The 216568-nt window shown below is 36.5% G+C and overlaps 6 protein-coding genes and 1 long non-coding RNA gene across 7 annotated transcripts; 3 read left to right on the top strand and 4 right to left on the bottom strand.

The window, feature by feature from the left end:
- Window positions 1–21245: 21245 nt before the first annotated feature.
- On the bottom strand, window positions 21246–24006 carry LOC119690598 (MAP7 domain-containing protein 1). Its single transcript, XM_038106229.2, is given in 2 exon segments — window positions 21246–23357; window positions 23661–24006. Coding segments are annotated over 2 exon segments (1290 nt in total). The 3' UTR covers window positions 21246–22413.
- Window positions 24007–45281: 21275 nt separating this feature from the next.
- Window positions 45282–158015, top strand: LOC105383285 (hemicentin-1). The gene is made up of 12 exons (XM_038119493.2): window positions 45282–45677; window positions 105665–105851; window positions 109227–109487; window positions 120098–120294; window positions 143327–144481; window positions 144585–145162; window positions 145567–145848; window positions 147001–147136; window positions 148020–148245; window positions 148808–148941; window positions 155160–155507; window positions 155927–158015. The coding sequence occupies exons 1-12, from the start codon at window positions 45629–45631 to the stop codon at window positions 156109–156111; spliced, it is 3738 nt and encodes a 1245-aa protein (XP_037975421.2). The 5' UTR covers window positions 45282–45628; the 3' UTR covers window positions 156112–158015.
- Window positions 158016–164571: 6556 nt separating this feature from the next.
- On the top strand, window positions 164572–164973 carry LOC125489288. Its single transcript, XR_007266861.1, has 2 exons — window positions 164572–164753; window positions 164910–164973. It is a non-coding gene; the product is annotated as an uncharacterized LOC125489288 (long non-coding RNA).
- A 901-nt stretch (window positions 164974–165874) lies between these two features.
- On the top strand, window positions 165875–170883 carry LOC105383244 (gastrula zinc finger protein XlCGF26.1). Its single transcript, XM_038119349.2, has 9 exons — window positions 165875–166111; window positions 166561–166689; window positions 167205–167356; window positions 167605–167774; window positions 168137–168211; window positions 168285–168423; window positions 168720–168953; window positions 169135–169243; window positions 170220–170883. The coding sequence occupies exons 1-9, from the start codon at window positions 165971–165973 to the stop codon at window positions 170688–170690; spliced, it is 1620 nt and encodes a 539-aa protein (XP_037975277.2). The 5' UTR covers window positions 165875–165970; the 3' UTR covers window positions 170691–170883.
- A 142-nt stretch (window positions 170884–171025) lies between these two features.
- Window positions 171026–174313, bottom strand: LOC105383284. The gene is made up of 4 exons (XM_038119360.2): window positions 174061–174313; window positions 172710–172845; window positions 171727–171854; window positions 171026–171224 (listed from the first exon to the last, which is right to left on the bottom strand). Exons 1-4 carry the CDS (start codon window positions 174069–174071, stop codon window positions 171041–171043), a joined length of 459 nt encoding a protein of 152 aa, XP_037975288.2. The 5' UTR covers window positions 174072–174313; the 3' UTR covers window positions 171026–171040.
- Window positions 174314–191489: 17176 nt separating this feature from the next.
- LOC105388393 (protein SRC2 homolog) lies at window positions 191490–192387 on the bottom strand. The gene is made up of 2 exons (XM_048624451.1): window positions 192373–192387; window positions 191490–192152 (listed from the first exon to the last, which is right to left on the bottom strand). Exons 1-2 carry the CDS (start codon window positions 192385–192387, stop codon window positions 191490–191492), a joined length of 678 nt encoding a protein of 225 aa, XP_048480408.1.
- A 9633-nt stretch (window positions 192388–202020) lies between these two features.
- On the bottom strand, window positions 202021–208532 carry LOC105388379 (protein I'm not dead yet). The gene is made up of 15 exons (XM_038118979.2): window positions 208477–208532; window positions 208257–208407; window positions 207707–207859; window positions 207195–207310; window positions 206852–206966; window positions 206335–206437; window positions 206171–206231; window positions 205888–206016; window positions 205621–205735; window positions 204903–205021; window positions 204551–204642; window positions 204265–204357; window positions 203567–203766; window positions 203122–203259; window positions 202021–202303 (listed from the first exon to the last, which is right to left on the bottom strand). Exons 1-15 carry the CDS (start codon window positions 208479–208481, stop codon window positions 202181–202183), a joined length of 1713 nt encoding a protein of 570 aa, XP_037974907.1. The 5' UTR covers window positions 208482–208532; the 3' UTR covers window positions 202021–202180.
- Window positions 208533–216568: the final 8036 nt, after the last annotated feature.

The raw sequence follows: 216568 nt of genomic DNA, 5'->3' as shown, positions 1-216568 counted from the left end.
TAAAGTTAACTCTATCCGAACAGTCATTCGGTCCTTGCCTTCCCTTATTATTTAAATTCCTCTATATCGTGTAAACCCCGCTTAAACCTTACGGTAGCTGCCTATCAAAAGATACTTTATATACTTAGTTACTTACATACCTATAGGTACTTTGTTACCTAATTAATTTCAAAAGAACACGCTGGCTGTTTGCCGACCGCCTTTGTCTCGGTGGATGAACGAAACAAAAATAAAAGTGTTAATTTGATTTCGAGTTGTTATAACGTACCTACTTAGGTAGATAGGGTAGAGGGTATAGGTACTTACTCACAAAATTTTCACTGTAAGTACAAAAGTTGATACGGTACGTAGGTCTTGATTTAATCTAAATTTCTAAATAGACATAGTTAAACAATTTACTGAAGTAGGTAAGTAGTAGGGTTAATAGCCACCTTTTGTATTAAGTATGTATCTATGGAGAGGTACTTTTAACAACGTACCTAAGTTCCATAGAATAACTAAGTACTACTTATTACTTAGTTATTCTATGCTAAGTTCTCCCCTACTGATATTTTTACCATTTACATTAATTGATTTTCGCCGTCTAAATATGAAAAAAGATACGTTTACATCCGTTTTTTGTTAAAGATTTATGGAAATCCGTAATGGAGTGCGAGGGAATTCTTTGATTTATTACTTTTCGGTTGTCTCCCGCTAGATGATACTTTTTTGGCGGAAATTTGAGTCAGAACTTTCAGACAAGGTCCCTTGATGTTCATTATTAAACTTTCACAAAAACTTGCGTTTTTAGGGTCAGATTACCTTTGTAAGTACATAAACGCCTCTTACCTAGGCAGAAGAATTAGTTACGCGTCTTTTTGTATGTATTTATGCAAGAAAACAAATGAAATTACTTTGCAGATGTAAAGAAAGTGGATAAAATTATCTGAAAAAAGTGGATGGACAGAGCAGGCAGGTAGGTACTCTGGTCGCTATGTAATCAAATATGCGGACCCAACAGTACTTAGGTGAGGATTCTATTGGATTACTCACTTCACTGGCCATCTCACAAGAAAGAAACTCACTTCCCCAACGAGTTTATGAATATATTTATCATCATGTAAATGAAGACCGTTTTTCGATATTGAGTTGTGCCAAAAAGGCGGGTATATCAGCCGCTTTAGATGCAAACTACAGGCTGATGTTTCCCGCCATTACGAGCGAACACGTGGCCGCTGAGTGGGAGCACTGGGGCGGCGCGCCACACCCTGTATACCCTTGAAACGTTTAAAGTCCTTTCTGGTTAAATTGGGAAAAAGCGGCCGACCATTTAGGCGAGGCACTTACTTACCTCTTACTTAATTTTAGAGCAAAAAAATCCTGGACTGACTTCTTAAATACACTATTCGTAGGATTCTCAAAGATTTTATTAGGTTTAAGTTCACAGGCCATAATAAAAAATAATTAGGTAAGTACCTATGTAAGTTGGTATATGAAATTCTCCGTACACCATACGTATAAGGATATGATTGTGACTTAACGTAAATACGGGGTCTGTCCAGCCAGACCAGAAAAAAACTTACTTAAAATGTTTTTGTATTCAGAATCAGAAGTCAAGTATGTAAATACAGAAACCAAATCCTTTGCAAGTAGTTCTTCTAGTTTGGAAAACATCTGAACTAAACTACCATTACAACAATTTATAGCAAAACTTTTCCGCTTTTAAAATGTGCTACAAAATACAAGTCCGGCATAAATTTAGATAAATATTTTATGAAAACTCTCCCACATATTTCCTGCTGCCATAAGAACAAATGAAATATTCCTAAGCTGCCCATAAAATTTGGTAAAACATGTGACATAGCTTGATAAGAATTTTCTGCTCTCAATACAACGATGGCACTCAGCTTATGATTCGGTGGCGCCGCGAATACAGACTTTAATGCTTCATCAGTAAGAATGTATTCAGCAATCTATAGCTAATACTCGTATTGCAGTAGTGGAATTGAGATGTGATGTATAATAATCTTTATCGCGATAACAATTGGATTTGGAGTCGGTTAGCAATGCGTTGTGTTTGTGTGACACGGCGGCACCCGACGGTGTAGTCCGCAGTTCGCTCGTCACGCGAAAAGAAAATTCATTTTCAGTTTTGTATACGTAATTTGTATTTCCGGTATTATATTGGATTACAAGCCATTACACGTGTTATTAGAGGCTTGTTTAAAGAAATAACATGACGTATATTTAAGCTTGTTCGTGACATTTTTTACAAATTACTTCGGTTGGAAATAAATTAGCACACTAGTTTCTTTTTTTGCTGGGGTCTTTGGCCAGATATTTTATTACACAGCCTACCAAAGTAAATTATAGTTAAAGTTCTTAAGCACGATAAATCATCTCTCTCTCTCTCAGCCTTCCGTAGTCCACTGTTGGACATAGGCCTCTCCTAACGATCGCCACCACAAACGGTCACCCGCCATCTGCATCCAGCGGCTTCCCGCTACCTTCCGCAGATCATCAGACCAACGGGTTGGGGGGCGACCGACACGCCGTTTGCCGACACGGGGTCTCCACTCCAGAACCTTTCTACTCCAGCGGTCGTCGGCTCTGCGGGCTACGTGGCCAGCCCATTGCCATTTCAGCGTGCTAATCCTTTTGGCTATGTCGGTAACTTTAGTTCTCCTGCGGATTTCTTCATTACGAATCCTATCTCGCAGGGACACGCCTAACATAGCCCTTTCCATAGCACGCTGAGCAACTCTGAGCTTGTGGATAAGCCCTTTGGTGAAGCACCACGTCTCGGCTCCGTAAGTCATCACTGGCAACATGCACTGATTGAAAACTTTTGTTTTCAGACACTGAGGTATGTTTTCAGTGAAGATGTGTCGTAATTTCCCGAACGCTGCCCATCCGAGTTGGATTCTACGAGCTACCTCTTTATCGAAGTTGGATTTACCTAATCGGATCACTTGTCCTAGGTAGGGATACTGATCAACAACTTCGATGGTGACACCTCCTACAGTTACGGGCGATGATGAAACATGTTAACGACGATAAATCATACATAAGCTCATATTAGACCTCGGTGGTACCTACATATTTTAAATCGTAAGAAATGAATAATGACACATGGCTCACCTACATAATATACGTTTATGCCACAAGCATATTCCTGAAAAATCTAGGAGAGAAACTGAACTTTCGAGTGAATCACAATGGTTCCTTAGAAGGTAAAATTTGTAAGATATATTCCGAGTATCATCTAGGGAATCTAGGCAAATCCGCCGGAGATATGATTTATTCAGCTTCGGTGACAGATCTAGGATATCCTGCGAGAGGAAAAGGAATAAACATAGTTATCCTTTTTTATTTTTCTAGTGTTTCCGAGATTTTTCCAGCGGGCAACTTGCGAGCGTTGTTGGAAAATAACTTTAACTGTTGCTTTAAATTTAATGTGAGTTTACGTCTTTAAATAATTTACCTTTGCGGAAATCGTCGCATGGTTTATTTTATAAAATAACATGTGTTATGAGATATTATTAGGCGTTAAGTATACTTATATAAAAAAATAATTGACTTTGTTGTACATATTTTATAATGTACAACAAAATCAATCCTGTATTTATGTCTTTGTCTCATGTTCAATTTTTATTATTTTTTTTGGCCTTGTTATTTTGTATATGAATTTCTTTTCTTTACCTAATTCTGTATTTTTTCTTTTTGTTGTTGTTGCTGTCTATGTGTCCAATAATTGTTTCTTTATCTTTATCTTTATAATTTTACCATAAATTATCCATAAAAATAAATTATTCTTATGAATATGTGTAACAAACAAATCAATTAAGGCATATGATTGAATGGGTGATTCTTCGAAATTCCATTCTTCGTCTGATTTATATGGCCATTTCCTTATTTCATTTTTAGCTCTATAACATATGTTTATATGAAAATGCATATAGCAAATAACATATAATTGGAAAAGGCACTCATTTTTAGCAAGTAGATTTTGAGTTTTATTGACGTTACAATTTTTTGTTGCCATATGAATCAGAAACAGAAAAAATAACACCATGGAAATCCATCTTTTTTTTAAACATACAGCATTTCTCGTAATTTTCTTGGACAGTCATCAATAGAAAAACTATAGAAGGTTACGCAAAATAAAATTCAAACATTTTTGAATCAGAATAACACACTTCAAATATTTTTTTTCAGTACTAAAACAGCATTTACTGAAAAAATTAAATTGGTTACAAATAGAGATAGAGCTAGAAAAAAAAATACGTGTCATTATCCTAATTGGTTACAGAGATATCCTCAACGCCGTCGAAAATACGGTCCTCGAAGAATCACCCAAATATTTTCCTGAATCTGCACTCACAAGTTTAAAAGTGGAAGTGCTATTATAACAGGATTTTTCCTAAAGATATTTCAATGTAAAACAATCACCGTTTTAACTAGATTGTACTTTACAATTTCGCCGTCCGCATAATAAAATTTGCCAGGAATAAGTTTAAATTCTACGTACCAGTACTTCTTTTTCATGATACCATGCAATTTGAGACTCTAACCTACGGAGAATAGGTATCTCTTTTTGAGTAGAAGACGGCACAATGTGTTCCTGGGTACTTATTACGTGACAATGGCAGAGTGGCTGAATATATCATTTTTATAGACTCCCTTTTAACCGCTACAATGGGAGACGACGTGGACTCAATTTCAGCTTGTCACCGGATCCGCCTATGGGTATCGGATGTAGGGAATATTTCGTCTGTCGAACCGTGAAGACACGCAATCCCGGACCTATAGATTTAGACCCAGTTTCCTACCTGAGTAAATCTATCTTAACATGAACTAAAAGGCAAACTCAACGACAGTTAAGCCAATTAAGAACGAAGCGACTCAATTATTGTGGCACTATAGATACACGAACATATATTAGGAACCATAATTATGTCATTATCTATTTTTGTAACTGATGAAACTAACTGGATCTATATTCGTATGGCTGGATCCATGAACAATTTACAACCAAACCAGTAAATTATAATAAAGATACAAAGTAAAAAAAACAATTAAAAATTATCAAACTAAATCGGTTAGTACCTAAAGTAATGAATCCAACTTGCTTATGAAAATCATTAAAGTACTTTCTGCCTCATGAAACTATAGCCTCGTATGTGACGTGACTGAAGTTCAGATGGCAGGTAACAATAGGGAATAGATTTACAGTTAATCGGGTTCGGAGCTATCAGTCCCGGGCCAAAGGGAATCGTTCCGACATCAAACTAGTTCAGTGCACAGTTGGGTAATGGCGCCCGTTCGAATCAACGGCTTCTCATCTCCTCAGTGAGCGGAGATTCCCAGCTATTTAAAATATAGCTTCGGAAATTCGGACTAGGGATGGTAAATGGAAACAGATAGGCAATCACGTCAACATAAAATTTGTTATCGAAGCCGTGACATATGATAAAAAACAATACATCAGTTTCAACTGTTTCTTTCTTCCGAACCAGCTGTAAATTTTAAAATTACAGGGGTAGATGCATAGACCTACTACCTCTAGACTGGCAATCGCCGTGTGCACTATTCTCTTTCTCACTCAAACCATAGATGTTGCCGACAAAAAAATTAAACCTAAATATGGGGAAATTTAACTTATCATAATAACAAAAACAAAACTTGAGTATATCGTCGGTTGATAGGAAAAAGACACTAAAGGCTAATTTTTCAATAGCCAGGTAAAAGTTTTGCTGGGAAATAATTTTGATGCTGTTGCGTCTCAATGTTTCTCAATGTTTGTATTACCCAGATAACATTTATCTGAATATTGAAAAATCTGCCTTAGTGAGTTTTTCCTGTCAACCGACGATATAAGAAAAAAAACTTTACTCATACTTATTTGATTTCAATATAATTGTTTAATATACACAAACTGAGTTGATTGTATGATTCATTGTCTTCGTCCAATCGAAACAATCCTCTTCAAAATGTGCCGAACACAATTTTTGTATGTTTCTTTGGTTCCCAATTTGTGCGACCGGTAATGTCTATCCATTTTCTTGATATTTTTTTTTCTGTCGGAAACCTATGAAGCAGAGATAAATGGATGAGCATGAGCATTATAATCGTGGGCCAAATATGTGATGGGGTTTTTTTTAAAGGAAACACGCAATTTCGTATCAATACAATAAACTTTATATTATACAGAAGAAATCACACATAGAAGAAAAAAACGAAACGAACGTTTCCTCACAATGAGAGGCACCTCATTTGAAAGAGGAGAATGACTTCTACAAAATACAATCTTCACAAAAACCGAATTCGTGCGCCCCATTTGTAAACCCAACCCGAGTCCGTTACAATTTCTAGTGTTTTCTTTGCATACTATAATATTTGTGGGTAAAATAAATTTTCAATAACTTGCAACACCATGTGATTTGTTATGATATGGTACCTCGTAATTTTTACTTAAAACTGATACTAAAAGACCTTACAGTATTAAAATTAGTATCGTTTTATATTAAAATCGAGCCAATAGATAGTACTATGATGAATGTAAGCTTGTTAAACTTGATAGTATCTACTTACATGTGAAAATATATCTCATCCATCATTCCATCGTGTTTTCGTTCAATATGCTATATACAACCGAACAAAATCCACCCACCCATGTCACACACTCGTTAAGTGATGATAATAGTCTAATAAACTTAATAAACACCCACAAATCACTAGCAAATCAAAAATAAATAGCATTTAGAAAATTTTGTTGTAACTGTCAGCCTTTGTTTGGCACAGATTTTTCATTTGTTTCATTGTTTGGCACAGAGAACTGACGTAAACAGGCGCCTCAGCAAAAAGGACAAAAAACATTTACAGCTTAACGTTTCTTTCTTACGCTTAATGTAGCTAAGCGTCTCTTTTTCGCAATGTCAGAACTGTCACGATTATACCCCTGTGGGTAGATGTGTTGTGAACCATAAATGTATACTTATGGCAAACATAGCAAAAATAGCAGTAACTAAATAAATATACTTTTTCTGATATGTTTTCAGTCAAAACATGTTAGGAAAAAAATGATAGGCGGAAACTTTTCTTTTCATTTTCACATAAAGCATGCTTAAGAGATTATCAACAAAAAAGTATCCGGGATATTGTAAGTAAAAAAGATTTTCTTAAGCAATACAACAGTCATCGGACTATGAAAGAATTATTATACCCATATTCTATAGAAGACGCCAGGCCTTTCTTTGGCAAGATTTACGAGTATTTAGTGAGTATTTGTCACAGTGTCCCTCGCCCTGACATTCTAGGTACTGTGTATTGGGAGGTAGGTAGGTTCTAAAAATTGAAATTAGCATGAAAAGGGGTGAAACGTGGTAGTTTTGGGAAATACTCTTTCAAACGGAAGTTATGTTTTTTTCAATTGGTATCTAAGCTTGCACTTCACCTTAACGTGCAAATCATCACATTACATTATTTAAACATAGCATTTATTGTCCCATGGCATGGCATATAATTTGCAAGTATATGTATAATTGTTATTTATACATATACTTGCAAAGTAATCACACAACCAAAATTTCATAAATTAAAATATAAAAATAAATGTATAAGCAAAACCGTAAAAAGAAACTTTGTATACAAGTAAAATAAAACAAAGTGGTCACAAAATAAGGCATCAAAGTGTAATAAAATCCTTCAGTAGGCTGCTGGGCTTAGATGAGTGATAATAATGTCAGGAATATTCACGTCCACGCCGTACAAACTTTTCTTTAGAAGGACGAGCTTCACAAGATCATAATTTTGACGAGTGTTGTGACACGAAAAGGCAACACTAAAGTGTTGTACGGATTTTGATGAGAGTAATCTTGTAAGTCCTGCGCGGCGCAGCGCCTGAATTTATGCTTTTAGAAGCTCCTAGACTCTTCATGTCCTTTGTATTTTTTGTTTGTATTTACTTACATGAATTGTGGTTTAAACTGAGATATTTAACTTTCATTTGTTATAAAAATTCAAATGTTTCAAATCATTGTGAATACTGGCCTATTATTATTATTATGTTTTCTTATATCCTACATATCCAGTCTGTTTTACAAGAAATAAATACATTTAGCAAAAGTTAGGTAACTAGTTGACTAATTAATAACGATGAAATAATCTCATAATAACTTAGTCTACATAGGTAAACGTATGTATTATCTGTAATATATCATCAACTGTTTAAAATTTTAATATAGATTACTAGTTTGAAACTAGTTGGAATATTTTATTACTAACATTGGTTTCAATATTGTACCACATCAGAAGACTATGCCATTTAATTATATCTTATAGCTTTGTCTGTAAACTTTATAATATATAAGATTATACATATTAATATCAAACTGAAACAAGTTATTATTTACACTCAAACTAAAATGAAACAGACGCAATCAAGCCTACGCGAGTCCTTCGTAGCCCGGCTACGACGCGACGTAGCAGGGAAATTTGCGTAGCAACGCTCGTAGCAGTTTCGTAGCACTATTTTTGTAGCATAATCATTAGAGGAACATTATCGGTTGCAGTTACCACTGTGCTTTATAAAATACATAAAAATAACATTAAAACATATAAATACATAAACCTATCTACATTTTGGATAAAATTCGCAGCTCAGTATTGATAAATACTAAGCTTAGGCTTCTATCTGTGAATACGAGGTCAAAAGTTCCCAGAAAAGACAATACTTTGTCCCCGTTTTCATGTAGTTGTACAATTGAGTCAAAGTTTGCCCTCAAGAGGCGGTGTTCAAGTTTACAGCCATGCTCCGAATGCACGATAAGCTTTGTTTACGCGACGCGAGCGGGCGCCATTGCCAAGTTGACGTGTTAACTGCTAATCTCTCTTCTAACTTTATTGTAGAACAATTGAGCGTAATGGAAATCTCTTACAAGTTGAACAGATTATAACTATTGTTGCCTTATGTGATTCTGGTACCTCGATAAGGTGAGGTTTGGGATGTATAAACACAGTTCCTAGAAGGCATTGCGTTCCATCTTTTGTTTGTAGGGCCCGGGTCTCCTATTACGCGCCGTAGGTCCAGCGTCACGCCGTAGTCCGCGTCACGATGCTCACTACGTCTACGCGCCAACGTCGGCGTGTGAAGGAGACAGCATCAGTACATTTCTATAGTGAGCATCGTGACGCGGCCTACGGCGTGACGCCGGACGCGACCTACGGCGTAAATATGAGACCAAAGCCTAAAAGGCATGCACCTCGAGTTGAGGTGACTGGACAGAAAAAACAGTTTGAACTTATATCATCCTAATATGTGTGTCAGTTTAAAAAGGTGAGATAAAATTACACTGAAAACTAGCGGTACAGAATAGGCGCGCTGTGATTCGATTATGAGTCACCCACTCGGCTCGGGCTGGAGTCCCGACTGCCCCGACCACGGCACAGATTGTTTAGCGAGACTTAGCTCTGACTTAGCTCGGTTCCAGCTTTACAATGTTTGTAAAATGTGCACACAAAGAAAACACCAATGTCTCTCGGGTTTAACACTCTGCATATTTATTTTGCATCGTGTCTTTTGTTTTGATGTTAACGTGAGTACATTTTTTCTTTGTTTTTGTTAATGACTTCCTTGTATCTTGGCAGATAATTTTTTTTCAAAGTTATTTATGAGGTATTTAAAATTAAATGTTAGATAATGGTTTTCTCCGCGATATTTATTGAAAGGACTTTTCCTAAAAGCATAATATTATTATATACAGGCTGTCCCAAAAGTCAACGTCATCCCTTAAAGGGCTGATAGGTCAGCTCATGAGAGGCCAGAATATCACAATATGACCTTAGTAAAAACTCGATAATTTTCGAGATATTGACACTTTTATAAATTTGCTGAAAATCGACACCTTGGATCAGTTTTTTGCGTGCCGCCGGTACAAAAATCCATATTGTTAGAATTTGTTTGGTGTTGCATCACCCTGTATAGCCCTGCTATTGATCGCAGTCAAAAAAAATATCGAGTAATGCTGTATGTTTAAAAAAAACACGGTATTCAAAGTCATAAAAGGTAATCGTATTTTTTTATAAACAACTTTGACTCTACATATTGTAAAAAAAATATACCACGCAAACCTGGCACCTTATTTGAAAAGATTGCTCATTTAATGCAGTTTCCAAAATGGTATGAAACGCTGCTATTGTTTCAATTAACAAAAAAGTTATTGCTATTTTAGTACAAAACGACCTCGATGTAAAATTGTTTGAAGGAAATTTATCTGACTGAATTTATTAAGGGTAACTCATGTTGGAATGAGGAAAATTAAAATAGGTGGTGTGGCCGGGAGTATGAAAAGAGACAAGGTTGTCACAGTTAATAAAAAAACGCATTTTGAGTATCTTTCTCGAAAAAAGTGGACTATAGCAACTCCACATTCCCCATAAATGTAGCGCATGGTAACGTACATTCCTGAGTAGTGCTAATGTGTGATATAATAAAGTAAAACGCTTACACATGTACATTGTACACCCACAGTATCCAAAAAAGGGACAGATCAGTTTGTTATTAACATTACCTCTAATTACTTGTTATTTATTTTAAAGTTATTGTTAAACAAAACCAAACTCTCAAAATTATGATTATGACCATTAATGAGTATTATTTTTTGCTGATTATGTACTTAATATAATAATGTGGTGTTATAATTTTGAGAAATAAAAATAAAAGTCAATAAATGTTTGTCTTTTTTTAATAAGGTGTTTAAAACGCAAAATATATTTTATAAGAGTTTGTAAAGTTTTTTCTTAGCTATTTTTGCGTCATCTATGTTGCCACGGCAGACCCCATCACCTATTTTACTTTTACTCATTCCAACATGACTTACCCTTAATAAATTCAGTCAGATAAATTTCCTTCAAACAATTTTACATCGAGGTCGTTTTGTACTAAAATAGCAATAACTTTTTTGTCAATTGAAACAATAGCAGCGTTTCATACCATTTTGGAAACTGCATTAAATGAGCAATCTTTTCAAATAAGGTGCCAGGTTTGCGTGGTATATTTTTTTTACAGTATGTAGAGTCAAAGTTGTTTATAAAAAAATACGATTACCTTTTATGACTTTGAATACAGTGTTTTTTTTAAACATACAGCATTACTCGATATTTTTTTTTACTGCGATCAATAGCAGGGCTATACAGGGTGATGCAACACCAAACAAATTCTAACAATATGGATTTTTGTACCGGCGGCACGCAAAAAACTGATCCAAGGTGTCGATTTTCAGCAAATTTATAAAAGTGTCAATATCTCGAAAATTATCGAGTTTTTACTAAGGTCATATTGTGATATTCTGGCCTCTCATGAGCTGACCTATCAGCCCTTTAAGGGATGACGTTGACTTTTGGGACACCCTGTATGTTTCTCTTTAGCAGCTATTGCTATTGATAAAAACACCTATATAAATAGTTTTTCACAAGGTGTATATTCAATTCTGAGAAGGATAAAGAGTGTAAAAGAAGAAATAACGAGGGCACAAGTATTTGTAACTAAGCTACCTCTCTTTTGTTCCCAACTTTCTTTGTGGTTGCCGTATTTACCACCGCAGAAAATAAATATAATCGACATTTAAATTTGAAAATATGTTTGTAAAGATTTGAATATCAAAGGAAAGTTAAAAACGCCCAGCTACCAAATATGTACATTCTTTTATATCCTAAAAATATATTTAGCTAATAATATTGTAACTGTTAAAAACCTTTTCAATATGCTCTTCTACTTAGCTGTGCTTTCTGAGATACTTTTTAATGCTATTATGTAACACTACTTAATATAATAATAATATTATGTATTATTAAGATGAGAGATCTATGTGTATGTAAGACTGTTTCACCATTATTGTAACAATAACTAGATTCTACATTACTTACCAGTTAATTCCCTGAGGCAATATTATAATTAAGTATACCTTTTATCTTGAAACTTTTAAGGCGATGCGAAGCTTGGGTGGAAAAGCTCGTATATTTATAAAACCAATCCTTCCGTTTCTACTTCACTGCACCACATTTGAATAACTGATGTTACTAAGCCTTATGTAGAGTTTACACTGCCTTAGTATCTAATGCTTAGCTTACGCAGAAGTACCTACATTCATAAGTTTTGTTGGTATTCGAAGCTATCATACATACCCTGTAATGTAATTCTACCTGTTACATGCTCTAATCAACTGTGTAAGCGCGGCCTTAATCAAGTATAAATAAATAACAAGTGTAAATAAATACCTAATTTGAATTTTAGAACGCTGTTACTAACTGGAAAGTCTCTTTGTTCGGGGGAAATACCGACAGTATTCGTTAACTAGAAGCACTTTGTTTGCCGCTTGCGCTTCCGTTGACTTGACTAGCTAGCTGAGCTGACGTGACGACATTGTGATGCTGTGATGAGGAGGAAACCACTTTCAAAGGTGATTCTATTCTATTTTCTAATCAATTTTTCTTTCAAAGGTGAACAAACTAGCTTTTAGAAGAATACAGGTTGGATTGTATCCGCTAAAATATATTATTTTAGTTTCTTTACCCTACAATATTATCTAGTAATCGAGATCATAATCGGGATCACCATACGCACATAATCTACCACAGCAGAACATCATAAGTATTTAAATATTACTCACGTTATAATTGGTGAAAGATCATTTTTAGTTTAAAATTTAGATTTTCTTCATAGTAGCATAGACAAAAGTAGGTAGGTAATGTGCGGAAGGTAGTTGAGAACTATCATTAATAATGTGATAAGTGATAATACACATACACCCTGAATGTTTTTCCTGAGAACATTTTCATAAATAGTATCCAAGCAGCAAGTGTATCCTGCGGTTTACATTATTTATTTTCCATCGTCGACTAACTCTAATAATCGAAATGACAGAGAGGGGTCGGAAGCTCTGAATTTTTTTATTTAAGCAAATGTTGCTATTAGTCAAGGGAGAGGGTAGATAAGAAGCAATATTGGAAATTGCCTTTATGTCTCACTCCAAAATGCGGCGAACAAACTGCTCACTAATTACAGCTGGGTATTCGGGAAAATTCAGGGAGAGTTTCGACAGTTTTTGTTTTAAAACATTTGCAGGGGACTTTTTGCGTCATGTGCTGGACGCTTGAAAAAGACCTCTGCATCAAGTAAAGAGGAGACAATGCATTATACCTATGTACTTTGTTTTTTATATTCCATAAGTCGGCTTGGGTATAAAAACTTTCGCCATTGAATAAAGGCTTCTACTAACATCCCAGACACTTCTGAACAATATTTCAACCTAACTCTACTCGTGAAAAGTGCCAGTAGGTAATTATCGCGATCACGTCTGAAATATTTTTTCGTACCTAATTATGCTGAAGTGTCAGAACGAACATAGATTATTTAATAATTATGATTATGGGCCGTTAGGATAATAAATAATTATGATAATGCTTCAGGGAGGAAAACGTTATCATTCTATCCCTTCTCCTTTTCTTTCGATTTGGTATTCTATGGGCCAGCTCAGCAATATTGCAACCTTGGGAAGTGGACGGGTGGATACTGGCCCCTAATCTACCATTGATTATGCGGGGAGCATTGTGGCAATGTGTCGTGGATCAAGATATCTTAATATTCACTTATATTACACAATAGTAAATATACTCCAGACATAATTTAATAAACCGATTTTTAAGAAATTTGTTATGTAGAAAGCTTACACACAAAAGTGGTAGAAAGGGATGGGATGCGTCCCATAGAAAGCATACAATGTAAGTATGTACATTTGCAACAGACTGTAGATTGTAGATGTAGAACAAAATATGCAAACCGATGAAAAGAAAAGAATAAAACTCCGACATAAGCGTACTATATTTGTATTTGAAAAGCTAGAAAACCGTGTTAAGTATGTGGGAAAAAGTCCTTTGAAATTTACTGCTCAAGTAAAACACTTTATTCAGAAACCAGACCACATGTGTTGCTGGCTCCCTTCTCAGTACTCGACTGTAGGGAATAAATCACATAGCACACAACACGGCCTACACATGCAAAGGATCACAAGAAAATATCATAAACATTCGTGTGTCAACACAATTTTACTCCCAACATGTTGCTAATTTTTTACTACATAGCGATTACTTAAATAAGTTAATTTTTTTTATTTAGTTATACGTAGGTTGGTGTATGCGAATATATGTTTATAAAAATATACAGGTAAAGTTGCTATAAGGGCTATTGTGCATATTTTTATCTTTTATCGAGTCGTGCATTGATAAATGAACGTAAACCTACGTGTATAGTGTGTATCCTCCTGTATACATTTCTTAAGTACAAGCAGATTTGTAGCTGAATGAAAAATTACAAGCAATAAGACTACCGATACCTACGCTAAATTAACTTAAGTGTAAGTATCTCAATTTGTCTTTGCACCAAATGAATACCCTATCTATCTCCGCCATGCAACTGTCGACACCGAAATGATAACCATTCCCCTGTCACCCTTCTTGTTCTAAACCACGTCAGCCTTTATTTATCTTCCTTTAAATGCATCGCTGGAGCCCTGGAGTCGCCCCGGGCTCCCTCCGTAATGAGGAGGGGCTGCGGGGTCACTCTATGTGACGAAAAACTAACCCCTTTATTCATAGAAAAGTTATACACTCACAGGCAATCAAAAAGTTCCATTGAGAAAAGCACCAAGTTCCTCCTAAACCGGAAAACGACGCCTTCTGCAATATTTTTGTAAATTTGACGGTGCATCAGAATATTACCAACTAAAAACGAAAATATTTGTTAAAATTTTATAAACAAGTAGGTAAATGCAAAATAAATAGGGGCCGTTTGGTGTCAGCATTTTTCAAGTGGAACTTTTTATTTGCCCGTGAGTGTAAAATATTTTAGATATTTAACTGTTATGTCCCTTTCTGTCAAAGAACAATATTGTTTAACAATAGGGACAAAACAGTTCAATAGCTAAAACGTTCTATAACTTTTCTATGAATAAGGGGGTTAGTTTCGGAGCGATGTTGCGCGGGCCACGACTCCATCTCGTTGAATTAAACGTGCCGATTGTTATACAGCTGTCGTTCGTTCGTTTTTCATCAGTATAAAGTAACCCTCCGGGATCGATACTGGCTTTCTTCTTACCAAATCTGAATAAGCCTTTTTTATCACAAACGAATGAAGAAGACTGTTTTTGGGTGATAGTGATAACCAATAGATATTACCTACGTATGTATATTGTGAGTTTCTGTTGCGTCGTCATAAGTTTTTGAAAACTTTTTAAACACTTAAAAGGACGGTCCTGCATCCGAAACGAAATAATATGAAGCTATAAACATGATAGGTATATCATTATCATAATAATCAGCCCACTATAGCCATCTTTTTTGGTCCTGCCGCTCTTGCCTACTGTTCCCCGCACCCTTTATGTAATAAATTTTACATGTCTATGCGTAAATGTATAGGTATTTTTGAAAACAATATCATTGACATTTCATGTTCATGCCCTGGAACAAGGCTTTTGCCGCGGGCCCTTCAATGATTGCAATAAGGGCTAGAGAGAAGATTGTTTCATATATCATTTGCGGACGTAATTTAATTTCGAGTGTCCCCCTTTATAGAGCTTGTGGGTGTATAAAAGCGCAATAACTTTCGGCACATCACGCGGCGGGACCTGCAATTACACGCCGGGGAACTGATACTAGGGGAGGTACAGTTACTGCAATGATCGTGTCGTGTCTTTTTCCTTAGCCCTCAGACAAAAAGTTGTACGAGTTGTGGCAATTCGCGAAAAAAATATAGGTTCCCCGATAGTAAAAAGTCACGTGACCAACAAAATTAGTATGGAAAAGGTTTTTTTTCGTGAATTTTTAAAACTCATAGAACTAAAGTTGTTCAGAATGACCCCCTGAGTCACCCTCTTTCGGCTTAGTATACCCTTTTTGCAATATGCTGTATAATTTACAAATATTTTATTGGTCAGTTAAGCTTTTGGATTCACTACTGACAAAAATTGCCTGTATAAACAACTAAATACAATATAAGTAACTAAGTATAGAATAGTTTACTTTCCCTTTTTTTTAACGTGGCTTTGCCTACTGCACCTCCTTTATAATAAGGTTAGGGGAGTAAGGGGAGCATTTGTTCAAGCAGGCGGACAACATTCCGAAACGTGGTAAGGGCCTCGTTTGTGTTGGATACGATAAATGCAAGGGTATGTTGTAACGTCGCCGGTTCTGGTTACTTCTAGGTACCTACCTACTGAACATTACATACAGTACATTAACAGTTACACCTGTTTTTCAGAGCGGGTTCGGTAACGTCCGCGTTTCTTATTTGACAAATGCGGGATCGATTCCCGTGAGATGTAACAATAAGTTTTTTGGAAATGAAGTGCAATGTATACTACTACACTCAGTGATCTAAATGTCGTGATGAATAAAAATCCACAGAGCGTTAGCGATCAACGTAGTGTGAACTGGTGAAACATCAACAACATAAAATTATGTATTTGCTGATGAAAAGCAGGTGGCGTAAATCTCGGGATATCACAGCGTCATAACAACTTTTAAAGGAATTCCACAAAAACGCGTGTTTTTAACTCTCGACACAACAGAGCGTTGGTAACACGTCGCTAATCTGATCCGAACCGGTGTATTTCAGCAACCTTCCGGCAATAATGCCAAATATTTCCGCTTTTCCCAGTACGAGTTCCTAAGTTCCTATGTTAGTCAGTAGTTACGAGGATTGCTATTTTCTAATTTAACTTACCATTCGGTGTTGGAAAATATCGGGTCCATAGGTATAGTATGGTGGGGTAAGACAGTCACCGGGGGAAGACCATTAATGTGTAAAAAATTGTTATAAGCAGCTTTATTCTCTATTGTCACGCTGGTAAAGTGGTAACCACCACCAGTGGACCACTTTCCCCCGGTGACTGTCTTACCCTACTTACTGGTTATATGGGCTAAAGTATGAAATTGCTAATTGAAGTCGCAAGTTGGGAACATCAACAGTTACACATGTCTTTCCTTATTTAAATACGCACGTTCTCAAACGAATTTAAAATTTGTAAGAGCAAATTGTGGTGTATAGAAAGAAACCGAACTGTCTGTTTAAACCACCTGAATTGTTCAGCCGATTGGGTTTAAACAAAGTTTTTACGACCAACTTCGCTTGAAAACATGCGAATAATTTTTAATCAAAAAATTCGTGGCAAATTCTTAAGACTTTAAAGCACCAAATGAGCCTTACATAATGAGTGTGTTTTAAAACAATTGCCGGTTCGTATTTGTGAGTAAGTTTTGGGTCGGTCTGTAATTGCTTTTCTCATTAGGCAGCTCTAAGGTATGCTGTCTAGGATACTTGTTATATTACGAGTACTGCTGTAGAATAGAAAATTGTATAAAGCGCGGAGGGAAAATTTCTTTAAATTAGTTCAGAATGCCTGTTTTTGAAGGACCACCTTTAGCGTTTATACAACTTTTTTGTAACACTGTATTTTTATATTTTTTTAGTGGTTAAATAATTATATTGATTATTATTAAATCAGTGAATCAGAAAGGTGCGATAGTCTGAAGAAATAAAAATAATGAGTTTTAAGAAAAGCTATTCTTATTGTGTGAGACTAAGATTGGAAGTCTGTAAGAAAAGAATCTTCATCCAGTAGTACCTAGATTCTTTTATTATGTAAGAGCTTTGTTTTGAATATTTCATGTTTCTGTTCCTCATTATTTTTTAATGAAAAGGAGCCTTAGAGTGCTTTTGTTTCTTACAAATAAAAACTAAAAAGTGATAATTTCTATAAAATATCTAAGTACGAAAACGTGTAAAAAATATTTGGATAAGAAATTTTTATTTTACATGTTATGATGTTAAAAGCCGGGATAATTTAACGGTTTCATGTCCACCCTGTATACGGCAAAACAATAATACGACCTAAAGTTATTGAGGGCCCTTCTGGCATTTCCACCCCTGAAGCGTGCATACGTCATACCGAGTCAAATTGACTAAATTTATGCAACTCATAGTTCTAGCCCCCGCTTGGAGCATCCCATCAAATGTCTACTTTAATGAGGAGGGAGGGCACATTTGCATACCCATAATGGATTAGGATAGCACTTAGAATCGCTATCGGTATTGGATAAGTGAATGTGTTTGGTTTAGAGTCTGCACTTGCTCAAGGTTTGTGGCGGCTTAATGCACCAGTGCCGAAGTATTAAGGTCTTAAAAAGGATTAAATTACAGAGGATTTGGGAGTGGATCGTTTAATATTTTATGTGATAGTCTGATAGTACATTTTTATTTATCTATTGATGTAGGTACATGGCTTTTATTTAAATTGAAACATTGTATGTAAGTTCTTTCAATTATGCCCAAACAATATCGTTATATAATCGTTATAAAATAACAGCGGGAGTTAGCTCAAGTACCTAAGAGTACCTTTGAAATTAGGGATGTCTCAGACGCTACCAACTACCACAATCTAAACTCGGTTCACAGTCCAGTAAACGTTAAACCAATAAGTAGCATCTTTTGAACTCACAGGGCCGATCTTATTTATTGCAGGTTGCTAAAAAGGCCCTTCGCCCTAGTTGGTATTTGTGTACTGGTGGCACCCCTGGGGAAGTTTTTCCAACGTAATGATGGTTTAGGGCTGCGGATCTTCCTTGTTTATTTTGTGAAGACGCGCTCTTTGGGTCCCCTCGTATTTACATTTTAATGTGTATGTTTTTGTAGTGGATATAAACTTTCACTGAGATACTTTATTGATTCTTTATTGGGGGGTTTTCCCCTATGTAAAATTGGGGCTACTGTTCATATTTCAGTTTTTATGTATAATATGCATAAGACATACGAGAGATGAATCAATACATGAACCTACTAGGTTACAAAATAATAATATAATATTGCATAGATTTAATTAATGTTTAGTTTCTTATCGGTTATCTAATAGCTATAAACCTATATTATTGCTTATTCTTTGAAGTCTTTGGTCACTCGAATAAAAGTAAGTAAGTATACTTAGTGATTAAACGAACTTACCTTAAGTGACGTTCTATCATAATTATACGAAGGCTTTGTCCGAAGAGATTAGAATACTTGTAGTAGCACGTACTGTCTCGCCATTCATACACTATAGTTAAAATATGTAGGGTAACCCGAAAAAAATAGTCATTTAGTTCAAAGCTAGTGAGAGAAAACTCTAATATTCCACGTCTGGGCTATGCTTACAGGGGTGGGAGGGAGCTAATCTCTTCGGACAAAGCCTTCGTATAATTATGATAGAACGTCACTTAAGGTAAGTTCGTTTAATCACTAATTATACTACTGCTTTGTCCTCGAGATTAGAATACTTGTAGATTTTGAGAGTCTAAGTGGAATATTAGTATTATCAGGTAAGTATAAAATGAAATTTCTGTAGTATCCAATGAAATTTACATTTATTCAGGAATCATCAAATAACTAATGATCACAGAAAAGGACTCTCAGATCCTTTTTTATGCTATTATCAATACATTAATCATATACATATACAGTACTTAGGGCATAATAATAATCGCTTAAACAAAACATTATTATTTCTTAGATTAATTATGTAAGTACATACAATTTACTGTGCAGTATCACTAGAATTTATAAGTGATAGTGCGAATTGATTACTGCTATTGGTAACTATATTTCGCTGATAAAATCTAGCAAAAACTTGAGAGTTACCGCTCCATCCAGCAGTGCTTCGGATGGTGTTGATGTTCACGCCGTGCCTGTGCGCGCTGGACGTGGCCGCGTGCCTGGCGGAGTGCGCCGTGAACATTGAGGTATCAATCCCGCTTTCGCCTAATATATCCTTGACCCACCGCCCCAGTGTTTGGGCTGTCACTGGCCTGTAGGGTTTCTTAATGCTTATAAAAAGTGTGTCTATGTCACCTCTTAAAGCCTGGGTCATATCTAAGTACCTTTTTAATGCTAATGCTGGGCAGATTGTTGGGCGGTCTACGAAAAAAGGTAGAATAAGGTTCGGTTGTGACGCACCGAGGCGGGAAGACTTGATTAGATCAGGTATCTTAATGCTTATGTGATCAGGGTTATTGAAATCTATGTTTAATATCTTAATTTTTGAAATTGTCTGCATCCTGTGTGCTGTGACTAAGGCTAGTAAAGTAACCGTCTTTTTTGTAACACTGGCCAAGCTGGTTAGATCATTAGGATAATTAATTGATAAATAGTCTAGAACAATCGAAGGGTCCCAAGTACTATCATACTTTGGCATAGGTGGCCTCAGTCTATAAAACCCTTTAAATAATCGCTGGACCCTGTCATCTGAGCTTATTTTTGAACCAAGAATAAGGGACAGGGCTGACCTAATACAATTGACTGTTCCGTATTGGGTTCCTTCGTTGAATACCTTAGTGAGGAAGTAAATTACGTTCGGAATTGATGCTTCATAAAAATCAATTTGATTGTCGTTACAAAATTTACTCCAGCGTTTAAAGGCGACTTCATATTGCTTTAGTGAATTATCCGCTAGCGAGGCGCATATGATATCCAGCGCAGCCGGCGGCACACGTCTTCTTAAGAACGCTTCCCGGATAACCTCCCTGCCATAAGCGTGAGCCTGGGTTGGATTGTGCTGTTGGTTGGAGAAAACAAAGTTACGTCAGACGGTTCTAAAATAATAGGGTCACAGCACAGGAGACTCTGGAAGAGTGGGAACCAAGGTTGAGTAGGCCACAGAGGAGCCACTACGATGCCCTCAGCACCCTCGGAGATATTTTTTTTTAGCGTTTTTAGCAGAACAGCAACTGGTGGAAATGCGTAAAAAAAATATTTTTTCCATTCTATGGTAAAAGCATTAATTGCAAACGCTCCCGGATCCCTATTCCAAGATATGTAACGTGGACGTTTATTATTTATTCGAGAGGCGAATAAGTCAATCTCAGGCTTGCCTAGAAGGTTGGTAACATGAGTGTAGGCTGCCTCACTCAGTTCCCATTCGGTGTCAGGGTGTTGCTTCCTTGACTCCGCGTCCGCTACATCATTATCCTGAGAGCTAATGTTAGATGCAAATATAAATAAATTTCGAGCCTCACAAAACTGCCATATATTTTTAGAAATTTTATTAAGGTGGGGGAATCGGACACCTCCCATGCGATTTACATATGATATGGCAGTTGTGTTATCTATCCTTAATAGAATCTGACAATTGCGAAGGTTTTTTGCAAAGATCTGAAGACCAGCCCTTAGTTCGAGAGAGTTAATGTGCTGCTGGCTCTCTTCTTCAGACCACCGACCATTGGCGGTCTCCTCACCACATGCCACCCCCCACCCTGTTTTGCTGGCGTCAGAAAATATTTCAATTTTATAAATATCATCCCTTATAGGGTTAGTGGCATTGTCGATGATTTTTAGCCACCAATCGAAATCATTTTGTAACTCAGGTGGTAAGCTTAGGTACGAGTTATAGTCGTCCGAGTTTAACAATGCAAGATATTTACACCGTTCAAATAGTTTGGTGTAAAGCCAGCCATATTGGACGGCAGGGCAAGCAGATGTGAGAAGACCAACCAATCGTGCGAAGCTTCGGATTGTACAACGTTTGATTTTCTTAAATTGTAATAGCTCCTGTTTAATTAGTTTGCGTTTCTTATCAGTTAATCTTATGTGAAATTTTTCTGAGTCAATTATAAAGCCAAGATATTTACAGGACTTCTGTGGTATCATACAGCTTTTTTCTTCGTTTATGATAAAACCTAGACACTCTAATATCTGTTTTGTTTGAGAAAGGTTATTAAGACAGTTGTCATAGTTGCTGCCAACGCAGCAGATATCGTCGATGTAAATAGTAGATAAAAAGTTAAGGGATCTGAGCAAAGACATGACTGGTTTGAGCAGTTTTGTAAAAACGAAGGGTGCTGTACTTAACCCGAAGGGTAGTACATTAAACTCGTATGTTCGTTGTTGCCACTGAAAGCGCAAATAGATTCTGTGTAATTTGGAGACCCGTACTAAAAAATATGCGTCTTTTAAATCTAGCGACGCCATGAATGAATCCCGCGTAATTAATTTTAGTGTTGTTCTTAGGTCTTCTAACTTAAAGTGTTGTGTTGACACATATTTATTTAGTGATTTTAGGTTTAGTATAAATCTTTTACTGCCATTTTGTTTTTCGGTCAGAAAAAAACTAGAAAGATATTGGCCTTCTACCGGTACGCATTCGGATATTGCCCCTTTTGCTAATAAGTCATTAATGGCCTTATTATATTCAATAATATCAGACGGCGAACAATATGGGCTTCCCGGTTTGTGCGACTGAATAGGAGGTTCCGTAAACGGTATTTGCTACCCCCGAATCCAGGATAGAATTACAGGGTCATTGGTTATAATTTTCCACTGATTATAAAACGAGCGAAGTCTTCCACATACCGTATCTACTGGCGCCGCTGTGGAGCGCGGTACTGTGAGCGCTGCTGCGGTGGCAGCGGCGGCGGCGGCGGTGCCCGCGATGTCTGCGCGGGGGGCGGGGGGCGGCGCCGAGGGGGCGCGTGCGCCGGCTGGCGCGGCGCTCCCTGCTGCCAGCGGCCCACTGCCGCACCCGCGTTGTACGGGAGTGGGGGCTTCGAGTTTAAAGGACGTGGAAACTTTGACCTCGAAGCAGAAGAATTATTCTTTGCGGAACTTATTTTTATTTCAGATCCCGACTTGGTGATCGCCTTGGCAGAAATAAGGGTTTGTGCGAGTTTTTCGCCAAATAGATATCTGTCGATATCAGTTTCATATATGTGATCCTTAATTTCTTTCTTAATACCGGAACATATGAAACTACGTCTATTCATTGACTCGGTATGCTGTAGATCACACACAAGGGGCCCAGCTTCGATAAGTAATTTTACCACCGACGTATCTTTATTACTCTGAGCAAATATTTTTGTAAGAGCCTCCCCTATGCATGATATTGCGGCGCTGATACGACCTTGCTTATTTTCAATGGCCTTGTCTTTCTTGATAGGATTGTCTAACAAGGCTGCCTTGATTTCTGCATTCAAAAGCGGTGCATCTATTTTTTGTCAATTTTCTGGAACTAGATGTCTGTCGAGAAGCTCCTTACGCTCCTCCTTTGTCAGCCCCGTTGTGGCCACAAACTCCCACCGTAGTGCGAGGTCCCTCCGAATTTTTGGGCCATATTTTTTGTCCTTACACGGCGCTTGGCCGAGCAGCTCGAGCATCTCGTCGTCCAGAACGACCACGTCGTCCTCTCCCTCCAGCGGCGGCGGCGGCGGCGGCGGCGGCCCGGCGGCGGGCGCGGCACTCGGCGCGGCACTGGCTGGTCGGTGTATGCGGGATGGGCCTGCCACTGGGACATCTTTTGGAGCGCCTGTAAAGCCAGAGATGTTCATTATGAACCATCCACAAAGCTTTTTAAATGTAGGTAACATCCACATAGAATGTACACAACATAATTATAAAACCTGTTAAAACAGGTCCGGTCATGACACGGTAGGACATAATACTTAGGCAGCAGCAATGGGATATTCACACAGAACTATCCACAAAGGCGTCTTTAGGTAGGTAACATCCACACAGGATGTACACAAGCACAGCAGCTTATATCGGCACGATTTTCGTTGATTACGAAAAGATTTTTGTATAATTTTTTGTCTGAGGGTATGTTACTTACCCTCTGTGTTTGTCGTCTCGAGCTCATCCTGTGGGCCGCTGCTGGGACACTCGACCGGTGATCCGGGGTCGTACTCCCACTCGTCCCCGGGCTCGGGCGACTCGCTCCTGCGCGGCGGCGGCGGCGGCGGCGGGGACCGCGGTGGCGCGGCCCGTGGCGGTGATGAACGCGGAGGCGAGGGCCGCGGTGGGCCCCCTTCACTGCTGCTGGAAGACACTACCCTGGTACGACGGCGGTGGCGGGAACTGGAATTTCTTTTCCGTTTTCTTAGTGATTTTTCCAATTTTCGCACTTTTTCCCGTAGATATTCACTGTCATCGTCGTCCTTACGCTTACGCTTCGGCATTTTACACTCTTTTTAGGTTTAATCGGTATGAACACTTAGTAAAATATTTTTTCACGATCAAAGTGTGGTTGAACGGCGGAGCACTTGAACGCGAATGACTATTCGCGTGGGTAGGGTGGCCAGCACAAGGTGCCTGTCAAGTGTCTTGTTTTTTTCGGGTTACCCTACATATTTTAACTATAGTGTATGAATGGCGAGACAGTACGTGCTACTACAAGTATTCTAATCTCGAGGACAAAGCAGTAGTATAATCTTTAAATATATTAAGAATAAGTTCCACGATACAAGTTCGCCTAGTGTGAAATTTGCAGCCACATCACAAAATGTACTCAAAAAAATTGTTATTAAACTTTTTTTTACTTTTTACTTAATTTAATTGAGATATAACTGATTTCTCCCAACATCCAACAAGAGTAAGACGAGACAACATAATTAGTTTCTGTATTCTGCCCTGCTTTAGTATCTAAATAACAAAAAAATCTGGAACAAGAGCATAGTAGCATACGGTACAAAGTCTCAGCGAAAATTCCAGAAAATAAAACGAAATAGTGCATATTAGAAATACTTAGCATTCTTGCAGAGACTCGCGAACGCGCGCGGCGCCGGCTTGCTTTTATTATTGTTGCCACCGAAAATGCAACATTCCATAATAAATATTATTAATAGGAAACGCTCTAGTTTCTTTCATATTTAATTTACCATGTTGCATAATATAGACAGTTATGATATTTTCAAATGTAATGTTGGCATACATAATAATATTAGATTACGCGTTGCTGTTTCCATTTTACGCCGGTACTGAAGTCTAAACGTGTTTTAAGGCAGCTAGAAAACGTGTGAGAAAAAAGAGGGTTAAAAAGATATTCATATGAAAATTTAATTAACCATGGGCATTTTAATATGAGCTTACCATCCTTTTTTACGGAATCATATAACAGATAATGATGTGATGTAAAATATGTATTTAAACAAGTACCTAAGTAATACGATTGAGAATCTGTCTAACAACCACTGCACCATGGAGTAGTCTTCACCAACGTTATTGCTCTCATTATACTTTCCAAATTGCCAAGATTCCCAGACAATGGCAATCTGCATATCATTATAATGCTTTTATGAATTCCTGATTTCAGTAATGAGATATTCAATCCGCATTAGCGGCAATAATTATGATTAGCGCGTGTGACGGTAATCTCCTACGCAATTAACTCGTGCATAGGTATGCTAATAAGCTAAGCAATAATGCCGTGCGATTTTAGGTGACACATTTTAAACGGTTAATTATTTACATCCAAATTATTCAAAACAAATTTTCAACTACTAGGCCTAAACTCTTCCTTAGTTGGAAGGAGACCCGTGCCCCAGCAGTGGGGACATGATCAGGCGCGGATCCACCCATATGGGCAAGATGGGCATGCCCATCACCTAAATTCCTTGCCATATCACACCACGGGATTTCAATATAATAATTTCGTTATTTTATCATTTTCGTATGATTGTTTTTTATAATGATGCTGATGGTGATGATTTCTGGTTATGCTAAATATATTTTTTCCACCTCGGAAGCCCTCTGGATAGTTGTGAAGAATTCAAAAACTATAAAATTTTCGGTCATGCCAAGAGTGAGTTTCGGCTAACAGCAAATGTCACTACTTACGTATAAGTACAACGTGACTAGTTTGACCCCAATAAGCCATATAGTTTTAAAATAAACTGTATTATTATAAAAAACTTTAAGATTTTGATCAAATTCGAAATGTTTTATTAAAAATTGGTGTCGACATTTCGTAAGTGTAACTTTTTTATTGATCATAAGTAGACTTTTAATGAAATAGCTGTAGGTAACATAAAACTATTCGGCCTATAAAGATAAAATTTGCCACATTGGGAATATGCATGTGATTCAAATAAAGTTCAAATATTATTTTTAATAAACTTTGTTATTACAAAATTATGCCTCCATCAATATTTTTGATTATAATTTATTTTTGAGCTCGTACATAATTGTTGAAAAGTAGAAAAAAACTGCAATAAATTCAAATTTTAGAAACGACACGAATTTTCTTAGGGCGGATGTGACGTAAAAGGTTTTCATAAGTATGTTATTCTCAGAATAATCTATGCTCATAGCACTGATATTATTCATAGATTTTTTTTTATAACAAATGATCATCATTCATAATAATATTATATTTATTTATTAACTCAGTAAATAAATCCAGTTGAAAGTAATTTCTCTCATTTTAATATTACGTGTTTACGTGTATTACGCCCTAACTGTCATCGAGAGAGTGCAATGTTGCTGAAAAAGACTTGCTTCTGACGAATATATTTCAAAATTAATAAATTATACGGATTTTTCTTCATAATATTTTTTGCGCACTTTAAAACAGCTATCCAACGATATAATATGTCTCAAAACGCCCATCCTCTTTTTAACTTTATTTAAAATACCTTAAATTACTATTTTAGGCGTTGAATTTTTTGAACTATAATAAAGTGATGTAAAATTATCGAATGAAAAAAAACACATGCATATTCCCTATTAAATGAGAATTTAGTCTAGTTGTATACCTGTATACTTAATAAGTTTTGCAGTTAGCACAACCTTTTTTCGGTTTAAAATTTCATAACCTGTTTTTTCAGAATTGAAATGTAAAATTTACTGTTACTTATGTCTGTTGTGTCAACTGCTGGTGGTCCTTATTTAATAATTAAATAACTATTTATTGATCCAGAGGGCTTTTGAAAAGGAAAAAATGCGTTATGATCAATACCAACATACACAAAAATCTGCTACCTATCAATCCTATCAATACCTCAAGGCGACGCCAAACCTCCTTTTTTAGGATTCCTTACCTCAAAAGGAAAAAAGGAAACCTTATAGGATCACTTTGTTGTCCGTCTGTCTGTCTGTCACTACCACCGTTTTTTTCAGACACTGATAAATATATCAAGCTGATATTCCGCATTACAAATTTACGGCCCCGACAAAGTAAGCTCAAACCATTTTTTGATTCAGTGATTGGTTTACGAAATATTAAGCTTTGAATTGCTAATTTTTGTTAGACCTAAATGGAAGTTGGCTAAATGGTTAATCCAAAAAATATGAAAAAATTCACGTATGTAGTAGTAGTAGTAGTAGATGCGATCCCCGATGATGACGGGACCAGCTACATCTGTTATAAATCCGGGGACGTGTTGTGTGTGATATGTGTAGCAGTGGTGTTAATGTGGATGTGCTTGAGCAGCATGTGAGCTTGAGATCGCTATTTTAAAAACTCCGCCTGTATACTTTTAGGCGCAGGCCACCGTACATAAATGATGAAATTAAAAGAAAATTATTGGTCGGGTTTTTGACTTGCCCATCACCTATTTTGAGGTCTGGATCCGCGCCTGGACATGATGGGTCGTGCGTGATGATGATGATGAAATTTTCAACCATGTAATAACTAGTTAGTCTTTTCCAAATGTGTTCCCTCAATTCAAGAAGCTCGGCACAAATTTCACTCTACATTGATCTAGAATTTAGGAACTCTACACACTAGTGAAAATTGTTCATCTGACTGTGAATGTCCAGTGCCTTTGCCTCTTGTTTGAAGTAAGGTGCAGGAATATTCCTCGGCCTGTTTGGATAGCCGGAGTCGCCAGACCGCAGTGTCGCCGGCAGCGCGGCCTCTCGCTGCATGTGCCACCCTAGTAGTGTAGGGTACAGGGTGCAGGATTATCAGTGAATGAGCCAAAAACAGATCAATTGTTTGTCAAATTTAGATCTAAAACTAATTCTTTATTATACTATTAAAACGGCTCGCGACCTATCACGTGAGTACAATTTTTCAGCGAAAAGCAGGTGGCTCGCTTGCGAGTCATCACTGGATATCTCTTCGGGGACTTCAGGCATATGCATGTATTTATTTCTTAGGTATACATACTTGTATTTTTATATGAACTATTTCGCTTCAGGTCGATTACTGATATCATTGAACCTGATATGTATATATGTGTGTAACTTAGGTATAGCTATGGTTTTAACCACGACCACTGGATGACCACAGTTAGCAGTTCCCGGCACATATCTCAGTATTCAAGATATGCCTGAGGAATTGACTGACTTGGATTTGAAAATGAAAATTTTATAGTAGCTTTTCTTTTATACTTAAACATAAAAATTAAGTATGACACTTTCTAGCCTGCTAGAAAATAAAAATATAATTATATAGGCATACGATACACAATTGATTAATCATCATCATCATCCAACCATTTGAAATAGGTCTCTCCTAAGCAGCACCATGCTCATTCCTCATAATCCAACTAACATGTACATAGCCAGATTTGACGTTATACCCAAGAAACATACCTACCGTTAGAAACTTACTTTTTTCCTCTACCTCCGTAGTTAAAAAGTTTTATTCCACATAAGTATATACGTACTATTATGTAGGACTATGGAATTCCTATTACTGTAGGTATCTGTGTAGCATCACTTTTTTACCATGTGCAATGTATTCCGTTAAATAACTAAAATTACATAGAAATAAAAAGTAATTGGAACCCTGACGATAGCCATCGTCGCAGATTGCGGATAGCAGCAGTTCCGACATCGCATGCAGATGTTGGAAACTGCCCACTAGGTGGCAGCACTCGCATACATACAGCTGATTATTACTAGAACTAAATTCCTATTGCTTTTCTCCATGAGTGCTTTCGATACTAGAGGTATAGTTGAACAAATTATACACAGGAGGAACAAAAACATACATACAAATTGCGAACCTCCTACTTTTTCGAAGTCTATTAATAAACAAATTCACTCGCGTGCAATGAAAAAGCTCCACCGACAAAATGTGAACACTGTCTTAATGGGGACTACCGTTTTTTTGCTCACCAGTTGGCGCCACTGTCGACTGAGGTAAAGAGGTACCATAGCTGTCAAATTTATCAAAGGCGACTTTATCAAATTGGCGCCAAATAAAGTTTTTAAATCTTGAATCTTATAAGCTTATTAATTATAAAATAACTATCATCATATCGAGTTACTATGCCGCAATGTTGTTCAGATCCGTTATATTGGGAAAGAAAAGGAGGACATATGTTACCAAGTGATAAAACTGTTCTAAAACAGTGGCTTGTGAAATAATTATTATCCGATAATCTCGTGTTTGTGAAAATCATTATAACCAATTTCAGAAAGAACATAATGTAAATAAGGATTAGGCATTTAATAAATACACTAAAAATAAAAGAATTACACACTGATTTAACTTTTATTTATCCTCTCCGTTTAAACACACTGCTATACAAAAAATATAACACATTAGTAATCCACACAATGAATGCTGGTTGAGTTGTTAGTTGAAACTTAATAATGGTAGTATAGTATACTAAGTATTCTATTATTTGTGGGGGTGTCAGTACCTGCACCTGGCTCACTCGAATGGAGCCTTTGTCCATGTCCGCCTTAAGGTCTAAACTCCACTCCTAAGCTTGGACCATTTCCTACCACACTGGTCCTCTGCAGGTTGGTGGGTTCGAAAATCTAGATATGCAGGTTTTATCACGATGTTTTCATTCACCGTAAGAGCGATGGTATGTACGGTGGCCTGCGCCTAAAAGTATACAGGCGGCGATTTTAAAATAGCGATCTCAAGCTCACATGCTGCTCAAGCACATCCACATAAACACCACTGCTACACACATCACACACAACACATCCCCGGATTTATAACAGATGTAGCTGGTCCCTTCATCATCAGGGATCGCTATTTTAAAAACTCCGCCTGTATACTTTTAGGCGCAGGCCACCGTACACTGTACATAATTCCAAAGTAGTTACTCATTGGTGACAATATCTAGATCTGGAGTTTCATTTTTAGTGTTTACACTGCTATACAAAGTTTCTTAAGGCCACTCAACAGTATACACTGAATCATTTTGTTGTATGATGCTGTCCTCTACGTTAACAACCAAGTTACTGTTACGGTCATAGTCTTGCCCCCTTATTCATAGAAAAGTTACAATACGTTTTAACTAATAAACTGTTTTGTCCCTCTCTGTCAAAGAACAAATTGTATTTTGTCGGAGAGGGACAAAACAGTTTATTAGTTAAAACGTTCTGTAACTTCTCTATGAATAAGGGGGTTGGTGTCTGTAAAAAGCAAAAACATAGCTGTTACCTAAGCAAACAAGCATACATTTCGTAAAAAATAAGTTTGTAAACAGTAAACAAACTAACCTCTGAATTAGCTGCTCTTTGAGACCGCTTATTTATGCGCCTCTTTTCCTTAATTCAGCTTTCAAAGCGTGCACATTCATCGATAAATAATCCATATTTGCGATAATTTCGCGAAAAGAGATCACTTTTCAACAGGGAAATGAACGAAAATATAATTTATCACGAAGCCCGCCAAACAAATTATATGAAAAGTAAAATGTCACTTAACCTCAGTCGACACAAGCGCCCCTAGCGGCAAATTCACACGCGTTACTCCCCATTACTTGCGCATGTACCTACACATTTCCTGAAACAGTTAAAAGCTAAGTAGGTATAGGTAGTGTACTAATAACCCTATGAAATGTCATTGATTTCGATAATTACCTATCGTAATTACTTAGACTAGATCCTCTATTAGATTAGTAGGTATAATAATGGTGTCCCTCAAGCTATCTTCAACCCATAGAACAACGCGGACTCGGGTGTACCCTCGGGAAGCGTCATAGCGATCTTTCTTGATACAAAAAAGTCTGCCAATTTTTGCGGGGGGAAATTTTACCGTTTACCATGATTATGTCTCATGGGACATATCATTATGAGTTTTAGTTCCCAGCAATAAGGGTTACGTGAAGTGACATTTAATAATGAACACAGTGTCTTCATTTTTCTTGCCAATGGATGTAACAATTATCGATAATGTTATCGATGAATTCGAGAACATGGGTTACAAACACTAATTTCAAATTAATTAGGTATAGTTACATTTAATTAGGAATGATTAATAAACGAAGTCACCCGCTTTTCGCTGTACATTTATACTCACGTGATAGGTCGCGAGCCGTATCGCCGTTTTTGTATGAGTACAATGCACTGAAGTTGTCGAGTAAGTGGGCAACCCGACGGCCAGATGCTTTCAAGCCGCCTTTTCAGGCGGCCTCTGACTAGGCTTAAAGACTGCTGCCGAGGCAGCAACCGGGACCCACGGCTTAACGTCCCGTCCGAAGCACGGAAGCGTCCAGAAAATAACCACTTGAAATCGGTAACTCATGCTGTACCTACCAATGGCTGACCGTGTCAGTTGTTGCTTAACCTCAGTGATCAGTTACGATTACTGAAGCCAATTCGACTACGGACGCTTCCCAACTATGACCTTTTTTGTCGATTAATACATATCTACATACCGGTACATCACTATTGCATTTTTTGACATTGGTTGCTAGGAAACAGCTAATAACAATAAACCATGACCAAATCTGTGATCAAATCCGGAATCCGGATATTCTATGAATTGAAGCTGTCATTTTAGTATGTAAACAAATCATTTTCTATGAAACGAACGCTTTGCCAACTAGATTGAGTCTAGTGAAAATTGAGACTGCAACTAGTTTTTATAAATCGGTGGGCCTTTTTGGCCTACCACCCCGCCAGAGGGGAACGTCTGCCTATTTCGTCTCCAGACCATTCATACTCAATGCTTCAACCGGTAATGACAAAGAATAAACTATAATAATGATGAGGATTTCCTTTTTAGGGTTCCGTAGCCAAAATGGCAAAAACGGAACCCTTATAGTTTCGTCATGTCCGTCTGTCCGTCTGTCCGTCTGTCCGTCTGTCACAGCCGATTTACTCGGAAACTATAAGTACTACAGTGATGAAATTTGATGGGAATATGTGTTGTATGAACCGCTACAAAAATATGACACTAAATAGTAAAAAAAAGAATTGGGGGTGGGGCCCCCCATACATGTAACTGAGGGATGAAATTTTTTTTTTCGATGTACATACCCGTGTGGGGTATCAATGGAAAGGTCTTTTAAAATGATATAAAGTTTTCTAAAAAACATTTTTCTTAAAGTGAACGGTTTTTGAGATATCAGCTCTCAAAGTCGTAAAAAGTATGTCCCCCCCCCCTCTATTTTTATAACTACGGGGTATAAAATTCTAAAAAAAATAGAGGTGATGCATGCTAATTAACTCTTTCAACGATTTTTGGTTTGATCAAAGTATCTCTTATAGTTTTTGAGATAGGTTGATTTAACTGTAATTTTGCTGCTACGGAACCCTTTGTGCGCGAGCCCGACTCGCACTTGGCCGGTTTTTTTGTTTAAATTTCAAAACACTCCATTATATTACTGTTAAGATTGAGATAAATGTATTCAAAGATATTCAATGCATTCATACTAAGTATAAGCTCTGTGTGGAACTCAATCAGAAAAGCTTTGTATTTATCTGATACCATGTTGTTATTTCCGCAGCACGCACAGTTTTGGCTGAGTAATTAATGATATAGCAGAATTACTAGTGATGTTTTGTAATGAGTACAAATAAACGGCCCGGCAGGAAATATTACATTAATTAATAAGGATTAGCAAAGGCCGGAAAGGATGGCGCAACAATAAATAGGACATGCCGATAGATAACATTGTTACTACACTCATGAGAAACGTAAAAGATCCACTTATGAAACGTCGACTCCAAACCCCTATTTTTTTTAAAACATTTAAATACCTATCTAGAAAGAAAGAAATCAGCTGGATGATTGCTAACCTGCGTTAGGAGACGGCACTAGAAGAAAAAGAAGTACCAAACTTAGAATTTGATTAAAATATTTAAGATTTCAGTTGGTAATATCCTGATGCGCTGTATGTACTTCAATATTGCCGACGGCGTCATTAAGCTAGTCTTTTCCGTTTAGGAGTAATTTGGTGCTTTTCTCAGTGAAACTTTTTCATTGCTCGTGAATGTAATACGCAGTATGTATGTAGACAAACACGATAAAAGTACAAAAGTCATCGCATTTTGTATAAAACCCTAACAAACTTGACACTGTTTATAAAGTTGCTATAGAGAACCATTTTTTCGCTACAGCAACTGTATTATCAGATGATAGTATTTAAGGGCGTCTTGCACAACAAAGTTAAATAAAATTAAATCTATGACCTCTTGCTCTGACATTATACTGTCAGAGCAAGAGACAAACTATTTAATTTTATTTAACTTTGTTGTGCAAGACGCCCTAAGTATAATACTTTATATAGAGTTATAATAACATTTTCACCAGAATGTCAGTACTTAAATTTATAAAAAAGCTCCACTTGTAGCGCTGACGGTAAAAAGCACAAAACATTTCGCGTTCATTAAGTCAATATTAGGTGGGAATCAATGGAGCGGAACCCAATATCCCCGCACATGATGTCGGTCCCCCGGGACCCCGGCCCGGCCGCCCGGAGGGCTCCGCTTGTGTCTGCTCTCTGCTGATTTAGGTTTACTTGTTTGTCCTAAGTACCTATGTACAGTTAATAACTATTAGGTACAATCCCACAGACGTTTTTCTTTAAATTGACTTTATGATATACGATTTTTAAATTTTTGACTCACGTAGAGAGTTGAAATTTATGTGTAAAATTTTACTATACGGTCTATGAATTTTCAGGCATGCTGTGATTGTGATCACTGAACAGTTCTATATCATACTTCTCATCAAAATTTAGGAACACAAATTGCTGTGGGACCTACCTGTTTGACCATGGTCATATGCTTGTTGAAGCGCAGCCTCTTCAACTTGACAACCTTATTTGATGCCTATAGTGAATCAAATCATAAATACCTTTAGCATATTGAAACTAATAGAGAGCTTACTAAGTACTTGAAAAAAAATGGAATTTTAAATGCAGGAAGCATAAAAAAAACACCACGTGGCAGTAAAGTTTCAAGAATACAGTGACTGCCCAAAACCTGTATACATTTTTGATGATCATAAAAGGTTCACATACAATACCTCCAACATTTCATATCCAGTAGGTCCTCAATAGCGAAAATACCCTGTTTTTTTTTGTAAAAAAAAGCTGTACAGTCAAAAGTGCAACAAAGCACCGACGTCGCAATTCGCAGCGATACAGATACAGTGCCGCAACTAAATTGCCTCTGGCGACGCGTAAAAAAGCAATGAAAGCAATTTTCACAAGAACAGTTTTCATTTGTGAACACCCCCTTTGTCCCCGAGGAATTCTAAACAATATCTGTAGCCGAAATAACTGAGGGCCCAAGAACCGAGAGGGTTGGCCCCGACTGGTAACGTTGCGATTGAACTGTTTTATCTTTCATCTATTTATTGGATTACGTTATTAGCTAATACTTATAGAGATGAGAGGTTTTTCAATTGCTCGCTGTAATGTACTACCCTAAAAGTCCCAAGATAGTTATTCTTCACTGTGGTATTTTATTTTATGTTTGATGCTTTTGGATATAAAATGTTACTGTATAAAACAGATAAAATAGACGGGTAATGCAATAGTTACTAAGTAGGTAGTTCAGTTATGGGGTTCAGACCCCGGCCTGGGTAGATATGTGAGTACATAAAAATCAAAATATAACAAGTATAACAAAGTCTCTTACACATCGCAATGACACTAAACAATCCTTATGTGGTTCTGAAAAGTTACCTAAACCTAAAAGTTATTGTCACACCATTACGTGATTTTTTTAACGATTTAGTAATCTTCTAGATGTTTTCATGCATGTTGCACTACTTATTATAATTTTATATAATTATACATACAAGTACATTACGTTAATTTCATTTTCGTACCAGCTACCTAGCTACTATTCAAAAACGCTACCAAACTGCCAATCACCCTCCGTTTCTATCCATATTTTTCCGTTCGAATCTTGTTCACAAATCGAAGTGTACCGTTTAGTCAGATTCGCTCGATGGGATTGGGAGAAGTTAAACAATCGGAGCTGCAGTTGACACCGCCGCGCCGCCGGCAAAGATTTCCCCAGAGAACAGCATTCGTTAGTGTTTAGTAAATCTACGAGGCCCCGAGAGCCGAAGTGTGGGAGCTGCGCGGTTTATTGAGACATTACTGTCGCTTAACATAATTATAAATAATCAGCCCCCGAGTAAGAGTACTAGTAATGAACCCCTAGAGTAAAGGTGAAGCGTGCGATGTAATCCGATGCAATACCCCATGATAGCTATAAGTGGTAGGACTACACAGTCGTGTGAAACAGATTCCTAACGTGGTTATGAATGAAACTATACATATAACTACAGCTAAGGTACTTTAAGCGCGTTGTCAACGTGATCGAGGCTGATAATGACATCGCAGACCCGTATGTGTCTTATTGATAAGGGATGCCCAGTGAAACTTGGCAAGATAGGTTGATATTGCGATCATAGAGATTAGAAGAACAAAGAGTTGAATCCAAGTGCTTTTAACAAATTAATATGAAACTGACCCGATCTCCCATATTACCTAGGTGGGCAGTTCTTCTTTTTAACCTACATAACTTAGTCTCCATCAGTTGTGAAGAAAAAATCATGAGTTTTACAAATATTTATTTATTTATTTATATTTCAGCGTGCATTGTACTAAAAACACAACGGCTGTGCACGTTTACAAAAATATAAATTTATATTTTTGTATTTAAAATTACGTTACAGAGTGGTAAATCCGCGTGACAGAGGAGTATTTCATACGAATCTTGGCTGTCTCCCGCCACTTCATCCTGCGCATATTCGATAATGTTACAAAAAATATATATGACAACATAAAATATAAAAATTTATTTAAACTCCAGAAGATATTACCTATTTAGTAAAACAAAATATATATTTTCAAATGATTTCTGAAATATTTAAAAAAATTGTTGAAAATTTGTCTCTTACTACCTAATGTTTTAGTAGTAACATTCTGTCACGTAGGTTGCCATTTAAAATATTTGTTTGAGCCACTCGTCCTTATTGCCATCGATCTGAGTTTAAGGTCTCCTTTTCCCCTTGGTAAGATTTCCCCTTTGAGATCCAGACACCGCGTATCGGCCACCCGCAAAGTGTGACAGGAGGTGCGTGTGTTTATTCGGCGACAGCTTCGTCACGTAGGTAATTGTTAAAATAAAATACAATGAAATTATTATTTTGTTATTTACTCATTGGTAATAACAATTACTTTGAAATCAACATGTGAATATTACACTTTATGTTACTGTTTAAATGCTAATCGACTTTGCAACACATTTTACCCCTCTGTCACACGACAAATCTGTCACATTCTTACCAAACACTCCAACCTGGGAATATTCTTCAAAGAAAAATTGAAAAGAAACTACACGTTTTGGTTAAAGTACGAAGCGAAAGGAACGTCCAATACACTTGAGCTTCATTAATAAAAAGTTTCGTTAGTGAAAAAGCTAATTTCGTGCTATTGTTCTCAAGAACAGACGATGAATGTGGTAGACTGTTTAATATGGTGGAGAATGATTTATCGGATGTTTGATGATAACATTAAAGTCCTTCCAGCTTCTAAGGTAATTAAAAAAGGAAAGAGTATTTTTTTCAAGTTCTAAGAGCCACTGCTGTATTTTCGAAATATGGCTGATTAAAACTTTAACAAATTACGTAATTTTCATTATGTTACTTAAATTTTAGGTTGCCGAAAATATTAATTGTGCAGATAAACATTATTTTATGTAGTTGGAACAAATTTGTCCTTTAAGTTCCTGAAATACGGATATTTCACTCTCCAGAGGTTCTCAAGTGTGATTTCATTAGTTATACTAATAATAAAGATATCTCCAGTAATTTTTTTGACTAAGTTGAAACCATAATGATTTATATGTAAGTTACTAAATTATTATTTTTAAATAAAACTGTTTTATTCCAAAACGCTGCCGCATATTTAATAGAATAACAACTATGTCACATCGTTTACCACTCTGTAACGATTGGTGTCTCCTGGTAGTCAACTTATTTTTGGTCGTTTATATGTTATGTTATAAATAGTGCAACTTTGGAAAAATCATATTAAATTTAGTCATTGATGTTAACGTCTATGCTGTTAATTTTTTACTGTAATTAGTAGCGAAAAAATATTTATAGCAAAAACAAGCTTCATTTTAGCTGAAATTGTGACAGAGTGGTAATAACTACTTAATAAATATTTTGTTATTACTAAAAATCCATTCTTTCATATTTTTTCTAAAATGGTATTTTGTTTATTAACGTATCAAAAAAGTTTCATTTTAATCGACGAAGACTATTTCGTTAAAATAAAATAAAAGATTCTGTGACGAAGGTGTAATTTTCTTTGCCTTATCCACGTATTATGTTCTGAAAATCTTGAAAAAATACTTAAACTTCGCGGCCAACCACTTTTTTCGATAGAATAGAAATGTAGCTATCATTAAAATTATAAGAGTTCACCAAAAAGCTAAAGTTATTTTTTTCAAATTCGGGATAATTTTTTATCCATTATGTAGGTTAAAAAGAAGAACTGCCCAGGTACCTATTAGGTATGTGAAAAGGGTTAAGGTGTAACAGCCAAAAACAGTGGGGAAGGTGATTATTGTGTCGTTCGAACTTCGCTACACTTCTTTGTTGTGAATGATGGTACTTTTTATCATGGTGATGATGAGTGGTTCCAAAGGACAAAGGCAGGGTTCTAAGGACGTTTTGTACCACTATGGAAATGACGGGTTCCGTAATGAAAGTACCATGATTAGAGAGACACTGTACAGGTACACAAGTCAATTAATTACTAGATTTTTAGAAGCTGGGAGAAAAGAGAAAAACGGAAAAAAAGAATCTTTAAAATGTAGTCGCAATGGAACGTAAACATTCATACAGGAAGAATGGAACGTCAAGTGAAGTAATGTTTATGCCAAGTACTCTGTGATTTACGTCATAAATGTCTAGGTTGGATCTCAGTATAATGATAAAAATTGACAAACCAGAGCAGAAAAATTGAAATGATAAAAAAATGTGTCATGTCAACAACTAAACGTCAACACCATGTCAACACTTGAACAACACAAGACGAACAACGTGAATAAAAATAAATAAATAATAATTTGATAATAATATGTTAGGTATATCAAGTTATATGTTTACGTTTAAATAAATACGGGACGTGTAACGTACATAATAAATATAATGATTTTATTAATATTATCGACTAGATCAGGCTACTATTTCCATCATGGAATAATGTTATACTTATCCAACTTCTGAAGTTTTAAATTGCCATTCCGCAACAGGGATCTGCTATGCCATTTCGAAATGCTATATGTAAAGGTTCTACTATATGGGTATGCATTTGGCGAGTAATGTAATGAAATATACTGTTTAAAAGATCATTGTTTTATTTACATAATATAATTTGCCTGGAATCAACTTTAGGAATTTAATGTTCCTATTACCTACTCTATTCTATTCTCTGTTGGGGTGTAAGTACCTGCACCTGGCTCTCTAGATATGCTAAATCTAGATAAGTATGCAGGTTTCCTTCACTGTAAGTGTGATGGTATACATTTTAATTAAATTCAAAGAACACATTGGTACATGTCAGCGCCGGGATTCGAACTGCAGAACGCAGTTGCTCTTCTCATATTTGACTTAGGTATTTATCATCCTATGGTTCATAGAAAATATTGTCAGGATTTTGCGTGTTCTTGTTCTGCTGCTGCTGCAGGTTCCTGATGAAGAAGTGGGACGGGAGCCTGCCGGGGAGGTGGAACAGGAACCGGGTCTGGTTCTCCCCTTTGTCACATTTGTTCTATATCTTCAGCAGTTTCAGCGGTATTCAAAATATTAAATAATTAGGTTAGGTAATGGAAAATGAAATAACAACTACTATGACAAGATTGACAAGCAAGATTCAGTGTTATTAGATTTAAATATTCAAAAAATATCGATTATAGTGAATCGAATAAAGAGAAAAAGAAAATGGTTTACTATGGATAAAAGTCTTCAAGACTTAAATATAATGATATTTTATAAACCAAATGTACTAGTTTTGGCACAAATAGTACCAGAACATGTAATTTATTGATAAATAATTATCTTTTGTATTTAAGAATGTATCGATATTTCTATTCGATTACTTTTTTGCTCGGATTTGCTGGTAATATTCCGAGGTCTGGCACCACTGTTGTTACGTTCCGTTCTCTATATGTTTGTTTTTACGTTCCATTATCCTTAGATTTAAATATTCTTCATTTATCATTTTTTCTTTTCCCCCGACTTCTAAAAATATTGTAATTACTGAAGATACCTTATCTACACTGTATTAATAAATGGTTAAAACATGGTTCTGAAACGCTCCAAAAAAAAGGCGGTACGCCCACTGCCGTTCTCCTTTATAACTCTTCTAATGATTGTTGCTAGCTGTTCGTGGGGTACTTCATATGGTAGGTATCCGGGCGTGGGTGCGCGGGCGCCGCCTCGTCCCTTTATCTACGCACGGCTGGCGGGATGACGCGGGCACACTGAACGGGTCACGCCCGGATACTGAAAAATATTTTCACGCTGCAGGCTGTGGCTGTGGGTGCCGTTTCATAATGGCTACCCGCCAATGCTTATAAGTAAGTAGGCGGTACCATGATCGGCTGGCATTGTAAATCGGCTAATAGTACCTACTACTATTGTGCACTTTTATTTACTTTTAGTTTATGTTTTGTATTTCTACTCATTCTACCCTTTCTAATATTTATATTTATTACTTAATACAGATTGTACATATTACATTTTATCTATATACCTACCTACCTTACACAAACACTGTCTCACCCACTATTTATTTATTTCTTTCCACAATTATAACCTATGTAATTATTAATATCTTATCACATAACACAACTCATCATAATTAATATATATATACCAACTTGGCGTTCGTGACTGAGGTCAACACAAGGGCCAGCTGAAAACCAGCGCTGTGGCCTCACTGTCCATAGCATATGCTGAGCTGGTGCCGTTTTGACACTCTGGACAGTAACCTTTATTTGTTTTGTTTGTTCTATATTAAGTTTTCTTTTTATTTTGTTGTTGTTTCTTTTTATTTTTTTTTGTCTTATTATTCTGTCTCAGTGTGTCAAATAAATGTATCTTTCTTTCTTTCTTTCTTTCTTTCTTTCTGTACAATGATAAGGCTGCAGACATTTAGATAAAAACAAAATAAGACGGTTTCCGGTAATCGATACCGTTCTAATTTGGCAAATGGAAATGCAAATAAAGCACCGATCTGCACTTTAATGCGAAGAAGGCAATTTAATCAGGAAAGCTGTTCCACAGGCAGCGCACTCTCAACGACGTCGTCTGCAAGTTAAATTGCATTTTAATATTCACATTATTGGTGAAGCATGAGGCTGGCAGATGAGTTACGGTGACATGTGCAGGGGGCTTTGGTTTGGACTACAGTCTGAATGTCATATCCATGTACGATTGAACCTCTATTGATCTGTTAGGGCGTATGTATCTGCGATGTATCCTACCTATCTGAGTAAGAGTAATTACGTTTCCCTTTTACTTTGATCATCACGTACTTACTTATGTACCATCAGGGAAATCGATTCCCTCCGAATTCAAAACAACAATATGACGTGCTTGTCGTTTGTTTTTGTTATCAAGCGTTTATCAGCCGTTTCCCAAATAGTACCTACCTAAATCATTATTTACATAGTTTTTGAAGATTGATAATTACATTCAATAGATAAATGCTGGTAAGTACCAACTTCATCACAATGTATGATAGTAATGTGAGTATGTAAGTGTTCTACTTACCTTTTTCATTTATCTTAAGTAAAGAAGTCGTTCACGATTTGGAACTTAAAAATCATAATAATCTATATAAAAACTAAAATGTACACTACAATACAATACTTTTAGCTTTATTGATAAAACACACTTTTATGTAAATATATTTTGTTACAATTTTGAATAATGCGAAAAGCTTCCTGGCTTATGTTACGTGGATAACTAACTTAATGGGATAAATGATAGAGATGTCCAAGTACTGTATAACCTACATACTAACATTAGGTCGGTAAGAACAGAGTCAGAAGACCAGAAGATCGGAATCATTGAATCAAAGAAGTTAAATGATAGTACAGCAGAACTACAATGAAAGTACCACATCACGAGTGAAAAGTTTAACGCTCACTACAAAGTTGGACTCCTACATCCACCTTCCAACTGCTCAGTAATGTTCTAAACTTATACCTTAAGTTTTCTATTTCAATATCGGTTCGGTTCCTATGGTTTGGAAGAGGAGATCATTGTCACGTATTACCTGTCATTACGAAAGCTTTAAAGATTTCACAAGTAAGTAAAGTTCATTAAATACTTTCTAAAACTAATATGATTTAACTTCTAAACCAAAGAAAAACGATAAAATACCTTCATATCGTAAGGCGAATTGGAAACCTTCCCATTTTATGTTTGAGTTCGGAAACATAATACTTACCTAAAATCTTTAAAAACCATTTTGAAACATCTGTTGCTATAGACAGTATAGACACACCATGAAAATATATAAGTACTAATAAGACAAAGTCCCCCATTTTTCCGCTGCTGGTAAAAATCTAAACACACTTCAAATGGGTTTATTGAGATAGTATTATTATTCACACATCAAGGGTTGAAGATTGGGGAATGTAAAACATGCGATAGAGGCGCCATCTGTGTCTTAGTATGGCTCAAGTTTTTTAAACTGTTAGAGTTGCCAGATTGCTGATTTGAAAATTATAATAAAACTATAGTTATGATGATGATGATAGTAATTTTATGTATGTATTTATGTATGTATGTAATGTATTTATTTAGGTATCATGTGTATATTTATATTGTATAGATAGGTATATATTAAGATATTAATATTTCGGTTAAGCACTCAATATAAACCATCTTCTTTCTTCAAAGCCTTAAGCACTACCAATCACTTTTTCAACATCACCAAAGGTTAACTGGTAGAAAATGCTGCTAGCATTAAGTTCGCCTTTGTACCAATTTACTTTGTGCAATAAAGAATTTAATAATAATAATATATTTATACTGAGCGAGATAGATAGAGTAAAAACAGGTACTTGGTAGGACCTAATTTATTTTTCTGTAATAAACTATAAGTATAAAACTTGTTTTGATTGATTGATTCTACAGTATACGTGCTATTTGGTTTAGTTTTAAAAGCTTAATTATTTCATTATATTATTTGTCTTTTTATTTTCCATTATTTGCAAGTTTCATTAGATAGTTGTATCGTTATTATTATACTCCGCTTTGCGTGTGATATACACCTAACCGCTTTAGGTAAGGGTAGGGGTTTAGACGGCGTTGGGTAATTCAACGCAGATTAAGATAAGTAACTTTGATAGTTCCTATATTTTATTATCTATCGAATTCATACAAAATAATAGTAGGTTTATTATTATCTTTTTAACTACTTAGGTACTTACCTTAAGAAAATAAAGCTGTTTTTGTTATAATACATATTTATCGTTAATAGGGAATATGCAAGTGGTTCAAATAAAGGTCAAATATTATTTATAATAAACTTTGTTGTTTCATAACTACGACTCCATCATTATTTTTGATTATAATTTATTTTTGAGCAAGTAAATGAAGTTGAAAAGTACAAAAAAACTTTGGTAAATTCTAACTTCCGAGAAACGTCACCCATTTTCTTAGGGCGGATGTGACGTCATAATTCTTTATATATCAATCTCAGAATAATAACTTCTTTGCGTTTGCGTATAGTTAAATAAATGTCAAGTGTAAACAAAGAAATGTTAATGTCACCGAGTATTTGTGATGCTCGTTGTTATCAGATACGATGGATCACATAAAAATTCTTCCAATACGAGTAGATCCTAGCCTCCTATAACCTCTCCACTTCTTGTTTGATATGCTTGTTTGTTTGCAAAGTTCAGGACTTTTTATATTTTTTGTTGGTAGTGTATGGGCTGCCACTAGTTGTTCTATTGTAATGAGGCGTAAACAGCCATTCGCTAGTCAACGAGCCACTCAAATATGCTCCATATTGCAACACAATAAAATTATATTTGTATTGTAAGTATTATGACATGAACATGACACAAGTTGCTCTTTCTACTTTTAGGTTATAATGGCAGTCGTTAGTATATTTCAAAAGTTGTTATTTTTTTCTAAATTAAGTTATGGAAGAATTCTCGTAATCAGAAGAACTGGACACATTAAATTTATTACGCAGTATGAAAGAGTAAACTGTGGCCAGCTGTGGAAAAGGACAGCAAAGACTATTGAAAAGTCGAGAGCCGTGTGCCCAAATATTAGGGAATATGCATATATTTTTATACTCTTATTCGATAGTTTAGATAAGGGGGTTTAGACCTTTGAGATATGCACAATGGTTCCATTCAAGAGAGCCAGGTGCAGGTTCTTACACCCCCACAGATAATAGAATAGAATGACCCACTAACCCTAGTCTCTCTTACTGAGAACCAAAGTTACAGTAAGTACTTACATACAATACAAATATTACTTTATATTCATATTGCCATAATAGCGTAATATTGTGTACAAAGGTCCTCTGGTTTGCGCGCTCCCATTTCAAAAGAGCTACTAGCAGCTATTTACGAGCTCCCATTACAAAACAGCCACTGGTCACACTTTATTACCATTACAAAACAGCCACTGATCACACTTTATACACTTCCTTTTTCGTTTGTTACCATGACAACATTGGTTTGTTGAAAATACAAAAGTACTCTGTGATTACTTGATTAGGTAAAAATCTATGCCGACTGACGGGACTCATTATTCTGAGCCGTGAAATTAAACGATTATGACGTCACGACAGCCCGCCATCCTGACGGGAATTTCAAAGTGGTCGAGATGGTTGTAATTTTTTAACTTTCTTTAAAATACCTTAAATTACTTATTTTGGCGTTGAATTTTTTTTTACTATAATAAAGTGATGTAAAACTATCCAATAAAAGTATAAAAAAAAATTACGCATATTCCCTATTATAGTTAAATGTTGTGAAAGTTAGTATAATGTTAAATTAGACATTTCGTTTCAATAGGTACTTATGTTGCAATACGCACCCAAATAAACATGCATTTATTGAAAGAACGGAATATGGTGGCAATGTCGCAGCCAGATCGTATAACCCGCCGTATTACATGACGCCTAGCCACATTACAAGACAGGGCCGCTTTGTAATGCGGCGGATCAACGTTTAGCCGTATTGAATACGGCTGAATGAAAATGCGCCGGATTGTATTCGACATCATACGTCATTCAATACGGCTGGCCGTTATGTAATACGGCGAGAGATTAGCCGCCGCTTTGAAAGATTTTAGTTTTGATTTTTAACACTCGTGGCGCTGCTTGACATAACAACAATAATGGCGTTGGATACACATATTTGCAATGATGATTAAAACGAAGAAATCGTGTTAAATATGCTAGTAAACAGTACTTCAAGAACAATTTTCACGTGAAATTAAATAATTTCTACTCTGATCAATGCTGTAGAGTGAAAAACGTACAAAAGTTATAATGCACATCAATCAGCTAAAGTGACCATGGATTCTGCTGGTCGGCGGATTTCCAGATAACTACTACTGACTAGACTAATGGGTCAAAAAAAAAATGTGGCCGGCAAAGGTTATTTGATCTTGAAGAGACTGCGACGTGGCAAACGTAGTGTGGGACGCCCTCAGGATAGATGGGGTGACGACTTGCGAAAGGTGGCTGGTTATGATTGGATGTGGAAAGCTGTAGATCGCATCCAGTGGCGTGCTTTGGGAGAGGCCTACGTCCAGAAGTGATGTTGATGATGAAGAATAATAATTCCGAAGATCCCACAATCCGAGTAGTACCCATGAACAGTATTTTGATACTTTAATGGAAGTCCATATTATATATTTACTCTATTATGATTACAAAAATCCTTCACCTGTAATGTCATGCTTAGTATATGGACATGGTTACCCTACAATTCAGTAGTAGTACGATGCGGCTAAACGTGGGCCGCCGTATTGAAGAACGTATTGAAATGACAATGCGGCTAAACGTTGATCCGGCGCATTACAAATCGGCCCTGTGTTGTAATGCGGCCAGCCGTAATGTAATACGGCGGATTATACGATCCGGCTGCGACAGCAACACTACCTGCCCGGCTGTAGACGGTAGACGCAACGCACCACGTTTGAATCGCTTGATGGCAAACCAAGCGTCCGTTGTTTCGTCTTTCTCGCTCTAACTCATAGCGCCGTCTCTTTCACCGTCCAACTTTCAGCTTACCTCCCTCCATCCGCGTCTCGGCGACCGCTCGCGACAGTCGTGCCGCTCCACTGTCCGCGCGACAAAATCTATTCGCGCCAAAAAAGTTTGCGAAACCACTCAAACTAGTCCGAAAAGTTTAATTAAGTGATTGTAGTGAATTCGTGAACATACTACCGAAATGTGCAGTGAGTGATCATACCAATGCGACTCGTTTTTAACTCGGAATGCCTGTTGCATAGTTTACTTTGTTGTGCTGTAACATTGTGAGCGATGTGTACGGTTTCTGCATAGTTGGTACTCGTGCTGTGATGGGTGTGTGAGAATTGTTGGTGCTATTTGTTTGGTTTAGAAAACGAATGAGATGGCGACGTTTTGGATTTCCCCGGCGACTTGGCTGCTGATCTGTGCAGGTAAGCGGCGGCCGTGCTCTCGTGGCGCCTGACTCACTCGGCTCTCACTTCGCTTGCAACTTGTGGAACATGTTCCACTTTATCGCTTCTAAAAACTAACTTGTTGGCATCACGTTTTATTTTTAACTCCGCTTTTGCTTTGCTTAATTGCTATTGATGGGCTCAAAACTAAACCTGCATGTCTCCTATTTTTGTAATAAGTACGTGAAATTAAAACTAATAAATACTAACCATTTAACCTTAACTTCTGATATTTTTTTGTTACGTTATTTATACTAAGTATTATTCATAAAATTAATTATATGCATTGCAACTAACCAATGCATCAAAATTTGTCATTTTAGTAGGAAGTACAAACCTAATATTATGAATTTTGAATCCAACACATCCTTTTCATACTTTTCACCTTTGGATTTAGTAGGTAGGTAGGTACTAAACTGACACTACCCATAGCTTCAGATTTCTTAAATGTATACCACACTCTGGCAACACCGTAAATTTATAGGCACAGCTTGCCTATAGTAAATAAGTACAGAATATACCTAGCTACCAACCTACGTTGTACCAGGGTCATAAGATAAGTTACAATCACCATGCGCTGCAGCCTGCATTGCATCAAGCTTTGAATTCATTTTATATACGAAAACTTCAGACAGACCTATCTACAATGGAAAGGACATCCACACTATTCTTCTATTCTTTCCTTAGAAAATGTTAAAAAAAGAAAATAATGTCTCGAAATTTATATTTGAGTACCTACCCTAACTAGGTATATGTAGAGTTAGCCTAAGCTAAGCTGCAAACAAAATAACATAGCGTACCTAATTCAGCTAATTAAAGTTTTGTTTGCAGTAGCCTTTGTTTATTTTCTACGGCAATGCAGTATGTAACCGGTTGCACATGACATTAACACGATACTACCACTAGTTAAATAGGATTTGGCTCTGAAGTGGGGGAAAGCATGTGTCAGTAAAAGTATAGTCAACTAAAAATAGCACTGCAAGCCTTGGCTAGCAAAATGTAAGAGTTTTTTTGCAGTATCCAATAAGGTGTCTGTACCTATTATAAAAAAAATGCAATCAGAATATAGACTGCATACAAAGTTAAAAAATGAAATGAAAGTGTCATGCATTATACCTACTTATTTTCCGGTAAATACAACAGTCGCCTAAACATTATAAAATCTTTTAAAGTAACCATTACAAGGTTGTCCGTTTATTATACTATTTGTCACGTACTCAAGTCACTCTGTTATGCATAAGTTAGGTTTCTTAAAATTGCCTTCGCAAACCACGTTAGTTGCCAGTATGGCTTGTTAGTTAAAATATTCCTTTGTTTGCAGATATCGCTAAACTAAGAAACGATAATTACACGCTGTTGCAATTGACATTAGTGCTGCCGCGTGACCGCATTCCATAATCTGTGAACGCATAGTGAAGTGTCTTACGTCAGCTATTTGCAAGGCAAAGCCTCACTCTTATGTTACCTTACCTTATTTGCTCCGTAAGGCCAGTAAACTTCTACTATCCCTCACAGCTTGACTGAATTGCCTCTATACTTCAGATCTCATGGATAGTTGCTGTTACCTACTACTATACTAGTAATGAATTTTATTAGACGTTGAAAGTAAAATCTTAATCGAAGTAAATTTTAATGGTGAATTCGGATAAAGTAAGTTTAAGTTTCTTAACAACTAATGAAACATTAAACTGTTTGAGTACTGGCAAACCCACGTTCTTTTATAATGCCATAAAATCTATGGGTATAAAATTTCCATTCATGGAAAACCAAAAAAAAATTGCATCTACCTGCAATTGTAAAGCCAGGGCAATCTTTTTTCTACTAAAGCCATTTGGGATGCATTAAAATCCATATAAATATCAGCAGGTAAAAAATATCGAGCCTCGCGTATTTACAAAGACCGTAGAAGTATGAGCCATCTGATAGTGAAGAATATTCGATTGCCTTTGGTTAATATTTGACTAACATCCGAAGTAGCAGGATAAGATCGGTGTTAACCTACCAGTAAATTGATAATTCGAGTCCTGAAATTTGGTAAATTCGATCTATTACATAATTATTTAATCTTCTTTCTACGCAAATTGTGATGATTAATTATCCCATTACCTTAATGCACTGTACTAATGGAATGGTTGTCACTGTCGATGTTATAATTAGCTGTTGATGAACCTAATTATCACACTATTGCATGTAATTCTGTAATTGCATGACGGATGATTACCGCGATCGACTGATACTGATTATTATGGTTATTTGTTATTCGTGCAACTAATCTCTCAGTAAGACATAAGCTCATTTTGAACATTAAATTATCCATTAGTTCGCTAAGATAAATAATTGTATATTATGTATTGAAATAAACTGCAGAATTAACTGCGATATTGTAGCTTATTCTTGTATCGAATCTTGGGTCGAAGGGATCTCCTATATTACGTAACATGTTAGGAATAGCCGTGTCGGCCCAATCTGTCCTAATCTCATTTTCTTTCGTCGTCGCAACACTCGCAATTGTCTACAAGCTGCGGAATGGCTCAATGAGGGAAGGGGGAAGTGTCGAATTCTCGCTTCAGTAAAATGCTGTAACAGCCTTACACACAATTTCCACGGAAACAAATTGCAGTGCGAATTTGTCCCGAATGAGACAACAAACGTGCAATTTTACCAAATGTCAATTTTGAAAAAAAAAGCATTTGTTTTTATAGTATCCCAATGAAAGCTTTATTTTGCTTTCCCATCTGTTGGGTGATATTGAAAAAAAAATGTTTTTGTTTAATTGAAACTCACAGTACTTACGTATTTTTAAGGTAGTTGCTACTGGACTTAGGGCTCACCTATACAAAACATTTGTCTATATTTTATAAATATTCCGTTAGAATGATGAAACACACGTAGACGAAACAGATTTGCTTGTCAACTAACCTAGCTGGTGTCATAAAATACCAACGAATCGCGGCATCCATCTTGGTAGAAAGGGCAAAAGACTCGCTGGCAGAGAGAATGTGCGGTTGGAGTGAAATCAAGTTTGAAAAAACCGGTTTTGAGAAGCGCAGGTGTACGCTTCGCGGCCGTCGCGCTCCACTGGGCCGCCGCCGCCGCCGCCGCTGCGCTCCCATTGGCTGATGCACAGACACTCTGTGGCGCTGTTGACATTGACAGTTAGCTTTATGCAGTATCAATACGGAGCTTTTTAGCCGGTTTGATGTCGAAACGAACGCACTGCGAAAGTAAAATATATTTTTAAATACCTACCTTGTTAGCATACAGGACAGTATTTCATCTTACTTCAAACGAATATTATGAAAAGTTACAAACATTTGCGTGTTCATAATGAATAAACTACCCAGATCCAGACCCATACAGAACCCATGTCAAGAATATTTAACCATTAGGTACAATTCTACATTATCCTTGAGTGTTATTGGTTACAATTTATCCCGCGAGAAACCCGGTAATGGCAAAGCGAAGCTTGCGCGAAAAAGCTAGGAACTGATAAATACCCAGTAGTTCGGTTAGCGGTGGCATGGCGACCTCGATCAAACGTGGCTAACACAATATCGGAAATGTTATTTATAAGTTTACAAGCCTTTGAGCAACGGTAAAAGTTTAAGACCTCAGTTTGCAGTGAGTATAAAGTTTCAGGATAGGTATAAAGTAACACCAATTTGTGTAAAGAACTTAGTGGCCTGAAATTTATAAACATCCTGGATTTATTGGGCCAACTTAATGAATTCGTGATTCATATCGAATACTTGTAGGCGGCCGGCAGAACGACCAAATGTCTGAAAAATCGAGGTAGTTTGAAACTTTATGCATACTACCGTAAGAGTTATTTTATCGTGGTCATAAAACCAATCTGTGAACACCTTGGTAAATAAATACGGCATACACCTGGCGCCTTATCAGTATGCCACACGAAATTAAACCATATTTAATAGTATAGGCAGCATATGCGTAAAATAATTTTCTCTTGCATATTTTAATAGTGAAACGCAAAACCTTTATCCTTCACCAAAAAAAGCAAGAGGTACAAAGTATGTTACTTTACAATCTAGACATTTTATAGTCTCAGTGTGTGGCATTCGAATATTCTGCGCACATTACCAGAAGCAATGATCCACATCAGGCCGGAGCGGCCAATTAGTGCCATAACTGGCATTTCCAGAAAATGCTTTTTTGTAAAAGGATAACAATTTGTGAGTAAAGTACGAATTAATTTATCCGTTTGCTTCCACATGACGGCTGTGTCAACTGCTTGATGTGGGAGTGCTAAACCGTGTAGGTCCTTGACATTTTCTATTGTTGTGAATTGTGTGCTCTCACGACGCTGGTGAAGAGTCGCTGGTGCCATTCAGTTAGCAGAAAATTGGTACAATTTGCTAACAAAGCGGCTGAATTGCTGGGAAGGAAAAGTAGGAAGCGTCTCGGATGTAGTTTTCATAAAAAATAGATTTGCAAAAGATATATGAATATTTATATGTATATGAATCTCCCCCCACTTTAAAAAAACTTAAAATACCTAACTACAAAAAATATTCAGTAGGAGTTTTTTCATAATTTGACAACGACACATTTTCATCAAATTAAAAGCTTTTTTTACCCCTCATTTCTCCGTTATTAAAAACGTATTTGTGACGAATAATAAATCTACCACCGATCATTATTTCGCAGTTAAGTGTTAAAATTAATTTACATTCAAACAATGGATTAGTTTCTTTGTTTAGTGGTAAGTAGGTATTAACTCGAGCATGTTTTGTGTTATGGGAGGAGCGTCCCGGCAAGCGGTGAGCATGTGTTCGATTCACGAACGTACTAAAACTAAAATAGTGATTTCCTTTTCCTGTTTCAGTTGGGGTGAATGCCTCTGCTTCATATTGAATTGTACTATTTACTTTTACTTAGCGATTCTACCAGGAATTATGCCATTAAAGGCCATCCTTGAGACAGAGCTTCGTATCATTTAAAAGAGAGCCTTTGGGTATGATGGTTTGATCATTAAGTAACTACTGAGCAGACACTTTTCAAAACGGTTTCAAAAATAACCAAAACCAAACCTAAACTAAACGGCATTCTTAATAAAACGACGAACCAATGCGTTTTACAATAATATAAAACTTTATACATTTTTTACTTTCAACCGGTCCCTTAGGATATTAATAAAAGTGCTCAAAGCTGTTTTAGCTTAGCAGGATTTTAAAAGCCTGTTTGGCCAAGTAAAAGAGTCAGTAAAAATACCATTTTATTATTTACAATAATCAAATAAATTATGTACCTAGGTAGGTATTGTATAATTTTGTCATAACACACATGTTTAAAATGAACACTACAAAGGTCTCAGTGTAATCAATTTCTTTAAAGCGTCCTTCTGATATTCCCATAACGGATCTTCGCTACCTGCATGCAGTGGCTATTCACTTGCTACAAAATTGGACAATGACAGCAATATAGGAAAGCTAGTTATTATGGAAGCGGAAGCCACGACAATAGGAATCAATGGACCGATGCAAGTGCTACAAACTCAATTACCATTTCCCGAACTAGATTGTACCCAAATCGTGTTTTGAGATTACCAAATATGATATTGAAAACCAGCTACCGTATCACCACCGAAACATTAGCAATCAACAATCCTTAAGCAGCATCGCTTATCTGTAAAACATCTGTCAGATACATACAATTTACGTCAGGTTCAGCAATGCTGCTTAAGGACGTCTCTCGAATCACGCATCAAAGTCAAGGTATGTATATTTAAGTACCTACTAGAGGTATATCAGTCCCTTTTCTTCACAGATCGTATACTTGTAATAGAGTTCCATTTTTAGTAATATTAGCCTCGGTCTGGATAGTACAGCCGTTAGTTAGATTAGCTATCCGGCACTTTGGGACACGTTTTATTGCCAATATAGGATCGTCAAACTAGCTTAACCTTAGGGGTGTCATTTGTTCTTACCTAATTATGTCTATAGAATAAAAAAACATGATTTTTTAAAGTACTTATTTTTTATTTTGTTTGTTTTTGTATTACCGACTTGGTATTGCACCTATATTTCAGTCATGTTTTTATCTTTAGGCACAAGGCACATGCTAAGAGATTGCCAGCAGTAACACTTGCTTTTTTAAGTCATATTTTGGAAAATATCCCAATACCAAAAATATTTAAATTAACATTATAACTGATTTGGCAGCCCTATTTGAAGCGATATTCGTATGTACGATAAGCTGGAAAAGGGCACGCAATACAGCCCCTATAGGACGAGTTATAGTAAGCCTGATTGTTTTGGGAAGCGGTTAAACTGTTAAGTAAACGCATGGGTAAGAAATTATTCGAATATATTTTTCAGAAAAAAAGACTCAATATTGTGTCTAAGGTGGCCAAAACATTGGTTTTATTTCATAAATAAAATGTGCTAGTATCTTTACTTTTTTTTTTCATAGTAGTAATATTTAATACACAGTTAATTATAGCTTTATGTGTTAGGAGTTGTTTACTTCCCTGCTATCGGATGTCGCATCTAATTTTAGGGTATTTTACTTTATAGACCCGCCCTCACTGTATTAAATATCGATTATCTGGTCAATTTACCTGAAAGGATTGTGGTTGATAAGTGAGACCACAGCAATAACTGTTTTTAATACATATTTGATCGTGGTTCGCAGTGACCGACAAAGTTTTAATAACCTGAAGTTTCGTCATAAAAGCCGTAGTTAACTTTTTGAGTAGATAGCTTATTTTTAATAAACATGCATGTTTTCTAGAGAGCTTAGCCAGAGTTATCGTATTTCCAATAACTATTTTAACATACCTATTTACAGTCGCGACCCGAGCTTTCTTTTAACACAAATTTTGGAAAGCAACCTTTATTTTTATCGCCGCGCCGGTTGGTTTGTTATATTGGCGATGGGCGTGGGCTTCGCCGTAATTAATGACTAAATATTAATTACCCTCTTTCCGAAAGTAGACCCTTTTTTGTAGGTACCTTGAGCGGTTACAGGTTCAGGTAAAACCTTACTTAAAAAGTTACCTGTGAATATATTTAATATAGAAGTATCGCAGTTTTTGAAATACAATACGTACATATTACCAAAGCGTATTTTGAGTGCCTGCGAAAGTAAAGTTTATAAAAGGCTTGAGTTTGTACAGAATATTGTCTTCATCATGTATGCTGGAAACGAACGGCTAAAAGCTTCTCATTCAGCGTTTGCTGCGCGCCTGTTCCGCGGTTTCTGATGTTTATTCATCTTTGATGTCGTTCAGGAGCTCACGTTGCAGTCGCATATCAAATGTCAGCTCAAAACCTCACTCTTATTCCGTTGGGTTAAGATTGTTTTCAGACAGGCCTCTTTGAAACTTCCGTATGTTGGTTTAGATGAGGTAAATCGTTGAATGCCTCAAAATGCAAACGCAGGGAACAAATTATATTAGATTGTAAATCAAACCCTAACTAATAAATAAGTGCGATTGTAATACGTAAATGTCAAATATGAAGTACTTACGCGTTTAGATATAAAACCTCATATTTGACATAAAGAAGACAGTAAAGTCAATTAAAAGTAAGATCACATTGATTTGTTGGTAGTGTATAAGATTTATAAGCCATGTCTCCAAGGTACAAAATATTGAATAAAGAAAGCCGGAAGAAGTTATAAAATTTTATTTATATTTATTATCTAAAAAAATCCTTGGTTAGGTGTATTTTAGTCTGCCAAAGTGGCTTCTAAAAGTGGTGTTCAATAAAGATACTTTCTATTCTATGAAGAATATCCTGCCTACGTAAGTCTCTGTGGACTTAAAAACAATTTTTTATGTTTACCTACTTTTCAAACTAATAAAGTAAATTATAGACATAGGAGGATGTTAGTAAACTCTAGTTCAAATCAAAAATAAAGGCGAAAAACAAATCGTTAAGTATCGAGTAACACATACTTCACACACACATCGACTTCCGGCTACCCTTTGCCGATCCATTTGCACCGTCACCCATCACGGGATTGCTCGCAGCTTCCATTCACTCCAGCCGTGAATCAGAATTCTAACGTGAGACTTTTTAAGAAAAACCTAACAGATTTCGGTGATCAAATAGAATTGTAATCAAATCTGAACAAAAATCGTGATGTTTTATCTGATTGGCGTGATTTCACATCGTTTTACATCAAATCAAATTTCGTGCAGCGCCGTAGTTACGACTGCGTACGTCAAATGACCGTTATGGCAATTATGGCACAGGCATTTGAATTGTAAATGAGGTAACGATTTCATTTTTTTGCGCCTCCAAAAGTACATCACGTGGGAAATGGACAAAAAGTGTCAAAAGGAGAGAAAGAACAAAGGCGACGGCTGCTGGCGACGTGTATGAGATAAATTGCACCGGATTTAAAATTACCTAAGAATTTTATTTGAACCCAAGTGATTTTTTGCTGGGAATGGTTCTGCCAAGCACGCTCTTAGTTGGGGTAGTAGGAAATGTACCTAACGAAAATTGCATCGTTACTCATCGAAACCGAAAACGTAGTCAACTTGACTGTTAAGTATTTACTATGACGGTATTTAAGTACCATAACCGTATTGTGGCACAAAGGTGGCCACATTTAGAACAGTATCCGTCGCCAGGAGCGTGCCCCGACCCCGCTGATGAATCCTCGCGTCTCGGGGGCTGACGGGCTCATTGACAACGACGGCTGAAAGGATACCGATAACGGCTTTCACGTCAATCTTATTTATATACGAAAACATTTGCGCCTCACAATTCGTACGCTCGTAATGGCAAACGCGACGCTTAACATTAGTTAAAAAGTTTACCGAAGAATTAACGACTTTCTCCTGCGTCGAACGTATAATTTAATACCAACAAGAGCAAGGATTTAATTACTAGTATTACGGCCGGACTAACCTAGTTACGGGATCGCGTGTACATAAATTTTCATAAAAATGAAACCGGAAATGCGCTCAAAGGTTTATGTAAAAAGGATTTCGTTGCACGTTTTTGGCGCGTCTGAAATTTACTGCGAGCTCGTAAAACTGCATCTTTTGCTCTACGTGTCTTTTATGAAAAAGTTACAGGGAAAATTGTTTTTGTTCAAGTTGCACTTTATTGGGGTTGTTTTATACACGACATGACGGTTTAGCTCGCTTGTTATTTTTTATAGATTTGTGTTGGAAACGACGAAATGAAAGTTTTTATACTTTTCTAATAAACATGTAAAGTGCTGAAATTCAAATCATGGCGCTGAACTCGGAGAGGCGTTGATATTCGCAAGTTTCCCAAAGGTTAGTTATTTTCGCTCAGAGATAGTAAAATGATATCATTCGACACATCGAAGTTTGTAGACAATGAAGTTCCCGAAGTGATTCATCTAGGATCTATATGTAGCTATCCAGGACGGATCTGAGAACTAGTTCCCAGAACTTCAGAGGTACTGAAGGAAACTAGCGAGATCTTGTTTAACTTAGATATGTTCTGGAATTCTAAATGGGACTAATTTCACCGCACTTATGCTTGCAATAAGATGTTCTTCGGATACTTATAGTAATGGTTAATATCTATTAAGTACTCATAATATATAGTGTTATAAACCATTATTACCATTGGTCTAGGCACTTAGTCGAAGTGGTATGCCATTTAAGCATTCACATTTTACGGGGTACAGATGGTGGCAATATCAACAAGAAATTATATTATTAATTGTCAATACTTTTGATTCCCTTTCCGATTATTCTTAAAAGTACTTTAGTTTTTAATAAACAGAATATAGGTATTAAGAAACTTATAAAAATATAAAAAAAAGTTATTACAATTACTGTATCGGTTTTGATTACAGATTCAGTCATCGTCACAAATAACAATTAAAATGTTCCTTACTGTAAAACATGGGATGCCTGATCGATTCCAATCAGTTGTGTGCTCGTTTACGTTCACATTTTACGTGAAATTTATTTCAATGATATGGAAGCTGCAGCAGAAAATATAGTTTCTCTTTTCGTAGCATTTTATATCTGCTTTGACGTTGAAATTGTGCTTTATATTTCATGTTATATTGTCATTAATTTTATGCTGTTATTGCATGATGACGCAACAATATTTGAAATAATAATTTGTCACGGAATCGCTTGAAATGAACATGGAAACAACCAAAGTCGTTATATTCGGTTAGAAATATCTTATAATTATAAATTTTGATTGTCACATTTTGATGCCAATTTTAATAGAATTTCTTCTGGACATCATCTATAGCTATGAACCGGGAAGTTATTAAGACATTATGTACCTACCCAACAAGCAAAATGGTCGAATAAGGGCCCATTTATAGCACTTAAAATCGAATAAGTATTGATTAATGGCTAAAATTTTACTAGATTGTGCCATAAAAGTGGTACAGCTATTAATAAGCATTTTTATCTAATTTGCGCTGTAACAATGTCGAATACACATCTACTCGACCTATATTCGACCTATATAGCCCGTTTATTCGACATTTCTATAAAAGCTGCTTTATTTTATTTAACGCACACATTAGTGCTGAAAGAGAGCTTTAAGAGTTATTAATTCGCTTATTGATTGTTCAGGTTGCTATTATAGAACTATTACTCATCATTGTATTATTTGGATCTAATTTGCTGAATAAAAGATTTTATTTCACTATACTGCATCATTGTAACTCTTATAGCTTCATTAATCGACATTTCGAATAAAAGCTTTCAAATAACTGTAATAGCTCACATACTATTTGAAATGCTCTTATGGCACATTAATTCGATAAATAATTCAGTAACAGCATTTTGGTTACGTTTATACAGTTTATAGTATTTTAATGTGACAAGCAAATAAATAATTCCATTGCACATTATTTTTTTTATTACGTGATAAAATGGATTACAAGTCATGGAAATTAAAAAAGAAAATTAAAACAAAGATACGGAAAAATTCAAACTAAGGTTCAAACAAAGTATTTGTCTCAAAATTCGTCAAGTGCGATGGCCGAAACGTCAAGTGGTTCCGTTGTTCCACAGAAAACAACTGAAGAAATCGTGGGCCTGGTGTCTCGGTCCATAAAACATATCCTCCCTTCTCAATTGTCTGCACAATCTTGAAAACCATTCTGGAAAAAAAAGCGTGATTAGTATCTTTTCTGCTTTATTCAAGTTGTATACTTGCTTGCTTTGCAATCAATCAATCACTTTTAAATGTTTGCTATATTCTATTCTGAAAATCAATGTAATAAATTTTTCATCGTGTGAAGAAAATGAAGTTTTTTTGTATAATTATATAGTTGCTAATTTATCATTAAGTATGAAATGAAGCAAATATGAACCAATCGTTAATTAATTACATTTAATAAAATACATCAAATGACATTCACCCCAACTCGGGTTAGTCAAGCTAAGGATTTTGCATTGAGGAACCCTAAATTTATTTAATAATGGCTGCTTGTTTTGCTATAAGTGCAACATTGTAACTATTATTGCATCAAAAATCGATTAATAGTGCTGTAATAGCGATATACGAACAAACATGGCTATTATTTTATTTTTTTAATTTATTTAATTAATTTTGACCATATTTACTATTTTTTAAGAAAGATTTAACGTAGCCCTTAAACATATGTTAAAGAATTCCTATTACTTTATCGATAAAGTTAAATGCGCCTAAGATTTTTCGTATACGAATGTGTAAAATGCAACAATAGAAATTGCACTAGTAATAACTCATTTAGTTATTAATGGAGACTTACTTACCTTTATGCTTTTGTAATCAGTCATTACGATAGATCAGTCACAATAATCCACAGATTTTCTTCCATATATTTTTCTGCAACAGTGTGACTAAAATTCAGCTAAATAGTGGGGAAAAAGTAATTTTGTTGCATTTATCCCACAAAAATGAAGAGTTGTAGCAACTCGACAGCTATTATTCTACTTATTAGTCGATTAATGAGCACCACATCGCTGTTACTGCACCCTTAGTGTAGAAGCTGCAACAAAATTGCTATGACAACCCTAAATTGGGTACAGTTTACTTTTACTCGACTTTTAACCTACTATATAAGCTTCTTGGTTACAATCACTCGACTTTCATAGCACTGAATTGCTGTATAATTTGTGCCCTTTTCGCGTCGAGACAGCGCTGCCGTGACCATTATTCGACTAATTACGGGACTTTTACAGCACATATTAGCAAAACAGGAACGTGGCCGTTACCTTTATTGCACATATTTTTGCTACTTGGGTACTTACTTGTAATCACCCCAATCAATCATGGGTGATTGATTGATATCACAGGGGTATAATCGTGACAGTTCTGACATTGCGAAAAAGAGACGCTTAGCTACATTAAGCGTAAGAAAGAAACGTTAAGCTGAAAATGTTTTTTGTCCTTTTTGCTGTGGCGCCTGTTTACGTCAGTTCTCTGTGCCAAACAATGAAACAAATGAAAAATCTGTGCCAAACAAAGGCTGACAGTTACAACAAAATTTTCTAAATGCTATTTATTTTTGATTTGCTAGTGATTTGTGGGTGTTTATTAAGTTTATTAGACTATTATCATCACTTAACGAGTGTGTGACATGGGTGGGTGGATTTTGTTCGGTTGTATAGAGCATAATGAACGAAAACACGATGGAATGATGGATGAGATATATTTTCACATGTAAGTAGATACTATCAAGTTTAACAAGCTTACATTCATCATAGTACTATCTATTGGCTCGATTTTAATATAAAACGATACTAATTTTAATACTGTAAGGTCTTTTAGTATCAGTTTTAAGTAAAAATTACGAGGTACCATATCATAACAAATCACATGGTGTTGCAAGTTATTGAAAATTTATTTTACCCACAAATTTTCTTTGCATACTATAAAGTATGCAAAGAAAATACTAGAAATTGTAACGGACTCGGGTTGGGTTTACAAATGGGGCGCACGAATTCGGTTTTTGTGAAGATTGTATTTTGTAGAAGTCATTCTCCTCTTTCAAATGAGGTGCCTCTCATTGTGAGGAAACGTTCGTTTCTTTTTTTTTCTTCCATGTGTGATTTCTTCTGTATAATAATATAAAGTTTATTGTAATGATACGAAATACGTGTTTCCTTTAAAAAAAACCCCATCACATATTTGGCCCACGATTATAATGCTCATGCTCATCCATTTATCTCTTTCATAGGTTTCCGACAGAAAAAAAAATATCAAGAAAATGGATAGACATTACCGGTCGCACAAATTGGGAACCAAGGAAACATACAAAAATTGTGTTCGGCACATTTTGAAGAGGATTGTTTCGATTGGACGAAGACAATGAATTATACAATCCACTCAGTTTGTGTATATTAAATAATTATATTGAAATCAAATAAATAAATCAAAAAATAAAACCTAAATATGGGGAAATTTAACTTATCATAATAACAAAAACAAAACTTGAGTATATCGTCGGTTGACAGGAAAAACTCACTAAGGCTGATTTTTCAATATTCAGATAAATGTTATCTGGGTAATACAAACATTGAGAAACATTGAGACGCAACAGCATCAAAATTATTTCCCAGCAAAACTTTTGTCTGGCTATTGAAAAATTAGCCTTAAGTGACTTTTTCCTATCAACCGACGATATACTCAAGTTTTGTTTTTGTTATTATGATAAGTTAAATTTCCCCATATTTAGGTTTTATTTTTTTGTCGGCAACATCTATGGTTTGAGTGAGAAAGAGAATAGTGCACACGGCGATTGCGAATCTATTTGTAGTTGATCTGAGATTGATATGAATACACGTACAAAGGTTCCATTCGAGTGAGCAAGGAGCGGTACCTCTACTGCCAGAGAGTAGTAGGTTCTCGATGTATGATAAAAAAAAAACGACTTCAAAAATCACTAAAAAGTAAGAAATAATTAAATCGCAAAAATCATAATTTTTAACTTTTTTGATTTTTGGCCCATAATTATAGGCGAAGATCTCGGTGGACAATGGACATAATAAGTACCTACCTACTTTAAAACAAATACATACCTACGAATAATAATGCATGCTTATTAGGGGATGATATTAGAACAATTAAATTCTTATTCATTTACTTGTTCATAAATAGGTTTATAAATTGAGTTATTTCATCCAAAATATCTTAAAATGAGAAAGAGTAGGTACTTATAACTAATTTGAATTATGAAATTTTATGGGAAATAGTAAGTATTTATTACCTCAATTAGCAAAAATTGGGGTCGGTCGTGCCAGTTGGAAACTTAATTTGTTCAATGTTCTATTAAATTAGTAGACAGTATAAAGTACGATTTGTTTGTCAAAGTAACACTTGTACACTGGTTGGACATAGCGGAGAACCTAGGTCCTATATTTGTACTCATAGGTGTAGTAGTGTGACCATCATCTAAAATCACATTACAACTAATATGTCGCATGATTTTACGAACAACGCAACATCAACATTCCACATGCGTCCCAAAATAACTTCTAATCAGCATCGAGCATTCCAGATATTATTCTAAAATCCATAAATCTAAATCTTTTAGCACTACGAATTAACTAAATTTGTACAATTCAAAGCGTCATAAAAATTGTTCGCCCCAATTTATTTGTATATTTAGTTTATTATGCCATTAACTCAATCCACAAGAAAATTATGGCAAATTAAAGTAACGAAGTGCTGGTCTAAATTATACAGTTAGTGCAGCCTTAGCCACGAAAGTAAAACCATAATTTGGTTCGAAAAGTTATACAAAACAAAGTCATAATTTTTGCAAAATAGTTAAGTTCAAATAAAGGTGTTTTGTGTTTTTACACGTACGTGTGTCGTTTTCGACGGTGCTGATGCTGAGTAGACGACCGACTGCTCTACTGACCTTCCTCGGATGATAACTATTACCGATATGACTTTTTAAATTTCTGCGCTATACTTGAGCCTAGTTCATCTTCTATGGGGGGCGCTGGTCGCAGGCGGACGCTAGCCAATATTTGAGTGGTTGTGGCTTGAACTAAGCTTCGGCGTCTGTGTCCTTTGACGCCCGGCGCAGGACGTGCCCGGCTTGGCTAATTCTCTCCAGCCTCATCTATCATTTAGCCGTCATATGACACTGGCCCGAAGTTTGCAGCCAGGAATTTTGGGTTAAGCTGGAACGTTCATGGTCGACAGTTCTGAGATATACGACCACCGCACAGCTGAATTTCGCGACTAATAGTTCTACAGGGGTTTTAACTCACGGCATTTTGGGTGTGTTCGGCCTGAATAATCGGGGCTTACGCCTCATGTGCCGTTTCGCAGGTAGTGGTGATATATATATATGAAATTATTATTAACTATGTTTCTGGTATTGTAAAAACAGAAAAGCACCACAAGTGTAGTAATATTGTAAACCCAGAACAGCATCTCATCTTAATCCCATAGGTATTCATGTAATCAATAATATTATCATTAATGACCTACTTCTGGTTATACTGAATGATTGATAGTATAAGAAGCCACGAAGGAATAAAAGTAATTAAGTACAGCTTTTTCATAATAAATGTTTTTTTAGTAGGCAAGTTCAATGATGTTAATGACGCGGGTATGTCTACAAAGATTAATTACAGGTGGGACGGCCTATCACTGGCTTTTTCTTTTTCCTCATAAAATTAATAAAATGTCAGGAAAACCAGGAATAAAAAAGAAAAGTTTTTTTGTGTTTCATCTCTTAACGTAAGAAGTCTTGCGAGAGCTCGTTAGATAATTTATTTCCCTACTAACTGTTACCTGATGGTATACAAAAAATACCAATCGAAATACTGTTTTCGCTCAGGGGAATCACGGGATAAAATAGCTGTTGTTTGGAATTCAGTCAATGTTCCATTAATTGGGACAAAGTCCACGACGCTCGACTCTCTAACTAACTCATACACACAGATAGACAATGCTGTTAGTTCGCAGAGTTTCCAAAACAAAAGAGTTACCTATAGTCCTACTCTGACGATTCATATTTGAATTTTCCTAACATCTTTCGAATATTCCAGAATAAAATTGCCTTTGATGACAGAGGATCGGTAATTTCCGGGGATAGCCTGCGGGTGTCTCGCTAAGCCAAGAAGTGTAGGTACCATAAGTGTAAAAATGACGCATATTTTTCTAGACAATATTCACTATTATTTGTTCTCCAACGGCTAAATACGAATAAACTATAAACTTAATTGATCTTGTTTAAAATAATGTATTCAGTGCAAAGTTTCTAAAATTTATTTTTACGGTGCAAATTAAAAACAAAATTACACAACGGTATCCATCAACGACAACAACATAATTATGTTGCACTACTTTTCACAGTAACAAACTGAGTATAAAACGTTTACGTCTACGCAAATTCTGGGAACCGTAATAATGTGCTGTCATCGAGTACGGTCGGCAGCGCACGGAATTACTAAATATACGTGCGCATTACTTATTGTCACACCATACGATACATAGGCTCCTTTCTACTCTAGCTAGTGGTAGGTAAACTTAAATGATATATCAGGCAATATGTAAAAAACGTAAAAAACTATGTATAAGACGTTGTGACGGCGCTCTACCAAACTATCGACATGGCTATTAGGTATCTATGTATATGTAGAATATTCTTTATGGCATCCAGTATTCCTATGATATTGACAGTACACTATCAGAACCCTAGCTAGGGAATCCGGACCCTATCTATTGCATGGTTTAATACAAACCTAATATGGAGCAGAAGCGGGCTGCTGCGTACAGAAGTCCGGATTTAATCAAGAAGCGAGAACATCTCTCTTCTTTATAACAACATTGTCTATGGACTCGCCGTGCGGAGCGACCTATAAATACTTATATTATACATCCGGTACAGTATGAACAAGTTTTAATGTTCAGAGTGTGAAACTTCCGTAGCGCCTGAAATTGTTTCGCTCATTACTTCAACGTGAAAAGTTAGAGCGTAGAAGTAGTTTTGTTTAGTAGTTTATGCAACAAATGAAGCAACTTTTCTTGCTGACAGTAAATATAGCCACCCCTGTATCGGCACAATGCCTCTTTGTGCCTCCACATTCAGATTCCCACGATACTAATCAAGGCTCGTGTTTCTTAGGCCTGATTTCCCTTGCTCCTATTGTTGTTAATGTGTATTTCTTACCATGTTCCCGTTTCCTATAAAAGTATGAAATCAGAAAATCTTACGCAGATATTCTCTCTAATATGACTATAGGAGTACGTATTGCCATCTAGACAGAGCCCCATGTTAGACGCTGTTACTCATTGCTAACGGAATAGAAAATTGCTTAGAATTCATTAAGTATTTACTTTATGCTTTAAGTGCCTTCCAAATAAGTTTTGGAACTAACACACCACAGACAGTCCCACAGGTACCCGTATACACACAAAAATACATCCGTCAAACTTATAATATGAATTAACAATTTTTTTAAGTAGGATTTAATAACTGTTCTTCCGAGCCTCAAAGTCATACACTGTTCTAGAAGCCTGAAGACGTTGTCTCGAACACTTTCAGCTTTTAAAAACTTTTTAAACATAATATTAAGTTAGTACATGATGTAATAAATACAACCTCATACCTTCTATATAGTTCAATAAACAGTTTTAATTCAATATGAACTAGTGAAACTTTAAATCTTTCAATTTGATTAAACGAGTAGCGATCACATTGTGAGTAAAATCATAGACTAATAATACCAACTATTAGTCTATTGTACAATTTGAAATTCTGAAACTTTTAGTTTAATGCACATGCATATTTTATTTTTGTCAGTAAAAATCGCAAACATTTTCCAACAATACTGTTACAATTAGTGTTGCCACGAATAGTGAATTGGCCGAATACCGAATATTCGGCGACGCTGCCGGCCGAAGCGCCGAATATTCGGTCGCCGAATATTCGGCGCTACAACCTGTTTTTTTTGTTCCTGGAACTGCTTTGAAGAAGTCGCTACATATTATATGAGAAATGCTAATTATTAGGAGGCAGAATGCTGTGGCAAACGAGTTGAATTTTATTTGATAACTAGCTGTTGCCCGCGAGCTTCGCTTCGCCTTAAAATTATTTTGCCGTGGACTAATCCCGAACTACCTACCCAATAACATGCCATGGTGGTATTAAATTAGATGAAAGTTGACAAATAAGTACGAAGATACTTGACTAAAAATGATTTTCATGACTTCATTGAGCAAAGACTTGTATAGCAATGGCAGAATAGTAATTTATAAATGTTTAATTTCAAGCATCTAACTTATGCAGTTTTGGTTTTTTTCATACTACTTATTTTTTTTAACTTTAACTCCCATTTTTCAAAACAAAACCATAACTTTACTAAGGTGTGCAGACATGTTAGATTGAAAACATCTAGGTATTTTGCAATATCCTATTGTAACTAAGCTTTACGGCTGTTTTAACAGCATGCTGATTTCATCACGCACTTGGGATAGCACGCCATTTTCCCGCATCTCGTGTGCATATTCCACGCGTCACAATGAATACTTGTATGAACGCGTGCGGGGAAATCCCGCGTGCGTGATCAAATCCGCATGCTGTTAAAAACAGCCTAAGTTAATGCCGAATTTCAACCGCTAACTCCGGTTTTTGTGGGAAAATACGTCTAAGCTACGTCCCTTCCTAATTTCAAGTGCCTACGCTACGTTTAGCCTGTGCGTGTCAGTCATGGGAATTCCGTATAGAAAATCTCTGCATATTTTCCTAAAACACCTACGTAATAAGTTTCATGGTTTTATCTTCAAAAATGACGCATAAGAACCAAATGACAATGAATTAAACGTATTGAAAAAGTACATTAGTACAGTCGTTTATTGGGTTGTTTTCGAGGATCTTTAAAACTTACTGCAAATACATACAAACTATAAGTACATTAGCTAAAATCAAACCATACCGCGATCTATATCCGATCCGACAACGCCATCTAGGAGCGGACATAGCTACTATATAAATTAAACTTCTAAAACTCAACACCCATAAAACTTTCAACCCCTATATTACACCCCCACACTGGGTTTTTTTATATGCTAATTATTATTTTTTTGTGATTATGTAGTGCCTAAATATAAAATATAATGTTTTTATCTTCAAAAATGACGAACTTCATACAAAATATGAACACCTATTTCATCCACTCACAGATCGAAGTTTCAAAAACGCTAGATCAAAATGTTTAATTATTGCTCATCAAGTGCTTAAATATAAAGTTTATTTAAAAAAAAGATCTACCCCGGCCGGGAATCGAACCCGGGACCTTCGGCATAGCAGTCAGGGTCACTAACCACTACGCCAGTCGGCCGTAGTATTTTTATCTTTTAAAATTAAGTATTCGCATACAACTTTTAACCCCTTACAACCTCCGTTTCGCAATAAAAAGTAGCCTATGTTCTTTCTCAGGGTCTAGACCATATGTATGCCAAATTTCATTCAAATCCGTTCAGTAGTTTTGGCGTGAAAGAGTAACAGACAGACAGACAGTTCCGGATATAACCAACAGATGGCACTAAAAGCGCAATACAGAGAGCTTGTATGGAACCGAGGCGAATTAATATGAAGATCCTACATCGCGGTATTAAAGTTTTTCAGTTGTCTGAAATAAATACAAAACCTAATATGTTAAATCTATTCTATAGTAGGAGAGTCAGACAGTGACTTTCGCATTTATAATATTAGTTAGGATAGTTCGCCTAGATCGGATGGCCGATCGTTACAAGTGGTGGTCAGCAAACAAAAAACAATACCCGAACCTTTTAAAATTTGCAAAAACTTATGCTTTGCAAAACTTATCTTTCTTCACCTGGAAGTAGCGTTTATAGTGAGAGGTTATTTTCTGAGGATGATTACAATGAAAAGCGCAATCGTAGGCTACCAAAAAATGCTGAAATACTCGTTTTTATCTAGCACAACTTACTACTGATTAATTTTAAGTACTAAAATGTTGTGATTTGGAAATAAATACACAATTTTGATTAAAAACACAAGTAATTTTTTACATGATTTACTATTCGGTATTCGGCCCGAATAGTACGCACTATTCGGCCGAATACCGAATACTGAAAAAACTGGCCGAATAGGCCGAATACCGAATAGTTGCCGAATCTTCGTGGCATCTCTAGATACAATGTATCCATGTGGAATGTGGATATATTATCACCACTCCCTGTGCTGACTGCAGAATGAATAATGAAATCGACGCCAATCAGTAATGCATACTAACATAACATACTAAATTAATATTTATTACTTTAACAGGCCTAAATTTAAATTTTATAACATATTTTTGTGTGAGGAAACAAGTATAAAAATATGCTATCAAAGAACACACGGCAGACATACATGTTGTGTGCCAAGTGAATATTAAACTAAAAAGAACTCACAAATTCTATAAAGTGTGCGTCCATATTTTATAGGTCAACTTTATAGCCCCAGCCAGGGTTTGTGAGTCAACTGACCCCACAGATTATCCGGGAGATGCAAAGTTTATTTAAAATTTAAATATACTATGAAGTTCTACAGCGAAAGTAGATAAACCCGCAGACAAAATTATTAAAAGCTATGTTAAAGATTCTTTAGACCTTTTTTTATACTCTGAATCTCGGCCAGGGTGTAAACAAATAGCAAAGAATTCCACTAAGGTTACTCAAGCCTAAGTCGTTTTGGATTCCGTTACAATTTGAATTAACAACGTAATAGGAAGCATTAATAAAAAGTACAAAGATATGAATCAAAGAGGCTTTGCGGCGGTGCGGAACCTTAATAAAACCGTTGCCATGTCGGAGGAAATTAAACGATTTATTTCATCCAACGAACTTTTATTAAAAAACCCCATTTTGTCGAACATGCATAGTGTTCAGTTACCATATTTTTTACAACTAACGTCATATATGTACATAATATAATGTTAGTACAGTGTTGCATGACTAGTCGCTGCCTCGTCCAAGTTCAAGAACTAAAGACACAATCGATCGCTGCTAAGAACTTCCATGGCCATATACAACCAACAAAAAAGATAAGTATCCAAGCCCAGAACAAAAATAACAAAAATATAGATAAATTTACGAATATTTTTCTCAATAGATACACATAAGCCATGTTGATTGGTGACCTGTCACTCATCAGTTGAGACTTGGTGGAACTGTGAATACATAATTATCTATTTGGTAACTGTACTTATAATAACATATTTTCTGAGAATCAAACCGCTGTGCCTATATTCAGCGCTTACTTTTAAGCTATGCCTAAAAATACTGGAGAAATCCTTTTAAACATTTTCCATACACCTTTTCTATACTTTTTGTGTTTCCCGCCTAAATCAGTTTCCGATCCAACGTGACATAAAAATGTTATGCGGGTGACAGCTGCCCCACGTAACAACGTATTACATATTCGCCTTACCACGCAGCCATTACATATACAATCAATAATCTATTTCTATCGTGCACAGTCGATTTATTTTATTTTTCTTACCCTATTGCCTATCCTTTTATGGAGGTTCAAAACATTTTCTTATTGTCTTGAACATCGAATATTTTTCTTTTTATGTCGCCTACAGGAAATGTTATCATTGTACCTACCAGACAACTTCCTAGATGATTGTCACCGTGTTTATTAAAACATAGGACATACATAACACAATAATATAACAAAAATATAAATAGTCATTACTCATAAATACTGCAGGTTGCAATTTTACCATGAAACTTTACTGATCATAATGGGAAACATTAATTAGGTACGGGTCTAACTCTGGAACCGTGACCAAATCTGCTGTTGATGTCCCAAAGTAAACATAAATAGCTATTCAACAAAAATACTTTTACCTTTAATAGATTTCAGGCACCTATGATCTCATGATGGAAGTTGCTTAGCCATCAATTAACACAATGTCTCCACTTATGTACTTTTAAAATATCTCTAAAGAAATTGTTGCATAGTAATAACACCCGAAAGCCGTTTTTAAATTGCAGAGAAGGTAAAAAATAAGACGACATAATAAAAGAGAATGGGTCCCCAAAGAGCTTTTTTCTAAAGTTCCTAAACAAGAGAGTGAGTTATATGAAACGTGTAGCTATAATAAGTAAATATCGTATTCATCGCATTTTACCATGATAACCATATTTTTTAACGAAATCAACGGTGTTAATAAAAATATCAGACTGTATGTTCTTTCCAAACACATTCATATTTAAGTTCTGCACATAAATAAAGAAATTATGACACTTTTTTGCAACGATATGCCATTGTCATGATTCATGAAAAACAACCTATAATAAATGCAAAGGAAATAAATATCCACCTGAGGATGTTTTTTTAAATATAACAAATTTAAACGTTACTATCCTGAGATACAGTGTTTTTCAGGAAATAGGTAGATGAAATGCCCTATTTGCATCCACAAATCTGTTAGCCACCAAACAGCCGTTATTCCATGTCGGATGAAAAGTGCTAGTGCTTGGCAAGTAATCCTGTTAACCAAACAAAGCTTTCAAAAACATACTATTGGATCTAAAATACCGTTGTTTAAAAAAAGAATATTAAATGAATGAGGTGGACATAACTAGTTAGCTGCTCATTAAACATGTTAAAGGTATAAAAACTTTATTAAAATGGCGGACGGGTACGTCTTTTAACGAGTTTCTGCTTCGTGTGCCGATTATTAAAGGCGGCTTAAGCAAATGTACAACACCGGTAAAAGCTGAAAGAGAGCCATGCGAAAATCCGCTTAATTCTCCAACTTTCAGCAGTAAGTCCACGGTGGTAAGGCTGAATTTAAAGTGATGTTTTTACCAATTGAGTATGTTATTACGGAAATCAACATTTCTAAGAAAAGTCAAGGCACTAGACTATAATCAGGTTGTGTTTGCCTTTTGACTAACGTAACGAAACTACTAAAATAGTTAGTGTAGAGGTACTTCGGGGTTCCGTAATTAAATGTTTGCATTAGCTCAGTCAATAAAGTGGGCCAGTCAACTTGACTGAAAGGGTTGTGCGGCCATTATTTGAAACGCATTAAATATTCCGAAGCAAATCTATTTAAAAGTTGATGGTACATGTGGACGCATTGAGCGCGGCGCGGACGGACTCTCGACGGTGTAATGAAAACGGACACGCAATTTGTTTTTTTATTAGGTCTGGACCTAAAGCACATGGAACGCTGTTTCGCAGAATTTCGAGCAAATTTTGTGCAAAAAAGCCAAATTTTAAAACTTGTCCCGCGTTCTGACAATATAGAAATTGAGTCTGAAAGGTTTTATTTTCACACTGCAGTGTAATAACCTGTAATATCTACTACTCGTATGTATACGCAATGTAAACATTGAAATATTTTTTTATGGATTTATCGTTGACTCCGCTATACAATATATATTGTTATACCTAAAAATGCAATGAAATTCATAACACAGCTTCTGAATGATTTTGTTATAACTGTATAGTGTACACCTAATTATTTATCGCATTATCGTAATCTTGAACACGTATGGCAGGCATCCAATCAAGTTTGAAATTGCCTGTACTTTAACCTTCCGATCGAAGAAAAACATTCACATTTGAAAATAGAACTGCCTGCTTTACGGCCCCTAACGGTTCCGAATCGAAATACGATTTTTACCGGCGAAATACAGCGAGTCAATTTTTATAAAAAAACTAATACAGCTCGCCTATAAACATGTTCACAGTGCTCGTAACATGCTCAGCTAACATGGATATACCAGCTTTATATTCTGTAGTTGACAATAGTGTACAACAGGAATATAGTGAGTAACACACAATGAACAATAGGTCTGGAATTGACTCGTTTCCTCCTCACACCTGCCTACGTGATAACATGTGAGCACAATGAGTCCACTGTGTTTCTTTACCCTGCGATCAAATTGCCAGTCAACACTCGTGCACTAACTACTTGAGAACTCTCGGCAGGCCTCGCTGGTCTGTACACACATTCCTTATAAAAATAACCGTCTGGAATCCTTAATGAACTGCTGCTTTGTGCCGTGGAACAGAGTGTCCCGCCAGCTACACATTATACTGATCAATTTGGGCCTTCGACTCCTTTGTTAATAGTAATTGGGATTAATTTGGAATGATGTTGAACGGCAGTTCTATCAACGATAATTAAAACCCGCTTTACCGGTAACGTGGTTGGTTTTAGATGAGAGTTCATCCCAAGAGATCTGATGGTATGGTAGTAAGTAATTAGGCGCTCAATTATTAACTAGTATCAGGTATTCATATTTTTATAATTATAATTTCAAGATTAAAGGAGGGCAGAATTTATTTACTGATGGAGTTTATCATCTGTGAGTTTATCCAACTCATGATCAGTTAGGTTAGGTCTTTTGGCTGAATATACGAGAATATGTATACTTACCACTTTTCATACATATTTATAAATAAAGCATTGCATTCTGTAAGTTGTTTAATTAAATAAATCAAATTCTATCGTACCAACAGATGCTATATAGACACGAAAAATAAGGAAACATAATATTATTGCTTTTTACAATAAAATGTTGCATTATTAAACATGAAAGCTATTCTAGAACAAAGAAATATTTTCTATGATAAATTTTTCAATATAAAATTGTGTTTAATTTTATTGTTTTATTGTCGACTCCGGACTCCGGACTCCGGATAGACTGAGGAAAAAGCGGAACTGTGAACGTGTTTTAAATTAGTGAAAAACTATTTTAAGATACAATTAGTAGCGGTAATTTTTTACTCGATTGGACGGGTCTGTGTCACGGTTTACTAATTACTTTTTTTACGTTAACGGTGCTAGGGCTGGGTGCTTTTCACTTTTTTCAGTTGATCGACCTAGTGAAGTATTCCGTGACTGTGACAGATCGAGCTCGCGCCGCCGCCGCCGCCGCCGCGCCGCACGCTTTGTCTGCCTTCTCGTTCCTTTTATTGCCCGACTTATAGAAATTCTGCTAAATGTTATACGTCGTCTGTAATGTTGAAACTTTGGAGCATTCCCCACAATTTATACCTCCTTAAATCTTTAATTACTCACAAAGGGAAGTTTTCTTTAATTTTGTGAAGGGTAAAACCACGTATTTAAATATTTAGTGCTCAGCCAAAAAATTTGGCACATTAGGTACATAAGTTAATTAACACTCGTTTTTTTTCCTTTAACTTTGAATGGTCCAATTAATTAAATTTACTTATTTTTGTTACAGGTAAAGTCGAAAAGGAGTTTTCGCCGATTTTCTTATAGAATTATATTTCAGTGAGTATGAAAATTTATTTACAAATGGATCACAAAGCAAGAAACAATTTGCAACCCTTCTGATCTAGCTCATTTCTCATCCGATCCAATAACAGCAGATTTCCTTGTGTTCAGTGGAGTGATGGATATAAACGGAACACTTGTAGTTCAAATTTAACTCTTAACCTTTTGTACCTATTTCTTTCTCCAATCAAAACGATTACGAGCACATCTGGTTACAACAATCACTAACAACTGCTTTGTAGGTCTACTCCCTCTTAGGGGGTTTATCGCAAGTCATGGGGAGATACTTAAACCATAACCCTCCTTTGATTTCGTCTTCCTTTTGATACGCGCGATGGAGTTACGCAAATGTATGGAAAACAGAAAATACAATTTCCGATTTGAGCGCAGTCACCGTGATGCAGCGCGCTGGCACATGCATCGTGTGCTCTTGTAATGTGATTGGGTTCGTGATTTTATACTGGGTTATCAGAGTATACTTAGAATAAGTACATTTTATAAGTACTTAATGTTTTGAGTAATGATTACTTAACTATTTTCAGTTAGGGACAAAAAAATAATCACTAATATCCGCTTACATTGTTTTTGGATATCAAATACTCGTAAAAGATAGTAAGCACAGAGGTAGAAGAATAAAAATCAGATTTACAAGACAGGCACAATAAGATACTCTTTACTTTTCTATCGCAGATGTCGCACAAGAAATCCCAAAGGTGAAGCTAAGCTTAAAAGCTAATGCTACAAACAAAACTGTGTACTTTTTATGGATAGAATAGAACCTACATAATATTATTATTAAAACTATAGTCGGAGTGCGGCGGGCGGCGCGCGCGCTACCTGGCCGACCGGTCCTTGCTTTCCTCTCGCTCTTTCTGCATCGCTCTCTCTCTGTTGCACTTACGGTCCATGAGACGGTCCATTCCTAATGCCTCATGTTTGCCAAATGTTATTATTGTATTTTACAGAAAATGATTTTTAGTTCTTTTGTTCTTATTAGGTAACTAGTATAAAACTGTACTTAACTGATTCGTGTCATCCACCCCTTGTAACATAATTTCTCTTGGTTTTTCTATTTCCTTCATTACAATAGCCAATTTAAGGAATAGTTTATTATCTCTTTACGAATATAATTTTGATTGCTCCTCACGACCCTCTTACAATTCACAAACAAATTTGAATTTCTGTTTCACGGATTGGAATGTATGAATGGCAATAGGTGCATTTGGGAAGCGCCCGGCTGAGGTGCAATCTGGCAACGTCGCATTCCGGCAAGCGGAGTACCTGGAGGCTTTGTGGGCCCGACCCTGCCCGCTGCAGTTTACTCAGAACTGAATACAGGATAAAGACACGTCTCTGTTCAATCTAGCATGTGATCATTTGTTACATCCCCACTATGTCTATGTCTATCCGTTGATAATCCTTCTAATATTGTAACGACAGCTTGTGTTCATTTACATGCTTGGTATATAGTTATTAAATAAAAATTAACCACAACAACAATAAAATTTAAGAAAACACACAAGTGTTTATTTCAAATAAACAAACTAACTACACATTAATCGAATGTTGCTCTAAAATTATCGTACTGCAAAGTTACAGCTTCTAACACCTTTGGAAAAAAAATCTGCTAACTTAGAAATTATTATTAACGTATACGTGTGTACCCAACATAAGGTAAAGCCAGGTAGAATCAGTCCAATGCCGAAGACCCATTGTCAAAAGTAACCACCAATAGCAACTAACTCACTTTATAGTGTTCTGCTCGGCGTGTTTTGAATATCGTTTTATTTTACGCTACTTTTATAGAACTGTAGCACAGCACAGATTACTAATAAAGGTAAAGGTTAGAAATAAAGAAGACAATTTTAAATTTATAATTATTTACCTTCGTATCGCCCAACATAGATTGCCACCACAGGCGATCAATTTCTTACCCTATTTTAATGTTAAATACGTACCTGGATAATGGACATTGTGAAATGTTACCGAAATGGTCGTAGTAAAGTAGTTGGCCAGCAATTGATCGCATCATCAATCACGTTTACCGCGACCGAAGACCTGGACCGTAGATCTCAAGACTCAAAGACTTCAAGTATAGCCGAAGTAAGAACCCCCTGACAATTGACGATAAATTTGGCACAGCTGAACCAAATTTGAAGAAAAATTACTGCTTTTTTGATCTTGGGTAATAAAGAAGCCCTATAGAACTGACAGTATTATTTTCAACAATACATACATACAATATCTGAGCTTTTTACTCTTGTTAATTAATAAAGCGCAAAACCTCTGAACAACGAAATCTATAAAGGATGAGGGAAGTGAAGAGGAGGGAAAATTGTTTTGTTTTTCCCGGAGGGCGGTCATTAAAAAGTTAATTTTGTCTGTAGGGGAAACTGAATTTATTTTGTTACGAGATTCACCCGATTTTCACCAAGATTATACTTACATAGACACAGTACCTTAGGTACTACTTAATCCATTGTTTATCAAAGTTGTTATATAAAATCCACTGTTTGCCAGTAGTCTAAAGTATAGTAGCTGCTGTAACTGTCTTTAGTATAAACACATTTTAATGTCTATGTATCGATTATGACATCAATGACGAATATTGACTAGTATTCTGGATGTTCTAATGTAAATTCTCAATTTATGTATGACATTTATGTTGACTGTAAACAATTCATGTATGATTCAAAAATATGTAATCCTAATTAATAATTGTAAAGTAATAATTGTAAAAATATGCACCCAATCTTCTCTGAAAAATCAAGCAAAAATCGCAACATAAAACGGGTGTATTGCGAAACGCTGCGTTACTAACGCAACACAAAGTACTAAGTACGCACTAAAACATAAGTTTTATTACCCTTACAGCCCCGTCCTACAATACCTCTACCTTCGATAATAATTTACCACTACTGATATCCATAATTGATGACTCTTCCCTTCTCTTGCCGGCACATTGTTGATTCGACCCTCGCGATACGATAAACGTCCTAGCTTTACATCAAAATTACCCCGAAATATTTACAGTGTGGCATATTGAATAGCGCCTCAGGTTATAGTATGAGCTTCAATGAGGTATGAACGCGCTGGCCCCGGGGGGTTACTCTATACTGACGAAAAACGAAAGAATGAAACCTGTCGATGTCGTGCAGTCGGCGAATACATACAACCAGATAGAGTCATTGCTACAACACCGCTCCGAAACTTTTTTCGAGCTTTCCGAATGTTTCGTTGTATAGAGTGACCCTTCTGCAGTGTCGTTGTCGTGTCGGGGTAAGTGGGTTGGTGGGCGCTGGGTGTGCCCCCTCATTAGGGCTTCAATTCTATCATCGTGGGTAAAATTATATGCGCGTAGAGTGGAAGCTTCGGCCGGATGCCGGCGGCGGCGGCGGCGGCGGTGGAGACATGTGTTCATTTCTTTTAGGGTTCCTTCACAACTACTTTTAATAAGCTTAGTGTTCTTTTTTTGTCTGGAGAAATATTCACTGTAATTAAGTTAGGCCCGTAGACGTTTAGGATTAGATTTTAATGTTAAGTACTTACTTATTAAATCGTAATAGGTGATATATACTTATCTACCAATAACGTATTTATGTAACATACTTAAATAAGTAGTTTTCAAAAATGCGTCGCATAAAATATTAAATGTACCTACTTACCTAATACACACTGCTTTTCCAAATCCATAAATCTTTATACTTTGTTATGCGACCGCAATGTTATCCATAAACGGCGAAGCGATGTCGTTATAATAAAATTATTTAATTGGTAGGTAGCATTAAAAGTAACTCACATAAACATTCATGGAGTTCCTTGAGTTCGGTCCATAATATTCAAAGATTCGCACTTGGCCCATTTAGAAGGGCAGGCGGCCACATCGCCCTACTTCACACATGTTGGGCCCAACTGTGACAAAAAATCTTTGTAAAATAACCGTGTCTGATAACCCGCCACTTGTACGAAGAGCTCAAGTTAATGGGCCCAGATTATTTACCGACGTGTTTTTGGTATTTCTTAGTACCTACGATTTTGGACGATAAATAATAATTATTAGAAGTTCTTTCTCTTATCGCTAGTGTACTTTGTTGTTGTAAGTTGTACTCAGGGTGGTCGAGGTTGGATCTTTATTACAACTAAGACGATAAATCTTGCCATGTTGACATGATAAAAGCTGTGTTTTGTAATTATCATATATTTTTTAGGTCAATTTAAAGTTTGCTTTTTGGTGTTTTTACCTAATACGGTAATGGACCTTGCGGGAATTAGGCATTGCGGATTTAATTAGAATGCTATACGAAGCAATTTAAACCTAATTAATACATTTAAAGAAAGAAGAAAACATTTCATTCTCTTCCAAATTATACTCGTTCAAAACAATGACAAATAACAATTATCAATGATAATTAAGCAGTATAATAATTGAAATTTAATATTAAATATCTATAACAGATTGACCACTGTGTTTCTGAAAATTCGACACAATAAAATTGTGGGTAGTAAACAGTCGCATAGAGAAGTATTGATAAATAATAATATATACGTATAAGTTAAGAATTTCAGGAACACTATTGATCATTTTGAATATTGGCTATCGAATAATAATCTCAAATTCTCTATAGGTAATATATGAAATTAAATATCATTATTCATGCATTAAATATAAACGGAATTAATCTAGGTCAAGCTATCGATTTCGTAAATTACGGTGATTTATTGAGAAACTAGAAATTTTTATTCATTATTAATATTTGTAAACTTTTGAATATTTGTGAAATAAAAATAGCATCTTACTATAAATTTTATTAATCACATTACTTTTTAATCTGGGAGTACATTTTATTAAAATTTCCTACTACATACAATCTTGCGTACAACGTTTTTAGAATGACCTCCCCTTAGTTCCCCTCCTTCGGCTTACTATACCACTTTGGCAAACAAAACACCCTGTATATCTAATGAACCTTATGCACACAACACATATCACGTGCCATTAAAAACACAAGTAAAAGTTCACTGCGGGATCGAGGCACCTCGGACCCTCAAACAATTAACCCACCGGACAAACTTCAACAACATTTAATAAACACACTTAAATTTTACACCAGGTAAACATTTACTGTAGGGAGTTTATACTGAAAGTAATTTGCGAAATAAAATAATAAGCTTACCACTTCCTCCCAAACACTGACCATACGGATACTTCACCAGTATTAATAATGTATTTTTGCTTTCAGTTTCAGAATAAATATTCTGAAAAGTACGAGTGCATAATAATATAATAGGTATCGTCGATCGGGAAATGCCTCAAATCCACGGTGTATTTTACTAAGATTTTGTGGTATCTTTAGGTAGGCATGATTATATTGAAATATCTAACACTGCTATGCAATTTAAACGGAATCAATGGAATGCTTTGGTTTCGTGTGCATATTGTACCTTGAGTTTACCTGGTTGTTTGTACCCGGCGGGCTAACAATAGAATGTTTTGTACAAATAATGTCCATCAGAACTTACCTGCGCTTCCTTTGGTGTTGCCAGAAACAAGCGAAAAAATATCACGTTATAAAAACGGATGAACCGAAACGATGAAATAGACAAAGTGGGATGGAATAGACCGAATCATAGAAAGATTAGACTGTTAGTTTGTAGAAGATGGTCCGTATCTTCCTCACGTAGAATACAGAGTGTTCAAACTCTGACTCCCAATCCGGTCGAGCACATAGGTCAGAGCCACAAAGGTGGGGTTGGGTCCATGTTGTTAAACTAAAGGAAAAAACCTGCATAAATTATAATGATTAGGTTGGCAACACAGCCGCAACCAGCTCGCACGGCTCCAAGCACTTCTTGTTTGTTTATCGAGTAACGTGTTACACGGCGCGGTACAGGCTAAGTTTGTGATTATTCTGTGAATTTGAAGCAAACATCTTGGGTCTACATGATCCGTGTGTACACGGTTTTAATGGTAACTGCGTGTTTTACCTAAGATTTTGTTATTTTTTCGATGGGCTTGTATTGGTTTTAGCCAGATTTTAGACTACGAATCAATCGTAGATTTTATCTCTGAAGCAGGTCAACTATGTATATTTATTTTTATTATATATACTTACGCTTATTTGCATACAATCATACCGCATATATTTTGAAACTTATAGTAAAAGGTTCGTATTCGTATCGACACACCCAATTTAGTGGTACGCAACCATCAGTAAAGTAGTTAAAGTCTTAAAGTCCCTTCTAACTTTCAATAACCTGATTGGAGGAGCGAGAACTTTGGCAGTACGGAACACCACAATTAATTTTAAACTACCTACCGCACTGGCCTTGCCGCTTGGCAACTAAACGGGTATCCAAAGATCAATAAGGATAAGTGAGTGTGAATCGGCGACTGCTCATGTTGAGCTGGAGTAAGGCGGGATATGGATGGATATAGGTCCTCAACTCGATCCGCCCTCCCTTGGGACGGCAAAGGTGTTCACAGTACTGATGGCCGAAAAAGAATAACAAGTTCAGTGCAAACGTTTTCAGTAACGGACGGAAAATGATCGATGAAACAAGTTCTTATTAATTGGGCTGCTAGATATTGAATTTCGGAAATTTATGATTCGATATTTGGGATATGTCTATATTTATTTTATAATATTTGTTTTGCTGACTGTACCCGAGCTGACCGCTCATTACGGTGGGTTCCGTATCTCCCCGCAGGGTGCTGGGTGAGTCACTGTAATTGAGTTCGTGAGGACAAGTGTTAACCGATAAAATATGGAAGGGTAAACTACGTATGTCTTGAGCATTTGTAGGATCTTTTACGAAACCGTATTATGCTTATAAAAACAAAGTTACACTACATTATAAACCTCTTAAGAAGACAGTTGCTTTATTTTAATTAGGTACTGTTTATTGGTTCTTTGAGTTATATAACCATAAGTCCATATATGGAATTTTTAGTTTTTATAAAATATGTTGTTAGAAATACGATGCAATATAAAACCGACTGTTTGAAATTTTCATAACTCGTATCTCTCTATTTTAAACAAAACCAATTTAAATACGTGCGCTTGCAATTACATTTAAATTAGAACAATATTCGTGCAAAGCTTTGTTTACCAGTACATAATTATTATACTAGTAGGTACATATTACATTGAGTAGTTATTTTTAAATAACTAGCGAAGCTGATTCTGAAGGATTACATACATATACCGCTACGGTACGTAAATTAACAATTGATTGCATTTTGAATGTAAGTTTGTATACGAAGTGACCCGGCTAGTCCGCAATGGTCTGTTCCTCGATAGGTCCTAGATAAACAGAACAGATTGCTTTTAGCACGGACATATGGCCACATTAATGCTGCCGATGTCGTTAAAAAATACAATATTTTTTGTTGTATTGTTCGCGGCCCCTCAAAGGTCTAAATGTCACGGCGTCCCCTCGCTACAAGTCTAGAGCGTATCTGCGCGATGCATGGATGCATCCGATTTAGCCCTGGGTGCCGCAACGTGTGCGTGCTTGAACCGATAACAATTGTATTAGGTAAATATGCGTAAATTTTTATAGGACAGATGTTTTTTAAGTTCGGATTTTGGTGAAATCGTTGCGGAAAACATACAACTACATACAACATTTGGCCAGTAAAGGTATTAATAACAACACATTCACGTATACTACAAACAAAAAAATATATATATTGATTCATAATTTAGGTTACGTAAAGTAACCTCGTCGAATTAATAAATATGAAACATAAATAATTAAACGTTCTGCGAACTGTTTAAGTGATCCATTCCCAATATCTAATAAATAAACCAGTCTAATAACTAGTCATCCCAATTAATAATTTAGTCCAAAATTATAAAGAAAAGAATTTCTTCAAATTTGTTGTGAATAAACGTAGATATTTTGGCGGTTTAAAAGGATCCCATAGGAAAAAAAACATAATTGATTGGATTGACATTCCTACAGGGTGTAATTTTTATCACTTTGCATACTGAACCATGTGTTATCCTGGTCATATTTATTAGACCACCTTTTAGCATCACAATGTTACCCTGCTCAACTCAATAGTGGCTCAGTTTTATTCAAATAAAATATTTATCTTACTTACTGAACAATTTGATAACCTTTCATCGGGCCATAGAACTTTCTCGACTGTACGAGTAATAAGAGTTTACGCAAGTTTATTTTGTGTCAGAAAGAATATTACGAAAAGGGTTTGAGAGTTAACGAACTGGCCAAATTTAGAATTCCCGACCTCTTTGGGTTATCCTTTTATTATAATATCATTATTTTGTTCTGAAGGAACTAAACCTGTAAAAAGTGACTTTAAGTGGAAAGTTTTAAAATTTTCCTATATGTAATTGTTTAATTATACTTGTTAGGTATGTCGTGTTACAAACCAACCCTTAATTATTAGTTTGACCGAATAAAAAATGGTTGCTGTGAGCGGTTTCTGACTCAACTTTCCCAAACAGAGTACTACCTAAGGTAATTCCATCAATAAATAGGTAATTAAACATCACATAGCAATAAAATATTCTAATTATAGTAAGCACGTGCTTACTATTGATTTGTTTAATAGCTATTCTAGTGGAATTAATCTGAAAAAAAAAGTTCGGTGATTAGAATATATACAGGGGGTTTCAAAAAGGGTATAAGGGCGAAAACTCGTAAAACATAGTTGTTCAGAATAGCCCCCTGAGTCACCCCCTTTTGGCTTAGTATACCCTTTTTGCACCACACTGTAGTATTGTCAATTATTTTATTTTCCTATTGTTTAAAAATCATTGATTCAATATCAGCGCCGTTCACATTGAATTTATTAAGTAAATGAGTATGCGCGCACTTATACCTAAAGGGTTATTCCCTGTACGTGTTGGTGCTTCGTTATGTATCGGTAGTCGGTACATAATGGGTAGTAAATTCACTTACAAAGTAATCTAGCAAACCCCTGCCCGGTTTACGAAGCGTCCTCTAGGGAGCGCGCGTACGAACTTCAGATTTTTATACACTGTTGCGTTATTATTCCTCCCTACATTGATAGTGTTAGGAGCACTCATAACGGTTTTGCTAAAAGGTACTACCTCAGTCAAAAAGTGGCGGACCACTGCACTCACGACTGTGATCCCTGAAGGGGTAGTGAGAGGTGGCTCACAAGCGAGCCACCCACTTTTCGCAGCACATTTGTACTCACGTGATAGGTTGCTAACCATATAGCCGTTTTAGAATAAGTACAATGCACTCAGTATACACATCTAGAATCTAGATATGCAGGTTTCCTCACGATGTTTTCCTTCGTGGTATTATTGTACTTAAACTCCTTAATTGAAAACACAATTGAAATACTTAATTAATTGGTACAGGCCAGGATTTGAACCCACGGCCTCTCGATTGAGAGGACGAGGCCTTATCCGTTACGCCACCACCGCTCTAAATGGTACTACCGCAGTCAAAAAGCGGCGGACCACTAAAACTGGCAAAAAGTTTAATTGTTAAAGCGAGGACGGTCGCTCGCGGGACCGCACTACCCGTGGAAACACTAGTATTTATTTATTATGTAAACGCACTCCGGGGGCTGATTCTAAACCTACTAATGAAATGTCAGGCCGACTCCGCATTATCCCGGATAACTACCCGTTAGACCCGTATTTGTATGACTAAGGCTCCGTCCCCAGTACGCAAACTGTTAGCCGCCGACTGAGTTAGTGGCGTATCAGTTTAGTATGCCAAGTGATCACAATTTGCTAGTTTTGAGCTTACTTTTTTACTTTTAGTAACCAGCGAGCAGTTCACTGAGCCTTAGGATTTACAGGGTGGTGAAACTGTAATCTTGCACTGACTGATGTTGCATCTTCTCAATGTGTGATATACTATCTTATTAGATTCAGGGTCCAACTTCGAAGGATACGAGGACAAAAAACACTTATGCGGTATGCATAACTACTTTAATAATAATTGATTATTCATACCAGGCCTTTGATCACGACTGAATGTTTCAGGTAAAATAAAATACGTAACATAAGTCAATTGTGACTAAACAAATTTGGGTCTTAACCGAGAGAGGCCGAGTGAAGACTAACTGAATTGATTTACCCCGAGTGGGGTCAGTCTACTTCAACAGAATACCAAGCGGTAGGCACGCCTGACCGGAATAAACCTGGGCCCCAAGTCTGCTAAGGAATGGCGGCTCAATGCTGTGTCGTCTGAATGGTTTTCCGACTTTAGGTATCCGTTTTCTCTTGGTTAGTGAGTCCCAGTAGTGCAATATGAAACACTTAACACTTATTACTGTTTATTATTCGTTAGTTCTTTAAAAAAGATGCCATACATGTTTCCTAAAACGTAGATAATGAATACCTACAGTGCGAAACCCATGCTGCCGACACGCAACTGTGCCGCCATTGCTTACCGGACTTGGGGCCCTGGTCGATTGTTAAAGCTTACGTTCAGAATCACAACACTAATTGGTTACATAAAAAATGTAAAATAATCTGTTACAGTCATTACTCGTGAGCTCAATAGGATTCGGGTTTTGGGATAAAATTGGTTTAGATTTAGATAGATGATCGTAGCAAATGAAAGATATATTTTAACAAAAAAAATATAATTTACCGACATTCAAGTAAAGGTGCTCTTAGTTATTTGAAAGATACTAAGTCGTAAGAGCCACACAAATTACCATAATCGTTTAAAAGAGTAGGTATTTTATCTACTTGACTCTTAACTAGCAGCTATAATATTTGGTTCTAAATAATATTGACTAAATTTTAGAATACTAACAGAGTTTAAAGTTCTTTGGACCAGAAGTAAAATCTTTTTGGATTAAAACTCATCAAGAATCTAACCGAACCAGCCTTTGAAGTTATTTAATTAATTTGTACTCAAGTTAGAGTGGTGTACTTACTCAGAAGAACTCAGGTATTTCAAGATGATCTTGAATACACCGGTCCAATCATGATTTACGAGTATCTTTGAATTAAGTAAAAACGTACGTTTCTTTGATACTTAATATAAGTTCGAAATATAGGTATTAGGTACGGTACTTAGGTATATAAGTGTACCATCGAAAATCGAAAACATAACTTGTAAAAATAACCAAGTCTCGTAATAACTTCAAAAGTATTGTAAACGTATGTAGGTACCTAAAATAATAACAATAAATATGAAAACCATTCATAGATAGTTCATATTATAGTCTCGGCTGACGTAGGTATAATATTAATAATAGTAAACGTTACATGTGAGTAACAACACAAAGTTACATGTAACTTGTAATACTGAACAAACATATTTCAGCTTAAACTTGTGTAATTTTGGCCCATCATTAATAATGTGAAGTTTATCCTCGCAACAGGCTTTGTGGAGAAGACCATACACAAAGGAGCTTGTTTTTTAAGAGCTTTCAAAATGTTAATTAGTTATTTCTTTACAATGTTTTTCTTGTGTACTTTACTTTTGAAGTGAAAAGTCCAAGGTTGTACGTATTTTTACAATTCAGTACTTATCAACATAAAATGTTCCTGTTTAAACACCTTTTTGAATACCTACCTATTTGCTTTTTGGCAATAAGCCCACCTTACCTGTTATATATATGCAATATAGTGTTAATATACCTAAGTCTATTGCATTGGTATTTTGATAACCATAGAAAAGCTACAGTGTAAAAACCGTTTTCGAACTTGCTTTTAACTAAGCCAAAACAGGTAAAACCGGTAATTAAGATTCTCTAGTGGTTCACGAATCGAATATCTTGTGTAAAAGTATGCGAGTTTGAGTCGTATATCAAGAGGATAAGGTCGGTAACTGATCGTATTCAGTGTCTGGGCCCTGCGAGACTGGTCAACCGTTATCGACACAAATAATCGTAGAAGACTGTGGTCAAGTTACTGGGGCGAGTGGACTTGCCCGTGTGGTTCCCGCCAACTCTCTTAAGACTTTCTTGATACCGGTATTTATGTATTTGTAAACTCACCGAAGATAAGGACGGGGAGGGATAAAATTTCATGCATTCAATGAAATCTTCATGAGCGAAAAATACCATTCTAATCGGTTCATCCGTTTCGATATTACTGATAGTGATTCAGCACAAACTCACTCTGTACACGTTTAACTTGTAACATACATCTTTTATTTGTTAAGAACTTATTAAAAAGCCTACCAATTTAATACAGTATACTACAAATTACCAGGTTATACAGTAATGTTAGGTTCACAAGTAGATATATGAGTGGATGAATATCAAACTGCCATATGTCACGTCCACGCAAAATTTGGGAAATGGAGGTTTTTGTTTTCTCTATTATTTAATGGTCATAGAACTTGCCCCGTGATTTAATCAGTTGACTTGTGACCTCAAGAATGTATTTTAATAATCAAATCCATTATAACACTCATAAAAAGGCGTAAAAGTTAATAAACAGTTTGGACTTATAGCAGTTTGATATGCCCATACAAGACTTATGCTGTTTTGATATGAGTCATAAGGACTTATAGTTGTTTGAAAAAATACTAATATCATGGGCCGGACTCAGTGAGACTAATATAGTCTATATTCTATTAAATACAATGAAGTTAATCAACCAAAATTTATGGGTAGAAAAGTACCTACCTACCGTATTATATTCTACCCGATACGACCCTGTGTTTACTACGAAAATGCTTTGTGATTGCCACGTGGGTTGGAAAGAAGGGGTTTTAAACTTACTTCGCCATAGTTTTCTGTCGTTTTTTTGCTACACTCTTCAATCTGTTCCTTTTCCGAGCTTTATCAGGGTCCACAATCACAATTTCCTCAACATTTTCATTCATATTCGTTATAAAACACTGGGAGCACACACCACAGCCTCGAAATTCTCACCAAGACTGACGCCATGTTGAAAAAATTACGCTCTGTTATTGGCCGGAATGGACTTGTGAAAATTTGTAATGCGAAACGGTTAGACTTAAAAGGATTTGAAAAAAACTTACTTTTTTAACGGCTTTTTTCTCATTTATGCCTTGCACTTATTGGAACTTGAAGGGCATAGGCAAACTGACATTTTAGCGGAGAACACGACCAAATCAAAAAGTCAAATTTTCGGGTAGGTGGACATATGGCAGTTTGATATTCATCCACTCATATGTAGATAGAGACGTACGATTAAGTGCCTTCCCTACCCGGTGACACGGGGGCTTAGATTAAAAATATACGAACAAGATGGAGTGTCACATAAAAAAACAATTATAAAACTTTCAACTAAATGACCACCAATGCATAAAGTCACAAACCTTCTACCCGAACTAATTCAAAATAATAGTGGTAGAAAAGGAGTGTTACTTGTCGAGACGTTTCATTTGCAGTGACACTCCATCTAGTCCGTATTAAATATCTTTGCACGCAGGGCATCCGCGTGGACAGTGACCTAATACCTACATGCACTACTTTACTCAGCCGAGGCCGTATAGGGTGGTATAGGTTAGCTTACTGCATTTTTATGCATTGCCAACCGTTTCCCCCAAGTACCCATAAACCGTACAGTAATGAAAGCTTTATAGGCAGTATACGTTTGGTTTAAAGGGTTATAAATAAAAAAAAAACTATCTTGGACTATTTAGTGGTTTTTACACTTTACTAAATGAGCTGTCCATTCCATATTATTATCCATGGAAGTTCCATTTATGTGGAATGTTATGAATTTATGACAAAATCCCGGACGATGTAGGTATTACTACATCCGTTCCAATGGGAAACCTGGGATTATAGGCAATTCTGTATCAATAGGTGAATGCTGCGAATGTATTCCACGATATTACGGCTTTAGACGATTCTGAAAGGGCGGACTCAATACCTATACATGAAGGTATCATTTAGTTTTTAAATTAATGGTAGGTAGTTAAAAATCTAATTTGACAGCCGTGATCTTAATAATGATATATCCACAGTTAATAATAATTAGGAAAAATCTGAATAATTTTGGAGCAACCAAACTAAAAGCTCTGAAAACAGTACAGGATGATGAATGATTTAATAACTAAGAATTGTAGTTTTTAACAGAACCACTTATAAAATATCTTTGGAATCAACTACAGAGTCCACTATACTTGTTATATATGCAACCTTCACCTCCGTAAAGAATCTTTGTGATTTGTCAAAAAAATATTCAAGCAATCGAGATTTTATATTTTACAGTTTCAACATACAGAGTGAAGTATACTGTGCCGTCGTATTTAGAAATTTAGGTGTATATGGGAAGAAATATAAATTCGCCAACGTCACTGTTAAATTCCATCCTGTTTATCAATAAGTAGAACTTAATATTGTGCTGCCTACAACAAGTAATTTAGATAGTTTCAAACAACATTTAAGGGTCTGCAATAGGGAATCGAGGGTTGGCATTGTCATAGAATTATGTAGTAAATGATGCTCTACAGCCTTGAAAAAAATCACACAGGTAGTTGAAGAGTCTAGCTAGGTGCTGAATCATTCGAATTTAAGTAAATGATTATGGATAACTGTAAATTAATTTCAGAATATCAAGAAAAACCAGTCAATCACACTCCCGTATTGTAACAACTGTGTCGTAATTATTAAGAATTTTCATATGATTTTTATCATATTATAAAGTTAAAGGCTTGGACTAGGCGCTAAATACCTTGTTTTTTAATAAACACACACTTATTTTGTGTAAATTAATCCCAAACTTGAGCAATTTTTTTCCCTCAAATCTTCATACAAATATCTATGGCGGCTTTCTGTGTTATAAAATCATAAACACAAGTGACGTTTGACTCAGTTGGCCGCTGGCCTCCAAAGAAGGGTCACGTCGGTTTAGGCAGCACTGACAGCTCGCGATCTTATCGTGTACAGATACAAAATCACTGCACATTGGTTGTCATTGCACTTTTTCAACTTTTATGACACCAACATAATTTGATTTGAAATTGAGGAAGCATAATTCTTCCAGTATATTCAATACATTAAATTAAATTAGATAGTGTGCAATATTCTCGTGATATTACAGTCTCGTAAAGGTCTGATGAGGAGCAGGAATATAGCGAATGGATCTAAGTGATGACAATACGCACGAACATTAGGTTAGGGATCAAAAATACAGTCTCTTGGTGCTGGTTGAGGTATGGTCTCGTGAGGATCTGATGAGGGCAGTAACACGGTGGTGGCTCAATTTTATTTCAAAGATGTTAATAGCTAAAAGCATCGAGTTTGGGCTATTAAGTATGTTTTTCAGAGAGAGAGAAAGAGATTTTGTTTTTCCTCTGGATGTGTTAGGTTTACTGGGTTTACTAAGTTCATTCTGTTAATGGCATCAAGTTGTTATGTGTTCATAAGTAATAATTATTTATTAACAAAATGATGTTGGTTCCCCACGAAAATGTAAAAATAAAAATAAAATAAATAAAAATAAATTCGTAACGTAAAATTGTCAATGACGGAATTTCTTCTATAGACAGTAGCCACAAAAAAAAACAAACGATAGATGGCGTGATTTGAAGATAAAGATACATTTTTTCGACACATAGACAGCAACAACAAAAAAAATACAGATTTAAAGAAAAGAAACACATACTTATACAAAACAACAAAGAAAAAAAAAGGATACACATCAAAATAACTGGAAAAAATATAAGCCCCAATTTACTTGTGTGGGACAGGGAGTACCATAATATTTTTTTTGGGGTACTCCCCATCTATGCGAAATATAAGCTTGATATCTTTACCCGTTTCTGAGAAAAAGGGCGGTGACAGACAGTCAGTCAGACAGACGGACAACAAAGAGATCTTATAACGGTTGCTTTTTTTCTTTTGACGTTCGAAACCCTAAAATTAAGTAAAAATATTATGCTGCCAAAAAATGTACTTACAGGTATTGAAAAAGCGGTATATAAACAAATTATACCAGCAGAGGGTTCACCATTTAGCTGAATGTTACTTAGAAAATGGCCTTGAGTGGCGGTCAAGTTGGTCCCCGCCTGCGATACTTTCCATTAACATTGGGACTCGTTTTCATGTTTTTAGCGTACAGTCAGGTTTTTATTTTTTTATAATTGAATTTTTTTATTTGTAACTTTTTAGTTGTTTTTATTTTATGAAATTTTACGTCGGTAGGTAGTTCATGATCATTTTTTATTTCAATAATTTTGGTGTTGTTATTTAAATACCTTCAATATGCATATTTTTGTAATGTGAAAATCAAGTCCTTTCATTTGATACCTTACACGGCAAAGTTGAATTATTATTTTTTCGATCATCACGTTATGTCCTCAAGAGGGCGCTATGTACATTTTAATGGAACGTCACATAGCCTATAGCCATCGCGCCATCAATACGCTTCTAACAATACCTCATACATCAAAATCTATCAAGCCGTTTAGGCTACAGGAGGGAACAAAGAAACAGACAAACATACATATATACATACATACAATCAAAAAACATTACCCTCCTCCTTCGGCAGTCGGGTAAAAAGGAGTAAGACAGGGGGTCATTCTGAACTTTTGCTCTACGAGTTTTGGAAATTAACAAAAAAAAACCTTTTTCATAGAAACTTTGTTGGACATGTGACTTTTTACCATGGAAAACGAATATTTTTTTCGCGAATTTGCAAATCTCGTAGAACAAAAGTTGTTCAGAATGACCCCTTGAGTCATCCGCTTTTGGCTTAGTATAGCCCTTTTGCGACACTATGTATTTACTTTGCTTTGTCGTCGGGGTTCAGTTGGCTGGAGGATGCCCGAAACTTATTATCTACACTTTAATACTTTTAGTTACCTTTCTACAAATAAATACCACATTTGTTTGAGAAAGCTAATCGGGTTCCGAGTATAGAGTAAAGTGGCACCCCTATTAATTTCTACTCTTTCCTGGTGCCTACCAGTGTAAGTAAGAATTATACTTACTTACCCTAAAATCACCCAAAATGTACTTGAACATAATTGTCAATAAAGTTGGCGAGTAAAAGTTTATCGACCCACTGTGCAAACTTACATGTGTGCGTGTCACTGCGTGTGCTGTGTGAAGAGCATTGAAAACCCAAAATTGGCGCGGCACGTCACCCTGTACGGGCCCTTAAGTGATTACACATAGTTCAGTCCTTTGTGACTGGCAGATGAGGTAAATGTCACTAAGACCGCCATTGTTATACACACCTACATTGTTTGAAAGTTTTAAATATCTAAAGGCAAACGTTTACAAATTGTTTGTTGGAATTAGAACAAGAATAGTTTAGCAGTCATTGGTGGCGCTAAAATTTATTATTGGTGATTTTTTTAATATTTGGCCTAGTACCAGTATTGTTTAAACTTATTTATTCTACAATTCTACATAGTAATACCAATACTCTCTGTATCAGATGGCGTCACCTCGTCAAATGTACTGACTCTGTTGTTTTTAGACCCAAACTAAAATATTTTTAGGTGAAAGCTAGCCAGTCAGTTACATAATGTATGGAGAAATTACAATTTCAAAGTGTAAATAAAAACAGATACGTCCTTTTAACCGACCAACTGAAAGCGCCTGTAAAATATGTATGTCAGTATCGTAAAATTCTGCCTCACAGGAGGTACAGAAAACCTATGATGAGCACTCAATATTCTATCGAGGAGTCCACGAGCCTGCGCATTTTAAAAGACCGTATTTAATTAAAATTCTAGTAGTTGTTCTTGGGGTGTGTACTCCTGAGTCTCCTGACTACATACATTTGCATACAAAGGTCTGTATGTCCCGTATTTATTGGTTTAGGGCCACCTCGCCGGAGCGCCGGTGGCATTACAATGTAGACTGTTTGAGTGAGAACAATGCGGCGGGTGTTCATGACGGTGTGTGTGCCCGCATAATGATCGAGGCCCTCAGCTCTTGTCCCAAGACTCCTAAGATCCACTTGAGATGCCTTCGGTTTCCCCGACGCCAACGCATGTAAATATACCGCCAATTCACACAAATCAATAGAAGCTCATTCCCAATTCCTCATCAATTCTACCTCGTTGGCTAAGCCATATTTAATCAGTTATTTAAAGAAAATCTACCTTTCTGAAATCACTTCAGTAGTATTGGAAGGTTCTCGGTCATTCATATAAAGATCAGTATTTAAATAGTCTAGAAAGGTCAATACCATTAGTTCTTATCTCGTAAGCTTAATTGACACAGCGAGTATTTGTATGGCGCCTTGTATTCGTCACACTCATACTACCATAGAACGATATATAGGTATACAGACTCACTCGAAGGAAGTTATAGTTCACATATCGCTGTCATACGCTCCCACGGCGTCATTTTACAAGACCAGAAGCAGCCCATGCTCTTTTCAGGATAAACCTTCGTATCCAGAGATAAAGATTAAATTTGCTTGAGTCAACTGCAGCAGCTAAGAAGCGTGTGTTTGTTAGTAGCTTTTTGTTCTTGTAAGTAGTTTAAGTAATCCTTAAGACAAGTTGGTAAAGTTGTTTTTTGATAAGTGTTGTTGTACGCTTGAGTGCCTGTTGTCGCTCCTTTGTGTATTGTGTTGTTGATGCAGTTTCATTTAAAACTTTAACTCGCGTTTATAACAGAGACACAACATGAGTCAATATAAGCTGAGTGATGCTGATGACATTATACACATCTTGTTCGGGGGTTTTAATGATCCACTTGAACCATAATGGCCACTTCTACGTCTTTAACTGTTTTATATGTATATGTTGTGGTATTTTTAATTACTTCAGCCTAAATTAACTATCTTCACTACCTCTAAATAGTTGAATGAAAATGGTTTTCAGACCAAGGAATGTGTTACATTTATTGTCTTGTAATACATATTTATAAAAGCTCTTTCAGCAAAGATCAGACCATGACAAAATTCCGGTGACACGAGTTTTACATTAACTTATGTTTAAAAAACAATTATGTTTAATAATTAGCTTTTAATTAAGTACCTAAAATGCTCAGTAGGAACATTCAAAGACGGAGGTTATTGAAATGAAGCTCCAGGTAAGGAGATAAAAGACCGATATTTGAAATGAGAATTTGAGTTAAACTGAACATTTAAGCGGCTTAAAATCGCTAAAGGAAGCTTTTGTAAAATGGTTCGTCAATTAAGGCGTCCCAATTTGTTTGTGCCTAAATACAATTATCTACTTATTCATAAAAAAACTTCGTTAGTAGGCACTAAAGGATTTGCCAGAGAATAGCATCATTCGATGCGGGTGCGCCGGTCGTATCTATATAAATAAATATTATATTGTACAGTATATTTCATTGACTTGCATTTTATTATAATTTCTTATATCATAGTATACATATTATGGACGTTCATTAACAAAACTTATCATACCGGATTCGGGTTTCAGGTGATCCTTGTAAATATTTACCGACAATTGGATGAATTCATAACTTCATTGACTTTATAACCTGCTCTTTTAATATATTCATGAACATATCAAATTTAATGTTTTTCTGTGTTTATTACATAATTATTTACTTATGTGTGTTTTTTTTATTTACAGGTAAATTTCACGACTACAATCGCTTAAAGATGAAATGGTCTTTCCTGGTCATCTATTTTATATGTCTGAGTAAGTATACTCACATTACTTAAACACGCCGTAGGTACATAACTATAGTATAATAATCCTAATAGATTAATAAGTCTTCCAACCATTCAAAAGTTATACATTTATCCACCAAAATCATAATCATTAAACATATTTACCTAACACATAATAACAAAGATCTCTTGGCAAAATTCAACCACAGCGGCCAAACATTTTAAAAGAAAAAATATTGTTGTGTTCAAAATTAATACCATACCACTATGAAATTGAATCAATCGTGAATTTAAAACCATATTATTTATAATTGCAGGCTGAAGCCTAAGTAATTGCTAGGTTTATTATCGGATGAGTACAGGCTGATCAAATCAGTGGAGCTCATTTACTGTAAACTGTTCACGGTATATATCTCCTGATTAGATATCGCCTCGGAGCTTGTATAGATCCGCATTGAATCTGCATCATGCAAGAGCTTAGTGAATACTTTACTACATAATATGTGCAAATATGTAATCATTATACAGGGTGTTGCAAAAAGGGTTATTATAAACCGAAAAAGAGTGACTCAGGGGGTCTTTCTTGTGGATATTACAAACGGGTAATCTTTATGTGTTTGATGTACTTATGAAGAATTCAGTCAATAAAATGCTTCCCTTATTTTTCTACGAGTACTGTTTCTGCGAAAATTAGAGCATGCCAGTCTGTCTCTAACTATGAAACCTAAAAACTACATTTTCAGCGAAGTGTAACCTGCGAATGAATATGAATAATTCATATTTTCCTATATTAATGAAATATAAATTGCCTGTTTGCATTTCTTTAAAAGCTTTGTAGGTATGCAGAGTATGCATTCGAAAATTAAAATCATTTTAGTTTCAATATACGATATGTACAGGTCGATGGTAATTATTTTTAATGATTTTTGCCGCAGCAAACTATAACAATATTTTCAGGCGATGAAACGTAAACATACCTACCATATGTTTCTTAAATCGTGTGTAAGTTCTCTGAATTTTTCATAAAGTACCCAGATACCTCAATCTTGCAACCACCAAGAAACTACACGATCTAGCTATTACTCCGCCTTTTACTGCGAAAATAAAAACGTAAATACATTGTAAAAACGTTTTGACGGCCCTTTTATGCGAGTGTGGCCCCATCTCATTGAGTTTTTTGAGAACGATGCGTGTAGTAAGTACATAGAATAAGAAACAATAATAAAGGCATAAAATTATTAACAAAACCCCGACATAAAAAAAATAAGTGATACAGATAGTGTGGAACCTGCCTAAAATAAACTAAGAAAAAACGTTAAACTAAAAAAAATAATTCAAGAAGTCAATTATTATATCAAACCGCACAATTGCTGATTCTGAAATAGTACGAGTATTATTGTGAAATTGCCTTAGCTAAAATGAAAGAAGAAGTATTCATTGATTGGTCAAAGTGTGTAAATAATAGTTTTCAATAATGCTGATTGCTTCGGTCGTGACTGGCGATGCTAGTGCTAGGCAGTGAAGTCGTGCCGGAGTTATGTAGAGAGCTGCTTGCCAAATTACGACTAACTGAATGAATAGAACGTTAGCGGATATCTACTCTAATTGACTTACTGGTCGTTTCTTTAAAAAAATATGCCTAAGTACCTAGTTTTTACAAAGAATATGGATTAAAAATTTGAAGACATATTTGAAATTCAGTTTATAGAACTGCTAGATCAATTTAGTTTATAAAACTGCTAACATTACTTATATTGCTTTCACTAACTCAGTCTATTATCTTGACATGGTATCATCTTAATTTATCTAACTCCAGTGTCTACATAATTGAAAGAGAAGTAAACTCCATTTAAGAGGAAGAATTTTAATCAACCGGCAAGTTGACCGTGGAGAGTCATGGGCTCCAGGCAAACGGAGGCTAAACTGCGTCTAAGTAAGCAAAGCACCCGCGAAGCTATTTTAATACGTCCGGAACTGGAGCTCACGAGTCGTACCCTGAATAGTTTATGTCCCGGCGCGGGATAATTTCATGAGCAACGTCATTGCCAGAAATGTGAGGGTATTCTGGACCGGGTCGAGCCGCGCGCCTCGTCCGCGAGCTGACTACTTCTTGGCCCTGTAGCACAGGGCATAATAATACGTGACAAAAGTTCTCCGTCGCGCTCACTCTTGAGGCTGCGCGATGTGAGTGAGGGCGATGCAAGACTTATGTCACGTCTTAAATGCGCCCCGAACTAGCCCTTCTGGTCTAACTTGCCTGGGAAAAATGCTTGTATAATTGTCGCAAAAAGGGTTATGGAATAGCAGATGGGTCAAATTGTACACTTCTAGGAAAGTTTCAGCATGCTCTAGGTTTTCCCCTGGGTATTCCTGGATATCAAATACAAAGTAGCTGTTCTGGTCACGTCATTTATTTGCTCTGGCTTTATTTGGGATCCCTTCCACGTGGCCATTGTTAAAGCTTGGAGGTTGCAATTCTAGAGACATTTTCTAGATTTGTTTCTTCACAATGTAGGTAGGTAACTTAACTTACAGCTCAAGAATGTGGCTTGTTCCTGGCAGATTGGTTAGACCGAAATAAATAAAGCTAGGCACTCATTTCTGAATTTCAGCTCTTCAAATGACGTTTCGAAGAGGTGGTGTTAGAGTATTGTGGGCTTGTGTAGCTTAAGAACTTTGGATCAAGCCTCTATCCAGGTGTGGTCGACTTTTATCTGATATTGATTCAAGTGAGCCAAAAAATTTACACAATTAACTTTAGTACATTTTACCTAACCAGAGAAACAATACGTATAGGTAACGAGACCCACATAATGCGATGATGATACGACTATAAAGAGTTATGGAGCCTGCGTGATAACTTGGCTGACATCCAAGAGGTAGGTGATACGCGCCACCTTTGCCAACTATCCAACCATCTGTCATAAGATTTTGAAGAAGATCGCGATATTTGGCGTGAATTAATAATATATTTTACGTGCAATAAAAAAAGGATAAATGTCAGTAAGAAAAAAATATCTAAATAATGCGTGTTAATCTGTTAATGTCCAGTCTAAATAGTATCCTTACATAATTAAGGTTCTGCGACCTATGTCTGTCTCAGTGAATTCACCACCTCGGTTAGTTCAGGTACCTTTACTTATTAGATACCATGTATTTAAAATGTTTGTAAATGTTATCATATAGGTACATTATAGTGTATACAATTTGTAACGTGTATGTGTAGACGTAGACCGGACACCACAGATCGAAATATCTTATTACCCCTTGTTAAACCGGAGCACGCGGGGGTCATTTAGAGGCAATATGTTTTTACGGGGTCGGGCAATAAATAAAACATCAAAGGTGACAAATAGCGGATCGTAAAGAATGTCCGCAATCTCAACCGCCTCTTTGACAAATCGCCATCCTTTACGGACAGAAAAACACTTTCGTGAAACAAATTGTGGCGACCTCTCGCTATACATTGCCGAGGTAAAACAAGGAGAGAAAAAGCTCAATATGTATAGGTAAATAGAAAAATCTTTCATTACTTATTTAAGAAACAATACTAGCTTTTTCCCGCAAGATCCGCTTCGCCTTTAAATGTTCTAATCATTGTTTATTAATAAAATCTATGACATTAAAAAATGTAAGTACTGATAAGATTTATGAATTCAATAGCAAAAAGTAGGATGCAAATAAATAACAACCTACTTGCAAGTAAACCCTTGAAAGAACTTAAAGCTTCAGTGCGATGGAAAACTTTTGTCACGACTCACACACACATATGTAAATATGTAGGTATTTTAAATATATAATGATATGTAGTTGTAGGTATGTTATAAAAAATATTACAATAACAAGTTAACTCATTCTTTTTTCAGTAGGTAAGTACTTATAGAAATGCTGGATTAGTAACGATAATCATGTAGGTACTTATAATGAACATAAATCTAGTTGCGCACTATACCCACGCATATGGTTTAATTAAACCATGATTAGCTTTGCCATTATATGATTCTCCTAGTACCAGCCCGGAGCGTACCTTTGAGAATTTCCATCGTCTTCCCGTGACCTACTTAAAGTTACACTTTATTTGTGATAATTTACAATGTCTTCTTACATACCTACTCTTCGTTAATTACATTATTGTTCTTAGAAAACAATTAATCTACTTTAATTTTATTAGGTACTTTTACTTACTGCCATAACGACACTTATGCCTATTATTATATGTGACATTAAAATAAGTTTTCGTATATATATAGTACTTTCCTGGGTTTATTACTTGCAAAAACTTCGGGACTCGCTCAGAGAAGTTTATGACTGTTCGGCTGTCCCATTTCAAAACACAGTAACCGCCAACTTTAAAAAAAAACGGGTCTTTGATTTATACATTATTTTAGGCGATTCCGCACAAAACTGCATTGTCAGAATATCAAAAAACCGCTTAGAAACGAAAATAAAATTTCTAAAAACCTAGTAACTCCACCCTGCGAAATCAAAAATGCCACGAAAACCATTTCAAAACATAGTAAGAGCCACCAACCATTTTAAAACACAGTAAGTGAAAATGACTTACTAGGTTTTAAAATGGTCAATGGCGCTTACTAGGTTTTGAAATGGTCAGCAAAGGACAATTTTCGTCCGTTAATTTTAGTAAGTCACAAATGGCATACATTATTACTAACACTTTTTTCGAACAAAATATCAGACATTTCAGAACCTGTATCTTTGCACCAATGAAACCTAGAGAGTTGAATTAAAAGTAGAACATAAGTGAATTTTGTCTTCTTTATAAAAGCTATAGAGACCTTTCTCGTTAGAACCTTTCTACTAGCCCTATTTTGCATAAACAAAAAAAAAAACAAGTTATAAAACTGATTTTTAGATAGAAATTTAGGAAATATTGTCTAATTGAAGGCAGCCATAAATAATTTTCATGTTAGAGCCTTCTGAATATGGCTATTTAATTCATTTACATAAAACAAAAAAACAAACATAAAAATATGCCCGTATTTCAGCTATTACTTATAGTGCCGTCGTGTAAAAGTGCTGCAAAATTGGATTTATAATATGTGAAGGATCCCAAACATATAAAAAATGAAATTATTACGCAATTATTGCAATTTCAATATACTTAACTTGTCTTAAATGACACAATAATGGCCCTTACTAGGTTATGAAATGGTCAGTGAGGGCGGTTTTAGGGTGAGAAAACCATATAAAACCTAGTAAGTGTTTTCTTTTGTGCATTACAGCAACAATTTTAGTCATATTTAAATGAAATAGTATTGTATATAAAGCCTAGGTTCTGCCGCTTCTTTTAAGCTTACATTTGTTCAGATATCTATCATAGTTTTACCAGGGCATTGAAATGAAGGTACAAAAACGTTTTTTGGCTCTCCTGAACATTTTGTCTCATGGCTGTTACTGTGTTTTAAAATGGGACAGCCGTGTTCGCTGTCAAGTATACTCACTAATCCAAATGACTACGAGTGTAAACTCTGCTTATGTAATTAAACAATTCAAAGCTTCTTCTTCTTAATGATGTAGATATTATGTTATAGATGATAAGCTAAATATTTTATAATACATCATTTGATGCAACTTTTGGCCGTGACATCGATGTGCATTGCAATTTTAAACGTACCTACTTATTATCCTTCTTACTACAATCATCTACGCACCTTCTCAATTATACATAATTATTATATCATCAGCACATAATATATACTCATGTACTGTTCATACTAAACAACAGACATTCCTATTATTATAATACCTATGATAAAGGCGAACCTCCGGACAATTATTCTCAGAGCTCGGATATGTGAGTAGTAATGTGCATAGATAAGATGAAGTTATTTTTCTTATCGCATACGTTACAGTAGTAGACCTGCTATTTGCTCAGCATAGCCTTCGACATCACGGTTAATTTTACTTTCTTATTTGTTTTTACATTTTAAATAGTCATATATCTCTTACAAACAGTGGATGGAAACATAAGTTTATTGCCATTGTCATTTAGTTGCAGTTTTACTTCAGTGCATACGCACTTATGCCTTAAATTCCACAATAATTTATTGATGTGATGTATAAGAGCATTTGCTGAGCAAACCATCTCTGAGCTTCGCTTTGGTCAGTCTGATCCGGATTGTTAGGCTTACTTGTATTACCCAGTACGTCCATTAGGTGCGGGGTTACTCTTGCTTGACGAAATACGAAGTGTTGGAGAGCTGCAGCGCTAACCCCGACTCTATCTTGTTGCATTAAACGTACCGATTACGATTGCATGACCGGACGCCGAAACTTCATGTTTAGTCAAGCAAGAATAGCCCATGGCCTGCTGGTACAGACCTCACTGTGTAGCTGTGTACGCGTATGTACAATGTACATATCATATAACTATTCTTATCTTGTTACATTGAGTTTAAAGTTACTCGTCTACCGAATCATTAGAATTTTATTGTCTCGATGTGCTCGTATGAAATAAAGCTGACTCGAGTTCGAAGACACTATCAATTCTAAATTCCTTATTTGAGTTTATTATTATAAATGGTTAATAAGTTAAATTTGTAGAACGTCCTGACTCCGAGACATTACCAATAACACGCTGATTACTTAACTTTGTTCCTTGGGGAGTTTTACGAAGTAAATTAACGCTTTCCTAAGCTAGAGGTAGCTATGTGGAAACCCCCAAACCCTTGTAGATACTAATTCCAATTCAGAATTTTAATTAAATTTCATAATTACTTTTCTTTATTAAATAGGTCAGTAAAGTAAGTAAGTATATCTACATTGAAAATAAAGTTTATCAGTTAGTAAGTAGGAACACTTAGTACTGTATTGTGATAAGCAAAAGCCTAGAATGCTACAGCTAGGGTTAGGCTTGTTTTTCACCCTCGGGTGACGGTGACTAGCAGTTGGCACCTCACCAGGGTAATGTTCAAGCGTTATTAAGTAGCGGCGTGGCGTGGCGAGGCGCGGCGTGGCGAGGCGCGGCGTGGCGTGGCGTGGCGTGGCGCGGAGCGGGCGTGAGATGAGATGTGGTTGTGGTAGACTGCTGGAGATGGCGACTCCCATAAACTGTCGCTAGTTTTGCCAGAGACAAATACGTCCTGTTTGACGTGATCGCTTTTACTCAATCGGCAACAAAGAGCTAAGGTTGATTGAAGTTTTCTAAGTATAAGTATTGATATGAAATTTTTAATACATAGGTTACTTGGAATTAGTATTCAACTCAATTTAATTATATGGAGTTAAATAAATAAAAGTCCTAATATTCTAAGTAAAACTCTTGTGATCTAGAGAAGTATCTATTCTGTTACAGTATTTAGTGAAATTCCGATAATTAATGGTGCAAAACGTTTAAAGAACCCGCGTTGGTAAAGGCTATCAAATTAATTTGCTCGATTAAGAATGCTAAGATGCGAATTGTTCGTGTAATTTTCAATAAAGGCCGTATACTTTCAGATAAATTAAATCAACAAAATAAAACTGTTCCTCTTGGCTGCCTCACTTCGGGAAATATTTCATTATTTTTCTTGAACGGAGAACATCGTTTTCGCTCAAACTCAAGTAGTCGGCGTTAAGGAATCATACCTACCTACTGTCGAAAATACGGGCTGTGTTTTTTCTATCTTTTCTTTATTGATATGTGAGGCAGGAGGACGAAAATTGAAAATGTATTACACAATATAGTTAGGTAGGTAGAATACCTACATTATTACTTTGTAAGGGCTTCATATTTTCACTCTTAAAGTAATTTAACCGAATTTCTGAATCAGTGAAATGTCCAGTCTAATTCTACGAAAGAGCTCAAACAAAAACCTTTTATGTGGGGTTATGTAAATAAGTAAGGAGACCACTTGTGTAAGCAGAAAGGCAGTATTTGTCTATGTATTAAGAGTTGGTAAACAGTTGGTATGGCTAAAACATTGAAATTTACATTCCTCATCGTTCTAGTAACTATAAGTATTAGTTAAACTTAGGTTAAACGTTTCATCCAGAAATACGTCGACAGCATCTACTTCAAATATTGTGAGTGAAGAGACACGAAATGATGTGCCGACTATGTTGCCGAGTACGTTATCTCTTTCACTCGGAGATGAAATTGGGCCCGGGCGGCGGCGGCGGCGGCGCAGGGGCCGGTCCGACCGGTTTTGAGATTGGAATTGGACACGTGCGCACGCGCCGCTGTGTTATACAGGGGACTATACTAGCTTACAAAAAACTCTATGTAAGTTTAGAGCGCTGCCGCTGCTTAGCTAGCAACGACTCTATATCGTTGTATTAAACTTGCTGATTGCATGGCGGTTCTCCTTGTTAGTTTTTTGTCATGCTAGAGACACCCCCCAGTCGCCCGCTGCGGCCGTAGATACGATAGAAACACACAATCTATAGGTATTACTTAAGTATGCACAGTGGAGCTGTCGTGACTGTCGTGAGGTAAAGCTCTATGTGTAACTCCATAGTTGTGGAGTTCCGTAGTCTCTGTTGAAATGAAATCATGCAATTACTATCCAATCGAGAAAAATACAGAAAGACATGCATTTTGCGATTCACTTTCACTTCCTGTACTCAATATCTGTCGGATCATTATATCTGTAAGCAAAATCGGAAAGCCGAGTTACTGGTAACCATGGTTTGAATAGGAAACAGTCGACTCGTCTTCCCCAGAGATGCTTCTTAAGGATGTTGAAACGAATGGCCTTAGGTAGGTAGGTTGTACATTTTTAATCTACCCAGTTCCGGGAATCCTTTATTGCTACTCTTTACTTGGTTTATTTTTCAGGCTCTTGTAACGAATGACTTGCTTCGTGGTTCAGACTGATGCACTGTAATTGGTTTAATTATTGATCGTTAGATCGAACAGTGTACATCTTAATCGGAACACACATTATGTGTTACGGTTACGTCCATTTAAATATATTTACGATGTAAAATATAACGAGTACCCAACCACAGTAAATATTTTTTGTATGATCTAGGCTATCTATATTCTTGTAGTCGGGCCACAGGACCTTCTAAGAGCTATAAATTACAGCAGAGATAAATCAATCGTGGTTCAAAGTGTCCACACCTTTACTTACATAAAGTAAATTAGATAATATCAAGACCCATATTAGACTTTTAATTAAATAATCTAAATACCTACTGAATGTTATAATTTATCTTTGTCAACTTTTGCTTAAAATACCACTTCCACAATACGTAACTTTAATTTGTAAGTGTGCTTTTTCATAAAGTTCCACAAAGATCCTTTGAGAAAAGTTTCTAGTTGATCATGTTACAATGTTACCTCCTTTCAATTAAAATATTGATAGTCACCAAGGGTTCTTGGAAACTTTTAAATTTTGTTTAAACATATAAGTATTCTCTCAATTTCTAGATTTTAATTAGTCGGGTACTTATAAGCAAGCACTCTACAATTAAAATAGGTAGAATGAATACAAATTAAACTTCACACGGATTTCCCAGAAGAAAACTTGCAGGAAAGTTCCAGTGTTTACTCCATTTATTTTACAGAAGTAAATATCAGGCGCTTTACATTTAATGTGGAGCAACAACGTGTTTTTACCTGATTGTAGAGGTATTTTGTATGTACTGCGGTTAACATGGTTTTTGGAAGAAAGTTAATCAAAAACATAAGCGAACATGAGTTTACAAAGTTTAACAAAAACACAAGCGAACATACGCTTTACATATCAGTGCATTGGATGGGGGTGCTGCACAAACTATTAATAAAAATATTTATACTGTACATAACCTAGCTCATAGTAGCTGTTCTGAAAAGTGCTGAACGTAGAAGTAACGTATAATTATATATATATATGTGTAAGTAGCTAAACTATACCCGTTTATGCAATTTATTTATTTTCATTTTCAAAAATATATGAAATGTTTATTCCATTTTTTAATAAGTAGTGCTCTTCTGGAAATGCCTAAAGCTAGAGGTATTGCCCGCAGAGCGGTCTATGATACATTTTCTTCTCAAAAAATTATAATGTTAGCCGTATAAAAACAATTTTCAGGTAGGTACAGGAACCTACCTATACCTTCTATACGAAGCATCTGAAAGCTCGCTAAACTGTGTGAAAACACAGCTTTAGTATTCGGAAGGGTGTCCGCTTCTCCTCCGGCGTGAATGATTGACAAGCGTACTACATAAAATGCAAATGAATGTTGAAATGAGAGGCAGCTTGTTAAATTAGTAATGGACCCTCAAGGTGCTGTTACGAGTTACGAAAACGTGCCGTGATGTTTTTGACACGTTTCACAGAAGTAGCCTGAATTCGCGTAGGGAAATTTAAATGTTGTTAATACCATTCACCATTAAGCCGTTATAATTAGTCGTGTACTCAGAATGTCTTAAAATATCTTCTAAGAGGAAATCATTATTGATGTACTTAGGTTTACAAAATAATATATTATTTTCCTAGGAAGTAGGTGTTTATATCAAGTTGAGTGAGGTATATAGTACATATTATTATTTATCTTATATAGTAATATTACCTAACAATACAATCACGAGCACGAGCCAAAGCTATTGCGAGTTTGCAACAAAGAAATGTAACTAATCGAAGTAGCTTTCTCTTGTGTCAAGCTGGCAGTTATGCAAGTAACCATTTGCTTATAAATATCATGTTTTGCTGTAATCTTACATAAAAAAAAAAACTTTTTTGCTTTTAGCGTCTAGATTGATAATATTTTGAATGTCTAAAGCCTACATTCATTGATAGGCACCTAATAGACATGATAAGTAGATATTTGTTGATCAGTTTATGTTGAAAAAAGACAGCCAATACTAGTGCATTGCTGAACATAGAGGTCAATGGATCTTAAGATCCTTAGGATTATGTAAAATACGTTCTCGTAGTTCCACGGACACCTTTCAAGTAGGTACCTACTACCATAGACTAATATTAGTGTATTAGTCTATGCTACTACTAGGTACATCTAAGTCCTTGCATCCAATAATATTGATGACATAAATGTATAGTGTGGTTGTGTAACGTCCCGATTAAAAGGACACATTCTTTAGATATCATCAGTTAAAAGTGTCCTATTACAAAGTGCGTACGTACCTACCTTCCTACCCACTTATTGGATTCCTTTCCTCACGACTGGAACAATCTTAAAAAACCTCTTCCACCGGTGACAGCGCCCTTTCGACTTTTTATTACATTATTAATTACTATAGCGCAGGGGTCACTCTACATTACAAAGAAACGCAGTTTATGAGCGCTGATGCGCTAACCACAACTCTACATATATCGTTGCATCAATCCTACCGAATGCAGGACAGCTTTCGTTGGTTCGTTTTTGTGAAGCGAGAGGTAGCCCCGACGTGGCAGTGGCAGCGTTTCTTACCTTCGCCGTGATAACCGGCCTGCGCCCGCGCAGCACGCGTGCAATGACCCCCAACCGTCATCAGCCTTCCACGAACACATGCCGCCACCCGCCGCCGCCGCCGCCGCCGCCACCGCCGCCGCCACCGCCGCCCGCGCTACCTACTTAGGCCGCGTCCTCAATGTTAGCGAGTTAGCGGTGCTGCTTTTTAGATAAAAAATACTTTTTATAAGTAAACTTACTTTATATTTTTCGCCTGTAACGTATTACCCCTACATACATTGTATAATTTTTAAATGCCACTTATGTACAATACGTATAAGTAATTTGATTAGGTCAAGAGAGTATTTGTCTAGCTCTAAATTAGAATAAAAATGATCTAATATAAAATCCTGTGTATGATAATGGTACCGTGATAATTTTCCTGTTTACTTTTCTACTCGTATTGAAAGTTTTCTTTTCATTACAAAATTGAATGGTTTAAGGAAAACCTTTTCCTTATAGGCATAAAAAATTATGGGAACGTGTAAACATAGGGCTTTTTCGGATTTGACATGAGGGATGATAGTCGCTGCTGAGGCGGTGACAACCAGTAACACTAAATAAACACGACAGTACATTTCCTGTGCTAGAACTAGAAATTGTATGTATGTAGAAATTGTATTATTGCTGTGGATCTCTCTGCCTCTAAGTATCTGTAGCTCTAAATCACTGCAGGTTTTTAAAAGTTCTGTTAAAAAACATTACCTGTCTCAATAGTTACTTACCTACTTTCGAGATGTTGTATGAATATAGGTATTTATTGTATATATATAGGATGTATGTATGTTTGTATGTATGTTAATAATGGTATGTAGGTATATTAGTTAGAATATGTAACTTATGTTAGTATTTATGTAGCTATAATATGTATGGTTTATTTAGCTATATTATAAGTAGTTAGGTAGTAGGTACACCGCCCTCAAATTTTCTTTAGTTTTATTTCTTTATGTTTAAGGTTACCTTTAAGAGATCGCTCTAAGCCAGTGTTTTTCAACCTGTGGGTCGCGACCCCCTGGGGGGTCGCGAAGCTTCTGTAGGGGGGTCGCAGAGGTTGAAAAAACTGGGTACTTACTTTAAAAAAGTGAAAAAAAAACCATAAAGATAATTAATTTAATTAATATTTCTTTTTTAGATAGATCAGCGATCCTAGAAGCATTTTAGCATTTTTTTTCGACAATTCTTTTATTGATTGATACCTACCTACAGAAGAAGAATACAATTAGCTCGAGTCTACTCTTACTTCATCTTGCCTCCCACCGTAAATTATTAAATTAGAAAAGCTTGTTTGATTGATTCAGGTCATGTTTGCTTCCAATGCAGAAAATAATATTAACTTTATTACTTAAAATATAAAGGTTTTCAAAATTAAGGCTGTTAATAGTAACAGAATTGAATTATACAGGGTGTAACAAAAAGGGTATTTTTTTTCGCGAGTTTTGAAATTCTGATTTAATTTTCGGGCTTAGATATACCATGATGCACAATGTAGGTTTTGGCTTATTATACCCTTTTTGCAACACCCTGTATTTAACATAAATAATAAGAAACTTTGACTATATTCATGACCTTTTAAATGGTAGCTAATAAATCAAAACCCAAAATTTTTTTTGCCCCTTTATACATAGTACATTCCTACATACCTAGTAAATGTTAAAAAAACCAAAGGGTCAAGGGGGTCGCGAAATATTTTTAATACCAGGGGGGTCGCTTCATGAAAAAGGTTGAAAAACACTGCTCTAAGCGATAAGGTCGCCTATTGTTCATTGTTCCTAGTTTATAAGTTCTCTTTTTTTATATTTTAATTTGTGGTGTTCAATAAAGATATATTCTATTCTATTGTACATAAAGGTTATTGACCGATTTCAAGTTTTCCTGAACGAAAATAAATTTGCCAAGTTCTCAAATACGTACTCAGGTATATTCATTTATCCTTATTTCTTTTACTTTAAGATTCAGGAAGGTAAAATTGGTGCGAAGGATATTACAAGCGTGACTTTAACGACGTTAATAAAAAATAACAAAGCAACTGTGAATATAAAACACGATTTCCTTCAGACTTTCCCAAGCAAATAAGAATTATTGCGATTACAATACAGATCCTGCCCTCCGGGTTTCGGAAAAAGATTCGAGAGTTCGCTGTCTTCCGATCCCCATGAGAAATAAGAGAACAATACGAAAGATAAATTATATGGTAAATTTCCTCAAATATTTAAGTGCCTATTGGAATAGATACTCCACTCCACGAGATTTTTCTACACGAGTACCTAATTTTAGTTCTGGAATTTTCCTATTAATTACACAAATTATTTTATTGCCTAAGTAATTTCCTAAAAATATGATTCTCTATTATTTATGTTTTATTAAGTATAAAAAAAACATATTCTCAGTGTGTATCGCGTAGGTTCTAGGTAATGGCCGTAAGTATTGGGATTTGGGGTTTGTATATCCTTTGAAGTTATCGTTCAAGCGTGTAAGCATACAAACGTGATTATAAAGATTCTGATTGTCTGACTTGCAGAAAGAGGGTAAATTGTGTATGTATGTACCCACTTATATGTAGAAGTTACCACCAATTCAAAAACTTACAACATTATAGTCTACAGTGTACCTACTTACCACGACCGTGCTGACATGTGGTTAAAGGGGCATTAGGGTCACCACAATCATGCACCAATGCGGATGGACGCTTCAGTTATCTGCCTCCAGTGGGACGCTGCCCTTATTGCCCGACACGACCAAGAAACCACGTGTGAGCGAGACAGACGATCTACAGTTACTTGTACCACTCATTTACACTTCTAACTTCACGGGGAATATGAGACTCTAAAGCGATGGAATAATATACGTATTCGTCTGCTAAGGCAGTGAAAGTAAGTAGACTAAGGTGAAAAGCTGTTTGATTAGTCAATTACTTTTTGTGCCTAATTTCGGCAGACTGTATAATAATTATAATGGAAATAGAAAAGCCCAACCTACTACACATACACACTCAAAGGTCACAAGAGAATGCTGAAATCTTTAGATCTTGACTCCGTAGTCAGCATGCCAGGACCAGACGGAATCTGTCAATACCAGAAAGTTCTGTTAATTGCTTATCGCTTGAGAGACAATATTGTTCGATTACCATCGGACTTTCGTGAAAACGTTCTCTTCATACTTTTATTCTATTAAGAACGGAAAAGCCTATGAACGTTAATTTAAAGATGCAATTTACTTAAAGGCATGATAATGTCATGGTTTTGTCAGGGTGGAAGCTATGTAGAGCAACAAATAGACATCAGCCCCCACGTAAATGTTTCGTTGGCAAGGGCTTACAAGCTGGCTAATACAAACCGCTTAAGCAGTAATAAGCCTAAGCCCTCGAGCCAGTAATTTCGGTCTGATGATGGCTCGTAAAGCATAACTCGTACAAAACGGCTTTTATCCCGGTCCCTTACAAACAATTCGTCTCGAGAGACGAGCGATTACGCTAAAATTTCGAGTGTGTAATTACACTGGAAATCCTAATTCAGGCGAGTCTTTACATTATGAATGTAATCGGCTTTTCGCTGCAGTTTATAATAATGTAACATGTTCTGTAACGTTCCTTTCATTTCTGTAACGCTGAAATATATCCACTTTAATATTGTTAGGTTCCATAGTAACTTTCCTGCTAACTTAGGGTGAGGTCCCATTGGTGCGTTGCGCTGCGTTGCGTCGCGTCGTCGCATCGCGTCGCCCAAAGAAACCGTCATACAATATATTTTATGACGGAATATGCAGCGACGACGACGACTCACCAATCGGATCTCGCCTTTACTTGATCCTTGATCTATACTAAATACAAAATTCTCAAGATCTGCTTTCCATTGTTTCAGTACTAGGAGCACAGGCAGCCTCAGAGGTGCCCCACGACGCACGGGAGGGCGATGACGTCACGCTGGAGTGCCGCTTCACGCCGCAGTCGCCATCTGCCGAGCCGCTCACGTACTACTGGGTGCGGACCACGCCGCTCATGCACGACAACGTGGCCATCGGGAACATACCCCTGCAGAGCAACTACCAGTAAGTCGAATTATAAATATTTATTCAAAATACAAACTTATATATACCCTGATTATACCTACCGAGTAGTGGGCGAGACAGTGTATAGGCCGAGGAAAGAAAAAATCAATTACATGCCGTTCATTGGTAGAGGATCGGCCGAGGACACTATCTCGCCATTCTACCCGGTATACATTCTACAAGGGTTTAAAGGTGCAAATTGGCGGCGGACGACATGGCATTGCAGCATACGACATGGCGTTTGCAACTTATACTTTGCAAAATATAGTCCTATTGCAGATGCCAAATCCATTTTTCTTTGTCTTACAAGGAACTTTATTTCGAGGCATAAGCATTCTGTCAATCAAACGCCACAAGGATCCTGCCATATTTTACAAAGTATAGTACCTTTTAGAGGTGTTTCAAACAGTTTTTCTGGCTTCATGTCCTGGGCAAATCATTCCCTCTATTCATATGACCAACCAGAGGCCACTATTCAAGTATTCATGTAGATAAAGTTATACAGTAACGTAGGGACACAATGGTGATGAGTTGATGCCACAGTTACTCAAATGCAAGTAGTTGATAATATGATGAATATTCTATTCTAAGGCACTGCCGTCCCCGCAGTAGCACACTACAAAGGGAACCGTTGTCCTGTACCGCCATAGATACCCATTATTCTCTAGGAAATGAATAATAATTCAGCATCTGAAACGTGAAATTAATGAAGATTAAACGTTCTTGGCAATGGAATGTAGGATTTATTGATCTGAATATTTATGTCCTTTGGTCCCAGTTTACTACGTGTATTAGCTCACATAATACCTACTTGCAATAAATAAATAGTTCATAGAGTATGAGACATATTATTATTTTGTTATCTATATAGACTCTCTAGCTTTATATGTTTTAGTTTAACATTTTGAACTTATCAACGCAATTATGCTACATAAACTTGTTAATCACCAGGTGCAACCAACAAATCTTTATGAAGATATCATTATTAAGTATTAAATTCATAGACTGAATTTCCTTCAATAGGCGGTTGTATTATCATTACCATACATCAATATTTTTACGATGTCTAGACATTTGAATAGATGAGCATTGTACTTTTAGCTACAATTGTTTCGGTGCAAATAAACTGAAAATTGGTCTCGGCTCTGTTTACATTTTGATATACTGACATCTCCCAAAGGGACTAAATTAATGTATTGCTTAAAAAAATAAGGAGTTTTCTCTCCATTTAATTTAACAAACACACACAAATAGGCAGCAAAGATATTGCTTCAGCATTGCATTGGAAGAATGGTGGATGTTGATTTGTCAATGTGTAACTCCTTTTTCAACATCCTCCCAAATGTTATTTCTTTCGGTGCAATAGCGTATTGTATTGTAACTGTGCCACGCCAATACTGTACAATTGAATAATTCAATATACATGTTGGCTGTCTTCACAAGATAATATCCATATTTCAATTTGTATTCTAGTAACCGCTATAACATCCTGATGGATCTCTATTGAATATTGTTTAAGAAACAGTTCAGACCAAATTGTAGAGTTCCTCTCGGATGCGCTTGCAATAGGCAATGATCGAAACTCGTTGCTACGAATGTAGATAAAGTTTTGTACTATACAATGTAAAGTTGTTTTGAAAAGTTAATTTACAACCTTTTTTCCTAACAGCACGAAAATTTGTTGGGTTTTGGAGGTTTACATCGATTTCAGAATCTTTTAGGTATCAAATAGCTTCTACAAATCTTGCTTTGCTATTCAAAATGACTTAATGTTTTCCGTAAATAACCATTAAGTATACCTAGTAAAGTATAAAACTAAAAGTTGAGTATCTAACGAAAATCCATTTCAGTTTCCTTAAAAATAGTAGAGTAGGCTATATTTGTTATATCATTATGTTACCGTGTCGTCGCTTGTTAAATGGGTCCAATTTCTTAAATTATAGGAATATTCGAGGATAATCTATATTTATAGTAGACGAAGCTTAGTTTGAAATAAACTCTATATTTAGTTTCATTAGAAATAGAGCAAGTATTTTTATGAATGCTATAATTTTTTCTTATTTAATTGTATGTTTTATTCATTCATATACCATACATGAATGGAGTTCGTTTTAACGTATCCTGCCAAACTGAAATATGAATATATGAACGTACGGACAATGGAGTAGAAAAAATAACTTTAGCAGACCCGTGTAGTGAAAACTGCGGGTATTTGATGTTGAAGTTTGAACAATAAACGCATAATTTTTTGAATGATGGCAGCTGACTTCGTTCAAATGTGCGGTAGGGTAGGTATATTGTGCGAGTTAGTTGACGTAGAGTTGACGAGATTTGACGACCGAAAAGCCTCTAGGTTAGTAACACTGACTTTTGTGCCATAGGTTCGAATCCCTGCCCGGGAATATCGGTCTGGGGTGTTAAATGTTTGCGTTGTCTGATATCTGCAACCCGCCTGTAAAGTGTGAATATTATGACTCTAAAACCCTCCATCTAGTCATGAGGCCCATATCCTGCAGTGAACTAATACGATGTGTGTGTGGTTAATAATATCCTTTTGGAATACTCTGTTTATGATAATGTACAAATGCACAATGAAGCAGGTGTCATGATTACACGTCAAAGTAGACCCCTCGGGGTTTGCATTATATCGTCTATGATAATGTTTGTCGAGTTGTTATGTTGTATTTTGATTTACCCTCAAATTCATAGAAAATGTACGTTCTGTGTAACCCAAAGATTCAAACTTAGAATATCACGATTAACATAACATACATTGAATGTTTATAGGTACCTACATGCATTTTAAATAGAGATTAAAATAACAAACTTATTAATATAACAATACACAAAATAAAGTATAGGAAAGAATATTCTTTATCAATTAATCGCAGACCGGAAAATATACGCTAATTAACAGAAGTTTTAAAATTCCATTAAGGCGGCGTCGGCGACGGTGTCGAAGTAACGAATCTTGATGTTTATATTCAAAGCCACTTCAACAAGTTGTTGCTGAAATTTATTTTTTTACTTAGTAAAAAGTTTATTTTTTTTTGTAAATATTGTTCTTGAAAGTAATATGCTAGGGACTTACCCATACCTACTTATTGTACTTATATATGAGTCGAGTACAATGGAAGGTTTTCTGACAGATCATGAACAAAACAACACCTTCATACAGCATACCACAGCAGACTACAGTACTGCATATTTTTTGTATAGTTCATTAAGTTAATAGGTTCAGTATTATTTTTATAGAAAGTCACACAAGTGCATCCGTTTCTTCTACATTACCGCCTCCTCCGTTGCTCCTTCCATTTGAGACCACCCGCTTCACACGAAAAAAAACAATAACTTACAGCTAATCTTTTCCCCCAGGATCCAATACTCGCCGCAAGAAGGGCGCTACGACCTGCTGATCTCCAACACGACGTACGAGCGCGACAACGGGCGCTTCGAGTGCCGCATCAAGGCGGGCGGGTCCGGCCGCGTGGTCCACGCGCAGGCGTACGCGCTGGTGGTGCTGATCCCCCCGCGCGCGCCGCTGCTCACCCCCGGCCCGCACGCGCATGCGCAGGAGGCGCATGACCTGCATCTGTCGTGCTCGACGGTTGGCGGGTCGCCGGATCCGACTATCAAGTGAGTTTCAGACTATTTAGACGCGTATTTTTTTTCCTTTTATCAGAAGGCCTAGAGAAGATGTGACAAAAAAGTTTTAAGACGCGCTCACTTACATTGCTTCATGGGTTCGAGGGCGAGTGCGACAGAAACTTTGGTTATGACTTGACATGTGCGTCTTGCGTCCCGTGCTAGGCCTTCTGTTAGGTATCTATTTTATATTTTTATACTTAGCTCATAATTAAGTTTGTGGATAGGCGAACTTAATATTAATGTTAAGAGAATTCTGAACCAGTTAACCCTGGTGTTCATACCCGTACGTGAAAGATTCGACTACTCGCATTACACATATTAATTATATAATTATTAATTATATTACTGATTTATCATATCAGACAGCCTCATATCCGAAATAAAATTACGATACTTGTAGCATTACTAATAAAAAGAGTAGGTATCTAGTTTTCTAATGAAATAGCCAAACTTCTGCAGCTTTTTCACCGCTATTAAATTATTATAATCACCGCAATTAGTTAGGGTGCTGTAGTTTCAGTTACAACTGGCGGGCTCGCGCCTGAATTCAGGAGTACTCGTTTATCAACCGAATAGTAAGTGAAAAAATAACTAATTGGGTTTCATTGGCACAAGGGTAGAATTCCCAAACTCTGGGAACTAGGCTGAAAACTAAAAACGTTTTGCCGTGTCGTAATTAATTAACTCAACCTTTATCAATTTACATTTTTGCATGCTGCAACATTTTTAGGGATCTTTAAAACTGAACATGAAAGTAATAATAATAGTAAATCTGCATAGAATATTATGTACACACACGTCACACACCGCTGTGGCCCAGAGTGGTATATAGGAAATGATGCACAAAGGTTTCGTTCGAGCAAGCCAGGCACAGCAGTAGTATGCTCACATGAAAATATAGAATAACTACCAAACCAGATAAAATGCGATGAAGTAGCAACATAAATCTGCTGAAAATATTAATTTACATAATTATGATTAAATAAGGTAAGCAAGTATATCTTTGAATTGAAGATGGCGATGCTTTTGTATAAGTTCATACTCCGCTGTTTGCCTAGTCACACACACACACACATACATATTATAAGTAAAACATCGTGACGTCAATATTCAAGAGTACATTTTGCGAACTTTCACGTTTGTGTCATGTCGACAAATTAGCGTGTGGTTACTTCACGGCAGCAGGGCTGAGGGCAGCCCCACAGACCTTTGTGCCCTAATCCAAACCGCCCCCGTCCTTTGCGGTCCGTATTATTATGGATTCTGGGAAGGAGGTACAAAAATAATTATTTAGAAGAGTTTTTCTGTCTAAAATGAGACCAAAATTGTAATGAGATATTTTCATTCATGTCTTCATCAAACTAGTAGTTAGCACTTATTTATTCATCCGATGTAAAATATTAACAAAACACCTTCTTTCTGGCACTTAGAACTTAGAAATAAAGTTTTATACACATCATTTTCACAAAGTCCTTATACGCTTATGGACATAATGGATTTTCCTAGAATATTACTAATCATTAGCGAAACTCGGCTTGAGAACAATGGCTACCTATTGAACGGCAAAATTGAACCGTTTACTTGTAGCTACAATACAAATTGGTTGTCAGCTTTAAATTATTTGCTTAGGGTAGTTTGTAGCGTAACACAATCTAAAACTAAATTTTGCTGCTAACTAATGGTAAACAAGTAGCAGTTTACGCTAACTTAACGTAGTTAAAACAAAGAAAAGAATGTAGATATAATGAAAAGTATGACTTAAGACTGTGTGGCAAATCGTAACAGCTATGAGTTTATATATTTAAGCACAACTTGTGGGTTTAGCTAAAAGTATTTATCTAATTGATTGTATAAATAATTTGAAATAAAGTTGCAGTGAAAAAGGGTACATTCGTCATCAGTAGTCATCAAAAAATACATTGTTCAGTTCAATTTTCAATTATTTGTAAGTACTTGGGTAAGAGTTGCTATTTAGCAGTGGGGAATTAGCACAACCGAAGGCCTAGTAAATATGTTAGACGTATTAAAGCGCTATGGGTTACCAATCACGGCTCGGCACTAAAGTAAAAGCCGATTCGATGGAAACGAACGGCCACTTGTTCGGAACTGATTCGCCCATTTCCGGCCTCGATCCGGCTTAGTGTTGCCAGAAATTCTGCTAAAATCAACCACTAAATTAGTGCAGTTTCATCATTGTAGGATTTCTATGTAAGTACTTAAATCGTAAACATATTTGTTCCAAAACCGTGTACGTGTCAGATGTAGGTACTAAGCTATTAGGCTAGTTTAGGCTTTAGGCGGTGGTGCAATTAACGCACAAAGTGCCACAGGAAATTTATAACGGCCCACAACCCCATAAATACACCGATACAGTAAGTATGAGTTTAAGTTATATGTTCTTGTGAATGTTTACTACAATATTTGTACACCTTCCTCATTTATTTTAGCGATAAGGCCGCCTATTGCTATGCACTGTGTAAATTGTTTTTTGTGTTCTAATTAGTCAATAAAGTAGGTAGTATTCTATTCTATTATTTAGAGGTATGAACCTGGCAACTCTATAGGTATATCCGAACCAGTCTATTTCATTTTATTGGTCTACTTAGGCCATTTGTTCTGTCTTTTCGGCTGAATTCTTAAAAGGTACTTAGGCTTACAGTTGCAGAGTTTCTGTTGAGTCATTCTACCTCAAAATTATGTTTGTAACAAAATACCTTTATGTTCGATAATTAATTAGAGGTTGGAGCTTATTACTTGCGATGTTAACGATACCTCCGTTTTGAGGTCCATAATTGTGCAAGTTCAAGATAGACACTCTCTTTTTGCCCTGATTAGGAATGGGAATTCTTACTATCCCAATAAGTATATCAGAGTGTTTCGACATTGATAACTAAATACTTAGCCTTCGAGTTAATTACCTATTACTTTTAGTTGTATCTAAATTTAGTATCGTCTGATTTTCTTATAGTTCTGTTTTCCGAAAAAAGGCAATCCTTGACCCAGATTATCAAAGGAAGACATTTTCGGAGAGCATTGTCTTTAGAGTGACAGTAATTTGTCAAAGTGGCGGACCGCTTTGAAAGATAGACGCGGTTCTGGACAGATTCTTTAGGAATTTTAAGCGAAAATCAATCTTGGTCTAAATTGCCGTCAGATTACGGGTAAATAAAAGCTTCGCCGTCAAACAAGATATGTACAAATTATATTCGCTAAAATTATGAACTACCTACATTTATTTACGGTTAAATAAACTTGGTTTCATCGGAACTGTAAATTAAATCAAACCTAACATAGGCATATTTTCTAGGAATTGTATACCTACTGTACTAAGTAATTTTGATATAAATGTAGAACATAATATTATTCCCCTTTGAGTCCTATTTTATCACTTTGACACAAAAATGTACCGGCTAAAATACACATAAATCCACAAAATATGAAAATCAATGTAGGTAGAATCATGATATGAATCGAACTAATTAAGCAGTAGATAGGTATGCTGTTATATTTTTTTAGTAGTATATACAGAAGTTGAAGTTGCAGTAAAAATACTGCTCTTGTCGCTTATCGGAGGCACATTGACAAATACTTGACGTCTACTGCTAATCCTCTCAGACAAAGCATTTCAAGTATAAAGAGATAAAATCTCGCTAAGAGGGAAAACTGCTTTACTATATTTTGTATATCTACCTAGATTCTAGTTGGTTTATTTAGGAGCCGTTACTGTTAAGTGTTAATGTATTCATTGGAATTCGTTGTGAAAAATTGTAGGTACTTACTACATTCTACATTCAAATTTCAGAACCATTTAAGATAACTATCTAGGTTATCTACTCTTATTATATAAAACAATACTCGATTACTTTACTCTGAGATGAAGTTTCCAGACAATTTCCGTGGATACCAAATAGCATTTATGTTTATAGAAAGCAGCTAGGGTGGAATAGCTTGGCATAACAATGCAAAATCATAGCCCAATTTCAGCGCTTATGAATAAAAAATAAAGCAATCTGGATGATGGGTCGGTAAACGAGGTTTGCAGTATCCGCATCCGTATCCGCTATCAAGCATCAGTCGGCCGCCGTCTGCCGCTGGCTAACGATCTATTTAATAAAACACTCACTTCCGAGACTTCTATTTAAGCGAAGAAAATCTCTAGTGTCTCTTGAAAGAGGTGACTTGAATATTTTTTCCTGTGAATCTTTAAACTTAAAACGGAATAATAATGATTAAGTTTCAAACCCTAACGGAACCCTAAAACCAATGCAAATTTTATTATCAACGCATTTCAAGTTTGGAATGCCATAAACGGCGAGTGCTGTCCCGTGTTTTTTTGTATTTATTTTCACAAACCCTCGACGCAAATATTGTACTTACATTTTAGCAAAGTAAATACAGCCGTTGCCCGCTGGCCAGTTTGATCCAGTGGCATTTTCGATCTCGGATTGACCGGAAAATATTTTAGAACAACAATCAAATGTTTATTTGGCGTAAATAAAACACTGTCGTCGACAAGAGAGACGAGTGAACCTACAAAAAATATTTTATTTTATTCAGACTATTCCAAAAGTTTTTCATGGTACTTAGGTATAGGTTACATCGAAAAAATATATTTTTATGTAGATTTCGCATTTTTATCTCCATGAACAACAAAGCATAATAAAAACAATGCTGGTTTTGATATGTAGCTTTTTCAGAAACGGACTTTTGCAAAAGACTGACTGACTTAAATATTCGTGCTAAAGGGGACACATACTTCAATATTCTTCAAGCTGTAAAGTGGTGTTCAAACATCTTCTCAACAATCTCAACATGCTATATGAGATTTACGTCGGTGGCTGAGTTGTAGTACTTTCCACTGCATATGCCTGGCGTAATGATCGTACTGCTTCAAAAGTAAGTAGCTTCCTAATGTGCCAACTAAGTTCTAATTTTTACTAGAACTGACAAAAATATAAAATAGCTGTTACATTGTTTCTTGCACTGCGGTTTAGATTAAAATTATTTTCTATTCAACGGCAAACGACGCTGAAAACGCTCCGTAAATTTAATAAATTTAAAATGTAAACAGTAAATGAGAGTTCTAATAAAAGAAAATGCGAATTTCAAAAGTCATGCTGCATTAAAAACCTTGTAACTACCGCGAAATTTTACTCTGTTTTTCTTCGTTGGCATAATTTGCCTAAAAAAATGATAGGGTTGGCATTAACTAAGGCGCCTTCGCCTTTTCGTAAAACAAACCGTAGAATAAATAGAACGTTACAATGAAAATTGTTGAGATATTATGTAGATTCCAGTTTTCCGCCTCAAATACATACCCTCGTCTTTTTATTGGGACCCTTTTCACCCCTAGGGCACAATATGATGATCTATATAAGTTATAGGTATGTAAAAGATGAGGTAAAAGAATAGAGCGTAGGTAAAATAGGTGGATAATACTTCTGATCTCTTTAGGTAGAGTTTATATTTAAAAAAATGCTGTGTGATGATATTCCACCAAATGGAAGGAACTGGTTCCTGACACACAGGTTACCCTAGTTTAGGAACCAGGGCTACATTAGATTGTACTATTTGTGTTGCAATAAAGAAATGTTTATGTTTATGTTTATGTTTATTCTGCTGTTTTTTTTTCAGTATAAAAGTAACATTTTGTATATACGTAAACCTAACCAATGGTGCAAAAAATCAGTAGATACTAATAGAAAAGAAACTTTTAAATATCCAGTCAGTCGTAGCTAATTAGCAGTAGACCTGAGACCTAAATGTTGATTATATTCATTTAACGTTGTAACTAAAGATAACTAGCGCCGCCAATTGAAAAAACAGTAACTTGTAATGTACACTGGTAAGCTTACACAGTCGGGTAAAGTTTCCAAAACAATTTCGTACTTAAAAAAACCTACATTCGGCTTTCGGTATAAGCTTTTAAAAAACACGGTACAGTTGTCGAAAATAATAAAACTTCGAATATGGATACTAAAAACATGTTCTACAAATCTAAAGTTCAGTCAACCTCAAACCGCAAATAAAAAAAACAATCTTGATCTTACCTGTATTATACACTAGGAAAACCACGCCATGGTGACAATAACGTTTTCAAAGCGTGTTCCGCTAAACCGAGACCGCTAACAATAATATTATGTACTCATCAGTTATTGTAGGAAAATAATATCCATTTGTGAGCCTCCAGCCGTAAGAAAGATCCACTTACTCTTTACGAGTTGAGTTTCAATAAGAGGAAAAGTGAGGGTTTATAGGGTTGCCACAAACGTTGCCACAGCTACTAAGCTCAACTTGCCCCCATACTAGATCTATAGTTCCTTACTATAGATATAAGATAGGATTCTGTATGGTGTGTTACAAGTAAACTAAGTATTTAGGTACTAAATAATTTATTTACTTAAACTTTTTATTATCTTTTTAACACATGGTTGCTAAAATGCAGCGAATTCATAACGATGATAATAAGCTAATTGTAACTTTTTTCTTAAAATTATCATGCAGGTAAGATTTTAAAATAATATTTGACGTCCCTATGTGTCGACTCATTGGCACTGGCACCCTACTTTGAAAAGTAAGTATTTGTTCTTGTGAAAATACTTGTCAACAACATTGTACGTGTTATCATATCGTAACAATAAATTATTATTTTACAACATATGTTTAAATAAGTACTTATGTACCTATATATTTTATTTCATATTTGTTATAAAATTATCCTTCAAATATTCTGAGCCTGTATTTTTACTGAATTTGGTACTAAATATACCTAAATTACGGAGATGAAAATGGCAAGGTATAAAAAGTGAAGTACATAAAATTATGAGCGAGTTGCCCTTAATTTTTCAGGATAGTCAAGATAATATGTAATCAAACACATAAATTGAACTTTAGCTCTATTTTTACGACGTTTTTTTGCAACAATCGTTGTCAGCTTAAGGGTTAAAATACAATTTATTTAACATAATAATAAAAATGGCCTCGGCTTCGGTCCCGTGTAAATACAACAAAACAAATGGCCGTATGCTAATGTCTTAGTTCGGGTTAGACCGAGGGTTCGAGGGTATAAGTCAATATTGTGTGGTCACCCTAACGCTTGGAAGGTCAACATATACGCTGTTTATTAAAGAAGCCGTATATTTAACTTAGGTACTTGAGGTAGCTGGAAACTTTTAGCGAAGAAAGTTTTAAAGTTTTCAAAGAAAATGAAAATTGAAATTAATAACTTTATTTTATGACCTACATACATATAATAATATAGGTGCTTTAATTTTTTTAGTTTTTATAAAAATAATCCGTAAAATATTAGGGGTCTGGTCATAGAACAAAGCAGACTCGAGCGTACCACAGTCTGTCTCACAGAAGCTAGCAAAGAAGGTGATAATTATCCTATTTGAATCTATGAATTTATCTAGGTAGGTACTTACCAAGACATCTTCACTATGTATTTTAGTAACGGTATGCGCTACCGGGTGCTAGGTAATGTAAGTCATTAAGTAGGTAAACAAAATGCTGTAAAATTAGACCATTTCTAACTTCCTGAGTAATGCTGACCCTTTCCTTATGACGATACTACCAAATGTACATTACCCGTACCCTACATGTTGCGGGATAGTGGGGAAATATGGCTCATTTTGTGTTTTCCTTCTAGAAATGCTCATATTTAATATGAGTTTCTATGAAAAATACAGGTATTCAAAAATAAGTTTGATTTGAGAAATACTTTTGACAAAAAGCAGTGAAGTAAGGAGACCTGTTGATACCTAGTTGGCTGTGAAACGAGCGCATCTTACAGGTGTGCTGGCCCCGGCATCCGGTGCATGCAAGTTCGCATCTATTGTATCATTTCAGAATTACTTTATTCACATACCAGTCTGCTACAACTTCCTTCGTTTTCCCCACTAAATTCGCCGCAAAATGCGTCCGGCTGCACCAATGAAATGAAATTCTGGAGCGCTATTGAAGGCTGAAGCTGCAGTATCAAATAAGCGTTTGCAGACACTTTACAAGTGGATCGGAACCGCAGCCGCCCGCAACTCCGACCTTACTCATGAGCGTAAATTCCACATAGCGCAATTACGGCCCTAGAACGTAAACTTATACTGTGTTATCTCCGTAATAGCGGAGGAGCCCTATGACCATCGCAATAAGGGCGTTTAATGGGCGCGGTAAGCCCTACGTGACTCGAGTCTTTATGAAACTTGTATTTTGCGTGTCGTGTTTACAAAAACTGAAGAACTTTTAAAACTGTTGTTTGCAGCAACTTTGACGGGTAATAATATACAAGTACATAATGATATGTATACGTAGGTATACTTGTGTTTTGTTGGACAACTTCATTAGCAAAGACCTCGAACTTGTGGGAACTCTGTATTAATTTCCCGATTAGAAGTAAACTAATGGCTTAGGTACACGACAGTTTGAAATCACGTTTAAGGTCCAAGGGTAGCAATTTGTAACTTTCTGGGGTTAAGGTGTTAATCATAAATTTGCACGAAATATTGTTTACTAAAGTTAGACTAGTGTATGTATAACGGTCGTTAAATACAGATGAGTATTTTAGATAAAACAAATAACTGTGGCACGATGATTGATATTTAATGAGATCTGCTTTTTTCCATGAAGCAGAATTAATAAATTATTTAGTTTAAAATTTTTGCAAAACATAAACATAATCGGATTAATCAGTCGCTAATGAAAGCCTATTCTGAAGCCTACACATTTCAACTGCATTAGTGCGATACTCATCTGCTGGTGAAGCTTATACAATGACCGACTAGGAAGCTTATATACTTACCTCTATGTGTGTGTGTGTGTGTGTCTATGTGCTTTCTGAAACAATGCTATTGAAAGTACAAAACGTTAATCTGCCGTGCTGTGAATACAAAGATATAAATCCAATATTATGAATGATTGCTTATTTGAAATTTATTGACCACGGGGCCTAGAGTAGATAGTCTATTCCATCACTGTTAGATATTTATTGTTTTTTCGTCACAGTTCTGGTCATAATAAAACATAACATCTAGTCGGACTCAAGTCCTACAAAGTCGTACAACAAAAGTTGTCCAATATGATGAGTCTCGTGGCCTCCTTTTTCCTGTTTGCTCCATGAAAATGTATACTTACCTAAACAGGAAAACAACGAAAGCTTAAATGTACAGTTACTGCATTATAAGAATAAAAATATACTAGCGTAATCTTATCCATAGTATCTTTATAGTACATAATACATCTTTGAAAGTCTTCGGCGGCAGCGGTAGCACAACGGGTGAACACATAGTACTTCTTACAAAAGAGACACGGGTTCAAATCGAGAAACGTGAACTAACGATATCTTTCTCTACTGAGGCACCATAGAGAATTATGTAGGTACTTATATATTTACATAAGATCGTTCTTATGGTAAAGGAAAACATTTTGCGGAAATCTGATCATGTAGAAATCCTAGAAATGAGAGAACCCATCCACGTCGCGAATTCATACATCATATAGGTAAAGTTTTCATTTTGATCGTTTCCTTTACTGGTATCTTAATTTTTCTATTGATTAAAGTACCTACCTACTTATTGTAATATTACTTGGTAAAATCCAGACATTGAGCCGTTGATCCTTATAAGTACTTAGATAGGAATGTCTATTTCTAATCAAGGATCACATGCAGCAGCTATACTGCAGGCTATGGGGTAATTGAATGCCAAAGTTAATTGAAATGTGTTCAATAAACGATTCATTCTCGTAATATCTATTCGTCAGGCAGGTACTCGCCCCGTTTCTAATTGCCGTCTTCAGAAAAGCTCAGCTCAGCCTTCATAAGCCCTGTAGGTACTCCAGTTTTTTAGTAGATACGTACAATTCCTAGGCAGAAAACAAACGAAACATTTAATATATTTTGATTCCCTAGTGTTCCGTTGTCAGTCAGTTATTTGAGTGTAATGTTTAAAGGTTAATTCTCCGAAAGAACCCTTTGCTGTCAACCGCAGGTTTCCTCGAAATCGATTAGAAAAATGATCTGCAAGTCTCTCGGCTAATCTACTCGTTCACCTTCAAAAATTATAATGCTTAATTAGAACAGAATATAATTGGAGATGTTTTTGTATTGTAAAAATATACTTCATTATCAGACAGGTAGCAAATCTGACACTGATTCAGAGTTTGAGAATCAAGACACGAGGAAATAGGCCGTTATTATATTTATTAAAAAAAACTAAGTATAGGTTATTGGTAGATAAATGACTACCTAATTAGAGAATACTTTTATCAAAAACTTCAAACTTGACTCTACTGCAGTAACCGTACAACAGTAATGTTATTGCTTTAGAATTCTTTAGTATACTTGACCCCTCTTCGATCATAAATATCCTACCACACTAAGGTTGTCTTAAAAAAAACGCATTATGTGATAAGACCGCAATTTTTGTACGTATGTGTTAGTACTTAAGTTATGTTAGTTATTTTTCATGTGTGTGTAAAAATAAAGAATATTCTATCTACAAATGCATTAATAGTTCTACTTTATCTGTCTACCTTAAACCTGGAAACCAACCTTCACCGCCTTACATATTATCTCCTTCTAACCTCTCTTACTCCCTCCTCAGATGGTACCGCGAGGGTTCCCCCTACCAGCTGGAGGCCAACGTGACGAGCGCCAGGTCCCGCAGCGAGCCCACCGTGTCCACCCTCTCCCTGAGCCCCACACGTGATGATGATGGCGCCATCTACCGGTGCGTGGTGTGGAACCGCGCCATGAACGAGGGGGAACAGCTGGAGGCCACCGTGGATCTTAGTGTTAACTGTGAGTACAATTTTTCAGTTTTTATTTTGAATAGTTTTTGTTGCGTACAGTAGTTTAGTAACAAAGTAGTGACCAGAGCCTCACTTGTTAGTTAAAAGAAACCTGTGCCGATGAGGCCTTACCTTTATCTGTTCTGCTAGATTGTCTAGGTAGGGCAAAACACCCAGTAACTGACCACCTTAAGGGAGTTGTTCCAGTAATTTATCTGTAGCGGGCTCAATTCTTATCGCTTATTAAATCCGATTTTTGTTTTAGAAACTAGAATAACAGAGCTACATTCCTGAGTAAATAGCAAACATGTAGAAGTTACTCATTATTTTATATATTTTTGCAAAAAAAAATTAGTGATTTTCCCAGTAACTGACCACTAAAATCTAGTAACTGACCACACTCGATGCCAGTAACTGACCACCAATTTTAAATGGTTTAAAAATAGAATTATGATTAAATCTTATTATTATTTATTTATTTGATTACTTCATGTAATAGTACCGATCCTCCGGTCTCTTTTAATGTGTGACACATCACTTTTGCTCAAGGTTTCTTAACTGAAAAGTGCATTAAATTAATTAATCAGATTAATGCATAATTTAAATGATATCTTATCCTAATAATCAACCATTTATTTATGAAAAACACAAGTTTATGCATTTTTGTTAAATAATAAAAACAAAGGAATAAACACACATGCACATAGTGAACACGCATTTTAAATTTACAGCTTTCCGGGAGACTAAGTTGCCCCAATGTAGTACCTTCAGATAAGTAACAGAAAGGGCGATTTTGTTTGTCCGGAACAAGCCAGGATCAGTGGGACAGGCCCATGAAGCATTCATGGTGCCAGAAACGAGCATTTTCTTAAATATAAAGTAGCGAATCCAAGCGCTAAAGCCGGTCTTTTCCATACTCAGCATCAATTGATGAGGAGGAGGAATCGTGGTAGATTGTATCGTCGGCCTGGGAAAAGATAAATTCCCCGCCGGAAAAGTAGGCCCTTTCCCCGCCGGTCCTTTCAAGGATGCAGGACCAGAGACAGATGGTTTTCATTATTGCTGAAACCCCACCCAGAGACTTTCAGTGCGGCTAAAAGAGTCATTGAGGCTAGCCATTGTAATTATGACCGAATCAGATATGGGGGGTTAGTTTTTCAGGATACAAAGATGCCTTGATGAACGGAATTTCAATGACTTTGTTGAGGATTCAACTGGAATATTTGGCCAAAGACAGGAGTAGTCATTTCTGCAAGGGGAACAGGGAATCTTTGCCTCGTTCAAGAGGCGTCACTGAAGCAGAACATCGCTGTACTTTCTGGATTTTCCGCTGCTGGACTAATGTGTCTGCCAATGATATTATAGCGTTGCCAGTGGATTCCGGATAGTTGTGGTATCGGTTGCAAATGGCTGGGGTGTTGGTCGTGGTAACAACTTATAGAAGAATGCCCCATTTCTTGTTTGCCAATTTTACCGTTCTGTTTGAAATCTGCTGGCCGTTCATAATGCCATTGAAGGGCGTGTTGGTGCACCGGCTGAGGGTGCTAGCATTGTAGTGATGCTTTCTTTTTCCTATTTTGCTAAAGTGGCTTTGCCTGTCTTTGGAAAAATGTGGAGGCGCGTTTCGTCGGTAACGTATATTCGGGTTGGGTCATTAATAGCGTCATTGAGGTCTTGTTCGCCAAGTGATTTTGTGCTCGGGGAACCAATTTCATCTGGTTCACAAGCGCTGGCATTGGTTAGGTACGCCTTCACCTGTTCTGAAGAAAGCATTTGAGTATCTTTTCATAGAGTGAGATGGTGAAAGCCATTTTTCTCCTGGTCTTGCATTCTTGAAGGGACTGCTCCAAGGATTATCTTTAAGGAAAAATTGTGACATCTGTCTTTATCCTGGAGAATCCACATCATCCCAGGCCGACAGTATGCTCCACCAGCGTTTTTATCCTCCTCATGAGCTAATACCGAATCTGGAACAAACATGGACTTTGTGTTTGAATTCTCTATATTTTAAAAGGTGCTAGCATGTCACCCTGAATTATTTTGGAATGTCTTGTTGATCCTAGTTTGTCTTAGACAAGTGGAATTGCCCTTTCTATACTTTTTTGGCTATTTTGGCGCTTTTTCATCTCGCTGAAAGCTGTAAAAATATATCATATATAATAATACCAGTAACTGACCACCAATTTACCCAATAACTGACCACCTATGTCAGTAAATGGAAGGAGTGAAGATAGAATGCTCATATTTTGACACAAGAAAATGGCACATATGAGCTTTAATATTACGTTCTTATTTTGCCTAAATTCAGCTTCAACCAAAAATCCCAATAACCGACATAGGTGGTCAGTTATTGGAAAATCGCTGTTTTGTCGTCCAGTAACTGTCCACCCCATTAAAAACAATCAAACGGGAAATAACAAGCTGAATCTTATCAAAAACGTAATCTTTATAATTAAATCTATATGGTATAATTTTTTCTTTTAATGATTTAAATTTTTTTCATGGTAAATTTTACGATCAAAAAATTCACTTACCTTAACAAATACGTTAGTCACAACTGCAATTTACTCGGTTCGCGCACCAACTGAACTTTTTCGATCGCTCACTATCCATCTGTTGGCGGCTGGCAAAATCTTTTGTATCAGTAATGCTCTCAATGAACCACAAAATAGACTGGAGGTTCACTAGATGGCCCTGCTTGGCTATATTTCTTATTTATTGGAGCTGAAGAGGAAGGTGGTCAGTTACTGGCACATGGTCAGTTACTGGGTGTTTTACCCTACTCGCTCGGTGATATTTACTTTCCTAACCTATCCTTGCGTGTGTTCAGTTCAAAACTGAGCGTTCCCTAGTAGGTGCGACAATTTTCGTGATACAGGGTAACTCCTGGCTGGGTGTGCTATAATTCATTCCTTGATTTATGTTCTTAACCTATCGGTGACTAGCTAGCTGTGACTTGATTTGGTTAGTTTTGTCACCGCAGTGAAAGGGTTGGCCAGGCGTATTAGCGACAGTCGGTGATTGCCCTTGGTACGCTGGACGTATGCAAAGTACGATACGTCACTTGGAGAGGCTCCTTTGTGCACTCTTTTATTAAGCTATTATTGAAAAGGTGGACTATTGTTGGATATCCTGTTACTCGCGGGAATTCACGAGAGCAGGAAGTAAGAAATACTGGATACGTGTTGAAAACAATGTTTCCTCGCTAGTTTTGGACGCCGCGCCGGAACACCGTATTAGCAGCAGACACACCAAGTTATTTTAGCTTTAGTTACGTTAGGACACATCTGGCTGCACGCTGTGTTAAAATCTGTGAAAATATACGTTACTTATTTCACTTCCTGCTTAGTAAAATTTAGCATTAACAAAAATGCTTTCAGCTTTCCCGAGCTAGGAAAATAGGGATTCTTTTAATACGTCCTACCTACTCATAGTGTAAATTAAACTAGGATAAAATATACGATGCGGAAATAAATGTTGTTATAATAAGAGGCTAGGTTAAAATTTCACGATTCTAAAGTACTGAAGACACGCAAGCCGCTATAAATTTTATTCTGCTACGATGTTCCAAATATTGAAACTGTAGTCCCAAAACATAATCGCACTTTATGTCTCTCGCTTTCCTTATTTCCAACGTACTCAGTCATGTAAACGCCAACTTATGGTTTCACTTAGCAACAGAAGTGTGGTCTCTACCTCGAATATGAACTAAGAAACGTGGAAACAAAAGCCACAGCTGCTTACAGAATGCAACATTCATAAGCGTATTGTGCTTGAGACTGGCGAAAATTCAACATATTACTTGCATATTGCACGAGGACGCACTAAGACCTAAGGTTGTGTATGTTGAAGACCATATTTTAGTTTTAGCAGCATGGCTAGAGATATTATTCGCCGGTAATGGTTTCACCATATCGATATATAATTGTAGAAGTAGTAGTAGAATAGTAGATGGAATCATTCCGATTTTAGAATAACTACTAATTGTATTTGTATCTTATATAAACTCACAATAACTACATACGCGTAGCTTGATTTCGTAGGCTGATTTTAATTGAAAGGCAAAGTTAATCTCGTAATTTTGTGGTATGCCAAGCCGCGATCGTATAAGGCTTCCAAGCGACAATTCGTTGACTGTGATTCGGGATTTCTAGTGGAAAATATGGGAAGTATGCCAGACTTTTAAGTCGGCTTCTTGTTACAACCGGAACTCACATTTTTTACAATTTACAATGCTGAATGATAAAGTAAAGACATAAGTATCCCCAGATCATATTAACTTTATCATATTATACACTCGTGAGCAATGAAAAAGTTCCACATGTCATTGCTGTTTCATATTATTATGTCACTAGAACGTTTTCATTGCTGGTGTGTATAAGGATCTACCGAAAAAACGACTACTATATAATATTATATTCATATCCACATGCTCCATTCGAGAGAGCCAGATGCAAGTAGGTACTTTTTAAACCCCCATATAGAATAGAATAGAAGGGATACTCATAATGTTAAATCGGCTTAGAATAGGCTTATGATCCTCATGTGTAGCCGTCGCAAAATATATCCTTATACAAATCTCTGGTACACCGTATACCTGGTCCGTATCATATGAGACAGGCCGAGTGCGGCCCGAGTGCGGCCCTGGCTAGCGCGACCGCAAGGAGCGCGGGTCTGCAATGTTAATGTGTGCTTGTTTGTGTTTCCGAGCGACGAGCGAAATTAACGCCGACGACGCCGTGCCACTGGAGTGCTACCCGCGTTTTCACCTACGCTTTTTTTTTATTAATTAAGTACTAAGTTGCTCGGATTATGTAAAAAAACTTATGAATGCCTCATAGGTCTGCTAAAACGGTATAACTTTACCTATGTTTTTAAAAGTAATTAAAAATTGCTAATAGGTATATACATAAATATTATAATGCCGTTGAGATAATTATTACTATTAAACATGTGTTACGTTCCTCATTTATAACTAGTGTGAAAGAGTAAAGAAAACGGATTTATAACAGTATAGTACCTATAGGATTGTTGATATTAAATTTATTTACAAACCGTAAAGTAAAATACAAAATATACCTACTTAGCAAGGAAGATGCATCTAGAATATAATATGCTAAACCCGAGTCTAAACCCGCTATAACATGCATGGCGACGAGAAAACAGCATTAAGCAGTAAGTACCTTGGGCTGAAGAGAGAAAATATCGTGCGGAAACCTGCGCATTACAATCTAGATGTGTAGGAACATTATAAGATTAATAAGAGAGATAAGGTTTGCATCCTATGTCGTAGACTACAAATGTACACTGAATAAGACAAGAGATAGTGAATGTAGAAACTTGGAGAGTTACCACCCGCGAGTGAGGGTTAGATCTGAGGGCTCAGCCCCCGTATTATGTAACTCTGAGTGGGGTTGGTTGGTATAAAATGGCTGACAACTTAGAGCATTATTAATTAATAACTTTTTACTGACTTATCAGATTTCACAAACGTTTATGTTGAATGTAAGGTTATATTGGTAGGCTTCTTGCATATTTCTTTCACTAAGATTTTTGGTGTTTTCGGTTAATAAGTCTCTAAGTTGATACAAATTATCACCGGTTGCTAACTCTCAAAAAGTTACAAAATACGGGCACTGATGGCCGTGGTTAATATAATCTTGACCAAACTGCAGCCTTCTTCTTACCTTGTCGGTGACAAATAACTACAAGAGCTTGGCTTTAATGGCTTTGTCACCGTGGTGAAGGGATTGGCTAGTTAAATTGCTAAATACTTATACTAAGCAAAAATTTACTTTTTTACAGTAACGCATAACAAACCCAAGCAAGCAAACAATGGTTTCAGTAATACCTACATACCTACGAGGAGTACAGAGATATTTGCGATATTTCCTACAATTCGTGCAGCACAAATTCGTCGCAGTCGTAGAACAGTGACGGATCTGATTTTTTTCGATTTTCGGATTGTTACAGATTCGTCTTTAAAATTTCAGTATTTACCAATACAGCAAAAAAAAATTTTAAAATCTTTTATAATAAGTGAAATACAGAGTCGAACACTGACGGTTTTGATTTTTTCGCGTAGTACATGGGCGCTTGTGACGTCCCGTCGATGTTCTGCGGTGACCCTCACCCCCCGCGACCCGCTCCCGCGCGACGGTTTGTTTGTTCCGTCAGTGTTCTATGTAGGAGCACATGGAAGTCATGGAACACGTAATGAGTACTTAAAATGTTTTTTTGCTATAATTATTACTTAAAAAGCTCTGTTTTCCAAGTCAATATTTTTTTATACTTCTCCCATAGAACAAAGACGGACTCTTAAATCCGTCGTTATTCTTGGGACTTTGTTTTAATAAAATAAAAGCCCTAGTTTTCGCAAAAATCATTGAGAAGTTAGTTATAATTAGGTACGGTGTGTTAAAAAAGCAATATTGTTTGTTTGTTAAATTTCGTGACGGTATTTCAAATGCGACTATGTTTTATGTCCTAACTATTGGTGTTTTGTATAAACCGTCATTGTTCTATGGATAAGTGGTAGACGTGTGTAGATAACCGTCGTTATTCTTCGGGATTATTTTAGGATACGTCGTTGTTCTTTCATAATATTGCGTATTTTCAATGAAAAATAAATAAATTTTTGATTTTTTTGTATATTTTTGCTAATTTATTATGTTTTTAAAACTATGTGCTAAAAAACAATGTACATAAAGTTATGTAAGTACTTTTTTTGTTCATCACCTCTACCGCCAGAGGCAGGTAACGATGGGAGCACGGTACCATGCGGGTAGGTTTGGAATTATGTTTTTCCAGCCATTAACATGAGTTACCAAACATACAAACCAAGTCAGTCGCAGAATCCACATCAAACATGAAATTTCTGTATTAACAGCTACCGTTACATCAACTGCTAAGGGAAAGTCCTAGCATCAACCGAATGCTGGTGATTGTCAAACAGCTGAGAATAATGACCATCGCGAAGCAGTTTGAGAGGATCCTTACATGGCTACGGATAAGATGACAGCAATTTCCTTCATTGACTGCCCACAATCGGTAAATTATCTGTTTCTAGGGGTGAATGGCATCGCCGGGGAGTCAACGTGATCGGGCAGCAGTGAATTTACTGTTTGCGGGCTGTAAATAATTAAGAAAATTGGTATCATCTTATCCGTAGCTATGTATCATCTCGAACTGCTTGGCGATGATCATTTTCCTCAGCTGTTTCACAATCACCAGCATTCATATGATACTGGGGCTTTCCCTCTTAAAAATAGGTGAGCCCACTTTATTCATGTATTAATTTGAGGAAAAATTCCCCGTAAATTCTGTAATTCTCACATTATACTTACTTCTCCATAAAAAGGGTGAGAAATCCGACCTCGGAAACTATAGACCCGTTAGCTTGACATCACACATGTATAAATAATTTACAATCGCATCCGTTCTCTGCTGAACTAACATCAACCACCAGAACAAGCCAGATTCCGACCTAGTTATTCTACCGCGAACCATCTACACACGCTCAATCAGATTATTGAAAAGTTCATTGAGCTTAACACACCACTTTACCTTGAATTTATTGACTATACCATAGGTTTCGACAGTATCTACCACCAAGCAATGCTTTCCGCCCTTAACACCACAAAATTCATCCAACCTACGTAGTCGAACTCGTTGGTACTATCTACATAAACAGCTCAGCCAACGTGAAATTGGAAAAACCTGGTTCTAGTCCAACGTTTCCGATTGAAAAGGGTGTCATGCAAGGCGACCCACACTGTACACGCTTTACAATTTTCATCAAAGAGGAAAAATAGTCAAACTCGGTTTTGCGGACGATATTGCCCTATTCTCCCACTCAACGCCCAAGCTCCAACAAATGTTGCGAGAGCTATCCACGGCAAGCCTTGAAGTTGGACTAAAGATGAACCGTTCGAAGACAACAGACATGACCAACAGCACGAAACGTAGGGTTGAGGTAGATAGGCAGGAAATACAATATGTCAATGAGTAATTTATTTGGGCGAGATAGCGTCCTTCGTCGTGGGTGCCAAGACCGCCAAACTGAAGTGAGACTGGGCGGCGCACGTCTGTCGTATGCAGCCGGATAGGTAGGGTAAAATGCCACCAAATGGGTAGCCGATAACGGCCGCCGGCACAGGGGCAGACCCAGAAGAAGATGACGGGATGACCTAGACGTGTTTAGTAGGAACTGGAATGAGGAGTTCATGGACAGGGATAGCTGGAAGACCCAGGAGGAGGAGGAGGAGACCTTTGCCCAGCAGTGGGTCACAATTGAGTTGGGAAACTCCGTCACATATTCTCCTCGGCCATCCCTGATCAGAGAAGAAGACTTTTATTATCAGAGCCTGAAGACAAAAGTCTTCTTCAACCAGTGCACCTCACTAGTGATGACGTATGGGGCAGATAGGTGGGCACTGACGGTAGTACTGGTCCACCGATTTAAAGTCGCTCAGCGTGCTATGCTTGGGGTTTCTCTGATGGATCGTATCAGATATGAGGGTGTCCGTCAGAGGACTACGGTTACCGATATAGCTGTCAAAATGTGCAAGCTGAAGTGGCAGTGGGCTGGCTATATCTGCCGAAGAACCGATAACCGTTGGGGTTAACGAATTCTAGAGTCACAAACAGGGACAACCGTAGGCTGGTAGCCAGTAGTGGCTGGATGAGGAAGGCCGAGGACCGAGTGTTGTGGCGCTCCTTGGGAGAGGCCTATGTTTAGCATTGGATGATTATTGACTGATGCTGGGATACAGCGGGGTCTTCAAAAAACATTTTATAAAATAATTGTATTTTGTATAAAAAATTAGGACCTAAACAAAAAATAACATAGCGCAATCAGCACCCTCCTAAATAGGTTCTTTAAAGATCCGTCTTTAAATTTTTCCATATATTCCCCAAAAACAACGACGAAAAGTATAATACGCCATTAGATACGCAATAAAAGTCCGTAAAAAAACGACGTATCATATAATGCGACATAGTAGGATACATAGAACAATAACCTATCTGATTTTTCAGGAAACCTAGACTTATTATAGACTAATCATACAGGCTATATTGCAAAAGTCCATTCGTATAATAATCTGACCAAATTTCAAATGAATTGCTTCAGCCGTTTTCATTTTATCGAAAAAAACGTTGTTTAAAAACTTTAACTGGCTCTCCTGTAAAGTTGCTGTTTTGCAGATCCGTCAGTGTTCTACGACTGCGACGAATTCTTCCTGAGATAGAATAAAGATTTGTCGCTTTCACTTTGTGGAAATTTTTGAGAAAATTGTATACAGTAGCTATTGCAGAACAACGCTGACTCGGGTGATGGTGGCAATCTTTGATCATATATTTTATGTGTAAATTGGTATTCTCGATACGAGTACTAAACATTTTTTCGTCGTCGATTAATAATCCTGCGGCGAAAGTACGACGTTTATGGAGTCATTAAAAGTAGCTCACGAGGCTTATCGCGGCATATTGGAAATACTTCGTATAATTTTTATAATGATAGATTTTTTTCTCCTTAAATACTTGTTTGATATTTTGTGATTCTCGTTTATGAATATGATAAAAGAATTTCTGTTTGAATGTATTTTGCTTGGATGGATATTTCGGGACGCCCACCCGCTAATCCATGTTTTGGCAGACTAACATGTACTCGACTTGAATATTCCACTACCCGGAGGCTACAACATGCTACGACTACTAAAAGTAAAGAAAATTAATGAAATTATAATTTACTTACATTAAAATACCTAGGAATTATTGTAATTTCATTGAAAGAGTCAGGTAGGAAAATTAGATTACTATAGTCTTAACTGATAATTTGTGCCCTATAATTAATGGGGTGAACGAAAGTAGACTCCCCGAGTGACGTTTTAAGGTAACCTATCGGTATCGTACATATCGCATCAAACGGATTATCATAAATGTATGGAGAAACGGCGTTGGCCATGCCGATGAAGTGGACGCCCTTGTGTAAATTTCTATACAAACAACAACTTTTGTCGTACATAACGTTCTACATTCAGCATAGATACAGAACTAGTATGTTTATTTAACTTGGTTATACTTATGTATAGTATTCGCCTTACGCTTCAAAACACAAAGTATATAGCATTTGTAGAGGTACACGTGTTCCGTATATACCTGTCATGTAGCGAGCAGCGAGCGTCAGAAACGTAGCTTTGATTCACGTACGTTACACGTCATATTACCTCAAAATATAAGCATAAACAATATTTATAGCTCAATAAATGTATGTAAACTTAAATCAAACCGAGCGCTTTAATTAAACGGAAGCATACACATAACAAATCCAAATTATTTTACCGAGTGCGTACGTTATACAACTGTAAACCATTGACGAGCTTTGGTCTAGATTCTACAGTTGATTTCAAACATTAGTAATTTTATTCATACATTGCGGTTCTGATATTATAATTAGGTATTTATTTGCGTTAAAGGTTAAAACTGACGTGGTTACATCTGCCGCAAGTAAACCACGGTGCATTCAACAAATTATCAAGTGCACCGTAAAATTAATAGATAATTAGCTAAATAATGAAATTAAGGATAGTGGTTGATGCTTTTCAATAATTGTGTGGTAATATACTTACTTTTAAAGTATTCAATTTCACCAGAGATTTTGACATTTTGGTTTTTTGATAAAAAATATGTCCCGCAAACATAACATAACTAAGTATTCTTTGTGTAAGTACATAATATTATATTTGATTTTAGATTCCGCTACTAATAGCCGATAAATGCAACTCGATACATACCTACTTAGTTCCTAATCGTTAGAACATATCACGTATTCAAATATGAGCTTATTCGACGAAAATCAGAACCCCACATTCATGCCGCTAATTCCGTGATATCGGATCTGTCGATTAGCTCTGTCAGTCACTGAGAACAAAATTGCATCGCTTTTGCCTAACTGGTAGGTTATTTCTGAAAGATTCTTCAAGTTCTCGTATCGACCGATTCAGACTATGATTTTCAGGTAGGATAATTCACAAACAAATTGCAGTTTTGTTTACACAGATAGTTTGTATGCGTAGGTAGATTAATAAATGTTTGGTATCAAAATTCATAGGTATAATTACTATCTATATTTATTTGATTTTATTGCAAAACTCATGTACCTATGTGAATACTAAAAATAGAGCAGGACAGAATAATGCTCCACTGAATGATCGGTAGCCCGCCAGCCTTGTTCGTAGAAGATACCTAATAATAATATCTCACGTTATGTTGGAGGATAATTCGGCAATAGGTAATTGATGAGTGGCATGTCTGAGGCAGAACTTAGCATATCTGTGCAATAAATCTGAATTATCTATTGGGCTAACACGCATAAACTGAAGGGAAACAGCCCGCGGAACTTTAGCAGTACTAGGCATAATGCAGTTTACTTATAAATGACTGATTACAATTATCAAATTACAGTCCAATGCGGTAAACATTCAACATAATAATGAACCTCCAGTCACCGCTGTAGCGTGCCTGTTCAGGAAATATATATGACAGATAGTAGGTTGGGTTGGGACCTAAAGCTTTTCAAAATAGACACACATTGATACTATGTACGATTATATACGAGTATATAAAGTTAAACTTAAATAATTGAATGTATTTTTATTATTAGATATTTTGCCTACTAAATTGTTGGCTACATAGATTTTATTTATTTGAACCCTAGCCTCGATTAGTTTTAATTATTTTGCCCCATATCGAGGATATTGGATAGATTTAATAAAATTGATATCCATTTTGTTACTGGAATTATTTTCGGCAGCTACTCGTATCTCCATTTGCAATACTGCAATAAATAACATTCATCACTGTCATTAATCATCAACAATGCCTCAATATCCAACTATGATGAATAAAATTTTATCGTTATTATAATACTTATGGTTTTTTATAACATTCATATGCACATAATACCTAACGGCCGTTGGCTTGTGGTGATAATTTGGATGACATTCAATGGTCTGTTCGTATCATGTGATCTGGCCAGTCGGTGAAAATGGTCTAATGTAGCAGGAGACAAATGAGGCTTAGAAATGCAGAGCCGATGTTCACCGTCCGCCGGGAAATCAATATTGATGACTCCACACACATTATATCAACTGAATAATGGTGCACTATCACGTCTATTGGGATATTGATAAAACAAAATCAAATTTACAATTTGACGTAACTCTCATCAAACTATCTATCTACTCGTCAATTGCTTAAAACGTCTGTAGAAATATCCACCACTGGCTAATCTGAAAAATGTAGCAGAGTCCCAAAATTGCATACCAAAACCGCCATTCATGTGTCCATGTTTCTTATAAGTTCATGAACTCTGAACTCCTGAAAAGATATTGACGGCTAATATTTGTGCTGAGCGCGCTGACGTCACAAAGACACACTTGGAATAAAAACATTCACTCACGTCCCGACTGCGTAGAAGCCGTTTAAAAATCGCGTCCCTTTGACAAGTGAAATAGGACGAGCGACATCTCTTGGCATCTCTTAGCCAAGTCCCAAAGCCCCACCCCAGGGCTCTGGGGGTTCACTCTCTAAGACGAAAAATGAAGTTTCGGAGCTCTCCTACGCGAGCTACGACCCTATATCGTTGTATTAAACTTGCCGATTGCATGACAGCTCTCGTTCGTTCGTTTTTCGTCAGTACAGAGTAACCCTCTTTGAAGGATTTCAAAGAAATAATGCAGGACATTTCTTTCTACATGTACGACGACCATTCTCGCCTTTAACAAGACGAGATAGGGTATTATTTGCTTACAGGAATGACGATGCACGTTTGAATTTAAGTTTAGAACCCTAATATTTCAATTTATATAGTATTGTAGTACCTAGCTACATATGTACCTAGTTGCGCTTGTGTTTACTTTGATTCAGTATTGGGATTATTTACTTCGCTACCTACATCTTCTTCTTCTTCTTCTTGGCGTCCTATGACCCCCCCGTGGGGCAAAGGGCAGACACATACTTTAATTCGCTACCTACATACATACTATAAAATTGTCTCCTTGGGTTATGGATTACTCAAAAATAGGAAGTAAGTACTTAAAAGTTTTCCTACAGAATATTACCTATAATAATAGTAAAATTTTCAAACCAATCCAACTATAGCTCCGAAGACAGGCTTTATTTTGTCACTTAACAATTTCTGTTGAGTTCAACAAGAGAAGACCATTAACTAATGGTATTGACCAAATTATTGTCATTATCTATGCATTGCATTTATCAATGTGGAGTAGGGAAAAGGAAAAGAACAATACTATAGCACTAAAGCCTAGCTACCGAAAGTGTTGAAATTCATACCTACACTTTGTAGGTATGAAATTCAGTGTAATGCTCTTTTTTTCAAAATCGATTTTTAATTTTTTTTTATTCGTAGGTATAGACTCAGAAAACGTGAATATGATTATGACGTTCGAGAAATGCGATTTCTAATAGGTAATTTTGTAGACGGAACAGCCTGATAGCAGCATATAGCAGCCTGAATAAAAGCTTAAAAAAGTATGTATCTATACATATAACTTGCCCTATAAGTTTTAATTCAACGTAGATTTAACGTTTCATTTAACCCCATGTATGTTATCCACTCAGTTGTAATGTTTCAGGCAGTATATTGCAATGGCGACCGGATTTTACGATTCAATTCCAAGTGGTTAAACCTTAATAAAATATTTTAAAGCTAATAAAATTGTCACTGTTCCTACAAATTTTAGTGCATGTTGAGGTAGCAACTGACGTAGAAGAGTATCAAATTAGTTCGTTTAGTATTATGCAGGAGTTTGTTTCAGATTAGAATTAGGTGCAGTCCATTTATAAGCAGCCGAAAAAACCTACTACATATTTAAATATGATTACGGTTCTGTGGATATTCGAAAGTGACACTTCTGGTAACATCGTATCTGAACAAGAATCGAGGCAAAACACGATGAATATTAAATTTAGTCTGATTTAAATAAATTACTGTAAGATAATAACAGCCACAGCAACATAGTACTCTGCCAACTTCATTATAATTATTGTATGCAATTAAATTAAAACAAAAGAGGTGTAAACAATTTCCTTGTTCAGCCAAGCTCTAACCTCCAAGTACCATGCCATGGCGGAGAATCCATAATTTCAAAGCTCGTTTGCAAAGCTCTGCTGGTGAGAACTGAGCTTTCTAAATTACATACTCGTATTAATTTTAAAGTGTCAACAAAGAAACGAGCATCGCTTTAATGAATTCAGAGCTTCACTGTTCACAATTTAACCCAGTGGTTGGGGTTTATGGGATTTATGAGTATGCTGTGGATTTATTATAGTTATGGTGGAAATTACCACATTATGCCCACTAATCGTAGGTACCACTACACTACGCACGAGATCAATTTTAAATAAGCCACCTTTGGTGGGGAAAAGGGGATACTGACTTGTATGTGAGTGTTTCCATCTGAAATACAGGAAAAACTCTGTTATTTCCTAGTTCAGATCAACATTTACCTTTAACATTAAGAGTTGACCTATTATTGTTAACTACATTTACCAATATGTATTTCTGAAAAAATATTTATATGTATTATTTGAAATTGAATACTTTACGCTTCATATTAGCATCTCTTTAGTTTTTTCACAAGCTAGTCTCAGTAGAGTATAATTACGAATCCTGTTTGATGTTATAAATTGGAAATATCTTTCTTAATTTACTACAAAATAATGATAACATTGCATAATTGAGAATAACGAGAATGACACGTGTATTATTCGGATGGCACATTGACATCTTATATGATATGAGTTGAAACTAAGTTGCTTTAATTATAGTTGGAATCTTGGAATGCGGCCAAAATAATATAAGTTACGTCATTTTTAATCGTTGGTACAGGAACAAGGGGTTGCAAACTTAATTCTACTTTGTGTCGTTTTCTTCTCGCCGTCGGTTTCATTTTACCTACACTATGTCACTCCACCTCCGCAATATCAACACTTACCTATCACTACCACATTAGCCAAATGAACATTATAAAGAACAAAACGTTTTCATTTTCTATTTAATTTAAATTAATATGGGTCGTTATTAATTTAGTTTGCAATAATGTGACAGTGACGCGACCTGTGATCGGATGCTTACACATGTGTAATTGTAATTGACAAACGAGAAGTACCCACAAATTGTAATATCCGTAATAGAGACTCCAGTTACAGCTGTGATGGCGGAAGCCGATTTGTGGCAGCCGTTTATTTCGAGGCTTCACTGTGTGCTCAGTGCTAGTTAATTGTAAAATTAAAAATATGTTGCTGGCAGTTACTTTTTACCAAATTTATAAAATAACTTGTTATTGTGTGCCGTTGTGTTATTGTGTTTTTCATGTTCACATGTCCCAGTCCTGAGTATTAGCATCAGTTCATACAAATATGAGTACACTTCTCAACAAGAAAACTCACACTAAGCACTTTTACAGAGCTTACAGTGCATGCATATTATGTAGTACCTATACCTAGTAAAGTAAATGAACCATATTATTTGGAAAACGTTAAGGTAAATAAAATTATTATAGTGGAAATAAATATATGGAATGTGAGCACGTTATTATGTAGGTACATTTTGTAGTACATTTATATCCAATATTTGAGCGATATAATTTGCGCCCTGTAATTTAAAGCATGTACAGTATTATCTACATGACTGCACAATTTGATATGTTATACTCCTAGTGAGGATTAAAGTAGATAATTGGAATATTATACCTATACTTCCAGGATTATTAAGTATAACCACTGAGTTAAAATCCTAACTAATATTATAAATGCGAAAGTAACTGTGTCTGTCTGTCTGTCTGTCTGTCTGTCTGTCTGTTACTCTTTCACGCCAAAACTACTGAAAGGATTTGAATGAAATTTGGTATACATACGGTTTAGACCCTGGGAAAGAACATAGGCTACTTTTTATCCCGGAATTCCCACGGGAAAACTTTTTAAGGCGAAGCGAAGCGCGCGGGAACAGCTAGTAAGAAATATTTTATTTGGTACAAGCGCAATACACATTAAAAGAACACCAGCAGACAGCAACTACTTGCAACTAGCACCCTCAGGGTTGTTTGCGGCACAGAAAACAATAAAGTTTTACATTAGCAAGGATTTTTTCCTATCCAACTTTTAAATCGGATTAACCGGAAAGTTTTAATAAGCGCTGGTATTTTCTCAGTGACTGTGACACGTCTAATGAGGCAAGCTGCAAGTACCAGGGCACCAGGGGTAATCTGTGCTATACGGCGGCCAACACTGCACTGCGCCACACTTACTCTAAAACTGATCTCTTTTTAAAGTGTCCCAGAACTTCTCAGCCAGTGCGAGAAAAGTGCACGGAACGGTTGAGTTGAGTCGCTTTGGAAATAATCTGGGAGCGAAAGGGGATACAATTTTTAAGGATTCCCGTGATGTGAGACTTACACTTCTGAAAGTGGAGCTAGTTAACGTTTAGCTGCTTCTATATTCTTTTTTTTTACACGACGAGTAAATTTAAAATAGTGTTGTAATCATTCTATACATAGTTTCATAATGTAACATAAGTTTGTTTTGCTAGGTTGTAAATGGGATCAATGTCATGTTTTCATCAAATGTAGAACAAGCATTAGTCTCTTTGTAAGGAGACGACAACAGAACAGCTTTTTTGTGTTTTTAAGCTCAAATAAAACGAGCTTTGTTCATTTGCACAACGTTGTCACGTCACCTCATTAACATTGTCCGTTATGAAGGCACCAACTTTACTTTTAAATTCAAAAAGCGTTAAAGCGACTGCCAGTATCTTTTTTATTTAAAAATATGTTTGTGTTTTTTTATAACATTCCAACAACTTTTTCACTTTTTCCTACGGTTTCTTAACTACGAATTATTATTTTTGAAAATGATAAAGCTTTCTTACTTAGGAATTCCCGTTATTACGTTTAACTAGGTAATATACATATTCTATTTTTATTAAACGAAGCAATTAATTAAGTGATGTAAAGTTGAAAACTATTTAGTTAGACTCACCCCAACACTGAACATCCAATATCTGAATATCAAATCCTGTATAAATACCAATTTCACTTTTTTTTATACTACCTACTGTATAAAGAATATATTTTTTGATAACAAAACTAAAAATATAATAACGTTGATTTTACTGGTGATGATAAGAATAACATTACTTATCTGCACAACAATAAATGCAGTTCCTTAAGTGGCATGGTTTAAGTGATTGAAGTGTTTTCCTTGCCAGTTCGCATTATCGCATTAATGGGTTAAAGTTCATAAAAATGTGAGATCGATTTAGGTACTTTTTTCTCTGTTAGAGCTTTTTCATGCTTATCTAAATCACATGCGTCCCCACTCCAGTCACATCTTGAAACGTCAACATGTGAGCATAAAGTGACGTCAATTCCCGACCGACGACGCGGCGACACCCGAGTTTTAAAGCTGGTAGTTTTTTTATGAATACTTCGAGCGAGCGCTCTATTCTAATTAGTATAATGAGAGAGACTGTTAAGAAATGTGTGAGATAAAAATTCTGTGAACTGGGTCAAACCCCACTTGAGTCCCTTAGAAACGGTTGTGAAGCTGCGTCCTTAAGCCTACGACAGCATACAAAGACTGTGGAATTTGTAAACTTACTTGTAATTTCTGTTTTAATAACTAGCTTTTTACAGCTAGATTCGCTTTGACTTAAAATGGTTTGCCCTAGATATTCTGAGATTGGAAGTAAACTATGTGTTTTTATAATGTAGCTATGTGCTACAAATGTATCAAAACTGTTTCATATAAGTATAGTAAAATCGTTTAGAAGCTTTTTAGTAATAGAATAACAAACTCACAAAGTTGGGCATTCATAATATTGGTGCTGTAGCTGAAGCTGAGATCATCAGATGATAAAAATACAACCACCATATTTTAAATATTTTGGGTTCTGGCGGAAAATTATGTACCTACTGAAATTAATCAAAGACCCATCAACTTAGTATCAATAATGGTGACTTGTCTCAGATTACTGGATGAGGTGTTTCTTCGCTTTAAACCTTTATATTTAAATTTTTACTGTCATTTTATTTAACCCGCTGCCTCGACAGGTATTTCCATAAAAATTCACATCAAGTCATGCGAATGTTCCACTCAATATTTTAAACGCAACATTTATTTTTTCATGCGCAGTTTTGTAAATTAACTTTTCCTATAAAGTACATAAATATTTTTTTTCTTTCAGTAAATATTAAATACGTAGATGAATATCGGTTACACAAAGGATATTTTATATTGCATTAAATTACATACATGATTCTTATAGCACATTTTTATTAGTATAATATTAAAAGTTATTAAAAGAACGGCTAAATTTTAATGCGTAGTCACGAGGTAAGCATGCTTAGATTTATTTATGGGTTAGTCTTTTCAAGTTAAGTCGTTTTTACGTATTGCCACTCTACACAATCTCATTAGCCATAAATCATGTATTTCTATACCTACAGAGGTTTCCCAAAAACCGTTTCAAAACTCTGTCGAACCTCTCTGTATTTTTATTACACATAGGTGTACTTTTTATTTTATAATTGTGTGTCACTTCTTGACATGTCCGATAAATGTACATAATATTTCATTCTGTAAGAAATCGTACGATTGGATTGAGTTTCCCTTGTCAAATCTGGACGTTTCCACAAAGGCATTGATGAACGCCGGATGAAATGGCGAACTCTCACATACACACATGCAGGTTATTGATGTTTCAACTACCCGTGACGTATTGAATAAACGGAAATGGTAATAATGAAGTACTTAAAATTTGTAGTAGGTATATTTCGTACAAAAGCATTGTGCAAGCTGAAATGCTATTGAAATGGTAATATCTGTCGAAGAACCGAAAACTATTTGCTCGCTTGTTACTTAAACATAGCTTGAACTAGTCTCGGACTCTGGGGCGCCCTCCGACCCACTGGGGCCATCACCCTTATAGACAACTAGAGCCATATAGTAGGGACATAGGTAGGGAGTACAGAAGATTGTGTGGCTTCTTGCTGATTTATGGCTGACATATAAACTATAGTGCTAATTAAGTAGGGTTAACATCTTTATAGTTCTCTACAATAATACCTGAACATGGCCATTACCATTAGTTGTCTTTCCAATGTTTGTTCCAATTTCCTTTATGCGAGTTTTCCACGCAAAATGTTTCATAGTTAATTCGGCTGTCAGCCCGACGTGTCTCCGCAACGGTTATGACTGCGTCGACAATGAGCGCTGTGAAGACTCGTCGAGTTTTATTAATATTTAACAAACAATCAGGCGTGAAAGGCACTCTTCCCGGCTTTTCCCAGCACTCTGGCCGCGCCGCAGTCGGACTAACTTCGGTATTCATGTTTTGTTCAGTTCTTCTTTCTCATTTCCTTTGTTCCTGGAGTTTTTGCCCCGGGCGATGTGTTCCGCGAAGTTTTACTTTATTGCACAACTACAGGTATGGCTCGGCTAAGTTAATTATGCGGCCTTAGGACAGCCGTGAATTGGCTCGTCCATAAGTTCTGTCAGTTACTGCGGGGTAACTACTTAAGGAAAGTTTGACAAATTGAATAGAGGCTTTGAATATTTATGAATCACGTTTGAATTAGGAAAGTTACTTATGTAAACTGGTTAGGTTAGTTACTCGAGGAATCTGGGTCCGTTAAATATTTCAAATTATAGGTAAGTAATAAGTACTTACTTAATTTGTATAATTATGAAATTCTAAATATATTTACTTGTATAATAATAATACAATATGAACAACACACTTGTAATTTCATACTGTCACAATGGTCACAAGGATATTCTTACGTCACTACGCTAAATAAAAACAGGGAAGCGTGAATTTTTGCTGGGAAGTTGTTAATTAATCATGACATTTCGAAAGCAACGTCGACTGTAGGCGTTACCTGGAGGAGGACAAAAATAAACTGTTGTCATAATAATATCATCCCATTGAATATAATTCGAGAGTGCTTTGATTTCATTGGATGCGTCCAGAATGGGTACTCGTGTACAGCCGGAATCCACTTGTACTTACTCATTGAGTCGTACAGTTTGGGAAAGTGCCTCGTGGATGATCGGAGGTCAATTTGAAAAAAAGTCGCCATCCCTACCCCTTTAAATCTAACTACCTACTGTTCTCATTTGTCGCACTCACGATGGGATAGCTAAGATAATTTAAAATAGTTGGTTAGCAATAAATAACACTCATACTTTATCAGGAAAATTAAACGTATCCGATAGTTGTAGTAAGGTAAAAGTAAATGGACAAAAGTGACATAAAACTTCCAAGTCTTTACTATTTTAGGAAACAGGTACTTATCTATATTTATATAGGTGCACACTATAGTAGGGCATGACACACTATAGTATATAGTAGGGCACACTAATGAAAATCATACAATAAATAGAAGCAAAAAGAAAAAAAATATCATACTACATATTGTACAAATGCCCCTATTATGTGTTCTCTCTTGACAAGCGTTAGTAAAAACTATGAATATCCTGCGCGCTTGCTAAATGAGGCGCATTGAGACCGCGGCACTCCCCGCAACACTTGTCTTCGTTATCCATTATTATATTACATTTATCTCTACCACTCATTATTCATTAAAATCATTAACAACCCGAGACTCGCCTCAGGAGCGTTCTGATGAAATAGATTATTAATTTCAGAGTTATCCGAGCTGGGATGGTTACTCTATACTGACGAAAAACGAACGACAAGAGCTGTCGTGACATCAGCACGTTTAATACATTCGAGACAGAGTCGTGGCTCGCGCAGCAAGGCTCCGAAACTTCGGTTTTCGTCATATAGACACCCCCCTGAATGACGACGTACAATCAGTTTTTTTTCTACTTTCAGGAGAACCATACATCAATGTTAGAAATAATTCGAAAACAAATACAGACGATTAGCGGTTATGGTTATAATTTCCTGTGCATATTCTATGCATGGTGTACAGATCCAAAAATAAAATATATACCTAAAGTAAAATATACAAGTAGGTAGGTTACTAGTTAGGTACTTATCTGCAAAGACCTTTACAAATTATAATTTCATTACCGAAATGTTAACATTAACTGACATTCTATAAAATGTGTTTGTTCCGGGCATTTTAAATTTAACCGTCGTCGTACCTTTTAATAAAATATTCAGTTCGTAATAAATAACAAACGCTGGAATTATTACCGACCCTTTGCTGTCTATTTCAAAATGAATTTCAGATAAACACCTTAATATTCAAGGGCTTTCAGTTTATTTTCAATTGGCGAGCACGAGGATCCCACTGTCCAGTAACATGCGTTATGTAGCGACAATAATATTTTAATATTCTAATAAAGAAGACACCTTTTAAAGACCTTGATATGAATGAAAAGAGTTTATATTTAAATGGTCTCTTTACCCAAGTAGGTAATACGTTTAAACCTTTATAAAGGTCGTTTGAAAGTTCTATGAAATGAACCCTTTCTAGCGGTGGCGCTTTGGTGACCCTGGGTAAAAGGGTAGGCACTGTACTATGGCATTGATTTATTCATTTGAAATGAAAATTACAAAATATTGAGGCAAATATCGTCAGTTAAATGCAAAAAGTCAGCATCATTTATGAGTAGGTAACCCGTGAATTAGAAATTCACGTAGATTTTACTGGCTTACGATTTGATCATATTATTCTGATAAACATTGTACTGCAGACATGCATACTTAGACATTTGAAATACACCAAACCAGTTGTAATTGACTTACATAAACAATTCAGTTTGGCTTTACCAATTACCTTGTCCGATGAAGTCCTGCCAAAAACAAAAGTTTTTGGGTGAGTGGGAGGCGTCCGTAATGAATTTATTTATTTTATAGCGGTAAGAATAATAGGAAACTTACTTATTTCTTCCCTAACAATTTTTGTTTGTATGGGAGGAAAACTGTATTGCTTAATTTAAAAAGGTAGGTAGGTAGGTAGTTTAGCTTTCCCTTCGTTAACTATATAAGTACTTACATAACTATAGTTAATATCGTCGTTTTAAAAAGGACTTATCAAATTAATATATTTTTTAATTATTTGTATAACTTAAACCCTTATTTGAAAATCTGGTCGAGTGATAGTTTCGATTTACCCTAAATATATGAATAATACTTATATCGTTCTGTGTTTAATATAAAATATCTGCGTATAACGTAAACTTTGTTGTTTTTACCTTCTTATTGGGTGGGAAAAGCTGCCGGTAATTTACTCGCAATCTAATGCAGAGCAGGAAATTTTGCGATCGTGTATAAGTAAATCGAAATTTCTTAATCATCCCACCGCCTCACTGCACATTGCCCGTTGCATACGGAACTGACATGCATAAATAAACAACGGATATGTCTGATATAAACCATAACCCACGATTCAGGTTGCCGGCTATTTCCAGTGTAATGCGCCATTTAATATAAACAGACCAAGATTAAGAAATAGTCGAACGATTTAGTAACTCGGCCTAAAACAACAGATCAATATCCTGTTTCGAAACTAATAGCTTTTGAAGCCACGAATCTACGTTGTAGTATAATTATTTAATGTTATTATTAGATATACCTACTTGTACACGCGGTCGTCTGCTTCAACGATTATTCGAGTCGATGCCACCGTGTAAAATTAATCAGTCCAATTTAATACTGATAGCACAAATTAGCCCATAATGAAAATTGGTGACATTATGTCGATTATTTCAATAATTGGCCCTAATAAGCTGCCATAATAATATTGAATCTGTCTATACTCGTAAATGAATGCGACAATATTTTTTCATAACTGGCTATTTAACGACATATTGCATTTGCGTATTAGTAAATATCCATGCTAGGTATAATTTTTATGAATGAAATTAAATTATCTTCGCTTTTAAGCCTTTCTACCCTTATCGTGAAGAGTTATTAAATGATTGTGAGGGGCTTTTTCAGGTTTTTATTGCAATTAACTCTAATATTTTCTCTGTTGTTGCAGACTACCCGCGCGTGGAAGTCGGCCCCGAGAACCCGCTGAAGGTGGAGAAGGACGCGTCGGCCGCCATGGAGTGCAAGGTGGACGCCAAGCCCAAGGCCACGAGCGTGCGCTGGACGCGCTCCGGCAAGTTCGTGTCCAACTCGCTGGTGCACACGGTCCACGGCGTGACCCAGGCCGACGCGGGCACCTACACCTGCACCGCCGACAACGGGCTCGGCCGCACCGGCGAGGCCGAGCTACTGCTGGATGTTCTCTACCCGCCCACCGTCACCGTGCAGTCCAAGACCTACGAGTCCGAGGAGGGCGGCTCCGTGGAGATCCGCTGCGATATTGTAGCCAATCCCGACCCCATCTCCATCGAGTGGCTCCTAGAAGGAAAACCAGACTTCCGCCAGAAAGGCGACACTCTCCTGCTCACGAGGATCAACGCTGAAATGGCCGGCACGTACACATGCAGAGCCGTTAATATCATCTCCACATCGGATGGCAAAAGAACAGAGCGCGTGGGGACGGCGTCAGTGGCGGTGCTGGTGCGGCACCGGCCCGGGCGCGCGCACATCACGCCGGACAAGCCCGTGGCGCAGGAGGGCACGGGCGTGACGCTGACCTGCTCCGCCAGCCCGCCCGGCTGGCCCGCGCCGCAGTACCGCTGGTTCCGCGACACGGCGCCGCAGGACGCCAAGCCGGCCGTGCTGGCCACCGGCAACAAGTACACCATCCCCAGCGCGCACCTCGGCAGCGAGGGCGTGTACTACTGCCAGGCCACCAACGAGCTGGGCCACGGCGACCTCGCCTCCGTCGCGCTCGAGGTGCACCAGCCGCCGCGCTTCCAGACTAAACTTCAGCCGCACACCACTAAACGCTCCGGAGAGAAAGACTTTTCCGTCACTTGCAGCGCTCTCGGGAAGCCTAAGCCGAACATAAAATGGTTGAAGGATAACTTGGAGCTCAAGCCCGACCTTAACTTGTATGAAGTTAAGACAGACATCACGGAGGGGAGAAATGCAGTTTTCAACGTGCAAAGTACGCTAAAGTTTAATGGAAACGCGCGGCCTAACACAAACCAATTGTTGCCGGAAGATAGGGGAGTTTATTCCTGCACATTTGAGAACGAGGTTAAGAAACTTGAGTCTTCCATGCATCTAAGGATTGAACGTAAGTTTTACTAGTTTGTGTTTTCTTTGAAACTTACTTATTGTACTTTTGCTACCTACTTCACTTACAAGATATATTTTAACGTTGCTCACATATTTTTCAGATGAACCTATTGCAATCAAACAGAAACATAAAGTAGCTTATGACGTATCCGAGACGGCAGACATCGCGTGCCGCGTGCTCGCCTACCCGAAGCCCGAGTTCCAGTGGTTCTTCGGCTCCAACACCGCGCCGCTGCAGATGTCCTCGGAGGGACACTACGAGATCAACACCACCTCCAACAACAACGACTCCTACTTATCAGTTTTAAAGATAAAGAATATCAAATCGCAAGACTACGGGGAATACTACTGTAAAGTGCAGAACTCCCTGGGGACAATCAGGCCGCAGATTCGGTTGCAGGCGAAAGGTTCGCCCGACACGCCGCGCAGTCTGACGAGTATAAAAGTTGGGCCGACGTTCGTGACGCTGAACTGGGAGGCGGGCTTCGACGGCGGGCTGTCAAGCACGAAGTACTTCGTGATGTACAAGCGCGTGGGCGGCGCGGGCGGCGCGGCGGGCGCGGGCCAGCAGTGCGCGGCCGAGCGCAGCCACGACTCCGACTGGATGGAGTACGACTGCGGCCGCGCCAACCCCTGCAACGTCACCCGCCTCGACCAACACGACAACTACTTATTCAAGGTAAATTTTACATTACAACAACCCTAGAGCTCAAATCCCGCCGTTGTATTTAACTAAATTCATAATTACAGTCTGCATGCAACCTAAATTACAGAAGCATACCTGCGCCGGCAGATATTATAAATTTTTAGTTGCCCTCAACTAATCCGCTCCACTCTCCCTCCCGGATGTACATAATAATGAAATTTGTTGTAATACTGTTTAATTAACGAATGTTTTAATTGTTTTCGCTGGACAGCAACTGAATTATGTTTTCAAGGTAAATCATGCTCGAAGGAGGCCAATTAAGCTTTGTTCCTGTGGGTGTTTTGTTTGTGGTTTTTGTTGTTTTCTCACGCATCTTACGTGCACGTTGAGTGTGTCGCTCCTCGCTTGAACGATAGCTGACTGTGTTATCATTGCAGGTGAAGGCAGTGAACACGAAGGGTCAGAGTAACTACTCGAATGAGATAACGGTGACGACGAAGGTGGACACTATTCCGGCACCGGAGCAAGTCACTTACGACCCGGCGACGAGGACCGTTGCGTTCAGCGTGGGCCCCACGTGCCTGGCGCTGGTGGGCGTGGCCGAGGGGCTGTCGGCGCCGCACCACCAGGAGCCCAAGTGGCAGGTCGTGGACACCGTGCAGGTCAACCTCCTCGGCAACGCACCCACGTTCCAGGAAGCACAGATCGAGTACCCGCAGGTATGTTTACTTACTTTGTTGTTTGCGGAAATTTCCGTGTTCTAACTGTTTATAAACCACCTGGAAACCTTCCCCGGTACTTAATAATTACATAGATATAACTCTGCTTGAAACTTCTAAACTGAAACCATTACTCAATTACGGTAATGGAATTCATGTGTATAACCATCCCCCACTTTGCAGACGCCAACAAAAACTGAAGCATCTATTTCCTAAATTAACACTTTAACGTGCCCTCAGTAAAACGAATGGGGAAAACCGGCAAAAGCACGAAAAATTCAATTCTCTGCAATCTACAATGTGTACTTATCATTTATATTATGTATTTGTAGTAACTGAATCTTGTATAATAAAGTAAGAATGGTCCTTGGTAGAACAAAGAAAGCTACTATTTCCGCCCGACTTTCCCAGTCTGCGATTTAGCGAGACACGTAAAGTCGACTTTTAGCACTTTGTAACAAAAATATTAAAAATTCTACGGGGTTATGCTCCCGAGAGTCTAACATAAAATATGGCATAAAAGTAGGATATGAGAAAGAGAGAGGTAAGTATCCGAAGCTTATATAATAGGATTTTATTTTACTATTGAGGGTTTGAGTCTTTATTAGTTTTGCACCAGTCGATGTTATGAAATGAATAGTAATGCTTTCTCTAGTAGTTTTTCCTTTATATGAGAAAGGTGTGGGTGAATTTATGGCCTTCCTCGATATAATATAGTTATTATGACTTTATGAGCAAAAATTATATAAGGATTTTCTGTTTTATAGGCGTTCACCGATATAAATGGTATAATAAAATGTTACAAGCTCAAGCGCAATCTTATGCAGAGTTAGGGACTTTAGTTAACGACCCTGACTGTATACTAAAAGTAAAGTATAGCTCACTAGTTGGCTATGTTTTTTTTTTGTTGCTGTGGCACTGCTTGGGAGAATCTTTTGTCTTTGAGTTATCAATATTCAAGTAAGTAATTTTGAAGAGAAACAAAATATATTTACGAAAATGCCTTTGTACGATACGTGCGATACCGATAGGTGGACCCTTACCTCATAGTGACAGAATGATGTTTATAACTTCGACCACACACAAGGAAACAAACCCTTAGTTTTACAACTTACGTATAGCTAAACACTAAAAGTATTGTACGTTCTACAGGCATCGACGAAGCAGAGTCGCAACGGAGGCCGAAGCGTGTCGGACGCGCCTCTGGACGAGTTGAACCCGCGGCTGAAGCTCAAGCTGTGTCTGCGCATCTCGCCCGACCACTGCAGCGACTACACCGAGGCTGAGAGTAAGTGGACCAATCATAAGAGAGTGCGGCGCGCCCTTCTGGCAATAGACGAATAGCGGCAGCGCGGCATAGTGCGAGCCAATAGCGTCCCACCATGGACCTTCAATGGTAAAATACGTGTGCACATTGCATTGGCAAAGTTACATAATTGCTAGAGTCCGATATAAAAAATGAAAATATTTTATTATAATTAACTGAAATAAGATTTACCAAATACCTACATATTGTTTATTTATAATTAAGTTAGCCATGATGTAAGTAAAGCGTTTTGTCTAGTTTAATTATCAAACTGCTCCAAAGCCTGTTTTAACTAATTTAAAATCTAAAGGACACAGGTATCATAAAATAAAAAATACAAATAAATTGAAGACAGAAACATAATGGAAAAGCCATGTTCTTGCAATTAAAACCAATTGTTTTTTTATGAATGAATAGTTTCCTCTCAGTTTCACTAACATGAAAGCTTCAGGAAAATGTAGTCCCGTAAAACTGCAGGCAATTATGCAAAGCAATTGGCAAGACCTTTGGCCAGTTTTAAGAAACGAGTTATATTGTCTGGTATTCGCAAGTTTAGTATTTGTCGATTTAAATCTTATCTAGACAATTTAGTGCGGCATTTAGTTTTGGATGCACTCCAAAATGTTGGTGTGGTTATTGCACCATTTATTATACTTACATACATACCTATGTAGGTGCCTCGCCCGGCGTGTATGTTCAATTTTATGTAAGGACGAATTTGGCGTTTCATTGTCTCGCGTCATTTGTTTTCAATGGACTCAATTTTTCGAACTATGCCGGCCGTTCGCGAGGTAATGAACCGATTTATTATAGCTTTCGGAATTGTTGTTCAAAAGTTCGAACTAAGTTTTTGTTTCTTTTTTAGTTGGCCCGTCGTACATCAAGGAGGCGTCAGCTCTGACGGTACCGAAGGTGATCGCCTTTGTGGTGTCGAGTCTTGCGTTCCTGCTGTTCCTGAGCCTGATCTTCGTGTACTGCCGGTGCAAGAAGAACGTGAAGCAGAAGGACAGCGGCAAGGACTACGAGACCGACTCCATGCGGCCCTCCATGGTGACTCAGCAGAACCAGGCGCCGCCGCCCTACTACGCTAGGTAAGGAAATGACAATAAAGGTCACTGAACATAATATATTATAAATGTAACATAAACGGATCGCCTCTTTTTCTTCTGTAAACCAGTAGAACGCGAGGCGATCCGTATACGTTACCCTTATATGTGCTGAGATACTAATAGGTAAATAGCTAAAGTATATTTTTGTAAAGGAGTCGTCATCTCAGTATGGCAAGCGTTTCCTTGAAAAGTGGCTTTGGTAATAGAATACATTTGAATCGTTATTTTTACGTTATTTGCTTTTTATACATTTCTAGGAATACACGTAACTACAGTCGCACAGTTAATGTTGTTGGATGTTATTTATCAAAATATTCCGCTTTTACGGAATCAATGAGTTGCAAAGCACCCATATGTATTTTATAAATAAATAGCATAATTACGTAGGTGTTATAATCGAGTTTGACCTTCGTGAAAATATTGTGTAAGTATGAGTACTTGTTACCTCAAAAAAGTCATCGCTTTTTTGCAGACCCTACTACTTACCATACTTTTGAATGTTGAATATTTTTGACTAATGCCCTTTTCACTTACACCCTAACAGCACGGGAATGGAGAACAAAGCGCTGGAAATGTACCAGCCAATGGACGACTCCAAGAGCGCAGTGTACGCGTCGCAGGGCGGCTTCCGCTACCACGTGGCGCCGCACTCCGCGCAAAACCTCACCAATGCCGACTGTGAGTTCATGTTTTGTTACTTTTTTTGTTAGTGGAATTGGGATTGCGTTCTGTGTGGTTTTTTAGAAATTTGCGTCACGGTTTTGTTGAGAATGGATGATTGTAGTAGATGAAAGGTCTGGAAATAATTAGGTAGATTACTCTATCAATAACTATACTTATATTGAACTTTGAGATAATGTTGATAAAAAATCATATTTCTACGTGAAAGTAATAGGCAACGGGGCGTAAGTTGATTGATGATTGACCCATTAACTTACTGTTAACTACAGTAAGTTGAGTTCATATATGTATATTATTATTTGTATCATATCCCTGCTGTATCTCAGCCCCGGAGCGTAGCATGATCGCTAGTTTGACGTAAAATTTCATAGAATATTTGCGTACTTATAAACTAGAAATAAAATTATTTTTCTACAACGTTATCCGTCGCACTTTCCTCATTAAGTTAATAACGGTTTCCAGGAACTGTAAAAAAATTAACGAACCCGGGGACTTTTTGGAACCGAGCTTTATTATACTAGCTTTTGAATGGGCTCTCTTTCTGGAAAGGTTTCAATGTATAATTTTCACCAAAATTACAATGGTCAAAATATTATCGCTTCTACAAATAAAACAAGTTGTACTATCAATAAGCTTCATTGGTACGACCTGACCTATTTACTTACTCGAAGTTCTATTAAATGGTGATAATAAATACATTTAAGTATGTCGTATTTAAGCTATAAGTACCTACCTTTTTATAAATGAGTTTTATAAACAGTATGAAATCATTGAAATGCTCCATAAATTTAAATGTACGCGATGAATAAATTACCTACATAAATTATACAGATCTCTACAAACAAAAAATGTTTTTCAGCAGTCCATGCATCGAATACAGATTTTGTAACCTAACAAACCAACTAACAGTAAAATGACCTAAAGAAGGGCAAATTATTAACCAAACGAACGAGTTATGATTGCTTGTATTTGTTTTCATCGAACAGTTTTAGACAACTGTGCCTAAAAAAGCTACTTTTGTGGAAACCAACTTCTAAGTTCCCTTGCAAGATGAGAACTTGCGTCCGCGTTGTTCTATGTAGATTACTCTTATGTAGATATTTGGCGGTAAAACTTTATAAGTACATTATCTTGATTAATAAAATTGTTTAAAACTCTGTTAGATAGAAAGGTGGATTTTACGTCTATTATTTTGTATGGATGGCAAGGAAAATGAACTTTATATAAACAAATAAGATACAAATCATGCGTATCTGAGTTTTAGAATCGAACATAACTATATACACTAAGAACCTACGTTGTCGTTATCTAAGAATTTATCTCCAAGCTCCAAAAAATCATTCCAACACACAATAAATACTCGTAGTTGTGTGTGTGCTAGTGCCTTAATCGAGGACCCGTTAAATTCAAAATTAATTTAGCTTAACTTAGTATTCAAAGGCCATATTGCTCGGGTCGCGACCGTCCGGAATAAATTCAGTTCGAATTTATGCAAATAATGGGAGATCTTTCCGCAAATTGTCGGTTTACGCTTCCTGTGTTCGCTAGTGTATGGACCATTATCTTGTTATCGCTGTGTTCAGTCACACGGAACACCTCAACGGCGTTAAGCTGATGGTTTATGTTGTTTGACTTTGTTTAATTATACGTTGCCTCCTATTTATGTCTTGTTAGGGAATGAGGTAATTGTTTAGGTCATTGGTTCAGGTTATCGTCCCATTCTGCGTTTTATAAATACAAAATACGTAAGTCCATTGTAGTCCATAAACATACTTAGATTGTTTACCTATCCGTAATTAGTATAATGTGAATTACTTATTGACGACCAACTATTAAATCGAATAAATCCTCCCGGAAAGGTTTTAGTAAAACATATTTTGCCTCGACATAAGTAGTTATATCTACGTAACAGCATGTTATTCTCACACTATGAACACGTAACTTTATGATGGTACCTACATGTACAGTTGAGAATACGGTCCGAAACCTTTTTTCCATCTTCTCGAGGGACAAACTTTTTCCTATTAGGACGAGAATCGACTATGTAGGATAAGTTGATAGGCAAATTCGAAATGTCTAGACCGAAGACCGGACCAATTTCCATAAATCATGGAAGTCCCAGGTTTCCTCAAGCATATGCACATGCCACAACGAGTGTGGGAATAAAACCATTACAGATATATGCCAGGCCTTAGTCCTCGGGGATCCTAAAGGAATAAATCAATATCTATTTCGGATATTTAAATATTGAAGCCTTTGGGTAGATGAATGTAATTCAGAATTCAGTTGGAAACGATCACATATGAGGTCCTATCCATTTTCTTTCTGGAATTTCCGTATAAGTTTGTGGTTGGTTCGTTTTATTTTATGGTACGGAGTACGTTGATAGGGTAACGCACCTTTTCAGTCCCCTGACTCGCAAGTGCTGCCGAGTTGAGCGAGACACGGGTATAAAACAATTTTATGCTTATAAAAATAGTTTTGTGAAAGCACCTAAATCATTGTATTCTCAGAATATTGTTCGGGACGTATTGACAAGAAAAATGTTATTGTCATATTCTGGTTTGGAAACTTTTCCATGTTATTATTTTTCGTTTATGAGGGTTCGTCGGATAGCAACATAACAATACCTAGATTTTTTTCATAAAACTACTTACTGATAAAACAAACAAGGATTTGTATTTTAAGTACTTTTAAGTTTTATAATACATTTCTAGATTCCGGGAACCATTTCGTCTTTCCTTGATAAAAGCACTCGTAGCATAACTTAGGCTAATAAGAATCTTAATTCTGCGAAAATTAAAACCTCTTTTGAATATTAAAGTGGCAGTAAATCCGTACAAGTTGTTCCGAGTAGCATTATTTGTAAATATCCACTAGGCAGCCCTATAATTATTTAATTGACCTAGTTACCTTAATTCTCAAATCTATTAGTTACCTACTCACCTAGTATTTGTTGTCGTTGAACTGTAATTATAGGAATAGAAATATGTACATATTTTATAAATGCCATCGGTTGCGAAATGGATAGGAGAAATGAACCCAAAAAGAAACAAAAAATATTGTCACTATTGTGTAATTATAACTGGAAAAAAAAGTTGCAATTTCTAACATTTTTATTTCGTAAGTACCTAATATTAACATTTGTTTATAATTATTATGGTCGCATTGCATCAGTCCATTAGAACTATCGTGTCAGGCAAATATCTTTAGCTACCAGTGTTGCATATTGTATACTTAATAAAATATTATCCTTTAAATTTAAACTACATGCCACAACCAAATGGTGAAGGTGTTTTTTTTTAATTATATTTCCCTACATGTAAGTGATGTCGGTGCTAATTATTTTTCATTCACCGGTTACCAGGCATTGTAAACTTCCTGGAATATTACCTTTGCTGCTATTTCAAACAGAAGCATTTGCGGCATTATGTGTAGTTGACTTACCTATTAGGTCAATGTTGATCCTTGCTGCGGCTAACCAGGCCTGGGGGCCTACTCTGTATTTGCGATTATGAAACCTGAATCTACTGGGAATGCCTACCTACCCAGTATTCATGGAATTAACTTACAAAGGATTTGTTTGTAAGGAGTTAGTTAGAGAATGAGAGAGATATTAGAGTTTCGACTCTTGGTGTGAGTCAATAAAAGAATAAATAAATAAATAAATGTTAAAATTAGTGTATCTTGCTGTTGCTTTGTATATAAGTTAACTATTGCTTTGAGAAAAGCTTATTATACTCGTAGCTCCTAGCTATATCATGGTTTCGTTTGCACTCTAAAACATTATAATATTAAAATCGGAGTTACCCTCCTGGCGTGGCTTCCAATAATGACGTTTCATGCCATCCAATAGTGGGCATTAACTATACCTATACCTATCCTGATATACATGTCACCTCGTAATGGATCGCTCTCGTGCATTCATAATCAATTAACTACAGCCTGAAGTCGAACGATTATACCAAATGACTAAATTAGATCTATTTCGGCGATAACGTAGCTCCAGGTAGGTACTGTTGCCGTGATGTTTATTTGTAAAGGTAAAAAAATTGGTTGCCACCAACATGAGGTGAGGTTATAGGAGACGCTGTGACACTATACTTTGTAAAATATACCTTGAGTCCTATTACGTTTGATTGACAGATGCTTATGCCTAGTAAATTTATATGTTACTTTTCCCTTGAAAACCAAGAAATGACAGATAATAATTATGTACTTATGACTTTTACAGCTTTCAGAGGGCTCATGCATTTTACAAAATATATTAGTACCTATGGTAGGTATTTCTTCGGGATTCATTTGGCGAGTAGCGACATGACTCTGGGTGACAAATCACTAGGATCTAATAATATTATGTAGGTATTACGAAGAAACTTTTGCGACTCGTCGCCTGCTGCCACCTTATGTCGTCGGTGCCCAGTTACCACCTTATTTTACCTACTTAGTAACGATTTTTTACAAGGCCATTTAGTAGGTACATATAGCTAGCATACCTAGACCTACCTATTTTTTGTAAACTAGATCGGTGCCATTTACATAAAAGTATTTTGATTTTATGATGCAGATAACGCGATAAATGGTATAAATTGCCGGTCGGATCAATCCAGTAATCAGTTAGGTTCGTGACAAAAATAACCACATGCCGCGTGCTAACTATACTTCGTAGGTTAATAATATTAATCATGCTATCTATTATAACTTATTGTCTAGTATAATTTTATCTATTACATTCAGTTATGCTATTATTGTTATTATACGTAGGTACGTTATTATTAATATTATTCACTCCGTGCCTGTATACTAAAGCTAAGTAGGTAAGCATATGTCTCTAACTGAAACAGTATTTTTTATTTGTATTAAAGAATGATAATTAGGTAGAATACATTTGAAATGGTCAATCTGTTTCAAGCTGTAAACAAATGCCAAACTTATAAAACGACTCTTCACTTATCTTAAAATAATACTTACTTCGTAGTTACCTACGACTCCTTACGACATCTTTTAGCGTCACTCTTAGAACCACTAGTGATGATTTTCTGCACTTATTTAATTACACACTTAATTAAATCATTATACTTACATTATTTCTTTCATGTACTATCAAAAGGACAATCGATTGATTGTGAAGGTAACACAACCTTATGTATACCTATCGAATGAACAAAGGATTAAAAAAATACTTCACGCTTATAGCATGCTTTAGTACCTTCCCAAAACACTCAAAAGGTTAAATAAAACCAGAAAAGTCATATATCTTCATAGTTTTAAATCAAGTATAGCAATTCACTGAATAAACATAAAGTACCCGCTACAGAGTAACTGCATGTATTTATTTATATTGTAAAGTTACAACATACGTTACCTACTTAGGCATAATTTACTTACCTTTTAAATAAGGTTAACTTCACACTGCTTCCCTTTCTATGTAGGTAATGGGAAAGGTATTATATCTTTCTATAGGTATACGTAAGAAGCTCTTAACCCACTTCCTAAATGCCATTTCTATTAGCTCTCGTAATAAAGTGTTAAAATGTAATGAATCGAAGGTTCTAGGCTTCTAGGTTATTGTTTTGTTTTCCATCATCCGCGCATTATACAGGCTGCTCTAGTTTCATAAAAAGAGTTTAAAAAAAGGCTAAGTTCGAGTGAGGCAGCGCCGTGATGCGGTTACTACGTTGTTTAAATTTTGTTGTTCGGAGAAGGCTTCTTTTTATTTTATTTTTGTGAATGAGGTAGTTGTTTGTTTTAGTGGAAATAGCTTTTCATCTACTCTGTGATTTTCCGAACACCCACGTTCAAGAGAAAACACCCAGTAACAGTAGAGGCATATACATTTGCTACGCAACCCTAAAAACGGATACACTCTGGCTGACGGACTCCACTCCACTGCACGAGGACAATCCCATTAGCATTTCCGCATAGTTATCGTACACCTACTTATAAATAGATAGTTTACCGTAGCCAGTGTAGCCCTACAAAATGAAAGTTCACAAGCAATTTATGTGGTAAACCGCGAACGGAATAAAATCGAATCGTTGTGTAACTATTTCGAATTCCGATGCCTGCTCGCAAACTTTCACGGCTGGCTCCATTTTCAATAGCACACTTTGGAAACTTTTTGCACAGCACTAGATACGCAGCAAGCTATTAATTAGGAGCAGTGTTTACAGTTCTCCAGAGTGAGCTAATGAGGTGTTTTGTTCATATTGCAGGGCGCAACGAGGCTTACATCGAGCACAGCTACACCAACTCTAACAACGCGGGCAGCGTGCACTCCCAGGAGTCGCTATGGCAGATCAAGCTAGTGCCGCCGACCAATGGCGTGGTGGGGATGCCACCCCCACACCAGATGATGGACCGACAGAGCAACTACGAGTATAACGCGATAGGCCGCGGGGGGTACGGCAACATGGACGACTATGAGACCTACCCCCACATGGCGCCGCAGAATGGGCCCGATGCGTACAACAGGAGCAGTCAGAATCCGTCCAGACAAGACTACTGCTCCGATCCCTACGCGTCCGTGCACAAGCCTAAAAAACGCATGGAGCAACATATGGGTATGTTTTGGTCAATATAATTCATAAATTTATAGGTTTTTGGTGTAGACTAAAATTCTTGCATAAAATTTTATTCATTTCAAGTTATTAATGCATGAATCAGATGTTGCGAATACCTCCCGCATCTCATTTCAGTGCTTATTAAAAGAGCTTTCGATAAGTTTGTGTTTCGCACGCACGATAAATAATTAAATTCTCCGTTGAACAAGAAGCGTGATCAAAATAATTGTGCAACGCAGCGGGTTAAACACATTTAATCCTCTCATTACATTTCGTATGTACCCAATGCGATGGCAACGCCAATCACTGAACTAATTTCCATTCGACCTAGTTATGAACTCGTATACTGGCGCAGAGCTTCTTCAATAATTGCAGTTGTAGAAAGTGTTTGTTTTACGATGTCGCAATGCTATTTTCAGAGTCCCAATACCACGAAGTGAGCGGTCTCCCAGAGGCTTACGGCGGCAGCGGGGGTGAGCCGAGCGTGGCGGGGGGTGAGGAGAAGCCCCCCCACCTGTCCGTCAGTTATGATGAGAGCCTGGAGTCAGGGTACTCCACCCCCAACTCGAGGGCCCGACGGGTTATCAGGGAGATTATTGTCTGAAGAACGCCTTTAGCCCCTTACCAGTAAAAACAGACTGACAATTTCTAGGAAGCCTTCATTGGGAAGTGTTTTCAGTTAATTTTAAATAGGCACTAAAAACGTGTTTTCCGCTTTTTTGTTTTAGTAAACACATACATCTTTCTTATATAATATGGAATACTAAGTACATTATTGAATTTCACTTCCCAACGGAGTTTTTGGGAAAAACAAGCAATCTGTGAGTTGGTATGGTGGCTATGTGGCTGATCAATTTATGGTGCACGATTATAATGAACTTATGGACTCTGAGAAGTCAATCTTAGCATAAGGACCGGACTTTTAACGCATGTATTACAAATAAATCGGATTATCTCTTGCAAACTATGTTAGTAACTTGCAAAGATAAGTAAGAAACATGGAATAACCGAAGTCATTCGTTTCAGTCGATAAACTAATGATACGAAACAGTTTTTTTTAACGTCATGAAAGTGTTATTTCATTATTTTATGTAAATATAGGTAAGCCCTAATTTGATATTAGACTTATTAATGTATGACTGTCTTCACAAAAACTACACACTGCACATTTTGCATTGTGTTTAATAGATTTAAAAAACTACCTAATAAATACATCGAATATACTATTTTATTCAATTTAAAAATCATTTTCAACTGATCTCTTGTTGCCCATCTGCACTTGAATATAATGTCTATAACTTCTTTCCACTATAAGTTCGATAGGTCTGGTCAACGAAAAATAGACAGTGACAACAAATGTAGAAGGTGGATAAATTGAGAAATACTCAGTGAATAGTACCTATGTACGTATGGTATTATACAGGTGTTGCATAAGTGGTTTCTAAGCCAAAAGGAGGTGAATCTAAGAGTCTTTCTGAACAACTTTAATTCTACAACTTTTGGAAATTCGTGAAAAAAAAACTAAGAACCTAAGTATGTATAGTTCCCATAGTAGCAAGACTAGCAAGTCACGCGACCAAAAAATTTCGAGTTCGCGAATATTCAAGTGTCGTAACTAGAGCACAAGTTTGTACTTTGGGCTTAGTATACAACTATTGCAACATCCTGTATAGCAACTATTTTTTTTATAACGATAGTGCATTCGACGTAAGAACTTTGAAGTCACTATCGTTTTGGAAACGATGAATAGGTAATGCGAGTGCAGCTTTTAACGGCACACCATTGTAAATCATTAGACTCACACACTATGAAGGAAGTGTTTATCAATTTATCTATTTATGCACCTTGACTTGACCTTTATTTAAGCACATCAATGGCCAGATCGGTTAAAGAGATATTGTTGAAAGTAAGAACCTAAACCTATACAACCGATGTGTTGTGATGTTGTGTCAATTGTGATAAAATAAACAAACATGATATTTATGTTAATGCTTTAAATTATCATAGAAAGTATGTAGGTTCAAATGTCCACTTCATTGTCTGCTTATTGAAACTAAAAAGTTATACCGATATCACATTCCACGGGGAAAGACATCTGATACAAACACTATTTACTTAACACTCTATTGATTATATTTTTAGCGATCTGTTATATCGATTCATGTGACATAATGTCAAAATTGGACCGACATTTTAATACAAAACAAATGAATTCGCCGTATTATATGCATAATGATGTTGATAATTGGTAAAACCTACATGACTTTTTAATTTTACAGCGCACGTGAATTTAATATTGCTCTGGGCCCTAAGTGTAGGTTTTTTATTACCGATCGAGAAGTGAAATTCAACGCAGAATAAATTGTATACCGTGGAGCTAGTACAGCTTACTTACGACTTTCCCCGCGCCATACAAATTCACGTCGAATGGTGTAAAAACTCACACTCAGGGCCCTGAAGCTATGACGTTATAACGAATCTCGTTATCGATATTTTATGGTATAAAAACTATGATGATTATGAAGTATTGTTGTATAGTTAGGTGCAAAGAAATTAGTAGATTTACCTAAGCTGTTTGTAGCTTTGCCAATGAAAAATAATATTTGCAAAGTTATTTAGGCACAGCTTAGATGTTTAATTACTGACTACCAGGAAAGCAGTGTTCTACAATTTAGGCGGTTCACACACTGCCCTGCTACAACGCAACTGCTAACTGACGTGATGCGGGCAGTGTGGGAGCCGCCTTACACCGGTTTTCCTGCTACTCATGTAATTAATATATTTGAACAGTCACAATGAGCTTACAGAAAAAAAAAATGAGTGAGATAGATTTTTATAATTGGACACATATAACCACTTTACGTATATGAATAAAATGATTAAGTATAAATACTTAATAATGACTGTAAAAGTCTATGTACGATTATCACGGAAACTTTATGTTTGTTGAAAGTTTGGAGTTACTTGACCTAATAATTATTGTGTCGTACCCTGATTAATGACCCTCCTTATTAGATATATTATTCATTTAAGTTAAAACAGGAGCTATCATTTAGATAAATAAAAATTGTCACCTGCGTTCTATCTTGAATTGGTTAACTACTTATGGAAAAAAATCATCGACTGTTTAAACACTCTGATTATTAAGTACATAATTATTACTTAATAAATATTCTTATGTGCAGTATCTAAGATAAGATTAGGTGCCTACACCGAGTTTAATTCTAACTTTAGGTAGGTAACTACTTATTGTAAATACTTACTTAAGTATCGTCTTAATTTTAGTTGCATTTATTTTTTATGTTGATATGAATTATATTTTTTAAGTTTTTGTAAAATATTTAAATTTGTAGACTCATGCACTCAAGAATTATGTCTTGCTAATCAAATCACAACGTCATTTTCATAGATAAATTCGAAACTTGAGTGCCATCGTTAAGTCAGTCCATGAAACGCTATGAAATTTGGTTCTACGTAGGAGTTCAATTTAAATTTAGTGTAAGATATTTATAATTATTAGGTATATATTAAGTAAATATCAAAATAAGGACTAAGTGGGATCAATATAATTTTGGTAGGCACTGCCATAATATTATCATCCGGTTAATCACATGTTAAAAGTTCGATTAATTTAAATATTATGATCTCAGTTAATTTTTTCATACACTTTATTTTTATTTGATAATAACTACCTACATTTCCAAATATTTTACAGCACAAAAAGGTAGGTACTTGCAGAATAATGTAGAATATACTAAGTAAAATACTGAGTAAAAGTTTTGTTTCTTACTATAACTATATTACTGTATTACTTTATCATCAAGTTATTATTTCTGCATTTAACCTTCAGTATCCATTTGCTTAATTATTTAGTATTTTCTGATAAAAAAATGCTTTTGGTACGTTTGCTCCCACCTACTGTAACAATATTTTTTGAGATTAAACGTTAAGTTTTAAATTAAGTTACATATAAAAGTGCGGGAAGATTGAATCGGGAAAGTTTATGTAAGTACCTACATACATAGATACTTAGGTATTTACGTTTGTTGTGTGTATTTAAATTAGGTATTATTTGCCTTTTTTACATTTTCTAATACATTCATACCTACCAGTCAGGAGGTACTTGCCTAGATACCTACATAAAATTAGGGACTTATGCTGATAACACCCCGCACCGTTATATTATTTACACATAACATTTTTTCTGTACATTAATATTTAGATAAGTAGTTAAATTTTATTTTTGTGTCTACCTATATCTAATCTTATATTTTATTTTTGTATCACAATTATTTTAAGACTGTCAGCTGTATTAACAACATATTTCTTTTTATTTCTTTGTAAATAGTACCTAGTTATGTTTCTATAGCTTTTTGCGTATATGTACCTACCAATAACCTAATACCTACCAATAACCTACTTCTTTAATTTCAAAGTGTGAAGCAAGCACTTAATACAAACTAATTAATTAAATATGTACCTACCTATGTTTATGTTGCTAAGTAGGTATATGTTTAATTACTGGCCTAAGTTATGTCATTAGGCATATTTCGTACTTGCTTCGCACTAGAGGTAAACATGGTGTTGCTAAAACTTATCTTAACCCAAGATAACGAGTACGCGTGTTTTGAAACTATACAAGGCCAGAACGCAGAGGTTGGGACTGCTCGCGTATATTTTCAAATTAAAATGGTGCCATGATTTACTTGAAAGTATACAAGGCCATTACGCACTAATCGCGTATATTTTCAAGTAAGTTGGGCCAAAATTATGGCTTGAAAATATACTGCAGCAGTTACCACTGCGTACTAATCGTGTATATTTTCAAGTGCCAAGCGGCAATGTGAGCACTTGAAACTATACGTGATTAGTTACCAGGTAGCCCTTTTGAATTGTTGCTCTCTCTTTCTTTCATGCGAAATAGTAATAAGTCTATTGCTTTCTAAACATTGCATCATCATTCTGCACTTGGCATTGTTTTCGTAACTTGTTTTTTGCTTACATCGTACAGTTTAAAAGTAAATTGATTTAAATTAAACTGTTTTTAATAGTCAAAATAATCTCAGAAGAGGGTGTTGAACAATTCATAAAAGACAATTAATTACGGTGAATTCAAAACTTGATGAAAAATATGTTTGTAATAGGTCTATAGGGTTAATACCTACTACACTCACGAGCAATGAATTAGTCCAAGTAGCAAAAAGTCAACACAAAATGACTCAATTTTTTAAAACATTTATATTAGAATTTGATCAAAATTTACGTTTTTAGTTGGTTATAATATTTTGATGCGCTGTTAAATGTAATGTAATATTGCCGATGGCTTCATTAAGCTAGTCTTTTCCGTTCAGCAGCTATCGTCACTGGAACTTTTTCATTGCTCGTGAGTGTAGTAGGTATTACTCTTAATTCATATAAATAATAAGAGATTAGTATTCTTGCTTGCAAGTATGATTGTTATAAATATCAATTTATCAATCAAATTAGAGCTTATTTATCTTTATTTATAAACATTCTATAGGTATGACAGGCAGAACAAGTAAATTATAGTAATGTACATTTACCTAAATAGTTAAGTAAATCAGAATCAGCATGTAGGTATAAATTATATGCGACCAGTACGCCAATCAAGCAATGTGCGTAATAGCAATGTATATTTTCAAGAACGATTCAGAAAATCCCAACTTGAAAGTATACGCGATTAGTACGCACAAATCGTGTATATTTTCAAGTAAAATATTATTTTTTTTCACTTGAAACTATACAGTGCTAGTACACTATGGGTGCGTTCTGGCCTTGTATAGTTTCAAAACACGCAACGAGTACCTTGTGTACTGGCTGCTCTATAAGTATGTAAGTAGGTACTTACCTAAGTAATAAAAATTCTGCTCAACTCAGATTCTAATTAAAATAACTCCATAACTACATCTGTCAGATGATTCTTTTAAAAAAATATTGGCACATTACCTCTAAGGAGTAGCGTAACATCTTTACAAAATTTTGAGTTTATTTAGTTCGGTAAAGAGTAAGCTTAGTTTAAACATGTCCACTTATATAATTTTTTTCAATTATTATGAATATGACTTTGTATAATTTTTGTATCTATTAATCTTTATTGTAAAGAACTGAATTAAGCCATATTTTAACTATAAGCTGGGTAGGTACTTAAATGAATTTTAATGTTAAGTTTACTGAAGATATTGATTACATTACAGGCTTGTCCGCAATGCCACCTCTAAATACCTTCCAATAGTTATTCTATAAATTGACATAAAACTTAGTAGTTAAATAAAACATGTAAATATTATGTGGTATGTATGACAGTTATATTCAAATTATGACTAAGTATAATTATGTAGTTAACAAGCTCGAAATTAAATACAATTTTTAAATAATGCCTATTTTTTATTTTGAATCTAGTTAGTGACTACCTACCTGGGTTACCTGGGTATAGTGAATCAGTGGTACTTACTTACACACTACACAGTGGATCATCATAACGCGGGTTCGTTTTGATAGACAATTAGGTACAGTGGCGGATCTACAAATTTGCCGCCCGTAGGCCATTCAATTTTTGCCGCCCCTACTGACTTCTGAAATTCAATTTGTTAGTTTAATCCCGTTATTAGTATGATTGTGAACTTAATAATATTTCTACGTCTATCTGTCACCATCTTCAAATGTTTCATCAAATCTTATAATTAAGGTTCCGTACCTCAAAAGGAAAAAAGGAACCCTTATAGGATCACTTTGTTGTCCGTCTGTCTGTCTATCTGCCTATCTGTCACCACCCTGTTTCTCAGAAACGGGTAAAAATATGAAGCTGACATTTCGCAAAGATATACAAAAAAAAAATATTTAGATTTTTTTTCATTTTTCATACAAGGTGGCGCAAAAGTAATCACCCTATTGGAAGTTGCTCTCATTTGTACAAATGGCCGCCAATTTCAAATTTGTTTTGATATTGGTGGACTAGACACATTAATGCAGAATACAAGTTGAGAAGCCATGGAAGCCATACTTCCCAAGAACGCCAAATAATTGTGTATATTCAGTTTTCGGGTCGCCTTTTTTTTCGTTGTATATGTCATTTTTTCCTGCAATATCGCCCGAACCGTTTCAGACGGTTTTTGTGGGTGTTTTTTGAAGAGCCGTGTTAATGTGAATAAGCCCGTGTCTCTGGAAGCCCTTAAGGACAACATTCGACACGAGTGCGAGAATCTCTCGCCCGAAGTTCTCGCTGAATTGATGAGAAATGCCATGAAAGGAGCCCGTAGGGCTATCAATTGTGACGGCTCCCACTTGGCCGATATCATCTTCTAGACTTTACGAATAAAAATTTAAAGGTTCAAATAAACATAGTTAATAAAAAAACAAAAAAGCGATTTTTTTCATTTAAAAAAAATATTAGACGCAATCAACATAGGATGACTTCTTTTGATCCACCTTGTACAAATGTACGACATCGACAAGCTGGTAAAATAAAATATTGAAAAAAATATATTTGGTTTGATTTGGTTACCATCCATACATGTAAAATGGGGATGATTTTTTTCGTTGGTGTCAATCAATTTTTTTTTAATGACTGGTTTACGAAATATTAAGCTTCAAACTGCGAATTCTTGGTAGACTCAAGTGACTGTTTGGTCCAAAAATATCACCGATGTACTTAGTAGGTACATACGACAAAATTCCACATAACTACCATTACGGCCGTTTCCAGTTTCTCCAAATTCGAAAGTATTCCCGCCGCTTCTTGTCGCGTTACAGGCTTTTCAGTAATAACATCTTTGATTGATTTCAAAGAATAAATGCATGCCAAGAATCTCTTTAACTATTACATGCTTCTTTTCTGGCTGACCAACGTCTCAAATTCACTCTATTCCGGGTTTTGCCTTTCCCGATTTCACTCATTTATTTAAGCCAGCGTACAAAAAAATCCTGTAGCAGCATGAAAAAGCGACAATCTTGGCTAGTAGCACGGGGCGCATAAGTATTTAAGACATCGCGCAGCCTCAAGAGCGAGCGCGACGACGTAGAACTTTTGTCACGACTTAAATGCGCCCCGTACTAGCCCTTCTGAGCATGATTCAGCAGCCACAGTTGCCACTAAATTCAAAGAATATAGCTACCTACTGATTATATTACAGTCCGTTATTTATATGTGGATTGTGTACACGTAAATTTATATTTTAAAAAATCTGTAAAATAAAAAAATGCTAAATTTGCCGCCCCTCTAAATCTGCCGCCCTAGGCACTGGCCTTTTTGGCCTATAGGTAAATCCGCCACTGATTAGGTAGGTACCTACTAACTTATGCCTAAAGTTAGTTGAGTTATTTGAGTACTTAGGGCCACTTGCACCAACATATTAGGACGCGACTGAAAACCAGTGCCGCGTCAGGTGGGTGGATGCCACCTCATCTGTAGCGGTGTAAGCTGAGGCGCGGGCCTTTTCGGTGCTGGACAACTCACACTATTATATATATATATATATATATATATATATTTTTTTAATTATTCTTAATGTTCTTTTGTTTGTTTGTTTTACTTTTAATTTTAATTTCGTTTTTTGTTTTATTTTTTGTGTACTTATGTTATTATTATTTTTTTGGTGAGTGGTGCTAGACACCGAATAAAGAATTTTTATCTTATCTTTATCTTTATTAAATCTAGATTTAGTGTCAAATCTCGTTTTAAGAAACGTCAGTCCATATAAAATTTGACACTAAATCTAGATTTAATATGTTTCTGCAAGTGGCCCTTAGTGACAAATACTATTCACAGTTTAGAGAGCTTATTGATACTAGGTATTCAACTTGCCTTTGCATTAACACATTCAGTCACATTCGTGGTTGACACGACGTTAGATTTTTAATTTTTGCCGCCGTTTTCTTTTTCTTTGGACATCCGGGTTAACGTTTGCTGGCCAAGTTCTATGATTATGTACCTATAGTGCCACAATCTTATCTGTTCCGGTGGTCAAAATGTGTACTAACGAGACGTCATTGTCAAACGTCATTTCATACTCTGTGCGTTATTTGAGTTGTCAATTTCTGCGAAGAGGCTGACGCTACGTTATTTAATTTGTTTTGTGATTTTCTGCGTGAAAATAATGCCAAAAGCGCTAAAATGTGATGCAAGAAAAGTAATACTAGATATATTGGCTTTTATTCAGGAAAAATAACGTATTCAGACGCCTTTAATTCCGTTTGAAAAATTGAAAGAACGAGTTGCAGCGGCTACAGGTTAGTGTTGCCAAATATGACGAATAATTTTACCCATATACTCACATGTAATTTTATTAATATTTTCCCGAGAGACCCGTACCCCAGCAGTGGGGACGGGATGGGTCGTGATGTATATAAGTGAAGTATATAATCTTTATTTTTCTTTGATTACAGGTGTGAGTGAAGCTGCGTACCTATACCTTAGCCAGTATACCAAGAAGAATTTCTCGCACCTGCAGCGATTTTAGACGAAATAATGATGATTAATGACATCTTCTTCTTCCACTACGAGTATCAAGGGTTGGCTAGAAGAAATGGATTTTTGGCAATTAGTCTTTGTACATTGCCTGAATTTCTTTTAATTTTATGCTCTTTGTTTCTTGTTACTTAAGAAAATGAAAAAATAAAGTGTTCATAAATAATAATTAAGTACAATAGTTTTCTATCTCGTTATTCCCACGACCCACGGATATTACCTATATCATTGTAAAATCTAGATTTAATGTCTTATATCAGAACATAATCAGAACTAATTTTGTTTCTGTTCGTCGTTTGATATATTATATCCTCTTTCATTTACTATCGACCCTATATTTTGATTTATCTATACTTATGAATGTACCTAATTATAAAAATAGGTAATAGCAGAAATGAGTTGTCGTTTAAACCAGAAATAGGCAAAATTTAATCGATGGCATCACTGGATTCAATGACAGCGACGTCGCCACCGGAACAGATAAGATTGTGGCACTATATATATTATTATAAACGGGAGTTATGTGGCATCGGACGCGGCTGCTGTCAGCCGCGAATGATAAGACAAGAAGTGTGCACGGTCTTTTGCCGTGTCAATATCAGTTCGTGCCAGATCGCTCTCGGGCGTCTGAAAGCTGAAGGTCGGCCCAAGGTCCGCGACTTACGTCCGATAGTTTGAACAGCGTAGTGTACCTTCCTTACAGCCGCGTCCGATGGTGTGTCGGCATTTTTACGTGGGGCTCTACATCTACAGAATATTCAAGTATGGCACAGACACACAATTGACATTGGCATTATTGACACATGACACATAACCTAAACTAAAAGTGACACAGACAAACCCATCAAAACAAAAATAGCCAAGCCATCCATAATCCATGAACATGAAGCCAAAGTTTTCAAAACAAAAATAATTATAATGTTGCTCTTGGACTAAATAATAATCCATTACAATAAAATAGATTTTACTCTCAATTAAAATGAGCTTAAACAATGGTAATAATAATAATAGTGCCATTTATATACGTGCTTGCCGATCGTGCCTTAATTCGAAGCCCACAAATTATGTTTTGCTTCAAAATGAATGGATTGATATGTATAAAGCTTGCATAAATGTTGATGTAAGTATTTTTATCAGTATCTATCATAGTAGTAGTTAGATAATACTTATAAATGTATGGTTACGAAACATCCCTGTGACAAGTTTCCAGGCGATTTGTTGGTTCTTGTGCTAGGATTTGAGGAATGCTATAACTAAGTATAAATTAAATCATTTTTGATTACAAACATGTTGTGTCGTCGTGGGAAACCCTCTGTGTGATCTGTTTCTTGAGTAATTTTGGGAATTGGGGGGTGCGGTTAAAAATAAAGTTTTGTTTAAAATAAAGTTAAGTTGAGCTGATGGTGCAGTAAGCCTGCTGGACGTATCAACTGTTATTTATATATGCCTGGCACACCCCGAGAGCAATCAGAGACTTACACTATTCTGACTAATCATTTCACCACAGTGACAAATCCTAGACACAAATAGTTATGTGAACTTCTTCTCTACATAATTCTCTTGGTTTAGATTACAGACAAGGAACAAACTTTTGCTCTTTGTGACAACTGTAGCATCATACTGAAGCAATGCTTTGAATTCAAAGAGAAATGCCTCAAATCGGAAATATTTTGGAACACTCTGTCGGATACAAAACCGGTAAGAACCTTAAGTATAAGTTCATATTTAGCATGAGTATAATGTACAGGTGATTATTTTATTAAATTAACACCATTCTATTCTATATTCTATTCTATTCTCTGTGGGGGTGTAAGTACCTGCACCTGGCTCTCTCGAGTGGAATCTTTGTGCATATCCCCAAGGTCTAAACTGCCTTCCTAAGCTTGGACCATTTCCCACCACGCTGGTCCACTGCGGGTTGGTGGGTTCACATATCTAGATGTGCTAAATCTAGATATGCAGGTTTCCTCACGATGTTTTCCTTCACCATAAGAGCGATGGTATACATTGTACTTAAGTTAAAAGAACTCATTGGTACATGTCAGCACCGGGATTCGAACCCGCATCTCTTGTGTGAGAAGCGGGCGCTTACCCAACTGAGCTACCACCGCTCTAAACATAATATATATTAACACCATAGAATCCATAGAATTCTGGTCACTCAAATAAGATAGCAATAGGTTTATTATAAACAATATTCTTTTTCATTTCAGATAAGCACCACTAATGAAGATGAATTTAAAAAAATCATAAAAGAAGCAAATGTTAATATCAAATCCGAAAATTTCTCAATTTGTGCGGATACACAAGACTATGAAGATAATCAAATAGCCGGTGATGACATGGTATTGGTAGTAGTAGCAAGGTTAGTATCACTCACTCATTTTGAATGAGGGCCCTGAGTGCGAGTTTTTTCACCTATTGAGAAGTGAAATCGAAATGCAAATGTGTATGGCGCGAGGCGCGGGAGACACGCCACCTAGCGGTAAGTACTAGCTCCGCACCATACAAATGTGCATTTTCGATTTTACTTCTCAATAGGTGAAAAAACTCACACTCAGAATAAAGAAAAGGCATCAGTTACTTATTAATTTAAATTTATTTCTTTTACAGTAAAGAAGAATCTGAAAGTTTCAATAATGAAACTGAGCAAGTGATACAAACCAAAGATAATATTAAGAATAAGAATTCCGCTAGAGAAAAAGACCTTCCCAAAAAGAAGACAAAAGAAAAAAGTAAAGGGAAATTTATAGGGAAATGTGATAAATGTTGTAGAATATTCAGTAAGTAAGTTACATATTGAAGGTTATCCAAATATTGTAGTTCCGGAAAAAAAACATGCACTGGTTGAGGATGGAAGATTTCAGCATCTTTTCCATGGTAGCTTTTTTTCTGGGTGATTTTTGATTATTCTCAATCTGAATTATAGAAGTTACAAACCTGTAATAATAAAGGCTGAAAAGAAAACAAAGTACAGAACAATATAGCACCAGTATATGCCATCCTACAGTGGTGCTTGCATTGAAATTACTTCAACTGAACTGTTACAAAAGTTTTGTTTAATTCTGTCTTTTATAAATATCTTCATTCACCTGCTTGCAGGAACCTTTCTTTCTTTATTACTTATTCTGGTTTTCTATTTCAGAGAAAAGGAAGACCATTGAAGATCATTTTGCATTACGGCTATGTAAAAACAGTAAATTTGAAGTAAGATCATGTGGTAAGTTAAAAAAAGTACAGATTAATTTATTTATTAATTGCACTCTTGTTATAATAGTTTTTACTGATTTCAGGTATCTGTAACAGTCAGGAGGATTTTAAATCTGTAAATGAAATAAAAACTCATTTATTGGAACACTACAAGAATAATGACTTAGTCTGTGGAACTTGTGGCTTCACCGGGGAAGACTTTGCCGATATGCTGACTCATAGGTAGGTATCTATTAGGAAAATTTTATAAAGGCAAATGTAGCTCGCGGGAAACAGCAAGTTCACTGTATTTAAAGTTTCTCTAAAGAATGTTGGTCATGTGACTTGTTAGTAAGAGATAGAGTAACTGACTCACCCCTGCTTGATGTTGACCATGAAAATGTCAATCAAATTTTGGGTAAACTGGATTTTTGTTGGATGATAATAATTGTTTTGGATATTCAACTGTCTATTCAAGTTATAAAAAGTAGACATTTATAATAATTATGTCGGTGCAAACGCTCATTTTCAAATTTCAGACATGAACATCAACCAAACCAGAAGGCGGCCCAAACCGCCCTCCCCTGTATATTGTGCTCCAAGTACTGCCACGCTGTCCTGCGCGCCGAATTCCATTTTCGAAGGTTCCATCTCAAAAATGGCGGCATCAAATGCTCCCATTGCAAGAAAATGTACACGAACTTCAAAGCTTGCATGAATCATCAGCGGGCTCATTTCAATGAGTATCTTGAATGCAATGAGTGTGGCAAAAAGTAAGTGATACCATTAATTATTTATAGGCGAAAGTTTGTGTGTGTGTTTAGAGAGATGGTAAACATTGACGTCATAATTATGCACAAAGAGCTAATTCGAATAAGCTAAGTTGGGTTTGATTCCTATTTTTTTTCGTGAAGTTTCAACATAATAAGTTATAACTTGTTTACCTTGTTTCAGGCTTAGAGATAAAGAGCGCCTACAAGCACACATAAGAGATTTGCACATGGCTCGAAAAATTATGTGTCATATTTGTGGCAAATCTTTTGCGAGGAACATGAGTTTAAAGGTGAGTAAGACACGGTTTATTCTCATTCTTCTAAGCTTGTCGGTGACTACTCGAGGCTGTTGCAAAAGTGGTATAACTACTAGTATGCCGAAAGGGGGTGACTCAGCTCGTCATTCTGAACATCTTTTGTTCTATTAACTTATCGCACGACGAGAACGCATCGCGCCATCTTACGATAGCTGCCAATTAGGAAGACGCCTGTGTCACCCTCTTTCGGCTTCCTATAGGTAAGTACCCTTTTTTATAGTGTTGCCCAAATTCAGTCTTGGTCTTGCAGTCTTGGTCTTGTTCTTGCGTTTTTGCAAGACCAAGACCAAGAACAAGACCGCGTATTTTTAGCAAGACCAAGACCAAGACTGACCGTGCAAGACTAGAGCAAGAACAAGACATAGCCTGCAGGACTCTTGCGTCTTGCAGAGCGCTATTTCACTGAGTAGTTAGGTGTAACAGTTCGGTGTATAGGTAAGTACGCTTAGGAATTCTATGAGATGTAAAAAACTGTATCAAAGAAAATGAAAAACTGGACCTATGCGCATTACGACTAATACCATAAACATAGCGAATAAAAAAATATCTATTAAAATCAAAAAGTAAACTTTAATAAATAGTAATAGACTAATAGGTAATTGCAAGACTTGCAAGACTCTTGCTGCAAGACCAAGACCAAGACCAAGACTGGGAGCGCAAGACCAAGACCAAGACCAAGACCAGGTGTATTGGCGCAAGACCAAGACCAAGACCAAGACCAGGTGTATTGGCGCAAGACCAAGACCAAGACTGGCTAAGTCTCGTCTTGTTCTTGCATTTGGGCAACACTACTTTTTTACAACCAGTATAGTTATGTACCTACAGTAATTTGCACAGAAACCTGACGCTTCTTGGAGTGACATTGCTACTGGGATGGGCTTAGTTTTCCCTGGAGCCAACTGTGCCTACCCACTTACTAAGCGTAATCTACTTACTATTTTAATTTCAGTTGCACATGTACAATATGCACACATCCACCGAGAAAGTTGAGTGCGACCATTGCAATAAAGTGTTTAAAAACGAAAAAACATTAAGGGCTCACATTTTAAGGATTAAGCGAGGAAGAAAACACGAGTGTAACTACTGCCAAAAAGCTTTCTACGGGGCTGATGAGCTAAACCACCATATTAAATCACATACGGGTGTCAGGCCCTTTGAATGTGATATGTGCAGTAAGAATTTCAAAACACGAACCCGCTTGTCTGAACATAAGAAACAGGTGCATTTTACTCATACTGTGAAATGTGATGAATGTGATAAAATGTTTCCCACAGAGCGAGTTTTGAAGCGCCACAAGTATTTCCACACAGGTCAGAAGCCGTACCCTTGTGACTCCTGTCATAAATCCTTCTATAGCAAAAAGCAAAGGAGTGATCACTGTGAGCGACACCATTCGGGTAAAGTGTTTAATAAGTTATAGAGTTTTGTCGTAAACTTAATTAGAGTTACAATAGGTAATTATTTTTATTGTAAAATGAGTTGTCCGTAGAAAATAAGTGTTTTTATTAATAACGACTGAACACATGCAATATACCTATTTTATACCTCAATTAATTAAATAAGAAAAGAACTGCTTTAACATAATAATTAATAAAAGCTTACTATCAAAGATCTCTGTGGCCTTTTTGTCATAATTTTGTCTACACAATACCTACTAATCAAAGTAATCAAAGCACAACCATAATATTATTTCATTTACATACCTACATATATATTCACTTAAGACTGATAAGCAAATAAAGATCAATCGATCGTTTAAACGTTTATTGACTAAAATATTTGGTGTTTCAACAAATATTCGATGATGTCGAACAAGGTAGTTGAAGTGAACGGGCAGCGCGGGTAGTTTCGTCGGCAGGCCGTGTCGTCCTGGCTGCGCTTGCCTGCCTCTCCTATGTCGTATGCTCCCTGGAACGCCTCCATTGATGACTTGTCCTCTTCTCTTGGTGGTAACCTGAGGGGCATGCAAAGAATATTAGAACTGGCGGACGGAATGAAAACTTGGCACGCGGCATGCTGCATGTCTACTTACCGTTTTAAGGTAAGTGTCTATCTTTCGGCATCGTACGCAACGGACGCATCGCACACATTAATCTTTGTATACAAATTCACACTAGTGCGTCCATACATTTATGCATATCCGTTTGTTCCGTTACGTACGATAGTTGGACGCTTGCCTTTAGGCTGCCTGCCCAGTAGGCGCGTAAATGTCGCAAAACTAGCTCCAAATATTCGGCAATACTAAACCGAAACCCCCTTAACTCAATCGGTGGCGTACAGTTTGCTTCCTGGGGCTCGGTAACTACCTAGATAGAGCCGTAGTTGCTGCAGCGCTCCAAAACAAAGCCAATATTTAGAGTGCTCCATTCTATCTCGTGGAATTAAGCGTATCGATTGCCTTACAATTTTCGTTCGTTCGTCGACTTAAAGAGCCCTCTTAAGGCTAGTGTTCTCACGTGAGCATGTAAACGAAGCCGCCCTGCACCTCGCTGTGCAGCGGCTCATAGCCGAGGCTGCAGTACACGAAGCGAGCGCATTGAATCGCGTCATGATGCAGGATCTTCTTCCATCTCACGTACGGCTTCTGGAATTAAACGGGAGGGAGAGGGATGGAGTGAACTGGTGGCTGTCTGGAGGAATAGGTATGTCTTTTTTCTATTCTAGTTATAGTTCGCTGAATGGTACAATGAAATTTCTTTTTGGATGGATGTTTTTGGGGTTACTTTAGTTCTAATTAAATTTATTTTGTTATGTATAAAAGTGTCTATTTGTGAGGGCTGGGCTTACACACAGATACTCACGATAGTTATGCTTTGACAGTAGGTAGGTAACAAACAAAATTCAAGTTCCTTAGTGTACAATACGGCGTAAAACTACTTCCCGATCAAAGCCGTAACTCTAGTGTATTGTTATATGCACTATAGATATATACATCTAGAATACAGACAAGGCCTAGAACGGAAATAAAGCTGTAATTACGTAACACTTGAAAACCGACTTCCCTAAAGTAACACTCGCCACTAACAAGAATGTAGGTAGCAGCTAGGTGGGTTGGTACCCATTAAACTCCTTTACCATTCGGAATAAGCGAGAAAGTACCAGTATTATATAACAGTAGAAGCAAGAAGACATTCAATTAAATTAAAATCATACTAAAGGCAACATTATTACCTCAAGCAGGATAAGACACCTAAAAATTTATAAAAAGCGAAAAAAATATTAAGTGAGTACCTAACTACTTACCTACTTTCATTTTTAAATTCGTGTTTTGTGCTCATTCCAAAACGCCCTTAACATTCATTTGGATAACTTACGCAAAATCGTACAAGTAAGTAATAAATAAATTATGTGTAGGAACACTTTTATAACGCAAGGTTTTGTTTTATTTGACACTTCAGATTATCTACGAGTATTTCGCAGTAACTAGCTAGGTACTTACATGTTTCTGCGAAGAACTGAGATCCCTTTTGAAGAGTAGCCTCAGCAATCGCGGGGCTGTGACGGCTTGGTAGTCCTTCACCAGTAGATGAATGCAGTATAACACACCCACTAGAAGAGCCAACAGGATTATCAACCTAGAACCAAGGAGATAGGGTCTGTAATTAGTATTTGTTGCTATGTCCATCGACCGTGTAGAAGGGCATTGAGGAAGCAGGAGAAATGAGATTGGGTCAATTGTTTTGATATAACTTTAGAACAACAAGTTACGTAAGTATAAGTCTTTGTTTTGGTGTAATGGTTACGAAAGGGATTTTCCTTAATAGGCATCATAAAATATATAGGTACCTAATTTTCTTAATAATCATTTGGGCATGAAGATTACGTTTCTCAACAGGGAAGCATGCCGCTGTGCATTGTAGACCATTGAGATTAGCACCAGAGTCTGACTATACAGCGTGCGCTAGGATGTGGTAGGAAAGGTTCAATTTAACTATGAGATAGTAGAGGAAGCTCCATTTTACATTCCAAAAAATTCAAAATCTCACTAGTTTATTAGGATATGGTAGAGACCCACCTAGTTACTTGTTACTTCTTATTACTTCATGTTAGTGTCGTGAATCCCGTCTAGCTACTAAATAAAATTAAAACAAGTATTATGTAGATTAATACTTATGCATAGGTACGCTTTTGAGATACAATGCGATAGACTGAAAGACAGGAATACTTACGACTTACGTTGTCTACTCACGTCAAACTAAAAAACTTATTTTTCTCGTTATTTGGTTTAGATGCTTATATCGCAGAGATTAATCATTCCGATTTGCGATTCACATGACGAACGATACGGAAAGAGAGTTCCATCGTAACATTCAGATATGTATCTGAATAGGCATATAAAGAGGAATGATCTAGATTCTAGATATCAAACTTAACGGACAAGGCGAGAGCTATGCCACAATGCCTATTTAGGAAATGAAAATGATTTAATAGACCGTCGTTGTCGTCGTCGATATCGGCATTAGATCATAATACCTAGTATATAATACATGTCTAGTTCACAATAGCGTAGGTAGGTATAGATCAGATAACCAGATATACGTTAATTTAAGCTTCACTTAGGTACATCTATATCGCAATGATGGAATGACCTCTACCTCCGAATAATTACCTAGTTATTCTTATAAATATTATTTGTTAAATAACTTAGTCAGTTTTTTATCTACATACTAAATTGTCGGATTCTGAACGGTTCATCAACAGTCGATTGTCCCATGAATGTTCCGCGGTTAAAGGACATAGAATTTTCAGGCACTTACGATAAAAAGCAATAAAAAATACACCAAACTTACTTTATCCCCATCGTAACAAGAATCTAACCACCAAAAAGTTCCAACTTCACTTGACTAAACTCCTTTATGCACTGGATAAAACCTGCAGGGAGGACGTAATATTTGATAATGATTATGACTTTTGTTACGGAAAGCCAGTCCAGCCGGTAGCTCTGGCTCGAGCCATCCCCGTCTGCATCGCACGACCGAATAAAGGGTACTGGGCACTACTACACCTCGATAGTACTACGCCACATAATTGCTTGCTAAACGGGCGGGGTAGGTTCCCGAGCGATGGTGTTAGGTCTGCCCTGGGTTTATTTTTTATTTTTATGACATGTGCCTTACGCTTTGAAGGCTTGCTTGGTACTTACAAGTTTTCATTGTTAATGGACAACATTTCATTTTCTTTACCCTATATTTTTATTAGTTATTCGGAAAGTTTATAGAAAATTAGTGGACCCGTATTTTCTTATTTTGTTTATACATAAATTTTTGCATGTTATTTTTAACTTTAAAGTTAATTATTTTAAAACCGGAAGTGAGGTCACATATTAGGTTCAATTTTTATTTTTGTCTATTGCCTGAGTCTCGAAAAAAAACATAAATGACACTGACAAGTGACATTTAAACTTTGTTTACATGCCAACCAACAAATGGGTCATTTTCAAATGACCTTGATATTTCTAATGATGGAAAGTAGGTACTTATCATGTAAAAAATAAGCAGAAGCATTTTTTCAGCTGTGTAGGCGGTGGCATGCTCTGGGACATATTATATAGAGGTCATCTCTTATTAATAAATAAAGAAAATAGTCAGAAAGTGTCAGAACATAATTAATGAAAATGACCCAAATAAACAACAACGTCACGATAAAACGTCAACGTCAATCAAAAATGAAAGTGACAGTTACTTTGTTTTTAAATCTATAGGCTTTGATCATCAAAATGCATCGCACCTGATGCATGACGTCATCAGCACTTTTTTACTATTTTATGATTTTATCGAAAATGATACATCCAAAAAATACAAAAACATTTTTTTTGTGGCCTTTAGAGCTAAATCTCGAAATGGTTTTCGATTTATAGCAGTTTAGTTTTTTGAAATGTTGTCCATTAGAGTTCGTTTGTATACACATTTCTGTCTGTAATTATTGTTGTTATATTTTATAACTACACGATTAACGAACCTCGAGCGAAAAAGAAAAGATTAACCGAGTTGACAGAGCATCTCACTAACTAGGTACCAACAATATAAACAAATTGTAAATTTATTTTTTTACTTTATACTTGACTAGCTGAATTTATAACATAGGTATAGGTAAAATGGGGCAGAACTGTGCGATATGTCCTAGGTACCTCAACCGCAGGTTTGTCGACGGCCGTATAAAGAGATGTCTAGTCTAGATTCTAGATTGTCGCAAGGAAAGTGGTCCCAGCATCTAAGTCATCTAACTATACTTCCGTCTAATAGAGCGCTAACACTGGCTTGGCTTTTGTTGGTCATTCCATTATGTAAGTCATGCTCGCGTGAGCAAACTAGTTAAATATAATACCAAAAAACTCAATGAAAGTACTCACAAATTATTAGCTACCGAAGTCGGTAAGTAGGTAGTTGGAGAAAATGTATGCCGTAGATAATTTTATTTAGATACCTACTTACTTTGTTCTATTATGTTCTTGCAACCTATTTGGTACCTGTACAATAACAATTTGGGTTAGGATTAGGGCCTCTATCAAAATAGCTGTAGTTATATGTGAAAATACAACTAAACTATACTGTATGTGCAGTATTTCCAGAATTTTCTGTTTATTTTATCCGTTGGAGTCTTCATTATCATAAATTATTAATTAGAACTTAACAATTTTATGGTAGGTAATAAATGAATCCTGTACCTAAATAGAACTATAAGTAGGTACGTAGTAACACTTTCCTTGGTAAACATGGAGAGTCCATTTAAAGTTGTCAACGAGAAAAGTTCATTGCACTTTCTTCGTAGTAAACTATACATATACTTACTACTTAATTATAAACGAATGCTTAATGTGGCTACCTAGCTATTTACTGTAATTAGATAAGTTAGTTTATATAATTTATTACTTACAAGTAAAACTGGAAGTGTAGTCCAGTCAAGGAATGAGGTGTAGAGTGCGTGAGCAGGTAACTAAGCGATTCCTTCAGAAACTTGTTCAGGGGGCTTAGGTTGTTAACATACCAAAAGTCCTGACTCTTAGGTGATGAGCGGGGGGGAGGAGGGGGGGATAAATATACGAATTTTTGGTTTTTTGCTTATATCTCAAAAACGGTGCATCGGAGACAAATATTATAAACTACTAAAATGGAGGTCTTAAAATTATCTAAAACTTTTATATCATATGTTTTTTTCTAATTACTAACCGTTTTCGAGCTATTACCCTCGGAAAAAAATTAAATTTACAAGAAAAAGTATTCATGTCAAAAAATTCATAAACATTGCATCATATTGTCTTAAACAATTTTATTCATAAACGAAAAAAATGAAGAGGAAAGAAGTTGTACATTTTTTTATTCCCTTTTAGAATATATAGCATATGTTGGTCAATGTCCAACAAATGTTTCTCGAAAACGGTTAGGAATTAGAAAAAAATATATGATATAAAAGTTATAGATAATTTTAAGAGCTCCATTTTAATAGTTCATAATATTTCTCTCCAATGCACCGTTTTTGAGATATAAGCAAAAAACCAAAAATTCGTACCTTTATCCCCCCTTCCTCCCCCCGCTCATCATCTAGGAGTCAGGACTTTTGGTATGTTAACAACCTAAGCCCCCTGAACAAGTTTCTGAAGGAATCGCTTAGTTACCTGCTCACGCACTCTACACCTCATTTTGAGTCATTTATTGACTGGACTAGTGTTGCTTTCTGTCATAGGAATCGACACTTCTCGACCGGGATTTGTATCTTTGTATTTATCATCTTAGAGATAGAGCTAGACTGTATTGAAAAAAAATTACACAGAGATATCCTCAACGCCGTCAAAAATTCAGTCCCTGAAGAATCACCCGTAATATACCTGATCGGAGTATCGGTCGCTGGCCAATCATTTATAGCATATTATGACTTAAAAGCGCTTGACGCGTGCCCGTTTTGTCACTACAAACATTACAAAACTCGCAATACCTAAAGCGGTTCTCCCGCGTGACGTTCATGTATGGGTATGCGAATCCTGCGGACTGTTCAGGGTGAATTCGTCCAAACATCACGTTACACGAGAATAACTATACCGGAATAAAATTTATACGCGAGTAAATATCTAGGATAAGTACATTTGCATTCTACCAAGTTATACTATGATTAAATTGAATGAACGAGGAACGAAACTGTAATGCAACTAAAATAAAAATAGCTGCGTTTCAAAGCATGCAATAGAAATGACATGCCAACTTAGTTTGAATGGATTATAAAAGTATGAAATTGTTTATGTTTTAATATTTTATTCGCTGTTGTTATTTGGAGACTTTGCCTTTAAACGTACTTTTGTTTATGTTTTGACAGATGTGTTTATATGTCATTATGACGGTTTTCTAATCAGCTGATGTGCTGCCGCCATTACAAAATTACTCTCGGATAAGCTCGTTACACGGTCAATTTTGGCGGTATAACATTTTATTCTTGGGATAAGCTACTTATCTGGGTTTCAGGTTTGGTAGAATGCAAAATCTGCTTACTCGCGAGTAACTAGTACTTTACTCGTGAGTAAAAAGTTACTCGACGTTGGTCGAATCCGCCCTCAGTGTGTATGTTTTCTATACAAACGGAAATACTTAAATACAAGCATTGTTTGGACACGTAACGTATTGCTGCGTTGAACGCAGTGTGAGAATCGCCTAAAATTAAATACAATACTCTTTATTTGCACCAAAAGGAAAGGATTTAAGTATGACTTTCTTCGATAGTACGAACCCCCTTACAGAGTAGGCAGAGGTGACCTCTGCTTAATCTTATGATAAATATAGGCACATATACCAAATTCAACTCAATGCAGACAAATAACACTTTGTTCCACCTGAGGAAGCATTAGGCTCTGCGTGTCCACAAAAGATATAAACTGGTTACCTACCTATACATAATATATTGAATAGTACTGAATTATACTTAAACATAATTGAAACTAGTTGTTAAATTCGCGTTCTATGATTACGAGTGATGAATGAGCAATGAGCATAACTTATTTAACAGCAGTCTGGTAATTAATTAGTTTACTTACATATTTTAACGCATGCTTTCTTCCATCGGAACAGTCAAATTACAATAATATGTATTAGGTAGGTATGTATGTGTAAAGCTGCTAGAGGGCTATTCTATGATGTATGAGACGCACCATTTCGGCTTAATATACTATTCTTACAACACCTGTGAAGTTGCAAAAAATAATAATAATAAATAATAATAATTATAATAGTGTATGTCTACCTGACAAAAACACAAACAAGTACAATCAGTGACCTTATTACAAATACTAATATTTTCCACACAACTATGTAACTTATGAATCTGCTACCAAATTTAAGTAAAACTTGAATTACATAATGTGCAGTACTGGTAACAAAACAAGAAGTTAGGTGGGTTCTTGCAAATGTGGGTAATCTTCAACAACATCTGCAAGTATGCGAGTACCTGTTCTTAACGATGATATAGCCAGTTTTATATGTGACAGGGATGTTTGTAAGTTACATAATTATACAGGAAGACTGCGCATAAGGTTTTGCATAGTGTCTATGGTAATATGAATGCTAGTGTCTGGAATATCGAATGGTTGGAAGTTCACCGATTAAATTGCAATGTAAGAACCTATGACATACCTAGCATCTTATAGCTGGGTTATTTTTACATCCACACATAGTTATAAATTAATAATCAGTAGAAGAAGTTATATTATATACCTTGACATAATTGTGAAATATATTATAGTTATGTACTTAGGTACTCAAATAACACTAGGTACTTACTGATTTAGTAAAAATGAAGAAACTAACGTCCTTACCGGTTAAAGTTTTATTTTATAATATTGTATTCTATTTTTCTACTTACTTAGTAGATATATAATCAAACATCCAAGTTATCATAAAATCGGAAAATAACATAACATCCTACGCTCTTTTTCAGGGTTTAAAACATGGGTGACACATTCAAAATTTCCGTTCTACGCATGAATAATATTGTTAAATCTGTAATTTTATTGACAACGACCACAGATAATATATATTTCTTGAGTACACACTTTGGTATAATGGAACGTACTAGAGATGGAACACATCAAAGTCGACGTTCTGAAATCGATAAAATATTAGATTTTTTTACATTGTATTATAGTAAGTAATGGTAGGTATATAGTATTTCTTACTTACTTTCTCATCAACAGCTTTAAAACAAACTATATGATTATGATGTTTTTAATCAGAGTGCATATCTCTCTCATGCTGTCTCTCAGAATAATAGACGCATTTTTCCTGAAATAAAAATGACATATTATGTATCTAGCCTATCTGAAACCTAGTTAAACATTGTGAGATATGGCGTTTCGACTTTCTCCGTGTTCGGCATCATAAGGGTCACAGTGACAGTCCATTTTTCTCTCCACCTTTAATTTGCAAGGTGCGGGTGCCTATATAAATAGAGTGAGTCGCCCGCGCGCCTCAGTTGTAATATCACCATGCAGAAATGACTAGGTTTCAGATAGGCTAGATACATAATATGTCATTTTTATTTCAGGAAAAATGCGTCTATTATGTAGTCTGAGCCTATCTGAAACCTAGTTAAACATTGTGAGATGTGTTTATTATCGCATGGTGGAGAGAAAACCAACTGTGACCCATAAGCTACTGATGAGTATATCAGTAGATAAATATTTGAATCTATAAATTTATAATGCATAGATTTCTAAGTAATAGATATACTAAAAAGAAAGGTATAAGTATACATAAGACTTAAGTAATTCCTTATTATTCCTGACTTGTCAGAAAGTTATGGAAGGTATGTACCTAAACATATAGGTAGGTATTTATACATATGGATACACACAGTGCCTCTTCGAAAGCAATACTTATAAGTAATTATTGATCAAAATCTTGTTATTGTCAAGGCAATATTTTTAACATACACTAGCCGAATGGATGGAACCAGTGAAATACTTTGCAACAATATTTAAAAGCTGTAAAATGTAGAATATCGATCCAGGCCGCTGGGGCTCAGGTCAGCACATGCTGACTAGGGTATGTAATTCTGGACTGACCTCAGAAATGCAGCAGCCGACCCTGGAGCCTCGAGGACCTGCTCAGTCAGCCCCGTACGACGACACGGCCTGCAACACCTGGCGCGGCATCTAGTCCTTGGAACGATGAGTGGTGCTTGAAGGGAAGATAATTTTACTAAATATCTCAGCCTCATCAGCTACTGGAAAAGATTAGATGAAGGCTGTGACACTGGCGGATAACTAAGTATTCAGTTTTTCAAAACATGATGCAGGTCACTATATTCATATTCTAGATTGACAAGTAACACACAGTCTAATTTGTATTCTAACTAACTCGGCGGTTAACGAGTTCCTGTGCAGTCCTACTAGGAAGGAAAGATATTTTATAAGCCTTTGCACTAGGGCATGCAATACCGCAATACCGGTTTTCGTAATACCGGGATTCCGTACAAAATTCCCGCTTTTTTCAATACCGGTATTGAAAGTTAATACCGGTATTGAATTAATACCGGAATCGGACTTTTTTAGGCTATAAATAAAGCGATTAAGATTTAGTTAGCCTTGTGTGTGTATATACTATGAAAGCGCACTTGTTCCCAACCGTTTAATGCAGTTTTCGGCTGCTAGAAATCTACTGTTGACCATGCGTAAACCGGCACCGGATGTAAAAAAATAGTTTATTCTAAAATTTAAACTCTAAAACTGATTTCTCGTAAAAATCTACAACAAAATACAGAATATGATTGCATTTTCTTGTTTTATTTTGATGTATACGACCTTTAAACACAGTATATGCCATTTATTACAAGGAAGTCTAATACCGGTATTAATACCGGGATCCCGGTATTGAGTTGTAATACCGGAACTCAATACCGGTATTGAAAATTGTTCCGGTATTGCATGCCCTACTTTGCACCGATTTTGTGGGCTACTATCATTCTGTATCATCATGTGTGAATATTATGAGCTCTGGCAGCATTCCTTGGTAGATGACATCAATTAATAAAGATTGATTAACACAACAATAACAATTGTAATAGTTGACAAATGAAACCCGGCTAACATGTCTTAGCTGGGTAAGTAAATGATCAGTCATGCCACCAGGATAAGTAAAATGTTCAGTACTTCATATGAAAAACATTAACAAGGTCACCTTTAGGTATGTTCGTCAACACTAAGGGCAGGTCTCGGCCAAAACCTTAAGGCTTCGCCTTGTTGCAACTTCAAAGGTACGTAGGTAGGTACCTACTTACATTGTTGTAGGTTCGATTTTGAAACCATTAAGTCAACCTAGATAAAACAAAATAAAATAGCTCGATTAAATAAAGATGGTACGTAAAGATGTTAGTTGTACCTGATCAGACCTGACGCAACGACAGCCAACATAGACTCTCTAATCTGTGGAAGCAACAATCATGGTGGCGGGAACATGGACAGTTGGACGAGCCACCTCGAGCCTGACTTATCAATCAGAACTGACAGTTCGCCAACAGCAGATAGCTTGCGGCTATCTATAGGTAAACTTAGGTAGTTAGCTATACCCAAGAAAAAGTCCTTGGACATCGATATGACAGTGGAACGGCGAATAACTGTGGCACTCTTTAAAACAAAAAGGCTTGTTGTTGTCCAGCTAAGGAAGGTTACCTACTTCAGCGACCTGGTATTGCATTCTGAAAGAACTGCGAAGAGTTTATTATGACTAATAATTATTACTTATTTAGAAAGTTTTCAGCAAACTAATAAATCAAGCAGCTACCATGTCACCGCTGCCCGGTTATAACTCTGTACTAGCTTAGTAGATATATATACCAGTTTTAGCCTTCAGCTAGAGGCCAGAGAGCTCCTAAATGAGATGCGAGTACGAGCATGACACAAGTAATTTTTTACTTGGTAACTAGTTACGTAACTAACTGAAAGATCCATAAAACAGTTGAGGATTACTCAAAATGGAATTGTGAAAACGGCACGTCTGCATCTTAACCAGTCAGTCTAAGTAGTTTCAGCAGATACAGTGTTGAAAAATAGTTATGTAACGTTTGCACCAGAATCGAATTAAAAATACATTTTCATTAGAGAAGCCGTTTAGGCATGAATAGGTACTTTCACCCTTTGGATTGTGCTCCAAATGATGACCTTCGAAATTCATAGAAATTTAATGACGACTGCCATTGTTTATTATCTAGCCCCGTACATTGAGTAGGGCTGCGGCTACACGTGATGTGATACACAGTACACAGTAGGTATATGCATGTTCCCAGAATAGTGGAAGTTATAATTTTACCAAAAGGTAGTCGTCTCGTGCAGGAGCACCGTTACTCGATTTATTAGATACACAACTAGTAGACAGCTGCTGCGTAGGAGGTTCACGCATTTTTCAACAAAGAGCTCGGATACACACTCACAATCCACTGGGACATAAAGAAGACAGCTAATATGGTGCCACTCAGAAACCGCGATGACACTCCGATCATGATCACCCGACAGTAGGATCATAATAAATTCGGTAACCTGTGAAGCGGTATGGTATAGCAACAGCGACTTTCACGAAATCAGGAATTAGCTCAGTGCTTTTAGGTTGAACACTCGCCGGTGGGATTCACTTTGCTCACAGCCGAGAAAAGAAAAGACTCAAAGCTGGAATCTGCCGATGTGTCATGACACTTAAGATAGTGTCTGGGGGGTCACTTTATATGACGAAAAACGAACTTTCAGTGCACTGCGGCGCGAGCCGCTCTATCTGTTTGTATGTATTAAACGTGCCGATTGCACGACAGCTCTCGTTCGTTCGTTTCTCATCAGTATAGAGTAACGCTCCTACTTACCGTGCGTCACCATTCCCATGAGCAGTCCAATGATCTTAAGGCAGTTTAGAACAAAAGCTGCATTGGACAGTTTCTTCAGCAGAGACATTGAAATAAAAAAATTATTGCACAACTATCCCCAGGAGCAGTCTACAGGTCACTTTGGGCAGTTCAGAAGAAAGCTGCTTTAATAGAATACCCTACCTCAGCGGAGGCATCAAATTGAAGTGCTATAACACTTTTAGAAGCGGTGCACGTTACCCGATTTGTCGGCAGCCATGCCGATGTGGCTACGGCGACTGCAGGTGGTTACTCAGGCTTCCTTGGTGTGCCCTTGTATGGCTAACATGACCAACCTTGGCAGTAAACGTTCGTCTGCATATGCCAAAATCACTGATGAATAGCGCACGTTACTCGATACCTTCTAAATAAGTCACTCATAATGATGGCTGATGATGATGATGACCGTACTAGCAATAGTGCAGGCGGTTCCGCTGAGCATAAAATCTCTTCCCAGACAGGGGGCGTTTGGATCTGGCAACCAGAACAGGAGTGCCAGGTGTGCGCAGCGATGCAGGTGGGACAACACAGCCGCCAGGGCAGGAGTGCATGGCTGGGTCTATGCAGCGATGCAGGTAGCACAAACCGGTGGCCAGGGCCAGGACCGGGTGTACGCTGCGATGCCGGTGGCACAAAACGGTGGCCAGGGCCAGGACCGGGTGTATAGCCGCCAGGGCAGGAGTGCATGGCTGGGTCTATGCAGCGATGCAGGTACCACAAACCGGTGGCCAGGGCCAGGACCGGGTGTACGCTGCGATGCAGGTGGCACGAGACGGCGGCCAGCGCAGGAGCACAGGGCCGGGTGTATGCTGCGATGCAGGTGGCACGAACCGGTGGCCAGGGCAGGAGCGCAGGGCCGGTTGTACGCTGCGATGCAGGTGCCACAAGACGGCGGCCAGCGCAGGAGCTCAGGGCCGGGTGCAGGTTACACGAAACTTCAATTTCACCGAATCGGCCTGCCTACCCTCAGCGGGTAGGTACCGGCGGATCACATTACTCGCCGCACATGCCACAATGTCCCAACATACTGAAACTCGGAGCCACGTGCTTCCTGTAAAAAATCCTATGACGGTCTTGGAAAGCTCCTGTTTGTAAAGCCTTACATAAGCTATAATCAAGTGCATTATTGTAATAGCAAAGTTTTTATCAACTGTTTTCTAAAAATATTAGAAATTGAGGGTAGAAAAATATATTTTTATTATTTTTTCCTTTATAAAATTAACATATGCTTTACTTAAAGCGGTCATTAATGTAAGTATCTAGCTCAAGCGCCACTAGTAGGACCGGAATATGTGATCAATCATCACCACGACTATTGAATCGGACCCTACTGCGTGGGATAAAAACCCCAAGCGCCGGAGCATTATGACCAGTGGCTGAGCTTTTAAAAGCAGTAAATAATAGCATTTTACTCACGGCTTATCAACTCAAACCTTCGTTGCGAAATCCTCAGCAATGGCTGCGTGCGCAGCAGCCGGCAGGCCCCGCGCCGCCTGGTCCGCATCACGCTACAGCTCCCGGCAGCGAGGACTCCGCAAATTCAATATTATATTTTTCCCCGTCGGAGCGAAGCCGACGAGAATCGTGGCTACATTGAGCCATTTTGCCGAAGTGTTCACTTCAAAAATCAAAAACCAACTGAGGCGCGCGGGCGACTCACTCTATTTATATAGGCACCCGCACCTTGCAAATTAAAGGTGGAGAGAAAAATGGACTGTCACTGTGACCCTTATAATGCCGAACACGGAGAAAGTCGAAACGCCATATCTCACAATGTTTAACTAGGTTTCAGATAGGCTCAGACTACATAATAACAATTTTAATGTATTTTATAATCTACCTTCATGTAGTTCATCTTTATCCTTCGTTTAATTTTAGTAAAGTTTAATTCATGGTTTTATTATCTTATTGTTGTTGGAAAATTTCTGTCAGTTTTTTGTCATTTTGTTTGTTATTTTTGTCAAAATGCCGAGAAAGGCTGTTTTAAACTCGAAATGTCGTGAGTTTGTAATTCATTTGAGTTTGGTTGATGGTTTTTGTTGAATGTCGGTGTTGTATCTGACACATACAAATTGACCCGTACAAATATCGATAGGTACAAGTCGATAGGATTTTACTCTCGGACATCTCTAAAACTGCCAAACTCAGAACGTCATGAAAACGTCCCTCATATCATTGGTTCTGAAAAATTGTGTACGAGGCGTTAAATATTTTTTTCATAGCAATAGTTTTCCATATAAAAGACATCAACGGGTGCACCGAACTTACAAATTATAATTTTTCTTTCCGCACATTACGAAATTGTAGTGAATTGGATCAATTTTCAGATAATGAGGCAATTTGGGTACTTATGCCTTTAAGTACCGTTTTGTGTTTATTTTTAAATGCTTTTCTCTAATAACAGAACTTTACGTTTGTTTGCTTTCCCTATGCAATGAAATCATCGGATTGCATTGAAAAAGTTCGGAGCGAACACTCTACGACATCTGTGGTAAGATTAAGGTACTAAGTAGACATACATTCTGACTGAGAAAATCGAGGAACGCCGCCGCACTGTGATAGTACCGCGCGGTCCACGAGCCAAAGTTTTGGTTCAAATAAAAATCCATAGATGGCGCCTGAAGTTCTTTGAGTACCTGAAATATTGGAACAGCAATTTTCTTATGAGAATTATTGTACCTAAAATAGGATAGATTCGAATGAAATTTATGAATGGATTTGAAGTAAATAGTTAAGTTTAAGTTAGTAAGCATGGTCATAGAATCCACCTTAATGCAATCCCGTGATAAAAAAAAATCAAAGTATACAAAACCGTAATAATCACACAGTTATAATGTAACGGAAATACCATTTATAAATATTTAATATTACACAGGAAAATTTACTTTTCACAAAATGGCATGCACAAGGTATGGATTTAGCTCATTTAGCCTTACCCTACTTTAAAATAAACTAGCCACATACTTTAAACTCAGTATAAATCGCCAATTTCCCTAAACATTTTAGAAAGCGCGCTATCTGCCTTGGCCACGTTTCGCTTCAGGCTAGATTACTATCTACATAGACCAAGAAAAATCGTTACAACGTACACAACGTAGAAGTTTACTTAGAAATGTAAGTAAGTCTTTTAATATGTAATGCTAATTATGTACTCACATAATTAGGTATACGTTTTATATATAAATATATATACCTCATATAAACAAGCGGATACTTGAATACTATAAATCCTAACTAATATTATAAATGTGAAATAACTGTGTCTGTCTGTCTTTCTGTCTATCTGTCTGTCTGTCTGTCCTCTTTCACGCCAAAACTACTGAACGGATTTGAATGAAATTTGGTACACATATGGTCTAGACCCTGAGAAAGAACATATGCTACTTTTTATCCCGGAATTCCTACGGGAAAACTTTTTAAGGCGAAGCGAAGCTCGCGGGCACAGCTAGTATGATCATAATAATGATGCCGATTCTGTAGGCATACATTATAATTTCATTGCAGTCAAAACCTTCAATTCTTTGTTTTAAATTCGACTCCATGAAACTTACCGTAAGTAAATCTATTTTTCACTATTTTTTTTTATTTTCTATGTTAAAAATTATATCAAAGAATTGACATATTTTATTTAGGTACTGTAAAATGATTTTATTAAACTGTGGCGACGTAAACGCCACATCCATAATTTCTTGCTCCAAAGTATAGTAGCAGTTTATATTTCTATAGCACCACACAGCACACCCATCTCGCACACATCGCTGTACTTCGTCGAATATGAATTCTTTAGGGCGCTACAAAAGTTGGTGAAACTTTTCGACATTCACCACTTCCATCCGCTGAGCACAAAGTATTCTTTTATTTTTATGAGGTAGGTATTGTCGCATAAAGGGAGAAATGTACTAAGTGAAAATAGGGAGCTATAGTAAAGACTAGGCTTTTGTTGAAGTTAAATAATTATTTAACATAACTTAATACATTCAGATTCATAAACAACTACCAACAAAGTTAATTAAACATGTCATTGAAATTGGTCAACTAAATACGAAGGAGTAGCCTCATAAAATCCTTGTACTATAATTATAATTTTTTGAATATTTTCATAGATCATAACTCGATCATAACTCGTCACTATCTTGTTGACCCCAAATTCCTATTTGTTGTTTTCTGCAGCTAATACGCAAGGTACTTTATACATATTTCTACACCATGAAACGTGAAAACAAATTTAATACCAGACTTCTAAAGTGGAAAATTTTGTTATACCTATTCTATACATATACGATACGTTAGTTTCACTGAAAACTTCCGTTATCTGGATAACTTTAGTGTTGTTACGGTTAAAGCTTTTATGTTAAACAGTGCTGTATACTTTTTAGAAATTAGGTATTAAATGTTTATATCTCTGTATAGGTATTATGGGTTGTTTAGTGATGAAACTTACAGTTTTCACTCTACAGTAGAGAATTGAAAATTCTACGAAATATTCTTCTCACGTCCAAATTTTTCACTGTTCTATTTTAAAAACCACTCAGCTCTCGAACTGTGTCCTACAGATTAGGTTTAAATTTTATACAAGGAATTTGTTGTGGTAAGTTAGTCAGTATCCAGTGGTGCTTAGAGAGAGTAATTCACCTATGTTAAGTACATACATAGATGAATTAATTGTCCATTAAATAAATGAAGTTTATTGGTTAAAAAGTACACATACAAAAATTATAATAATATATGTTTCTGTCATAAAAACTTTTCGTTTCGTTTTTGTCGTAAAGAATAAGTGTAAGTGTAAAAATAGTGTTTTAGATTAAAATTGTTTATAAATACCACCCGACACTACAAATAATAATATTGCTTACAAAAAGGATTATCCCGAGCACTGCTATGTAAAATACTGAAGTCTTGGGTTTTATACTTACGAGGATTTAAAAGCAGCTAAAGAGAGTTTATGAAAGGTTTAGGTTTAGCTTTATTGTTAGTAATGTGATGTTTATCTTGAAGATAGGCTGGGGCGCCTCTAGATTTTGTCTTTACTACTTACTTCTTTGGAGGACGGGATGGAGTAGTGATTATAGTTTTTCTGTGTAGGGTGCCGGGTTAGGTTCAATTCTCGACAAGGGTTTTATCTATTCATGGATTTTATAAACACTTACGCCTTGCACATAATGTGCCCTGTTCCCAGTTAAAATTAATGTTTGTACATAGAAATAAGTAACAGCTAACAACTGAATGCCATTTATTTTCATAAAAATATATATATAGATAGTGTTGGATATCTTTCTCTCGTCGTCTATCTATCTTCTTTCATCGGCAATGATGCAAAAAAATATCCAGTATTCAGCGAACTCGTGAAACTAGCAGTAGCAGAGTTCGGCAGATTCTAAAATTTGAAACGAAGTGGATGAGCCCGCATCACGAACATTCCTCTCCGAGTCCCAATCGAATCTACTTGCAAAGCGGCCTCGGCCGAGCGAGGTTTACGAGCATACAGAACGCTGCATATTAGGCAGCCACTAGCTGCTACCACAACACGTATAAAAAGACCCCTGTGGCAAGCCAATATGACTTCTGAAACTGCACCGTAAGGGTCCTGTAGGAGGACTTTTTACATGATACCAAGTTTGTTTGAAACAAAATGGAGTAAGCCGATAGGACTTAATTCTACACAGCTATGCGTATTGGCTCAAAACGGTTTTATGATACGTGAGGGTGCTTAGGTTAGGTACCAGAAAAAAGTTTTTAGTGCGATATACTATATTTTATCAATTATAAAACAACAGTGCAACAACAAGCTATCCTTGGTTAGTTACCAGGCATTATAAGTAAATCTGTAATGCATTTTTTTCGTGCAAAACAGGAAGTCTGAGCTGGATTACATATACATACATACATACCTATACCCGCAATCCACGCCTCCCACTGGCACTGATTCAGCTTGCAAATGTATTCTTTCGAATGGAAGTTTCTGCTTTACATAAACGCGTCCCCGCGAATCTGGAAACTGTTCTGTTCAACCGAGCGTTCCTGTGGCGGTCCTGACCTGGAGGGTTACTCTTGTTTAACAAAAAAAGAGAGCTGTCATGCAATTGGTACTTTCAATGCATGCGATAGAGACGTATAGTTAGCGCGGCAGCGCTCCAAAACCTAGTTTTTCATAATCTGGAGTGTCCCCACTTCCGTATAACATCCTACTTCTATCCACAACCACCTCTATAATACTGAGCGTTACAAAACTGGTTGGTATAATACGAAATGGTCTTTAGTGGTCATTCTAAGAGAGAGGCCTATGTCCAGCAGATGATTATGGGCTGATGGTGATAATGATGATATCAAAGAAAGACTTGCTGAGTTTCGACCTACTTTACATAATAATAATAATAATAATAATATCTCTACCTTACTGCCTTGCAAGCAGAATAGAGTCTTTACCTCCAAGTCTCGTCAGTGTTAGTCCCAATAAATAAGGGATTTTATAGTATTGAAGTATCTCCGGAACATGTAAGATAAAATAATATTTTTTTATCAATATCTGCCGTATGTTTTTGGTTGGAAATCGAACTTGGGCCTTCAGCGCAACAGACCATAGAACAATATAGATTAAGGAACGCTTCAGGGATAGAATACGGAGATGGCCACAGCGGAGTAATTCGATAGAATATTGAAATTGAATCTCGCATGCATTTAACAAGCTGACCCGCAATCACACGCCTTTTCATTCCATACCGAGAATTCATAATCACGTGTGGACTGCGGATTAGGAGTATTATGACTAACGTCTGCTTTTTTTTCTAAATTTTCCGATTCTGGACGGTTCATCAACAGTTGATTGTCCCGCCAATAGAACGAATCTGTCAATTTAGTAAGTATCTGAGATTAAATACAGGTTTTACAATGTTCCTAGCATTTGCATATTATAAAAAGATAGTTGATAATTTTATCTCTAGATAATATCGGCTGTAAGCACAGGTATTATAATATGAAGGGAAATAGGTTGAGTGTTCGTTGGAGAAGCCCACGCTTTTCTCGGGGTTTTATAGCTGTTTTAGGTGTAGTACAATGACGTCATATAGTTAACCATCCATTGTCATCCAAACAACATTTTATCTGAATCGGTTTGCACGTATATGAATGAAGTTGAACAGACTTCAATTTCAATAAAAGGAGATTTTCAATTCTTCTGTATGTTATTCATTTTGTATATAGGTTATTTTATTTCGTAACTTTTTTCATAGAAGGTAGTTAACACCTATTACCGTATTAATAATGTGCTACAAAAAACTGATTTTGTTTATTGCAGAGACTAACGTTTCAAATCGGTTTTATTTATAACGTTCTAATTATGCATGTAGCGCATCATTACCATCGTATTCGAAATTCAAATGTAATTAACAACCCAAAATAGATCTTGTTTTAGAACCAGAATAGTAAACAGGGATTTGTGGTTTAGATTTAACCGTTCAGTTGCACAAAACTGCGCGCCCACTGAAATGGATCTAGACCTATCGATTAAATGAGTCATTCAATCTTATCGAGTTATTCAGAGCCTACTGAGAGGAAGCTTCAGTTATTAAGTCAGTGATTTTATAGGCCTTAGGTTTCAGAGTTTATGTAAAAAAAGTTTATTAGAGTGTAAGAGTGAAAAAAATATCAATTTCAGATCAGAGAACCGTGGACGATTGTTGACTAATCTTGTTTGTTTATAAAGTTACTCACGTCATTTTAAAACATGTCTATTAAAATATACGTTCAAACCAGATTATTTATATTGTGTCTCAATAAAAAGTATGAAATAGGTTTTAAAACATTATACAGGTATAGGTTTCATAACTTTACTTTTACAAAGATTTGATTTCAATCAAAGCAGTTGCAAAATCATATTTTGCAACTGCGTACTTGCGTAAACTTTTGCAAACTATCAAATTAATAAATGATGTAATAAAACATAGTTATTATACTTTAACATTTATATAACACACTTTATTTTATTAAAATTATTCATAATCAGTACAATGAAGTAAAGTTAAGTATAGGTACTTATTATAAGAATAATTGTATATAAATAATTACATAGGTACTTACACATAATTGTTATTAAAACATAAAAAGAAACCGAGACAAGTGTTAACTAAACCTAATTCTCGCATATTATGCATAGGTATAGGTACAGTATCTAACAATCACTATGTACTTACGTGGAGCTCCCTGAACGCACATAAAACTTTATTATTTTATCCGCACTACGATGTAAGTAGCTAGTTAAGATTTTTAATAGAATATTCACTTTATTTTTAAACTCCTCATCGTCAAGTTTATCCACTTACGTTTAACGTCTTTCCGCTCTCACTTAACGCTCGTTCCAATTTTAAAACAAATTGTACAGAGGCTTGAATATTTGGTTCACTGTTTTTGTGACTTGCTTGTATGTTTTCTTGGGTCGGTTACCCCCGCTGATGTAGTCAGCCAGGGCTGTCCCCAGCCCCGACGCGGCCGCCGACACTATGCCTGGGCGCTGCGGCCTCTGGTAGCCCTGGCTGTACGGCTGGTACTGGTCGTAGAAAGGCTGCTGATTGAACCCTTGGTTCTGGTAATTGAATTGCGGCTGTGGGTATCCGTTGAAGCCGCCGCCGTGGTGCCCTCCGTGGCCTCCGTGGTTGTGATGGTGGTTGTGCTGGTGGTGTCCCCCGAAGCCGCCGGGGTAGGGCTGGAAGGGCGGGAGGGGGGCGACGGGGAAGAACGGCTGTTGCTGCGGCTGCGCGCCTCCACAGCCTATGTAGTAGTTCTGGACGGGAGCTGACACGTAGGTGTTGGAGGGGCCGCCGCCCCAGCCGAGGGTGCGTCCGAAGCCCAGCGCGCCGCAGGGCCCGGCCGCCGCCTGCTGCTGCTGTTGTTTCCTGCGTCGCTTGCGGTGCCCGCGCTCCAGTTCGTCTCCGTAGTCTTCGTTGTCCACGTCAATGTCTTTCGTCTCTTTCTCGGCAGCCGCGAGCAACACTGCGCTCAGTAGCAACAGGACTAGGAATGTGGGTTTCTGAAAAAAAAAGTGTTATTTGATCCTAAAAATATTTAGCTATAATCAATCCAAAATGTAATTAAAACTATTCATCCTGTAAGTAATAATAAAATGTAAATAGGTTAAGCAACAATAAAATCAATCTACAACTTACCATTATGCCGTCCGCCTGGTGAGCCTCAAATCAGATAGTATACTAATTCGCAACCGAATCACCGAGAGCCCAGGGCTCATTCACTTTGGGGGATTCCATTATGATGCAAAGTGAAAGTGCTTGATCCTCAAGGTAAACAATAATATCGCAAGACAGACGAATACGGCTATTCATACGAGTCGCCAGAGCATGGGAATTTCACATTAGGAAACCGTAGTAGGATAGTTGTCTCTACTGTTATGGTAAGACATCTATTAATAAACGCACGCAACCTTGACATGGCATTGTTTTGTTAATGGACTTAAATTGTTAAGCTAACTTTAGCCAAGTGAAACTTTTCAATACCTGGTGCTATTATCATATATCTAGAGGTATATAATTAATAGAAGTCATTAGTTATTCTACCGTATTCAAACATTTTGCCCAGGTGATTTTGCGGGAGTTAAACTGTAATTAATCTAAAAAATCAGTACCTAAGGACAAACAAAACAAGTAACAAACCGTAGTCAGGCTCTCTACTGTTTGTCACCAACATACTATAATATTTTATTTAAGTAGCTATAGTAGTGGAATGAGGCTACGTATAGAAATCGGCACCAGGGTCCGCAAATTGCTTTTCGAGCTTCAGAACAATCGTTAAGAGGGGATTAATGTCTAAAAGTTTAACTTCCGATTAGGGTTCGGCAGCCCGACTATAGAATCAGCTACGACACTCAACTAAGCCGATAATCTGATTAAATCTCCCGCTTTGCTTCGATACCTACTGTTTTAACTAAAGATCTGAAGGGCTTTCTATTTAATAATAGTGAGCAGTAAGTGTCTTTTTAATTAAATGTAGGGTAACGTAACGTACCTTGGGACGCTTGTACCTCGGGACATTGATTGTATTTTAAAAACCGGCTAAATGAACACATTAAAACTCTACCCTAGGCATAGTATTTTACTCGCTTGGCAAAACTAGTGAGTCTCGTGATCATACCAGCATCGAGTGTGTGGTGAAGACAATATCAAGTTTTTTGGAGTCAAAAGTAGCTTTTGTATAGTTTTTTGTGTTGCTTTATCTCATTGAGGCATGCTCAAAATAAAAACATGGATGTCACGTATAACTTTTCACTTATTTAATTTTATTACATGGCAATTATCTGAAAGATTCCTATTAATGAAAAATAAAGATATTTAAATTTTGGTTAAATATTGCTTTTTTGTACCTTGGGACACGATTAAATTTGTACCTTGGGACACTGTTTCCTATGGCTTTGTACTATGGAAAATGCAAACATCTAAATAACGCCTTATATCTCTGTTCTTATTAGTGCCAGAGTGAAACTAGACAGAAGAGAGATGCAGTAAATCAATAAGAACAGAGATATAAGGCGTTATTTAGAAGTTTGCATTTTCCATAGTACAAAGCTATAGGAAACAGTGTCCCAAGGTACAAACGTGTAACGTACCTTAAGTCAAAACAAGCATTTTTACTTTTATCTTAATTTAATAAAATCTGACCACACTAAAGCTTTAGCACAAATACTAGTGATAATAGATTATATATCCTACCGAATAAAGAAAATTTCACATTAATATCTTAGTTGTACGCTGCGATAGCTTCATTCAAAGTTGGGGTAGTCGAAAATGTCCCTAGGTACGTTACGTTACCCTATCTATTACCTTTCAATGATAAGGGAAAAGTGATATTGATTCTAACTTTTTCTCAAAATAAATTAATCTTACACATGGGGAAGTGAAAAGGAAATATTAAAGTTTTTCTGTACTTAGTTCTTAACCGTTAACGTTTTCACTTAATATTCCGCACTTATATGAACCTACCAAATATGCCCATTTTTTATTGTTATGTTCCCCATGTCGCATAAAACGTATGAAATACTATGCTACGAAATAAAAATAGCCGGTATAAATCTGTAGATAAAGGCGGCACAGATTAGAAGTAATGAATCATTCTATTGAAACTGCGAATGTTGCGGGACCGTCGTCAAGTGGCCGCGCGAGTTTGCTTCCCTTGATGCGGGTTCAATGTGCTATAAAAATACGGTTTTTATACATAAATACGTATAGTTTCGCCTAAAACTCTTTTGGCATAGTCTTGAAACACGTAAGTCTCGTTTGCTCAAATTGTTCGTATAGGTATAATCTTGTTTCTCCTGATATTATCTTAATAATTAATATATTAATAATTAAGTATGTAGTAAATGTAAAAATAGTGGTATTTTTCTCCTACATCCCGAAAATCACGATTTTGAATTATCAAAATATCGAAGGTTAATGACCATTACAATTATTACAAACGCCATTGAACCCCATGAGATCGAAACCTAAAGATAGGTGCGACGACGAGCAAAGCGAGGAGGAGAGTGTTAGGTGCACATTTTCGTTAAAAGCAAAGCGGAGCGCAGCGAAGCGGAGCGGAGCGGAGCGGAGCGGAGCGTTTCCTACATACAAGGAAACAATACAAAGTACAAGTTAAAACCCGAATATTATTACTTTTTATATAACCTATGCCATAGCATTATTAGACTATTCAAGATTTGGCCATACCATTATTAGGCTAAACAATATTATGCGAAATAACTTTTTACTAAACGAGATTTATGCCATACGATTTTCGGCGAAACGAGACTTTGACCAAACGTTACTATGCAATACGAGATTAGGCAAATAAATCTTATGCCAAAAAAGGTAGAACCAAAATAGCGATCTCAAGCTCACATGCTGCTCAAGCACATCCACATAAACACCACTGCTACACACATCACAAACAATACTTCCCCGGATTTATAACAGATGTAGCTGGTCCCTTCATCATCAGGGATCGCTATTTTAAAAACTCCGTCTGTATACTTTTAGGCGCAGGCCACCGCACTTACCTACGTATTTTTGTTTATAGTGAGAGATTTTATTTCAAAATAATAATATATCCTTGTCGAACGTAAACACATAAAACTCCTAATGTTAGGAAAGAGCCTTTTAGAGTCTGTCAAAGCTAACTTTGCAACAAAAACAAGTGTCAATGCGAAAATAATTTCACTAGGACAACCATTTTTTTTGGTAATTTTTGGCACTGTCGTGTTTGGCCTATTAAAATTTGGGCCAGTTGACAAGTATTGAACATTATTTTAGGGCTACAAGTTAAAGAAAATGGGTCATATTTTCTTTAACTTGTAGCTTTCCCAATATTAGGAGTACGTATTTTATGAATCATAAATCTTTTATTTACCCATTGCAAGTTAGCTTTGGCGGACTCTAGGTATATTTAATGTTTATGTTAAAGTCAATAGTGCAGTAATCCGGTACAAATGATCATGTTATCGGTTCAACTGCGACCCCATTAACATCATTCAAGCAACAAGTTGGCGAGTCGCGTGCCAGCTCACGAATCAGTAATGGAACCGGATAATGTCATACTCCATGATACGTTGAAAACCATTCGTTTTAAAAGTATTATTCGACAGGCCGCGTATATCATGGTAGCAACTACTTCTCGAGTTCTCGAGTGGAGACCACGAAGAGGCAAACGCAACGTGGGACGCCCTCACCGACTGACGGACGGACCGACGACCTTAGGCGGGTAGCCGGTAGTGGCTGGATGAGGAAGGCCGAGGATCGAGTGTTGTGGCGCTCCTTAGGAGAGGGCTATGTCCAGCAGTAGATGATTATTGGCTGATGATGATGATGACTTTTCCTCATCGTGTCGGTAACAAAAGTGAAAGCTTCAGCCAAATCAAAAATTAGTCATGAAAGTTTTTTTCGAAAAAAAACTAAAGTAGTATTGTTTTTTGTATTCATCAAATATACTTAAAATATATTATTCATTAGTGAAAAATTACGATCCTTCCTACCTACAATCATCACTAATTCGAAATAGAATAGGATGACAAAATTAGGATGCCTAAATTAAAGCGATAACCAGTCTGAAAAGCATATTGTTTTCTTTGTTTTCCGGGGCAGAAATAATAAAAGAGTTCCTTAAGCCATTCCATGAAAGAAAGAAAAGTTAATTCTTGGCAGGTTTTACGTTTATTAACCTATTATATCATCGCCGAGACTTTTTTATGATATAATAGCAGCATGGTGGGTGTATGCGATGGATAAAAATATCTACTGTAGCTACTCTGATTATTAAGTACTCACTTGTGGGAATATATTGTAGGAATATTTACATATATAGGTAGATATAAAAAAACGAGACGGTAATAAAAACGTATATGGGTAACCAAAAACTAAAACCTAAAACGAGCTATAAACATATAGGTATGATTTATATGATTTTTTAAATATTTTTTTGAGGTTAAATTTATCAGGAGCACCTCTACCAAAATGCGACACGTTTTCTAAATGAGGTGTGAGAGATACATTCTAATCTAAAAAGAGGTAAGAAGGAAAAAAAAAGCTGTATTCTATTCTAATACTTAGGTAATATACAATAATTGATTTATGTGCTAACTTGCTAAGTCGGCTGTCCCATTTCAAAACACAGTAACCGCCAACTTAAAAAAAAAACGGGTCTTTGATTTATATATTATTTTAGGCGATTCCGCACAAAACTGCATTGTCAGAATATCAAAAAACCGCTTAGAAACGAAAATAAAATTTCTAAAAACCTAGTAACTCCACCCTGCGAAATCAAAAATGCCACGAAAACCATTTCAAAACCATAGTAAGAGCCACCAACCATTTTAAAACACAGTAAGTGAAAATGACTTACTAGGTTTTAAAATGGTCAATGGCGCTTACTAGGTTTTGAAATGGTCAGCAAAGGACAATTTTCGTCCGTTAATTTTAGTAAGTCACAAATGGCATACATTATTACTAACACTTTTTTCGAACAAAATATCAGACATTTCAGAACCTGTATCTTTGCACCAATGAGACCTAGAGAGTTGAATTAAAAGTAGAACATAAGTAAATTTTGTCTTCTTTATAAAAGCCATAGAGACCTTTCTCGTCAGAACCTTTCTACTAGCTCTATTTTGCATAAACCAAAAAAAAAACAAGTTATAAATAAGAGAAAACTGATTTTTAGATAGAAATTTAGGAAATATTGTCTAATTGAAGGCAGCCATAAATAATTTTCATGTTAGAGCCTTCTTAATATGGCTATTTAATTCATTTACATAAAACAAAAAAAAAACATAAAAATATGCCCGTATTTCAGCTATTACTTATAGTGCCGTCGTGTAAAAGTGCTGCCAAATTGGATTTATAATATGTGAAGGATCCCAAACATATAAAAAATGAAATTATTACGCAATTATTGCAATTTCAATATACTTAACTTGTCTTAAATTACACAATAATGGCTCTTACTAGGTTTTGAAATGGTCAGTGAGGGCGGTTTTAGGGTGAGAAAACCATATAAAACCTAGTAAGTGTTTTCTTTTGTGCATTACAGCAACAATTTTAGTTATATTTAAATGAAATAGTATTGTATGTAAAGCCTAGGTTCTGCCGCTTCTTTTAAGCTTACATTTGTTCAGATATCTGTCATAGTTTTACCAGGGCATTGAAATGAAGGGACAAAAATGTTTTTTGGCTCTCCTGAACATTTTGTCTCATGGCTTTTACTGTGTTTTAAAATGGGACAGCCGAAGTGTTCCAGTATCTTTGTTGCTTCCCCTCCCTGGTTCGGTAAAAATCTTCATAACCCATTTACAGCCACGGCCTTTACTAAAACAATTAATATGATTTACGACGAAAATAATAACCCTTGGTTCCATTTAGCCCAATTTTTGCATTGCAACAGGGACTCGTAATAAAACTTGATTTATTTGCATACGAATTCCAAAGGCAGTTGAGTTTCATGGCTGGGTACTTGGGTACAGTGTAAACAATGAAAAAGAAAGAATATTGTCACATTTCACTAAATTTTATAGTTAACTCCTATAAAATTCAGCAGACTTCCCAGAGCTTGTGTATCTAATCTATTGATTCATTTAGGTATTCTTCAGTTTCTGTATCTTTAATATCCAACTGTTTTACTGGGGGGTGGTAACGGATATGATTGGTTAAATGTACACCGTACATAGTTACTATCACACTCACAAGGTGAAAGTGGCATAGCTTCGCACTCTAATCGATCAGGGGCCAGCGGGGCATGAAATGTCAGCGGCCATGCTACGACACCGAGGCGGCATAAATAACATCATTTCTACCGTATCGTGACGGCATCACGGCACGAAAGGTCAAATATAGGTTCTGTTTTAAATAGATTCTAATGAAGTTATAACTCGGCCACGTTTCAGGTTCTAGCTATGTTTAAGTCTGCACTGATGGTCTCAATAGCTCAAATGGCTTTGCATTTTTTTACGCTTAAGGTAGTAGTTTTATCAACAGGTGCCAACCAAGGTGCACTCGGGTGTTTTATATCAGACCACAAAAAAATAGAATTCTTTATTTATTGTTTTATGAATAATGTAATGTAACGAATATAATATGGATATTGGATATTTTTATTATAAACTTTACCTAAAGAGAGTTTATAATAAAAATACAGCTTCTATTTTATGTAAAAGAGATCTACAAACTGAAGCATTTCAAAATTCAACGAAGAACCAACATGTGCAGTGTTTTTATACATACTAAAGTACCTATTTTCAGTTAAACTCTTTTCTATTTCCCTCCAGCCAACGCTTCAGCACATCTGTGTGCTACTTTTCTTTTCCACTTTTAAGTTTTAGGTGATTTTACACTTTTTGAATTTACGCGGAAAGTTTTCGACTGATGGTCCCGACATGACAGCGGAAGTGGTCTCGGGAAATATTGGTTCTGAAGGCTCTGAAGCTTCGTAGGTAACCAGGTCAAGTATACCGCATATGCTGAGATATATGTAATGTTGTTAAGATCGCGGAGGCTCCTGTCTTTTTCATAGATTAAATACAATCTACTTTTTAGGGTCTCGTGCCTCAAAAGGAAAAAAACGGAACCTTAATAAGATTACTTTTTACTTGGGTAAAGAAACTATTACTTACCTCTGAAAATGCTATAAAAGCTAGCCCGGGCTAGCCAGAGTAGCCACGAATATTTTTTAAGGTGCCCATCTAAGCGTGTAAACGTGCAATTTCTCACGATACGCTATTTAATTTTAAACCAGCTTGTGTGCCGTCCCCGGCCAGGGCGGAGGAGCCGAAGTAATCCTTCACGAGACTCGAGGGTCACTCTGGCTTAACAAAACTGAACAAACATGAGCTGTCTCTCAATCGTGTTAGCACTACGTCATTATCATCGTCTCATCGTCTCATCATCAGCCATAAATCATCTACTGCTGGACATAGGCCTCTCCCTTGGAGCGCCACAACACTCGGTCCTCGGCCTTCCTCATCCAGTAGTGTTGCCCAAATTCAGTCTTGGTCTTGCAGTCTTGGTCTTGTTCTTGCGTTTTTGCAAGACCAAGACCAAGAACAAGACCGCGTATTTTTAGCAAGACCAAGACCAAGACTGACCGTGCAAGACTTGAGCAAGAACAAGACATAGCCTGCAAGACTCTTGCGGTCTTGCAGAGCGCTATTTCACTGAGTAGTTAGGTGTAACAGTTCGGTGTATAGGTAAGTACGCTTAGGAATTCTATGAGATGCAAAAAACTGTATCAAAGAAAATGAAAAACTGGACCTATGCGCATTACGACTAATACCATAAACATAGCGAATAAAAAAATATCTGTTAAAATCAAAAAGTAAACTTTAATAAATAGTAATAGACTAATAGGTAATTGCAAGACTTGCAAGACTCTTGCTGCAAGACCAAGACCAAGACTGGGAGCACAAGACCAAGACCAAGACCAAGACCAGGTGTATTGGCGCAAGACCAAGACCAAGACCAAGTCAAAGTCAAAGTCAAAGTCAAAATTTTTTATTCATCGTACAAATATAAAATTTTCTGATGAACGTCAATTTTTACAAATTACTCTCCGTTCGGATAAGGGGGGGCTCTTTCTGTCTAAGGAGAAGAACGGAGGCAAGAAACTCCTGAGCCATCTTTTCAAAAAAAAGACTTAAAACTAGTTGGTATACAATACATATAAGCTTAATAATAATTATTATAATAATATGAGCAGAGTTAATTACTTATCACAGCCATGCATTAACGTCCTCTAAGTAATCATCAATTTTATAATAAGCTTTTTTACTGAGTTTCTCTTTAATGTAACACTTAAACTTATTCTCTGGCATTTGAGCAACTTCTGCTGGAAGCTTATTATAAAATCTAATACAGTACCCTAAAAACGATTTATTAACTTTCGCCAGACGCATCGCTGGAAAAGCCAGCTTATGCTTGTTCCTAGTATTAATGTCATGATTACTGCCAATTGTATCAAAAGTTGAAATATTCTTTCGTACATTCATTAAATTGGAAAAAATGAACTGACATGGAACTGTAAGGATGTTAATTTCTTTAAATAGTTCTCTCAATGAATCCCTGGAACCAAGTTTGTATATAGAGCGGATGGCTCTTTTCTGTAATACAAATATAGTCTCAATATCAGCGGCTCTACCCCAAAGCAAAATGCCATAAGACAATAAGCTGTGGAAATAACTAAAGTAAACTAATCTGGCGGTTTCAACGTCGGTCAGTTGTCTAATTTTCCGTACAGCAAAAGCTGCCGAGCTCAACCTTCCAGCCAATTTGGCAATGTGAGGTCCCCACTGTAACTTTGAAGACCAGGCCACAGGCACAAGACCAGGTGTATTGGCGCAAGACCAAGACCAAGACTGGCTAAGTCTCGTCTTGTTCTTGCATTTGGGCAACACTATCATCCAGTCACTACCGGCTACCCGCCTAAGGTCCGTCGTCTAACTGGCAGAAGGGCGTCCCACGCTGCTTTTGTCTCTACTCAGCACAAAAACGCTCGGAAAATTAGCTTTTCTTCATTAAACTAGAGTGACCCTCCCTGGTCCAGGTGCGGCCCAGCTGAGCATTAAGTCAAGCAGCCGCTCCGTCGACAGAATTATGACGTCACGGCGATTTACGACTACTCCATGTGAGCACTCGTGTGTATATTTTTCTCTCGGATTCTATGGAAATTAAAAACACACGTCCCACCCTTGCAGTTGGTTTCAAATATATTTTTATGAATGGAGTGTTCAAACAGCGGTGACTGTTTCTTACATTCAATTTCTCAGTATTTCTTTCAAATTTGTTTTAAACTGTGTATCATTCCCTCACTAGCATTCACTACAAACTTCATTCCGATGGCAATTGTCGAGTCGAGCCAACTGAACTCAACTGAACTGAATACGGGCAAGTTTCAGTAAATAAGCTTAGCGTTCAACTTCAGAACTAAAAAAAACAGCCCGCAACTTGCAAAAAAACTTGCCTCTAAATTGCTCCGACAGGCTGTCGAAGTGGAGGCGAGAACTTGTGCAACTTTCGTCACCATATTACGCGTATTGCTGTGGATTTTGTACTGGTCTTAGCCGTATATGGTAAGAGCTATAAGAAGGTGGATCTTCTCATTGGTGCAGTAAAATGTTGAGAATTCATCACTCCACACTAACTTTACATGAGCAATTGAGTTTGATATGGCTATGGTGCCTCAGAGTGTAATTTTTTGTCTCATTAGAAACTTTTTTGGACTCGTGACTATTTTATTATGAGGAGAAGAATTTGCTTCTACTACAGCAAAGTTGTACAGAATGACCCCCCGAGTCACCCCCTTTTGCCTTACTATAAAACTTTTGCAACACCAGCAGTATTTTTAAGTAAGGTAAATAAATAAGAATAACAATTTTGAGGAACTTTTTATTACTTAATGTCCTACTAGTAAACCATAAAATTAAAATTTACACTTTCTTAAACAAACCATGAAACTACACACTGCTAAACATAAAACTAAATAAGATACCTCTGAGTGATACAATAAACTTATTATTTCCACTTTTTAATATTATACAGCTTTGACCCAATCTGGCACGGTGAGTAGAACTGGCCAAACAACAGGTGCCCAGAAACACATGGCCAGCCAGGTCAGCAAAATTGTTGATACTGTAGGCCCAGCACCAGCTATTATCTGAAATTTACAGAAAGTTTCATTAACTCCATTATATGAAGTGAAGTTATAAACAAAAGGCAGTTGCTCTCGTTTTATCCTCTAGTTCGTACCTATACTCATATTATTTTGATAATTAACTTGATATTTGAATGTATTTAATTTAAATCGTTGCTATATGTATAAATTATCGTATAATATGCGTAAATATAAATTATTGTTTTAATTTCTAAATCCAAACTACCTCTATACTTCAAATGTATTTATATTCCTTAATTCAATATAAAAAATAGCGTCTGCACATCAGCCTCTGAATTCCCATTATTACAACTCCTGCGAATTAACTGGAGCCGATGGGATTAATGGGATGACGTCATTACGCTTATCAGCGCGTAGCGAAGTGTCAAGTTAATTGGTAGGTAGGTTGGTAGTACAGTACAAATCACATGAGTTGAGCAACCAAGCACGGAGATCCACACACCACCAAGAAGAATGCCTTCTATGCTGTGATCAACTACATGAATGAAACTATAAACCTTGTTCCATTTATGAAGTCCCATAACACAAGCTATTCTGGATTTTTTATTTATAAAACAAAAGTAAAGTAAAGGTTGGTCCATCTGTCGGTATCGCACGCAACGGCCGCATCGCATTCAGTATTCTTTGTAAAGAAATTCTCAATTGCGTCCACTTCATCGGCATTGCTGGCGCTTCTCCATTTATGAAAATCCGTTTGGTCCATTACGTTCGGTGCCGATAGCTGGACGCTTACCTTATGGGTCGTGTCAGAGGACTTTTTAAATATGAAAAAAGGTATTATGTATACACATGATACTGACCATTTTCCCCACAGGTACGCTGGCTGCACTTTGTACGATCAGGTTTCCCGGCGTGCCGACTGGCAAAAGGAAGCAATATGAAGCCGAGAAGCCACACGCTATATTGTACCATAAGGGATTCTGACCTATTTCTTTCGCCTGAAAAGTGTGTAAGTTTGGTTTAAAACAAGTCGTAATCCAAACGAATGGATAAGACAAGAAAAAAAGATATTCATGTCCAGCTGTTCTATCTCAATCAAGGAAAAAGGAAAAGGCTTCGGCAAATATTGGATTAATATTTCTTTCTATTAATTATTAATTACAAGAGCCTAATCGAGATTAGGCTCAGCGTATTGTTTTTGCTTTCCTCTTTTACTACGTCTTATAATTATAGAGGGTTTCAGCTGCATAAAACGAGTTTATCGATGTCGATAACGAACCCGTGAAGCGGCCCGGTGTAACTTACCAGTTGCATAGCAATAGGACAGATGACATTAGCGACGGCCACATTAGACGCGAAGTTGGTAATGAAAGTGGTGACTACAATGAGGATAAATATTATAAAATAGTTGGGCAGATTCCGCAAACTGTTGAGCATCTGCGCTATTTCTCCATTCAAGTCTGTGTAAGCCGGTCTGGCCGCGGTGGATAAAGCGAAGCCTCCACCTGAAATATATAAGATAAAAGTTATAATTTCTAATTAATTTATCTAGGTACCTATTTCTTTTTAATTTTTAATTTCATTTATAAAAGTATCATGTAATGTATAGAGTACACAGAAGGAGCCTCTCCGAGTGACGTATAAAGTAGGTACTTAATTATACAAGCTTCAGTGGCTAATCCTTTGACCAGGGTTGTCACCGCCCCAATAAAAGCGCTCCAGTGTCTCGTAAGAAGAATAATTATATTTGAATCTAGACAGTGAAAGTTACCATAACTTCCAAGACCACCCTCTAGAAAATTATATGAGTGGGACAGGGAAATCTCACACACGACCATCCAAACCCAAACTAACCCTATAATTATTATATGTTTTATAATATGTATTGGACAGCTGATATACATACATATATAGATACATATGAACACCCAAGAGCCATTGTCACTAACCACTACAACATTTGGTCGTCAACATTGTTGCGGCGGGTTTGTCTCACTACTCACCAAGTAAGAACATGAAGCTGAAGGGCATGACGGCGCTTGCGATTCTCCAGTCCAACACAGCGCGGATCGGCTTCTTCGGTAAATCCTCATGATCTGAAAATATATATGGTACATATTCACTTCTGTCCCGGTTGCATTGCACCTTTATCGATGACATGGATAAATAAACTTGGAAATGTTTTTGGTAAAAGCAAGTATATCTACATCGACAAAGATGGTGTGCCGGTCCGAAATGAAAAAAAGTTACCGTAAGTATAAATTGGAATTCATCAAAAAATAAACTAACATTTTGCTGTAAAGTTGTCAATTATTTGCATAGAATACGGTAGTAAACACATTAAAAACCCAACAAGGAATGCCGCAGCGGAGTCTTTCACCCTGGAAATAATATACCTCTATAAGTACATTAAACATTTATTATAAGTAGGTAAAATGTATATAGGTACTTTGGTAATATGACATTTTTACGATGTTAACGTACGCCGTGTAATTTTTTACCCGACTGACGAAGGAGGAGGGTAATGTTTTTTCATATTGACAATGCGAAAGGTTCTGTAGACAGTGATTCCTGGTTGGTTAGATTTTTAGCAAAAAATAAAGGTAAAAAATCGTTACTGTTATTAAAATTATTGACTCACGGTTTTTCTTTGATTGTATAGCCGAAATAATCACGGATGGCATCGCCCCAACCGTGAAAGATTTGTGGCGAGCGACAGAAAAATAACGCTATAGCAAACGAGAATAATAGTATAACCATCTGTAATTAAAGCACACACTTAAATTAACACAGATCTACTAAATTGGAGTGATGACATAGTGAAAACTTGGACATTCGTCGTAATTCTACCGCTCGTTGAGACATTTAAAAAAGTGCAGTCAGCTACTGACAATTAATCTTCCAAGCTAAAGGTCATAGCTCATTAGAGCCACCCATCTCCAACTCCGCATCGCCTCGCCTCGTGCTGATAATAGTCTTTATATGAAATTGTATGGGTATGCGGTCACTACATGACCGGCCTTCAGTCGTAGATCATGCGGCGTCCACCAGCGGCCACAGCGGGGTCCACTGGTTGACCACCCGTGGACAACCTGTCGACAACGAGTGGACGACGTGCGACGAGGCGGTGCGGGGTGGGTGCTGGGTGGCTCTAATGAGCGATGAGCTCTATCCTTTAATCAAGGTGACTCTAGTCCAGCAGCACCAGTAGGACCAAATGGATTTTTATAAATGCATGGAGAAACGGCGTCGGCAATGACGAAGTGGACGCACTTGTGTGAATGCGATGCGTCCGTTGCTTACGATGCCGAAAAGTGAACGCTTAACTTAAGAAGCTCGGTAAAAGAATGTCTACATACTATTTCCCAGAAAGTTATTCGTCCAAGAGCCTTCCAGTCACTTTCTACCTTGTTTTTAGCGGCTTGTATCGCTTGATCATTCAGAACTGCACCGCGGGCGGCTTTACTTTTCGGCCTTATGTAGAATATAATAATATAAAATAATTAAGCACCTATTTGATAATGTGAATTTGATGAAAATTTCAAAACTTATCCTACAGTTAACATTAACACGTTGTTACAACGTTGTAAGAACCTACTTAAATTCACCGTACTTAATAACATCACCTTAGGAATCCAAAATAAACGAGGATCATATAAAAATATAAGGCAATTTCCATTAAAATCATGTATGGTACTGCAAATGCAGAAAAGTGAATAAAAGATAAGTACTCCACAGTCGCTTCCTTGTATGCTCTGAAAATATTAAAATATGTTAGACTAATCATCTAGACACGCGGTAGCGTGTCAAGGTAAGTTCAAGAAACAGAACTGGCGAGCCGCACCGTGTGTGATAAAATAATTATTTATAACACCATGGTACACTGTCAGATAAATAAGAAACACTTACTCCATAAACAACCCTTTGAAGGCCAGATTAGTTGCAGTACCTACTAAAGTTCCTATTCCTCCTATAAACAAAATAATGGATATGTTAAAGCTAAGCACAATAATTGAAGTTAGAGTTAAGAAAGGAAAGACAATTTAGACAACTTTGATTTTATAAATTCTTACCTATCGTAGCTGAAAAGGTGACGCTACAAAAATAGCACGTTGTTAAATCGCTCGCTACTCTTTCACCATGAGATGTCGTCTCGTATATTGTCATAAGTCCTTGCTAAAAAAACATCAATTTACAAATATTAAATTATTAGTATTATGAGCCCCAGTTTCACCATACTCGGTTAGATCATAACAAGGAATTAGTTGTATACTTTTGACACATCTGTCAAGAATTTAATATGGAGATGACGTATAACTGATGAAATTTCAATATAACAGGAGTGTTAATGATCTAAATTCTAACAAATTATGGTGAAACTAGGCATTAGAATTATAAAAGCCTATTTAACACAGCAATTGATTATTATATATCTAGCCTGTCTGAAACCTGGTAATTAGACAATGTTTACAAGGTTTTAGACAGGCTAGATACATAACAAAAAAAAAATGATTTCAGGAAAAATGCTCCTATTATTTTTAATTCAAAACCTATTCTTTTGTTTTAGCGAGATTAAATTTAGAAACTTACGTCTTCGAAAACTTTGAGTAACGCGAACACAATAGGCACCACCATCACCGTGGCCGCCGTATTGGTGATCCACATCGATATAATCATCGTCACTAGACATATGGCGAGCAACAGCCTGGAATACATATTATTTTTTTCAGATTCCTATATGTTTGACAGATTGATTGTATCCCGTAAAATCCAAGTAAAATCAGACAGAATAAAAATCTATTCTGTCTCGCGCGATATCCGAAAAGTAAAATGAAACACTTCAAAGGCACGCATGTCTGCATGTTAGAAGACACAACAAGAACATTGTAAGATAACTGAACATACAAACAAGTATACCTATATCAGTACGTACTTATAATGTGAGTACCCGATACATCTAATGGCTCCGAGGGCTATCCGCATATGCAGGCCACTCTGTTCTATTGAATAAGCTAGTATCATACTGCCTATGAACATAAATAGTGTATCCTAGAAGAAAAAAAAGGTAATATTAGCTTAAGTACGGTGTGACAGAAGCACCTGTCGCTAAACGGGTTCGTTATCGACGTAGATAAACGTATCACTATATCACGATTCGATATAAATACGGCGCTGTGATTGGTGGAACGCGCATTTAACTTATCGACGTCGATAACTAACTCGTGAGCAGCCTCAGGTTGTAAAGGCCCAAGAAAATATCAATGGCCAATGCTTTCATGAAATCTTTTAATGTGACTTATTTAAATCTTTCACCCATGTATCTATAGGTATCTATCTATTCTTAATAATTTACTCCACTTATCTTTATTCATCAGTTTTTATAACTGTAACTCTGAAAAAGACTGACACTAGCCACGCTACGAAGAAGCAGAAAATACAGCATACATTCAAATAGAACTTGCACACAGTAGCGGTGTCCATGATGTTCGTCAGCGGGAATATGATGATGGGCAAGAACGCCGTCACCGGCAGCGGGATGCACTCCGTCACCCAGTAGACTGCCATTATGAGCAGGCAGTACGCACACCATTGAGCTTTCTGGAATAACAACTTCATGGTGAAGGGAGAGAAAAGAGGTCAAACTGCGTGAAGTTAGCAGGCTAGGAATATGCAACCAAATTAAGATGGCCATGGTGACTTCACTCATCATATTTTTATTGAATAAAATAAAATATACAAAGGGTGACATTGTTAGGTAGTAACACACCTAAGAGATCAATCGTCGCACGTTGTAGTGGAATAAAACAAATGTATTATTATGAGTAGGCTAATTTTATTCCCAAAGTATCCACGGAAAAAAGCTAGTAGGTACTACAATAAAGAACAGTTATGGTTGCTGCACACATATTTTTGTACAGTTAAAATGCCTAACCGACCATGTTATACCATGTATACCGGACTATGTATAATTGTAGCGACCCTTCCATTCACTTACCTGAATAGGACTATACGTGAAAAGTATGAATGAGCAGATAATCGGAGCCAGTACAACGACAACACCTCTCCAATGTACGGAGAAAAATATCAACGCTTTAGTACCCCATGTAAGTTTTTCAGGATCAGCTGTGCGTTTCTTCGGCACCGTTCTGTAATATTCATAAATTTCAGACTGAATGTTTCTGTTTAATGTATATCTTTCTAGGTAATTAACTTACGACATTATTTGATTTTAAATCCTTTGCAATTTTATTATTTCGAAAGGATTATTGTTATTGTTACACACGTAACACATGTCATATAATCATAGACTAGAATATTATATGCATAGAGAAAAGAACACTACGTTTTAAGAGACGGGAGTACATGGGAAAAAAAAGAAAAAAAATACTCGTATTTTTTTTTATACACGCGTACTAACACATGGTACCAACAAAACAAAACTTATGACGTACAAAACTGCCAACATAGCCCCGCTGAAATAGTGATGTGCTTCTTATGGATATTTTTTATCGACACCTAGTAAAAAAAAAGTGCGTTTGTATGTATTACTTTAATTTCAGTTTTACACAATAAGATTTCAGTGTTACACATTGACACCAGTAACGTTAAGTCTCGGTTCAACGTTATGTTATGTTCCTATTTGAACACAAAAATATAATCCATAAAATAAACTCGAGATTTTCCGTTGACGTAAGTGCTATGATATAATGTTGAAATAAAATAAAAGTGGAAAAATATAATTATATTTATTTATTATTAAATAAAGTAGTCACACACATGGAATTGTTTTTTTTTTCAATTGTGTTCTTAAAATGTTGTGGTAGAAAATGATTGCCACAAATTCGTTTAAGTGGATGTAGCTTTTCAATAGGCACATAAAACCAGATCCTCCTTACCGGTCATCTTAACCCACTACATCTGCAAACAACATTTTTATCATTATTATTAAACAATTAAATATTATTTAAGTAGGTAAGTATAATAAAAGTCACTGGTAATTTTTGTGTATGGAGATGCGAATTTGATTTTCGCTAATTTCCAAAACTGGTAGACAAAAGTTGTTCTGATTGATGAGCTGTGCGAACTAATAAAAAATAAAAATATCGATATCGATAAAAAAATCATTCATGCACTATTGTTGGTTGTGCTGACCCTCCAGTTATTTTATTAGACTTTAACTTTTTTATACATGTAAATAATCTAAATCCTATGCTTTAGCCTTTAATTGTAGCTTACCTTTCCTCATCCAGTGGAAATTTGGCCATGAAAATTTTCTTTTGGCCATCTATACGACCGGCTAGCGGCTCTTAAACCACATATTTCACAAGTTGTATAAAACATAATTATTATCAATAATATCAAGCAACACTAATAGTTAGATACCTCCACACAAACACTGCACTTATCCACAGTAATAATAATATATAAATAACTGTCAAATCTTAATTTATTTATGATTTATAATTATTTTTCAAACTAAACGATTGACTGACTGACACTGACAGATGACCAAAGCCAAAGTGAGCAGTGCTCGCCATTATTTTTTCGTACGCGTTCCATCCATACTTAATTTTTTACAGACTGTCTTTCGCCAGATTGATTATATGTCATACTTCGACATAGAACAACCACTTTACTCAATGACATCGTCGTCATTTCGATGTCACTGACTGTCAATAAGTCCTTGACAAGCTCAACAAAAGGGGTAGAGCTATGATCGAAGGGTAGAGTGGTAAACCTAAACCCGATACTTTTTTCTTTCGTCATTGGGTAGGTGTGTGTTTTTATTGTTTTTTTGCAGATAAAAAGTCTTACTAACATTCAAAATATTCAACGAAGTTTAAATTTTCGTAAGCGTCGAGACGTTTAGTGTATACCATGCCTCGTTTCATTCCATATAGCGCGCAAGAATTGGGCTCCTTGGCCCAGTTGGTGATAAAACAAGTAGGTTTGTTAGTAAGTACATTTCTAAGGACGTGTTCAGTAAATTTGCAAGCTCGTTAAGCAGCAAGCTGGCGGGCAGTTCGCCAACTTTTCTAACGAGCTTTCATTTTAGTCGCTGTTAAATTTTAAACCTCAACACATAAGTTTTGCATTCAAATAAAATAAGTGGTAAATATTATCTAAGGAGAGGTGGCCCTTTCTTTTTAGGATCAATATGTTTTTAAAATAAAAGGTATATAGGAGATAATAGCACAGCGCCCTAAGCAAAGTACCAACATAACGAAAAAGTAGGCTACGCAAAAAGAGCCTCTCCGAGTGTCGTATCTTCTCTGCTTTATCTACGCTATTCTGACTATTTCAAACAGACTACTGACTAATCCCTTCACCACGATGTAAACCTTAGACGCTCTCTAGTGGTTAAGGAAAATAATGCAACGATTGATAATGAAATGTATTGTACTAGCGACATTGTACCCACATATACATACATACCTACATTGGTTGTTAGTTGATGCAAACCACATCAAACAAAAGAACATCAGTTGTTATTAATAACTGCATCATAACTACTACCTATGTACCGCTATGTTTTTATATATCATATGCCATTTGGAAAACAAACGCGCGGCGTTTTTATTTCGGACAAATATTGTTATAAAAGAGAAACATATCGTAGACCGCAAACGATTTTATTTGTTCCAAGTTTATTACACTTTCGGTCCACCGGTCCGGTGTGTCGGATTGCATTGTCCGCTGTTTTTCAGTAAACAAAGCGTTCACACATGAGCGTTTCTAAAACAACTCTACTGAAAAATGGTCATAGAGTGTATGAAAATGCATTTTCAAAAATAATTTCAAAACTGAATTGTCATTTTGTCCTAGTTTTATTAGTTATTTAGATCTGGATTCGGTTCCGTACGTGTATTACTTATATCTGGTATTCCAATCGTTGCAGTATTAAAATGGGAACACGGCAGTGCCATCGCAAGTCCAGTGAAAACAGCGGCATGGCATACCATCCCTTACAGGCCAGCAAGTAGTTCAGACCATTTCCAACCACCTATAACTAATGTGGAAAAAGTAGATGTCTGGATTTTCAGTATCTATCTTTGACAAATTCATTATTATAATATTTATAATTAACACTTATAAGGGACATACGCAGATACAAACAGACATACATACATAATCAAACACATAATCCTCCTCTTTGCTTCGCTGTAGCCGAGTAACAATAACTACAGAAGAGACACTTCCTTCAGCAACTGAACCGTGTAATTATTATTACGGGAAGCTTTTCTTAATTTTATGCAGCATAAACCTGCACCTAGTCTACCTAACGTTTATTAGCAAAGCTCATAGTGCTTTAGAACTGAAACGAAGCTTGAGGAAATGTAAAATATTTTTCATTACTTTATCTAGATTACTCCCGGACATAACCGGAAGATCCAGCACTTTGTGAGCTCAAACAAGTCCCATGCAATTAAAAGTAAATTTTCTGTCGGGAGAATAATTTAACTTTGTAATTTGAGAGCAGGTTTAATATGGAAGCGGTCGTTGGTCGGAGAATTCTGCGCCATATTATATTACTCACATGCCGCTGCCTTCAGCGATGAAATGGCCGTCCTGAGTAGGCCCGAATTTTTTGGAACCATAGCGCAGTAAATGAGTTTACTGCCTTTGTAATTTAGGAAGAAATAATTAAATTTATTTTGTTTTTGGATAGAGAGTAAGGTTTGGAGAGGCGTAAGCTTATGTCTATATAGATGTTTTTGGTTAACTATTAGTTTTCCGCTAAATTTTATTGTGTTGAGATTTTTTGTGAGAATATTCATGTAACTTGAAATCCTAATTGCTTCTGCAGACAAAAATAGAAAAATGCAATGCTTCCCGACTACTTCATGATCTTCGCTACAATATCCGGGAGGCAACAGGATCCGGCCTTATACAGGGTGGCTCATTTAAACAGACCAATGAAAATTAGGTAACTTACTTAGAACTTTGGTTTTGATTCTACTCCCTAAAAAAAACGATATAAATAAAACAGCCCACCTGTATAAAAAGCATTATCATTGAATTATTATAATTATCAAAAAAAAGTTTTGTTTGTTATGGTCTTATAATACTCAGGTATTGCATAAGTATGTCCAAGTATTCCAGTGATAAGCTTTAATGGTAGAATGTAAAATATGCATCCGTATCTACACGATGATTTGATTAGTACTTACTTACAAACTTGCTTATTACCAAGTTATTACCTCGCACACAGGCATACAGCTCCACGATGAAAATTACCAAGAAAACCACTTAGAAACGGGTTATTAGAGATCTACAAGGAATTTACGATGGCTTAGTGAATGGTCGGTTGCACAGAACAGACGGCAGCACGGGCGTACGTGCAGATGTCCCTATCAAGGGATAAAGATGCAACAGATTGTGAAGTTAGCAGCGAACCAGCCTGGCGGAACGCCAAAATGGTTTTGTAGCATTTCAACAGGTCATTTTATGCACCAATGAAAGCAAATGGATTTTCAGACGGAATTCGTTATAAAGCCGCCTCGTTTAAAATCTTCTTTCTTTATGTTTTGAAAGGCTGGCCAGTCGTAGAAAAATGCGCATTTAAAATCTGTTCAAGCTTGAATTACGCTGAGTACTTCCTTATTTGTTAAAAAAATTATTAAGTGTCAATTAGGTATTTATATCAGCATTTTTTTAGAAGGTTTTTCTTTATTCCGTTGTTTACGAGTTGTTTCATTAGCACTGAACTCAAGCGAGTCATTGGGAGCTAAGAAATTATTGCTCCCGTCCCAGTAAATATTTAACAGCATAATAGTGAAAGCATCCTGCCACGGCTGCCGCTTCAATTTTCAGCACTAATTGTAAATTTTTGAATCGAATCTGGCACAATGCCCCGGATTAAAAATACTTTTGTGAGTGGCTCTAGTCACTAAACCATTCAGAAGTCAGCCGAGACACCCGTGCAAAGGACCATTTGTAATTAAAAGCGTTCCAAGGCAAACTTTAAGAAATGCAATCGCAATCAATTTCATTGGCTGCTGAATCTGAAAATTCCCGATTGTGGACGTCAAAGTTTCTATTCGATTTACGGAGCGCACTACCTCCGTATTTAAACTTTGATCTGTTGAACTTTAACTTGTAAATACAGCTCCATTTTCGAGGATTAAGGTATTTTTTTGCTATTCATTGTTTTTAGGTAAATATGTACCTGCCTACTTTAATTTATATTATTTACTTGCAGTAAGTATGTAATAAATAGTAGATAGACTCCATATATAGACTAACAAAAAGAATGTAGATTGTAGTTCTTTGTTCACACAAACCTAGATTTCCACCCTGTATAATACAGCGTACTGTACAGTACCTACCTAAGCAAACATCGGTGCTATTGATACTTTCGCCGTGTGCATCTCATATTGCTAGTGGTTGGCAGTAACGAACGACACCTAATATCCGCTTTTGTAAGCCCGACAACTCACGGACGGGCCCGTATGTGGGCACAGCGAAGCAAGGTGAGAGAGCGAAGCGAGGCGAGGGAGCGAAGCGGAGCGCGGAGCGAGGGGGAGCGAAGGCGCATCGGGGCAATGCGGTGCCGCGTAACATACTCTGTGTTACGTGTGCAGCTTCTGTCGACGGAAGCAAATGCAAACGGTGCTCTTTTATTTCGCTCAACGGCTGATAAATGTCTTCATTTTGCTTTTATTGTATACGTACCTTTGGAACATCTCTGCAGGTATCCTGTTCTGAGAATAAGAGTGAATTAAAATGTATCTTGGTCTGTTCCACTATAAATTGTTTGTAAGTATGCACTACTTACTTACAAAGTAAGAAGTTGTATAGTAAGTAGTAAGTAAAGTGTAATTAGTTTACCACGGTTGCAATTTACACTGCATTTATAAAGTATTGAAAGTTCTGAGAGTGAAGTCAGTGGAACAAAGCGTGTGGTTGCTCTGATGGAAACCACGATTTGAAAACTTCTCACAATCTATTTGATTGAGACGCCTCAAACCGAGGTAACCGCAGGTCGGTCTTGCAAATGAACTTAAAGTAATTTTGAAACTTTGTAGTTTCACTCAAACTGCAAATTAGAGGTTTAAGCTTCACTCAGTGCATGTATTATGTATAATGGTCTCAGAAAATTTCGGTACGAAATTGTTGATTTTAATTGTCTGGTTTTGTTCTTTCGAATCAATAATAGCAACAGCAAAAAACAAATGAATAATATAGGTAAATGGTAGATATAATTTACTTGCATAGTTTGCATACCCAATAGTAGTTATGTAAATGCAAATTAAAATGTTCATACCTTTTGTCTTTCAACAAGCTGTTTTTATGCAATAACAAATACCAATGAGATTCATTCCTTTCCCATAGAAATTTGATTTGTTAGTGAGGTAAGTATATAGAATTACATTACAAGGAAGGCTACGCCAACTTCAGTCAAAGGGTTAATTATTAAGTTCGTAACGCATGAAAAAAAACACATGCAATACTTATAGGACTTATAGTATACCTACAAGACTTCCTTCCAAGTTACTCAACAAACCCGCAGAAGGGCCAGGGTCAGCCAGGGTCAGATCACATTTGTGACAAGAGGGCAATAATGGGGCATTCAGAGGCGTAATTAAATTAGTCCGGCCGGATTCCTGGTAGACCCAACGGAGACGGCCATTTTATCAAACTACTGCAGAAGCGCTGCTCAATAATTGTTAGTATACTTACTGTAGGTACACTCACGGGCAATGAAATAGTTCCACTCACAAAAAGCCGACACCAAACGACCTAAATTTTTTCAAAGATTTTATTTAAAATTGGAATAAAATATTGCCGTTTTTAGTTGGTATCCTGATGCTCTGTACTTCAATGTTGTAGAAGACATCATTAAGCTATCCTTTTCCGTTTGAAAGTTATTTGGTGTTTTTCTCACTGGAACCTTTTCATTGCCCATGAGTGTATACTTATGGATTTGTGACCCTGACTGCTATGCGGGTTCGATTCCTGGCCGGGGTAGATATTTGGTTAAAAGACATATATTTGTACTCAGGTCTTCGGTGTTGATATGTATCTAAAGTATCTATGTTTGTATAAGTGTAGATATAGGTATCAGTTGTCTATCCATATCACAGATACTGGGATGTCCCCACATACTATTACTTTTCAGTATTAGAAAAGTATTGTAATTTTTGTCACACGCGATTGAAATCCCTCGAAACTTCTTTTTTTGTTTTTTTTCTACGTCTATTACGCTTTCTGGAGCTATGCTGGACCTGAAGAACCTTATCGTAGTAGCGGCATTTTCAATTTTATCCGTCACAAAAATAAACTACTGTGGGACTCGTACTATCTACTACTTGACAAAAATAAAACTTGCGTGAAAGTAAACCAGACAAAACGATGAAAGAAATGTTAAAAATACCTCCTTAACATGATTTTCAATAAGCTGGTATGCCAATGGACAATCAGGGTATTAACCCTTATTGTTACTTAATGGCTTATTAAAGCCATTTTGTTATATATTGTGAAATTGGTTAGCTGAATTGGCTAACCATATTTTTAAAGTTATCAAATTTAACTCCTCGAACGTCGATATGCCTATATTAAACCCTCGATCGTATATGAACCTATAGAGGTTTGATGTGAAACACGATTTAGTTGCAAGGTATCGCCAGCCGCGGCGATGTAATGCCGTTGTAGCCACATGTTGCTGACCCTGACTGAAATAGTGTGGTAAAATAGCGGTACCTCAGTAGTTGCACTCGTGACTTTTGAGAATCATGACAGATCGCGTCGGCGGAGGGGTGCGGGGGAGGGGGGAGGGGGGCAGAGCTTTTGACTCTCAGCTGCTTATCGCGAGGCAGATCGCACAGACCGCCAAGAAATGTATCTCAGATATGTGTAGGGTTACCACACTGCGGTTATTATAAATGGACAAAAATACACTTGGGTTTGGCCAGATGGAACCGCCCACTTAATTTCAACAGTTATGATATTTTATAATGCAGTTATAAGAATTGAATTGAATGTTGTATGAAAGGAATCTCCCTAAGTGATTAATTATCTAAACACAATGATACAAGGTGTTGCAAAAATCCGAAAAGGGGCAAATCAGACAATTACCATGGAAAACTTTTGTTCTATGAAAAATTTGCTTTTCTATGTAGGTTACATGATTTTTTACTATGACGAATTTTCATGACAAAAATCGTTCAGAATGATCCCAAGAGTTACAACTTCGGGATACTTTTTAGACAGTCAGAGACTGACAAGTTATCTGACTGTATAATGTATTTATGTATGTATCTAAATTCCATCAAGTTAGTTAAGATAAGCTAAAAAATATAGAAA

This window comes from Plutella xylostella, chromosome 12 (genome assembly GCF_932276165.1).
Source record: "Plutella xylostella chromosome 12, ilPluXylo3.1, whole genome shotgun sequence".
Taxonomy (NCBI): domain Eukaryota; kingdom Metazoa; phylum Arthropoda; class Insecta; order Lepidoptera; family Plutellidae; genus Plutella; species Plutella xylostella.
This window is presented reverse-complemented; position numbering and strand designations above follow the sequence as displayed.

Excerpts from the sequence above, each read along its gene's own strand:
- LOC105383285 (XM_038119493.2), top strand. The coding sequence starts at position 45,629 with ATGGCGACGTTTTGGATTTCCCCGGCGACTTGGCTGCTGATCTGTGCA. Across the intron at positions 144,482-144,584 it reads CATGCATCTAAGGATTGAAC|ATGAACCTATTGCAATCAAA; the intron begins GTAAGTTTTACT and ends CATATTTTTCAG. Across the intron at positions 148,246-148,807 it reads CCGCCGCCCTACTACGCTAG|CACGGGAATGGAGAACAAAG; the intron begins GTAAGGAAATGA and ends ACACCCTAACAG.
- LOC105383244 (XM_038119349.2), top strand. The coding sequence starts at position 165,971 with ATGAGCTTAAACAATGGTAATAATAATAATAGTGCCATTTATATACGT. Across the intron at positions 167,357-167,604 it reads GTATTGGTAGTAGTAGCAAG|TAAAGAAGAATCTGAAAGTT; the intron begins GTTAGTATCACT and ends TTTCTTTTACAG. Across the intron at positions 168,212-168,284 it reads ATTTGAAGTAAGATCATGTG|GTATCTGTAACAGTCAGGAG; the intron begins GTAAGTTAAAAA and ends TACTGATTTCAG.
- LOC105383284 (XM_038119360.2), bottom strand. Across the intron at positions 171,855-172,709 it reads TCAGTTCTTCGCAGAAACAT|AAGCCGTACGTGAGATGGAA; the intron begins GTAAGTACCTAG and ends GTTTAATTCCAG. Across the intron at positions 171,225-171,726 it reads GGCTTCGTTTACATGCTCAC|GTTACCACCAAGAGAAGAGG; the intron begins GTGAGAACACTA and ends CATGCCCCTCAG.
- LOC105388379 (XM_038118979.2), bottom strand. Across the intron at positions 206,232-206,334 it reads CACCTTTTCAGCTACGATAG|GAGGAATAGGAACTTTAGTA; the intron begins GTAAGAATTTAT and ends TTTTGTTTATAG. Across the intron at positions 206,017-206,170 it reads TTCAAAGGGTTGTTTATGGA|AGCATACAAGGAAGCGACTG; the intron begins GTAAGTGTTTCT and ends TAATATTTTCAG.